At 48.9% G+C, this 233,946-nt stretch overlaps 2 protein-coding genes and 1 long non-coding RNA gene across 7 annotated transcripts in view; 1 reads left to right on the forward strand and 2 right to left on the reverse strand.

Moving 5' to 3' along the window:
- LOC114205167 (uncharacterized) overlaps nt 1–2,714 on the reverse strand; it is a 6,730-nt gene extending 4,016 nt beyond the window's left edge. For both annotated transcript variants that reach the window (XR_003608347.2, XR_003608346.2), the window contains exon 1: nt 2,399–2,714. This is a non-coding gene — a long non-coding RNA (uncharacterized LOC114205167). The remainder of the gene's footprint in view (nt 1–2,398) is intronic.
- Nucleotides 2,715–80,396: 77,682 nt separating this feature from the next.
- CRTAC1 (cartilage acidic protein 1) lies at nt 80,397–225,474 on the forward strand. 4 transcript variants are annotated; one of them, XM_028098825.2, is made up of 15 exons: nt 80,397–80,555; nt 94,950–95,149; nt 160,026–160,222; nt 172,643–172,779; nt 177,803–177,959; nt 186,633–186,767; nt 190,065–190,210; nt 192,997–193,133; nt 196,857–196,939; nt 197,711–197,811; nt 198,164–198,332; nt 207,496–207,641; nt 208,101–208,143; nt 210,442–210,585; nt 224,804–225,474. In XM_028098825.2, exons 1-15 carry the CDS (start codon nt 80,532–80,534, stop codon nt 224,938–224,940), a joined length of 1,956 nt encoding a protein of 651 aa, XP_027954626.1. In that variant the 5' UTR covers nt 80,397–80,531; the 3' UTR covers nt 224,941–225,474. The 4 variants fall into 4 exon arrangements, with proteins under 4 accessions (XP_027954626.1, XP_027954631.1, XP_027954624.1 ...); XM_028098830.2 differs by having other exon boundaries at nt 224,912–225,474; XM_028098823.2 differs by lacking the exon at nt 224,804–225,474 and adding an exon at nt 211,499–211,785.
- A 621-nt stretch (nt 225,475–226,095) lies between these two features.
- GOLGA7B (golgin A7 family member B) lies at nt 226,096–229,585 on the reverse strand. Its single transcript, XM_028098648.1, has 3 exons — nt 229,448–229,585; nt 226,361–226,513; nt 226,096–226,275 (listed from the first exon to the last, which is right to left on the reverse strand). Exons 1-3 carry the CDS (start codon nt 229,583–229,585, stop codon nt 226,096–226,098), a joined length of 471 nt encoding a protein of 156 aa, XP_027954449.1.
- Nucleotides 229,586–233,946: the final 4,361 nt, after the last annotated feature.

The following is a 233,946-nucleotide window of genomic DNA, read 5'->3' on the forward strand; positions in this document are numbered from 1 at the left end:
GTCAGATTTTTAAAGACTTTCATACAAATCTATACCTAAAGAAAGCTTAGCATCACTTCTTATTTGAGAATGCTTCCCATGAAATTTAACATATACAAAAATTTACATCGCTGTAGAAAACAGTTCTTTCAATAAGAAGACTAATTTTTCTCAAGTAATCAAAAACCTCGTAAAGACAAAACAGAATTTTTGTTTTCTACGCAGATTACAATAAAGGTAAAGAAACTTCGCTCACAATTTTTTATTACGAGCAGACCAATAATCTCAAAGTTGTGATTTTAACAAAGAGAAAATCAAATTCTGATTTTTCTTTTTTTTTTAAAGATTTTATTTATTTATTTGACAGAGAGAGAGAGAGAGAGCAGGAACATAAACAGGGGGAGTGGGAGAGGGAGAAGCAGGCTTCCCGCTGAGCAGGGAGCCCGACATGGGGCCTGATCCCAGGATCCTGGGATCATGACCCGAGCCGAAGGCAGACGCTTAACCAACTGAGCCACCCAGGCACCCCTCAAATTCTGATTTTTCACCTGTGTACTTTTAATATTAAAATTCTCCTTTTTTTCTCTTTAACTCAAATAAATCTCTTCCAATCTTAGCATGACTACACATAAATTTCCTTTATCGGTGTCCTTTTTCCATCAACCTTCTACAATTGTTCTATATCCATTCACCTTTTGCCCTAACTTTTTCCCTTATTCTGGAATGAACATTTTACTTTAGGACAAAATTACTTTCTTTTTTCCTTTACCAAAAAAAAAAAAACCTACATCCTTCATATCTTTCCTTATCCAAAACAAAACAAAACAAACAAAACATATTCTATTTTCCTTACCTACTTTTTGTATATAGTTATTGTCTTTCACCCTTATTATTTCTAGTGGTTTTAATTACATATATTAATTAGAACTCTTAATTATGAGAATCCTTAGTTCCTAGTGAAAACTAAAAAGTAAGCAGTTGTGGACTGGCCAGTTTATAAATACATTTCAGAATTTCTGCAAGTATAATTTTCCTCAGTAAATTTTTCAATGTGGCATAAAACATGTTTATTAATAGGCCCCAATATTTTTGTCTATGTAAAAAAATTAGAAAGCTAAAAGTAGCTAAACTTAAACTTATGTTTAGCTTTTAGTGTTTATCATATTTGGAAACAATTTAGATATTTAATGAATATTCACTAGTTTAACTTACTATAAACTTCCATTTTATTTACATGTGTTTAAATTACTTGCTTTTAACAATTATTCTTTAATGAGATATTAAGCAGCTAACCATCATCTTATTTTTCTTGTTGACAAATTTTGAAGACATGTCTGCTTTTATTAAGCCAACAAACTTAAACTAGCTTTTATTTATCAAACTTTATCCCAGATCATGTGAACTTAAAAAACATTTAGGTTAGTTTCTATATTTCTGAGAATATATGTGATACATAAATACTTAATTTATTTATTTATTTATTTTTTAAGATTTTTTTGTTGTTGTTTATTCATTTGACAGAGACAGAGACAGCGAGAGCAGGAACACAAGCAGGAGGAGCGGGAGAGGGAGAAGCAGGCTTCCCGCCGAGCAGGGAGCCAGATGCGGGGCTCGATCCGAGGATCCTGGGATCATGACCCGAGCTGAAGGCAGACGCTTAACGACTGAGCCACCCAGGCACCCCAGTACTTAATTTTTTTAAAGATAACTGAATAGAGCTCTTTACAGATTAATTTTGGTAATACTATCCAGAGGTAGAAAAATATCACATACCTATATTATACATACATGAACATACATAAACATACAGACAGATCTTAGAGCTGTTGTTTTAAAATTTTTAACCATGTCTCAGATAAAAAACTTAAAAGAATAGTTGTATCCAAATTGTGTTTCTGGAAGATAGACTAAGTTAAGTTTACTTCTTCCGATGACCAAAGAGTTTTCACTAAAACTTTTTTTTATTTGCATGCTGTCAAGATCCTTCTAGAGCTGTTTTTGAGTCATTTTGTCTTTTAGAAGCTTCTGCAAACCAATCAGAGAATGCATTTCATCGTCTCTGAGGTTGGAAATCTCTCTTTTAAGGATGCCCCTTAAGATAAGCTTATCTAAGTTAAAGTTTCCCCAAAGTGGCCACTACAATTCCAACAGTTCACCCATTTTCCAAAAAGGCACAAGAATTTGGCCCACAGACCAGGTGGAACCCATCTCTGCCTTTAGATTTCCTAAGGTGTCTTAACTATGAAGGGCCCTGTTTTTCAACAGCAGTTCCAAAACACAGAAAATCACATGCCCCTCCCCCCACACTTTTAAACAGAAGAGGGTGACTTACCAAGGAGGTTCAAAAAACAAAATGCACAATATAGTCAGAGAGCTCCAAACACAAAGAGAGTGGAGTTTGGATTGAAGAGAGACCTACCCTCAAATCCCAGGGGCAACAAGACAGCAGGGAGCTCAATGGGCTCTGTGGGTACAAGCACCTGTTCGCTCACGGGCCTCAGTCATCGGGGTCTTCTTTGAATTCCACTTCTCACACCACAAAATGTCAAAGTTCAGAAATAACAGAAGCAATACCAATGAATCACCAAAGTAGTCATTAGTAGAAGTCAATCGTGCACACACCAAACAGGCAGTTTGCAAACTGGGAGCCATCAAGCCAAAACATGGGGGAGTGGGGCCCAGGGGAATATCATTATAAAACAGCACATATAGTGAGGAAGCAGTGACTGTTTATTCTTCACAGGGATTGGTGATAATGTCAAGATTTTCTTACATGCTAGGGAAGTGGTCAGTGGTTACCTCCCATCAACCTTGGGAAACAGCTTCAGTTGTGCTTATAATTTTCAGAGGCCTAAGCAAGAGAGGACCCAGGTCAAGGTAGTCTTGCAAAATAAGCTAAATTGAGCTTTGTTTGTATGACTCAACTGGTTTTGCCTGCTCAGGGAATTTTCAAAGCTGATCTTCCTTTGTTTTTTATTCTTTATTTTTTTAAAGATTTTATTTATTGATTTTGGAGAGAGAGCGCACGAGTGGGAGAAGAGCAGAGGGAGAGGGACAAGCAGACTCCATGCCAAACGCAGAGTCCAGCACAGGGCTCCATCCCACTGACCCTGAGATCACATCCTGACCCGAGTGGAAACTAAGAGTCAGACGCTCAACTGACTGAGCCACCCAGGAGCCCCCGTTTGCTTTTTTTTTTTTTTTTTTTAAACACTGCTTTATCCCAGATCTTGGTCCTGGGCCTGAGCCTTAGCGACACTCAAAATGGTTTTATTTTCCCCAATAACAGTGACTAAAGCTGGGCCCCTTAAATAACATAAAGCAAGCAGCTTTAAGCATAAAGCATCTTATGGAAAAGGATGTATTTTCTACGTGTTCACTAAATAAGTTTCGTCTGTCGATATCCCTTCTTTTAGAGGAACTACCTCTCCCTCATTCCTGTGGTTGGTCAACCACTGCGTCCTTGGGTGGGCCTCATGGGCCACAGGGGTGGGCATGGGACCCAGGCTGAGCCAACCGTAGTACTACAATCTTTGGACCCACCGACTGGTTTATATACAGGGACAGGACCCAAGCAGGGTCAATGAGAATCCTTCCATGAGATCTGCATGCAGACACAAAGATAGGTTGTGAGTCATTTTGGCTCACAAGCAAGTAGCCACCCTTCCCACCAACTAGAGAGATCCTGCCTCAGAACGAAGCCTCAGAAGCAGGGTCCAGAGCTGGAGAAAAAGAGACAGCAATCTCACTTCAGGATTATAACCCCTGGATGCAGCAGTGCTTAAAGCCAGACCCACTCTAGAACATTTCATTTATGGGAGTCAATAAATTCTTTTTTTCTTTTTTTCCCTGAAGCTTGTTTGACTTGGGCTTATAGACCTTGCAGTGAAGAATCCTGACAAATACAGTCTGTTCATTTCAGCTTGTGTGTTTCCCATATGTATCTCACCTTATCACACTATTTTTAAGAGCCCACAAAATGTATTCTGCACGTCTTTGTATGCAGTGCACCAAGACACAGCATACAAATCTGGAGGGAAAGATTTGGAAAAGCCAGTGTTTGTCCTAAGGGACAGTCTAATAGAAGTGAAGCGTTGGGGGAAGGGAAGAGTTTCATTTAACTAGTATTTTAAAATTATCTGCTATGTGCCAGATGTGTTCACACGTAATTGTAGTTCATCATCTCCAACCCTAGAAATAAGGTATTGCGTGTGTGTACTTTACAGATAAAAATCACAGTTCAGAGAGGTTAAACAACTCGCCCAAACTACCCAGCTATTAAGAGGTAGAAAAAGCTTTCAAACTCAGGCCTCAGAGTCCAAGCTCAACGGCCTTGCCGGGGTCCAAGCCTGCCTCTAAAACAGGAGAAGAGATAAGCTCAAAGCCCAGACAAGGAAAATAGAGGAATTTGCTCATTGATCCATTCAGCAAATTCTTATCCAGTGTCTGCTATTCACTAGTGTCTGTGAAAATACTTGTTAAACCAGGATACACCCATGCAAAATATTACCAACATGTACAAGACCCCATGCTAGGCACTGTAGAAGGGGGGGAATAACAATGAATAAAGCAGCCTTTTCCTCAGGGGCATACGATAGAGTAGACCTAGAAATATTACACGGCCAAGTATGATTAATAGCGTAAGAGAGGTTCAAAGTGCTTTGAGAGTTCTGAGCAGGAAATGTTTACATCTGATTGAGGGAGCCGGAAACACTTCATCAAAAAAAAAAAAAAAAAAAAAAACAGTGTATTAGGTAAGTGCCAATGAATGTCCTGCTAATGATGTGTTTACCCAGGTGCCGATGGGATTTTGGAAAGAATGGGAAATAGAAATGAAAACGAAAAGAAGGAAGGGAGAGAGAGAGACAGGAGGAAGTGAGGGAAGGGGGGAAGAGAAGAGAAGAAAGGAAAAGGAGAAAAGAAAGGGGGAGAGAGACAGGGAGGGACAAGAAAGGAAGCAAACAAGCAGGCCCGTGGGCAGCCAGCAGCCGCAGGGAGGCCCTGGGGCTGGGGCCCTGGAAGCAGGCTGTGGAACAGGGCTGCTCCAACCTTGGGCTCCACAGACACTTGGTTGGGGCAAGCAGCTCTCTGGATTACTCACACGTCCATTCTATTTACCACTGCAAAACCACTGAATTAGTTACTTAATCCAGTAACACTACATCTCAGAATAGAAGGAACTTTGTAATTCCAAAATTCTAGAGGTGTTTAACTTGAATGGGAATAAGAGTCACCTGGGGAGCTTGCTCAAATGCAGACCCCCTAGACCCTCTCTCCAAAGATTCATTTTCAGTAATACTGGGTTTGAGTCCAGGGGATTTCCATTTTTAAAAGTCGCTTGCGTGACTGATGCAAGTGTTCTGAGGCCCACACTTTGAGAAACATCGCAACCTAACTGTTTTGTTTCACAGGTAAAGGAGCAAGAGAGTCCCAGGGGGGTGAAAAGACTGGTTTGAGGCCACAGAGCTAGTTAGTGAAATTCCAGGCCCAGAACTCAGGTCTATGGACTCAAAAAACCCATTGTGGGGTTTGTTTTTGTTTTTGTTTTTTAAATTTTTTAAAATTATTATTGACATATAATGTATTATTTGTTTCAGAGTTACAGGTCTGTGATTCAACAGTCTTACACAATTCACAGCGCTCACCACAATACATACCCCCTCTAATGTCCGTCATCCAGCCACCCCATCCCTCCCACCCCCTACCACTCCAGCAACTCTGTTTGTTTCCTGAGATTAAGAGTCTTTTATGGTTTCCCTCTCTGGTTTCATCTTGTTTCATTTTTTCCCTCTGTAGTCCATTGTGGTTTTTTTCCCCCACTGGACTTAATAGCTATACAACTCAGAGATCAACGCTCAGCTTCCAGGAACATCCATATGGACCATGCTTGGAGAACCATGGCTCCGAATCATCCCAGGATGCAAGAGTTGAGAGCTAGCTACTTCCAGATTCAAGTGTCATAGTTAGTGCTAAATAAATATTTGTTGACTTGATAAATCCCTAGCTGGAATACAAGAAAGAAAAAGAAAAAAAAAAGAGGCTCTAATGGATCTGCAGGTAAAAGAATAAGACTCCTCGTCAGGCACCTTCTTATAGCATCTCCTCTCCATAAGGTTGCCCTTGATTCAGGCTAATGTCGTGAGTATTTATTTAAGCACTTACTATTTTCAAGACCCTGTGCTCTGTGCTTAAGAGATACAAAAATAAAAATCTACTTTTCTATTCTGATGAGTGCCACAAGAGTAACACATTGTAGGGATTCAACAAAGAAATAGGTATCTATTCGGGGAAATCATAGTATACCTTATTGAGGTGAGTCTTAAAGGATAAGCAGTATTTCAATGGGTGAAATATGAAGGGAAGGTGGTCCAGGTGGGATCCATCTCACTGGCAGCAAGATGTGAAAGGAATAGTACATAGCCCACTCTGGCAGTCTCTGGGGCACCAATGAGAAAGTAATGGGATTATAAGATCAGAAAGAGCAGGAGAGACCCTGCGGTAGAAGACTTACGGTACTAGGATGCAAAGTTTGGTCTAAATCTGAAACATTGAAAAATCCTTGAAAATGCTTTCTTGCTTTGGTGTTTCTTTTTTTTTTTTAAAGATTTTATTTATTTATTTGAGAGAGAGAGAGCACGAGAGGGAAGAGGGTCAGAGGGAGAAGCAGACTCCCTGCTGAGCAGGGAGCCCGATGTGGGACTCAGTCCCGGGACTCCGGGATCGTGACCTGAGCCGAAGGCAGTCGCTTAACCAACTGAGCCACCCAGGCGCCCTGCTTTGGTGTTTCTGATAAAGGTGTTGGTGGTGGTCAGCAGCTGGGATAGCCAGGAGGCAGGAAGACCAACTGGGAAGACAGTCAACTTGAGAGAGAGGTAATGAAGGTGAGGATGCAGCCAGAGGTGAAAATGTGAGACCATAACCATTGATTGTGGGATGTAAAGGAGAGGAGGAGGTGGATGACTCTAAAGTTTCAAACTAGGGCAACTGCATACATCTACTCAGCAAAAAGCTGGCAATGCTGGCGCTGGAGATGGGGAGACAGAGTTTAGCGAGGGGTGTAGAGGAATCATCCACGTAGATGTGACCATGGAAGCTGCTAGAATGGGTGAGAGCAATGAGATAAAAAGTATAAAGGGAGAACAGTGAAGGGCTATGATGGTTACAAGTTTCAACTGCACGTAACAGAAAGCCCCAGGCGTTATGGTTTAAATAATACAAGGAGTTTATTGACCCATGTGACTGAAAAATCCCAGCTTCTCACCAGCCTACACAATCAGGGATCTGGATCCGTGATGCTTCAGTTCTCTCAGCTCTGCTCTACTCTGTGTTTTGACTTCATCTTCATACTGGATTGCTTCAGGGTTGTAAGACAGTGGCCAATGGCAATTAGCAATTAGATTGATATGTTTTATCATATATACCCAAGAGGAGAGAAAGAACTGGATTCCCTCAACTATGAAACTTAAGTCTTGAGCTTTGTTCTCACAGAGTCCCCATCGGTCATGTGTAAATGTCGCATGTTGATGGCTCTGGTCTGCTTTCCCCTGAACCATCACTGGGTAGGAGAGATGGGTTTATACTCCTGGCCTTAGATCAGTCATCACTTACCCTTGGAGGTGGGAATGGGATCAATTCCCCCCAATTCTCCTGGCTGCCGTGGAGTAGAGGTAGAGGTAATTTGAAGTTCCCTAAAAGGTCCAAGGATAGATTCTTCTAGAGGTACAACATTGGTAGGAGAGAAGGAGCTCTAAGGAAATTGCACGGCCATGGAACCCCAGGCAGGAGGAAACTTCCAAGAGGACACACTAGTCAACAAGGTGGTGGGGACGATGACTGACCAAAAAAATCACTTGTTTGGGTGACTAAAAATTATTGGTGGCCTTGAGATGACCACTTCAGTTGAGTGCTGGTCATCCAGAAGGCAGAGAAAGAAGTGGCGGATGAGAAGGTGATAGAAGGCTCATTCCTTCAGAAAGATGGACGGTGACAGAAGAAGAGAATAGTTTGGGAGAGAAGGCAAATTGCTTATGGCTTTTAGGAAAAGGGAGACAAGGACGTTTGCAGGCTGTGGAGAAAAAGCAGGAGAGATGGATGATGTGAAGGTTGGAAAAGCGAGTGGGGCACGGTTTTGAAGAGACAGGAGGGAACAAGGTCAACCATGCAGGCAGGGAGGTGTCTTGGGAGGATACTGGGCCCCTCTTCCTCAGAGATCAGCCTAGGAGGGGAGGCAGGGTGAAAAGAGAAATGCCAATATTGAAGGGAATTGAGGAAACTGGGGGACACACGCCTGTAACTTTCTCGGTAAAATCACTGCTGGAGGGTGAGGGGGGCTGGAGGCCCTGGGCAGGCCCAGGAGATTTGGACCAACCCTGCAGGAATTCATTAGGAGCCTACAAAATATGAATAAAAAGACCCACGAGTTGCAAATTAGTACAGTCTTTCTGGAGTTCAGTCTGGCACCTTGCAGCAAAAGCCATAAAAGTGTTTCTGGCCTTTGACCCAATAATCTCTCTTCTGGGAATATATGTCAAGAAAATAACTGAAAAGGAAATATAAACTATTTGCAGAAAGATGTTTACTGCTGCCTGTTGATAATAGGTGAGTCCTGGAAAGCACCCAAATGCTCCACAATTGGGGAATGGTTAAGTAAACTATGGAACATTACTATGATGGAATATTATATAACCATTTCAAATGATAAATAGGAGTTCTCTGTCAATACATGAGAAAGTGTATACAGAAAAATATTAGGTGAACAAGACAGAGTATGAAATAGGATGGATGAGTTGAGTTCTACCCTGGAAAATGATGCTAATACAATGCTGTGGTTCATAAAAGGTCACTGAATTATGTAAACAGTTGGTGTGAGGAGGTGAAGAGATTTTTTTTCCTCTTTATAAAATTGTTTAAATACACATTTTTTTAAAAAGGCTGTCAAGCAGCTGAAGCCAGTCAGCATATGCATTTGTAGTGATGCTGATCTGCAGGGCTCTCAGGCAATCTCCCTTTACAGAGAAAGAGAGAGTGAGAGCCATTCAGAGCCAAAGACTGGTAGGGTGGTAGCTCCGGAAGGCAGGGTCAGATGACCGAGGCAAGAGATGCCCAAGTTCTTTGCTGAACTAGCTCATCACGGTGCAGGTTTGTAGGGAGCTGAGCACAGACAGGAAGAGATGAGGGCACTCAGGCAGTTGGGAGAAGGGGAGAGCCTGAACACTCCAGGGAGGGGAAGGGTTATGCTAATAATGGAAGCAACTGGGAGCTTTGGGGTCCTCCGGGTGTGTTAAGGACAGGGGGCCACAGGATGATGAGAAGATGAGAACCGACTGTGAGGTGTGGTTGAGGGGGAGGGTGGAGAGAGGTCCTTAGAGTAAAAGAGCGAGGACAGCAATGTTAGACATCTCTGGAATGAGCCGAAAAGCATAACCCACACAATGGCCATCCACTCAGTTATGCACCCAACCAGTACTCCCTGAGCTTTAACCATGTCCCAGGCACTGTTGTCAGCACTAGGGAACCAAGAGTGGGATTTGCCCCCGCTAGACTGTGCCCCGGGTTTCCTTCCTACGGCGGGCACTACTACGTGATTGGTGTTTAGTTACTTTGGGTTAAGAGCATATTGAAATGAGATGAGTTCTGTTGGTCCTTTAAAGCGGGGTCCATCCAGTCTGCCGGAGACCTGGAAGCACGTGGTGGGGAGGTCATCAGGGCCCGCTGACCTGTCCCAGAGCAGTCGGGAGAGCTGCTCCCCGAGGAGGTGGGCATAGCAGAGATGGAGTGGTCAGGTTTAGAGGGGAGGGGAGAGGAGACACCATCCTCTCTAGAACCAGAGGAAGCGACATGAAGATGGATGTAGGAATATGTTAAGACGTATTGAAGTGGGGAGTGGCGGGTTTGGAAATCGTTCACAGACGTTCTCAGTGTTTTTCCATGAAGTCATTCATTTTACCATTTACTGGGCATGTCTAGCACACAGGTGGGGCCTGTAGAGATGAAAAGACTCACCATTATTCTCAAAACACTTACAAAGCTGTAAAATTGGAGTTGGTCTTGAGAACTGGGGCTTAGGAAGAGACGATCTACTCCTGAGTCCCCCACAGAAGGAAGAGAGCAGTCCCTTCCCTGAGTTCCATGAAACTCTGGGGCCGGAAGCAAGAACACTGTCCTAGGCAGTGTTCCCAGGGCTCAGCCGGAGGCTAGGGGAGCAGAGGGGTAGGAGACTGCAGCAGGGCTGGGGAGGGACTGCTGGACTGGGGAGAGCGAGGGTGGGCGAGTGATGGGGGCTGGTTCCGGGAAGACGACAAAGATCCTTCTCTAGTGCCTTGCCTTATCTGGGGAAGGATGGACAAAGGCATGTAGAGCAGGTGGTATGATGCCTGGCGGCAGGGAAAGCCTGAGCACACAGATACCGGGAAGGGCTGGATTGATGGGATCTGGCTCAGGAGCTAGCCACCAGCACAGTCCCTCTGCCAGTCCGCCTACGAGGCTGCTGGCACCAGAGGTGGGGTATGGAGGGTCGTTTAGTCAGTCAACAAACATCTGCCATGTGTCCTTGGACAGGTCACTCCACTTCTCCAAGCCTCAATTTCTTCATCTGTGAAATGGGTTTAATCCTCTGGAGGATTACATGAAATTGTGTATATGAAGGCCCTTCAGAAAGCTGAAAAAGCCATCAGTACATGCTAGCTAATATTTTTATTAAGAACTAGGCCTAGTTCTGTGAGGGATACAAAGAGGAGCAAGATGCAGTCCCCCCTCCCCCTTCCTGCTACAACTTCCTGTAATGAGGAGAGACAGATATAAACAAGGGATTACAACCAACTAGAATTTAGTGCGGTGATTGTTAAAACAGTAGCATGCCTGCTATGGGAGCCTGGAGGAAGAAATAATTAGTTCTGCCCGGAGAGGTCAGGGAAGGCTTCCCAGAGGAGGAGCCATTTGCCATGAAGAGGATCACCTGGCAGAGAAGAGGGAGAAAGGCATCACAGGCAGAGCAAGTGCCTTGAGCAAAAGCAGGGAGGCAAGCAAGGGCGGCATGGGCTTGGGGAATGGTGACTAGCACTGCTAGCCTGCAGCCTGGCAGGGCAAGGTGCGTGGAGAGCTGGAGGGTCCCTTGGGGCCACTACAGGAAGAGCCTTGAGCTAAGGGCCTGAGCTAAAGTGTGCAGATGGATTTCTGCCACAGTGGGCAATTTCTGAGTTTTTGTCAGCAAGGGAGTGACACGCTCAGGAGAGATGCCTCTGGTGGGACAGGGGACAGAAGGAAGAAATTGAGAGCCGGTGCAGGGGCATCAGCAGGAGCCCGAGGCTCAGCGCAGACCCTGCCCCCTGCAGCCACCCTGCAGCACTTCCCCAAAACGATTTCTTGTGTACGGAGCCAGTCGTCACCATACCCGTTGCATCCAGGTGCTGCTGCCGCCACACTTTCCCCGCCGAGGGCTAGAGGTCCCCTTGGTGAATACAGGGCCAAGACCTGTGGGCCCAGAGTCCCTCCCCTGCCATTCTGGGGGTGCTCTGTGAGCCCCACCTCAGTTGGGGGGCTGTCTGGAGGCAGGCCACCTTGGGGGTCTTTCATAGGAGGAGTAAAAGGACAGTGGCCACCTGTTACGTTGATTTTCCTTTTCAAAAGAGAGAGAGCTTTGCTGATGAAGAGCGATAAGTGTCTTCCCCTGGCGAGGAAAGGATTTTAATAACGTCTGCTGATGACTCTTGCCCTGCTCCACCGAGATACAGAGACTCATTCTTCTTTCCTTTAATAACCCGGCGTCACTGCACCAGGAGGGAGCCAGCTCTGGTCTCCCCCTTCTCCTCGCCCCAGTGACACACAGCCCTGCGCCCCCAGCTTGGGCCTCTCCCATGTCCTCAGCCTCTCTTTCTTCCCTGTTGCCAGATCCCACTCCCGCGCCCCTGCCTCTCATTTGTCTGAGAGAGTCAGGAGCCTGGGAGACACCTTATTAACAAGGAACTCACTCCAAAGAGATCCATGAGCTGGTCAGTGGGGGAGTGAGCTCCCCGTCACACTGGTAGTGATCACATAGGCTGGAGATCTTGCCAAGGAGATTCATGTTAGCAGATAAAATGCGGTTCTCAGACTTCGGTTTACTCCAGGATCACCTGTGGAGCTTATTAAAAACGCAGTTCCAAGCCCTGCCCCCAAGCTTCCGCTCTCTGGGTCTGCAGAGGGTGGAGGAATTGCAATTCCCACAAGCCCCTCGGGAGACTCGGGCAGGAGACACTTGGGTGAGCTTGGACAAGTTGCTGCCTCAGATTGTCCTGCTAACCCAAGCTAACAGCCTTTCTTCACCTGCTTTCCACAGTCCACGAAAGTCCTGACCCATTTCGGTGGTCTGGGAGCTCGAACCGCATGGTATGTGAAACTTGGTTTTGTAATCACAGTAGCTAACACTCCCTGAGCACATGGGTGCAAGGCATCTGGGTAAGCACTTTGTATGCCTCTCATCTGGTCCCCCGACTGTGCTGTGAGCATGCCCTTTACTGCCTGGGTTCCATGCACCTGGGCCCCTGCCCCTAACCCCACTCCATGTGGCTCACAGCACAACCTGTTGGAGAGAGACTATCAGGAGGAAACATTTGGGAAAAACCGCGATGGAAACGTCTTTTCCCATAAGAAGTTCAAAGGAAAATGGTCCTCAAAAGAAGGAAGCTATTTTTCCAATTGTTTCCTTTCCCCAGGTCTTCTGTGTATGGCCTGATATCCCTCCTCCAAATAACTCCCTCTCCCCCTGCACCCCACACCCTTGAACTCAATTCCCAAACCACCCAGGTTCTCAGATCTGTAACACGTAGATTCCCCTTGACGCCCTCTCCCCTTCAACCCTTACCCCGAACCCTGGTGACCCCTCACTGCGGCCTCTCTGGGCTTCACCCCTTGATTGTTTTCTGGCCTCACACCAGCCCCCATCACCACCACCACTTCATGCCTGGAAGGCTCCCTTCATCACTCTCCTCCCTAGAATTCAGTCCTCCAGCCTTCCAATCTTCTAGGGTGGCAAGCTTCCGTCACATCTTCCTAAGCTCGGCGCGGTCATCTTGCATTACCTTGCTTAACCATCTGCGTTGGCTCTGCAAGGCCGTCCACACAGAGTCCAGGTCCCCTGCCATCCCAAGCCATGTCTCCCAGCTTCAGCCGCGTGAATCCTTCCCTGCAGGTGCCACCCGTCTGCCGTGTTCTCTCCAGCCACAGGTCTTTGCTTAGGCAGTTTCCACCACCAGACAGGCCCCCAGCCCATTTTCTCTCATCCCAGCCCTTCCCTCTTTAATGGCCCAGTGCCAAGCTCCTCATCACCCTCCCCCCGCGCCCCACAGCCTTCTCTGGCTGAGCCCACCTTCCTTTACCATGAATTCCCTGACGCACAGTGTGCACGCTTAGCATCCCTTACTCTCACTTATTTATTTGTTGTCTTAGAGTTATTCTAAGGTTGTTTCAGGTCTGTGTGTTTTTCTCTCCCCAGCCAGATGCTGTTGTTTAAGAACAATAACCAGACCTTCTTGCTCCTTGTCTCCCCCACTCCCCACTCCGCCAGAACACGGGCAATGGCTTTAGTAACTTTGCATCAAATTGAAACAATTCCTAAATGACCATCCCTTTAATTACAATGAATGACTCTGAAGTCCAAAACCAGTGGAGTGTGTGCTTTGCGGATGGAAATGATCAGACGATATAATGGGGACAAAGAACATAGGACTAAAAGGTAGAACCCCTGCTTTATAGTCGCACATTTTCTACTGAGCAGCTGTGAGATCCAGGGCCAGTCGCTGCACTCCTCTGTCCTGAGGGGTCAGGCCAGATGCTGTGAGACCCCCTGAAGCTCACACGCTATGCCCTGTGCTGACCCAACCACCCTCTCTCCTAGCCAACGGGCAAGGACACATGTGTGTCTCTCTGGATGTTCTTTTACTTACATGTGAAATGCAGGCTTTGGTAACTAATTTATAGAGTTGTCGTAAGGATTAAATGCAACAATTCAGAAGGCTCTTGGCCCAGAGCCTGGCCCGTAGAGAGTGATAATAAATGGTAGCTATTATTACATCACGTGGCCAGGCTTGGGAGAGTGGGGTGTGCCCACGGGAGAAAAGACGGTGGGCCCCTAGGGTTCTGACCCAAGTCGGAAGTCCCAGTGTCCATGACGCCGTCTGAGCTCTGAAGAGGTCAGGCTGGGGCCCTGCATAGTGGCCTTGCAATGGTTGGAGCGCCAACCGCCCCATGAATGACAGCGCTGCTGGAAGTTGGGGTGATCCTGTTGTATAGTCCCATCGATTTTCCCATTACCATTTAATGCTACGTATTAAAGGCTTTGCAGATCCACTCTGTTACCTTCTTTCTTTATTATCTCCAGGGCCTGTCCAACTGCTTGGGAGGCTAAATTGCCTGGATACAGTAAAGCTCTCCTGAGGGTGAGACACCTCTTCTTGGGCAGCGCTTGGAAGCCAGGAGGCTTGGAGTCCCTCCTGGCTCTCTCCTTGGGTCACCCCCTGACAAGGACCCTGCAGGAGCAGATACTGTGCCCTCGGGGCCCCCACACCAGCCACTGCCAGCTGCAGGGAGAGAGCCCAGGGGAGCCAGGGCTTCACCCCTGCCGGGCATCTCCTCTGGTCTTACCTGGTCTCAGCCTGCTTCTGGTGAGACTGCCTTCACTTGATCCTCCCCCTCACTCCCTCCCGCCAGGTTCCTCATCTTGCTTCCTCTTGGCCCCATCTGTCTCTGCCCCATCCCAAGACCTGTCCCTGGGCCCTGCCTCCCGGACGTCTCTTTGTTTAGTGATTCCATGTAGTATTCTAGATCCTAATACATGTGCAGCCTTGCAAAAGAAGCCCTATTCTGAACTTAAGTTTGCCTCGATTTTCTAATTTGGGAAATGGGACTATGAGTCCTCTCCTGGGGACCAGGGGGAGATGGAGTCCATATGGTTCTCTGAGCAAAAGAGGCCAGGAGAACAAGCACTGCTATTATTTTTGGAGAATGACCAAAGATAATGAGGTTGATAATTCATACTACAATCATCTCTGCAAATTAATTTTCTCTCATTCACCTTGAAAAGCAAAACAGCAATTCAAAGATGTATATGCAACCCATGCTCAGCTGACAACCTCATCAGCATGTCCGCGCCCTCTGAGGGCAGGTTGGAGTTTGGGATATGATTGACCAGAATTAAGTCTGGTGAACAAACGAAGTGATCAAACAGAATATTATTCTCCTCTCTTGCAATGATATAAAGTAAGGAGATGACTTGATTGTTAAATTGGTACTAAGGGAGATTTTTAGAACTCAGTGAGGAGTTCTAAAACATTCTTCGGAATAAGCGTTGCTTCCCAAGGTGACAGTTTTGAAGGGAAATACACTTACATGATTAAGTTTTGATCTACTGGTGTATTAAACAGAAACTTGTTTGGTGGCAGGTGAAAGAAGGTCTTAAAGGGAAAAATAATTTATTGTCTCAGGGATTGAAACATCCGCGGTTAGGTTCTCTTTCCGGAATGGCTGCATCCAGGGGCTGAAATGATATATTCAGGACCTAGTCTTTCTTGATTTTCTCAGTTCTTTTCCTGTGCTTTCTGTTTACTTGCAAGCGAGCAGGCCTTCCTAACATGGTGGCCCCCTGCTGCTTAATCTCCAAATGCAATGGAAAAGAGAGCTTCACTTTCAGGGCAGTTCCCAAAAAAGCTCCAGGATGGATTCTCATTGGCCTGGCTTGTGCGATGCCTTTCCCTAAACAATCATCCTGGCCCGGGGGATGGAATTTCCTGAGTGACCAGGCCTGGGTCAAATGTGTTTTCTTGAAACCAGGTTTATTCCACATGGATCAAGAGAAGGAAGGGCAGGGGGATCCACAGAGGAAAAATGAGGTGCTGGTTCCAGAAGAGGGGAAGTGCTTGCTAGGCGGAAAAAAACAGCAGACATGCACTGTGGCTTTTTTTTTTTTAATGGGTTTCATAGTTGCTGTATTAAAGTGATGGAATCATGAAAGATTTTCTTTTAAAATATTATTTTATTCTTGTGTTACAGTTAACAAAATAAATAGAAATACAGATGTCCCTCAAAAGTAATTTCTTCTTGAGAAAAAAAAAAAAGAAACTGCTTCATTCATTTCCAGTTTCATTTAACGGTGTCCTTGTACTGAAGAGTAAGGGCATTTGTCTGGAGAGGTTTTCAGGAAGGTCTAACCAATTAGCATGGGTATGTTCTCATTTGTTCTCCCCTTTATGCAACATCTGGCTGGCATGTTGGGCAACACTCTCTGGTTATAGAATAGAATTAAGGTTTTCAAACTCTGTTTAGAAGTAAGAACCCTTTTGGCAAATATCATCTCCTCCACTTGTCAAACAGATGACGACAGAGCTGCTCTGGTTGACCCCGGGGTAGGAAACCCAAATCCCATCCGCTGAGCCCTCTCCTTCTCCGGTCCTCAACTCTTCCCCTCAGCCTATGATTCATGACTGCAGAGTCCTGAGGCTCCAGGAAATGCAATTTGAAAACCACTGGAATATAGCAAAGGAACTAGCTCTCTAGAACAAAGTCTGGAGCTTTGGCTTCAGCGCCATAGATGGAAGAGGCACAGAACAGACATTTATTGAGTACTTACTGTTCAGAGGCTGTACTTTCTTTATGTCATAAAAAGCCTATGACAATCCCATGAGAAAGGAATTATTATCCCTTTTTACAGAAGGAAAGATTGAGGCTCAGCATATCACGAGGCTGACAAAGTACGGAACTCGTCTCAAAGCCAGGTCTTTCTGATTCAAACGGCTCCATGCCTCCTCAGGTATTCATGGAGTATCTCCTCTATGCCAGGTGCCATATTAGGGGCTTGGATACAGACTATTTCACTGGATCTTTTCAAAGCCGTTTCCGTAAGGGAAAGGATCCAGATCACAAAGAGAACATATCGTATGACATTATACAAATTTCAAAAATATGTCTACCCAATCTATGACTATAGAAATCAGAAATAGTGGTTACCCTTGGTAGAGCTGGGACAGAGTGGGGTGGGGGGGTGCTACTGGCTGGGAAGGAGACTGAGGGAGTCGTGTAGGGTGCTGGAAATGCTTTGTCTCTTGACCTGGGTGATGGTTGCACAGGTGTAGACATATATAAAAATCCACCAAGCTATACACTTAAGATTTGTGTGATTTATTACATGTGAGTTATACCTCAGTTTTAAAAAGTTAAAACCCTCCTATTTTTTTTTTAATTATCATTGTACATATGAGAAAACTATGGTTCAGGAAGGTAACTCATCTAGGATCCCACTGTCAGGATTGGAACCGTCCAAGAACTGTGTGGTGTCATCTTCCTGGCACGGGCACTCAGCTAGGGCATTTCCAGCAATCTTTGGGTGGAAGCAGTCATATCCAGAGACTGGCATCAGAAAGAGCTGTGTGTTGCTCAAGGTGATGGTCAGTCACTTCAGGTATGCAGGGCCGTGTCCTTACCCCTGCCCTCTCCTGCCCCCCACTGCACCCCCATCCTCCTCACTGGGTGGTTTTGGTTCGATGGCGCCTTAGTTCCCTCTGATGTTTCTGTGTTGGTCTGATGGCTGATGGGGAGAAGGACAGAGCCCTGGGCAAGGTGTGGGCTCAGAGCCAGGAAAGGTGTAGGTTGTGAGTGGGTGAGGGAAGGATAAGCCAGGCCTTCCCAAATGCCACCAGGGACACTTTGTCTCCCGCCAGATGGCCTGGCCTCTGAAAGCCTCTGGGGTCAGTCTCCATGTCCCCAGAGAGCCCCCTTCAGGCATGACTTCTGTCTATTCAAACCCTGCCTGAGTCCTTTGCCTCTTCACTTACACTATAAAAGTGGCTTTTATTTTTAGATTCCATTGTAAGGGAGACCCTGGGATTCAGGCCAGGGACCCAGGGAGCTGGGAAACCACAGTTCCAGGGGCTGGATCAGCTGTATGACTGAGTGGATAAAATGGCAGCAGCCTTGGCACCAAGTGGGTATAAATCTAAGTCTGGTGGTGAATCTCCGGGAAGCCCTGAGCGAACCCCTGGCTCCACGGATCTGAGGTGCTGGGCTAGGATCATGGTCACAGTGAAAGGCCTGCCTCCCTCCCCTCCCCTCCCCTCCCCTCCCCCTCAGTTCTGTCCCCCATGAAGCTTCAGGAACAATCAAGCCAAACCCAAATCTGGCCACATCTTCCACTGAAAACTCTGCAATGCCTCTGCTTGCACCCAGTGGCTCGGGAGGACCATCAGAGGGTTTTAAGGAAGGAAACACGTGCTACGATAGAGTTGGCATCTGAGCCAAGTCTTGAAGGCTGGGTAGGATTTCAGGAAGTGAGCAGAGAGCCCACTGAGGGGACGTGGGAGCTTTGAGTAAGACAGTCTGCCGCTGTCAGGGCCAGGCTAGGATATTGGACTTCGCGCACAGGCACTGACAGCTGGTGACAAATCTGGCAATGGTGTTTACAAAAAAAAATAAATAAATAAATAAATTCTTTTTCTATGTAAGAAGATCCAGAGAGAAAATATGTTGGAGGCAGGAAGATCATGTATTTAATCATTCAACAAGCATTATTGAGCACCTATTATGTGCCAGGCACCGGGCTGGGTCCTGAGGAAACAGCGTCAAACAAAGAAAATATGGATCTTGTTGTCCTCCTGGGCTTTATCATCAACAGAAAGGAAAAACACTGAGCTGGAGATTGCCAGTGTGAAGCCTGACGTGAAGGAGAAGGCCCAGGGTGGTAGGAGTGCTCACTCATCAGGGCAATCTCATCCCATCTGGGGCGTTGTGACTTCCAGCTGAGACCTAGAGGGGGGAACAGGAGGGGCAGGAGCAGGGGAGAAGTGGTCCGGGCAGAGGGACACACAGAAAAGGTCTTTGAGGCTGCAAAGAACAGGATACATTTGGAAGTTTTTAAAAGGTTGAAGATGGCTTGAGCTCAGCGTGGGGAGGAATCCTGGTAGACAAGGCTGGAGAGGAGAGGGGTGGGTACGGCAAAGGCAAACTGGGGCCCAAGGGTCTGTGGGATAGCCCACCTGCCATTTTAGAGATCACACTGGTTCCAGGAGAGTGGATGGAGGAGGGCCGCAGGAAGGATACGGGGCCACCATTTAGGTCATTGCAATGCCAGAGAGAGGTGACAGAGGCTGTAGTCGGGGAGTGGAGAGGAGTGGATGCATTCCAGAGCCTGGTGGTGACAGAATCGGCAGGACCTGGGGGGGAGGGAGGAGGCAGGGAGGGCTCCAGGGTTCCCGGCCTGGAGGTGACCACACCACAGTAGTGAAAGCCTCCTTCCCTTTCAGTCCCTCCCGACCACCAAATTGTGTGTTCCAAGCTTTACCCTGCAACTGGATCCAAAGCTCCTGGAAGCTAAATAGCAGGTCTTTCTTTGCCCTGGACCACATCTATCCCCGGACCTTCCAGGTTAGAGATGCTCAGCAGCTAGCTGCTCAATGAATGAATGATAACCACCAAGGAAGTGTCTGAATTGATCCCAACCGTGGCCGGCCATGGCCAGCCCTGGCTTTCCTCCCCTCCCCGCGAGTGACAGGCAGAGCCCAGGGGGCAAGGAGCAGGAGTGGCTTGTGGGCGCGGTGCCACCCGGAATACTTAAAACATGAATTGCGAGTCAAGTGGCCCCTCTCACAGTTAATCGATGGCAGCATATCCTGATCGCTTTCATTATTATTATTTTCTTATGCATGTGTGATCAGGAGATTTATTGTTGAGGCTACAGAGGCAAAATCAATTATTCATGTTATAAATTAGAAAATGATTTATGTCTACAGGAGACGGGGCCTCAGCGAGCCGAACCCATTACAGATAAGCTTTGCTGAAAGGACCAAGATTTATCTGTAAACTTCACAAATTGCTGCTCGCCAATCCAGTCCTGTCCCCCACCCCTCCCCCAGGGCACCCATCTCTCTCCCCGAGTCATTCTGTCTTTCTCTGTCGTCCACCATCCCCTTGACTCCTATTTCCTCTCCCTGCTTCCCACTGACTTCTTGTTCTTCTTTCCTGCTTTTAACCTTTGACAAATGCCCCATCACTTGCTCGTATCTCTTTTGGGGGAAGACACGCCTGAACTTCTAAATAAACTTTCTGGTCTTTGGGTACAGCCTGCCCTGTGCGGGAGAGAGTCGAGGAACAGACTGGGGAAGAATCCGCTTCGTTCCTCTGCAAACCTGTTAAGAGGACCGAGTCCCCTCTCTTGGAGCAGACGACTCCTGCCTCTGGTAAAAGACAACCATTAGCCAGCATCTCCCCTGTCTTCCTCTTGGGTTCCTCCCAGGGAACAAGGCAATGAGAAGCAACGTGAGGCTACGGAAAGCCCATGGGCTTTGGAGTCAAATGGACAGGGAATTGAATGCAACAGTGTGACTTTGGGCAAGTCATACCCTGTGAGCCTCAGTTTCCTCATCTGCACAATAGGTTTCCAGCACTGGCCCCACGTTATGGGACTGTTGAAGGAGTAACAGGGATGGCAGCCCCAGCACTGTGCCTGGCACAAAGGGAATGACCCCGAGATGTGAGTTTATTTGGGTGGACAAGAGACTGCAAATGGAATACCCCTCTCCCTGCTTCTCACTCTTCTGTCAAACATCAGCGGCCCTGAACTCAAAGAAAAATTGACCAAAGAGGGGTCCTGCGAGTAAGGGAGAAGTATGTGTCAATGATGACCGCTTCCAGTGAAGGCGTCAAGAGCATAGGGAAACGGGCTCTGCCCCAGGAGTCAGGAAAGCAAGGTTACAGACTCGCTGTCTCATGAACCTGTGACCACGGCAGGTCTCATTGCTCTCTGGGTCTCCTTTTCCCCTCCTGTTGAATGGGGGCAGGGGGGATACCTGCCCTGCTGCCTCATAGGTTGTTTTGTTTTGTTTTGTTTTGTTTTTTAGAGAGAGAGCGAGCATGTGCCAGGGGATGGGGGGAGGGGGAGAGGGAGAGAGGATCTTAAGCGCAGAGTCCGTCGCAGGGCTCCATCTCACCACCCTGAGATCATGACCTGAGCCAACATCAAGATTCAGAAGCTTAACCGACTGAGCCACCAAGGCGCCCCTCTCATAGGTTTTTGTATCAAATGAAAGGAAGGCTCTAGAGTTGCTTGGACAATCACAGTAATCACAACCCCTTCTAGGGTTCTTATCGGAAGACATAGGAGAAAAAAGAGATTTGGGTTGGTTGGAGGACGACCGCAGCAGAAATGTGCTTAAGAAGCATCAGTCTCTTAAATGGTTGAGTAAATGCACCTAGAATGCCCCAAGGTGGCCACAGAGCCCCCTGAGGGACCTTCACACCTCACCAGGGGCTGTGGTGGTCCTGGCCCTGCCAGACTCCCAGAGCCAAGGCTAATATGATGGCACAGGGCCATCTCACGTCTGATTTGGTGCAGCGGCAGGAAGGGCCGTCCCAGAGAACTTCACCCCTCTGAGTGCCCACAATGTGCCAGGAACACCCTATGGTCTAGTGGAGGAGACAGACATGAACAAAATGACATGCACACATAAACCTATGAATTGCAAACCGCAAGACGATTCTGTGGTAAAGATGTACAGGGAGCCGTGGTATCCAGGAAGGGGGAGTCAGGCAAGTCCCCTATCAAGAAGTGGGTCTAAGCCAAGACCCAAAGGACCAAAGGACAAGTAGCGATAAGGAGGGGAAAGGGACAGGTGGGGTAGACTGCATGAACCCCATCAGGGGCGGGGGGTAGCAGGGAATTAAAGGAAGGAAAGCAGGCTAGTGTGACTGGAGTGTAGCGAGTCAGGAGGTGGGTAACTGGGGGTGGGGGGTGGGGAGGCAGGCATGGGCCAACTTTGGAGAGACTCTAAAACAGCCTCTAGCTCCCAGCGGAGAACCTGCCTGCTTTTGAGTGAATGTCTAACTGAAGCCCAGGAGCCTGATCCCAGGGGCACAGTCCTGGCCTGGGAAACTCGGCCATATCCCTCTTCCAAAGGGCTGGAACCCTGGGATCTGCTGAGTCTCCTCCTTCAAGGGATCTCATGTTGAAAGACAGAGCTTCTCCCTCTGTGTCCTGGAAGATCATGAGAGACTAGGCTTCAGGTTCCCAGAGGAAGTTCCAGAGTCCACTGCACCCTGCCCCCAGAGGCCTGGACACTTTCTCCAAATTCATGGGTGCCTGCCCCCTGTGGGTCCTGAGGCTTGAAAGTAATGTTTCTCACCTCCCATGGCTCTTTCTTTAAGTTCTGATACCCGGCCTTTAAGCTGATGGGAATCCCATGAACCTGTCCTCTCTCTGTGCCCAGTGAGACAGCCCTTACGCCTCCTGCCCTGGCCCAGGCAAGAACCACATCCCCCAGAGCCAGCCTTGAGTGCCACTTGGACACACAAGTCCTCCAATGCCTTCCCTTCTGTTGACCAAATAGCCTCAGATTCACCCCAGCTCCAGAGATATTCTCACTAGATTCAACTTTAATTCTTTCATCTGATCTCCCAGGGCTGGTGTTCAGCTGTTTCCAAGGAGTATCAGATATTTCCCCCAGAAATTCCACCGACCTTAAAGCCCACATTAGATGATCCGGCTCTCTACCTCCAAACCCCAGGGGCTCCCCATTGGCCATGTCTATAATGAGGGTCAAAGTCATTAGCATGGCAGAGAAGGCCATCGAAGTGGGGTCCCACATGATGTCCCCAGCCCTGTCTATCCCCAGCTGTAGAGGACCACTTACCATGTGTTGTCCTTCATACCCAGCACACGGCCTCTCTCACCATCAAAATCCCGCTTGTTCATCATGGCCCAGTTCAAATAATGCCTCCCAGGAGGCCCCTGCAGGGATGGAGACAGCAGAGTGAAGTAGAGAGTCCCCAGGGCTTGAACCTTGGCTTCTCTACTGAATAGCTGTGTCCCCTCTCTCAAGACCTAACCTCTTTGGGCCTCGGCTTCTCCATATCTTAGAGGTAGACCATTTCCCTCCCAGGTAATGGTAGAGTCCATGTGTTTGGGCAAGAGCTGGGGCTTGGGGTCCAAATCCAGCTAAGGAGACAGATGAAAACTTGAAACCAGGCAAAGAGATGGGGAGGAGCCTTTCAGAAGCAGTCCAGGCCTTTCGGGGGCCACAGAGCACTCTTGGAACAGGGTCTCAGTACCAACTCAGAGCTGAGAGGAGTCTAGTGAAAGCATCGTAAGGGTTACATTGCGTACACATCATAGGCACCAGCTCTGGGGTATCAAGGAAGGCAAGTGGGGGCTTTGGAGGGAGAGGAGGTGGCAGATGCAGGCTCATGGCAGGAGCTATAGCAGCTGCCCCTGGGACACCGTCCGGCTTGAATCGGGGTGGGAGCTTCAGCTCCCGCCGGAGAGGAAAGCATAGGCGGTTGATGAACTAGCTTTGGCAACGCTTGGTTACCTTGTCCTGCCAATAAAGTCACCAGGATTGAAAAATGAAACCAACTCCCTCCCTTGCCCTTGTCCTCGGGTGTTCTATGTGTCTGAGCTCTGTCCTTTTTGCTGCCAAATTACCTTTGCTCCCCTTGCTCCGAAAAGCTGCTGGCAAAATGACCCCCCATGTAGGTCATATAGCAACACTGGATGTGTTAGACACGTGGATGGTGCTGGAACTGAAGGTGGATGGATTCACAGGGGAGGGAAGATGGGTCTGAAGGGAAGGGACCATCTGTCTCTCACCCTAGGTGAGAAACCACCCATGAGGCTTTGTTTAAAGGCAACAGGGAGTCAGTTAAAAGTGTTTATTCGCACCAGTTCAGAATCAGGTAGGCCTGGAATGCATATGGGTTCTGCCACTTCATAGCTGTGTGATCTTGGAAAAGTCGACTTACCCTAAGCCTCAGTGTGCTCATCTGAAAGATGGGGGCAATAATGTCTACCTTAATGAGTTGTTGTGAGGCTTCAGTGAAGTTACATGTTGAATTTAATGCCTGATCACCGATGGTTGTTGTAAGTGGCTACCATTATCACTCACCCTCCCAGCTGAGCCCTCCTGCTTTCTCTCAGAACCAGGTAGGAAGGCCAGGAATTAAAGTAGAGAGACTGGGAGAAAGAAGCAAAGATTGACATTAGGAGGGTGATTATGGCTAAGAGGAAAATAGGTTTGCATGGGGAGAGACGTTGCCCAAGAACTTGAGCGCCCGCCCTCCAATTCCCTTTGGCGTGCCCTCAATTGGGGGTGAGCATAGGAGTGGAGCGGCCAGCACGATGTCCCCTGCCCCAGCCTATGTGGGGCGCAGACAGGGTCTTGCAGACGCTGCGTGGGGAGCCGGGTGGGTGTTAACTATAACCGAGCCTGAACTTTTCCTCTTTAAAGAGCTCTCTCAGCCTCTGGGCAGAAAAATGCCTAGCACAAATATAATACATGCTTAATAAATTTTTGTTGAAAGGAAGGGAGATGCTAGGGAGGGTACGAGGGAGGAAGGGAAGAGGAAAAGGAAGGCAGGCTCTAAGGAAGGAATCCAGTGAGAGCAGGACGGGGTCTGGGCTCACACCTGTTCCCTGTCTGCCATACCTGGCAGGTAAGAGGCTGCATCTGTTCGGCCCCATGGCCTCTGAAGCACTGCTGTGTATGTTATAGTCTGATCACTTCCCCTGCTGCTCAGGGGCTGACAGCTGGTCCATAACCCCTTTGTGCAAATCCTGGCACGCCTGTGGCCCCCTCACCTCCAGCCCCAGCCCCAGGCTCAGGCTGGGCAGCGTAGGTACGAACTAAGAACTCCCAGGCCGCTTGCTGCCTCCCTCCTCCTCTGACCCCACGGATCTTTTCCGCTGCCATCCCAGCTCCTTGCCTTGCTTCACTGACCAAGCAGCACATCAGCGCACTGCCCCTCAGGCTCCAGAGCCTCCACGCCTTTGCAGCATTGGCCTGGTTCACCCTTTAGAAAGAGCAGCATTGTCTGAAAACCTCCCACATCCCCCTGCCGGCTTGTAACTGCCTCTCCCCTCGCTTCCCTGTTACTGACTCTCCCCGCTCTGACCAAAGTAGCTTCTCCTGTCCTCTGGATGGTGGTTCCACTTCATTTTGAATTAAGTCAGTGTATCTGGTTCTGTCCTAGGTGGGCACTCAGACATGTAGGGTCATCTCAGAAAACCCCGAGCCACCTCCAAACTTGCTCACATCCTTAGTCCAGAACATTGTTCATTCCCCTTGCCACCCACCCCTCTTCTCCTCCCGCCAAAGTCTACAGGTGATGCTTCTGGGTAAGTCCCTACATTTAGCTTACCTCTTCCGATATAGATTGCACATAAGGCCCGGCTCAAAGGCCACCTCCTCCCGAAACCTTCTCAGAGCTCACCCATCAGAATCAATCACCAGCAATTTGCCCACAACACTGTTTTAAGCATAATTCACAGGCTGCCTGCATTGGGCTCGGGCGTGTGTCTGCCTCCCCACCTCACCCCTTACCTTTATAAACCCCACCCCTAATTTTATAAACAGGAACCTTATTCATCCCTGCATCCCTGGCCCTAGCTTGTTGCCTGGAAGGTACTACAATAATGTATGTTGAGTTGCTTAAATGGTGGGTACTTACAGGCTGGCTGCTTTACCAGGCCCCCAACCCCCTCAAAAGATGAAAACTTGTATTGTGAAGAAGGACATCTCTTCAGGTTCACAATCGCCCAGGGATGGAGCAACAGCAGGGCACTTTTCCTGTCCAGCCCTGCAGCCTCTGGCACACATACAAAATGGCCTGGATGTGTGTGCAGTACCCATCTGTCATCACAGCACCACGCTGAGGGACTATTTGTCACCACAATACTGATTTCTACTAGGATCCCCAGATCTTTTTCATCCACACACATATATACCCTCGGAGGTTGTCCTCTCCCCCCCACACACACCTTTTCATTTATATAGTTTGTTTTTTTTTCCTTTTGGATAAAAACATAGTTTTGATCCACTTGTCTGTATAATGACCAGGAAATAATCAGTTTGGGCAGCATTCACCTTCGTCCTTTCCCCGATTTCCATTTTCCTTGTAGATGACAACTTCAAGTTAAAAACCTCAGGCATTTTGGCCTCTTCAGATTCGCTCCCATAGTCAAAGAGTCAGTTCATTCTTGGGAATGTTTCCAGATTCATCCCTCCTTTCCCATCTTTAGTTGCCACTGTCATGATGTGGTCCTCAACACCTCCCACCCAAGGACCACTCCAATGGAACACTAGAGCAGAAAAGAACAGTAGAAATCATGGTCCAATCTCCTCATTATAGAGATGGGGAGATGTGGCTCAGAGGCAAGCTAACTGTCATGCTGAGAGGGAGTGAACGTCCCATGAGGGCAGGGTCCATGTCCATCATCTTCAGCTCTGTCTTCCCAGCAGACAGTGGCACAGAGCACTAGACCCAGTAAGTGCAAACCAGACTCAGGGCTGGGTCTTCGGACTCTCAGTCCAGGATGCTGTCCTCCCTGGCAGTGCGTGGCCACCTGGCTCATCTCCTAGCCGCCAACTGAAACTGTGCTTCAACATCCAACAAACGCTTCATTTGTCAGGCAATCCTTCTGCCTCAGAACTTAACATGGATCTGTATTCAGGGCATCTGGGTGGCTCAGTTGGTTAAGCATCTGCCTTCAGCTCAGGTCATGATCCCAGAGCCCCGTGTTGGGCTCCCTGTTCAGCGGGGAGATTGCTTCTCCTTCTCCTCCCGGCTCATTCTCTCTGTTGCTATCTGTCTCTCTCTCTCTCTCTCTCTCTCTCTCTCTCTCTCAAATAAATAAATAAATCTTTAAAAAACAAACAAGAAAAACTATGGATCCTTATTCACTGCCTTGTAATGAAACACACTTTCCCTCTTTTCTCAAATCATAGGGGCATTAATGTTTTTCTTTCAGAAGAAAAGCTCGAATAGTATGTACTGTCGAGGGTGAGAGAAAGAAGAGAATGGACTTTGAGATCCAAAATTCATGAAAATCCAGACCTGATCTCTGGGTAACAGGACCTCAGGCTGGGAGATGATGAACCACTCTGACTGGCTCGATGAAGTCGAGGAGAGGGACAAAAGGGGGAGCAGGGCCAAGTGGGGACAAGATAGAGAAGCTGGACCTGAGGGAACCTTCACTTCGTCTGAGGGAAGCAGAGCTCAGCAGCCAGGCCATGTCCCCCAGTTGGTAAGCTCTGCCTCGGGCCCACTGGCAAGTGGGCTGTGGGACTCCGGGCAGCATAGAGCTCTCGATGATGAGGGTTGGGGGCCAGATAAACAGCTCATTCAGCAGGACCAACATGGTGGGAGGTTGAGTAAGGCAGCAGAGCTAAAGACCTTGGGAACAGAGGCCTGGTATAGACCTGCTGTGCTAATAGCTTCAGTTAATGACCTTGCTGAATTACACCCTTTACCCTGTAATTTTGTAGTCCTGCCCACCTTGACTCTGAACTTGATCATGTGATTTGCTTTGGTCAATAAAACATTAGCAAACATGTTTGTGAGCAGAAACTTAAAAGGTGTCTGTGTGCTTCCATTCCCTGTATGACTGGGCTCATTGGCCATGCACACCTGCCATACCATGAGAGTATGTCTGGGCTAGCCTGATGGACACTTGACAGAGAGCTGAGTCATTACAAACATTCCAGTCATCCAAGCCATCCAAGATCAGCCAACAGCAAGCCAAACACTCCACAAATGTGGAAGAATGCAACCATCACCGGAAAACTTCCTAGCTGAATACTGACCCACAACAAGCTAAATAAATGCTTATTGCTTTGAGCTTCCAAATGCTGGGGTGGTTAGACAGCATTATTGTGGCAAATTCAATAGAAAAAGCAAGACAGGCAGCATCCAAGCACCAGACAACAGCCAGTGATCCAGACACCCTTGGATCTGAGGGAGTCGAACAATTGGAGACCCTAAATAAACAGACTAGCAGAAGCCTGGAGGCCAGAGCAACAGCAAGACTTGAGCCCTGATGTCAAGGCAGATTCCTCCTTACCTTGTATCCCTGATCCTCCCCAAGTCCTGACCTTCACCTGTCTTCCATCAAGGTTATTTGTGCATTTGGCTAATCCCCATACTAGATATTATATGTCTTGGCTTATCCCTCATTGTCTCTCCTCTTCTCTCCATCAAGGGTGCCAGAAAAACACAATGAACCAGGAACCAGAAGCCTGGCTCTTCTTATACTAACTGAGTGACTTTGGACATCTCAGTCCCCATCACTGATACTCAGTTTAATGGTCTGTCAAGTGAGGGGTGAGGCCAGGTGACATCTAGGGTGCCTCCAGCATTCCCTGTCACTGGTGATCCCAGATCTTTAGTTTCTTCCCTTCACCTTCCACTCTCCACTTGTTTTCCTTGCCTTCTTGTCTGCGTGTAGTTTGTTCCAGCTACCCAAGAAATAAAGCATCGATAACCTATGCATTTCTGGTGCCATCTATTATCAGCGTTCCCTCATCCTCTATTAGGAAGAAACATTTCCCCTTATCTTTCTCTTGTTCCTAGTGTATTTTAAAGAATGTTTTTCTATTTCCTTTTATGTCTTTTGCAGGTTGCATCTCATTTCTTTCTTTGATTTTTCTCTTCTCACACCTATAAATTCTGGCTATTTCTTTGCTCTCTTCTTGGGCAATCGGAACAAGCTTCCTGTTTTTGCCTTTTTCCAACTGGCAGATCTGTTCCCTCTGCAGCTTTTTGTCTGACCAATGAAATTTCTCCTCATCACTTACTAATCCTGTTTCAGTTGGAGTTTTTTTCTTCATAGGCCTTTAATTAATTCTGTATGCTGGAGAGCTGGTTGGTAGTCACAGCTCTGCAACTTAACTGAGTGACCTTGGGCAGGTCCCTTATCATCTCAGAGCCTCAGTATCCTAACCTATAAAATAGGGAAGTAATATCTGTCCTTACTACCTGTCAGAGTTGTTATGAGGCTCTCAGAAGAAGATGGTAAGACAGTTTTGGTAAACTGCAGAGAATGGTATAAAGAGAGGGGTCATGATTTTTGTGGACAGGCTTGATCTTCTGCCTTATAAAGGTGAGCTCTGCAGGTAAAACCAGGAACCGGAAGTGTTTTTTGTCCTGAAGAGACTACTAAGCAGGAATTGCTCGCCTTTCCTGAACTCTGCTTCCCACAGCCTCCCCACTTCCCTCTCAGAAGATAAGACCATCTAGGAAACCCCTCACTTAACTGCCTGGGATTGTGTATTTCTACTACAGGACTCCAGAATATTTAACATTTTTCTTTGTCCCATCTGATTCCTCATCATCTTTTTTCTGGTTCTTTAGGAAGGTCCTCCCTACTTCAGGTGATGCCATTTGAGCCATCATCCTCATTTCTGTGTGACCTTCTCCCCCCAACAAGTAAAACCATGAGACTCAGGTTGATCTGTCAGAGTACATGAACATGACCTAAGCAGGGTGAATCAGAATCTTATTTGTGATCAATGCATGGAAATTGGGAGAGAGAAGATACTTTTACGCTGGTGTTGCAAATCAGAAAGGGTGTGATTCCTGGCAGACATCTTGTCATCACGTCGTGATGAGAGCCTGTCTCCAGAATGAAGCAAAACAGAGAATAAGGGCTGGAGAAAGGGACAGAGTCAGGATGACATCCCTCATTCTCTCCTCTTCCCCCACCCCATCCCTCACAAAATTCAGCATCTAAAGCCAGATCTATACCTAAACTTCCTAGTCTTCTGAGCTAACTACCTATCTTTTTGATTAGGCTTGTTTGAGTTGTAGAAACTATTATCTTACTGAAAAATTTCTGCCTGATACACCTCATACATCTCAAATAGTTCTGGAGTCTCTCTGTTCCCCCTCACTGCCAGTTAGTGCTGTCACATGGCCAAGATGGCAAGGAGACCCTTAGAGGAAAAAGGCTAACTGGGGAGCTTGTCTTTCCCTCATGATCTCACATAAACTGTGTACAGACTAGAATGTTCCTTCCTCCCATGGTGGCCTTAAAGGGGGAATCATGAGAGTTTAGAAAGATTCCAGGCTTTATAGAGAAACAGACATGGGCCTTGATCCTGTTCCTATTTATAAGTCCTGTTATTTGGGACCTATACCCTGTCTGGACTCCTTACAAGACTATTTAGAAAGAAAGTATGTACACACCCTGGCTTAGAGTAGACACTCAATAAATGGTGCTTATTATAAAAAGTTTCTTAATCTTTCTGAATTCAGCTTTCTAAACTGAAATGGTCTTTCTTTTGTGTTTCTTTTCCTGTTTTCATGGAAACGTTTTTTGTCATAGTTTTTGGTCATTTCCTCTAAGGTTATCTTCAACTTTAAAATACTCAAAGACTTGGGGCGCCTGGGTGGCTTAGTCGTTAAGCGTCTGCCTTCGGCTCTGGTCATGATCCCAGGGTCCTGGGTTCAAGCCCCGCATCGGGCTCTCTGCTCAGCAGGAAGCCTGCTTCTTCCTCTCACAATCCCCCTGCTTATGTTCCCTCTCTCGCTGCATCTCTCTCTGTCAAATAAATAAATAAAATCTTTTAAAAAAATACTCAAAGACTTATTCTTCCCTACTGTACCTGGATGCTGCCTGCATGCAATAGGCCCTCAGTGAATGTTTGTGGGATGAATGAATTGGTGAACACTGAACTGAAAAGTGCCTTGGGGTGGCTGGGTGATAGACATTGGGGAGGGTACGTGCTATGGTGAGCGCTGTGAATTGTGCAAGACTGTTGAATCACAGATCTGTACTTCTGAAACAAATAATGCAATATATGTTAAGGAAAAAAAAAACAAGAAGATAGCAGGAGGGGAAGAATGAAGGGGAGTAAGTCAGAGGGGGAGACGAACCAGGAGAGACGATGGACTCTGAAAACCAAACTGAAGGTTCTAGAGGGGAGGGGGGTGGGGGGATGGGTTACCCTGGTGATGGATATTAAAGAGGGCACATTCTGCGTGGAGCACTGGGTGTTATGCACAAACAATGAATCATGGAACACTACATCAAAAACAAATGATGTAATATATGTGATTAACATAACAATAAAAAATTAAAAAAAAAAGAAAAGTGCCTTCACCTCATTATAGCTCTACTTTCAGCACCATGGAGCTGTCCACAGTACTCTCTCGAATCAGGGAGTCAAGTCAGAATTTTAAAAAAACTTAAATATGGGAGGCGGAGCAAGATGGCGGAGGAGTAGGAGACCTGGATTTTGTCTGGTCTCAGGAATTCAGCGGAATGGGGATCAAACCATTCTGAACACCTACGAACTCAACAGGAGATCAAAGAAGAGAGTAGCAACAACTCTCTGAACAGAGAAGCAACCACTTACTGGAAGGTAGGACGGGCGGAGAAGTGAATCCGAGGCGATATTCGGGAGGATAGATGGCGGGGGAGGGGGACTCCGGTGGCCACTTCTGGCAAGTGATAGAGCCGCAGAGCACAAAATCGGAACATTTAGAAGTCGGCTCCGCTGAGGGACGTCGCTCCAGTGGCTAAGCGGGGGGTGGAACCCTCATGGGACAGTGTGGTCTCAGGACCCTCGGGGTCACAGAAAGACCGGGGGCGCCTGAGTGCGGCAGAGCTCCCAGGGATCGGAGCGGGGAAGCCGGCTGCAGAGACGGAGCCGAGGCGCGGCTCTCATCTCGGGGTTGCCATAAACTGTGATCTGCGGCCCAGTCGGGCCACTGCTCCCCCAGCAGGGACCCAACAAGCAGCAGAGCTGGGGAGACTCCCCTACCTCTCCCGGGAGAAGCGGCGCGGGAGTGCACTGCAGGGATCTGCTGGGTTTGGAGACTCCACACGGGGTCGGGTGCCAGAGATAGAAACGCTCGGTCACAGGCCAGGTGAGCGCGGAGTGCGGCCAGAGACCGGGGAGACGGGAGTGATTGACTGCTTTTCTCTGGGGGCGCACTGAGGAGCGGGGCCCGAGTTCTCAGCTCCTCCGGGCAGAGATTGGGAGGCCACCATGTTCACTCTCATCCTCCAAAGCTGTACCAAGAGCTTGCAGGGAACAAAAGCTCCTGAGAGCAAACCCGAGCAGATTGCTTACCCCGGACGACAAGGGCGGGGCAATTCCGCCTCCGGCAAAGACATTTGGCAACAGGCCCCTCCCCCAGAAGATTAGCAGAACAGCCAGCAAGCCAAGACCAAGTTTACCAATCAAGGAGAACAGGAGAACTCCAGCGCGAGGGGAATACTGCACATAGAATTCATGGCTTTTTTACCATGATTCATTATTTTTCAAAGTTAATTTTTTTAACTTTTTAAAATTTTTCTTTTTCCCTTTTTCAACCAACATCTTATCAATCGCTTTTTTTAAAAAAATTTTTTTATTTTTCATTTTTAGAGTCATATTCTATCCCTTCATAGTAGTTACCCTTATTTTTGGCATATATATATATATATATATATATATATATATATAAATTGTTCTCTCTTTAAAATTTTAAGATACAGTTTCTTCTAACAGATCAAAATATACCCTAAATCACTAGTGTATGGCTTTGTTCTAGTCTCCTGCCTGATCACATTCTCTCCCTTTTCTTCTTTTTTTTTAAATCTTTCTTTTTTCAAACAACTTCTTATCTTGTCGATTCCTTTTATAAAATCTTTAATAATTTTCATCTTTACAGTCATATTCTATCCGTTCATTATATCAAGCCTTATTTTGTACCTATATAAGTCTTTCTTTCTTTAAAATTTTAGGAGTCACTTTCTTCTAACAGACCGAAATCCACCCAAAATCTAGTGTGTGGCACTGATCTATGCACTAGCCTGATCATATTTGATCATATTCTGTTTTTTTTTGTTTTGTTCTGTTTTTGTTTATTTTTATTTTTTCTTTTTCTTTTTTTTCTCTTTCTTTTTTTCTTTCTTTCCCTTTCTTTTCCCCTGGTTTCAGGTCTTTTCTGCTTTGTTTAGAGTATATTTGCTGGGGACGTTGTTAACCTGTTAGCATTTTGTTCTCTCATTCATGTATTCTCCTATGGACAAAATGACAAGACAAAAAAAATCACCTCAACAAAAAGAACAACAGATAGTACTGTCTGCCAGGGACCTACTCAATACGGACATTAGTACGATGTCAGACCTAGAGTTCAGAATCATGATTTTAAAGATACTAGCTGGGCTTGAAAAAAGCATGGAAGTTATTAGAGACACCCTTCCTGGAGAAATAAAAGAACTAAAATCTAACCAAATCGAAATCAAAAAGGCTATTAATGAGGTGCAATAAAAAAGGGGGCACTAACTGCGAGGATAAATGAGGCAGAAGAGAGAATCAGCGATATAGAAGACCAAATGATGGAAAATAAAGAAGCTGAGAAAAAGAGAGAGAAACAACTACAGGATCACGAGGGCAGAATTCGAGAGATAAGCGATATGATAAGATGAAACAACATTAGAATAATTGGGATCCCAGAAGAAGAAGAAAGAGAGACAGGGGCAGAAGGTATATTGGAGCAAATTATAGCAGAAACTTCCCTGATGTGGGGAAGGAAACAGGCATCAAACTCCAGGAGGCACAGAGAACCCCTCTCAAAATCAATAAAAATAGGTCAACACCCCGACATCTAATAGTAAAACTTACGAGTCTCAGAGACAAAGAGAAAATCCTGAAAGCAGCTCGGGAGAAGAGATATGTAACCTATAATGGTAGAAACATTAGATTGGCAACAGACCTATTCACAGAGCCTGGCAGGCCAGAAAGGACTGGCATGATAGCTTCAGAGCACTAAACGAGAAAAATATGCAGCCAAGAATACTATATCCAGCTAGGCTATCATTGAAAATAAAAGGAGAGATAAAAAGCTTCCAGGACAAACAAAAACTAAAGGAATTTGCAAACACGAAACCAGCCCTCCAAGAAATATTGGAAGGGGTCCTCTAAGCAAAGAGAGAGCCTAAAAGCAGCATAGACCAGAAAGGAACACAGACAATATACTGTAACAGTCACCTTACAGGTAATACAATGGCACTAAATTCATACCTTTCAATAGTTACCCTGAATGTAAATGGGCTAAATGCCCCAATCAAAAGACACAGGCTATCAGACTGGATTATAAAACAAGACCCATCAATATACTGTCTGCAAGAGACTCATTTTAGACCCAAAGACACCTCCACATTGAAAGTGAGGGGGTGGAAAACCATTTACCATGCTAATGGACACCAAAAGAAAGCTGGGGTGGCAATCCTTATATCAGACAAATTAGATTTTAAAACAAAGACTGTAATAGGAGATGAGGAAGAACACTCTATCCTACTTAAAGGGTCTATCCAACAAGAAGACCTAACAATTGTAAATATCTATGTCCCTAACATGGGAGCAGCCAATTATATAAGGCAATTAATAACAAAAGCAAAGAAACACATTGACAAGAATACAATAATAGTGGGGGACTTTAACAGCCCCCTGACTGAAATGGACAGATCATCTAAGCAAAATATCAACAAGGAAATAAAGACTTTAAATGAAACACTGGACCAAATGGACTTCACAGACATATTCAGAACATTTCATCCCAAAGCAATGGAATACACATTCTTCTCTAGTGCCCATGCAACATTCTCCAGAATTGATCACATCCTAGGTCACAAATCAGGTCTCCACTGGTACCAAAAGATTGGGATTATTCCCTGCATATTTTCAGACCACATGCTTTGAAACTAGAACTCAATCACAAGAGGAACGTCGGAAAGAACTCAAATACATGGAGGCTAAAGAGCATCCTACTAAAGAATGAATAGGTCAACCAGGAAATTAAAGAAGAATTAAAAAAATTCATGGAAACCAATGAAAATGAAAACACAACTGTTCAAAATCTTTGGGATACAGCAAAGGCAGTCCTGAGAGGAAAGTATATAGCAATACAAGCCTTTCTCAAGAAATAAGAAAGGTCTCAAATACACAACCTAACCCTACACCTAAAGGAGCTGGGGAAAGAACAACAAATAAAGCCTAAACCCAGCAGAAGAAGAGAAATCATAAAGATCAGAGCAGAAATCAATGAACTAGAAACGAAAAGAACAGTAGAACAGATCAATGAAACTAGGAGCTGGTTCTCTGAAAGAATTAACAAGATTGATAAACCCCTGGCCAGACTTATCAAAAAGAAAAGAGAAATGACCCAAATCAACAAAATCATGAATGAAAGAGGAGAGATCACAACCAACACCAAAGAAATATGAACAATTATAAGAACATATTATGAGCAACTACATGCCAGCAAATTAGATAACCTGGAAGAAATGGTTGCATGCCTAGAGATGTATCAACTACCAAAATTGAACCAGGAAGAAATAGAAAACCTGAACAGACCTATAAACACTAAGGAAATTGAAGCAGTCATCAAAAATCTCCCAACAAACAAAAGCCCAGGGCCAGATGGCTTCTCACGGGAATTCTACCAACCATTTTTTTTAAAGATTTTATTTATTTATTTGAGAGAGAGAATGAGAGAGAGAAAGGTCAGAGGGAGAAGCAGACTCCCTGCTGAGCAGGGAGCCCGATGTGGGACTTGATCCCGGAACTCCAGGATCATGACCTGAGCTGAAGGCAGTCGCTTAACCAACTGAGCCACCCAGGCGCCCTCTACCAAACATTTAAAGAAGAATTAATACCTATTGTCCTGAAACTGTTCCAAAAAATAGAAATGGAAGGAAAACTTCCAAACTCATTTTATGAGGCCACCATTACCTTGATCCCAAAACCAGACAAAGACCCCATCAAAAAGGAGAATTACAGACCAATATCCTTAATGAACATGGATGCAAAAATTCTCACCAAAATACTAGCCAATAGGATCCAACAGTACATTAAAAGGATTATTCACCACGACCAAGTGGGATTTATCCCTGGGCTGCAAGGATGGTTCAACATCCGCAAATCAATCAACGTGATACAAATTAACAAAAGAAAGAACAAGAATCATATGATCCTCTCAATAGATGCAGAAAAAGCATTTGACAAAGTACAGCATCCTTTCTTGATCAAAACTCTTCAGAGTATAGGGATAGAGGGTACATACCTCAATATCATAAAAGCCATCTATGAAAAACCTACAGCGAATATCATTCTCAATGCGGAAAAGCTGAGAGCTTTTCCCCTAAGGTCAGGAACGCGGCAGGGATGTCCACTATCACCACTGCTATTCAACATAGTATTAGAAGTCCTAGCCACAGCAATCAGACAACAAAAAGAAATCAAAGGCATCCAAATCGGCAAAGAGGAAGTCAAACTCTCACTCTTGGCAGATGATATGATACTGTATGTGGAAAACCCAAAAGACTCCACCCCAAAACTGCTAGAACTCATACAGGAATTCAGGAAAGTAGCAGGATAGAAAATCAATACACAGAAATCAGTGGCATTCCTATACACCAACAACAAGACAGAAGAGAGACAAATCAAGGAGTCGATCCCATTTACAATTGCACCCAAAACCATAAGATACCTAGGAATAAATTTAACCAAAGAGGCAAAGGATCTGTACTCAGAAAACTGTAAAATACTCATGAAAGAAATTGAAGAAGACACAAAGAAATAGAAAAACGTTCCATGCTCATGGATTGGAAGAACAAATATTGTGAAGATGTCAATGCTACCTAGAGCAATCTACACATTCAATGCAATCCCCATCAAAATACCATCCACTTTTTTCAAAGAAATGGGACAAATAATCCTAAAATTTGTATGGAACCAGAAGAGACCCCGAATAGCCAGAGGAATATTGAAAAAGAAAAGCAAAGCTGGCGGCATCACAATCCCGGACTTCCAGCTCTATTACAAAGCTGTCATCATCAAGACAGTATGGTACTGGCATAAAAACAGACACATAGATCAATGGAACAGAATCGAGAGCCCAGAAATGGACCCTCAACTCTATGGTCAACTTATCTTTGACAAAGCAGGAAAGAATGTCCAATGGAAAAAAGACAGTCTTTTCAACAAATGGTGTTGGGAAAATTGGACAGCCACATGCAGAAGAATGAAACTGGACCATTTCCTTACACCACACACAAAAAGAGACTCCAAATGGTTGAAAGACCTAAACGTGAGACAGGAGTCCATCAAAATCCTAAAGGAACACAGGTAGCAACCTCTTCGACCTCAGCCACAGCAACTTCTTCCTAGAAACATCGCCAAAGGCAAGGGAAGCCACGGCAAAAATGAACTATTGGGACCTCATCAAGATAAAAAGCTTTTGCACAGCAAAAGAAACAGTCCACAAAACCAAAAGACAACCGACAGAATGGGAGAAAAGATTTGCAAATGACATATCAGATAAAGGGCTAGTATCCAAAATCTATAAAGAACTTATCAAACTCAACACCCAAAGGACAAATAATCCAATCAAGAAACGGGCAGAAGACATGAACAGACATTTTTCCAAAGAAGACATCCAAATGGCCAACAGACACATGAAAAAGTGTTCAACATCGCTTGGCATCAGGGAAATCGAAATCAAAACCTCAATGAGATACCACCTCACACCAGTCAGAATGGCTAAAATTAACAAGTCAGGAAACGACAGATGTTGGCGGGGATGTGGAGAAAGGGGAACCCTCCTACATTGTTGGTGGAAATGCAAGCTGGTGCAACCACTCTGGAAAACAGTATGGAGGTTCCTCAAACAGTTGAAAATAGAGCTACCATACAATCCAGCAGCTGCACTACTGGGTATTTACCCCAAAGATACAAATGTAGGGATCCAAAGGGGTACGTGCACCCCAATGTTTATAACAGTAATGTCCACAATAGCCAAACTGTGGAAAGAGCCAAGATGTCCATCGACAGATGAATGGATAAAGAAGAAGTGGTATATATACACAATGGAATATTATGCAGCCATCAAAAGGAATGAGATCTTGCCATTTGCAATGACGTGGATGGACCTGGAGGGTGTTTGCTGAGTGAAATAAGTCAATCAGAGAAAGACATGTATCATATGACCTCACTGATATGAGGAATTCATAATCTCAGGAAACAAACTGAGGGTCGCTGGAGTAGTGGGGGTTGGGAGGGATGGGATGGCTGGGTGATGGACATTGGGGAGGGTATGTGCTATGGTGAGCGCTGTGAATTGTGCAAGACTGTTGAATCACAGATCTGTACTTCTGAAACAAAAAATGCAATATATGTTAAGGAAAAAAAAGAAGATAGCAGGAGGGGAAGAATGAAGGGGAGTAAGTTGGAGGGGGAGACGAACCATGAGACGATGGACTCTGAAAAACAAACTGAGGGTTCTAGGGGAGGGGGGTGGGGGGATGCGTTAGCCTGGTGATGGGTATTAAAGAGGGCACATTTTGCTTGGAACCCTGGGTGTTGTGCACAAACAATGAATCATGGAACACTACATCAAAAACTAATGATGTAATGTATGGTGATTAACATAAAAATTAAAAAATTTAAAAAAAACCTTAAATATGGATTGGCTAGCAGATTTCTTTAATTATTTAGAGTGTATTATTATCTGGTGTCTCCAACCTGGGAGTAGGCTCCTTGGTAAGCGGGAACTTTCCATATGTTTCATTTTTTCCTCATTCATTCATCCAACAAAACTTGATGTAATTTCCTGTGCTAGGAAGATTATCTATTGCCTTTAAAGAGCCTATAGAATCCCAAAAGTAAAATTATAAAAACAAAAACTCTCTTCTGCAAATTTCTAGACACATGATGTCTGCTCCATGGGGATAAAAACAGAATCACATAATATTAAGGGTGGAAAAAAAACCTTCAAAATCATTAAATACACCATCTCTCAGCACACCATCCCACTTTCCCAACCACAATTTATTCATACATGCAAAACATGCCCCATGACTTTTCCAAGGCCACACTTCTGATTTGTTATTTGCTTTTCCACAAATTTCATGAACCTATATTAAAGAATTAAAAGGTTTCCATCTTTGGAATTCCGGAAAGCAGCCCGAAGCTTTCATAATTTCTGCTCTGGTCAAGAGCCCTCTGGTACTCCTTGTCATGAGTCTACATTGTTCCCTTCCCCTCCATCTTCTGCATGAGCTTGTCTTGCTTTGTGTTCAAGGCCACACCACTGCTTTTCCCCCTTTTCATGTATTCCTTGCTTTCAGAGTAGTCTGGTTACAGAGCTGGCCCAGAATTTTAATTATACACATCACATCATGGTCATCAGCACTAGAAATGCCTCCAAGGGAGGATGTTTTGCAGATTACCTCTGGGAAGTCAGGATCCCCCTGCCAGAATGTTCTATTCTCTTCCCCATCACCCCTTAGATATAAAATTGTTCACCCCATTCTCCTCTTCCTTGCATAGAGCAGAAAAATCCCTCCATCTTCCTACAATTCATGTCATTAAGGGGAGGGTATTATTCAAACATGGGACATTCATTTGACCATCAAAAAGAGAAGTGGTAATCACATAGCAGGGTCAGAAAAAGTAGGAATCTAAGTAAGATTTTCAAGATCCTTTCAGACTGCTTCTTACACATTTCTCATCACCCATTAATCTCCCACTCTACCATCCCCAGGCTGGTATGCTTAGTAGAGTTCTTTTATATGGATATATTACCCCTACCTAATCTCTACCCATCTCTGGCAGAGGCTTCGAGAGGGAGAAATGTATGTGGAGGAGAGGAAGACAGAGGAGAGAAGAAGTATTTGTATGTTAGCTTTTTGCTGACTCTCTCCCCCACCAGACTGTAAGCTCCATGAAGACAAAAACTAAGTCTATTTTGTTCACATTGTTTATCCAGCACCTGGCACATAGCAAGTATTCAATGAATACTTGTTGAATGAAAAAATAACCACCAAAGAAGAGAAACCAGAGAAGCAGGCAGAGGAGAGGCACTTCCTGCACACATGTCTCTGTCCTGTGGCTAATGGAATGGGATGGATGAGAGGCCAGCCTGTCCTCAGAGGCTTGTCCAAAGGGCCTTTGTGCCCCCTCCCCTCACCCAAGGGCCAGGGTTGCTTTCCATGATTTCTGATCCAGAGCTGACATTGGTCCTTGGGGGGAAGACACAACGGGCGGCTGACTCTCTCTCCTTATCTTTGTTCAATCATCTGCAACTGTGACAGATGGCAGCCAGGAAGGGCTGCATGTGAAAAGAGGCAGAAACAGTGAAAAGACCAAGGAAGAGAGAAAGGAGCTGCCTCGGTGTTTCAGATTCAGGTCACTTCTGAGTTCTGAAGAGGGAAGATGGACAGCCTTTTTTTTTTTTTTTTTTTGGTCTTTCAACACAGACTGAGCTCTCTCTTCAGCCCACCATGTGGGGCTCTGGAGACATGGGTGTTCTGGGCCAGTCTGTAGTACTCTGTGTGCAAGGCACATAGACAATGTTCATAAGGGAGATGCCAGGATTCCAGAAGTTATCTCACCTTTTTTAGAAATGCCCACAAGTGGTGTGGGTTCAGCAGGCCTTGACTTCACAACCTAAGCCTCTATTATTGACCTTCAAACTAATTTACCAGCCTCTTGGCCCATTACACTCCCTCTATGCCTCAGGGCATCTTCTTCATGACCCCTATGATTTTTCAGGGAATTTGATTAGCAACTTCATACAGCAAATTCATACAGAGGAGGCAATGAGCAAGAATAGCCATAACTATTTTTTTATTATGTTATGTTAGTCACCATACAGTACATCATTAGTTTTTGATGTAGTGTTCCATCATTCATTGTCTGCGTATAACGCCCAGTGCTCCATGCAATACATGCCCTCCATAATACCCATCAATGGGCCAACCCATCTCCCCACCCTCCTCCCCTCCAAAACTCTCAGTTTGTTTCTCTGAGTCCATAGTCTCTCATGGTTCATCTCTCCCTCCGATTCCCCCCTCCTCCATTTTTCCCTTCCTTCTCCTAATGTCCTCCCTGCTATTCCTTATGTTCCACAAATAAGTGAAACCATATGATAATTGACTTTCTCTGCTTGACTTATTTCACTTAGCATAATCTCCTCTGGTCCCATCCATGTTGATGCAAAAGTTGGGTATTCATCCTTCCTGATGGCTGAGTAATATTCCATTGTACATATGGACCACATCTTCTTTACCCATTCATCTGTTGAAGGGCATCTCAGCTCTTCCCACAGTTTGGTTATTGTGGACATTGTTGCTATGAACACTGGGGTGCACATGGCCCTTCTTTTCACTACATCTGTGTCTTTAGGGTAAATATCCAGTAGTGCAATTGCTGAGTCATAGGGTACCTCTATTTTTAATTTTTTGAGGAACCATCACACTGTTTTCCAAAGTGGCTGTACCAACTTGCATTCCCACCAACAGTGTAAAAGAGTTCCCCTTTCTCCACAACTTCTCCAACATTTGTTGTTTCTTGCCTTGTCAACTTTTTGCCATTCTAACTGATGTAAGGTGGTAACTCAATGTGGTTTTGATTTTAATTTCCCTGATAGCCATAACTATTTTTTATAAAGAACAAAGTCAAGGGCTTGTACTACCAGATGTCAAAACATATTACAAATTTAAATAATGTGGTACCAGCTCAGGTATAGAGAAAGAAGACAATGAAACAGAACAGATTCCAGAAAGAGACCCAAATAATTAAGAGAATTTGGTATAAAAAAAGATGTTATAATTAATTAGTAGGGAAAGAATTAACAATTCATTAAATGGGGTTGGGACAATTAATCATCCATATGGAAAAAATAAACTAGATCCCTACCTTACACCACATAAAATATATCCCAGATAGGTTACAACTTTTATACACCCTCTGTTCTACTGCTTATATTTCCTTAAACATGGATTTCTTTAAATATGCACTTTCACATCTCTCTGCCTTTGTTTATATTGTTCCCTCTGTCTAGAATAGTACAAATTCTAACTCTGCTCCCCCTCTCCTCCAAACAACTTTGCTTTGAAGGCCCAGGCTAAAGGAAATTCCACATTGAATCTTTCCATGGTTTCCCTGTTGGATTGGAAGCTCCCCAAGGACAGGAGCCATATCATACCTCTATCTATCTATCCTTAGCATCTAGAAAAGTTCCTTGTAAGAATAAGGAACTCTGTAAATATATACTAATGATAATGATTATGGTGATGATGATGGATGTGGTAGTTGTGATGATGAAGAAGCTTAACCAGATGCTCTAGGAAACAGGATGGATGACTCATGGTTTGTAAACAAATGATCTTCATCAAGCCCCCAACTAGATTAAGAGTCAGGACTCCAAGTTAAGTTCCTTCTCTGATATCTATCTATTAATTCCTGATCTGGAATTTGATACTGAAAATGATACTTGTTCATTCATCTATCGATAAGACACTTGGGTTTCTTCCATATCTTGGCTATTGTAAATAATGCTGCAATAAGTATATGGAGTACATATTTTTTTGAATGTTTTTGTTTTGTTTGAGTAAATATCCAGTAGTGGAAATGTTGGATCATATTGTATTTCTATTTTTAATTTTTTGGGGAACCTCCACACTGTTTTCCACAGTGGCTGCATCAATTTACATTCCCACCAAAAGTGTACCAGGGTTCCTTTTTCTTCACATTGTTGTCAACACACTTGAAACTAATGTAACATTTTATGTCAACTATACTCAAATTTTTAAAAATGATACTTGTCAGCCAAGGCCATCCAAGATCTTTTTTTTTTAACTGAAGTGTACTTGATACACATTATATTAGTTTCAGGTATACAGAATAGCGACTCAACAATTCTCTACATTACTCAATGCTCACCATGTTAAGTATAGTCACCATCCAAGATCATTGATAGCCTATACTCGAGAGAGTTAAATGCCACTATTTGGAAATAAATAGTAAAATCATAAGAATCAAATTTTTAGAAAACTCTCACCACTCATCAATTAATTAAAAAGCACTTACTGAGCTTTTCTTCTATGCCAATCTACAGAAGATACAAAGAGCTAAATTCAAAGAAGCTAGTTACAAAAGATACACAGCAATATATGCCAAATTCTAGTTCCATAATTAAAAACATGGGTTTGAAGTCAGAAATATGTGGGTCTTCTTCCTGACTCTGCCACTTGCTATCTGTGTGGGCTTGAGTGGATTATTTTACCCATTTAAGCCTATGTTTTCTCATCTATAAAATGGACATAATATAAGTATCTATTTTATAAGGTTGTCATGGGACTCAAATGGAATGTATGTAAACACTTAACACTTAACATAACGACAGACATGTAGGAAATCCTCAATATATGCCATCAATACCTTTTTTGTTGTTGTTCTAGAACAGCAGTTTCCAATCTGTGGGCAATAGATCCTAGTAGGGCCCCAGAATTATTATAGGGGAGCCCCAGGTATGCAAGACAACTAAGAAACATCTATAGAATAGAAAAATAATATGCCTCTCATACATGTCTTGTTATTTTTCAAATGGATATAAATGTGACTATAATTAAAAAAAAAACTATCTAAGATAAGAAAGGAATGCCATTGTTCACTTTATCACTGGATTTTTTCCCCCAACTTCTGAGCTACCACTAATCCAAAGACAGTGAGGCGGTTTTGCTTCCTTTTCCTTGGGAAACCCAGAAATATGTGCATGGGTGTAGGCAAAGAACTCTAGAAGACCATTCTCTGCATAAGAGTTTGGAGAGAATTTCCCAAGGTTAGAGATTTGAACTAGAGGTTATGTATGCATTCCTCTCACTACCTTCCCTCCGTCTGTAATTGCTTGCAAATGGGAACCGAATGACCAGGATCCTTCCTGATATCAGTGCTCAGCACAGGGTGGCTTTACCACGGCTAATTCTCCAGTTTTCCTTTAACTGTCATTACAGAAAAGAAGAAAAGCCCCAAGCAGAAGCGGGTCCACCTGAGGAGGGTGCTGCTGGTGAATAGAGGCCCAAGAAAAGGTTAAAGGGCTACTTCTTAATAGAGCACAAGGGATTTGGAATTGTGAAAGGCAACATTAAGATTGATTTCCCTGCAAAGTGCCTTTTTCGTAAATGCTATCTTCGGGTGTTTAAGTGGATAATCTTTATTTTCAGGAACTTTTCTGAGGGAATTGGACTTGAATCTTTTAAATGTTGAAGTTTCATTTATTGAAACCCCTGTTGGTCTCTGGTGGCCCAATATTTTGGTCTCCTCTAACGTTATTGCCAACTTTAGATTTCCCAACTGACAAATCCAGGCACATACTGGAAGGTGTGGCTGAGAGGGTGTGTATTAAGAGCAGGAGTCAGGCCAAAGAGACTATAAGCATCTCACATGGCAAGACCCAGACACAGAGGCCAAGTGCCCAGACTTCCCAGAAGGGAGGGAGAGAGACAGGAAGAGAGAGAGAGAGAGAGAGGTGGAAGCAGGGGTCAGAGGTGGGGGAGGAGAAGGGTTTCACTTTATCAATTTCCAGAACTACAGAATCAATAAGCCACTGAAGCTCAGAGGGAAGACTCCTTCCCAAGGCCAAGGAATGAAGGTCTGGAAGAGCTGGAATTAGAATCCAGGTCTCCTGGCTCATCAGTGACACCCTCTGAATCTGCCACGTAGCCCTTTCCATAGTGACCCCATGGAGAGGGCAACCTAAGAGCCAGGAACCCCAAGAGCCGAATAGGGGAAAAGAAGACTATGCTGACTCACTTTTTGCCACACAGCTTCTAATTGGTGCCAGAGTAAGGATTTGGCAGAGTCATAGAATGGAGAAGGAAGGAGACAGAACAAAATTTCCTATGGAATGTGGCTGGGAATTCTAAACAGGACAACCATTGATTGCTGGTTGCTGTCTGTCACCCACACCTACACTGGAAACTCAGGCTTACTCCGTGTTCAGCCTACCTCAACCAGTGAGACACCTTCCCCTGCTTCTGCTCAGGAGAACTGCATCCAGAGATAGAGAATTGAGAACAGATTCAAGAAGTCTGATAATGGAAGAGAAAGTGGCCCCTGGCTCAGCAGTGTTTGGACATCAGGTGTCCTGAGCTCGTTTGAAACATAACATGGTCTCTTCTGGTTGGTGAATGGGAATGAAAAGCAGTTAGATTTACTTTGGAAGTGAGGACGCCTGGACAGGGACAGCAGTCTGGACCCATGTAAAATTATATAATCCACGATATACTGAAATGCTTTTAAAGCCCATAATTTCACTCCCCTCTGTAGCAGGCAGAATTCTAAGAGAGGCATCAACAGCTTCTATCAACAAATTAAAATGTCCCAGAAGAAAGGTGAAAATGGGAAATATTGTCTCTGGAATCCTTTCTGGGTCCAGCCTCCCAGGATGGCTCCCAATATTCCCATCCCTACCCATCCCATCTTGCCCCCTCTGAATGCAGCTGACCTCTCCATCAAAAGCCAAACCACAGGTATTGACTCCTGTCTCCAACATTCATCCAGTTACCTCCCGTTTGCCAGCTTTGACCTCTGGGTAAGCATTCTTGCTTCTACTGGCTTTCCAAGCCCCATTTGGTTCTATGTCTCTGGAATGTAACATCAGCACCCACCCCCTCCTTGTTGATCACTGGGGATCTTCCCTGGATCAACCTCCACTCTATTCCTCATATCCATTCTTGTATTTCCTGCCAAGCCCCTTACACAACGACCCAGAAAAGAGACATCTCTTCAGCCTGCTTCTGCGAGATAGATCATCTTCTTGTCCAGGACCACGTTGCTTCAAGTGCACTCTTTCAGCCCCTTTCTCTCTGGCTGCCACAGCTCAGTACTGAAGCTCTAATATGCCAGATACCGAAGACGCAAAGATAAATGAGAAAACAGCCCCTCTTTCAGGAAGCTCAGAATTTGTTGGGAGAGAAAGAGCAGTAAACAAGCAGAATATAACAGTCAAGATTCAGTTTTAGGTGACAAGTTTAGGCAAAAAAGAAAGGCAAGATGATTGGGGAGAGATGAATTTATTAGTTTGTTGTAACAAAGAACTTAAAAGCTTACCGGTAATGACTGTAATGACTTCAGGTATGATGTGATCCAGGACCTCTACAGATGTCCTGAGGAGGAACGTGTACCTCACCTCTCTCCACTCGGCCTTCCTCTGCATTTATTCTCAGACCGCCTCTGTCTGCATGATGTCCTCCACCCCTATCCAGATGCTCCAGGCTTACACCCTACTAGCTCAGCAACCCCCAAGAATAGAACTCTGTCCCAGGAGCTCCACACAAGTCAAGGGAAGGACTCCCATTGGCTTGATCCAACCACATGCCTTTTCGTGAACCCATTACAGTGGCCAAGGGGATGCAGTGCTCCAACTGGCTAAGCCTTGGTCACATGCCAGTGAAATTCCATGGACTAAGATTAGAACAGGGATCATTTCTCAAAGGAAAATCAGGATCCTGTGTCTAGAAAAAAGATGCTGGGCAAGTGAAAGCAACAAGTACCCATCACGCTGTTTTCTCACCTGTGCTCTCCCAGCCTCTCCAGGCCTTCAGCTCAGCTGGCTAAACACCTAGATGACCAAAGTTATTACTGTGCACTGGCATGTTCATATGTCACCACTCTCATCACATATGCATGCCATTGCTCTTTCGTGAAAAGCGCAATGCCATACCCTCTACCAGTGACCCAATGTCGAAAATCGCAGCCCACAAAGCAGAAGAGGGGTGGGGGTACTTTGAGAAAGAACAGCCTTTGAGGTGCCTCTCCAACACCATACCCCATCAGCAGCTCTTCCTCTGGCCCTCAAAGAGCTGACCCTGGCTAATGCCACACTCGACTCATATGTAACATTGCTTTAATTTTGCATCGTTTAAAAGCAAACACAGCCGTTTGTACAACAAAGACTCAGGGTTTTTCTCACAGGGTGTTTGTGTATTATGTGCATGCCTAAGTTTATTTCAAGCACAAACAGCCCAGCTTGAATTGTTAAAAGACTTCATCATTTGCCAATATACACATATACCCCCTCTGTCCTCCAGCTACCTCCACCTACCCTCAAGACTTTGAGAACATTCGGCCAGGATTAAAGGACTGCCACCACTCTTTCTAGACTGCCTAGAACAGGGTTAAACTCTGTACCATGTTGAAAGAAAACCTATAGGTTAGCTAACTAAGCCATTTGGCCTACATCAATTGTCCCAACTGCCACAACATTGGCAATGTCCTGCCAAGGAATGACTCAACGTTGTCAGGAATTCGGGAGCAGCTAAAAAAAAGAGAGAGAGAGAGAGAGAGCAAGAAAGGTCTATCTGCCCAATATGGATGATTCACTCAACCTGCAAAAAAAAGTGCTAACAACAATAAGTTTGAGGCCATGCTCTTCCCCAGCACTGAACTGGAGTCCCTGAGACTTTCTATAAGCAGGCAGCTGCATGAGTCCTGAGACCATCCAGGATCCATGCCTGCAACCTGGGCTCTTCCTCTGGGGATTATGTAGAAGAAACCTCTTCCTTAGACAATACCATGGAACTGAAAACGCTCAGGTTTGGAAATCAGACATATCCGAGGTTAAGTCTTGGCCCTACCACTTACTTGCTCTGCGACTGTGGGCAAGCCTTGGTCTCAATATTGTAAAATAGGGAGGAAAATACCAACCTTCTAGCTGGCTATGATGATTTAGCAAATATTTACTGAGCACCCACTCAGCTCCAGACTCTGGGGATAGAGCAGGGAACCAGATATGTGGTGCCTGTCATTATAGAGCTCTAATTATGTAAGCCATATAATAGTGTATGCCAAGTAATTCCCCCATTGGAAATGCTGGTTGTTAGTCATGATGGAGACAGAGGAATTCCAAAAATCTTACTGCTATTTGGGGGGAGGAGGTGATAGAGGGAGGGAGCAGGAAAGGTACCCATGGGAAGTGGGCTGAGCTAACGTTCTCCCTCAAAAAAGAAATGCTTGTTGATAAACCATTAGCGAATGCTGACTTTTCAATAGGAAAGTCTTCTTTAAGACTTAGTTGGAGTAATCAGAACTTTCTCAAGCTTAAAACAATCCTGACAGTGGTAGATTGTTGTCCTCACTTCACCCATGAGGGAGCTACAGCTCAGAGAGGTTATGTGCCTTGCTCAAAGTCACACAGCTCATAAGTGATGGAGCTGGGACCAATACCTGAGTCTGTTCAAAGCCAAACCCCCTGTTATTAACACCTGATCATATCACCTATCTCTCCAGCTCCTCGAATGGGATGTGAAGCTCTTACACTCTAAAAGAGGCAGCCCTTTTCCCAAGGTTCACACAGCTGCTGAGCCCAAGTTCTGAGCCCAGATACTCTGAAAAATAGTCATTCTTACATTCATGCAACAAATATCATTAAGTGTCAGGCACTGTTTTGGCTTTGGGGATACAACACTGAACAAGATGGACAAAAATCCCTGCGCTCATGAAACATATCCTAGTAGGGATGAGAGACAAAAATAATAATAATAATAATAATAATAATAAGGGAACTATATGGTAGGTTAGAGAGTGATAAGAGCTAGGGAGAAAAATGAAGCAGGGAAGGAGGCAAGGGCGTGTTGGACAGAGTTGCAATTCTAGACGGGGTAGCCAGGGAAGGCCTTGTAGAGAGGCAGAAGTGAAGGAATCCCTGTAGATATCTAGGGGAAGACTAGAGGAAGAAGAAGAGTCCATCGAAGGGTAGAATCGTCCGTGACTTAGCTTCAGGCATGCCAAAACAGACAGGACCATGGTGGCCATGAGAATGTGCCTGACAGACCTCCAAGTGCAAGGACAGGATTGACCAAGCCTCTCAGTGCCAGGTTCTAAAACCCATCACCCAGTTGACAGCAAGGCCCTGCTCCCAGTGGATGAATGAGCACAGCAGGGATGTGCTCAGGGGAGGCGCATGCCCGAGCAACATCGGACTCCTTAGACAGCCAGCCCAGGCTCAAGGATACCCCGACAGCCTAGCTGAACCTTCCTTAGACTGCAGGGCAGTCAGGCACGCCCAACCTTCCCTCCTGCACTCAAAGTCAGACTTACATTGCTTCTTCGAGCCTTTTTCTTTTTTTTAGCTCCCTCCCCATTTTCTCTCATACAGGTGTTGCCCCCAGTAAAACTGATGCTCCTTCAATCCTGTCTTGGCATCTGCCTCTTGGAAGACCCAGACTAACACAGGCTGGAGGTAAGCAAAAAAGAAGGAAGGAAAGAAAAAAAGAGCCAGAAGAGAAAAGGAAAGGAAAGAGGAGAAGAGAAAAATAAAGAAAAGAAAGGAAGGGAAGGGAAGGGAAGGGAAGGAAACAGAGGCCTGGGTTTCTAGCAGATTGTGCTCACTGAGCTAATCTTGAGTCATCATGGGTTGAAGGGTCCCTGCTCTGCAAACTCATCCATTTATAAGCTTTTGTACTTCCTTTGTTGGGTTTGTTTTGGTTAATTTACTAGTGGCGTTCTTTTAGGTAAACCACCGCCACACAAGCTCCAGCGTTGTTGCTGCTAACATAAGGGGGGCGGCGTTGCTCCACCTCCAGACACAGGCACGGCAGAAGCCTTGCTGACGGAGGCAAGGCGGGGGTCAGAGGCCAGATGTGGCCGTGGCAGCCACCAGCCTGGTGGGAGGCTGAGGAACACATTCGTGCTAGAGGCCATCGGAGGGTATGAGCGGGGAGGGAGGAGCAGGGCAGCTGGGAGCACCTAGCGCATCTCTCCGGCTCCAATTTCTGAGAGGTTGGGGGAGGGGGGGCGGTGGTTGACGCGTGGGTATTTCTGGGAGGGAGAGAAGGGCTAGGGACGTGACAACCCGTCACAGGGTTCAGCAAGGTCTGTTCCAGGCTCACTGACTCCAGTTTCCCTATCGGTTGTGAAGGCAAGGAAGTCATTTCCGGCTGTTCTGCAAACATCGGCTCCAATCGATAGCATCCGAATCGTTTCTTTGCCCCATTTGTTTTCAACAGCCCGCCCCTGGTGGTCCCCCACGCTGGCTTTCCCCAGTGGCAGCTGTGTTCTCTGTGTTCTCGGGGCTCCCTGTCGGTGTACGGCAGAGGTCCCCAGCCAAGCAGCAATCACAAGTTCAGGTCTTTAATCTCCTGCTCAGAGGGATGAGGCCCCAGTTCATCTCCCTGAGCAGATTATCGGCACTTACCAGCGACAGCCTTCCTTTGACGTGTTCTATGTTTGCTCCTGAGAAAAGCATTTCTGGGTCGGCAAGACCCTCCCTTCCCCACAGACATTCCTGAGGATCTTGTACACCTCAGCACCTGCGGGGAAGGCTAACAACCAGGTTTTGAGGAGGAAGAGACTCAGCAGGAAGAAAAGGCTCGCACTCTCCGTGCTCCGTGTGCCCCATCCCCAAAGATAAGATCTGCTCTTGGATAAAGCCCTGACATGGCTAGATGCCCCTGTTAAAGCTGATCACTAGAGTACCTGGTCCTGCTCTCACCGCGACACTTCCAAGAAGCTCTGATTATTCATTTGCCCATTTACCCATCTACCCACATTTCTTCAGCAAATCTGAGCCCCTCCCACATACCCAGCTGTGTTGTCCTAAACCATGGAGCACAGGATGCCTGTCCCCATTATTGCAGGACCGCAGAAGGGAGGGCTCTGTGGACAGCCAACTACCTCCGCTCATTTAGCCAAACTGAAATGGTCTTCAAGTCCTGGAAACCAGCATGGTTGGGCGTGTGAACTGGTTGGGGGGGCGGTTATTTGCTTTGCCACTTAACCTGTTTTCCTTTACATGTTGATTTATCACCAAGTCTGATTATACCAGGCAATGGATTTCAGTCATGTTGGGGAGTGCTCTACAATATGGAGGACTACAGACTCACAGAAACATATCAGCCAAAGAAGAAAAATGATAACAATAGAAAGAAATGTCTTAATTGAGCCGTGTGGCTGGAGGTGGGTAATGACCCCACTAGAATAGAAGTTCCACATGGGCTCCTAAGCAGGGAAGTTAACCTGCTTTGCTCACTGCTATATTCCCAGTCACTGGCACAGTGACTGGCACATAGTAGATGCTCAATAAATACATATTGAATAAATGAGTATTGAATAAATTGACAAAGAGAGAGATGGGATTTTAAAATTAAGATCAGGGTCTATAGTGTACTATTCCTTACAAACAGAAAGTAATGACAAATGTACTTCTTTTTACTGCTAAGTGAGAGGAGACACAGGAAGGAAAGTCGTCAAGATGGTGGCCAGAGGGGGACACCGAAGAATGAGTGAGACCAGCAAAGTATAACCAGGGACCGGGGAAGGCTCATGTTCCCCTCTTGCTCCTCTGACCCATTCCTTGCTCACTGCATCTGCCCTGCTACTGAAGCACTCACCAAAACCTACCCTTAAAACAACCCAGATTATGAATATTTCAAGCCCCTGGATCTCTCACATGCCAAGGCTGCCAAACCTGGAAGATCAGCATGTGCAGTGGAAAGGACAAGACCTCAGAACAACCCTGGGAGATCAACATTATCACCTCCGCTTTATGGATGGGGACACTTGAGGTTCAGAGGGTTAAGTAGGTGTCCAATGTCACACAGATAAGAAGCATCAGATCTGAGAGTTATTCCAGGTCTAACCTGAAACCTTGTTCTAGTTTTATCTCTGCCACTACCCATGCAACCCTGGCCAAGACATTTCATCTATTTGGGCCTCAGTTTCCCCATCTGTAAAATGAGGAGCTCATGGGACATCCACCCAGTACCATCCCACTTCCAGATCTATATTTCTTTCTTTCTTTCTTTCTTTCTTTCTTTCTTTCTTTCTTTCTTTCTTTCTTTCTTTCTTTCTTTCTTTCCTTCCTTCCTTCCTTCCTTCCTTCCTTCTTTCCTTCCTTCCTTCCTTCTTTCTTTCTTTCTTGTAGAGAAAGAAAGAAAGCGTGAGCAGAGGGGTGGGTTGGGGAAGGGGCAGAGGAAGAGAGAGAGTCTTAAGCAAGCTACATGCCCAGCACAGAGCCCGACGCAGGGCTGGATCTCATGACCCTGAGATCATGACTGCAACCAAAATCAAGTGTTGGACGCTTAACCAACTGAGCCACACAGGCACCCCCACAGATCTATATTTCTATCAAGGCAGGTCCCCACCAATCTTCCTTTGTGCTGCTTAGATACCCTCACATCTCTCTGTAGCTTGGACCCCCCCTCCACCCCGGTTGGGCAAACCAGGAGCCCAACAATCCCAGCCCTCACATTCCCCACTCTGAGCCAGCCTGACTCCTAGAGTTACTGCCCACTGTCAGCTTCCTCCTCTCCACACCCCCTCCTTCACTGAACCAATTCCCTCTCTCCATCCCTCAAACCTCAACCAACCAGGAACCACATCTCCCTCTAGAAGCCCACCAGCTCAGGGAGTGACATGCCTGAGGACAGGGTGGGCCCTCTTCAAATGCTGGAGCCTTCCCTCATGTTGCCATTAGATCTGTCGGCCAAACAGGCGGCTAGCTGCCCACTTGAATCTGTTGTTGCAATTGTGGGAAGTGGGCAGGAAGGGACAATCTTAGAAACATGACTTAGGCCACACTTCTTTCTCCTTCAGTCCTTTCTCCTGTACCCGACATCCCAGGACCTGGAGTTCGGTCTTCTCAGAAGTGCAAGACAGCACCTAGTCATGAAGACACTGGTGCTGAGGGGTAGGCTGGGATAGAGGGCAAATGACAACAGAGATGGTGGAACTGCAAGCAAGTGTCTGCTTGAGCTGATGATGATGGATAGCCAGGGTTGGGAGCTGGCCAGGGCACCTGGGCAAATGCATTGGCAAAACAGGTCAGTGTCTTGGCGCATCTTCTCCTCCTGGGATTTGGGTTGAGTTCTGGGCTGGAAAACAAAATGCCTCCTCCAAATTCCTCTGAGGGAAAACTGGGGGGAGGAGGGATGGAGGCTGAGCCTTAGAGAAGCAGGTGGAGAGGGCTCTAGTCACCAGCTCCAGCAGAATCACAGGCTGCGCATCGCCCCAGGCAGCTGGTACACTCCGAGCTGCTCAACCAATAATGATAATGGCAATGCCTTTTATTGGGCAATGCTCAGTGTTTACAAAGCCTTTGCACCAGGGCTCATTTGATCCACACAATAATTGTGGGGAAAAGTAGGGCATGAACAGTCCCCACTTTACAAATGAGGAAACTGAGGCCAGATACACCATTCAAACCGGGAATTCATACATTCTTCCTTGGTCCAGGGACTCCTCCTCCCAGCAAGGACCCAAACGTAGATATGTGCACAAATGAGACAGAGCCAGAAAAGGTACTTTCCCCTTAGAGAGAGAATATGGTGGTTAAGCACATGGACTGTGGAGCCAAGCTTACTGGGTTTGAAACCTGGCACCACCACTTACTAGCTGTGTGACCTTGGGCAGGTCATTTGCTTCCCTGACTCATGCCTCAATTTTCCTCTCTCTTAGAAAGGGATTATAATGGCATTTACTTGTTAGATTGTTGGGAGAATTAAATGTACTAAATATTCGCTCCAAAACTTCAGTACCACACTACATAAATACTTACGTGTTGGCTGTTATTGCCACAATGAGGCGGGGTTTTGAACTCACATCTCAGTAGGCTGGACTGTGCAGGGACACTCTTTCCTTGTATCAGAGGAGACCATTTATTCCCTTCAATATCCAAATTCGGGTCTAGGAACGTGATGCTCTATGGGATACAAGGTCACCCAAAGCAAAGGAAGGGTGAGAGCAAGAGAGGGTTCTTTCCCGATGTCTAGTGTGATGGTGGTGGTCTAAGTCTCCTCCTCAAGACTCCTTAGGTCTGGGGAGTCACCCCAAGTCTGACAGCCTTGGGGAGAAAGGAGCAGGGAGATAATAGCATCTTCTTACACGGGTGCGGACAGACAGCAACCCAACTTCATTATCCTCAGGGTGGACCAGAAAGCAGAGTGACCAGGACCAGATGCATCACCTGACAACTGCCCTCTGCCTCCTCACCAAGCCTCTGTAGTTGTCAGAGCTCTTAAATTAGCCTGTTCTATCAGCCACATAGAGTCAGAACCTGGTCTACAACTCAGATCCTCAGTCTCTGGTCCTGACTACCCACAGTGCTGATTTCAATCTGCTTATCAACTCTATTGACCACTGTCCCAAGCGTCTCTGAGCGCTTTTCACCACTGACAAAATGGGGGTCATAATTCTACATGATCTCACAGGCTTGTTTGGAATTACTCTGGGAATGGCATGAAAGGCTTTTGCTAATGGGGAGGGCTATTTAAGTGAAAAGCTAGCTCAAGCTCATGTGCAGGGCTTCTAGAAATAAGCAGGGTATGGAAGAGCAGGACCTTGAATTGCTGGGTGCTGGAGGTAAAGACCTCCAGGGAAATGGACCCATATCTGGGATTGTCCCAGATGTCCCCAGCACTGACTCTATTCTCTCACCACACTAAGGAATTCCAGATTTTATAGCAACATTGGGCAACTATAGCTTTCCTGCAGCTTCAAAACCCCAGGGCAGTGTTTCCTAGCCTTTGGGGGACTATGGACCCCTTTGAAAATATAATTAAAGCTGTAGGCATTCCCCCCAGAGGGATTTGTAGGATGTGTGTGCCCACAACATTTTGCACACAGCTTTGAAAGCATCACAGTGTCCCCTCTGAAGACTCCCCCTAGAAGCCTGACGCAGGGCACGTCTTTGGGTTTGGAAGGTATACAGAAGAGACTAAGTTACCTAAGCAACCTGTGACTAATGAGAATTTTTACATTTATTGAGGACTTCACACTTTACGAAATGTCTTCCTTTCCCTGTCCTCGCAGTCCTTCCAGCCATCACGTTCATGATGGAAATGAGGCTCAGAGAGGTCACAGAGTTAATACTGATGGCTACAGTTTACTACAACTGCCTGCCAGGCGTTTTAGATATGTCAAATCTAATTTCCCAACAGTATCATAAGGTAGATGTTAATCATTATTCCCAGTTTGTAGTTGGGGAAACGGAAGCTTAGAAATGCTGAGTAACGTGCCTGAGATCACACAGCTACAAATGGCGGAGCTGGGATTTGAACCCAGGGCTGCCTGAGTGCAAAGACCCTCCTGGACATGTAAGGGACGAAGCAAGCCTTTTTGTAATAACGGGCTGTCTGGTTAACAAAGGAAAGAATTGTATTTAAAGGGAGCATTTGGATAATGTAGATACATGGGTGTTTCTTCAATATGGAGCAGGACAAATTGTGTATTTAGATGCACTTAACTGTTGTAACAGTCTGCCCAGATCCGGGTCTTTCAACCAGGCCAAATCACTCCAGGTCCCATGCAGTTGGCCCTAACTAATAACAGTAAGCTCTAGGCTTCCTAGGCACATTTGCAGTCCAAGTCCTGGACCCTTTCAGAGCATGCCCACTTCTGCTGCTTGATTTTTCTAGTACTTGCTTGGCACCTGTCCTCTTGCCTTTCTCCCATGCCAAGCCCCATGCCTGCCCCTCAGACCTGATGACCAATTGACCTTGACTTCTCTTTGAGCCCTGACCTCTCTCTCAGATGCTGCTGGAGTTCATCCTCTGTACTTGCTCTTGCCTTCTCTGGGATCCCCCATTCCCTCCCCCACAACTAATCAAGTCTACTCAGTCAACATCCTCCAGCCAGGCATATGCCTCTCCCCTCCAGGTGGGGTCAGATGGTAGTTCTCAGAGTAAATTAATGTGCTACACTCTGGTTCAACAGTCAGCCTCTTGTAAACCCGGTTTGGTTGATATGAATCAGGCCCTGATTAGACTCAGCTCAACTTTATGCCCAGGTACCAGGTCCCCTGGTGTCCTTGCCCCCATGCCCTTACTATGTCAGTCTGAATGCCAGGGAGATGTGGAACAACCATTCAGGCATGTGTGCATCCATTCACACATTTATTGAGCACCTACAGAGTGTAAGGCCCTGGCGCTATATGCTGTGAGCACAGAAAGGGTACTATTTTTTGAGCTCCTACATTGGGCCAGACACTGGACTGGGTGATTTTCCATACATTATTTTGCAGTGATTAAGACACAGTCCCTGACTTAAGGTGTATATTTTTGAAAACATTTGTTGACAAGAGATATAAAAGTGGCTTAAGCAAAAAAAAAAAGACTAAAAGAAAAAGAAAAAAGTTCAGAGTTTCATGGGGGAGATGAAAATGCATGCAATAATTACCATACATGATAAACTGTTAAAACAATATAAACATTTGGGGGAATAGGGCAATCTTTGCTAGTTGGAGAGGCTTATGTACTAACCTTTCAACTTTAAATGGGCTTCCCTATATTTTCCACAGTGAATCCCTATATTCTCAGTCATTTATACATTTATTTTCCTTTTCCACCCCAGAGATAGGTACATATCTTGCCCATTGCGTGTCAGCGGCAATTCTACTTGCTCAGGCAGCAGATCAAGGCAATGATATGGACCCAATGCATCTTGATTTCAGCATGGCGTTTGACAAATGCTTTACCTGGTGCCCTTGAGGATGTGTTGGGGAAATGAGAATTGGGTCACAGAACAGGAAGTGGAGTCATAGCTGGATGAGCAACCACAGTCAAAGAATGTTGATTAGTTTTTCTGTGTCAACCCAAAGGAGGTCTCTAGTGGCATGCCATAGAGCTCTGTCCTTGGCGCTGACCTCATTGGCATTGTTACCTGTGACTCAGAAGACAACATACAAGGTGTTCTAATCAAGTTTGCAGCAGACACAAAGCTGGGAAGTATAGTTACCAGTTACAGATGTCAGAATGGAAATAAATGACCTCAACAGGAAGGAATACAGGGCTGAAACCAACATGATGGAATGAGAAGAGAGAAATGCAAAGTCCTGCATTTAGGTTAAAAACTAATTGCACAAGTACCGGATGGGGTAGACCTGGTTTGGCAGCAGTCCACGTGAAAATGACCTATTTGTTTGTTATTCTGTAAATTGGCCACTAGCTCCGCCTGGTCCAACTGTGTTATGTGGTTGATACATGATACATAAAGTGAACAAAATCTTGGCTATACTAAGGGAAGTAGAGTGTCTCTGGTCTAGATCATAACATGGCCTTGATTGACTCAGAACTGATCAATCCTGTCCAGAGCACAAGGCTCAGAGCTGGGCCTTGCAGAGGAAGAAGGACATTGAGAAATTGGAGCACGTCCTGAGAATGGCAGCCAGATGGTGAAGTAGCTGACTCTCATGTCCATAAGGAAGGCTTGAGGGAGGTGGAAAACTTTGGTCCAGGAGAAGAGACAAATCAAAAGGCATGTGAGTGCTGCTTCAAACCTGTGACAGGTCGTCATGTGGAAGCTGGAGCAGACTCCCTCACTGGCTACCTCTAGACCAGCCATTCACAACATTGATCTGCCAAGATCCATGGGACAAATCACATTCACATGTCCAACACATTCCCAGGGCAGACCCTCATTTTTAGACACCCACTCCCACCACCACAGTTGCAGGAAAGTAAAGAACTTACAATAACTTGTCATTGCCCCCACAGTCAAAGTCATATGTGTCGTGGTGACTCGTTGGCCTCCAGCAGGAGTCTGGTGGTCAAGAAACCATCACAGCTTCTCTTCCTGCTTCCCTATCTCCCAGGAGGAAGATTCTACTGCCCATCTCCTGATGAGCAGTAGATGGGTGCTATAGATATAGATGGCAGTAGATAGTAGATGGGTGCTGACTGGGGCCCCCTCGTAGGGTTAGAGACTGAGCAGCATGTGGAATAAATAAATCCACAGTGTGCAAATATGCTCTTGGTCTCTTGTGCTCTCATCTACTCCTTGTTGGCAAGTATGGCTTTTCCTCGAGTGGAAATATTAAAAGACATTTTGGCATGGAAGCTGGCAGAGCATCCCTTTCAGCTGGCGTTGGTTCTAGGCTGTCTTCATTGAGGTAAAAGAGTTGTCCAAAGGGTTCAATGTGGCTCACTGGCACCCTGCATTGGTGACTGGGGCCAAAGTCCCAAGAGTAATAACCTGTTCCTTTGCCTTGCCTTGTTCTCTCTGCTCTGCAATTCTGGGTACCTCTCATGGAAACATGGCTGGATTCCCGTATTTGGGTCCCTGGGCAAGGAGTATATGAATCTCCCCAGCTGTCTCCAATAGTCATGGAATAATTAAAGTCTATCAAGGTAGACAGACCTATAGACCTGTTCAAGACCTTATTCTGGTTGGTTGGTTGGTTGGTTGGTTGGTTGGTTGGTTGGTTGGTTTGTCGGCTGGGTGACCTTAGCAAGTTACCCAACCTCTCCTTTTAGTTTTCTCATTTGTGTAAATGAAGCTAGTAATGGTCCTTACCTCCAAGGATGAGTGTGAGGGTCAGATGCAATACTACACAGAAAGTTCTCAGCATATTGCTGGCCACAGAGGAAGTGCTCGGTGTTAGCATAGTTGTTGACCCATACTTCCCTCTCCTCAATTACTACCATCTCGGGCAGAGGTGAGAGAGGGCGAGGGTGTGCACCATGTTTATCATATGGCACTAACACCACATTTTTCTCTTCTGGTCAAGAAAGTGTCCAGGAACATGAGTGAGGAAAAGCGGCACTATTTTAGGAGTACCCTTGAATCCACACAATTAAATTTAAGAAGTAAATAGTTTGCAAGTTTTTCCACTTTATTTTTAGGAAAAATTACGGCAGCATATGTCACAACTGTTCACACTGTTGGGCACTGTGACACCCAGCTGAGAGCCCCTGCCTGTGGGTCTGGTTCTTATAATACTGAGTGTGTGTGCATGCGTGCATGAGAGAGAGACGAGAGAGAGAGACAGAGAGACAGAGAGAGAAAGTGGAGAGGGGGAGAAAGAGACAAGAGAGATGCAAATCCTTGGACCCTACCCATGGAGATCTGGACCCAGCAGGTCTTGGAGGGCACTGAACTCCCTGCCATATTTCCTGGAATTTTGAGAAGCACAGTTCCAGAAGATAGAAGCCAGAGTGATTTATGGAATTGAAGCACCCTGTAAAGGGAGGTTCAATAAAAAGAAGTTTTCTAACAAGTAGACGTATCCAGCTGTGGGTCAGAGAGGGCCACTGAGCTTCCTATCACTGGAGGCTCCCACACAGAGGTCTGCCAGAGAAGCTACGGGACAGTGGGCCATGCTTACCATGAGGAGGGCAGCCCCAGGAGCGCTGCCTCCCTCACCCACTGCCGGGAGCCCTAAGCAGTTGGCTGAGGTGCTGCTGAACTAGAGGTGAGTCCCCACCCCACCCTGGGGCAGACCGGGGGAGCAAAAATTTGTCTCAGACAAGCTTCCTTTCCTTTCCCTTCTCTCTCCAGTTTGGGTGGCAGGGAGGTGGGTAAAGACTCAAGGTCAAAGACTCCATTTCTGGTAAGCCACTCCTTGACCGCCCTGGAGAAGCCCTTCTCTCAAAAAATGCCTGCACCCTAATAAAAGGACTCCTCGTATTGGCAAAAACCTATGAACTTGCATTTAGGAGCTGGCGCGGACATTCCTATCCTGTCATAACCTAGCACTTTAATATTTACAAATCCTCATTGCTAGGGACGATATGGTTACAAGCAGGGGGTCGTAGGTCACGCAGTCCGCTAGAAACATTATGCGAGCCTCTTATGTCATTTAAGATTTTCTAGTAGCCACATTCAAAATAGGGAAAAGAAATAGGTAAAGTTAATTTTAATAACATTTTTTAATTTAAATCAATGTATATCCAAAAATATAACCATCTTCACATGGAATCAATATAAAAAATTATGAATGACCCGTTTTCCAATCCCCCTCTCTTTTTTTTTTTTGAAGATTTTATTTATTTATTTGACAGAGAAAGAGACAGCGAGAGCAGGAACACAAGCAGGGGGAGTGGGAGAGGGAGAAGCAGACTCCCCGCTGAGTAGGGAGCCCGATGCGGGGCTCGATCCCAGGACCCTGGGATCATGACTTGAGCCAAAGGCAGACGCCTAACGACTGAGCCACCCAGGCACCCCTCCCCCTCTCTTTTATACTGTCTTTTAAATCAGGGTTATAATTTACAATTAAAGTACACCTCAGTTCAGACTAGCCACGTATCAAGAGCTCAGTGACCCTATCTGGCAAATGGCTACGTTATTGGACAACACAGTTGTAGTCCCTAAACTGTCCCAAAGACTTCCCAGCTTTTCTACTTTATTAGCACATGACCTCAGGCAAGTTATCTAACTTTTCTTTATCTGACTTGCCTTCTTCATAAGTAGGGATAATACCAATAGTAACTTTGTGACAGTTGCTATGAGGAGTAAATTACTTAATATGTGTAAAGCATATAAGAGGATGACCAGCACAGAGCAGGTACTCAGAAATTCAGCACTCCCAGTTCTGCCCCATAGGAAGGGCAGGTGTTTTCATCTCTTTTTTATACATAAGACATGCACATTTATTAAGCCCCTCAATATGGCAGGCTCAGAACTAGAGGTCATGATCTCATTAAATTCCCCAGTAACCCAGAGATGAAAAGATCATTGCCATGTTTTAATAACGAGGCTCAGAGGAGTCATTTAAGTTGTCCGAGGCCACACAGCATGTACACGGCAGAGCAGGGATTCAAACCCAAGTCTCCTAAGGGCAAAACCCTGTTCTTTTCACTAAACAATGTGGTCCAAAGTGAAAAGAGGTGACCCACGCTCTTAGGGCAGGTAGTGACAACTCTGGGCCTTGAGCTGCCACCTGATTTCTCCAGCAATCTCTCCCTTCACCAGGCTGCCTCCCCGGGGATAGAAGTGTGGCACCATAACAGGGTGACGGAGACATTTTTGATGGAGAGATGCTCCCAGGGATTCCTTCAGATTATGTCTCTTTAGGTGGATCCCCAAGTTTGCCAACAACACGGGGCCTTGGCACCCAAGCTGAAAGGACAGAGGGGAAGGAAGAAACGGGAGTTTCTCAGAAGCATCAAAAATATTTCACAACTTCAGAACCCAATTCTTCCCCAGGTTCTGCCCAGTGTCTATGTCCTTGAGACCTCAATCCTTTGAAAGAAGGAAGTGGGTGCTCTGGCCAGAATGACACAGTCAAAGGATATGCCCAGTCACCTCTCCCTGGCTGCCCCTTGCCCCAGGATACCCCAACTTGCCAGCCTGCAGGTGAGAGGTGATCAGAGGAAAAGGACTAAAAGAAAAACAGGAGACCCAGGAACGAGGATCCAGTTACAGAGAGAAAGGGCGGACAAGAGAGATAGTAAGAGCCCTTGAGAACAGCAATGCAGCAAAAAGAGCTTTCAGTGATAATTAATAATTAACATTTCTAATGATGTCCCGGCGACAGGAAAAGGCCAGCACAGGGCTCTGGGGCACAACTCGACTCAGGGTGACTGCGACCTCCAGGAGGACCGGCAGCTTCATTAATCTTTGTGAGCTCCCCGTGCACCCCTTCCTGCAGCCAGTGGGTTGCTGGAGGCCGAGATGGCCATCGTCACGACAATCGGAGAAGGGGGAGCCTGGGGGGATTAAGGGGGATAGGCTGCCAGTATGGGAGGGTTCTAGGGAATTCCTTTTCTGGACTTGTAGATCCAGCTCCTATAAAAGCCAAGTTTCCCTTGACCAAGGCAAGCAGCAGAGGGAAAGTATGCGCAAAGACACAGAATACTCCTAGGGAAGCAGCAGTAAGCAACAACCTAAGAATCAGAAGAAAGGGGGCAAGGCAGTGGAACGGAATAAAGACGGGAGAAAGCCTTGTGGGGGGTGGGGAGCTGTCCCGAGAGGGGGCAGGCTTGACCAAAGCCGTGAACAGGAGGGACTGGTTACATAGTTACGGCTATTATGGTGGTAGTCACGCTGGATGGTCGATGGTCCCCCCAAAATGCATACACTGAAGCCCTAACCCCAGTGTGACTGTATTTGGAGATAAGGCCTTCACAGAAGTTATAAAGTGTAGTCATAAGAGTGAGACCCCAACCTGATGGGATTGGCATCCTTATAAAAGGAGGAGACACCAGAGCTCCCCCCTCCCCACATACACACAGAACGAAGGCCATGTGAGAATACAGCCAGAAGGTCGCCGTCTGCAAGCCAGAAACCAAGGCAGCCAGAACCTTGCTCTTGGACTTCCCAGCCTCCGAAACTCCAGAAATAAATTTCTGTGGCTTAAGCCCCCCGGTCTGTGGAATTTTCCTTGGGCAGCCTGAGCAGACCCGTACAGTGTTGGCTGAAGAGATCATGGTGGTGTAATAACCAACTGATGCTTTATTTTACATTTATATAATAATTCTATACTTAGGCACTTGTAAGCTGCCTCGTTCCTACGGGTTGTGGTTGCTTTAAGCCCTTATACATATACAGGGCTCTATGGATACAAAGAATTTTCACAGACACATCTGCCCTGCCAATTTGAGCCAGGTCTTTGCCTGCCAAACTCAGGTTTGGCCCATTTTACCCCAAAGGCTGGTGTGGACAAAGGCCCCATAGCCCCGAGGAAGCTGGCCCCCTCACTAGGTGCCAGGCAGGTGCCCCAGGCCTCATTCTTGGAGCTTTGGATTCTTTCCAGCCAGGTGAGGCCCCGGGCTCCAGCAGCCTTGGTGAACTCTCCAGGGGCTTCTGAGGCAGACCCATGCTCCAGGTACCAAACAGTGGTTCCATCTACAGCTACTAAAGTTTATTTTATTTGTTATCACTTCTTATTTTGATATAATGTCAAATTTACAAAAAGGTCTCAAGAACTTTGTAAAAAAACTCATATCCCCTTTACCCAGATTCACCAATTGTTCAAATTTTGTCCATTTGCTTAATAATTTCTCTCATTCTTAATCTAAAAAAATAAAACAGAAAGTGGGGCACCTGGGTGGCTTAGTTGGTTGAGTATCCGGCTCTTGATTTTAGCTCAGGTCATGATCTCAGGGTCCTGAGATGTAGCCCCGTGTCAGGCTCCACACTTAGTGGGGGGGCCTGCTTAAGGATTCCCTCTCCCTCTGTCCCGCCCACTGCTCTCTCGCTATCTCTAAAATAAATAAATAAATCTTTAAAAAAAATAAAAAATAAAACAGAAAATAAGCTTTCCTAGTGTGTACAATATATGCTGACAACAAGACATGTGTGATATGTAAGTAAATGCATCCATATATTGGGAGACATACGTATATTTTGGCAGCTCAACACCTGCTTACGGATAGAGATGTGTCATCATAAGCTTTGGTGGCAAAGATCGTGGTTATCTGGGGCTGGAGGTAAAGGGAGATTGACTGGGATGAGGGGTGTTGGAAACGTTCTATATCCTGATTATGGTGGTGGTCACACAAGTATATAAACGTGCCAAAACTCGTCCATCTAAATGTATGCTTGCAATACATACATGTGGTTGTAGGCAATTTGTACCTCAGTGAAGTTGATTTTTTTATGTGGCCCTATTTTAAAGTTTAGTGGCCTCTGTTCTGAAGGACCCCACAGAGAAAACTGATGCCCGAAGAAGTGTGGATTTTATGCCCCTACTTATCATACATTTACCTGGCACTTCTTATATGCCGGGCTCTGTTCTAAGCGCTTTACCAAACAGACTCACTGGACCCTCACAATAAGCCTGTGGTGTAAGGGCTATCATGGTCCCATTTTACAGATCGGAAAAAAAGCTTAGCCAATAGCCCAAGATGGCAGAGTAAAAAGAGTAGCAAAACAGTACTCTGCACCCAGGCAGGCTAGCACCAGGGCTCTTTGATACTGTGCTGAGCTACTTGTTAATGTGAGAGGGAAAAACCAGGTCCTGTGTAAATGTGGACTGTCTGCTCCACAGCAGAAGTGCCCCTGAGCGCCTGGGACCAGCCAGTGGGCAGGGCGAAGCTGACCGTCCCTGGGGCTTCACAACTGAGCACCCACGACACAAGACTTTGCTCCACGGTCCCCCACTCTCCACATTCCCCACGCCTGCCAGTCTCGGCTCTCGTGCTTTCCAATGGCACAGTTTTAGGAAGCATCTGCTGATGCCTTTCAGCCTAGTGCTGGAGACAGAGTTGATCATTTAAGCCGCTCTGCCTGTCCCCAAGAGATATTAACAGAAAATAAGTATGTGTGTGTGATTTCCTGAAGTTCTTCTATACTTTCCTCATGACCTGCCTGCTTCCCATGAGACAGGGTTCTGTGTGGAAAGAGCACTGGACCAGATTTCAGGAGTTCAAGCATGGGCTTTGCTACTAAATTGCTGTGTGATGTAAGGCAAGTAACTTCCCTTCTCTGGGTCTCAGTTTTCTCACCTAAAATAACAGGAGGTTAGATCGGATCAGGGATGCTTGGCTTATGGATCCCTAGGAAGTCCACAGATGGACTTCAAATGTTCAAAGAATTACCTAGAATTTGTATGCAGAAGGTTTTGTGCCTGTGGCTTAAGGAGCCCCGAGACTCTTCCATTTTCAAAGGGACACACTATCTTTCTAAAATTTCAGCATCACTTGCCTGCCAAAATCCTGTCTAGTTCTAAAAGTCTAAGATTCTATGTATTAATCTAAGTCTTTGTATTGCACACCAGCCTGAACCTTCATTTACAGAGAATGACAAAGGAGACCCAGGACATCTGTGGCAAAGAGAGGACTAGCACATGAGTCTCCTGATTGTACTCCAGTCTTTTTCATGCATTCATTCATTCATTCACCATGTACCCATTATCATAACTATGTGTTATTCATATATAACTTTGACATATGCTGTGAGTCCCTACAATGCCCCAGGGCCTAACACAGCACCTAGTACATAATAAATATTTGGTGGATGAAGCAGTGAACACGGAAGCTGACTAGGTCCTGGAAATGGGAATATGGGGGAAAAGACTGAACCCCAAATTAGGAGATTGAAGCTTTGGCCTCAGCATGGCTCCACACAAAGTCTCTTCCTTGCTGGCCCTTTTTTTCCATCTGTAAAATGAGGGACTAGACTAGCTCAGCTCCAAGGCCCCTTCTGGATTTAAGATTCCAGGATGTCAAGATGACCTCTGGCTACCTGGAGCCGAGAGAGAGCAGTGCCCGAGTTCCCCAGCCTAGGGAGGTCACTAGCTTGGTGTATTAGTTATCCGCTGTTGTACAATAAACTAGCCTCAATTTCAGCAACGTAAAGCAACAAATATTTATTATCTCACACACTTTCTAAGGGTCAGGAATCTAAATAGTTCTGGCCCAGGCTCTCTCTCATAAGGTTGCGGTTAAGATGTAAGCCGGCGTGGCCATCATCTGAAGGTCTGACTGGGGCTGGAGGCTCTGTTGCTAGGCTCATTCATGTGGTTGTTGGCTAGAGGCCTCAGTGCCCTGCCTCATGGACCTCCCCAAGAGCGGCTCACACCATAGCTGCTGACTTCCCCCAGAGCAAGGGATCTGAGAGAGGAAAAGACTCACCAAGATAGAAGCCATAATGCCTTTTTATAACCCAACTGGGAAGTGAGATACTATCAACTATTTAATTGGTTGTACGATCAATTCTTTTTTTCTTTTTAAGATTTTATTTGTTTATTTGAGAGAGAGAAATGGAGAGAGTACAAGCAGGGGGAGCAGCAGAGGGAGAGGGAGAAGCAGACTCCACATTGAGCAGGGAACCTGACGCAGGGCTCTATCCCAGGACCCTGAGATCATAACCTGAGCTGCAGGCAGACGCTTAACTGCCTGAGCCACCCAGGCACCCTGGTTGTACAGTTCAATTCTGGTGTAACATAGGAGGGAACCACACAGGGTGATCATTTGAGGGTCATCTGGGAGGCTTGGCTGCCACACCCAGGCTGGAGCCAAATCCCACAGGGCCCCCATTTAGACAAGGCCACTGCTCATAACTCCCCAGGGGTGTTCTAGTGGGGAGAGTTTGGGTAGGAGCCAGCCAGTATCCTCAATGGAATGTCCCACCTGCTCCTTTCCAAAGCACGTACAGGAATTCTACAGGGCTCCTCACAGAAACCCCACCGCTCAGCACAGCCCTGCAACGGTGAGGGCAGAGCTGTGGGAGGGGGCTCAAGAGGGACCACCTAAATAACCCAGCAAAACCTCAGTTAGCCAGAGAAAAGTCAGACATAACCCTCACTTCATCACATTTTTTCTGTACTAAACTCCCCCTCCCTGATAAATAAATCTAAATACTATGGCTAATGATGAGGAGACAAATGGCAGGCAAGTATACTGTCTTGAAAGAATTAAAAAAAAAAGGGGGGGCGTCTGGGTGGCTCAGTTGGTTCAGCAGCTGCCTTCGGCTCAGGTCATGATCCTGGAGTCCCGGGATCGAGTCCTGCATCGGGCTCCCTGCTCAGTGGGGAGTCTGCTTCTCCCTCTGACCCAAACCCCTCTCATGCTCTCTCTCTATCTCATTCTCTCTCTCTCAAATAAAATAAATAAAATCTTTAAAAAAAAAAGATTCTTTCTAAAAAAGAAAAAGAATTTAAAGAGCCCTCCAAGGGTCTATACCTATAAGCTTGCATGCTGTCTACATCTAAAATACTGTGAGGTACTGAACAATCCAAAATTATCAATGAATGATCCGTTACATTTATTTGGCTTGCTAAGGAAGCAAAGTGAAATAAAACATTTTAGGAAATTTTTTTAAAAATTAACATTTCTAACAATGCAGCCTTTCTGCTGAACTTCCATCTAATTGGGAAATTAAATTAACCAGACTATTTCACTTCCTCAGTAAATGGGATTGGATTTCTTGTGGTGGCGGCTCAGACTCCTTTCTCCATTTCCCTGACATATCTGGCACTTCCCACCCCCATCTTTCATTCCTCCCGCCACCTGGAATTCTTGGTGAGCCTGGAGTCAGAGGGAGAAGAGGTGGGTTCCAGTCTCTGTTCCAGGGCATGTCTCTCACATCTAGGGCATGTGGCCTCTCTGAGCTCCTTTTCCCTGGCTTATGAAGGAGGAGGTTAAAGTACCTGATTCCTTAGGTCTCTTTCACCACTAACATTCTAGGACTCCTTACACTGACCATTCTCCCCTCTTCACTTCCTGAAATCCAACTGCTTTCTCAAGATGCAAGTAAGATGCTTATCACCACCTTGGAGCCTCCCTTATCTCTGTAGACAGAAGTAATTTCTTGCCTCTCTGATACTGCAATTGTTGTATATATTATGTATAATATATAGGCACATTTTGTCTCTCTAATGAGACTCTAAGCTCTTTGAGGACAGGGGTCCTTCTCATTTTTATATCCCTTAGCACTGCACCTGGCACATAGTAGGTGCTCGTTCTGTGATTTGAATGAAGTCCAAAGTGTTGTGATTTTGCAGGACACAGGTGTAGTGGGTGGCCTTAGCCAGCAGGGGGAGTGCGTCTGCTCCTTAAAAGAAGAAGCCAATTCTGAACCTTTATTCTATGGAGAGCTGATGGATAGATATACCTCTGAGGATTAGAGGCGCATGGGACTGGCATGAATGCAGGGATGAGGGAGAGCTTGTTATTTCTCACTAAGAAGCCACCATTTATTTTGCAACTTGGTAAACAGAATAACATCTCAAGAACAGGAAGTAACCCTCATGATAAATTCAGAGCGCTTCCTATCTCTAAGGCCTACATGGAGTTACAACGGGGATACATTCTTGATTAAACACTGTATACCTTGGGGCATTAAATCTATGATAAATTGGGAGACAGGGACCTGCAACCTCATTTCTTTTAAGGATATTTAATTACAAAATTCCATAACAAAATTACAGTCTTATTAAAATGGTTTCTCACCGAAGAGAAGGTCTAGAAAGATGAGACAGTGCCAGTGGTAGCTTTTGGATTTTCCAAGAGCTCTCCCTGTGCCACTGCCCTCTATTCAGAGGTCAGAAAGGTAGACAAACATCTCCATTCAAAAAATAGCCCCTTGGGAAGGGTAGTCTCTCTCTCCACCTACCCCCCATGAGCCTGCCCCCACAGAGCCTGGAGTCCCAGGCAGCTAGGATCCCAGTAGAGAGAGATATCTGGTGGATGAACTAGCTTCTCTTTAAAAGGACAAACACCTGCTAGCAATGGGTGGCTTATTAGTCACTCACATCTTAGTATGAATTATACCCATCATTTTCTTCTAGCCCCCCCAAATGGTGGGGGAGGGGGGTGTTTAGTCCAAGAATGGTCAGTTTGGTTGTATATTGAAAAGAAGTCATAATTCTAGGGCACCTGGGTGGCTCAGTTGGTTAAGCGTCTGCCTTAGCTCAGGTCATGATCCCAGGGTCCTGGGATGGAGCCTGCTCAGCAGAATCTGCTTCTTCCTCTCCCTCTGCCCCTTCCACCACCCCACCCCAGCCCCACTCATGCGTGCTCTCTCACTCTCTCAAATAAATAAATAAATCTAAAAATTAAGTAATTAATTAAAGGAGTCATAATTCTGGAGCATAGGATTCTTTGGAGGAGGGAAGCCAGAGTGATGAGTCTCTGTGGGAGGGCTTTGGGCAGCCAGAGAGTGGTGTGGGGGACATAGAGCAGAGGGCATACCAAAAGGTAGGGGACTGTGCTAAGAACCATGGTGATGGCAACTGTTCCCGGATTTTTCCAAGGGCCTGCTCCATGACCATTCAAAACATCAAACCATGTGCCCCAATTTTTCATTCAGAAAATACAGCTCCTTCACTTTCCTGGTGAGTTTCCTCCTGCACCATCTAGAAGCAGAAACAGGTAATCCTGGTGGTTTGACCTTGGGGTCCTTGCTTTATCTCTCAGAAGCTGAGACCCAACCTCCTCAACAAGCAAAGTAGGGAGAGTCATCTGACTCCCCTCATAGGAAATATACCGCCAAGCCCATTCATCTGCCTAGTGTATAGTGAGCCCTCAGTTGCTGCTGGGCTGTCGTGCCCGGCACATCAGAGACCCTCAATAAACACTGGCTGGTGTAATTACAGAATCATTCTGGGTTCTGTATCCAGGGTCGGCCTGTGACACAAGGTCTGCTGCTCATTACTTATATTCACTTTAGCTTTTCACCCCTCAGCTGCCTAATTAGGAGCCAGAGAATGGTGTTGAAAAAAACCCAAGAAACCTGACAACCCCGGCCGTGCTCTCCTTTCCCCTGGTCACTGTGCGAACCAGAGCAGTGCTCCTTTGGAGGTGAGTACCACTTCTAGGAATTAAATATTCTGGAGCATCAGGTGGAGATAGTGCGTAAGTGCCAGATGCTTTGTGGTGAAGCCCCATCACTTTCCAACTATGTGACTTTAGGCATGTCACTTAACTTCCTTTTTTTGTTTCTTTTCATCTGCAAAATAGAGACCATGAGAACGTGACACCACCGCACCCGTTCAGTGCCCGACATAGAGAAGGAATTCAGTCGACATTAGCTTCCTTTCCTGCCAACACTTTCTCCTGCTTCCCCCACCCCATAAAGGCCTAGAACGTCAGACCTACCGGGAATCTGAAAGACCAGCCAGAGCGCTGTCTTATCTTTCAGATTAAGGAAGGACTGTGGGCGAGACAGAGGTGGGCCCAGGAGGAGAGGTCAGGCTGCCCCCTCCCAGTCCATGCTCACCCCTGATATGGCTCTGCCATCATATCACCATAGTGGGGCTGTCGGCTCAGACCTCAAGTCTCCTGGTTTTATTTAACATGGTTTGTGGCTCTCCTTCTTCTCTGAAATTACATCAAGGAAGCTCTAATGACCATAAGCCATGGTGGTTTTTCCTCTCCAAGGCCACTCACATCTTTGGATAGAAATTCATCTGGGTAAGCATCTGTACTCTGCTCAGACTTCCAGCAGACTCTAGGAATTGTGTATGGGTCTGGGCTTCTCCTTACAAGTGCAGGATTCTAAATTCAAATTCACAAACCAGAGCCTGTTTTCTGGAGCACGTCCAAATGTGGGTGAGTGAGAACAGGCAGTTTATAATCCTGAGATGCTAATCTACCTTTCCAGGTTCTGACTGTGGTGGAGGAAGTAATAAAGTTGGAGAACAGAATAGGTTCCAAACCTGAATGACCAATTAAGCCTCTTTTTAAATGACCAAGGGCAATATCTATAAGATACAAGCTAATTACAAGAATTAACAACAACCACTACCAAAAAACCCAGACACTTTAACTATATCAAATTCTGAGGACCAAAAACGCAAGCCATCTTATCTTTACTGCATCTAATATTTTTCTGCCTATCAAATTTTTTTAAAAAGATTTTGTTTATTTATTTGACAGAGAGAGAGACACAGCGAGAGAGGGAACACAAGCAGGGGGAGTGGGAGAGGGAGAAGCGGTCTTCCCAAAGAGCAGGGAGCCCAATGTGGGGCTCGATCCCAGGACCCTGGGATCATGACCTGAGCCGAAGGCAGACGCTTAACGACTGAGCCACCCAGGTGCCACTCTGCCTATCAAATTAAACCGAGTCCTAGCTCTGGCCTCAGTTCACTTCTGGTCGTGGATGTATAGGGGAGGGGGCCAAAGAGGAAGGAGGCAGGGATGACAGGAAACCACAGGAGAAGTGAAAAGGCCTCTGAGTTAAATGCATAATATACTGGTCGAAGGGGCCTTTTCCTCCCTGCCACCTCCAGTGATTCAGCCAGCAAATATTTGTGGAGCAACTATTTTTTGAACACTGTATTAAGCACTGGGGATGCAGTGGTGCCTGCCTCCACAGAGCTGACATTCCCAGGGGGGAATATAGACAACAAACAAGCATAAGAACAAATCAACAAGATCATCTCAGAGGATGTCGCGCCGGAGAAGGCAGTGTGGGAAATCAATGAGGAACTGGGCTTACCGGGGGGCACTTTGGCTGGATGGTCGGAAGAGCATCTTTGAGGAGGTGACCACGATGAGTCGAGACCTGTATAATCCATCAAAAGTGATGGGTAAACCAGAGAGAACATTCCATGCAGAGGGCACAGCACGTGCAAAGGCCCAGCGCGAGGATGATCTTGAAGAATGGAGAGAAGGTCAGAGTGGCTACAGCTCAGGGAGCCGGGGCTGTGGTATGAAACAAGGGAAGTAGGCAGTGTTCCGACGGTGTAAGGCAGGGGATGCAGGGTAAGGAATGGCTAGGTGAAGCAGTCCCTGAGGTCAGACAGAGCTGGATTTGAATACCAGCTTTAAGATTTACCAGCAGCAGGACCTTGAGCAGGTTATTAACCTCTGAGCCTCAGCTTCCTCATCTTTGAAATGGGAGTGATTGTTAATAGGACCAACCTCACATGGCTAATGGGAGGAAGAAATGACAGAAGGCGTTGCCTGGGCTTGCAGAGCCCCTGGCATACACTCAGCGGTCAGTAAGTTCCAACTTCTACTATTGCGGACGTTTTGTCATGGACCCTCAAAGCCACCCCTTGAGGCCCTGGGCCCCGTTCAGCTGCCACCACTCAGGATACCACCAGGAGGCAGTCTTTCAAGTTTTCTGGTTTCACCAGTGCCTGGTCCTGACTGTTTTCACCATTAGGAAAGGGCAAAAGACCCTTTGGAGGTAAAGCCTGGTTGGGCACAGTGTTCCTGGAAATGTACAGGGAATATTTTCTAATTTCAGCAACAAAATGTAATGGAAAGAATACCAGGCTAAGAGTTAGATCTGGATTCTAGTCTCTACTTTGCCTGCAGACCAACTGAGCTTGGCAGTATATTTGCTCATTCTGGGTCCCAATGTCTCCATCTACCATGGTGTCGTCGGGAGGCCCAAGTGAGGTACTCTGTGTGGAATGGCTGTCTAAAATGTACCTGAGTGTCTGTCCCAGCTTTGCCCCTTGCTTGCTGTTTACTTAACCTCAGCTTTTCATCTCTAAAATGGGCATAAGTATTGGCCTCACAGGCTTGTAGGGACAATCGGAGCAGTAAAAGTCCAGGAGCAGTGCCCAGCACATGCAGGTGCGGCTCAATGTGTGCTGTTATTGTTTGTAAAGCTCCATGTAGGTAGATCAGCTTATGAACACAGGCCACAGTGGCTTTGGTTGTGGTGCCTGCTGGGGAACGTGTGACAGACGGTGAGCTCCCGGAAGACTGTGAGTGAGCAGAGAGAGGGGAGAGTTCCACATAGAGAAGAGGAGGGAAGGTGCCCGGTAACCAAGCCAGGGAAACCTCTCCTGCCCTACAGTTGATGAAGAAGGAGGGGCATCACCTGCTGGCCACGTCTCCCCAGCCCGTTCCTATTCCCTATCTCTTTCCGCATGAGTTCGGCATCAATTCCCTGCTGCATTGTAAGCTCCTTGAAGGCAGAAAAGGACTCATTCATCTTTGTTCCCCCACTGGCCTAACACAGAGCCCACACCTAACAAGCCCTGGATAAATGCTGGCTGAGACCCATCCATCCTGCACTGTGCAGTGAATTGGTCACATCCCAGAAGCCCCTGGGCTATGCACCGAACCGGAACTCCTCCAGCCCAGCTTAGGCCTCGGATGCTCTGCCTGGGACCTGGGGGTGCTGGTGTCTCTGTGCTCATGTCCTTATCTGTAAATGTGTGCAGAGCATGCCGGAGAAAAGGCACAGACACAAGTTGCATTTGCTGGGCTCGCCGTTTGCCCTGGACCTGTCCCTCCTGCCTGGAAAGCTCTTCGGGGCGGAGGGAGGAACGTGGCAGCAAGGGCTGTGGGATTGCTATTGATAGGGAACAGGTGGGGGAGTGTACAATGGAATAGGCTCAGCATACCAAGAAAAAGCACCCACACTCCTAAACCTCCTTTGCCATATGAGAATCTTGTTGAGGGGGAGGGATCACTCCCTCTCTCTGGGCCTGTTTCCTCAACTCCACTACAGGGAAAATAAAAATACCCACTTCTTTGTCATCAAGGGCATAGTGCCTGGCCCACAGAAAGTGCTTAAACACATGTTGGCTATCCCGATGAGGCAGTGCACGAGACAATGCTTCGTAAATACTAAAGCGGCCCTGGTCAGACTTGACTGCCAAGGTAGTCTCAAGGCAGAAGAAAGCCTATCCCCCGCCCCCACCCAGGGGTCGGGGTGCGGGGGGTGGGGGTTGTGGATCTCACCCAACAGGAAGTCTGAAGGGCCTTTTGTCTAAAAGATGCACGCACAATTTTGCATTCAACTCCGTGATCTATCTAGATTTATCAAAATGAAAAGTGTATTTTCCATTTCTTACCAGCTAAATTACCTACCACACCTCCTCTTGCCCCCTGCCCCTAGCACATCTTCCAGTAAAAATGGGTCCTCTGGGAAGATAGGGTGCTTTTACCTGGGGTAATCTGTGGTCCTGGAATCCTCCCCAGACACCCCTGTTTAAGGAGTCTGGTGAAAGAACCCTCTTCAGGTTTCAGTATTTGTATTTCAGATTGTAGGGGGCCAGCCTCGGCACCCTGCTTTACTTCGGTAGAATACTTGGCCTTTGTCTGGTTGGGTCCAATCGACTCCTGAGGGTCCAGGATGAGCTCCCGCCCTCCTCACTGCCTCGCTTGGTGGCCCCCGCCAGCAGGCAGGAACTGGACCAGCGGACCCAGCCAGCAGGCAGGAACTGGACCAGCGGACCCAGCCAGCAGGCAGGAACTGGACCAGCGGACCCAGCCAGCAGGCAGGAACTGGACGGATCAGACAACAGCCAGCCTGCGGGGCTCTCCACTCAGAACTCCAGTTGTTACTGCTCTTCGTTCACGTTGCCTGAACCTCTGGCCCCCTGCCTCCCTGGGGCCTGCCCTCTCCCTCCCTGCCCCAGCCCCCCGCCCTGCCTTTGAGGTTTTGCTCGCCTCCTGAGCGTCCTCAAGCTCCCCGCTGCCTGTGCCCCAGCCTTACACGCCCTGTTGTAGCCACCTCGCTGGAGAGCGAATTGCGCTCTGGCTCTTAAAGACCTCCAGGGGAGCCGTTTGCACAACCTCTGCAGGAATCTGGTTCTAACATCTCACAACTCTCCCGGAGAAGAAAGCCTTCTTTTCATGAAATCTCAATTCCTTTCTGTTGCAATGAGCATGGAGTTGCTTTTATTTTCTGCGGGTTTGAGCTACACTTAAACAACCATAATTCCTCACAATTTTCTGATTTTTCTCCTCGCTCACTGAACATGGGGAATGTTGGCTTTGCTTCTGGTCAGCCTTCAGCAACCATGTGCATGGTCCCGGGTCAGGGCTGGGCTCTTGCCTCTGAGGTGTGAACAGCGTGATGTTGAAATGGAGTGGACCCTTCCAGCACAGGGGTGCGGCTGAGCCAAGGGTGACCCTGTGTCTCTTGGGGTCCCTGCAAGGAGAGATTCATCTGACACTGGTTGAGGGCCTCTTGTGGGTCAGACCCTAAAGATGTTTATGGGAAATATAAAGCCAGGTCCCTATGAAAGAAGCAATGACTCGCTTGACTCTGTGGACGGTAGGCAATGCCCAAGAGACTTAATTTTGCTTCTCAGCTCTGTCTCTCGTCAGCTGTGCCAGGTTGGGCAGGTGACTCATCCCTTTGAGCCATCCATCATTTGTGTCTACCACATAGGAAGTGTCAAGGAGGATTTTTTTATTCTGTAAAGTTCTGCACAAACTGAAAGGGTTACTAGAGATTGGGTGGGAAGAGTATGAAGGCAGGGGTACCTCCAGATCTGCTATGCAGGAAAAAAAGTGGGGTGCTAGAGGTCTGGGAGTAAAAAGAAAGAGATGAAAGTGAATGGCGTTTCAAAGGAAGGACAGGCAGGTGGAGGTGACAGGTTGCACATAGAGACTGGAGGAAAGAGAAGAATGAGAGCAGTCACCGTTTCTGGGACGCTCACTATGTACCAGGCGCTCTGCTAAGTGCTGTGCGTACATTCTCCCATGCGTTCCTTATAAAAGCCTTGTAATTGTTTTTATTGTCCTCATTTTACCCTCCCATCTGGCAGTTCATAACAATACCTCCAGACCCTGAAACTGAACCTGTGAGAAATCCACTCTATCTTTAATGGAATGGGGTGTCAAGACGAGGATAGAGTTTTCGGACAAATCAGGAAAGAACCGAGAGGTGCTGAGAGAGTGGTGGGGAGGGAGGTACTCAACAAACCCTGGTTAATTCAATCACAACGGAGTAATCAGAAATAACTCTGCTTGCACGCTTCAAACATGGATTCCTTTTTCCCAGATGCCGTCCGCTCTTGTCCACCTGTTCTTGTCAGCCCTCTACCTCTATCTAACCCACCTCCTCTCTGAATGGTCTGGCTCCTCCCTCCGGATCGCCCTCTCTTCCCACACAATTACCCTTTCCATCTTCTTTTGTGTCAATACTTGACCCTTTGTGGATGACAAGATCTTCATGTTCGGTTTGCACATTCAAAACAGAGTAGAAACATTCTCCTCCTCCCTTTGCTTCCTCTCCCAACATCCTCCCTTCTCTTTCTCTTCCTGATTCTTTTCCTCCTTTTATTTACTCCTTCCTGTTCACCTTCCTCTCCTGTTCACTTTTCACCTATTTCTCTCTTCCTTTGGGGTGGAACTGGCAAGGCACCCCTAGCCCAGAAGCTCCCTGGCTCTTGCTGCTAGCAAATGCCTGCTTCCACTCCCCACCTGCTAAAGCTTCTTTTATTATTCTCCTTTAAACCATGACCATGAGTTCATGTCTGTCAGAAACCTGGTTGGGTTGGCAGCTGGATATGCCAGGCCAGGAGTGGCTGGAACCTGGATCAAGACCTACTCACCAAGGCAGGGCCAGGATCTTGGGAGATCCTGGCAGTTGGTGGGAGGAGGAAGTGAGGCCAGGTTGAGGGCATTGTCAAAGGAAGTTGGCATGAGGCAGTGGGGGGAGGCTCAAGAAGGCAGTTTATATCAGGGGTAAGAGGCAGCAGGTGGTAAAGACTCAGCCACAGGGAGGGAAGTAAAGTATCTGGACCCCAGAATCCTAATCCCTGAAAACCTGGGTCATGTGGTTGGGTACTAGAATGGGAGAATGCAATAGAGACCCACCTATTGGAGCTGGGAGTATCAGACAGAGCTCTGTCAGAAGGTAAGAGCAGGAGCAAAGGCAAGCCAGGACCAAGGTCAGCCACAAGGCTAGCCTTAAGATTCAAGATGAAGCTTTCCTGCTGCTGACCTTGGGCTCCAGGGAGCCTCCTGACCATGAACGGTATTGCTGGCTGGGCATCTCAAGCAGGGGTGGAGAGCTGTGCACTCAGGGGTTCACCATGGTCTTGCTTTGTCCCGTGTCATACTCTCAGCTGGCCCCTCAGATTGAAAAGCCACCCCACTACAGGGTGGGAAAACTTCAAAGCACCCAAGCCAACTAGGTACAGAATAACATGATTGTCAGATGTCTGCCTGCAGCGTTGCTCCCAGACTCCCCCCAGCCCCAAAAGGCCCTGACCTTTCTAACCAGCTTCTCTAGGATTCCATAATGTTCTCCTTTTTCTGGTCTCCCTTCCCAGGTCTGCCCTCTCTCTACCTGGAGAAGTTTCGTATAGCAGGCACCCCCGTTCTAAGCTGTTCTGAATTAGCTCTCTCTGGCCAGTTGGAAGCCCACCATGGTTTGTGGCTTCTCTATAAGAGCTTCTGCACTTCGCCCCTACTTGCCTCCCCTCCTGGGTCCATTCTGTGCATCTGTCACTTATAAGCCACTGTTAACACAAGTGCATCTGGAACTCACCAGCCAACCAATAAATATGTGTTCCTTAGAATAAAGGGACTACAGCGCAGTACAAGTTGGCTTGAGAAGGAGCTGTTTCCTCACTCTCCCTCATACTCCTCACTTCTTGCACAGGTTTTGGTTTCTCATTCGTTACTACTGCTGCCTTCCCACACCCTCACGAAAACATTCATTTCTTTGGGGATAACCAAGCCTAATTCCACAATCCCTCATCTGCAATTTCAAGTTCTCAAATCTCTGAAAGTCAAGAGGTGCATTTTTGTTTTGTTTTGCTTGCGGGTTTGGTGCCAAAACTCATCTGGTGACAAAACCTGACCTGAACTGGTGTGAAGCTACTTTATCCTCACACCTGCTTTGTGAGAACATTCATAGTTTTACTGCAGAAATAGTCGTGAATCCCATTAAGAGCTGCTGCCCAAGACTTCACTGAGGATGTCTCAGAATGTATGGTACCTTTCTGAATTCTAAAACCCCATTTGGCCTCAAGGGCTTCAGATAAGGGCTTGAGGAACTGTAGCAACCTCTCTGTTCTTTAGCAACAGATCTGTTGGAACAGAAGCATCTCTAAGATCTGAGATTCCCTGGCCTTTTCTTTCCATCTGGAGAATGAGAAGACAGCCAGGTGGATCAGTGAAGGTGACAAGGAAAGCAAGGATAGCAAATCTTCTGATGTGGAGAAAGAAGGGCTGACTTGCATAACCCGTCTGAGGCTGAACTATAGGGGCAAGCTGGTTCCCAAGAGCCCCTGCTCCAATAAACTTTCAAGATAATTGAAACGACACACACGAGATGTCTTGAGCTTTTAGAAAATGTAACGCCACATAACCTTTCTGGTATTTTTTAAAGTGTGTTTAATTGGAATAAATTAGTCAGCAAACACTGTGTGTTCACTCCATGCCCAGTTTCATGCTGGCTTCTATGAAGTGGTCAAGTGTAAGGTACAAACTCTGGACTTAAAGGGGCTTCCATTCTGATAGGATGGCCAAGTTTTACGCACAAGAAATAATTAGAAAACTGGACAATATGCGTTATAGAGTGCTAAGAAGTTGCTGACCAGCAACAGAGCAGAAAAGGCAAAGCTCACTGGCCAGAGCAGTCTGGGAAGGTGGTTTGGGAGGTGAGACTTTGTTTGGGTGTCAGAAGATGAGAAAACATCTCAGGCAAGTCTCCCAGATAAGAATGGACAATGTTTGTGGGAAGATGATATGGAGAGAGACTTGACTAGAGTGGAGAAGGCTGGAGTCAGAGTATTGGGAGGAGACTGAACTGGCTGGATTGGGTAAGGAGTGTGTTGAAAACATGTGTGTCTTAGTCTGCTCGTGTGGTCATAACAAAACGCCACACAGGAATGGCTTAGACTTGGCTTCATTTTCTCACTTTGGAGGCTGGAAGTCCCAGATCAAAGCCCCAGCAAGTTTGGTCTCCTCAGAGGCCTTTCTCCTTGGCTTATAGATGGCTGCTTCTGTCCGTGTCCTCACATGACCTTTCTTCTGTCCACGTGCAGAGAGAGAGAGGGAAGCCTCCGGTGTTTCTTTATTTTCTTATAAGGACACCAATCCTAAGGATTAGGGTTCTACCCTATGACCTCATTTAACCTTAATTACCTCCTTAAAGGCTCTATCTCCAAATACAGTCACATTGGAAGTTAAGGCTTCAACATATGAATTGGGGTGGGAGGGGTGGCAAATTCAGTCCATAACAGTGTGCCTGTGTCCCAAGAAAGCAGTGTGTGTCTGGGCAGTTTGTAGGCAAGACGCCTACAATGAGACAGGCAGGGCAGGGCTGGACTCTTGAGTGGACACAGACATGAACTGAGTGAATGGATGTGGAGGACATTAGAGGAATTCGAAATTATAGTACCAGGTCGGCCTGGCTCACTGGCTCAACCCTCACAGGTTCAAGTGCAGAAACCAGATTGTATTCCCTAGAGAATTTCCTGGAAAGAATGTCTCTGTCATTTCCTGCATTTCTCTGTCCTTCCCCAGCACCTCTGGTCTGTTGCACCCTTACTTGGCTAGCTGCAGGAAAGTGTGACATCATTATAGAGCTGTTTTGTGCAGGCAGCCTATTCACATCTGGATGGCTGATGCTGATAATCCCTGCACTGGTTACTAAATCCGTCGGGTTTAGGTGAGGTGAGGCTCCACAGCTGGAGCTGTTGCCCACAGCTTCTCCGGCAGAGAGAGGTGAGAACAAAAACCAAGAAAGGTGTGCTCAGGTGCTTGGGATTGAGTGAACCTGGTTAATTACCAGTCACTTGCTATCTCCCTGAGTTGGAGTTTCCGGCTAAGGGATGCTCATTGATCAGACAGAACATGACAACCTGCAACTTATCTCCACAGTAAGAGGATGGCGGGGACCAAGATGCAGAAACAAGTGTGGAGATGGCTTCCCAGGTGCCAGGGCCATCACCATCTGACTCAGATGCCCTCTGAACACAGTGGGGTAGTCATGCCGCAGGGTGCAGAGCAGACTGGACTTTTTATGGAAAGAGCTGGGAATCAGGTGTGTCCTTGGGACGGAGTTTATTTGCTGCTAAGTGAAGGTTCTTCATTTGGGGTCTTAGATTAAATTTCAAGCATCCACGAACCCCCTAACTTTGCATGGCAACGTGTATGCGAATATATGATTGAGCATTTTTCTGAGAAACAAACCCATAACATTAATCAGAATGTTGAAAATTTCAGAAGGGTTCTTTTGATCCCCCAAAGGGAAATGATTATAAACTACCACCCTAGACCCCTAGAGAAACAGGTTGACATTGGGCAGAGCCCCAGTAAAGACTTGAGATCCCTAATGATCATGAGGTGATACTTGGAGATGTGCTTGCCCATATGTGTTTGTATATTTTTTAGAGGAAGGATTCCACAGTTTTCGCCAGATTCTCAAAAGGGTCCACAACCCTCAAAGGACTAAGAACCTGAGCTAGTTCCACCGCCCAAAAGCTAGAAAGATTGCCTATGCTTAGCTATTTCTTTCCAGGGGACGGTCACAGAGACCTGAAAACAGGGCCAAAGTAGGCTTGGAAGTTCTGCTCAAAATCTGGGGATAACTAGAGCCAGGGGCTAGTTGGCAGGGGGCCTCCAGAAAAAAACAAACACAACAACAAAAAACCATTGGAATCATTTTAAGAGTTAAGTGCCCAGAAGCCAGAGGGACGGTATAAAGGCATCAATAGATGGGCAAACAGTCCTAGCTCCCTCCCTCTCCGACGGCGTATCCCCAGGTCTTTCTCTTCCAGAGCCCCGTGCGTGCCCCAGCTTTCCAAAACCCAAAGACTTACTCAAGGAAGCTCACAATTCATTTAGTAAATCCTCACTGAGCGCCTACTCTGTGCCAGGCTCTATTCTACGTGCAAAACAAAGGACTTGTCTTCAGAGTGTTATCGATCTAGGCCCGTTTCCTGCCCAGTACACGGGTATTTGGGGCACTGCTGACCTAGCTCATTCTTCCCAAGTTTGGCCCGCGTGGCCCCTGGACCAGGGAGGCTGAGACCATCCCGGCCACTGCAGCGGGCTGGGGGTCGAGGAGGGGGTTAGCAGGACCCGTGAGCAGAGGGTGAGGGAGGCTGTAAAGACCAGGGCGGGTGGGCCTACTGGGGGACCCCAGATTAAGCTCAGCCGCAGCGCGGCTGGGGCGGAGGCACGGCGGGGTGGGGTGGGGGGCACAGCCGGCGGCGGGCGGGGTGGGGGTGGGGAAGAAAGGACGCGGCCTGCCACCGCCTCCTCCGCCGCGCCTGGTCTCGGAGCTGTGCTCGCCCGCTCCCCGCCCTCTGGGGCCGTTGCGAAGCGAAGCGAAGCTCTCCATACTGAGCTGTCCCCGGGAGGCGCTCGGACACGTTCCCAGGCCGGATAAAGATCGGCTCCGCGCTCGCTCCGCAGCGCGAAATCTCGCCATCAGCGCGCCTCGCGCGGCCGTTCCGGCCCGCCAGCCGACGCCAGATCGCTATCTTCGGGCGGAAAGGCAAGGCAGCGCCGCCGCTCGCGCCGCCACCCTCGGCCCTGGGCGCTGGGGTGCCCGCGGGGCCCCGGGGCTCGCCTCCCTCCCCTCCCCCTGGCCTTCCAGCTCGGCGCTTCCTCCGGAGGGACCCTCGCTTCCCGCCGGCCCGGGGCCCCCAGCGCCCGGCCAGGCGCCCTCGCCTCGCCCCTCCTCGCCAGGCCCCGCTGCCTCCTGAAGGTTAGGCGACGCAGCGGCGGGGCGCGGGGGCGCCCGCCCTCGCTGCCGCCTGCGCCGCCGCCCACCCTAGCGCCCGCCGCGCCGCGCGGGGCCGGCCGGGCTGCCGGCTGCTGCCACCGCAATCCCCGCTCCTAAATCAGCGCGGGGAAGCGTCCCCTCCCCCACCGGCTGCCCGCGCTCCCCGCGCCGCGATTGGCCGCGCGGGCGCCCCCCGCCCGCTCCCCCCCCCCCCGCTCCAGCTGCCGCGCCATTGGCTGCGGGTCTCCGCCAGCCTTTACATAAGCCCGGGCGCGCTCGAGTGGAGTTGTATAAAGCGAGCGAGCGGTGGCGGCGGGAGGCTCGAGGCCAGCCCGGGACCGGGACCGGGAGCTGGAAGGCGGCGGCGGCGGCGGCGGCGGCGGCGGCGGCAGCGAGCGCCCGCGCTCCGACGCCCCCAGGCGGTGGGGCTGAGAGAGCCCGAAGATGGCTCTGAGCGCTGACCTCGGCGTGAGTACCCGCTCCAGTGCCCCCACTCCCTCAGGCGGAGAAAGTTTCTCCCGCCCTGCACGCCCCTCCAGACCCGCCCGCAGGGGTGACGGGGTCGCCGCCGGGGAACCGGGAAGACGGACACCGCCACCGAAGGCGGCGGCGGCGGCGGCGGCGGCTGTGCTTCCAACTTGCGGAGAGGCGCAGGACCCGACCAGCGCGCCGAGCCTCCCCCGCGGGCTGGGGGCGAGGCGGGCGCGGAGCTGGAGGTGGAGGAGAGGTGGGAGCGTGGGTGTGCGGACCACAGCCCGCCCAGGTGGCGGGGAAGGTGCTGGGGGCGCGCTGGAGGTCAGCCGTTTGGGGAGGGGGCCCTCGGGCTGCGACGGCGGCGGAGCAGGTGAGGAGGGATGTGCCGGGGGTATCGGGGAGTCACCCAGCGGGGCTCAGCCTCGGGCCGGGGAAGCTAGTGGCCTCGGGTGACTATGCTGCCAGGATGGGGAAGAGCCCCGGGGATCTGGCGCTTCTTCCCCGGGGAAGCCGAGCTCCTAGGCACAGCGCTGGGTGGCAGAGAGCTCCGGGAGCTAGCCCCGCGAGCGGCGTAGCCGCCAGCTGCCTTTGCTGGACCGAGGTGTGGTCTCCTCGCTCGCAGCCTGTCTCGGGCAAACCAGCTTCAGGCATTCCGGGGGAGCCGGGGGTCCTCCTCCGCCCTTTGGGGCACGTGGAGGCTTTGATGGGGCAGCAGGCCAGGCTTGGGGGCATGCCCAACAATGCAGCGCGCCTCTTCGCAGTACAGTAGTTGGGAGCCCTGGTTAGTCGCGTTTCTGCAGAAACCAACTCAAGAATCCAAAGTCATCCCAGCCTGGATGGGAGGCTCCCAGAGTGGTCGGGGGAATGCTCCTGGAGTTGGGGGGGGGGGAACTCCCCTTCCTCCGGGAATGACTAACGAATATTGCTGGTGGTGGGGGGGGGTGTGCACCTAGTGTGGCTTCTGTGCCTCCCAGGAGGTGCTTCAGCTCTCCAAGCAGGACACATTCTTGAGTCACACTTGAGATGTCTTCTGGGATGGGTGCAGGACTTCTCAAGTGAAGCCAGGTGGAAAAGAAGGGAAAAGGGTTCCAAGAATAGGGGACAGCTCTGTAGTGCTGTCGGGATTCAGGGGAGAAATCACTGGGGAAGAGAATTGCTACTGATGGGAGATTTTTTTTTTTTTTACCCTGATGAATTGGGGCTGGACATACCCAAGACTGAATCAGAGCAAATTCAGAGTCATGCTGTACCTCACTCTCGGCCATGAGGAAGGGGAGATGGAGGATGGAAAAGTGGGAACATGGCGGTTCTTCCAATATAGCTCTTGAGGAAGCATTTTCTCTCCCTCTGACTTAAGAACATCATTCTGGCAGCAGGTCCTAAAGTCAGTTTAAGAAGCAATGAGGGGAGTTTAGGGTCTTGATGCTGGCACGGTGGACCACAATTAGAATATTCTGACTTCCAGTTGGCACTAATGGACTCTGGAGAAGGTCAAAGGCATGCTGCTCAGTTGGGGTGTATCCTTCACCTGTACCCCATTCCTGAACACGGTGGGTGTTTTGAACTCCTAGGGTAGCTGCTTCAGCCTGGAGATCTTCTATGGGGGTTATCAACCCATACCCCCAAACCCAGCTCCATCCTCTGCCTGCAGTCAACATTTTTCTGCTGCGTTTCCCAACACGTTCTCTCCACAGGGGATTTGTGCAGCGAGATACCTGCTCGTTGCTCTTTCTTCCCTTCTCGCCATCTGGGTTGCACCTGGCGTTCTGAACCCTGATGTTTATTCCTTGGCACCTTGATGTTTGCTTAAGACGTCCTATCGCTGCACAAGAGTGCCCCTGTAAATGTGTGGACCAAACGCCTGTGTCATTCTAGGGAGAGAGGACTATTGTGGAGAGAGGACCACGGACCACAAAGGCAGTGCTATGAAAGTGCTTATGACAGTCTCCTGTTGTCAATCTTTCTTGCTGCCTGCAGAGGTGATGGAGGGTTAAAGGTGGAGCAGGCTCCTTGGTGTCCAGTAGGGGGCGCCAAAGGCACCCAGCTCAAGACCACTGACTTTCCCTCTTCTTGCCCTTCACTGACCATGGTAACCAAACACTTTGGGAAAGCCCAGGCCACAGCCCCCAGCCCTCCCCTCCATGATAGGAGCCCTGCTACCACAGGCTTCCTAGACATCAGGTGGTCCTGTGATCTCAGGTGCAATGGGGCAGGTGCACACACAACATTCCAGGGAAAGAGCTGGTGCTCAGTCCCACTGGCTCTCTGAAATCATTCCTCTGTCCTTGGTTCTGGTGGGTCCTTTGAATTCGTTAGGAGCTCATGGAGTCCAAGAACATTAGGGCTAGAAAGGAGGATGCTTGAAGAGCATCTAGTCCAACCTCATCCCATCCCCAACACTCATGCATACTTAATTTACAGATGAGAAAGCTGAAGCCCAGTCAGGGCAAGTGTCTGGCCCAAGGTCACGTGGCTATCTGGCGGAAGACATTGGACTGGGTCTCAGGATTCCCAGTTCTCTACGCAGAGCTCTTTCCAATCCTGTGATCTTCTTCTTTGCTGTGGAGATGGATGTGTATATTCTCAGCACACTAGATACTCATAATTGCTGACATTGGTAAATTAATAAATTTAGTAAATTGGGGGAAATTTCCTTCAAATCAATTATTCAGAGCGAGGAGCAGGTAAAGTTCTTGTAATGTACATATACAGGTAATAGAAATTCCGAATTGTTTTTTCCCTTCCATCTACTATCTTATCTCGTTATTCCAAGCAGTCTTTTAGGCAGAAACAAAACAACTCCCGTTCTCAGTCCATGCATGGAGGAATCAAAAGTGCCCAGTCCCTCACTGTGGTCTTGGAAGCCAGGCCAGAGCTCTTCCTTTCTCTCATTAGGGCATGCTGCCGTACGCTCTCCCAGTCCTGCATCACACCACTGCCTGGGGCACCTCTAGTACTCAGATCCTGGGTGAAGTGGAGAGTTCCCAACCATTATTTGCCCATTTCCCCATCTTTGCTGCTCCCAGCTCAAGGACAGAGTGTTAGGTTGTTCTATTTTTGCAAAATCCTCATGTTAGCGCTTCTTGGGTGACCTGGAAGATACTACAATTTCCACTGCCCTTTTTCTGTTCTGTGAGTCTGTCGACATCTGAGCTGGGCCCAGGGAAGAAGGCTTGTCGAGTGGTCTGTGGGCCGCCCCTCCGTTTCTTCTCACCACCCTGTTCCTTTGCACACGGTATAGAGCTCCTCAGGGGTCCCCTCGGAGTCTCAGCAGACTCAGTGGTGACCCTCAGGAGGAGCCAGTGCTGCCAAAGCCAGAATTCTGACAGCCAGATCCTCTTCTGTCCCTAAAGCTCACCCAAGGGATGCTTGTTGCCAGGAAAGATGCTTGAGTTTCCTCTTCTCCTTCAGGCTCACAGGCAAGTTGGGTCTTAGTCTTCAGGGGGAGGAGGGAGGTAGTAAGATGATGTGGACCACCAGAGAGCAACCTTCCTTTAGGAAGTGGGGTTCTGAGAGGCTGTGCTTGAGATCTGTGCCAGCTCCTGGCTCTAGCTGAAGAAATGTGCCTGCATTCCCAAGGCTTGGTCTAGTCTGGATATGGAGAGGAATATAATACATGAAATATATCTAGAGCACCAGGTCTCTGGATTTTTGGTTGGCTGGGGAGAGGACATAGAGTTTAAGAAGTGGCATTAGACCCTGAAAAATAAGAAGTCACCCTTTTCATGAGCCCCACTAGATGGCTGACCCTTACTTACCCTACTCTCATTGGGAAGGCAGCCCGGTGTAGTAGAAGGGACACAGGCTTAGAATCTGACTCCCCCACTTACTGGCTCAGAGACCTTGGACAAACTGCTTAACCTCTGCATGCCTCAGTTTCCTCCTTTGTAAAATGGTGAAGCTGGCAACCCTGTGATAAGGGTAGAATAGTGAAGATTAAGGAAGATATTCTTAAAATGCCTCTGCCCTTGGCAAGATGTAAGGAGGTATTCAGCTGGAAAGAGATATTATTGCAGGATCACTGGGAACCACACTGAGTCTTCCTTTTCCAAGCAAGCGAAGCTGAGTGTCCAGGGTTGCACATCAGCCTCTGCTCACAGCAACATCTGGGCTGATGGACAGGGCCTTCCTGGCAGGCCTCCCTCCTTGCCTTCTTCCCTCCCTCACCTTGGGGTTTTCATTTGGGGGTTCTGCCATACTTGGGGAAAAGAAATTTTACAGATCCCAGGATAATTCTGAATGTGATGAAGGGCCCTGAGCTATTGATTCCTAAGGAAGGATCTTTGTGCTGGGAGAAGCCTTCCTCGGAGCCCAGTGATTTAAGAGTGCTGACAAATGCGTGCTCACCGAGCCTCCTGCAGGCTGCAGATACAGGCTTCCAAGCCAGCCGGGGCTCTGTGAGGGATTTCTGGGGAGCCTGACTGGTTGCTTAGGGGACATAAACCTGTGAACTCTGCTTAGGAAAAAGTATGAAATCAATTGGCTCATTATCACACCCAACACACCCTGGACCACTTAGAGCATTTAAGAAATGAGAAGCAGCAAAGGACTTGGAGGCTGCATTGGAAAAGTAGACAGAGAGGTGTGAAGGATTTGGGGACAGGAAGACATTTTGCTCCTGAACCACTCATGATCTTGACCTTATTGAAATCCTTTGGCAGTGACTAGAGGGCCTGCGTCGCCCACCCCGCCAGTCGTTTGGCACTGTCTGGAGACATCTTTGGTTGTCACCACTGGGCTAGGGAGTGCTACTAGCATCTAGTGGGTTGAGGCCAGGTTTAGGACAGCCCCCCAATGAAAAATTGTCTGGCCTAATATGTCCATAGTGCCAGGGCTGAGAAACCTGGGCTGGAGCATCGCCACACAGAACTGTAGCATGCCAGAGGTGGGAGGGATTTCAGAAGTGTCCTCATCTGGCTCCCCCATCTCACAGCTCAGGACACAAGGATCCACAGAGGTGAAAAGACTAGCAAGGGTCCTACAGCAAGTCAGCGGCCAAGCTGGTCTGGAACTCAGATGTCCTATTTGCTGAGACCGATTTACCCAAACTCTCTCAAAGAAGTTGTGAAGATAAAATGTGAGCTGTGAAAACACTTGGAAAATTATAAAGAGACTATTATTAATATTGCTATTATTAAGAATTTGGGAGTTTGGAAAGTTCTATTTCTGGCTGTGCCACTGACTCATTGTGTAATATTGGGCACATCATGCCCCCACCCCCATACCTGTGTGTGTGTGTGTGTGTGTGTGTGTGTGTGTGCGCGCGCGCGCGCGCGCTGGCGGGGGGGGGGGGTGGTCTTAGCAAATAAGTATATCATAATCATTACCTTTAGAGAAAAGTCCAAAGACTTGCCCTTCAAAAACCCTAGCCACTTAAAAAAAAAAAAAAAGATAAAAATGTTCCTTGAAAGAAATTGTGTTGACTTCATAAGAAGCGAAGTGTTTTCTTCTTGGAAAAATTCCAGTACCCTGGCCCTGTAAGTTGGTTCCAGCCCAGGAGATCTGATCAACATCCGTAGGAGAAACTGGATAACTGATAGCTCCGCAAATGACAAGTGATTGGATTTGCCCCCACTCCCTCCGGGAAGGGGAGGGGGCAGCTTCACTCTTTCCTGCTCAGCCCTCTTGGCACAGGGAAGTTCTGCAAGGAACTTCACGGAGGGATGGGAAGACGTGTCATTAATTAGTAAAACCTTGTTTACTTAACAGACATATTCTTAAAGATCTCTTCCAAGGGACGTTTTGACATATTACTTTAATTAGCCACAGAAGAATTGCAAGTGCAGAGAGTGTATAAAATGACCCTTCCCATTGTTTCTAGTTACTGTTATCTTTGTTTGCACCCAACAAGTAGAATGACAAGGTCATGGGAATCACAGCTGAGCTCAGGCTGTCCCACTGACCAGGGGAGGGACGGCGGGGACTTCCTCCCGAACGGCAGCTTCCACCTGCCTGGAGAGCAGCCCCCACGTGGAGGCTCTCCCTCGGCATCCCCGCTGTACCCTATTTTGAGGTCTGTCTTTAAGGACCCATCAGGTCGAACAAATCCTGACTCAGCTGTCTCAATAGGGAACGGGCCCGGGAGCCTGATCCCAGCCTGCAACGGAAAAACTCCGTTGGTGTTTTTCACTGAAGGCCCATCTCTGGTCTTGCCCTCCATGTGCTCAGGATTGGAGGTAGGAAGTCACTTGAGTCTCTCCTTAGGGGATCAAGGTTATACCTCGGTCTGTCCCTGTAATAGAGGAGCTAAGCAGACAGGCCCTTTCCTTCTCCTGCAGACACGTTGTCTAAGTGATGTCACATTCCCTTTCATCCTGGTCTCTAAGAACGCACTCTTCCTTGGAGATCATGACCATGATCCTCTCATCAGAGAAGCTATGTATATCCAAGGAGGCTTTGGCAAGTGGGGACACAAGAGTCCCTGAGGAGAAACACCGCTTTGTAAGCCGTGTCAGGGGAGGCGCTGTGTCTTTCGTTCTCAGCTGTAAACTCAGTGCCTAGCATGGTGCTTGGCGCATGGAAGAGCTCAGTGAGTACTTAGGGGGCGGATAAATAAGTGAATGTAGGTGGCCATTCTGGGGCAGAGGTGGCTCTTGGTATGAAAGTGGCTCTCCAAATGGCCTGGATCAGTGAGGCCAGTTTTCCTTCTTCCCAGAAGGAAACGGTGGCAGAAGTTTTCCTTCTTTCCAGAGGGCTCTAGAAACCTCAAGGTCCCGTTGCTCAAGCAGGGGTCGAGGAGCCCAGGCGGGGCCCACCCTCTGAGATGGCGGCCAGCTCTGAGCCCTAGGCAAGGCCCAGGTTCTCTTTCTCTTTCCTACCCCCCAGATCCTTTAGCTATCATTTTGTGATCCCTCCTCCACAGCACCCCTCATCCCGTACTGCAAATGTTGACTAACTTTCTCCCTGTGACCCCAGCGCTGCCGAGCAGAATCCCAGGCTTGTCGAGGGTCCACGGGCCGTGTGTCTGTGGGTGAATGAACCAAGACAACTTCTGGTAGCTCTTCTCCAAAGATGCTTTAGTTCCAGGCACTCCTGTGTGGGGCTTGGCCTCTGCAGGGTGGAGTGCTCCCACAGCTGCCTTTCTCCCCGGAGCCTCTGCCCCCCTACAGTGTCTGGAAAGGGTCTGTGCTCCCTGCTCATTTCTAACTTCTGAAGCATTTGGGGCACTTTTGTAGAGTGAGACTCTGCCCCCCTACAGTGTCTGGAAAGGGTCTGTGCTCTGTGCTCATTCTCAACATCTGAAGCATTCAGGGCTCTTGCTTTTGTGAGAGCTCGGGGTGGTGTCCTTGGCTCTTTCGATAATTGCAGAAGAACTGCTTGCCCTGGAAATTGCCCTGGAAGCCTCTCCCCACAGCTGCCTGACCCCACTCCAAGATCTGGGTTGCTTGGTTACCAGCTTTCAGACCCAATTCAGGAAAGTCCCAAGGCCACAGAAAACTGAGTTTGGCTGCATGTGACCCAACCCACAGCCAATGTCTAAAGACTATCTGACCTAACACTATCCGTGTGGAAGAAGGGAAACAAGCAGTGAGCACTGCCCGGCCTGGCCCCCAACAGGTGTCTACTAGCTCACTTAACCCTTGAAACCTTGGTGTGTCATCATCTGTAACGTGGGAAGCAGACAGCGAGCATGTCAGACACCCCGTTTCAGATGATGATGCTGAAGAGCTGAACGATGGAGGAACATGCCCAAGGTCACTACCTAGTTGATGCGGGGGTAGGGGGGGTGAGATCCAAATCCAGGTCCCTGACTCCAGTCCTACCATCCCTTGCCCTTGTTAAGCCAGACCCCTCTTTGCCCCCTCCCCACACCTCCCCTGCAGGAGCAGCCCGCATTCCTTACTGAGGCACCGGGTACTCTGGCCCTGCGCCCCTCGGCCCAAGCTCTGCCTTTGGTAGTTAGCCTCGCCTCCTCCAGGCTGCTCGGCCCTGGGTGTCCTCCCTTTGCACCTACGTGCTTAATCTCCCACTCCAAGCCGCTCAAAGTGCTCAAATACATAGTAGGCGCTTCATACCCAAGCATTCAAGAAAACAAAAAATTTCAGTTCAACCTACTTTTTGATTCCATGTTTAACTTCTCCACGCTCTCCCAAAAGATTCAGATGTTCACAGTGGTGTGACAGGAGGTTTCTCAGGTCAGCCATGTAAAATGTGAGGTCACTCCAGGAGCCGGCGGCCCTTCCGCTTCACGCGGTTCCAGCCTGCTCTGCTTTCTTCCCCAAACTCCCTGTCTCACCTCTTCCTGTGACATTCTCTAGCTAAGTAGTTTTTCTTCATATACTTCAACAAGCTGGTGAGGAATTTTAGGAGCAGAAACATTTTTCACTTTAAAGCAGATTGTAGCTTACACTCCCAGGTCTCTGAGGACCATGAGTCTAGGGCAGTAGTTCTCAACCCAGGCTGTCCATCAACATCATCTGGGGAGCTTCTAAAAATATACAGCACCCAAGCCCCACCCCAGACCAATTCAGTCCAAAACTGGGTGAAGGACCTGGGCCACGTCATATTTCTAAAAACTCCCAGGTGAGTCTATCGGCCAGCTAGGGTTTAAAACCTTTGGTCTAGAGCCTTGCTACTAGAAGTGAAGTTTGCAGACCAGTGGCAGAGACATCATGTGACATTTTGTTAGAGTGCAGAAATTGAGGCCCCATTCCAGACCTACCAAATCAGAATGTGCATTTTACCAAGATCTTCAGGTGATCTGTAAGCACGTTACAGTTCAAGAAGCCTTGCTTTAGGGAAAGAACAGGGTTTAAATAACTTTATGACAAGTTGCAAGCAATTTCTGCTGATTCACATTATCGTTTGGGCATATTCCTTTGTACATTTAACAAATATTAATTGAGCACCAACTAGTACCAGGCACTATGATGGTTTTTTTTTTTTAAGATTTTATTTATTTACTTGAGAGAGAGACAGCGAGAGAGGGAACACAAGCAGGGGGAGTGGGAGAGGGAGAAGCAGGCCTCCTGCCGAGCAGGGAGCCCGATATGGGGCTCGATCCCAGGACCCTGGCTGGGATCATGACCTGAGCCGAAGGCAGACGCCTAACGACAGAGCCACCCAGGCGCCCAACTATGATGGTTTTTAAGAACACGTTGGCACGCACCTCTGTCTTAGCCTACCCTGTTTTCTCTAGGCTGTACCATTTGGTGATAGCCATCACCTTTCTCCTAGACCTGACCCCCCTCCAGTTCCAACCCTTACCCTCTCACTTTTTTGTAAAAACTGGAATCAGAAACCTTCTTTGTCACTTCATATTAAGTATGGTAATTTAACTCGGAGCTGAAGACAGCTAGGACTTTGAGTATATACAGATAAACTGAGCCTGCAGCTCTGACAATTGCATAACCCTCGATTGATTTCAATCAGTCTTAGATCTAGAGACAGAGGAGCAGGTTCCTGAACTAATCTCATACCTTCACTGTAGTGTATACCCTGGTTTCTTGACTGGGAGCTATAGTACAGAACCTTGTTACTCAATGTGTAACTTGTAGATCAGGATCATTGGCATCACCTGGGAACTTGTTAGAAATGGGGAATGTTGAACCCTACTACAGATCTAGTGAATCAGAAATCTGCAATTGAACAAGACCGCCAGATGATTCACATACACATTAAAGTTTGAGAAGCACTGGTATAGAACATACTATAATCACATGGGGGAGCTTTTAGAACTCTGATGTGCCCCTGCTGCACCCTGTGCCAGTTAAGTGAGAATATCTTGGTGTGAGACCAGACATCTGGTCTCTAAATGTACCACATTAGCCATTTTTAAGTGTAGAGTTCAGCGACATTGAGCACATTCATACTGGTGTGCAACCATCACCACCATCCATTTCCAGACTTTGTCATCTTCCCACACTGAAACTCTGTCTCCATTAAACACTAACTCCCCATTCCTCCTCCCCCCACCAGCCCCTGACAACCACCATTCTATTTTCTGTGTCTGTGAATGTGACTATTCTGGGTACCACATCTAAGTGGAATGATAGAGTATATGTCCTTTTGTGACTGGCTTATTTCACTCAGCACAATGTCTTCATGGTTCATCCATGTCATAGCGTGTGTCACAATGGTCTTCCTTTTTAGAGATTATAATATTCCATTGTACGTATAGACCACATCTTGTTTACCATTTAGCTGTCGATGGACTCTTGGGTTGCTTCCACCTTTTGGCTCTTGTGAATAATGCTGCTATGAATGAGGGTGTACAAGTATCTTTTTGAGCCCCTTCTTTCACTTCTTTCCAGTGTAAACCCAGAAGTGGGATTTCCAGATCACTTGGTAGTTGTATTTGGGATTTTTTTCTGAAGAACTGCTGCACAGTGGTTTTCCGAAGTAGCTACGCCATTTTATATTCCTACCAGCAGTGTGCAAGGGTCTCAGTCCCCCACATCTTCATGAATGACTGCCATTTTCTGGGTTTGTTTTTTTGTTTTTGTTTTTGTTTTTTGCTGTATCCATCCTAATGGGTATGAGTGGTATCTTATTATTGTTCTGATTTGCATTTCCCTGATGATTACTGATGTTGAGCATCTTTTCACATATTTATTGGCCATTTGTATATACCTTCTTTGGAGAAATGTCTATTCAAGTCCCTTGCCCATTTTTAATTCGGTTGTTTTTTGTTGTTGAGTTGTAGGAACTCTTTATATATTCTGGATAGTAATCCCTTATCAGATATATGATTTGCAAATATTTTCTCCCATTCTGTGGGTTGCCTTTTCACTCTGTCGATAGTGTCCTTTGATGTACAAAAGTTTTAAATTTTGAGGTAATCCATTTTATCTATATTTTCTGTTGTTGTGTGCTTTTGGTGTCATGTCCAAGAAATCATTGTCAGACAACAGTATTTTTTTAAAAACTCCCCCAGTGATTCCAGTGTAAAGCTCCAGCTGAGCAGTGTTTCTCAAACTTTAGCGTGCATTTGCATCACCTGAAATCTTATTAAAATGCATATTCTTATTTATTAGGTCTGGGGTGGGGCCCAAGATCCTACTTGTTAACAAACTCCTAGCTGATGTTGAGGCTGCTGGTCTGGGAACCAGTCTGAGTAGTCAAGGTACATAGAAGCCCTTCAATGATTTCTTTCACATGAGCCCTGAGAGTAAAAGGTGGATCTTTTCCAGGCCTTTTCCTGAGTTTCTTCACCACAACTGTTTCCCTATCTGCCATGGAGATAGGCTCACAGCTTCTCCTCTAACTCACAGCTGGTTCGGAGCAACCTGGGTGGGTGCACTGAGTGCCCTTGACATAGCTGAAGAATAACATGTAAATTGCATGTTCTCCCTGCCCCCCTCTGCCCCTGCCCCACCAGGGGTGGGGGGAGCTGCTGTCCACTGGTCTGCCCATGTGGGGTGATTTCAGATTCCACATTAATGATGGCTGATTCCTCTCTGGCCTTGGCCTCTGTGGGGGAACACTGCAGAACCCTGCCGAAAAGCTGTTTTGTTCAAAATATGTTTAATGTACTCAGAAAGGAAAATCACACAGGTTGGTCTGAAGTTTATAGAAGGCACAGGAGAGAAAAACTGCTGAAGTTCTGCTTCTAAAAAAAAATCCTTTAATTCATCATAGAATTTTAGAGCAGGAAAGGACCTTTAGAGCCTATCCCAAACTCTCATTTTGGAGAAGAAAGCTGGGACCCAACAAGGCTGTGACTTGTTCAACTTCACCTAGCAAAATGGAGGTCAGCCCATAGGTGTAATACTTCTTTTTAATCTTGCTTTAGGTTATTTATCTGGAAATCGTTAACACAGAGTAGCTATCGCTTTCATATGGCTCCTTTAATTAAAAGTTCAGCTTTAGGGGCGCCTGGGTGGCCTAGTCGTTAAGCGTCTGCCTTTGGCTCAGGTCATGATCCCAGGGTCCTGGGATCGAGCCCCGCATCGGGCTCCTTGCTCTGCAGGGAAGCCTGCTTCTCCCTCTCCCACTCCCCCTGCTTGTGTTCCCTCTCTCACTCTGTCTCTCTCTGTTAAATAAATAAATAAAATCTTAAAAAAAAAAAAGTTCAGCTTTGCGGGGCACCTGGGTGGCTCAATTGGTTAAGCATCTGCCTTTGGCTCAGGACATGATCCCAGGCCCCTGGGATCGAGCCCTACATCAGGCTCCTTGCCCAGCAGGGAGTCTGCTTCTCCCTCTCCCCCTCTCCCCCCGACTCACGCTCACACTCTGTCTCTCTCTTTCAAACAAACAAACAAATAAATAATCTTTTTTTTTTTTTAAGTTCACCTTTTCACAGAAAAGGTAAAAATCAACAGGCTGGATCATGGTTCTTGCCCCTCATGGCCTTCATTAGAAAATTTTTACCAGATGTTTACTTTTATAAGTTACGAATCTCTTCTAAAGAACATTGAGGCTTCCTGTTTAAGTGTTCAATCTAAGAAAAAATAGTTATTATACAGTATTTTTCAGTAATTATGTGCTTCTAAAACCTATTCCAGAATTCTGATATTACCTAAACAGAAGGTTGTTTCACCTTCTGTATTAGCCCAACTGGACCTGCCTCCCTGGTGCCAGTGACCCAAATTGTAGGTATGGTGCCTGGGAGGGACTAACTAACTAGCTTCTAGAAGATATACCCAATGCCACTTTCCTTTTCTCTGTCCATTGCAAACCTTGTAATCTGATCACAGTATTCTTTCAGTCCACTGCCAATCAATTGGTTCTGGCTCTCAAGTTGAAACTCATTTGCTGTCCTTACAATAGAGGTCATACCTTGAAAAGACCAGTGACCTTCAGATCCACCCTACATTTCATCATGTCTACACTGGTTATTAAACACTCTTTAGGTTCTCATTTTACCACCAGCTGCTCATTAATCCAATTATAAGTTTCCTTTATCCAACCAAACTTCCTGCCAAGTTGCTTAACTCTCATAGTGATGCGTTTGCCTTCCGTGATTAGACAGCCCAGAAGATACTGCCTTGTTCAGACATCTCGGTAATTTAGGCTTGACCTCACTCTAATAGTGCAACATGCAACATGTGCCTTATGAACACGCTGCAAGAGCCTCCTTCCCAGGAAGGCTCACCGAGGTTAGTTTCTGCCCACAGTGGGAGTCCTGCCCCTGGGTCTCTCCCCAGCCTCACCAGCAAGGCATTAGGGAGGATTCTGAATCATGTCTGACTATGAAGGCAGTGCCTGGGCCCTTCATTTGGGTTTCTGGGTCCTGAATGGAGGCAAGCTTGTTTGCTGGCAGGAGCGTCTGTCTCCATATGGAGAGTCAGTCTTCACATCTTCTGTTCATTAAGACATCAGCCTCACTCAGCCTTGCTCTCGGCTGCCAGACGCACTGGCATGCCAACAGGAAAAGTTCCATCAAGAAGGGGTCTGCTGCCTTCTGAAGGCAGGAAGGCACCACTTTGCCTGCAGGACTGGACCTGCGCAGCCTTCATGAGACTTGTTCCAGCAGAGCCCTTAGAACACTCTGTGAGTTCTGACTCCAGGCCTGCAGGCAGAGTCTCCGGGTGGTGCCATCTGTAGCTCACACAGAGGTGGGGTGGGGTCCTTCCACCTCCTTGGTCATTCTCATCAGTCTCCTGGGTGCATGCCACCAGCTCCCATGGCCTCAGGCTGCTGGGCAACACCCTGAGTTATGTTAGAGATATAATAATGAATTATACAATGGATTATACATAATTAATTTATAATAAAACACACACACAGTGGTTTAATTTCTCCAAGTGAATGATGTGCCACCGCCAGATCCTGCTGGAATACATTCCCTTAATGCCTGATTTCTGATCTGGAGATGATAGCCAGCTGCTCTAGGGAGGGACCTTGGCCAGATTCCCTCCAGGCTACCTCTGGGGTATGTCCCATTGAAGGATAATCCTTCACTGCCTCTATTGTTGTTCTAGACCGGGATACCCATGGGGGTCTCACTCTACCCCAGGACTGTTTGAGAGTGGTTATCTTCTTCATTCCCCCAATCTTTCTTACAGAGTATGGGAGATGCCAATGTATTTATACTCCCCCATTCCTTCCTTCCTTCTTTCCTTCACTCAACAACTGTGTGATGAGTGCCTGCTATGTGCCAGACCCTGTCCTTGGCTTGGTGCGCATGAGTAAGCAAAACGCAACGATCCTTGCCCTGGTGGAGCTTACATTCTAGCAGAGGGAGCCAGACAATCAATAGTAAGCATAATGAATAAGTAGATTACACAGTGATAGGTGCTATAGAGAAAGAAGAAGCAGAGCAGTATAAGGGTGATCAGGTGTGATGCAGGCAGGCTGTAGGTTTAAAGATGGTGGTCAGGGCAGGTGTTATGGAAAAGTGGCAGCCTCGGAATGGCCAAGCCCTCCAGGAAGAAGGGGGAAAGGCCTACTTGGGGCTGTTTGCTTAGGAGATCTTTCAGTAACATTTGTAATTTTTGGTTGCAGATGTTCAGGATGTTACTGTTCCTGCTGCTGCTGCAGTTTCTGCCCCCCACCAAGGGGTCCCAGCGTGCTGAACCCATGTTCACTGCAGTCACCAGCTCCGTCCTGCCCCCTGACTATGACAGCAACCCCACCCAGCTCAACTATGGTGTGGCAGTCACCGATGTGGACCATGATGGAGATTTTGAGATCGTTGTGGCAGGGTAAGTGTCTCCCACCCCGAGTCTGATCCGTATATCAGTCAGCTTTTGCTGTGATAAGGCTGAGTAACAAATACCAAGAGCCAATGGTTTGCAACAATACGTATTCCCACTCCTAGGTCTCAGCTGGGCTCAGCTGGGCCTCTAGTATGCCATGTCCTTGTCTTTTGCTGTAGCAGTGAGAGATGGAGGCTGGAGAGTTTTTCAGGGAGAGAATTTGAATGCTCTGCTTCAAGACATGCTCTTCAGATTTTTAGTCTCCTTCGTTATACAAGTAACACTTCCTTAGCAGTGGGACTGTAGATTCTCTACGAAGGAAGGGCTTAAAGGTGACGATTATGAGAGAAGGGGCTGCTCAAAGCTGCCTTTGCACAGCATTTTCCGTAAGACTAGGAAGACAGTAATCATCCCTTTCACAGAAGGGAGGAAGACGGGAATTCAGGATAGCTAAACTTACTCTAAAGCATGCCTTGCTGCCCACCCAAGAAGCAACATTGTGTAGTAAGAAAAGCATATGATTTGGAGTCCAAATAGCTTGAATTCATGCCGTAGAGCTACAGCTTTCTAGTTGCATGACCTGAGTCAGTCCCTTACTCGCTGAGATTCATATGTATCATCTGTAGAAATGGGAACAGTTGTCATGCTTTCTTGTCCTGAAACCTCAGTAGGGTGTTGCATGTACTAGTGCATTGTCAGGTCTGCCAGTAACCATCGATAAGCACTGTTTCTGGAGCCCTGTGCTGAGCCTTTCCCCGGCACCGTCTTACTTCATCCTCCTGACAACTCTGTAAAGTGCATACACAAGAAAAGAGAATTAGACGGGAAGCAACTTGCCCTCATCAATTAAACGGGACATGGATGGGTCAGGATTTGAACCCCAGGGCTCCCTAACCCTAGAGCTACTGAACTACGGTTGTGCAAAGTTTTGTTATCACTTCAAAAATCAGTCAATTGATAAACACACGAGGGCCTGTCCTCCTCATTCTGGGAGGCCTGAGCTTTTATGGCAGCATGGAAAACAGTCACTGCCAGGTAGCATTGTTTGTAGCAGCTGCATGTAACAGCAGAGAGCACTGACCTTGGACTTGGAAGACCTGGTGTTAATCCTAACTATACCACCCAATGGTTGCGAACCTTGTGCGAGTTACTCAGCTATGCGGTGCTTATTTTCTCACCTATGAAATGGGCATATTGAAGTCTACCCTCACCTACCACACAGGACAGGGTGAGGATGAGCGGTGATGATGCGTAGAAGAGATACTTTATAAAGCACACTTCTTCTTCCATTTATTCATTTCTTCTACCCTGTGAAGAGTAAAAGGTACCCAATTCTAGACCTCCTAGAAGTCTGGATGAGTACCCCGTCCAATAGAACCTTCTGCAATGATGTAGATGTTCTATGTCAGTGCTGTCCGATATGGTGTCCACTAGCCACACGTGGCTGTGGAACATTTGAAATGTGGCTACTATGACTGAGGAACTGAATTTTTAATTTTATTTCATTTAAATTAAATTTAAATTTAATTTAACAGGCAGGCCCTGTCTGGGAAAGTTTGGGCTGCCAAGTGTTTTTCTATAAGATGATACTGCCCACATTGAAATTACCACAGTTCTGGGTCTTAAGGAGGAAAAACTAAAGAGCAGAGTGTGGTAGAAAAAGGAACATCCGAAGTGGTTGTAATGACCCTGCTGAGGTGACCTGAGCAGCTTGTCCACGCTTGGTGCTGTGACAGTCTGGTGTCTCTCTGAATCGGGAGCAGCCCACCTCATCAAATCCTGCCTCCCAGAGCCATGAGTCTCTGCTTATGGGACTTTGATGCATGTCTGAAATGTTCTAGCTGGCCCCGCCTCCTGTTAGATGGTACCAGCCTCCCCCAGTAGCTCCTGGGAGCTGACAGAGGACAGAGGATGGTAAGGTAACCATCCTTCCCTCCTCCCGGGCCCTCTACAACTTAGTGCAGTGAGCATCCTGGCCCTTCATCTTGGACATGGGCTTCAGGTGCAGCTCTCCATCGCACCCATTTTCGGACACACACGGTTACCACTGCATCTCCTGAGCATGCAGTTTCTTTCTTTCCAAGTGCTCGGCATTCATTTCATCTTCATTTCCCATGAAGTCCCTCCCTCTGTCTCTTCCAAGGAACTCAAGAAATCTGCTTCTGTGTCCTCGGTGGTAGGGAGGCTAGACCATCCTTTGTAGTCATCTTAGAGTAGGTAAACCTGGTCTAGCTTGCTGCTGACTGTGGGGCCTACAGCACTTTGGAGTCCTCCTCTGGAAACAAAACCCAGACCATCCTGGATCCTCATCCTGAATCAGCCAGAGATCAGGGAAAGATCCTTCTCTCTTCTCCCAGGGAAGAGTTGAGCCAGGCAGGCCCTGTCTGGGAAAGTTTGGGCTGCCGAGTGTTCTTCTGCAAGATGATACTGCCCATTCCCAGCAAAGGAGGTTTGCGTGGAGGACAGGATGGTGAAATTGGGCAGCCTCCCAGCTCCAGGTCAGGCCTTCTTTGTGGCTGGTGTGAAGCATTGTGAATTCTCAGAGCATCAGAAAGACACGTTCTAATTTAAGTACCAAAATACGTTCCAAAGGCAAATATAACTTTCTATTATCTTCAGCTTAGGATGATTTGTCACTGTCTTCTTCTTTGGGATGGATAAGCAAGGGTTGACTATATAGACATATTTAAATCAGGACCTTGGGAGGTCATTTGGTCCACCCCTTGCCTTCCAATTAGGCCACACCTATCGCTCTTAGAACCTCCATTTATTTAAAGCCTTCCAAGAGAATGTGTGCAATCTTTTTGTAATCTAGCTCAATTACTTATGTCAAGAATCTATTTGACAAATCTGAATCCCTCATATTAGAGTTTAATAAGCCATTTCTTTTAACTTTTGCTTTGCTATTGCCTTTGAAGATATAAACCAAGTGGTCACCATTCTTTCAAACAATGACAACTAGGATCACTGCTCTGCATTTTATTCTCTGTGGACTTGGCCACGTTTCTGGTTTCAACTCTTATTCTATGTCATCTACTCTATACCCATATTTAACTCCGTTTCCTTCTCTGTTTGATTATAGACTCTGTTTAAGAATCATGCTGCAAGAGTTGAAATTTCTAAAAATTGAAGGTGAATACCTTTACCTGGAGCACCTGTGGTCCAGCTCATGACAGGCCCACTCTGTATTATCTTATAGACCTTTGCTCGTCCCTGAAGGCATTTACCTTTGCGACCCCTGGGATAATGGCCAGCTCTTTGGTGTATAAGGCGCCCTGTACTTGAACTTGTCTTAGATGTGTTGACCTTGTAGTGTGTCTGACTTGAGCCCTGTTGCTTTGACTATTTACTCTTTGAAAGGTTTGTTTTGTTTTGCTTTTTTGGTATCCTCGTTCTGGGTATTGATGGCATTGATTTTGAGCATGTTGCGTGTGAGTTTGTGTCGTGTTTCAGTTTCTTGAGTTAATTGTAATGGAAGGCGTGTGCGTGCGTGCATCTGACTCTGGGAGGAGCAGAAAATGACCGCCCTTTGTTCTGCGGGGATGGGGGAGGGAATGGGCTGGCTCTGCTCCTCGGCCACAGCTGGGCGAGTGCCTCCGCATATGGAGGGCTTATCTGTTGACTGGCAGGTGCATGATTGCAGTCTGTGCATACAGTCTCCTCCCTACCGGGTGAGGGGAGGATTTGATCACCCCCAGAGACATCCGTGCACGCACAGACCATTGAGGATCTTCAGGACTGGTTCCCTGGGTAAATAAAAAGCTCAGTAGCTTCCCCTTTTCTCAGTGGAACTAAACACCCAATCTACAGTCTCACATAGTCTAGAAAGGAATTCCTGTTGGTGTCAATCTTGCACAATTCCTTTAGAGTAGCTTTTGTTTCCTGGGATATCCCCAGAGGCCTGAGATAACCCCCCCCCCACCCTTTCAGTTTCCAACAGAAGTTCTGCTCAAAGGGAAAGATTGTAGTGGTTGTAAAGTTTAAATCACAATTTAGATCAGTTTTTCTACACAGAACATTCATTTGATAAAACCTTAACGCATTCTTCACACGTGGAAGGGTTTCATTTAAAGGGATGCTACATATCGTAAAGCAGTGCTTCATTTTGTTTTAATTTTGCAACTATGTCAGAAAACTTTTTTAATTTACTAAAGTTAATTGAATTATTTAAAAGGCAAACTGTATTCAATTATCAGATTAATCATAATCATATAGGAGATATGTTTGCCATTATAAATAATAAGAACAATGATAAAGAATGAGATATTTATCTACGATTTAACCAAAGCAGGATTTATGCATTTTATTATAAGTATATATAGATACGTGCAGCATATATAGATATATATAGCATATATAGATAGATAATAGGTAGATAGATGTAGTATTCATGTGAATATATGTAGATATATATAGTCTATGTAAGTCTATATGTATATACACATACACACTTTTAACAAAATAGGAAAAATAGTTTTGAACTTTCTGTGCTAATTGTTGCTTTGTAAAACATTTTAATAGATTTGATCATCAGTTTTGACAACTTTGAAGTGTCAGATTATTTCATTCAGTTCAATTTATCCTTCTCTTTTAATTTAAAATAGATCTTACAATGTAATAACACTCATGCGTTTTATTACCAAAAAAATCATACAGTATCGATGAAAGTAAAAATCCATCTCTTTCAACCCCCCACCCAGTCCTCTCCCAAGATAACAATTGTTTTCAGTTTGTTGTTTATACTTCTAGAAATTTCTATATTACATATATGTACCACATATATGTTCCTAGGTTGCAAATATATAATTTTTGGAAGAATCAAACTGATACATATTATTCCAAAACTCACTTTTTTTCACTGCATAGTATATTTATTGTTCATAGATATATAGATAGATAGATTTAGCTCATTTTTTTAAGTTGTTTAGTGTGGGTGTACCACATTTGTTTTGTCACCCCTCAAGTGACATTTAAGCTGTCCCTAATCTGTGACCACTGCAAACAATGCTGAACTGCGCATCCTTACCGACATATGCAAATATTTTTCTGGGATAGATACCAAGCAGTAGAGATGTTGGGAATACTATGTACATTCCGGATCTTAATAAATAGCACCAAATTATTTCCAATCTCCATCTTTTTCTATTTATTCATAGCCTAGAAATAAAAGGTAAGCTTGGGGATTATTGAATTCAACAGCTATTCAAGCCCCTACTATGTGTACAGCCGCATAGACTCCGGGCCCTGAACCCGATCAATTTAGACCTAATAGTTCCAAGAAGGACAAAGCTTATTCTGCATCTACAAAAGAAGCTGCCGCTGTTAAAAACCGGATTGAAGAACTTCAATACTGTCTGATTCCAACTGCTAAAAGGACTTCTTCTAAAGCCTCGTCTGCAAAAATATATCTCTTAAATGGTTCACCCTTCACCCCGAGATTCATTGTCGCCGGTATCATGGTAGCTTGATTGTGGGATGCCAGCTCTTCTGCTGTGGTTAAGCATGGACTGCCCCTGATTTTCAATACTAATAAGACATGAGCCGGAGCAGGAACCGAGGCTTGTAAACGCCTTCTTAAAACTTTTCTAAAAAGGTTACTCAGCGGTGCGTGGTGGGTTTTCCAGAGATGTCTCATTGCTGCATCTGAACTCCCTTCTCCCCAGAAGCAGTGGGCGAACATCCCGCCCTGCGCACCAGGTCACGGACTCTCCTGACAGCCCAAGGGTCCGAAGCCCCTTGATAGTTACCCTAGCGACCCCCGTCCCCCGACAGATGGTGTGGTAGGCAGAATAATGGCCTTCCAAAGATGTTGCGTCCTAATGCCCACAGCCAGCGAATAGGCTGTCTTATCTGGCAAAAGGGACTGCGCAGATGGGGTTAGGTTAAGGATCTTGAGATAGTGAGACGATCCCAGATTATCCGAGTGGGCCCGAGGTAATCCCAAGGTCCTTAAAACTAGAAAAAGGGAAGCAGAAGAGGAGCTTACAGTGACGTGAGGTGTGAAGGACTTAAACTCACCATTCCTGGCTTTGAGGCTGGAGGGAGGGGTCACAGGTCAAGGAATATGGGTGGGCTCCAGAAGGTGGAGAAGGTAGGGAGATAGATTTACCCCTAGAGCTTCTAGAAGGAAATGCAGTCATGCCAACACCTTGATTTCAGCACAGACCAATGATGGAATTGTGACAGACTGAAGTGTAAGATAATCAGTTTGTATTGTCTTTTGCCACTAAATTCGTGGTGAGTTGTTAGAGCAGCAAGAAGGAATTAGTACGTCAGATGCTTGGTGTGATTTTTCAGAGAGGGGATGGCCATTACCTCAGAGAATTTTAATAGTATTATTTTAACAATTTCATGGCCTTAAGATAAATATACCACCCACAAGCATATTATTTCAAACAATAAAGCAAGTATACCTCCAACGAAAGTATTATTTTTAATCAGTGACAGTCCCTTGTCTTAGGAGCATGTGCAGTTTGGGGAAGAGTCTAAAAGCACACTTTGTTCCTTAGTGACCAGCCACCTTAATTCACTGTTTGATACCCCGTGTCTTAGATGGCTGGAGGCAGGGAGAGGGATTCAGGGCTTTTAAAGACCTCATTGCCCTTGGTGAGACAGCACACTGAAACTGGATGAGGTCATGAGTGACCCGTACCCCGCAGAGATGCGAGCATTCCCGGAGTCGGACAGGGTGGAGAACACTTCCAGGTGAGAATCACCAAGGCCTTGGAGGGGGCATTTGGAAGGACAGGTAGCATGCGGGTCTGTTTAACTAGGGAGCAATGTTCCTCTCCAGGCTGGAGACGGCTTTGAGCTTACTTAGATTTTATGTTTGTTTGTTTTAAAATTAATTTTTAAAAAAAAAAAAGCAGTTTAACAAAAAACTGATTTTCACATAGTGAAGAATATTTATAAAAAGCCATTCCAAAATAGTAATATAATTAAGACCCTAAAATTGCCTCTGCTGAAAAAGGCAAAGCTACTTTTAGTAGTCTGAGTTTTTCATCCATTCAGAAAGTGGATAGATGTAGGCCCTGTCTCCAGTAAACTTCCTTGAAGTCTGTCTTCGCCCCAGTTCTGTAAGTGGTGGGCTGGGCAGAAGCCCTTCCTCGTCCCAGCTCAGCTCCTGAAGTCCCAGGCACAGGGCAGGCTGCAGGTGAAGCCCGCCCTCCCCACTCTTACACCCCTACAGCAGCAGGCCTTTCCCTTCCCTCTCCTCCCCGACTCCTCGCCCCCTTCCCCCTTCCCCCCTCCCCCAAACAAATCTCACACCTCTCTCTGTCATTTCCACTCCCAGCATCACTTCTTATCGGGGCGGGGCTTGTGACCCCTGCCTCCCTCCCCTTCTCCCCAGTGCTACTGACTTGGTGAGTCATTTTCTTCCAAGAATGCTATGGTTAGGACTTAATCTCTCCTCTGAAGAAGTAGTTGGTTTGAGGAGCAGATACCTAGGAAAACATGCAAGGATGTGAAAGGCTAAAACATTCCCCACTTTGGATTTTTGCCGTACTCTCCCCTCATTTACCATCAGTTCTGAAGGAGCAGAGTGAGCAGCATGCCCCTTGTAGTTTGCTTATGTCATCGCATCTTAAACCATCTCGGTGGTTCGAATGACGTGTGGTATTTAACTGAGCCTCAGTCACATTGTTTCACATTTTAACATCACTAAAATTGGGATGTGACTTACAACGGGCAGCTTGCACTAAGTGGAAGTCATTTCTTTCCTAGAGATACTGCAGTAATGCTGAGTCTTAGATGACGCCTTAGCTTTGATGAGAGCACTGTAGGTAGTATTGTCTCATTTTGCACATAAGGAAACTGAGGCCCAGAGATGTGCTGAAAGTCTTAGAGATGGTGAAAGGTGAACTATTAATCTACATATGCCCACGAAATTAAGTGTGTTAATTGTGTCGTTCAAATCATAATCTTTATTGATATTTCTCTGTCTATTAATAACTGAGGCTCGGTTTGAAATATCCTGGTTGTGGTAGTGCATTTCTTTCTGTGACTCGACTTTGCTGTACATTGAGTCCATTTTATTAGGTGCAGTTTTAGAATTCTTTTTTTTATTATTGAGATGTAATGGACATATAACTTTAGTTTTGGGTTTACAACACAGTGATTCAATATTTGTATATATTGCAAAATGATGACCACAATAAATCTTAGGCTTTTTATGTTTTCCTGGTGAATGGAGCCATTATTATGAAGTGACCCCATCTATCCCTAATTATGCTTTTGGCCTAATGTTACTATTAATATTACATCTTTCTTTTTGTTAGTGTTTGCCAGGAATATCTTTTTTCATCCTTTTACTTTGAACTTTCCAAAATCCTTATGTTTTATATGTGTTTCTTATATGCAGCATGTATAGTTTACATTTCTTTCTTAACTGGCTGTGTCTGCTTATTGATGAGTTTAGTCCATTCCATCTAATGGGAACGTTAATATCTTTAAACTAGTTTCTCTTGTTCAATTTTCATGTTTTTAATGCTTCTTTTCCTTTCTTGCCTTTTTTTTTTTAGAGGTTTATTTATTTTTAGAGTGGGGAAGGGGAAGAGGGAGAGAGAGAGTCTTAAGCAGACTCTGCGCTAAGTGCAGAGCCTGACGCTAGGCTCCATCTCACGACCCTGAGATCATGACCTGAGCCGAAACTGAAGAGTCAGGCGCTCAACTTACTGTGCCACCCAGGAGCTCCTCCTTTCTTGCTTTTTAAAAAAATTGATTGATTGAGCAGCTTTTTTGGTGGGGGGTGAGGGAGATACTTGTTTTCTAAATCCCATTTTTTTGCCTCTACTTGATTTGGGACTTTTACCCTCTTCTTCTGTTCTTTTAGTGGTCTCTTTTGAAATTTTACGATACATTTTTAACAAACTCTAAAATTATCTTAACCCCCTTCTATAACATTACAAGGACTTTAGTCCACTTTAACTCTTGAGCAGTCCTTCCTGGTATACATATAGAATGTCAACTTTGCCCTTTGAAAACCCGGCCACTTACAATTATTACTGTTGTTATTATAATTATCTAAAGGCAGTGTTTTTAATCGGGAACACTAGCTCTCTCCAAGGGTCCTGGATTAATGTAGGATTCTAAAGTTCAGTATCCTCACTATGCTGCCAACTCAAGAGTTAGTAATACCCTTCACGGTGCTCTGAGCCCCTTATTCCCATTTGTTTAGGGTCGTCAGTGCCAGATCTAGTTTCAACTCCCTTTTCTGTGGAGTAGGGTGGTTCTTGGAGATTTTCCTTAAGTTTGTGAGCCCATTAATACATTAAAAATATATTTTATCTGGAACCTACTTTTTTTTTTATAGTGGTAGGGTCCTTTAGCATTCTATTATATGGATGGAAACAGAAGTCTGGAGTTATCAATAATTTAGGATCTCCAAAGTTTGCTTTTCTATTACTAAGAGGACTAGGGAGGGTATGCATAACTAAAGGGAATAGTATTTAAGAGGTTCTCCCCCTTACCTGTTGAAAGATGCTTGAACTCACTTCTTGCAAAATAGAAAGAGCTCTACAGCATGGAAGACTTGGGTGTGAGATGGAGAGGGATAGGGATGTGTGTGTATGGGGAGAGAAGCACATGTAGTAAAGCCACAGGCACTCGGGTAGTCAGGCCAGACCCTTGGGCTGTGCCTCTCTGGAGGAGCAGGGAGAGTCAAGATCAAAGTCATTTCCAGCTTAGATGATACCATGTAAGGTCACCAGTGTTTGGCTACACCAACCAAGGAATGTGTGACTGTGTACACCAAAAACGACCTCCTTCCCCCCTCAGCAGCCATCTTTCCATGTTGTTTATAGAGTAGAATTACAGCCATATGAAGTCATGGACATGGACCCAGTGTGTTTTGACATGCCCTAGTGCTGTAGTCACTCTGTATGTTGGCCATGAATGAGCACTGGGAAGATAAACAAGCTAATGAGGATTCTCCCTGGTTGGGAGCTATCCTGGAGAGCAACACTGCATTGCTGGGCTTGTCACACAGAATAGGGTAGCAGAATCTTCTCTTTGGACCTCCATACCACCTTCATTTCTTCTTTTGGGATGAACTTTCCCTCTCCTTTGGAGAACTGTTCCAGTCACAGGATCCTATGTAACTGCCAGTCAATAATCTGGGGTTCCCTGTGACCTAAGTCTGTCTAATCAGTGTCTTGATCTGAGATTTTCCATCCTGAATCAAAGAAGAAAAGCTCTAACTTGCTCTTGGATCATGAGTTGTAAGGATATATCACAAAACTACTATGGATATATCCATGTCCCCCACCCCATAGAGGAATCTGAGAGAATGAAAATGACACCCAGAGACAAAAAGGGGGGAGAATCCTGGGCATTAAGGCCATGATTCCTGTCCCTGAAGCCCCCAGAACTATGGGTCTCCTACACCTCTACTTCAGTTCTTTTTACCAATAAATTTTTCTCTAGAACCTTTTCTCTAGAGTGACTTTTCTTGACAAAACTAATGACATAAATCTAGACAAAGCAGTCTTTCTGCAGGCGAAAGGAAGCACCCTATCTGATTCTGTGTTGCAGACCAGAGCATAAACAGTCCCTGGCCCCAAAAGAGACCCTATGGCTATCTAGTCAAAGGGGAGATTCTTAAGAATATATAAGAGCAGTTGACAATATGCAACCAGTGTTAACATGTTTCTGAAGGAGTTTTTGCTAGGTGGATCAGATTGAGAGGGAAACTCAAACCAAAGAAATATCACAATGTTATTTAATTATATACTTATATCAAAAATTCTTTTTAAAATGTCTCCTCTCATATTAGATTGCCAGCTACTAAGGGCAAGAACTTTCTCTTTTCCACCTGTGCTCTGATAGCCTAACATGAAGTCAGTGTTCAGTGAATGAATAAAATGAAATAGGCAGGGGTCTTATGGATGGATGGAGGGTTTAATAATGAAAATAATAAACTTTAGCTATACTCAGAAGTGATTTACTCAAGGACCTTAGCTTGAGAGCAACATCAGTAAATGTAATAAATAAAATCCTACATGCCTACCTTATATGTGTATATCTGTGTGCTCAGTGCTTTGACAGGTACAAGAATACAGTCCCTTTCTTCAGGCCATCTTAGTTGTAAGAGAGATAAGGCACGTATAGAAATAACAGAGCAGAATGTCATGTGAGCTGTAGAAAAGAAACCCACTCCATGGTTGGCACACCTATCAGGTTCATCTCCCCATTGAATATTCCAGTTTTTTCATTTTCTTATTGACACTGAATTTCATCTGAGGTTGTGGGAATAAGGCTCTTTCTCCTCTGTATGGAATTCCTCGATGATGTCATAGGTTTGATCTTCTCTTGCTCATTACAGCCAAGGTCCCTGTGTTCATTTCCCTTTCATTAAACCACATTAATGGTTTGTTGACAGAGTAGTCCCAAGGAACTGACAGCATCATTGGGCCTCCAGTCCTGGTTCTTCCTGGTTCCTGTCTAACACCTCGAAGAGGCAGTGAAATTCTCCATAATGCACCACTAACCAGTTCTACAAATGCCAACCTTGGTTTTTCTGAACATACACTTTTCCATCAGTAGTCTCTTGTCCATATTCTTCGCTTCAGCTAAATAAAGCGAAGTGTGGAAGAAAGAGGCAGAGGAAACTAGTCATTTCCCCCAATTCCCTCCAAACAAGATGGGCTGTAATTTTAGTTCCTCCAATACCTTTTCAGGTTGCTTCCTTATTCTAGGAACCTATGGCTGCACCAGGCTATATGGCCAAAGCTGCACTCTCCCTCCTCCCATCAGCCTTTGCTCCACTGGGGCTGGCCTGGGAAGGCCTTGGTTAAGTCATTCAGCACCTGATCCCTGAACAGCACCAGAGCCCTGGAACAGATCTGCAGGCTGAACCCTGTCCTTCCTCCACTGCATCCCTATGTGCAAACCCTTTTGCTTCCACAAATTAGGAAGACTCTGAAAAGTATGGCAAGTCTCATTATAAAAGTTTCCTTTCCATACAACTCATTAATGTCAAAAAGCAAGAGCTAGTGAAATAACAGATATCTCCCAAGTTTCCAAGGACATATCTAAAATCTAAGTTTCAAATGTATCTAACATTTCATGGGGAAATAAATCTTTAATTAAAAAAGAGGGAGCAAAAAGTAGATGAGTTCATTCTTGGTTCAAAAAGCTGGAAAGCTAAAGAAATTTTCAAGGGACACTGGTAACTTCCTGATGCCTATCAGGTAATAATACTTCCTAGGTGTGGTGAAGAAAAATGAAATAAGGCATGTAAATTGCTTATCACAGCAGCTGGTACATACTAAATGCTCAGTTGTTAGTGTGTTGGGGTGATTATGTTTATTTAATGCCTAATGTAACGGTAGTAGTTTACCTGGACCAACCCTCATCTTAGAAACCTCTGTGTGTGTCTCTGTCTATGCCTTTTTCCATCAACAGGATAGCATAGCCTTGTGGAATATTTTTTGCTTTTTAATTAGAATTATATATCTTTGTTGTTAATTTTAACACAGTCATTTAAACATTTTTATACTGCATTGTCTGCAGACATCCGAACCTAAAATAAGTTGTCTCGTATTTTACTTAGTTTCCTTTAAATCAATGTCCCACCTAGGAAAAAGTTTATTTACCCCTATTACATTAGCCAGCTCTTATTCATTCATTCTACAGTTTTTTAAAGTAAGCTGCTATGTGCCAGGCACCTTGCTGAGCCCCAGAGTTTAGTAGTGAATGAGAGCAACTCCTGCCTTCACTGAGCTCAGAGAGAATCAATATGCCTGGTGAATTAAAGAAATTCTTACTTTGAGAAAGAATTTCAGCTTCCTCTAACCAAATCTTTTATCAGAACTCATAATTTGTAACCAGAATCATTTCTCATTCCCACTGTCCATTCTTACTAAAAGATGCTAATAAGAAATGGAATGATAAAACAAATGGAGCTAGAAAGAGAAGGACATGACTGGGGCAATCCATGAATTAATCAGCCCCTGAATAATCAAGAGATGATATATAAAATGTAAGTTCATGCCTTCTTAAATAATTAAATATATTAAAGGAGAGACAAAAAAGACCACATTTCAGAAGAAATTAGTAGCCTTAAGGCAGTGGGTGAGCAAAAAAGAGCTCTATAGTAGCATTTATAAGCCTTTTCTATATTGTAATAAGCCAAGCAGGTAACAGTAAGAGGGATGGTTATATGGATTCTCACGTATATTTGAAAGTAACGGATGCTAGCCTAGAGGTCACAGTTATTACAAGGCATCTGAGGCTCCATCTGTGCATGGGCATTTTATCAACAGACACTAAAGCGCAGCTACTAGTATATGGAGATTTTTTTAAACATTGAAAAGGTATCTTCATACTTGGAAAGAGTTGAAAACCATGGTCTTAAAATATGTATTCATGGACTGTCGAAACAATGGGGTTAAAGGAGCCAGAGGAGGGTCACTGAAAGGAGGAGAGTGAGAGACTTCAGGCAAGAGATGGAGAATGGGTGTGAGAAGAGATTAAGTGGGAAACAGAGAAAGAGAAGAGGGACAGGAAATGTGCGTGTGGCATAGAAGGGAAATTGTGGAGTCATGCAAACCTGCATTAAAACTCCAGCATTGGAGTGCCTGGGTAGCTCAGTTGGTTAAGTGTCTGCCTTCGGCTCGGGTCGTGATCCCAGGGTCCTGGGATCGAGTCCCGCATCGGGCTCCTTGCTCTCTGGGGAGCCTGTTCCTCCCTCTGCCTGCCACTGCCCCTGCTTGTGTGCTCTCTCTTTCTCTGACAAATAAATAAATAAAATCTTTAAATAAAAATACATAAAACTCCAGCACCTTCTCTTCCTCACTGTGAGACCTTAGAATAAGTTACCTAACCTCTCTGAGTTTGGGTTTCATCATCTATAAAGTGGAGACCGTAATAACTACTCATTTATTTCATCATAGCACTATGGTGGTGGTGAAACAGAATAATGACACAAAATGCTTGGTCCTGTGTCTGACCTGTGGAAAGTACTCAAATATTAGCTACCACCACGACCATCAGCATCATTTCTTACTGGGCATTGACCCATGAGATCTTTCAGAGCCTTGCCTGTCGGCAACACCTGAGGGCTACTCCATGGTCACTTCTCATCTTGAACCAAATGGATCAGTCAGAACTCTTCTGATTGCACAATGAAAACTAACCCTTGTGAGCTTCTCTTCCTCCCCTCCAAGGAAAAGAGAATCTAGTGGAAGCCTATTGGGGGGGAACTCACATAACGCAAAGAAAATCTGATCGACCGAGCTTCAAGGAAGCAGACACAGGGGCAGCAGGGGGACATCAGGACTGACAGGAGCCAGTGTCCAGACACAGCGAGGATCGCTTTCTCTGACTCTGTGCCTCTCATCCCTGCCTCGGGATCTTAGCCTGTCAGCCTAATTATTTCAGAGCGTCTTTCTCCCAGACTCTGGTACCTAAACTACCAGTAGCTCCTAGGCATGTATCTTCCTAACCTAACCACCAGAAAGAAAATTCCAACGATAAGAATTCTGAGTGGCCACGCACTCATCCCTGTGGCTCAGGAAATCATCTGGTTGGGAATGGAAGAAGGGTTGATCCTCCAGATGGAAGGGGGTCTGTTCCTAGATCCAGGAGAGAAGAGAGCTGAGCAAACAACCATGATAGCCCCAAACATTCTTTGAACACCTACTGTGTGCCCACGCCTGTCTTCAACACTGGGGACACAGACATAGCCAAGACATTTATAATTCCTGCTCTCACAGAGCTGACATTCTAATAGGACAGACGGCAATAAACAAAGAAACAGGAATTTTTGATTTCTGTCAAGAAACAAGGTGCACGCACCCATGCCTCTTGGGAAAATCTTGCACAGCCTCATGCAGGCACACCTTCATCACCCCCCAGAGGCTTGGGCACAGATCCCCTCCCCTTCCCAGGCTGCCCTAGAACCCCTCAGTTAAACCATCCACTTCAGCACCCATTTATCTTCCCTTCTAACCCTCAATTTTAGTCCTTTTGAAACCTATTGAGATCCAGTGATGCAAAAAAGACACCAACTAGAATTCCAAGAAAATTTGCATGCTCAGAATTATGAACTAAAGGTAGAAAAGTCTGGATAAATGTTCCAGATGAACTCCAGTCAAGGAAAAAGAACAAAGGAGAGAGAGACAAGTCAAATCAGTGTCCCCAAGTCCTCAGCATGTGCCATCTGTGAGAATGTGGCTTAGAAAGGAGTTAACCAGGGTCCATCCTGGGGGCCCAGGGGCTACAGGGACCCAACCTCGCCCTCACAAATATTAGATTCATGTTTGTGTTGGAAGCATTGCATGTGTATTTGTGTGTCGATGTGTTCCAGTGTGAATATTTTTTTTCAATTCTGTGAATGATTTTGTCAACCCTATTTAGTATTTTTTTTTTTAATATACTAATGATTTCAAAAACTAGAAGTAACCCAGTCCTCTCCAGTTTTGGGAGGATCTGGCCTTGGCATTTCCTGAGCATCTACTATCTACCAAACTCTGCTCTGCCCTTCACACATCCTCTCATTTGTGGAGGTGCTATGGTTTCCTATTTATAAGGGGGGAAAGTGAGACCCACAGGGCTGATCTCTTGCTAAAGGTCAGACAGCTATTAAGAAGCAGAGCTGGGAGGAGATCGTGGCCTATTTGGCTCCAACGCCCAAATTCTTTCCTTTCAGCCACTGGTTCCTGAGCCAGGCCAGTCTGGAATGAAGTTGTTTTCGCTTTGTAACAAAATTCACTAAATAAGGATGATGCAATTTTTTTTTTCATAAAGCTAAAAATATTCCATCTAAAGGACTGACATTTTTAATTCTAAGATTTCGTCCTTTTCGTTTTCTTTTGGAAAACAATTTTACGAATATCATAGGTCGTATCATGGTATCATAGGGGGTAGTTGTTGGTTTTTTTTATTGTTCTTAGTTGGCAAAATAAAATATTGACCATCCTGTGAGTGCTGCAAAGTTTGTGTTTTGAAACTTTACTGTGCCATGAAACCTCAAAGTCTGGAAAGCACTGCTCTATATAATGTTGGCCTCCCAGAAAGGCAGAGCTGCCTTTCATTGATGCCTGCTGTGTGCAGGCACTGGGCTGGAGGCTCTTTGTACGCTATCTCTGATAAAACCACCAAAAGGGGGTCTGGCCCTGGTTTTACAGATTAGGAAACTGAGGCTGAGTGGGATGAGATCCTGCTGAGGGCCTCGGGCTCCAGCACTCTGCTTTCTGCCTCGTGTGTGATAGCAGGCTGCTCGGGAGCCCCGTCTGCCTGCCCTCTGTGCAGCTCATCCTCAGCAGCCCTCCTCCCACTCCCGGGCCTCACGTGAGATCCCAGTGCGAGGACGCTGATATGACAGCCCCTTCTTCCCTTCACACTCCCTCTCTCCCAGAGCCCACCTGGGAGAGTACCCATACCCTGAAGCTTTGACAGCTTTCAGAAGCTCCATAAACAGCATTTTGGAGGGCTGAGATCAGCTTTTGGGGCTCTTTTTGGGTGCCCTGGCTTGGAAGAACTTCCTGGAGAAACGGAACAGGAAGGTAGTGAGCTGTGTGCTTCTGTCCCTCGTTGGCCAGGGACAATGAGATCAAATGAGTTCCCTGGAGCCTGGGGGCCTGCCTTGCATGTTCATGATGGTCTCAGTGCATACATATCGCTTTCCCTCTGTGTGCAGCTTGGAGGGTGGTTTTCCTCTGTTCATCCACAGTCACAGCCTCCTAGTGTGGCCTCAGATGACTGCCAGATGTGACTGTGGCTGCCATCCATGCAGACAGCAAGCGCGCCTGCTCTCTTCATTAGCTAGAGGAGAACTGAACTTGTTCCCTGGACTCATGAGTGCTCTGAGGAAGGAGGACAGGGTCTGGCTCTGCTGGAGAAGATGGATCAGACTGCAGACCTACATATTTTTTTTGGTGATAATAAAGGGGCAAACTTCATAAGCTTATGGAACTGGAGATGACTGATGAAACCAATGTAATTTACAGTGACAAAAATTTGGGGGTGCCTGGGTGGCTCAGTGGGTTAAGTGTCTGCCTTCAGCTGAGGTCACGATCCCAGGGTCCTGGGATCGGAACCCCATGTGGGGCTCCCTGCTCAGCTTGTCCCTCTCTCTCTATGCCTCCCCGCCAACCCCGTCCATCTCTCTCTTGCTACCTCTGTCTCAAATAAATAAATAAAACCTTAAAAAAAAAAAACCAAAGTGACAAAAATGTTGACAAATAGAGCAAAGCTTAATTTTATACATAATATGCAGAATTAGTAATAATAATACCAGGACTTACTGTGGTTCATGTTTGTCACTTTGGGGGGCCTAGTATTTACTCCCTTTTCCTAAAAATACACTTCCTTCCTCCTGTGAAATTGTTTCTCCTCTTTTGTGGGCAGTTTTGGAGAAATAGTAATCGAGGAATACTGCCCTCACTCTACAGAAGCCAAAAAGATCCCTGGAGGTTCTTTCATCAGATGCCAAGGGGTAGAGCCAAGTGGTGGGCATAAGCCCTAAGCGTATCCAATTGGATTGTCCCCTGACGCCGTCATTTTGGGGCAGAGCAGTGCAATGATGGAAGAAACGTTTGGAATTTACTCACTCTCATTACTGCACCTCAGCTAGGCTGTCAGCGGGTTCCAGCTCCTTCTGGAAGAGCTGTCTGTTCTGAGCCTGGCTCTCTTCGGACTTCCCTTTGAACCAGCAAGTTCCCCATAGCCTGCCAATCGATTTCCTGTTCACGTAAGTTAGGCAGAGTCATTTCTATTATTTATAACCAAAGAACCTCACTGACCATCACCCGCCCAAATTAGTGCTTCCTTTTCTCGGTGACCTGCTGGAAGGTCACGCACCTGGTCCACTAGTGCTGCCATCGCTCAGACAATACCGGACCCCCTCATTTGAAATGGCCTTGGAGGGCTGTTTCCATGCCACACAAGAACATGTGACCTTATAACTATGCCTCAGTTTGGACTCAGAACAACATTACCAGCTCAATCAGCTGGTTATTCACCGGAGTTGGCTACCCATGCCAAAAAGCCTTTTTACTGTTTCCAAAAATAAAATCCAGCCTCACAGGATGAGGATCTGCTACCATTGTGCCTATTCCAAATAATGTGGCATCAATTTGAAGAAAATTCTCCAGGGAGTCCCCAAAGTATCTAAAACAATGGCAGCAGCCTTGGGATAAATATCTGGCATAACGGGATTACTGCTCAGAAGGGAGAGGATACTTGTTTGGATGGATAGATTCTGGTATCTTGATTAAATAGCCCGTCTCATTATCTAAAAGTCACACTCCATGGTGGAGTCATGTTTCTAAGCCTAAAAATTAGACTTTGTTTTAAAGACCCTTTGGAAAATATTATGAGAGACTTTTCCGAGCCTGAGAGCGCTCCCCAACAAATCCACCCCGCAGACACAGCTAGCTAAGGGTTTTCCCCTCCACACTGGAAGCAGATGAGGTCTAAAAGGCAGCAGCTCTTGTCTGTTGTTCTTAAGCAGGATGCATGTCCTCTGCCCAAGGCTGGGCTTCAAATCTAAAACAAGAGGACACATAGCATCCATCAGCAAATCCTGCTTTAGAGCTTCTTACGTAGGCATCCTACTTCCTTCCTTTTTAAGTTCTCTTAGACTGGGCAAAGGCTTGCCCCTAAGTTTCCCAAAATAACAATGGGGGGAGCACGTATGTTTGGATGACACCGTGGGCCCCCAAATTGAAACTTCAGAGTGAGGAGAATACACCCGCCCCCACCCTCACCCCATCTTGATGTGGTCACCTGCCTGTGTCCACTCAGTCAAATGAGGAAGGGATAAATACATTATTGTCCACCCCCACGGCACTGCCAGATCCAGCTCCTGGGCCATCCCAACGACTGGAGAATCCCACTTTCAGGCAAAGGGCAAGAGAAATGTGGTCATTCTTGGTGTTTCTTTTGATAGGGGATAAAAGGAAGAGTGAAGCTTTCAGAATTGACTTCTGTCTCTTGGTGTCTTGCAGTTCCCATCTCTTTGTAATCAAAAGATCACAGCCCAACAAGGGGGCAGAGAGAAGAATCTCTACTTTTGGCAGGCTTCAAGACAGTCTTGGATTATTTAGTTGTTCTGTAACTCATTTCTGTCAAACATTCTCTTTCTATCTCTTGTCATAAAAAATTGAAATGCTGGTTTCTAAGTGGATGTCTTGGCTTTAACTATCGGTCTGATCTTGGACGAATTATTTAACCTCTCTGAACCTGTTTTCTTGAGTGTGAGCACAGTGCCTGGTATAACATAGGTGTTCAATAAGTATTTGTGGGTGAGTGAGATGAATTCTAAGGCCCTTTCAGCCCTGCCACTCTATGGCTTTCCTAGTAATAGGGCTCCCTTCCCATGGTGGATATCACCATTGCCCTTTGGCAAGCTTCACATTCATTTGGCATTTATTCTCAAAAGCATTATTCTGCCATTCTCCTGAGCATGCTCAGTACCACACCAAGCATATAAGTTTCATCTCAAGAGTCTAGAATTGAAGGTTTCCCAGCAGAATTATTATTGTTATTGGCTGCCATTGCTCAATGCTCTTGGCTTTTGCTGGTCAAAAGTTGTTTGCTCATTTACTCTGTGTACTTGAAAAAACTTTTCACAGGCAACAACTCTCCCACTTCCTCCAACCCTTAGCTGTCCGTGGCATGTCATTGTTAACAGATGGGCGAGACTGTAAACTTTGTTCAAATGTTGAGTCACTCTTTGCATTCCTATTTCTCAGTTGGCCAGCACCTGAATTTGCACATTTGAGGTGCTTTTAGGGTTAATATTGCTCTTTTGTGAAGTTGATTTACAAATTGTGTCCCCTAGAGGCTCACCCCTAATCTGAATTGTCAACTGGGGACTGCTAGAGATTGATGACGGGGGATTATGATTGTCTACATGTTGCACCTTCATCCAATTTTCTGATGTGTTTTGGTAATGATGTTGACAGTTGTGTGAAGATCTGTTCCTGAAATTAAAGCAGCGGCAGCAGCATTTTTGAGCTTGATGATTAGATTTGATTAGATCAGAGTGGGTTTTACTTCTCCCTCAGAGTCAGCAGAGATTTACTGTCCACTGACTGATTTAACTTCATGCTAGAAGATGGTTAGTGACATAACTTACCATCAGAAAAAGAAATGTCAAGGAGTATTGGAACAAAAACCCAACCTTGTTTGACTTTAGTGATGACCTTGAAGGGGCTGAAAATGTACACATTATCAAAGATTTCTGCCCATAGAGTATCATAGAGAAAATAAATATTGACACATTTTGGTGGACATTTGTACTGGGGAGCATCTTCCAACAGTAGCTATCATTTGAGTAAGGCAGAGGCTTTCATAAAATCAGATAAGGTAAAAAAGAATATTATGGTTTCTGAATTTTTCTTGCCATTGGCAAGAGGTGAAAGTAACCATTTAATGAGTCTGAGTCTACATGACTTAAAGCCACAGTGAGATGCTACAAGAAGGCTCTTGAGTGGTCCTGTGCAGGACTTTCCTATAAGGTGATATGTGTAATTTCACTCTGTATATGAATTCTTAAAGTAATCATAACCAGTAATTCACAAACAAGAAGATGCAAATGGACAATAGACAGGAAAGTAATATACAACTATTTAGAGTTTTCAAGATACAGCATAAAATCAGGGTCTAGTTGTCAGTAACAAAACTGGCAAAAATCTAAACAGATTATAATACTCAGTGTTAGCAAAAATGCAGTGAGGTGGATATTTTCAAAATCTGGAAAGAAATCTGTCAAAAGGTACTAAGAGCCTTAAAAATATACAGACTCTTTGACTCTAAAAGTCTGTTTTTATAACTCTGCCCTAGGGAAATAATCAGAAATATATGATTGGGGCACCTGGGTGCCTCCGTCAGTTAAGAGCCTGCCTTTGGCTCAGGTCATGATCTCAGGGTCCTGGGATCGAGCCCCAGTCGTGGGCTCCCTGCTCAGTGGGGAGTTAGCGTCTCCCTTTCCCTTTGCACCTCCCCCCTGCTCATGTGCACGCTCTCTCTCAAATAAATAAATAAAATCTTTTAAAAAAAATCTCTGGTCAAAAATTTATGTGAAAGGCTATTTGCTGCACCTTTTAATTTTTTTTATTTTTCTTTTTTGCTGCACCTTTTTATAATAGCAAAAAACCAGAAGCAACTTTATTATCCATTAATAACAAAATGGTTAAGTAAATTATGGAATACCAACATGATGAACTACTATGTGATCATTAAAAATTCTCTTCACAGAATATTTAAGGATGTGAGGGAATTATTTCTAATATAATAACTAAGGGAAAGAAGCATTATATATAACTTGATACAGTGTGGTCCCGACTTTGTAAAACATTTAAATATGCACAGAAAAAGACTAGGAGGAAACATACACAAGTATTAACAGCTATTCTAGGTGGTTGATTTAGAGATGATTTTAATTTTCTTCTTTATGCTTTTCTGTATTTCCCAATTTTTGTAAGATTTGCACAAAGTACATTTTTTTATAATTAGTAAAAACTTTTAATGATCATAATCACAGTATCCATAGGGTCACCCAAGAATTTTTTCAGCATTTCAGATCCTCAAAATGAGAAGGGGAGAGCAATTATGTCTTTCTCTTCACCTAATTTGGAAAATTTTAGCAGAAATTCCATGGGCTCTAGATGCCTTGTTTTTTTAGCCGCTTGATGATTTTCTGCACCTTGTCAAGAATCAGAGGGATTTTGCAGATTCTTTTGTCGGATAGTGCAGGATAAAGTTGAAAACGTGTTCCTCAATAATTGTTGTAACTGAGAAGGTCTCTGAAATGCTCTTTCCAGAGCTCAGTGACAGCTTCATTCTTATTTAGCAACTGTCCATCCAGGAATAGCAGGGAGCTGGTGGCTACTCGTGTGTGTGTGTGTGTGTGTGTGTGTGTGTGTGTGTGTGTGTGTGTGTGTGTGTGTGTGTGTGTGTGTGTAGAGGGGCACTTAAATCCAGACGTGTTATAAAATGTTAGAGGAATGCTAGATGCCTTCATGGGGTCATTTTTCCATCTCTTCTTTGTGCCAAATTACTTTGAGCCTCTGTCCTGGTTTATAGATGCCTCAATTTCTCTCCCTCTGAGTTGGTGTCAGCGTGCTGGAAATGAAAAGCCTTCTACCTCCTGGCCATGGTGTGAGGAGGTTGGACTACATGATATAAGGTGTCTTCCAATTCCAACCTGATTTGTTTGTAGGATACTTGGAGTCAGTCACTTCCTCCAACCCCTCATTTTTTTTTTCTTAAAAAAAAAGTTGTGAAATTAAAAAAAACAAAAAACAAAAAACAATTGTGATGTTTTATGGAAGCAAATCCCAGGACTTCTTCACAAACACTAACGATAGTGCATTAAAATCCACCCTTCAGTCAGCAAGAGCGGGACTGTTGGGTTGTAGAATATAGTACTGGATGTTCAAGAAGCTTAGAAGCAAATGGTAGACATGGTCTCTCATTTACAGGGGAGGCAGGCCCCAACCTAAGTGCCCCAACCTAGATACAGCTTCCAAAAACCCACCTTTTATGACGGTGGGATGGCAAGTTACGTTTGTTGAGCACCTGCTGTGTTCCTGGCATTGTGCTGAGCACTTTTTTTTTTTTAAGATTTTATTTATTTATTCATGAGAGACAGAGGGAGAGAGAGAGAGAGAGAGAGAAGCAGAGGGAGAAGCAGGCTCCCAAGGAGCAGGGACCCCGATGCGGGACTCGATCCCAGGATCCCGGGATCATGACCTGAGCCGAAGGCAGATGCTTAACCATCTGAGCCACCCAGGCGCCCCTGTGCTGAGCACTTTACATGAGTTTCTTGTGTACCCTTCAGCAATCCTCTGAGAATGATGCTTTTATTTCCCCCACCCCACCCCATTTTAAAGATGAGGAAACAGGTTTAAGAAACTTTCCTGACATCAGCTTAAGTTGTGAAGCTAGAATTCAATCCCAGAGCTCATATAGGAGCTCATATAGGACTAGTGTGTCCCCAGCTTACCTAGAAGAATCATCTGGAGTGTTTGTTAAAGAGACAGCCCCCACGTCCTTGGAGCTTCTCTGATAGGGTGGTCTGGGGAGAGATCAGGAATGTGGTAGTTTGAACAAGTGCCCCAGGTGATTCTCATCATCGGCTGAGATGATGATGTGTTTGACAATACCGCAATGGATCTCAGGCCTGGCTGCAAGGTATAATTATCTGGGAAGCTTTTTAAAAAGTCCTGTCACCTGGCTCCACCCTGAGACATTCTGATACTATCGGACTGGGGTGGGACCCACGCATCAGGATCTTAAAACACTCCAGGTGATTCTAAAGTGCAGCCAAGACGAAGAACTACCGCTCTGCTGCCTCGGCTGATTAAAATTAAATCAGCCTGACTCACTAAAAAAACACTGGTAAAAGAAGAATCACTCCGTGCTGACAGTCTCCCACTTTGAGCCCAGCCATCAGAGGAAGTCATGTAAAGGCTGAAGGAAGAAAAGCAAAATACCCTCCAGGGTGTGACAGCGGTCCTATTGTCCATTCACTCCCCAGTTCCTGATTGAACACCAAAATCAGATGCCCGGAAGGTGCTTCATCGGCCAGAGCTGGGAGGAAGAGGGGAATTCTCTTGCTTCATTACCGCAGTGGTTTTCAAGCTTTGTTGTGTATCGGAATCACAAGAAGGAGGCTGTTATTAAAACAGATCACAGGACCCTTTGCCCATAGTTTCTGATGCAGTCGGTCTAGGGTGGGGCTGACGCTGTCCGTCAGTAGACCTCTGCTTTAGCGTTTTGCCTGTCACTGAACCCACGTGCCACTTTGCCTATCACTGAACCCACGTGCCACTTTGCCTATCACTGAACCCACGTGCCACATGAGCGTAGGGATGGCCCCGCCCCACTTCCTGGCCAGTGAAAAACTGTGCTTTGGAGGAAGAATTTCTGAGAGAGCTTTCAGTTGGGTCTTAGACCCTTTGACCATGACATCTGAGGGACACACTGAGGCATCCAAATAGAGGAATCGGGAACTGGCCCCATTCCCCCGTCCCCTGGCCCACCTTCAGTCATAGGTTATTACATTCATTTCCAGCCACAAATATTGATTCATCAAATTATTCAACAAAGTGTATGGAATGCCTCCTCAGTACCAGGCAGTGTTCTAAGAGCTGGAAGAATGGTAGACAGCAGACCAGATTCTTACCTTCATGGAGCTCTTGTAGGGAACAAACACACATACATACATACACACACACACACACACACACACACACACTCAAAACAAGGTAATTTCAGAGAGTGGTAAGTGATATGAAGCAAGCAAATTGGGGTGACACTGCAGAGTGTGATTTTGGACTGGGAGGAGTGGGAGGGCCTTTCTGAAAGGAGGACATTGGAGCTGAGACCTGAAAGACAAAAGGAGTTAGTCTTTCAAGGGCCAGAGTGAAGAGTCCCTGGATCAAGAATGTCAAAACTACATTCTTATGCAAGTGAGGGCACAGAGGAAGCGACTGGCTCCAAGTGTCATAGAACCAAGGGAACAGTTCGTGCAGAAGTTCCCGAGGCAGGAATTGCTTGGTGCATGTGAAGAGCAGAAAGCCAGAGAAGGCTATGGGTAGGCAACAACCACTCACATTTACCTAGCTCTGTAAAGTCCTCGATGTCCATACTTATGGGGGCCTCATAACAGCCCTGTGATGTAAGAGAAAAGAGAGTATATATATCCCCATTTTTTTGTATAAAAAAAACAGGTGGAGAGAGGTAAAGGGTCACTCCCAAGGTGACAGGGTTAGTAAGAAGTGAAGCTTAAGACAGTGCTTGTCAAACTCCCATGTGCACACAAATCCCTGGGATCTTGTTAAAAGGCAGATCCTCACTCTCTGGGGCTTGAGATTCTGCATTTCTGATAAGCTCCCAGGTTATGTTGCCACTGCTGGTCCACAGACCACACTTTGAGTAGCAAGGCCTTCGATGGTTATTTTGTATTCTGGCTCTTTGATCAGGTGGACTGTGTCCTTGCAGTTGACCTCCTTTACCTACACGGGGGTCCAGTAGCTGGGGCTGAAGTCCACTCAGATGATGATGTAACACCCAGGAAGAGGCTATGGGGACCACCACAGGAACACCAGAAAGACCGGCTGGGGTCCTGGCAGCTGTGAAATCCTTCCTTTGTCTTAGGTGCAGCCTTGGGTCAGGACATACATACTGATGACCACGGCCTATTGGCTCCCTGCCACTCTGATTTACACTGGTGAAGTGCTCATCAATTCCGATAGGCAACTCCTTGAGTTATTTTAGGGTTTCGGATTTGATAGCAAAAACCACTCCATAAAGCCAACATTTCTCCTCTTGGTTATGCCTCCAAGGCATTGCTGCCTCTAGTTTACCAGTTGCCTTGCTAAAGATCTTGATTTTCTATCAGGGCCTTGGAGCTGACGTTCCTCCCCAGGGCTCTCCAGTCGCAAATTTGGAAGGTACCCTGGAGAGTGGCCATTAGAATGGTCCCAGGAAAAAGTTAGCATAGACAGTAAATGGCTGGCTTTCTTTTTAACGGGCGGGAATGTCACTGCACTAGCCACTGTTATGCAGAGAGGAAAAAAACTGACAACATTTGATTTGGGGGACTTTTCACCGCGTCCTGCCCCATTAGGTAAGCAGGGCCAGTCTGAAAAAGAAATTGTGGAGATCCAGTTACAACTCCTGAGCCTCGCTCCATCTTGCTGATGTGCCAGACAGTGTTCCTCCCCCCTAGTATTCCAGACATCACAATTCAGCTCCTGTCATGATGAGCAGCTTGCCAAAGGACTTAGAACCTGTCACGGAAGATGCCTGAGTGGAAGCCCCTTTATCAATTACCTTGGGCCCTCTTAGCTGTCAGGGGCCCACCTGGCCCAACTGTTCAGGACTTCCCCATACATTCCAGGCAAACCCAACACTAATGTGGCAGTAAACCACAAGCAAATCCCAACCACATAGAAATGCTTGGCAGATGCTCCCCCTTGTGCTGTGATTTCCTGAAGGTCCAGCAGACTCTTGAGTTGCTCAGAGAATTCTGTTTCTCACCTTTTGCCAAGATGATCCATGAGCCTAAATTAACAAAAATGACTGAGCTGACCTGTATTTGTCTACATTTTATTCAATTCAGCGAATACTTCTTGAGCTGTGTGAAGGAACCTTGCTAATGACTTGAGGAGAAACAGAGATGTGTAAGTCATAGTCCTTGTTGTCAAGATTGTAATCTAGTACAGTTGGGCCTATAGACACATCCACAAATATCTGTCATACAAAACAGAATGTGATAAACTCGGGACTCAAGGCAGGAACAGAGTGGTTGGGAGCTGGGTAGGAGAGGAGGTTAAATCTAACTGGAGAAGTCTGGAAAGATTTCTTGGAAGGGGCGGCAGTGGATCTGGTTTGCCCATGGGACGGACAGGATTTCAACCCCGGGATGAGCATTTGTAGTGAAATGAGTAATATCTACCATATGTGAAACTGTTGCCATGCATCAGGTCCTGTTCTCAGTGCTTCTCATGTGTTAGCTCATTTGATCATCTTATTAACCTCATGGAGTGGGCACCTATGTTATCATCCTCACATTACTGATGAGACAGGTGAAGTCCAGCCAGGTCAGGTAACCTTGTCCTGGGCCAAATTCTAGTCTGGGGTGGGGGTGGGGGTGTGGGGCTGGGATTGGAACCCAGGCAGCCTGGAGCCAGTGGCCAGGCTGGTAACTACTAAACTCCACGTACAAGACATTTGGTTTTCTTTTTTATGACCCTCATTTAAAAAATCACTAATCAACTCTGTTGAGCTTTGTTAGAAGCAGAGTAAGCACTGAGGACCTACTGAAGATGTTTGTTTACTCCCTCAGTACAGGCTTTTGAGCCACCTAATCAGCGAGGCCCTCGAGGAGAGCAAGCTGCTGTAGCCTGCCTTTCTGAGCTCTAGAAAGCCAAGGATAGGCTCTCCAGGCTGGCAGCTCCCCTGCTCCCAGAGAGTCTTTCTGGTCCTCAGAGGCCAGCCAAGCCCTTCTCTCTTCCTCTGGGGCTCTGAGCTCCGTGTCTGTGGTCCCTTTGGAGTCCTAAGGTGTAAGATGTGTTTGGGGGAGGGGAGACCATGCACAGAGGAGATGATCCCTCTTTCTTCCATGGCTTCGTGGCTTGGAGCTGTTCATGGCCCCACGAGGCAGTAGCAAGCTGGCTCCACACAGGACGGGCCCAGGCAACAGCTCTGCCAGGTGCTTCCTGCTTCCTTCTCTCTGGTACAGAGGAAAAAGTAGCATTTAGGCAGAGTCTCCGCATGTGAGCCGGGGGATCTTGGAGCGCCCAGCTCTGCACCTGTGTGAGGCTGTGCCGGCCTGGAGGAAGGGGCACGCTTCTGTTATTTGCACAAAGGGTCCCCTGGGACTCTGCAAAGGAGATGTGGCTCCCAGGCTGAAGAGAAATGCCACCTGACAACCACGCCATGTCTTTAAGGAAGAAGAGGTGGCCCAGTCCTAACCTGGGCCAACATAATACCAAGGGTTAATTCTCTTTCTCTTTTTGATGCCAAGTGATGTTGAATCTTGCAGCTACTTCTCCTCTGAAGAAAAGGAAGAGAGAGAGGTCTGCAAGCTCCCCCAACCCTGCATTTCCATCCCCCCCGCCCCCCCCCCCCCCCCACACACACACACACACGCCGACATCTCTGTGTTCTGGAGCTGAGAGGTCTGCAGTCCTTTGAACCTTCCAGCCAGGAGGCAGGTCGGGAACAAGAGCTGCCTGCCCCCCCAGCCTGCAATCTCTGAGAGAAGCATGAGGACCAGCCGAATCAGTCAGCCAGGCCCCAGGTCCTGCTCTGCCCTGGGATTGGTCTGGGAGCATTTTGTGTTAAATGCCGACATATAAATTTGTAGACGTTCCTTGTGAGCAAATTGGATTCCTTCACTGGGCCCTTAAGTGCTGCCATTTAGGCAGATTTAACAGGAGGCTCTGGCCACCGCCACCCCCGCTAGCACCCCTCCCTGTGCTGAGCCCTCCAGAGTCACCAGGGAATAGATCCCGGGCCAACCCACCGGAGAGAGCCAGGGGCTTGTGCACACTCCAGCCGCCACCGCTGCCCGCGCATCCTCCTGGCTTCCTCCCCACCGCTGCCGTGCGCTCCCTCCCTCCTCTCCCCACTCCCGCTCCCTTTCTCCCAACGCCTCCCGCCCGCCCGCCTGCCCGCCTTCCCCTCTTCCCTTCAGTCTCTCCCTCCTCCTGTCTGCGCTGTGGCAGCTGCTTCCAATGCACAGAGATGCACCAATTCATTCAGCCTAGCAGACTCTTTAAGGTCGTTACTAAATATATCAAGCAGAAGAAAGGGTCTTTTTTCCTATCTCTGAGCAGGGAGCATAAATGCTGGCTTTAGGATCCAAGCTGGTCCTCCCTGGTCCCAAATGGGAGGCAGTCCGGAGCCGGCAGGCAGCCAGGTTACAATGGGAATCTACCCTCCCACCAGGCAGGGGTGTGACCTGGCAGGGAGGGACAGAGGTGAGGCAGGGTGGGGTGCAGGGGATGCTGGGGAGACACCGGGATTAAGAGATGAAATCCATTTTATATCTTCAAGAGTTCGACAGCTCTGGAGACAATTTTCAACAAAGCTATTTCTCCCCCCTCTAGATTAATTTTTTTCCTTTATTTTTTAAGGAAATTAAGAAGTGTTGAAAGAACCTGATTTGCCAGTTCCGGGAATGGACTTCTATTTGAATGCCCTAAGCAGTGTTGTCTCCGATGTTTTTTTAAGTTGTAAGCAGATGACCTTGCTGCTTGAGCAGTAATGGGTGGTGAACCGCCAGACTTGAGTGTTGCATTAGAGGAAATGCACAACAAAGTTAGTCTGCATGTTCTGCGTCGGACAGATGCCTGGTCAGCTCTTCCTCTTGGGTCATGCTTTTATGGCGCACCCCATCTACCCAGTTCTCCTACTACACGGACACCCCCTTCCTGGGAGTCTCTGAGACTTCTTCCCCTCCTCCTAATGTGTAGGCAGAGCAGGCTGAGTTGTGATTTAAGAGAAACGCCTCCTCCCCATACAAAAATATCTCCCACACAGTATGCAGTGCCCATCGTTTAGAAGTTCTTTGAGGGGAGAGAAAAACATAAGTGGTATTTTATCTCCAAATAAAAAGTAGATGAGGTCACTGGAGAATGTGTAGGGCATTTGTTTATAACCTTTCCATTTATTTATTTATTTATTTATTTATTTATTTATTTATTGTCATGGGATCTTTTATGCTGTGGCTGCCTCCCCAGGTAAAATGTGCACAAGGTCATAGCCACAGACTTTTGCAGGTGACTTTAGGAGGTGCATGAATCCCTAGGGCCTGTCCTCAGACCTGCTGGACCTCCAAGTAAGAACTAGGGGGCCAAGGAAGGGAGGCTGGAGACACTGGCATTTCACTGACCATCAAAAGAAGATGCAGTGATGGTCAAGAAGGAAAAGTTAAGTGGAGAACATTCTAGAAAAGTGAGATGTCATGGAAGCCACAGGCCAAAAGGGGGTTCGGGATGGAGGAAGTGAGAACAGAAGGACTGAGTATTCGTTGGTGGCTCAGTCCTTATGTGTCTGCCTTTGGCTCGGGTCATGGTCCCAGGGTCCTGGGATCGAGCCCCACATAGGGCTCCCTGCTCGGTGGGAAGCGTGCTTCTCCCTCTCCCACTCCCCCTGCTTGTGTTCCCTCTCTCGCTGTGTGTGTCTCTCTCTCTCAAATAAATAAATAAAATCTTAAAAAAAAAAGAATTAGAATTTGGCAAGCTGTCGGGGGTGACCTGGGAGAGAGGCTTCAGCAGGGAGAAGGGAAGGAGTCAGATTCTCAAGGTGTGAGCATCAGGCAAGATGGTGCGGATGGTTCCGATGCCCTGTTCAAAATCTTGGACCAGAGCAGGAACAAGCAGCAACCAACTCTTTGGAACCACAGAGGAAGGGATTATTGCTTTCTGGGTGGGAAGTAAACAGGAAGACTTCACAGAGGAGAGGATTTTTGAGGTGGGTCATTGAAAAATAAATAAGAATTCACCAGGGAGAAAAGTGGGAGGCTGGAGAGGTGCATTTCAGGCAGGGAGAAGAGCACTTCCATGGAGATGGGCGTGTGGAAGAGGCAGGAATATGTGCTGATTTGCAGAGCATGTGAGGAGAAAAGAGGGAAGGGGGTATCACTGAAAACAGCAGAAGCCAGAGGGTATAGGGGCCAAGGAGTTCGTGCTTTATCCTGTCAGGCAGTGAACACTCATTGAAGAGATATTTTTAACATCCTTCTTTTTTTCCTTGTGATTCTAAAAGCAATATAAGCTCATTATAAAATTTCTTTAAAATGTGGAAAAATACAAAGAAACATAATTACTGTTAACATTTTGGCATATTACTTTTAGTTTCCTTTCCACACACTGTGTTTCATTAAATCTAAGACACCATCATATGGGACCACATCATTACTTTATGTGCCACGGAGAACATGCAATTACACTTGATACAGTGCTTCTTTTCAGAGAGAGTGAGACACATCCCATTTCAGATAGGTTCACACATGGGGAAAAATTCGGTGCCTTGGAATCGATAAGAGAAAGTTTTGTAGTTTTTCAAACGGAAGTTCTCCTTGTATTGCCAATTTTGTATGCTGCTTCTTTACTCAGAATTATACCACAGGTATTCTCCAGGTTATAAAGTATTCTCCAGGTTAGATTTGTACAGATCATCTTTAACAGCTGCCTAATATTCCATTTTGTAGATCTTCCACAATTTACACAACCATTTCTTTATCAATAGGTGTTGTGTCAATTTCTATTTTTTAATACTGTATATGGTGTCTCGGTGAAAAATGGTATACACAAGCTTTATTTCCTTTTTTTGTTATTTTTTCCAAGATAAATATATACTAAAAGGTAAACATTGATATGGCATAGTAAGACTTATGTTTGACAAATATATGTTATGCTTTCTAGCTCTCCAAATGACATAAAGAAACTATTGGTGAACTTAGCTGGCAATTCTGTGTTTAGTCCTGTAAATTTTTTTTCTAATTGTGGTAAAATTCACGTAACATAAATGTTACCATCTTAACCATTTTTTTTAAATATTTTATTTATTTGAGAGAGAGAACAAGAGAGAGAGCATAAGTGGAGTGAGGAAAGGAGAAAGAGGCAAACTCCCCACTGAGCAGAGAGCCCGATGCAAGGCTCGATCCCCAGTCTCCGGGATCATAACCTGAGCAGAAGGCAGACGCTTAACTGACTGAGCCACCCAGGCACCCCCATGTTAACCATTTTTAAGTGTCCAGTTTAGTGACATTAGGACATTCATGTTGTTGTGTGGCCATCAGCACCATCCATCTCCAGAACTTTTTTCATCTTGCAAAACTAAAACTCTATACCCATTAAACAATAACTCCCATTTCCCCTCCACCCAGCCCCTGGCACCCAGCGTTCCGCTTTCTGTCTCTATGAATTTGACTATTCTAGGTACCTCATCTCATATAGGAGGAATCATAGAGTATTCGTCCCTTTGTGACTGATTTATTTCACTTTGTGTAATGTTCTCAAGGTTCATCCATGTTGCAACATGTGTCAGAGTTTCCTTCCTTGTTAAGGCTGATATTGTTTCATTGTACCCATATGTCACCTTCTGTTTATCCATTCATCTGTAGGTGTGCGTAAGCTTCTATCTGAAGTCTGGGCTTTCTAGAATAGGTTCCCAGTCATTGCTCAAAAGATACAACAAAAGGGTTCCACTCTTGATTCATATTATGAAATTGCTTTCCCGAAACTTCATACAAATTTCTATTCCCACTATCAGTGTGTGAACATGCATGTCAGCAGTGCATATTATTCTTTGGTTTATTTTTGTTACTCTGATACTAGAAACACAACATGTCATTGTTTTAATATGCATTTCTTGGAGCATTCCTAATGAAGGTGAACTTATGTCTTCATTAGCCAGATGTGTTCACTCTTTGTAAGTTGTCTTTGTGTCCTGTGATCATTTTCCTATAAATATGTAGTGTTTTATTTATTACTTTGTACGTGCTGCTCATAGATTAATGAGTCATTCAGACAATCACCAATATTCTCATAGTGCCTCCCGTCTTGTGCCAGGCACTGTCTAGGCATTGGAGACACTGCTGGAAACCATGAGACCAAAACCCCTGCCCTCCTGGAGTTTATGTCCTAGTGAGGGAGAGAGACAAGGAACAAGATAAATGAGCAAACTGTGTCATGTGATAGATGGTGTGAGCGCTAAGGAGACAAACTGGGGAACGGAGGTAAATGCTGGGGCTGGGTGTCAGGGGTACCGCACTGAGGAGTCAGAGCTGAGGGCGGGAGCCCGAGGTCCAGGTCCACCGGCAGAGGGAGCAGCCACCACCAAGGCCCTGAGGCAGGAATACAGGGGGTGGGGCTGGCGCGGAGTGAGGAAGAGGGAGGGGGGAGAAGTCGGGTGTGCTTGCTCACGTTGGCTTCTTGCTCTGAGTGAGAGGAAGACCACGAGGACACAGACTTGGAGAGAGGCCTGACACATGTGACTCGCACTCTCAAGCAAAGCTGTTTCTGCGTTGAGGCGAGACTGTGGAAGGAAGGGGAAGCCAAGAGAACTGCTAAGTTCTTGCAGGAGTCCCAATGAAAGACTACAGGGCTTAGACCAGAGGTTAGCAGACGCGTGAGAAATAACCAGATTCTGCGCCTGTGTTGAGGTCCAGGTGGTAGGATTCGCTAATGAATCAGATGCAGGGGTGTGAGGGGAGGAGCACTTGGAGCTCTGGGCCCAAGGACCTAGACAGGAGTTGAGAAAGGAAAGGCAGCAGGGATGAAAGTAGAAGGGCATCGGAGCTCAGATTTTGACAAGTTACGTTTGAAACGTCTATTAAACATTCAAGAGCAATATTGAGTAGGCAGTTGGATATACGAGTCTGGAGTTCAGCGAAGAGGTCCGGGGTGGAGACATAAATCCGGGAGTTGTCAGTGTTCTGATGGTATTTAAAGCCCTGATACTGTGCCAGGTCACTAAAGAATGGGGAGTGGCAGGAAGAGAGAGGAGAAGCCTGCTGCCTCCGGTGTCAGGTGCAACTACTCCTTTGGCATGGTTACCAGGCATGATTGGCACACACCCCGACAGTTACCAGGCTGGGGGTAGCCAGGGTGGGGGCAAAGACGTGATCGGACCTATGTTTCAGATCTGTGGCCCTGTGGGGTCGATTGTGGTTTATCCCATCTCTCTTGAGTGTGGAGAGAATCTGAGAGCTTCCTATCAGAGGTCCGCAGCGGGCAATGGCTAATGTCTCAGATTTCCATGGTTACTTTTGACCAAAGATCAGCTAACTCTTCCATCTAGGGAGCCATCATCAACACGGCGAAGCGCATTGACAGCCCTTTGATATTGATGGGGGAAACGGCAGGTTTGGGAGAAAGAAAGAGAAGGGAGAGGCAGGGACCCAAAGGGAGGCTTGGGCTGAGTCGCAGTGCCTTCTTTAAGCACTGATGCTTAAGGGGCTAAGGGAGGCACATCCAAACACCTGGCGAGTTTATCAATCTATTTATCTTATCACTGGCCCCCAAGCCTCTGACCCCAGGAGACTCTAGAACCCTCTCCTGCCCCAACATGAACCACTCCCTATCCCCGATAGAAAACCCTCGCTGTCTCTTAGATTGGAGCTGGGATGGAATAGCAGTGCTTGGCCAAAAAGGATGCTTCGCCATAGGTGACTCCTTCCCTCTGTGGCTCAGGGACCTATCAGTATGAAGAAGGGTGACCCTATAGTTTGCCACCCAAACCATGGCACTTTTGACATGGAAGGAAGGGGGACCTACTAATAATTACCCAGAACAACAAACGTATACTGGGCAAACTCTGGTATTTAGATCACCAGTGTCATTCCAAATGTCATCAAGAAATTCCAGTTATTGGCGTCACCTACAAGGAGATTATTTAAAAAATAAATCTCCGAGCCAGACTGCGTATGTACTGGCTCAAAATCTTTGGGAATGGGACCCACCTTTTATCCCTTCATCGCTTTTCTTTCCTGGAGAGGTGATTTAAAGTCTTTTGGAGAAGGCGCTAGCAGGAAGAAAGAGCTGCTAACCAAGGAGGGACTCCTCGTTCCCATCCCCTTCCTGGGAAACGAAGCCTTCTGTGTGTTCTGGATGCTCAGTTTCTTGTCTCCTCTCTGGGCCTCTGGACTGCTCCATTTTCCCTGACTCGATGCTGGGCTGTGGTAGTAAGACATTAAGAATTGTCCCTCTGACACACACCCAGGACTCTTAAAGGGACAGCAAGATTAACTCCTTAGATGTCAGTCCTCTGGCACATGTCCCTCCTACAAGTCAGCATCGTTCCCCTTTCATAATCCATTCTGGCTCTGTCATATGTGAATTTAAAACCGTTTTGAGTTTCATTTATATTTTAAGCCTGTTTTCTCTTCTTTGGATTACAAATGCCATAAATTTCCCACCAGTTGACTAGTGCTTCCTTGATTTGTCCTAAATGCCAACCCTCTCTCCTTGCCTAGATCCTAGACTTCTGAGAGGTAGAAGATAACGAATCTTTCTAGGAAGCCATATATACTCCTTCCTTATGTGATGCTTCTGTGTCAACAGTCATAGGGCAGGAAGGGACCTCAAACATAGAGTGAACTTACTTTTCCAATTTTGTCCACCAGATCTCTTTCCTTGTAGCTGCTCAGTCTGCTTGAATACACTTAGTGATAGAGCACTCATTACCTCCAGAAGCAACCAGCCCCAAATTTGCAGAATGTCTTTTTTTAATATTGGGTTTTTTTTCTCAGCTTTATTGAGATATAATTGACATGTAATATTGTATAAGTGTACAGCACAATGACTTGACATATATATTCCACACATATCATGGAAAGATTACCACAATAAGGCTAGTTAACACATCCATCACCTCACAGAATGTTTTTTGTTATTATTGCTTAAAAATCAGCTTCCCCTAGGATAGAATGATTCATGTGGGAATAGAGTTGGAGACATCAGTGTGAGCTCCTGTTTAACTCAATTTAGATACAGATGGTTACATATAGAAATATTTATGAATATGTATACATACAGGGGTTAGATATACACGTATTTCCTTGTTCTGTCATCTGAGAGGGCCTAGAACTAATGAACACCCCAATAGCATTGGGCACACCCAGCCACCAGATCTTGGTTTCTAAAACCATTCTCCAATACAAGGAACCAGGGCTTCCTAGAGAAATGGCTGATTCTAGGACTAGGGCAGGAAATATGCAAGATGAACCTGGAGCACCTGTTAGTGGTAGAATGTAAGGAACTGGTCAAAAATCCACAGTGAAGGGTATGTCTAAGAGGCCAGGAGCTAACTGAAAGAGCTCCCAGTGACCAAAGCTGGAACAATTTAAACAATAACAAAAAAATATGAGATTATAACCCAAAGTATAAAATAATATCAGTGAATCTATACTGATATAAATAAATGATTAAACAAATACATAAATGTACCAGAAGAGACAAATCTCCCATGAAGAAAAATTCCAAATAATGTATGTAGAGACTTCATCCTCAAGGTAGGTTAAGCATAACTACACTCCATAACCTAAGTGTGGGCTCCACACAGTGACTTCCTTCCGAAGAGTGCAGTATGGAAAGGGAGGGGAGGAGTAACTTTACAGTGGAGAAATCTGGCAAATACTACCTCAGCCGGGTGATCAAGCTTAATATTGACAGGGATAAGTCATGTTGATAGTATGTACCATTGATGTGATGAACATGGCATTTACCCCTGTGGTCTTCCTTCCAAAGACCTGTAACCCCAGTCTAACCATGAGAAAAATATCAAGCAGATCCCAAATGAAGGACATTCCACAAAACACCTGACCAGTACCCCTGAAACTGTCCAAGGCATCAAAACGAAAGAAAGTGGGAAATTGTCACAACCAAGATGAGCCTCTGGCGTCCTGACCACTAAATGTGATGTGGTGGGGCGCCTGGGTGGCTCAGTTGGTTAAGCGTCTGCCTTCGGCTCAGGTCATGATCCCAGGGTCCTGGGATCGAGCCCCGCATCGGGCTCCCTGCTCGGCGGGAAGCCTGCTTCTCCCTCTCCCACTCCCCCTGCTTGTGTTCCCTCTCTCTCTCTCTGTCAATTAAATAAATAAAATCTTTAAAAACAAAAATAAATAAATAAATAAATGTGATGTGGTATCCTAGATTGGGTCTGGAAGAAAAAGGAGACTTTAGGTGAAAACTAAAATCTGAATGAAGTATGGACGTTAGTTAATAATGTCTCAATACCTGTTTATTAACTGTGGCAAATATAACATACTAATGTAGAAGATTAATGATAGAGGAAACTGGGTATGTGGAATATACCCACTGGGTATGCGGAACTCTATAAAAAATTTGCGATTTGTCTATAAATCTAAAACTCTATCCCAAACTAAAATTTTTTTAAAAAATGAAAATCAGGGCACCTGGGTGTGGCTCAGTCGGTTAAGCATCTGCCTTCAGCTCTGGTCATGATCTCAGAGTCCTGGGACCAAGTCCCGCATCTTCTCCCTCTCCCTCTGCCAATCCCCCTACTTGTGCTCTCTCTCTCTCTCTGTCAAATAAATAAAAATCTTTTTAAAAAAATGAAAATCAGCCTTTCCTGCCTACCTCCTCCCTTGCTTCTGTCCTTAGCCTAAATGCATTCTCCATGACAGCCATCACACTCACCCTTCCCCATGCCCTATCTGTCTTCTCATTTCCAAGTCCAATACCTCCCTCTCCTTCATCAGATCCTGGGTCCTGGTTTCAGTGTCTTGCACTAACTGGATCACCCTTCTCCAGACAGTTCAGTTTGCCAGCAGTCTCCCAAGTTCACGGACTTGTCCAGAACTAAACATAGCACTCCCAGCATGGCTGTTTAGCCCAGGGAAGAAGAGGGCCATGTCACCTCCTTCTGCTCATACACTGTGTCTCTATTACTATACCCCTCAGAGACTTCAAGACTAGTACTTTTGCAGGCAGCCACCTCATGTCAATATCTCAATATCTCCAACTCAACTACCCCAATTTTTTTCAAACAAATTCACTGCAATCAATATAAGGAATAACTTTCTGCCAAGTTGAAGATTACCGCCCCAAAAAAGGCAGGGTGGAGGGTTGCCTGTAGTAGTGAATGTTCCATGAAAGGGAGTATTCAGCCACTACAAAGAAATGGGAGATCTGGTGGGTGGATTTACAGTCTCCTGGACAAGTTACTGCTCTTGCCTTGGTTCCCTCATCTTAACAACAAGGGTAACAGAACCTGCCTTGTAGGGGATTGAGAATGGAACAAGTTAATGTGTGTAAAGCCGCTTAGACCAGTTTCTGGCACCCAGTACTATATAAGTGTTTGCTCTTATTTTCAGCTCCTATCTCATATTGGTTTCAAGGGTGGAGACGGTCCACATATAAGATTTGCCAGCAACCCTTGTAAATCACTCCTTACTCGCAGGTCCCTTTTGGATCCTGGCTCTGACACCTGGCTCTGACACCAGCTCTGACCTGGTTTCCTCCCCAGCTCTCTGTCATCTGCCCATTTGACCAGCAGGCCCACCAGTGTCCCTTCCAATTCATTTGTGTGCAAGTTAAATAGAAGGAGACTGAGGGTAGAGCCCCATGGTGAGTGTGATGGGGTGATAAGGCTGGGTCTCCTACCAGCCAGGCTGGTATTACAGTGAATAGAATGAAGCAGCCTCCATCCTGGGGCGCCAGATTGATTTTACCACAAATCATGACGAGCGCCTTACACATGCTAATGACTCACTTCCTTTGGTTTTAAAGACCAGCCATTTCAGGAACATCAGGGCAAATGATGGGCTCAGTAGCTATAGAGAAAGAAGTTAGAGGTGCTGGCATCTGAACTTAATTAGACTCCTGTGCTCTTTATAAGGCCTGATAAGGTTAGGCAAATACATTCAGCATTAATAACATTATCAGCACCGCGTGGTCGGCAAGCCTTGCCAAAGTCGATAATGTCAAGTTTTTGTGGTTCGAAACATGTGTCTTCTATTCACACTCAGGCCTGTTTCTTGCATGCCAACAGCTGGTGCCACATCTGGAAAGCCTGTCTCTGCTGTGGCTTCTTTTCTCCTATGAGTGTTTTATGGGACACCCCACCCCACCTCAATCCTTTTAAGAGAAAAGGGCTCACTCATTCATTCTCTGATAGCCTGTCAAGTGGCAGCTCTGTACATTTGCTCCAGGGGACCCGTTGGACCAGAGAAGCTCACGCTCCAGGGCCATGGACCTCAAACATCAGTGTGCAGATTATCCAAGGCGGTAGTGCGGAGCTTAGGAAAGAGGCATTTCTGGATCCCACGCCAAGGCCACCGTGGTAAAAATTGGGGGCAGGGGCGGTGCATGGCCTGGGGCTCTGCATTTCTGGCTCTGCTCTCCAGGTGATCCAAGGACCACACTCAGGAAACACTCATCAAAGGGCTTTTAGGCCCCCATAAGCCATCCACCATAATATACTCGGTCATGAGTATAATTAGCAAGTCATTCTGTCTTGAAGGAGGATCAGGTAAGGCTTCACAGAGACTTAGAGCCCAAGCCAAAGGCAGAGAAACCATGTAGGTGGGAAGAGTGCAGAGCAGTCACCGAGGTCTGATTTGGAAAGGAAATACATTCAGGGCATGAGCCTTGGAGACAAGCAAACCTGGATTGAACTCCAGCCCATCATTTGGTGCTTGTATGTCCTTAGGCAAGTTACAGAAACTCTCTAAGCCTCAGTTTCCTCATCTGTAAAGGGCACCCACCTCCCTCTACTTCACAGGGTTGACAGGTTAAAAAAGAATAAATATCAAAATACAGGGTTTATTTACCAAATTGCATGGCATGATGTAGGTCCTCCACAAATGATAACTGCTAATAAAAATAGTAAATAAAAAGAAATAACAATCAGATAAATATTATTCTATCTTACTGAGGAGTTTCTGGGTTATTTTGTGGAGGCCATGAATAGCCAGCCCATCAAAGTTTTAAAAGCAGAGGTCATAGTTCATTTAGTCAGCCAATAAATATTTATTGTACACCTATCACATGCCGGGCTGTGCCAGGCAACGAGGCTGATCAGGTTTGCACTTTAGAAGGTGGCTCTGGTGGCAGGGTGGGGGCTGTGCTGGAGGCAGGAGACCTTTCCAACCTGCTGAATGGTCCAAGCCTGTGGTCTCAAACTTGAGCGTGCCTCGGAACCACCTAGAGGAGTTTTTAAAAACACAGATTACTTGACCTCATCTTTAGAGTTTCTGATGTCACCCATCTGGGGTAGGGTCTGAGAAACTGGCGTTGTAAACCAGGTCCCAGGAGATGCCGATGCTGCTGGTCACGGGACCACACTTTGAGAACCGCTGGTTCTCGACTAGGGCTGGTGGGGGGCTGGTTTTAGTTAACATTTTAGGGGTGGAATGGACAGGAAATGGTGATGACAGCGCCCCAGGGACACTGTTCCTGGATTTTCTGCACACCCCTGGGGTCCTGCCAACCCACCAGCTTTGGGAGCGAGGAGCTGCTGCAGCGTGGGCCAGCTGTACCCTTGGAACCTTCAGTCCTGTCCTCGCACTGGGGTTTCCCACTGTGGTCCTTATCTCTGTGTATGTTCAGAGGAAGAGCTTTTTTTTTTTTTCTATTTTCTCTCTCTCTCTCTCTCTCTCTGTCTCTCTCTCTCTCTTTTTCTCTTCTATTCCTCCTGGGGATGTTGATGCTGCCGAGATGCACGGGTACTGTTCCGCAAGAGTGCCCGAGGTGTGTATTGAATTTCAGTCCCAGATCATTTGATGCGTGGTGACAGAGGGAGCGGATGCTGTTTGGATTCATGTGGAACTCTCCGCCTTTTCTATCTTCTGTACCAAAAACCGCAGAGCCTTGCTCAGCAGCCGGCCCCTGAGTTCCCCACCTGTAAGAATCTCGTGGCACCAGGAGCCCCTTGTCCCCATGGCATTGCTACAGCTCCCTGTGAAACTCAGTGGAAAATTGCAGCGTTTGTGCAGGTCTTCAGAGCATCCGTTTCATTTAAAGCTCTCCACAACTCGAGCTGTTACTGAATTAAACATCGAAACCAACAACAATCAATAGTCTAATAACATTATGTTCTGAAATGTGTTCTTTAATAATGACCGTGAAGCTCTTTGAGGGTGGAATGGGTCTGCGTTGGTGTGCACTGAACGGCAATCTGTATCCGTTCCTTTCCAGCTGCTAGTTTTGAAAAATGGCTCTGAGTGTTTCTTACCGATGCAGAGTGTCCTGTTTTCTGTGGATCAGAAACTTCTCTTAGGTACTGGCTGTGATCCGCCCTTCCTGGGCTTGTTCGAGAAGGCTACTGTGGCCTCTCAGCCTCTCCTCTTTTTCCTTTGACTGAAACACTGGACAGAGAGACACAGCCGTTGTGACCTGGTGAAGAAGACCAACAGGTGTGGAGACTGCATGGCCAGGAGGAGGGATTTGCTTGCTTCTTGAGCACGGTGATGTTTCAAGGCTTTCTAAAGAAAGTGAAAGACATGGAAACTGTCTTCTGGGATCTTGTGTTCTAAAAAAGACACCAGCAAAAACAGCAGACACAAAGAAGACACAATCACAAGTCCATATGGAAATTAACCAGTTACTGTTAAAATTAGATACGAGCCTGGGAGGCAGGTGTTTCTTGTAGAAGAAGGCATGAGATCAGGGCATGTGAACATTGGGCTGTTTCTGCTCATATGGAGTCAACATTCTCTTTCTTGGCCATCACCACCCTAAGGGAAGGAAGAACTAGGAGAGAGTACATTTTCGCTTTTTGATTTAGGATTGTAAGGCCCTAGAGAGGTTCATAATTTCTCCAAGATTCCATATCTACCTAATCTCTTCCCTGAACACATGCTCAGCTCAGTCCCTCCCCTCCTTTCCCTCTGACCTAAGACCCAGGCTGGTAATTAATGTTTTCTAATATCATTGAAATGATTTTCATTGGCTTTTGGAGAAAAAATTATATTGAAGAATTTTAAACATATACAGAAGTAGGCAGAAGAGTATAATGAACCTCCTATAATTTTGGTGAGTTTTTAATGACTGTTATTCCTAATCATTGGTGTCCTCAAGAGCAGTGTTGTTATATTTCTTGTCTGGGGTAACAAAGGATGAAAAAAAGGAGAGGCAGGTAGAATATAATGTTGCAAGTGATCAAAAGAAGGTAGAACTTAGAACTTCTGTTGACTTCTGTCTTCTCCATGAGGGGGCCTTCAAACTTGAACGGGTAGAACCAATAATCTACGGAGGGAACCCCAGCCTAAGGCAGGTGAGGTGGACATCCGGTCATCCGAAATGAAATCACAAGACAAGGTGCACCTCAGGCACTTGGGGAACCCATAACTATGCTCTTAAGGACATGGTGATCCTAGAAAATGGGGCAATCAGAGAGGAGAACAGGCAAATTATTTCAAACGGGAGGGGAAAAGAGTGTATCTGTCAATTAAAGAACAGTAATTTCAAACCAATGGCTTATAAGTTTTTTGGACACGGTATGTGATCACAATGAGTTAGCACTGGCTGCATAACAATAATCCATACACCAGCTGACCTTGTTTTCCTTTCAAGGAGGCATTTGGCTGGTAGATTGGCAAAATGCTGTAGACGTCGTTTATTTTTATTTTAGTAAAGCAGTCCATAGCTTCCCCACATATTACAGTAACCAATATGTTGACCCATGAGCCAGATGATCATTCTCTTAGCAGGATCATGTCTTGAGGTTAAATCAAAAGTCTGAGGGAGGCTTTAAATAGAATGCCTGGGGCCTTGTCCTGGGTCCTGCCTTGATGAACCCATTTTCATCAATGACTGAGCTGAAGGTACAGAAAGCATGCTATTCAGAATTAATAAATGACAAACTAAGACCCGAGGTGAAAGAATAATGATTCTATTTGAAGAGGGAAGGGTTTACTACGTAGGCAGTTAACTTTATCTTAGATACACTCTCGTGTGTACAGATATGTGTGTGCACCTGTATGCACGCATGTTCTTCATTTTCCAAGCGAGTACCTGGTTTGACTTGGAGGACACTGGTGTTGGTAGGATGAGCTCTTCTTCCTAGAGAGAAAGGCACAGAAATGTGCTGCTGCTGACAATGATAACTGCAATTTATTGAACATCTACTAGTTGCCAGACAGTGACAGGCTGTTCAGAGAAGAGTTAACCTAAGACCGTTCTCCATAGAGAGTCCTGCTTGCGAGGCTGGCCCTTGGCTGGCTTCTGGGAACTTGGATTTGGGGAGAGTTCCCACCCACTCTCTGCAGAACTGATAAGAATGACTCATGGCACCTGAAGTGTTTATACACACCATGGTGTATACTGAACACCTGCTTTTCTTCTGGGTGTCTGGAATTTTGGTACGTGGTAGGAGAGTGCCTACATGACCAGCCCTTGGGCACTGAGCCTCGGATGAACTTCCCTAGTGGATGGTATTTCACACATGCTGTCATAGCCTGTTGCTGGGCCATTAATCATGTTCTCTGGGACTCTACTGGGGAAGGACCCTTGGAAACTTCTTTCTCCAGACTTCGCCTGGTACGTCTTTTCCCTTTGCTTCTTTCACTTTGTACCCCTTCTCTGTGGCTGTGAGCACTATATGCTGAGTTCGAGAGCCCTCCCAGAGAATCACTGAACCTGGGGTGGTGGTCATGGGGACCCCTGATCCACAGACTTGCTACTCATCCCTCAGATAATTCTTAGAGCAATCCCGCACTTCTTGCTGGGAACTCCCAGACCTGGGGCTTGAACCAGGTCTGACTCTACAAGCTCACCTGTTCTACGGAACCACAGAGTAGCCTAGGGCTCCTTTCCACTCGCTGCTAATATAGGCCCTGAGGCTTGAGTGGGGAGTCCTGCTGTTCTTGGACTTCCAGATGTTCTTCTAGTCTCTCCTCAGCGTTAATGCAAGGTCAACCATGGAACAGCCCTCCTTAAAGCAGCAGGGGCAGTGTGGTCCCATGGAATTTATTCCTGTTGGTTTCATGCCTGTGGATTCTCTCTGCCCCTCTTTCTTGCTCTCTTTCCCTGAAGGACCAGTTGGTCATACTCTATGGCAAAGAAGGTGTGGGTGTGAGGGTTAAGCAGGGCTTAGGGGCTAACGCTGGCTGCGACCTTACCCCTTACTCCTGTTCCTATCAGATAAAAAGGACAATCTCCAAACCCATAGAATGTGCAGAGAGTGAACCCTGATGTCAGTTATGGACTTTGGGTGATAATACGTCCTCAGAGGTTCATCGATAGGTAACATACGCACTCCCGTGATGAGGGGTGTCAACAGTGGCAGAGGGTGGAGGGCCGTGCATGTGTGGGGACAGCACGTCCACGGGAACTCTCTGTGCTTGCTGCTCAGTTTTGCTGTGAATCTGAAACTCCTCCAAAAAAATTAAGTTTATTATTTTTTTTAAAGAGACATGCTGTAACTCTCCAAGTAAGTTTTAGGGAATGGATTAGGGCAGCAAGAGATAACTGCTTTTTCTTAAAAGGGTGGCTAATTTTTAATGTCCCCCACTGCTATCTCCATTAAATGCACTGGAATGTCTTTGAAAGGGAAGAAATTGTCCCCTTTCTTTTGCCAACTGGCATGTGATGTGCTCATCGTCTTCTGCCGCCTGAGAAGGCAGAGAATGCCCAGTACATGGTCTTGCAGCCTGTATCCTTCACCTAAGGCGCCCTGGAGCTGAGGGAGCCAGATGTGTATCGTGAAGTTACCCTTTTTATGAGTCTCCTGTTTCCAGTAGCCCCCACTTTTCTCCTGGGGCTGCAACAGGACCCATGCAGGGGTAAGAAGAGGCAAAGGAGGAAGAGACGTCCCCCTGTGCAGCCCTGGTGGGTGGTACAGGGATGGGAGGGAGGAGGGCCCCATAGGACCTGCCCCGGTCCCCCCAGATTCAAACCCACTTGTCCTCAGTGATGCAGGAAGCGGTGAGAAGTCATGCATGCTTTGAGGCACCTCATCACCACATCTTGTGTCCAAGCCCTTCCCCCACCATCTTCGCCCCCCACCCCCACTCCTACCCCCACTCATGTGTCTTTGACTTCCTTCAAACTTTGGACCCAACTTCCTGGGCGTGGAGAGTCCATCCCAGCTTAATGCAGTAGCTATCTATGCTATCTATAATGCAAGCGACGGTCCCCACTGCCTTCAGAAGGCTCTCCTCTTCTATTTTTTTAAAGTTTTTTTTCATTTATTTATTTTAAAAATTAGAGAGAAAGAGCATGCAGGAGCTGAGGGGGAGGGAGGATCAGAGGGGGAAGGGCAGGGAGGGGAATAAATCTCAAGCAGACTTGCACTGAGCGCAAAGCCTGAGGCAGGGCTCAATCCCATGACCCCAAGATCATGACCAGAGCTGAAACCAGGAGTCTGATGCCCAATCAACTGAGCCACCCAGGCGCCCCCCGCTTCTCTCTCCTCTTTCTAAGAAATCTGCCACTGGCCCCTGCAGAGAGCCCACCACCTGCCAGGCATACCCTTGTCCCAACATCTTTTTGGAATATTTCCTTCTCTTCCCCAGAGTGAGGCCTCTTCTCTTAAAACGAGTGCCCTGCTTCTCCAAGTGCACTTTCCAGAAAGTTCTCTCTGCCCCTGACATCTCCGTCTGAGAGCGTATCTGTTACCCTGGCACACCACTGTGCCTTGAGAAAATCGGTCCGTGTCTGTGTTAGTGTTTGTACCTTTCCGGAGCCTAGAGTTATAGGTTTCTGTGATTTAAAAGAGAATCTGGGCCAAAGCAAGTTTTTGTTTGTTTGGGTTTTGTGGATGGTGGTGGTGTTTTTGTCTGTCTTGTTTTGCTTCACCACCACTGTTTCTGAATATGACATTCATTTTCAATGATCAGGATAAGATCCTGTCCAAAATGAAGATGCACAAGAGCAGGCAGTGCAAGACCTTTCTCAAGAATGCTGGTCCTAGGGTAGGGTCATGGCTGGATGGAGAACGCAGGCTTCAGAGGCCCCCGCAGACCCTAGTCTGCATGGCGCACCACCACTCCACAACTATGTGACCTGCCGGGAGTCACTTGACCTGCTGCGCCTCATCTGTAAAAAGGGATAATTGGTTCATTTGGAGGAACATGAGAACATGCAGATAAAGTCTTTAGCCCAGTGCCTGGCAGGCAGCAAGAAGTCAATAAATGCTAAGCTCTCATTATGACACATTCTAAAATTCAGTCAGAACCTGTGCTTAAAGCAGCTGTCTTGGAATATATTGAAGAGGTCGGTGTCAGTCAGCTTGCCTCCTGGAAGTCATGTGTGTCACTCATCTGATGGCCCAAGTAATAGTAAGCCCTGAGCAGAGGCAGGCACGCTCTCCTTTGTCACTTACGTAGCGCCTTATGGGGAATTGAGCTTGGTCACCGAGGCAGCAGATCGTCTGCTCCAGGATCATCTAGAACCCCAGAGATGTCACTAAATAAACCTTTGTGGTTATCAGAGATTACCCCTCCAGGGCCCACCTTTACAAGTTTTGTCATCCCAGCCTGTTGGTGTACTCTTGTCTGAGGCGATGGTTGCACCTTATATTCATCATCTTGAATGTGACTCAGACCCTCTGGGCATAGGGTGGGTGACAGTGCCCTCACACATGAGCCAGGAAGAGTGATACCACCCCTCCCTCTGGAAACACTAGTGAGGGAAAGACAGCTGGACCCACCTGTATGGAGAAACACTCTCATTTTCAAGGGGCTCCAGATTGAATATCAGGGGAACTGATCGTTAGAGATAAGCACAAGCCAATGAAGAGAACCGTGAAAAAAAAAGAGAGAGAGAGAGAGAGAGAGCTCTTCTCTACTGAGCCCTTTGTAAGCATTATAAGTGCATTATCCCATTCAGTTCTCACGACAACACTTTGAGGTAGATACTATTACTGTTTCCACTGCACAGATGAGAAACATGATGCTCAGAGAGCTCGGGTAACTTGCCCAAGGACACAGAACAAAGACAGGATAGCGAGGGTATTTGGACCCAGGTGTGCCTGCCTCCAGCCGTGGGGCTGCTCAACCCGGGCCCTGCCCGAGCAACACAAGGCAGTGGAGGGCAGAGCTGGGGTTTGCCAAGTTTATTTTCTCAGTGTACGCTTTGGAACAAAAAAATCTGCAGCCTCCCTATAAATCAGATCGGGGTGGAATTGTTGTGGTCGAAGAGGGTTAGAGGCTTAGGGCCTTGCTCATCTTCTTCTCTTCCCCTTGGGGTCTTGAGGACCTTCGAGCCCCACAGGAGACAGACCAAAAACCTCTGCTGAGGTTGAAGGAGGAGGGACTTCAGAGCTTCTGTTCTTTCTTTGTGATGGAGAATGCAAATATTAGCCTCACACAGCTGTCCGGGAAGATCAGACGAGCTGATGCCTCTGAAGCACTTAGTATACTCCCCAGCTACTATTATTATTATCCTAACTGATACATCTTATGGGAAAATAAGCATTAATTCAGAGGAGGCTGTAGTGGGTTGGATGGTGCCCCCCAAAAGATAAGCCCATGCCCCACTTCCTGGATCCTATGATATCTTAATGGCAAAAGATGTGATCAAATTAAACACCTTGAGAAGAGCTTATCCTGGATTATCTGTGTGAGCCCTAAATGCCATCACATACCTCCTTAAAAGAGAGAGGCAGGGGGCGTTTTGAGAGAGAAGGAGGCAGTGGGACCATGGAGGCAGAGGCTGGAGTGAGGCAGCCACGGGCCAAGCAGCACCTGTAGCCACAGAAGTGGACGAGACCAGAGAGAGATTGTCTCCTAGAACCTCTGGAAGGCATGCGGCCCTGCCCATACCTGGATTTCAAACTTCTGGCCTCCAGGTCTAGGAGAGCAGACAGTTCTCTCATAAGCCACCCGGTTTGTGGTAACTTGTTACGGCAGCCCTAGGAAACTAATACAGGGGTCCATGGCCCCAGTGCACCCCAGAAGGGCCCCAGGACACACTCTGTAGAGAGATGGAGTAGGACACACACTGTATTCGTTGGACTAATACAGCAGAGGGACACGCCTTCTTCTTGAAAGTGGGCAAGCAGGCTTTGTCAGGAGCCCTCTCGACTCTTTGAAGGCCCTTCCAAGGGCAGAACCTCCTGGTCACTGTAGGTTCCTGCTCAGATTTCCCTTTCCCTCCTGAGCCTCAGCTCCAGCCATCACAATGTTGAGTCAGTTATTTGTACTACCCAGATTGTCATTTCTGACAACAGGTCTGCATTTATCTGTGGAGTCCAATGATGGCGCGGACAGGAGCATTATTTCTGCTGTCACCATCGAGCTTCATCACCATCCACATCCAGGCCTGGAGGGGGCTCTCAGTGCGAGCATGAATGCCTCTTGGATTCTGCTCTCACTACAGCAGCTCCTCCCCATTTTACTTCAGGGTTAGCCCTGGACATTGAAAGTGGCGCTGAGCTACGTTAGGTCCATGCTGCCACGTGGGGCTTGTGTGCGCCGGGGTCCAGCGCGGGCTTCCACGTTCTCCAGCTGCAAAGACACCCCTCGCAGGGTGATTCCTCAGCAGCCAGGCCATGGAGACTTCTCCACAAGCACCATCTGGCATTGATTTTTCACCTGTACCTCTGAGAGTTTGCATGAGCCCCCAAGTAGAGAAGCAGCCACCCTTTTTTGGCCACCACACCTGCTGAGGGAGTATCACGTGCTAGTTCTGCACTCACTGGTATAATTTGGGGAGAGCTGTGCCAAAAGGAATCCCTGGTCTAGTTAAAATAATATGTTAGTTCATGACTAGAATAAGGCCTTATTGTTGGGTGAAAAGAAACTAGAATTTGAAGTCAGAGGAAGCACATTCAAGGCCCAGCCCAACCCTTTCCAGCTTTCCAGGCACATGACTAACCTCTGGCCTTAGTTCTGCATTTAAAGAGGGAGAGGAGATGAATAATGACCCCTACTAGATCACTGAGAGGATTAAGGCATACATGTGGGTAAACCGGAAAGCATTTTGCAGCTGCATGGCATGTTTGGAGTCCTGAGATCAGGGCCAGGTTAGCCCAACCTACACATTTTTCCACTATAGGACCACTGCAGAGGCTGGCCTCCTTGCCATTGATTGAAGCTTTGAGTCAACAGAGACCTCCAGCCAGGCTCCTATCACATGTTGCCCCATCTCCCTGGTCATGCATTGAATTTCAAAAGATGCTGGCTGGTTTTCTCTTATCTCTAAAAAAGAGTGTTATGGTTCGAATCTCTCTCTTTCTGAAGGAACCAAATGCAGATATCAAAAGGAAAAGAAGAAAGCTCATGCCATCCCCAAGGACTGAGTGCTCACAGATGCCTAGGCTTGATCTGACCCTTTGCTGACCCATGTGTTGGGAACAACTTGGGCAGAGCTGCACAGGGCTGAGACCTGCCGGCCCTGGGAAGGGGCGGTGGGCACCAGGAGGAGAGGTTTTAGAGGAAAAAGCTAATGAAATGGATCTCTGGTTTCCTGTCCCTGCTCTGAGCAGGACACTCACGTGAATGAGTTGTGGGCTGGGCCCGGCCCAGTAGCCTGAAAGAATGAATGGCCCCTTGGACAAGGCAACAGGAGGAGAGCTAGGAATGATGAGGACAACATGTCCAGTATTCTCCACTCTCAGAGAGGATGTACATCCACGAGTGTGGGAGAGTCCACTGCATTGTGATTATATACACTCAATATATAATCCTTCCAGGTGTTTATACCGTACCTTGTTCTCTACCTGTTCAGCTGTAGCAATGTTGTTCTAAACCCCTAAATGGCAGAGATGACACCCATCCAAATCCTTTCGTATGGGACTCAGAACACTGTGTATCAGCTGGCCCTTAGTGGACCTCAACGAGCCTAGAAAGACTGAGTGGGTCTCACAGTTTGAGAAACATAAAAACCATCTGAGAGGTCGTTCATTTGAAATACTGATTCCTGGACTCCATTTCTGGACATCCTGACTCAGCAGGTTTGGGTTGGGCTCAGGAATTTGTATTTGGGTTTTTTTTTTATTTAAATTCAATTAATTAACATATAGTGTGTTATTAGTTTCAGAGGTAGAATTCAGTGATTCATCAGCTGAATATAGCACCTAATGCTCATTACATCATATGCCCTCCTTAATGGCCATTACCCAGTTACCCCATCCCCCTCCCGCCTCCCCTCCAGCAACCCTGTTTTTTTCCTATGATTAAGAGTCTCTTATGGTTTTCTCCCTCTCTGATTTCACCTTGTTTTATTTTCCCCAGTTTTCTTTCTTTTAGTAACCAGAATCATGCCGTATGTATTGTTCTTTGATGTGCTTGTTGGAGATGTTCTCAGCCTAGCATACTCCTTTTATCCATTATATATCCCACCGAATTAGTGTCACTATTTGGGTTGCTTCATTCTGCTGTTATAATTATGCCCACTTTTGTGCACAAACTTGAACACAGGGGCTGGAATTTGAGGGGAAGAGTGTCAGTTTGAGTCCTTGTCGATCTGAGGTGAAGGCATGTTGACTTGGCATTGAGCAAGTGGCTGGCAGTGCATGCTGACTCAGGAAGGAGGGTGGCTGGACTGTGGAGTTGGGACCCACAAGCCGATGGCATCATTTGTGATGGGGATGTGGCTGGTTTTGCTCCTGGTCATGAATTCCTGTAACTCGTTTTTCTGGGAAACTCTCTCCTTCTATTCTGAATTCTATTCTGAATGAAAAACTTGCTGGATAGAGTATTCTTGGCTGCAGATTTTTTCCTTTTAGCACTTTGAATATATCATGACACTCCCTTCTGGCCTGCAAAGTTTCTGCTGAAAAATCCACTGATAACCTTATGGGGTTTCCCTTGTGTATAACTGCTCTCCTTTCTCTTGCTGCTTTTTCTCTTTATCACTACTTTTGGCCATCTTATTTACTTTGTGTCTTGGTGCAGACCTTTTTGGGTTGGTTTTGTTGGGGGCTGTCTGTGCCTCCTGGTTCTGGATTTCTCTTTCCTTCCCCAGATTTGGGAAGGTTTCAGCTATTATTTCTTCAGACAAATCTTCTGCCCCCTTTTTTCGCTCTTCTTCTGGAATCCCTATCGTGCAACTGTTATGCTTGACAGTGTCGCTGAGTTCCCTGGGTCTATTCTCATTTTGCGTATTTTTTTTTCCCTCTCATCTGCTCAGCTTGATTACTTTCCATTACTCGGTCCTCCAGGTTGCTGATACGTTCTTCTCCTTCCTCTTGTTCACCATTTATTCCAGTTTGTCTATTTTTTATTTCATTTAGTGAGATCATTAACTATAATTGGCCCTTTTTTAGGTCTTCTATCTCTTAGTGGAGGGTCTCAAGGAGGTCCTGCACTCCTTTCTCAATTCTGGCGAGTATCTTTATGAGCATTACTTTAAATTAACTATCAGACATATTACTTATCTCCATTTTGTTTAGGTCTCTTGCTATGATTTTGTTCCACTCTTTCATTCGGGAAATATTCCTCTGTCTCCTCATTTTGTCTACTGCTGTGTCTGTTTCTAAGTCAGTTATGTCTCCCGCACTTGAAAGTAGTGGTTTTATGAAGAAGAGTTCCTGTAGTGCCCCATAGTACAATGTCTCCTTTTCACCAGAAAATGGTGCTTCAAGGGTGTCTCCTATGTGTGTTGCTACAGGGGTGTCCTACTGTTGTGGAGGAGCTGTGTTGGCCTTCAGTCCAGTCTATGATGGCTCTCCGCCTGTTGCGGGCAGGGTCTGGTGCCTGTGGTGTTAGTGGGCCAGTCCGGGGCTGCCTTGGGCTTGAGTTGAGTCAGACCAGGTGTTTTCCAGAGGTGCAGTAGCACCAAACTGCAGAGCACTTTGCCTGTGTTGTCCCCTGAGAAGCTTTTTTATTGGCGGGTGAGGACTGCAGTCAGACTGGTGTGTGGTTATGTTCCCCTCTCCCTAGAGCAGTACTCACTTTGGAGTGGTGTTGGCCCTGTCTGGGCTGCTTGCACACTGCCAGGCTTGTGACACCGCTTTGATGGGATCTGGCCAAGAGCATATCTTTGGGGGTGGACCCACTTTGCTGCAGTCTCTTGTCTATGTCTGGCTGTGGGAGTCTGTTCTGCCAGTCTTCAGGTCACTTTCTGGGTTACTTATGCCGATGTGGGTTCTCTAGGTGGCCACGCAAGGTGAGGCCAGGGTCCTCCTACTCCGCCATCTTCCCAGCAGCCTCTAGGAATTTGTATTTTTTAAACAGGCTCTCCAGGTGTTCCAGATCTAAATGTTCGCCAGGCTACTCTTTGAGAGACACTGATCCAGATCAGCCCTTCTCAAATTTGAATGTGCATGTGAATCACCTGAGCATCTTGTTAAAATGCAGATTCTGACTCAGAGATTTAGGGCCCAAGATTTTGCATTTTTTGCGTGCTCCCAAATGTTGCTTGTGCCACCTGTTCCCACCCACACTTCGAGTAGCAAGGATCTCTCCTTCTGCAATTACGGTGCACCAGCTCTAGAGGGGGCTTTACTCTAAGTGGATGGTTCAAGCATAAAGTGTCTACATTAAAGATTATAGTCGTGTTCCTTTCATTTTTAATTAAAATAACTGTTTTTAATTGCCACTCAGATAATTTTTATACTGTAAGCACTTTAAAGAATATCTAGGTACATCTGGTACTTTCTTGCTAATACTTAACACACAACATTTTCTATCACTAAACTTTTAATGCACATTTGCTCCAACAGCCAGATTCTGATTAGTGTTAATGCATGGCTGAGGGAATTCAAGCCAACTTGGCAACAAAACCCCTCCGAATGAATGCCTTTCATTGTTGGCAGCTTTATATTTTTTTAAAGCAAGAGTCTCTTCTAGGACTATTTCCTTCAAATCAGAATGAAGAGTTTAATTCATCAGTTAACACTCCATAGCAACTAGAAGGCTTTTGCTGCCTCCTCCAACTATTATTTCTCAAGGCACAGCCAAGCATGCCCCCATTAGCTGCAGCCTAAGAAACACCTAGAAGGAACTTGATTTTCCCGTTGGGATGATAGCAGGGTGAATAAGGAGTGGAGTCCGGCAAGCAGAGCTGTATATCCACAGGGTCTGGAGAGAGCGTGTGGAGATCCAGGCAGGCAAAGTAGGAAGGGGCCAACATAGCATGGCCCGTGTATCCTGACAGGCATGGGGCGGGGGTGGGGGTGGGGAGACTCCAATAGTGATTTAAATTAGAAATTCCAAGCAGATAGTCAAGGGGGAATGTACCCAGCTAGTCTGGGCCAGGACTCCAGCTGGACAGAGCCGTGGGCTAGAAGAACTGGACTCTTCTAAGCTGAACATAACCATCTCCATTCCCCCAGGAGCTGTGCCCAACAGGAGCCCGCCTGGTCCTTGTCTTCACACAAAGCCCTGCCCTTGGCCAGCCAAGACCTGTCTGTTCTCTTTCCCTCACCAGGGCCTGTGAGCCATGCCTAATCACCTGTGTCTCTCCTTCCTCATCCAATGCAGGCATCAGGCCAGGCTGACTTAAAGCAGCTTCCTGCATACCTCATGTCCAATGAAGTGCCCAGCCCCAGCTTCCTCCCTTTTGGAGAAAACCACAGCCACCGTGACCAGGCCTCAAAGAGTTCCTGTCACCTCCCCTTCACCAGGCATTCCTGCAGCTCGACGGGCCTATCATTCAGCTCCTGTCGAATAGGGTAGAAGAGTTAGAGCTCCCCAGGGGCTCCGGCGGTGGCCTGTGCTGCAGACAAGAGCCATATATTGTGTGTGCGCACACGCAAAACTTACCACTCTGTCATAGTTTATGCAGGTCATCTCATCTGACCTTGAGGTAGAGTGAATATTATTAGCCCTGCTTTATAGATGAGGAAACTGAATCCTAGAGAATGTAAGCAGGTTCCTTTATCAGACATTGTGTTAGGAGCCAGAAGAATAAAATATAGTCCAGAACTCGGTGGAGCTAAGTCTTCTGTGCTCAAGGCTGCACGGGTAATAATCATAATAATTCATTCTTTCAAAAAATATTTATCGAGTTCCCATTGTGTGTCAGGCACTGAGTGTATATGGGAGAAGACAGAGATGCTAACTAGTGTTTATTGAGCATGTGCTCTTGGCCCAGCACTATATTAACAACTTCACAGGTATTCTCTTAATCCTCAGCACAGCCCTACGGCAGGCATGGACAGGCTGGGTGACTTGCCCAAGGACACCCACACCACTAGACGTGGCAGAGCAGGGATATGCCCTCAGGTGGTCTGACTTCTGGGTCACACTCCTCACCACAGAGCTACACCGCCTCTCGGCTGTTCTGGTCTAACTCCAAGTCCAGTGTACTTTCTGCCGCCCTCGTATTGCGGCCACAGCGCCCGCCACTCACTCCCTAGAGAAGATGCTCCCACTGTCTTCACCCAGCCAGTCCCGAGGGCTGAGGGGCAGGCAGCCCCCATTCCAGGTCTAAGACCCTGAATGCCTGCCCCCATCCTGAGCTCGGCTCCCTGAGACAGTGCTGCCTGCACCCCACCTCTGCCTGTGCCTTGCCCCTGGTGGACTCCCTAACCCCTGTCCTGGCCTCCCTGCTGGGATGGCTCCACTCCGGGTGCAGATTGTGTCTTCCCTGCCCTCTCGGCTCACCCTGTTCCACCCCCCTCAAGCTGTCCTGACTTCACCCCTGCGGTGGCTCATCCCGCATGCCCCTTTAACCACAGAAAATGACCATGGATTAGCTCCTCAGTTGTTGCTTTGACTTCTTCGTCCTTCCTCAAGCTGTGACTGCCACACCCTCCTCTCGGCTGCGAACCTCACTCCTTCCCCTCGGAGCAGACCAGGGTCTCTCGGCACCCGCTGTCCAGTCTCTTCACCTCACCCTGTCTTCTTACGCACCCTCCCTCCTCTCTCAGGTCCAGGTGATCTGAGCTTACATTGCTCATCCCTTAGACTCTGTCCTCTCCATCCCTACACATCTTGCCCAGGTCCCATCTAAATCCAAAAGACCCCTCCTGGGTCTTTTCCTCCTACCCACAGACATACACAGGCCCCATAATGTGGTGAAACCGTCACTTCACTCTGTGTCCCCTGGCCAGGACCCTAGGCCTTCCTGAGCCCCTCTGGTCCTACAGGGCCACCCATCCACTCTCTCCTGCCCTCAACCTAGCTCCTCTCTCCTCTCTAAGGAAACAGCTTCCTTGAAGGTCATCAATGCCTTCCAAGTTACCAAATCCATTTGCTTGTTCCAGTCCTTGGCCTTTTTGACTTCTTGAGAGCATTTCGCACTGTTGGCCATGCCTCTCTCTTTAACCCTCTCTTTCTTGATTTCTGTGTCTTCTTGACTCTGTTCTGTCTTAGGAGTCACTTGCTTGCAAGGAACAAAAATCTGCTCAAAGTAGTTCAGGAGTTTTTGGAATAATTCAGGGGAATTCCCATTCTTCTGCACTATCATTTCAAGTCTCTCCCCTGGCCTGTCCTTCATACGCACAGCCACCAGACAATGTTCTTCCAAATAGTACTGTTATAATGGTACATCCTGCCCAGAATCTTCCAGCGGCTCCCCATTTCCCACCAGATAAAATCGGAAGTCTTAGTTTACGTGCTACATCTTCCACGGTCTTAGCTGCCATGTAATTTCCAGTTTGCCTTCCACTCTTTTTCCCCAATTGTCCAACACACATCGCTGTGTCATCTAGTTAGTCTATCTTCTATTCCCTAAGCATATGTTTCTGCTTCATAGCTCACACTATTTCTTTTATAAATGCCTAATTCATATATCTGCTGTGAAAATCCTGTACTTCCTTCAGGCTCTAGATCAAATGTACCTTTCTCTATAAAGGCTTTACCCCAGGAGAAGTGACCTCTCCCTCCTCCTGAACGCTTGCGATTGGGGCCTCTCCTTATTTGCCATATTAGGCTGGAGGCTCTCTGAACTGCAAATTACATCGTGGGCCATACTCTGTGCCTGACCTGGGAACAGGACCCCAGAAGGATGGAATGCAGTCATTGGAGAGTGACTGGCTTATCTTTTTCACTCTTAAAGAAGAGTGAGGCATCCATAGGCTACTTGCCTTGCTATTCTGCCTCTAAATTGGCCCACCTCCTTAACCAAAAGAGAGACAGAGACAGAGACTAACATCTTTTTATCTAAAAGCTTCCAGGTAGTTATAGCATGAAGGAAGAAAGTTTGACTAGACGCATAAAGTATTTGGGACCAAGCAGTTAAGCGATTTGCCTGAACCCACAGAAAGTGGATCAGAGAGTTGGGCCAGAGCTCACCGCTGCCCCCCCACCCCCCCACCAGGCTCCTCACTGCCCACTCTCTGTGCCCCCCCCCCTTGCTTCCCTGCAGCCAGTGGAGGAACAGGCAGGAGGCCAAGGCCTGGACCCGTTTCCAGAACATAGTGAGTCAGTCACTCCACTTTCTGCGTTTACCTCCTTCCGGGGCTTCCGGAGGGGAGTGAGGAGACCTTGAGATGTACCTAGAGGACACAGGGACTCGATGGTGCCAAGGAATCATTGCCTTCCATCAGTAGGCCCTGGCAAGTCTGTCTCCAGGATGTACAGACCCAGAGGAGTGACTGTCTATCTGGAGACACATCCCTCATCTTTCCTGGCACTTTTCTCCCTGAAAATACATAGCTCCTGAGATGCTGTTCTCGCTAACTCTGGTACTAGTTGAAGGCTGTCAACCACAGGCTCCCTGCTCCTGAAGATGGGCACGTGACTCAACCTGGGCCGGTCAGAGCCCTGCCCCGGGGCCTCTCACATTGGAACTGAGGGAAGGAAGCATCTGCCATCTGTGCCTAAGCTGAGGGGCGAGGCTGAGAGTGTTGCCACAGGTCAAGCCCGGTGGAGGAAGACGGTGTGAGACAGCGAGGCCAACAGAGGGAAGAGGGAGAGGAGAGGAGAAATGAAGTCTAGACACCCTTCTGGTCAGAACCCTCGTTCCGGTCACCCTGAGGCCTGGCCGGACCCTTTCGGTTCGGGCAGTTTGGACATCTGAGCCAATAAATTCCTCAGTTAGTTCAGGTGGAGTGTTTGCCACTTGCAACCAAAGAATCCTGATTAACACAGCTTCCCTATCTGTCACCTGAATCCCTCATTTAATCGTTTATGGGATTCCTGCCTCCCTGTCTTCTTCTTCTCTCGAGATAAACATGCAGTGAGGAATAGAGTCATGGTCTTCACTATAATCATCAACATCATCATCATCATCATCATCATCAATAGCAACAACAACAATAACAACAAAAATGACTTAGCACCTGTCTTTTCCTGACATTGTCCTAGGTATAGTGGGGGATAGAGCTGCAAATGGTAGTCTCTGCCTTCTGGGTGCTTCCACGCTCATCAAAATATAAGAAATGCCAAGAGCATATAAAACACATGCTGAGCACAGATCTTTTATAGAACAGGGTATAAATCAATCAGTCTGCCATGGAGTTTTTACAGAACACAGACACTCATCACTACAGATTATTCTGACCTTTTGGTGCCAAACATTCCTTTCTTAAAAAACCATCCACCCCTTAGAACAAAGGTTTTTGTCCTCCATCTTAGAGTTACCTTCTTCTTTGCACTTATTTATGGGGTCTTCTCCACCCTGGTTAGCTCCTAATTCAGGATCAAATTTATTTGTTTGGTTGTATGTTTGTTTTCTGGGATGCCCTTTCCAGATGTAGCCAACTTACTCCCTATAAAATCCTCAACCCCAGATTTCTCATCATGCCTAGAACCCTCCCACTACCAAAGTCTCCATTCCTTTAAACTAATATCTGGCCTCTGGATATATCCTCTTCCAGGATACAATCTGTGAATCTTCTGTTTAAATGCCTTCCCATATGTTTTCTGGTCCTATTTAACCTCGGTGGCTTTCAAACAATTAAATATGTAAAAAGGAAAAAAGAGCATTACACGTGTTTCCAAAGAAATGATCTGTATTCAAGGTTGTACATTCAAAACAGGAAACGGTTAGACTTGGCTAGAAAGGAAAGAAGAATGAGGAGGAGAGGTAGAAAAACAGAGGTATCTAGAATCCTTGTATTTCTTAGTACCCTTCCACCCTCAGCCTCTGCATAGACCATTAGCTATTCTTAGATCCAAGTATCACCCCAAGGAAGGTCTCGGGAGACCTGCCTACTGTGAACTGAAACGGCTGAACTAGAAAAATCCCACTGATTTATAATACTCTTTCCTGCTTGCCAGGGATAAGTTACTCTTCCCCCTTAGGTCTGAAATGATAGGTCATCATTCTCTGCTTCCTTTTCCAAAAATTTAGTAGTTGAAAAACAGTTTATTATTTCTCACAGTTCTGTGGATCAGGAATTTGGGCAGGGCTCAGCTGGGTCATTCTTCTGCTCCACAGGACATCAGCTGGTGTCCCTCACTTGGTTGCATTCAACTGTAGGCTGGGCTGGGCTAGACAGCCCACGAGGTCCTCATGCACATATCTGGTGCCTAGGTGATCTTCCACATGGTCTCTCCATGGGGCTAGACTGGGCTTTCTCAGAGCGTGGTTGTCTTAAGGTAGTCAAATTTCTTACATGGTGACTGGCTACCCCCAGAGACAAAGGGGAAGCTGGCAGGCCTCTTAAAGGCTAGGCCCCGAACTGGCTCAACATCACTTCCATTCCATCATATTCTGCAAATGAGGCAAGTCACAAAGCCAGCCCAGATTCAAGAGGAGGTAAAAGAGGTTCCACCTCTTGATGGGTGAAGTAACATGTGCATACAGAAAAGAAAGAAAATGATGGCAGCCATCTTTGGAGGCCATCTACCACACCCCATTTAACCCCTTTCACTCACTTAAAGGGCACACACGTTTGCTCATTTCTTAGCCTTAGATGAACCCCCATATATGGGACCCTGTTCTCATCCTAGGCAACTCTTCTCAGTCTCTTTTTTCCCCCACACATTATTTTGCCTCACGGTCTCCATCCTAAGACCTAACATCTTCCTTACATTCCACCTATACTCACCCTGAAGTACTTGTTTCAGAAAACTGTATATTCCCAAGTACGGACTCCAAATTAATTTTTACTAAAAGCTTACTCTAATTTTGTGTTTTGATAATGATCACTTAGAACATGTAATATACCCATAATATGAGGCTGACAATCTTTTATTAAAGATTTATTTATTTTAGAGAGAGAGAGCGTGCTCGAGAGAGAGTACAGGGGGTGAGGGGCAGAGGGAGAGAGAATCCCAAGCAGACTCCACACTGAGCGCAGAGCCTGTTGTGGGGCTCAATCTCACAACCCTGAAATCATGACCCTAAGATCACAACCTGAGCCAAAACCAAGAATCAGACACTTAACCAACGGCCACCCAGGTGCCCTGAGGCTGACAATCCTTTCAATCCTTGGAAATCTTTTACTGCAAAGAGCCAAATGGTAAATATTATCAACTTTGGAGCCATATAGTCTGTTGTGTAGGAAAAGCAGCCATAGATAATACATAAATGAATGGACACGTCTGTATGTCAATAAAACTTTATTTACAGAAATAGGTAGCAGGCCAGGCCATATTTGGCCCAAAGGCCATAGTTTTGCTGATCCCTGCTTTAGACTAAGGAATAAGTATGTCTTTCAGTTTATGTTGTATAATGATTGGCTGTTTGACTTTCAGAAAGTCACTTTGCTCTGAAAGTCACTTTTTTCATCTATAAAATAAGGGTATTGAACAAGAATAAAATACTCCCTTATGCCCATAGTTGTGAAAATGCCACACATCTTTAAAACTCTTCAGAGGAAATGCCTAAGATGGCCACAAGATGGATTGTTTCTCTGTAATGATATCTCAGAGTCCTGTTGATATTTCCATGACTTTGTGTCCTTCCAAGAGTCTCTCTGTTTGTCGCGGTACATGAGCATATCCCCTCTTCCACGTGTGTCTGTTTCTATCTGGGCCGTTCTCTTCATCTGTGTTTATGTGTGTGGTTTTCTGTTTGTGTTCAGGGGTTCACTGTCCCTCCGTTTCCATGGGTGTGCATTCCTTTGGGTCTCTATCTTGCTTCTTTGTGTATACTTACCTCTGTCTCTTCTTTCTGCCCTGCCTCTCTCCTCTGACTATAATGTTGAAGAGTTATCTATTTTTCATTCCTTTCCTTTTTGAGTGAAAAAAAAAAGTGTCCTATTCTTAATTTTCAAAACAGATACAGCATACTTTATATATCATTCAAATTTTTTAGATTTCCGCTTACATATGATGAGATATCATATGTAACTTACTTAGCACAATATCTAATATTCAATAGGTACCCAGTAATTATGTTCTTTTATCTGGCTTCCCTTTATGTAACTGCCTGTGACCTTTTCTTCACATGGGTCAACGATTCTCGGCAGAAAAGAAGGTAGGTCCCCTGTATCTACCTATAACACTTCGTTGTTCTCTCTGACCCTTACCCAGGGCACCGGTCCTTGGCCCCCTCTTTGTCATGACGATGTCTGTACCTACCTTTTGGGAACTAATGAAGGTGGAGGCTCAAAGTTGATTTTTGCTCAGCCACCCTGTGATGATCCTGCACCTCCCACAGGCTCCTTCTCTTCTGTTCACTCTGCAAGTATTTAGTGAGTGCTCACTATGTACTAGGTGATGGGGAGACAGACATGAACAAAGCAGACATAGTCCCTGCCCTCGTGTAGCTTATGATTTACTGGGAGAAGTGGGCAGTAACTAGGTACCCAAACAAGAGTGGGACCGTGGATGCAGTGATTGGAACACCAACCAGGGGATGATGTCTCTGAGACGCCTTTCGAGGTGGGACCTAGAGGATGAGCGGGAGCCAGCCTGGGACAGGAGGGGGGCGGAGGGAGAGTGTCCCCATCAGACAGAGCGGCACAGGGTTGGAACCATGCCTGCTGGAATGCTGGGAGCTAAGAGGAGACCGGTGTGGTTGGAGGAGGTCAGCAAGGTGGCAGCAGACCGAGCCAGGCTCCCAGGCCTGGTGCAGTAAGGGGTCATTCTGACATGAGGGGAAACCACCCAAGGGTTTTAGGGAGGAGAGTGGCTGACCTGGCTTATGTATTGAAAAGATGACTCTGGCTACAGTGTGGAGGGATTAGCGTTAAGGAGCTGGTGAGGAAGCAAAATGGAAGGAGACGCTCCACAGATGGTGACAGTAGGGGAGGAAAGAAGAGAAAGCCTTTGAAATATTTTAGGAGGTAGAAATGACAGGATTGGCCGATGAATGAGACGTGAAGACAAGGGGGAGGGAGAACCAAGGCTGGTGCCAGGTTTTGGGCTTCAGTACTCGGGTGCCCATTGCAGGTAGGAGAGGGGCTGAGCAATCCTTGCTCCATTTTGGACACATTCCATCAGAGATGAGTGTGGATGTGCAAGGGGAGACGTCAGGCAGGCAGGCAGATGTATGAGTCTGTGCTCGGACTGGGGATTTGGGTTGGGGATAGAAATTTGGGAGTTGTCGGTCACGGGAATGGATATTATCCCCCAGTGCAAGGGGTCAGAGAGAGGAGAAGGGGGCCCAGGAACAGGCCCGGAGACTCCACCATGAAGAAGGTAGAGCAAGGAGGAAGAACCTACAAAGAGGAAAAGGAGAGGGAACCAGAGAGAAGGGCCCCAGAGGGCAGGGTGCACCCTCAAAGCCAAGAAGGCAGTGTTTTAAGAGGGAATGGTGTGGTGGAGGCCCAGAGAGCTGGTCCGTGTGCCAGAAGCCGCTGGGGGCTTGGGGAGATGCGAACGGAAAGCCTGTCCCTGGATGTGGCCACCTGAAAGCCCCCTGTGACAATAATGAGGGTGGCTTTGCTGGAGTTGGGGGGAATGTGGATCGGGGTGGGCTGAGTGGATGGTGAGAGACTGAAGACAGCCTGGGAAGACAGGTCTTCGAGAAGTTTGGTTATGAAGGGGTTTAAATCAAGAAGCATACCCATAAAGGATGAGAGATCAAGGGTGGGTTATTTGGGATAAGAAATACTAGAGTGTGTTTGGAAACTCTCAAAATGATCACTGGAGAGTGAGAGATTGGGCCTCGGCTGTTGTGTTACTTTTCATAATGATGAGAACTTATACTTGTGTAACTCTTCACAGTTTACCAAGTGTTAGCACACACACTGTCTCAGTCTTACTGCCAGGCTATGAGGTATGTAGCAGCCCTGAGTCAGAGGTGAGGCACTCAGTGACGAGCTCAAGGTCACAGCCAGGAAGGGGCGGGGCCAGGCCCCTGGGCCCACCCTGCACTCCTGGGCCCCCCCACCCCAAGGGCCCTCCCTGTCCACAGCAGTTCTGTCCCAGGGGACTGGCACCAGAATTGGCCGGGGCTCACACAGCATGGACTGTGCCCTGCCGGTGTCTCTCGGGCATATTGTCCAGTTACCACCCAGCCAGTCACTCTGCTTGCGGGCCCAGCTTTGATATTAGGGAGTCACGGCTACTTTTCAAGAGCACAGGACACTGTCCCACTCCCTAAGCCTGTCTAACTGAGCCTCAGAGCCTCTTGAAATTCTGGAAGAAACCAACAATCTCTGGCAGGTATCAGAGGGAGGAAACGTGAAATTTCACATCCCTCACGTCCAGCCCCCCAGGCTTGTCAGTGTGGGGACTGCCACCCAGAGGGACTGTGGGTGGGTTAGTGACTGTGACTAACCTCTGTACCTCAGTCTCCACATCTGCGAAATCCTGGGCTGTCATGAGGCTGCAGTGAGACAGAAGGGGACTCGGCCTGTGCTGTCACTCTCTTCACTGCCCTTGATTATTTATATTTATCCATCCACTCGTTCACTCATCTGTATGTTGGACAGACATTCGTTGAGCACCTTCTCTAGGCCAAGCATTGCCCTAGGCACAGCAATTGCAGAGATGTATCCACATGCTTCCTGGGCTAAAGAAGCATCTGTTTGAATGAAGGGAAGCAATGTTGGAGCACAAGCAACCCTGCCCTCACAGGAATAAGCGAGGTGCAGAACAGTGGGCATCCAGAGAAGAGATCGCATCCAGCCGAGAGGCAGTCGGTTGGGGCCAGGCTTCATGGGAGGGCGGGGAGACCATTCCCCATGGAAGGGGGCAGCTGCGGCTGAGCCAAGCCACAGAGGCTAGAAAAGGCACAGCCTATGGGGGGTGGGGGCAGGGGTGAGGAGCCCGACAGGAGCATCTGCTCCATGGAGCAGAAGGGAGGGGAGAGGCTGGTGATCCCAGGAGAGGGCTGTAAGAGGCTCACACGTCTGTCCAGCAGACCCAGTAGAGGGCTGCCTGGTGGAGAGAGGAGTGGCAACTCCATGCATTTACCCCTGGCCTTGTTCAGAAGCCTCCCTAGGGGCTGTTAGTTTGACTTTGTGTCCCTCGGGGTGGCGGCGGGAGAGAAGGGGCCAGAGTATCGGGATTCATCCCAGGCCACCAGGCAGGTTGAGGCAGGACTCTGGCGTGTGCTCACTCTGTAGCAGACAGAGGAATTTGAGCCAGCCTAGCAAGCCCACCCCACTGCCCCCTAGGGAGTGCCCTGGAACGAGCACCTCCAAGTTCCTCAAAGAAGAGAGGATCCAGGGCCATCTGCCCCCCCCCCCCCCCAGCGCCACCACCTTGTGTGCACACCTGCCTCCCCAGACTTCGGGCAAAACCCAGCTTCCGCTACATGCACAGCCATGCCCCTGCCTCCCCAGGGCCACATGCGGCAACACAGTCTGTGACTCCCTAGTTGGCCTAACTCTCATTTTGCAGAAGAGAAACCCAGAACCTAGAGAGGGGAACTGAGCAGCCTCGGGTTACAAAACCAATCTAGGGAAAGTCAAGACCTGTGAGAAGTAAACTAAATTGAGGATGAGACCATGCCTTTAGAGTGCTGTAGCAAAGTAGGGCTATTATCTCCCCTTTGACATGAAGTTCTTGGGCATTTCTCATGGTCACTACCTTGGGGGAGGCCCCCAGAAAAAGAAATCCAAGGACTAGCAGTGTTGACATCATGGGCAGTGTGGAAAGAACACAGGATTTAGAGCCTGGAGACGGTTAGAGGCCCAGCACTGCCACGTACCAGCTGTGTAACCTTGCACAGCTCACCACCTCCCTAACCCTCAGTTTTCCTTTTCTAGAAAATGCCTTATTACCCTCTTTCTGTGGGGCTCAGGTGAGACAATGCATCTGATAGTGCAAGCCCAGCACTCTGGGACCCTAGTGTCTTGTGAGGAGCAGCGAAGATCATAGTAACCAGAAGACCCAGAGGCTGGGAGGACTAGTGCGTGGCACCCAAGGCATTTTCTGTCCCTGGGGGCTGGAGCCAGCTGCTGACGGTGCTGGAACCCAAGTGTTCTGTCTCTCCTGCCCAGACACATCCCATGGGGCATGCCATGCCCTCCCCGCCCCCGGCCCTCAGACGCTGTTCGTCTGGGCATCCAAGGCGTGACCTTCCATCACCGAGTGCTGACTCAGCTCCCAGTGAGCTCTGTTCCCCCTTTTCACACACTGTGGGTGCCAGAAGGCACCCAGCCAGTTGCTCAGCATTACCCAAATTTCACAGGCTCTACATCTCAGTGACAAAGGAGAGGGCCAAGTTGGATCAGTTTCAGGAAAGCAAGAAGTGATTTCTGTCAAAGACCTTGGAGAGGTCTTTCCGCCCACCCCATCCCCACCCCAAAGTGTTCTCAGCCAGGACAGCCAGAGGCCTGCAGCTGAACATCACTCAGGATGTACACGCTTAGGTTAAAACAAAGACAGGAGGCCAGGACTAATGGATGGACATTGGCCGGGTTCCTTAGGAGAGCCTGGCAAGCTGGTGTTCCCTAGAGGCCGGAGGAGGCCTTCAGACATTCACGGCCGCCCTGCCGGAGGGTGACCTTGGGCATGATGCTTTCTCCAGATGGAAAGGCAATGGGAAGAAACCGATGTGCAACACCGAAGCCTTTATGACTCAGACGTGGACTCTGAGGTTTCATTCATTCAGTCATTCAACAAGTATTTACTGAGCACCTAGTGTGTGCCAGGCACTGTCCTAGGCCCTGGGGAATGAAGCAGACAAAAAGTTCTGCACTCATGGAGCTGATATTCTAGTGGGATCAGACAGAGAAGAGAGAAGATAGAGAATTGTCAGCTGCTGGTAAAAGCTTTGGGGGAAGAGAGCAGGGATGAGGGACAAGGAGCACGGGGAGGGGCTGGTGCTTGCAGGTTTCAGGAATGTGGCCAGGAAGGCTGAGAAGCAACAGTGGAGCCGTGGCCTGAACTTGGTGACAGAGGGGGACAGCCTTGTGGATATCTGGGGGAAGTGCCTCCTGGGCAGAAGGAACAGCAAGTGCAAAGTCCCTGAGGCAAGAACATGCCTGGGCCTTCAGTGAGGCAAGGAGGCTATGTGGCTGCAAGAGAATGAGGCAGAAGAGATGAGGACAGATGAGCATTTTAATCTTTCATTGTGAGTTCCTTAGAAAAAGAGATCTAGCAGGTCCACCTACTGACTTTAGATGTGTTCGTAATCTCCTGTCTGAGATGCTCATTTTATACTACTGTTTAAATGCAGGGACTCTGTCAGGAGAGAGTCATTCCAAACCTCAGCAACAAAGCCTCTACTCCTCCAGGGCTCATTTGCCCAGAAAGAGCCTGGGTCCAAGTCCTAGCACCTGACACCTACCTAGTTGTGTTACCTTGGGGAAGGGCACTCAGTCTCTCTGAGCTTCAGTTTCCCCAATTGAAGCTCATCAGTGCCTCATCTGTAAAGTGGGTTAATAATACAGCCTCCCACGCCCACCTCACTTGCTTATTAGATTTAAATTAGTGAGATCATAAATAAGAAAGTGCCTTTGACATTGAGATGGGCAGGGTAGATGGCGGGGGCGTAGTCGTTTTCTTCACGAAGCCTGTGGGAAGGGGGTTGTCACGGGCTGCCCGTCCCCCTGTGCCACCCTGCTTCTCATATTGTGTCCTATGTGGTCCCAGTTGACTCTTATTTCGAGTGAGTCTGTATCTGATTCAGGGACACTCACCAAACACCCAGGGACCCCTGAGGCGAGGCTGAAGCTGTCGAGAGTTTCCCCAGAATGCCCCAAGGCTGAATTGCCTCACCGTTGACCTGTCTGGGAGGATTCTAAGCCCCACTGTTGGGCGGAGGACACCAGGTGAGCCCAGCTGCTCCTCCTCAACACCCCCTCCCCCTTCCTCCTCCAGGTACAACGGCCCCAACCTGGTTCTGAAGTATGACCGGACCCAAAAGCGACTGGTGAACATTGCAGTGGACGAGCGCAGCTCCCCCTACTATGCCCTGCGGGACCGGCAGGGGAATGCCATTGGGGTCACAGCCTGCGACATTGACGGGGATGGCCGCGAGGAAATCTACTTCCTCAACACCAATAATGCCTTCTCAGGTAAGGGGCTGGGGCCTCAGGCCTCTTCCTGCTTCCCACCCTCTGCCCCCCACCAGCTGGGGGAAGGGCCTTCCTCAGGTTATTCTGTCACGGGCTCCCCCAGGCATAGGCCCCTGCTGCCTCCAAGAGCTCGCTCTGTCCCAGCAGAGATCCCCAAGGGGGTCCCTCATCTCCCTCAGACTTTCTGCCATCTTTGTCTCCCAATCTGAGCAGTCGCCCTGCCCCCATCTTCCTAACCGCCCCCCCCCCCCCAGCCCCACTGCTCCTGCCATGGCTCAGCCACTCAGCGCTTCTCACTGGGCAGACGGCCTCCTGGAATCGCCCTCTATGCTGCTTCTAGGGAAGCTTTCAAAATGCTTTGAAATCCTTCAAGGGCCCCCCACAGCTTTTAGCTGAGCTCATTTATTCACTCCACAAATTCCTGCTGAACACCTACTCCATTCCAGACTAGAGATGCTAGATTCTGGGGAAACAACTTGGAAGCAGGCAGACCTTGAGTTCATGGAGCCTTTCCCAGCCTAGAGTGTCTCAGCCGATGTACCTGGGGGTCTTGTGTAAATGCACATTTGCACGCAGCAGGTCTGGGTGCAGCCCAAGATCCTGCATTGCTAACATGCTCTCACACTGTAATGCTACTGCTGGTCCAGGGGCCACTGAGGAATGGCTGAGGGATATTGATGCCGGAAGGCTAAACAGCAGTAAGGACAATGGTAGCAGCTAACTTAAGTGGCACCGACGGTATGCCAGGCCTGGATCTAAGCCCGTTACATTAATCAGCCCATGGGAGCCTCGCAGCAATGCACTTAGGTAGATCCTGGCATCCCACTTTATAGTTGAGGAGACTGAGGCACAGAGGTCACATGACTGGCCCACAGCCACACAACTTGTAAGTGCCAGGACTCAAACTCAGGGGTCCGACTCCAGATCCATTCTTTAATTAAGATACTCCATGGCCAGGGCACCTGGGTGGCTCAGCCGGTTAAGCGTCTGACTTCAGCTCAGGTCATGATCCCGGGGTCCTGGGACAGAGCCCTGTGTGGGGCTCCCTGCTCAGCGGGGAGTCAGCTTGTCCCTCTGCCCCCGCCCCCCGCTCATGCTTTCTCTCTCTCTCAAATAAACAAATAAAATCTCTAAAAAAAAAAAAAGATATTCCATGGTCTTACTCAGTCCTGTGTCCTCAGGGCCTAGTGGAGAGCCTGGCTTCTAGTGGGTGCTCAGTGTTGCACAAGTTGGGGGGCTGTGTTCTTGGGTTAAAGATCAAGGTGGTTCCCAGCCCCTGACTCTCACACTCTCTCAGGCCTGAGCTCAGCCCACTAGAATGAAGTCCACTCCCATAGAACCATAATATCTACAGGGAAGTCCCAGGCCACGGTGTCCTCCTGAAACGTGCAGAGCCTCATGTCCCTGAGAGACCAGGTGGGTCATGCATCGGCCTCTTCCAGATGACAACATCCTCTTGGGTTGGTCTAGACAACACCCTGTGGTTCAGACCTGTGTATTCACCATCCTGGACCCTCCCGATCTCCCAGAGGCAGGGGACTGCCTGGCTATGGGGCTCACCCTCCCTGCCTCTTCCCCAGCCCAGCACACACACACACACACACACACACACACTGGCTTTCCCTGGGCCCATGTTGCCCCTACTGGTTTTTGAGGCCCGGCCAGGATCCAACCCCTAGACTGCCCCTGAGGTTGAGCCCTGCCTGTGGCATGAATGGGAGGGAAGAGGTTGGGGCCTGTGCCAGGGGCAGGGGCAGGGGCAGGGGCAGGCGGGGCTGACTGGCTGGGAGCCAGCCTTGTGCAGCCAAGGAACAATGAGCCACAGCCCCGAGTGGTGTTTTATGGGTTTTCATCTCATCTTGCCACCAAGTGAGGCCTGAGAGATAGTAATTATCCTTACACAAATATCAGGGCATGATTACCCAGCTGGATTTACTGCCCTCTCTCCAACTAAGCCAAGATTGGATTAGGACACAATTAATTGATGGGCTGATCAACGCTTTAAGCTGATCAAGGTCAGGAGGGGAAGCAGCAGCAGGGGACAGCTGTGGAAGGGGTGAGTCCCCTGGAAGATGCAGTAGGGCAGGGAAGCAGAAATAGGGAGAACCGTGGGAGGGAGGTGCTGTTGAACATAGGTTTGGCAGGCAGGATGCCCGAAGAAGGGGACAGACTCTCCCTCCTCACCAAGCGCAGAACACCTGGGAAGAGTGGTCAGGTGCTCCTGCTTTGAGGGAGGAGCCCCTCCCATGCTCTCAGAGCATTCCATCGTGAGGCCCCAAGCAGAGGTGCTCAGCCCGAGCCGCACATTAGAATCCCCTGCGCAGCTTTTATCACTCCCAGTTCCCAAGGTGCACCCCAGTCCAGTCCAATCCAAATCTCTGGGGTGGAACCCAGTCATCAGATTGGAAAGCTTTCCAAGTGATTTCCAGGTGCAAAGTTCAAAGGCGACCCACCCCCTGCCAATCATGTTAGTTCCACGCTCAGCCTAGCCTCCCCAAAGTTCCACTCATTCATGAATGTATTCATTCACTGGACGAATATTTATTGAGCACCTACTGTGTGCCAGGCACTATTCGAGGCACTGAGGATACCCCATGAATGAAACAGACGAAAATCGTGCCCTCCTGAAGTTTACACTGTATCCCCAGTGCCGCCTTATATTTCTCTGGGCACCTGACTCTCATGGACGCGAAGCTCCTTGAAGGCAAAGTCCCTATACTGGTGCCCTTGACCCACATAGACCTTGAACGTCCTGAGAGCACAATCTAAACTTGATAAATAAATCCAGGAAGAACGGACAAGCCATGAGCCATTAGGCCTGAGCAAAGTTTTGCCAACCAAGGGGAAACAAGGAGAGGACAATGACATGGAGCCCCCCCGCCACCCCCCGCAGAAGGTCCTGGGCTTCCTGGGGTTCAGGGCACAAGTGTTCATCTGGGAGAGGCTGGAGCTCGGGCCCCCAGTGCTGGGGTGAGGGTGACAGAGAAGCCTCTGTTCCAGACGTGCACCTCCTGGTGACCTTCTGTGGGTTCGAGGGATGTCTGTGGGTTTGAGTTAATTTTTCAGTTGAGTGATTCAATTGATTCATCGACAGTGGGCAGGGTGTGGAGCTGGGACATTTGTGCCATCTCAGCACTTCGTTGGCTCCAGCTGGCATGACGCTCAGCCACTGCCACCCTGCCCACTGTGGGGAACCTGAGAGCCCCTCCAGGAGCCCGGCCAGCCCACCCCTGCCCGTGGCATGTGCCTGGGGGCCCCGTTGGCCTGTGCTGGGCATTGGAGGGACCTGTGGAAGGGTGGCCCTGTCCTCTCAACCAGCCTTTGGGATGTCAGCACTGGAGTCCCCGGAAGAGGGTTGAGACCCTGCATCCTGGTGGTGGGGGTTAGTTTGTACAACTCTGAGATCTGCACCTTACTCACTGGGTGACCTCTCTCAGCCTCAACCCCTTCACCTGTAGAACAAGAAAAACCATATCAACTTCATAAGCTCAACTCCCTCCAGTGACCCCATAGACTAAATCCAGAGTCTCCGCCATGGCCTACAACACCCCTCCTGGGTGTGAGCCCGGCTGCCTTTCTGACTCATTGCCTACACTCTTCCTCTCGCTCACCATGTTCCCACCTGAGGCCTTCGTACTTGCCATTCCCTCTACCTGAAATGCCTTTCCCACCACTGTTCTCAGGGCTCACTCCTTCCCTTCATTCAGGCTCATCCTCAGATGGGATCTTACCTGAACACCTGAAAAATCATCCCCCTATCTCTCTCTATGGCCTTAATTTGCTTTATTTCTCTTCAGAGCACGCAGCACTATCTGAAAGTAGGCTATATATTTGTTTGTAGTTCCTCTCATCCGCTCTTCTAGTCAGCCCCATAGGGATAAAAACTTTCTCTTAGTTGCCGCTGTATCTCCAAGACCACTTAATGTCACTTAATAAACATTTAATACATATATTTGAATGAACAACTGAAACACTGAATGAAGAGCACTTATAATGGTATCTAGGATTTAATAAGTGCTCTCCAAGCAGTAGCTGTTATAATTCTGCAGCGTGAAGAAAGCCAGAGCCTTTAGAAGTGTCCTGGGCAGAGGCGCCAGGCCTCCCTCCTGGCCCGTGGGAGAGAGAGAGACAGAAAAGGACCATCGTGTAAACAAGATACCACCCAGAAAAGGGTACCAGGAGGGCCTGCGTCAAGGATTAAGAATTGAAAAATAGGTAGGAGGGAGGGAACAGAGGAAGATCAACCACAATCCCCAGAAGGCCTGGGCCAACGAAACCAGCTTACGGCTTAACTGACATGGAAACCTACAAGCCATTGTGGTTCAGGCCACACATTACTTGGTGAAAACCAGGTGCGAGAGCATGTAGGACAAAGGGGGACAAGAGCCTGGTTCCAGCACCTCCCTCAACATCCAGGAACTGCAGCTCCCCCTCAGAGCCCATCCCCCCAGGGGTCCGGTGCTGGTCACCACAGCCACTGCACTGTGTGGCCCGAGCTCTCCTGCCCACGCGACCTGGGGTCAGGGCGGCATGGGTCAGCAGGAGCTGTGAGCCCCACCACTTACGTGACGTTCGACAGAATAGTCACTGATAATCTGCTACTTTCGATCTACAAGTACCGCCCTCCTTTTCTACACAAATAGTAGAATATTCCACTCACATTGCTGCTCCTTGCTTGTTTCATTTAACAACCAATTTCGGACATTATGTCACAACAGCACGCAGACCGCTTGCTCGTTCTTTGGATGGCTGTATAGGACTCCATTGTGTTGACTCACCACTCACCGAACCGGTCCGCTGTTGATGAACACTGAGATGGTTTGCCATCTTCGGCTCCTACCAGCAGTGCTACCGAATGAATAAGCTTGTCCAACACGCCATTGTCCACAATTGCAGGCGTATCTGTAAGGGGCATTCGTAGAAGGGATTTGCTGGGTCAGGAATATGTGTGTGTGTGGATTTGATAGGCGTTGCCAAATTACCCTTCACACGGACAGTCTTTATGACATTCCCATCGGCCCTGATGCAAGTGAGCATCTCCCAACATTCTCATCGATACAGTGTGCCATCATTTTTTTAAAATATTTTCCAATGTGATAGGGAAAAAAAATGGTATCTAAGTGTAGTCTTAATTTTCATTTTTCTCAAAACAAGTGAGACTGAGCATATTTTTATATATTCAAATCTCTTGTCTGCTCATTGCCTTTGCCCGGTTTTTCCATTGATTATTGGCCTTTTTCTTATTGATTTGTAACACCTCTTTATAAATTAGGGAAATTAGCCCTCTGTAATGCATGTTGCAAATAGTTGCCCCTTGTTTGTCATTTGTGTTTTGTCTTTGTTCATCGTGGGTTTTGCAATGCAGAAAATTTTTATTTTTATGAACTCGGATTTATCACTCTTTACTCTGATGGCTTCTGGGCTCTGTGTCATCCTTAAGGCCATCGGCAGGGGCTTCTATACTCTGTTGGAGAGGAGGTGTCAGTCACTGGGCCAAAAAAGAAAGGCAGTCGGGGGCACGTTGCACTTCCAGCTTCTGCCCACACAACAGACGAGCCATCTGCTCTTGAAAGCGTACCCCTGGTCCAGCAGCTCCTTCACCCAGGCCAGGTCCAGCTACACCCAGACCCTCTACATCTTGCTACTCAAAGTGTGTCCTGTGGCCCAGCAGCATTGGCAACAGCTAGAAGCTCTTCAAAATGCGGAATCTCAGGCCCCCACCCCAGACCTACCAGACCAGAATCTGCATTTTACCAGAATGTCCTTGACTTCCTGTGTCTGGGAAAGCCTGAGCTACACGGTGCTGAGTCTCCAGCTTCTCTCCTAGTCAGCTTCCAGGTCCTCCTCGGTCCCAGCTATGCTTTCCTGGGATACGATGTTCTGATCTTCAGTTCCCCCAGCCTGGCCCCATTTGGGAAGACAAGCTCATGACCTGCTCAGATTCCCTGCCCCCATCCCCATGGGGCTTCTTTCACATGTGGGCCCATGAAAAGCAAGGATGGACGAGGCTGTCAACGCAGCACCATAAACCGTAGGGGGACCTAAAGGCCATTTTCTCAGTCCTAACACAGAACAAGTTTCCTTAGGAGCCAGGGACTAGACTGCCCTCCACCAGCCCCCACTCCAGCTCTTTAATACAGGGTGGGGTGGGGGACACTTTGCAGTCAGACCACAGTTTAAAGCTCAGCTTTGCCACCAGCTATGCAACCTCAGGCAAATGACAACTCTCAGAGTCCCGGTTTCTCTCTGTAAAATGATGAACCTATGTTCCTGACACAACTCCAGAGAGGGCTAAATGAGCTAATGTGAATGAAGCACCTGGCAGGGGCTGGTCAGATTTCCCCCTTCACCCTGGGATGGAAGGGGGAAGACTTGGGTCAGAAATTATATCAAGGTCAGGGAGAGTCTGGGTCCCTTCTTTATTAAAATGTCCTTTGCCTGAACTATTTCTTTATTCCTCCCCATCACTGCTTTGCTGGCTTTCCATTGACTAAGTCTTGTAAAGCATTTTAAACTCCATGTCAGTTTATACAGTTGCTTCGTGACTCATTGAGGACCTGCAGTGATCATGCTTTGTCAATCCCATGGATGATGCTGGTGGTGGTGGTAGCAGTGGTGGTGGTGAGGATGGTCATGATGATGGCGTTGAGGAAGGTGAGAATAGTGATGGTGGTCATGATGATGGTGATGGTGGTGATGAGGAAGGTGAGGATGGTATGATGAGGTGATGGTGGTGATGGTGATGAGGATGATGAAGGTGGTCATGATATGATGGTGGTGATGATGATGATATTGTTTTTATGATTTATTAAACTTATCTTGTGCCAGATATTGTTCTAAGTACTTCACTTACATCATAGAATTTAATTCTCACAACAGCCTGATGAATAGGTAGCCATTCTCATGATCCCATTTTACAAATAAGAAAAGGACAAGTTTGTGACTTGCCCCAGATGTTGCTGGCTCCCTCCTTAACACTGCTGTTTGGCAGTAATCTCTTTGCCTTATGAAGGAGTTTGGAGGCAGAGCCCTCTTCCCTGCCACACACAATCACTCACTCTTCTCTTTGCCACCTGTAGCAGACCATAAGTCTGGTCATCTCCCCGAGGTGGCGCAGGCCATGGGGAAAGAGGCACTCGGGTCAATGATCCTTAGGAAGAGCTCTTTATGACCCAAACTCACCCTTCCAGGGGCTCCAAGTTACCCTCTGGCGGCAGAGCCTGGTGTGGAAGGGATGACAGGAGGGTGAATTGAGGGCCATTTCCCTGACTGACACCGCTGCCCTCCGTGAAGAACCTTCCCCTTTTGTCTGATGATTCTTCCATGTCTGCCCCTTCTTTTCCTACATCTGAATGCGGCTGCTCCTGGGACACGTTCTTTCCCCTCCGTGCCCACCCCAGCCTCACTGCTCTGCAACTGCTATCCTTTGTGGCCAGTGACCTCTTGGACCTGTCTTCTCAGCCACTTTGTGACCCTGTCAGATGCAAACGGTGTGAAGCCAAGCTTTTGCTCCCACACCCAGCTGGCCCGGTGTCCCTGCTTCAGTCACTGTCCCGCTCTGACCCATTACACCCACTCAACTCCCCCTGCCCTTACCGCCCCCCCCCTGCATCCCATGATCCCTCCCACCCCTACTGTCATCACGGAAGTGGCCGCCTCTTCTCCCTCGCTAGCGCACCCCTCACTCACTGCCAGGTTAGTCTTCTAGAAACAATGTCTTCCCCAGATCAGAAACCACCAAGGGCCCCTTCTGCCCTCAGTCCTGGAATTAGTGGGTCTCTCCTGCCCTGCATGTTGTTCCGCCTCAACCTCCACAAATTCTCCTCTCTGGGCAAACTCTGTAGCCTCTCCATCTGTCTATGCCCCCTGCCTGCCTGGAGCACCACCCCTCGCCTCTGTCTGCCCAAGCCTCAGAGTGCAGCACTCAGAAGCATAGGCTTTGAATCTGTCTCCACCACCCACTAGGTCTGTCACCCCAGGCAATTGACTAACCTCTCTGCCCCCTCAATTTCTCTGTCTGTAAAATGGGGCTGCACTACCTCTCAAGGTAGCTGTGGTGTTTAGGCGAGATGGTGGTTATAAAAGGGAGGCTTCGTGCAAAGCCTGGCCATGCTAAGTGCTCTATAAACAGGAGTCATTGTTGTTACTCTGACCCTTCAAGTTCAGGTTCAGGTGCCTCCTCCATCATGAAGCCCTCCCTCATCACTGTCGCCTCTTCCATCCTGACTTCTTGACATCTACAGGACGTATCATCCTGTCCTGCCCCTCAGAGCTCTGTTAGCTGTGAGGTCTTAGGCAGGTCCCCTGTCTCTTGTTCTTCGGGTCCTTCATCTGTAAGTTGAGCAGGCAAACAGTCCCCAGGTCAGGGGTTGCGGTGAGGGTTAATGAATGAATGTGTGTGAAATGCCTGGCACATGAATGAATATATGTGAAGTGCTGCAGAAATGTTAAGTAGTATTAGTTTCACAGTGGTCCCACGGCATCTCCTCTACCTGTCCCTCTCGTTGGATGGACCTTAAGTGCCCTGAATCAGCGACCCAGATTCCTTCCCGGTGTGCTTCTACTGTATCTGGTACCCGTAGGGCATGGTGGGCACATGAGCCTCACCTACTGGGCCTTCCCACCTGGCTGCCTGGCAGCAACTGGCAGTTCTACTGGCCTCTGAGGCCTTCGAGTGTCCTTTAAGGCCAAGATGTCAAAGTCAGGATGGAAATGGGAGTCCTGAGACACACCTCTCATAGGGGCCCTGGCCCCTAGAGCCCCCTGCCCCTGCCCATGAGCCCCCTTCTGTTTCTCCTGGGCCTCTGCCCTCTCAGAATCTGCCCCGGGGGGCTCAACAGAGCCTCTCTCTCCTGCAACTAACAGCCTCTCTTCTTCCTGGGCAGCTGCCCCCCGACTTGGTGTGGGACCCCAGGGCAGAGTGCAGCTACAAGGAGCCAGAAGGCGGGATTACACGCTGACACGGGCCGGGGGCCAATGCTAGGTGGTTACCGCCGGTGCCATCGACCCGCACAGGCCGCTGTTTATCTGTCTTCCTGACACACCTAATTACCCAGGTTGCGGCTGCCAGAGCGTTTGCTCTTCCTAAATCACGGGCTCCCGTCTCTCCTCACCCAGGCCTCCGGGCCTCTGCCTACAGAGGGGCTGCCATTGATTTTGCCATTCCCATTTATGATCTACAAGGCTCTGCATCACTGTTGCACATTTTACCTTAATTAGTTTATTCTTCTGGGCGTCCCTGGGCAGCTCGGAAGCCAGGAGGTAGAAGAGGGGAAGAGGCTAACAGCACATGGCACCCCGACCCGTCTGGCCACAAAGCCCGGGGCCTGGCCCAACAGCAGCACCCTAAGACAGCAACTGGCTAAGAATGGTGCTCGTTCCGCAGGGTGCTCGTAGGTGAGCTGCGAAAAGGGGTTCCGTGGCCAGCTGGATTAAAGAAGATTAAGCAGGTAATTTATTGCAGGACTTGTCCAAGTTTTAATAGACTGATGCCCACTGAGAATCTTCCGGGGGGGTGGGGGTGGAAGGTGTGGTCTTTCCCAAACTCAGATGATAACAAAATCTTTCCTCCAGGCAGCTCACAGAGACCAGGGTTCCATAAAGCACACTCTGGGAAATGTGTATCTTGGACGAGCAGGAGGAATTGGAGGTGATGTGGCAAACAGAGGGGGACAGAGTCCCCCTTGGCCCATGGGCTCCTCTTGTCTAGCTGAGGGGCAGGAACTCTGCCATGAGAAATTTCTCCCGCCGCACGCGGAGGGGCCCATCGAGGGCTGCAGAGCCCCAGCTGCTGGCCGCTGCTTTCTCACACCGGCCCACGCGGTGCTGGAAGTTAACCTCCATATTTCGGCAGGGCTAGACTAGCTGGAGGTCCCATCTGAAGGGGCTCTGGTCGGACAGAGGAGGGCAAGGCTTGCTTGCTGTTGGTGGAGGCTGGAGACCCAGAAGCCTGCAGGGCCTTCTTCAGAGGTCCCCCAAGCATCAGGAAGTGATGACAAGGCTGCCATTGCCTCGGGAATAGCCGTGAGCCTGGCAGTCCAGGCCCACAGTCCCTTCCCTGCAGTCCTCAAATCCAAAGCACTCTGAAAGCCTCCTTTGCTTTTTTTTTTTTTTTTAAGTTTGTGGGAAAATGAATTGATAGCAAAACCTGTCCTGAGCTGACGCGAGCTATTTATAGGCTTTATTTATCCCACTTAGTGTGAATATTCATATATTTTACTGCAGAAATATTAATGTGTTTAATTACAGGGTGCTGCCCCATCCCTCCTGGGGGTGTTAGATAATAAACAGTGTGTGCACTGTGTTACCTTTCTAAAATGTGAAAGAACAAAATCTAAATTTCTAAATATGTCTGGCCCCCAGGGATTGTGCTGCAGTCTGCGGACTGGGGTGGCACGGGGCCTCCATGGGCAATTCTGACCCTGGGCTGGGGCTTAAGTGCATTTTATCCTGTAATTCCCACAGCCACATGTAAGGGAGGAGGCACGGCTGGTACCCTGATACCCCGATGAGGAAACTGAGGCTGGAGAGGATAAAGAGCCAGCAAGGCCCTGAGCTAATGGAAGTCGGCCCCTGTGCTTCCATCCAGCCCAGGCTCCTCGGTTGCCCCAGTGGGCTTCCCTCGCCGGCCACCGCAGCTCTGTGCCCACCCCAGCTGCAGCTCCTCAGCCCAAGCCTCCACGCACAAACACCGGCAGGCCTCCTGCTCTGCTCATGAAGGGCTTTTCCCTCCCCCGGACAGGCCTCTGCACCTCTGGGAGGGTCAGGCCGGGCAGGAGGGCTCTGTTCCGGTGCCAGCTCCCTGGTATCTGGCGAGCATCTCAGAGGCCAACTCCAGACCCCACAGACCACACGGCACTCCCCGTGGGTCCCTGTGGTCTTAGGAGGTTTCCACAGGAGGCCACTGAGAGAGCAAAGCCTTTTTGTCCTCTCCTGGGCAGAGCCACCTGAGGGATCCTTTATAACTGCCATCTCCTAACATGCTCCCACTCCCACAATCCTTCTCAGCCACTCATTTCACACACTGACTCTGCCAGACCCCTGCAGTGCAGAGCTGAGTTCCCTAAAGGACCTACACGAGTGCCCCATCTGTAACATGGGAATGACCACTTCTGTCTACTACCCACCACCTTGAGGGGGCGCTGTGCTACGCTTTTCGTGCACATCATCTCATGTATTCCTCGCAGTAAACTGGATGTAGCTATTACTGTCGTCCCATTTGCAAATAGGAAAACTGAAGCTCAGAGATGCTAAGCAACTTGCCCAAAGTCAACAACTAGCCCCTAGAAGTAGAAACTGGGTAGAACAGAGACCAGGACTGCAGCTTGTTTACTCTAAACCCCGAGGTCTTAACCACTGCCCCATGCTGCTCCCTTCACCCTAAGTGGTGGCCTCTGCCCTGGGCCAGCCAGAGAGTCAAGTGCAGGGGTCTGTCCCCAGGGCCACTCGTCCCCCAGCTCACCTTCCCGGCTTCCTACAGCTGCTCCCCTGCTGTCCCCCCTGTGTTTCTGATGCCAATCTTTGAGAGTAGAACATGATCCCTCCTAAAATATGAATGCTCTGGGGCTCACACGAACAAGAAATAAACTAGGGGTGAGTGGAGAGCTCTGCCTAAGTGGCCTTAGAAGGGTTTGAGCCTCCGGCCACCAGAAGTTCTTTGCACTTCCCCCAAAATAAAGCTTAGGCAGGAACGTGCTCTGGGAGGTCACAGAGCCCCTGCAATTACATGTGGTACATTGCGCAGTGCCCATGTGTGCGACTCCCTGAGCTGGCGGTCCTCAACCTCCATCCGGTTCTGAAAGGGGTAGAGACCCCTGCCCTCGAGGGCCTCCCAGGGCTGCTCACCCCCTTCGCCCCACCTGGATGCCGACCCTACTGCCATCGGGTTCCCCTGGGGGTGGGCGACAGGTCCATCAGAGCTTCACTTCCAGCCCCTTCCTGGATCTGGACTTGGAGCCCCATCCACCAACCAGGACCATTTCTTCTCAGACCCAAATGAGGCCCTGCGATCCTGCAGAGAATGTAGGAGGCAGGTCCTGGAGAAAGTGACATTCTGGGTTGAGTTTGGGTGCTGAAATATTAGCAATCCCCGATCTCCTGTGTGTTGCAAGAGCATGATGCAGAATGTGAAATCCAGCTGTTGAGGGTCATCTCAGACACACAGTAGTGGTAACACTTCTTCTGTGGTTCCTGAGGCCTGGGCTGGCCATTTTCATAAGCCAATCTATTCTCTCAACTGAAGATACCTGGGCACTCCCCCCAGACAGAGGGAGCCTCACCTGCTTGAGTGAGTGCTGTGGGGAGCGCTCCCCTTGCCGCTGATGACATCTACCTCTGGCCCCGACCACCTGTGGCAGGTGCCCCAAAACATACCTGCACACTGGCCCACCATCCACCAACCTCCCTTCCTCTTCTCTCCAGGGGTGGCCACGTACACAGACAAGTTGTTCAAGTTCCGCAACAACCGGTGGGAAGACATCCTCAGTGATGAGGTCAACGTGGCCCGCGGTGTGGCCAGCCTCTTTGCCGGGCGCTCTGTGGCCTGTGTGGACAGGACGGTAAGTTCAGGGGTGCACGGGGGTTCTGGGGAGAAGAGGGGGGCACACAGCGATGTGAGAGCCCGGAGGGGAGCCAACAGGCAGACGTGCCCCGACAGAGTGGGGCTGTCCAGGGCAGAGCCCAAAGATCCTCCATCGCGGCAGCTCCCACAGTGCCTTGCACATGGTAGGTGCTAAATACTAACAAGACTTGCAAGGTGAGTTACAGTCTACTTTCCCATCCTTTCTCCCTTGAGGCTCTCCCAGCAACCAGCAAGGAAACTGTCAGGGGCTGTCATCACCGTGTCCACTGGGGAGGAGGGCACCAAGGCCCAGCTTGGGGCAGTGACTTGCCTGAGGGCCCAGAATAGATTGGCGATGTGACTAGGACATGAATCAGACTCTTCTAGCTCTAAACCTTGTGCTCGTTCACTTAGTCAACCAATATTTATTAAGTGCTTACTATGTGCCAGGCATTGAGCCATAGGGCTCTCCCTGAAAATATCTGTGGAGCAATGAAGGAATGACAAAGAGGTTCGTGAGTGGGTGAGTGGAGGGTGGCCTGAATGTCCAAGTACTTAGTTAATCAGGAGCTCTGTCACTGCTTCGGTGCCTGCTAGTTCCCCCTACCACACGCACGTGTCAACCCCAGCAGGTAGGGAGGAGAGACCAAGGGAGAGGGGCAGGAGTTGTAGCCACCTGCCCTGTGGGGTGGCCCCAGCCCAGGCTTGCATCCCAGCAGCCCCAGCCGGAGCCAGAGGCTGGCCATGGAGGTGATTTATCCCTGTCACCTGCTCACCGGCTGCCCCCTCCTTGACTTTAGAGACAGTCATCAGTCAATCAGGGACCCAGCTACCGCCTAGCTTCCATTCCAGGGGCAGGGGCAAGGGGCCCCGGCTCATTTCAGGATTGAGATGGCACCGGGGGGATTGGGGATTCAGCATGAATCTTCACAGCAGGGGCCTCCAGGCCTTGGGAGAAGGCAGGTGCCAGGTATAAATATTTATTTCTTAACAAGCTGGTGCTAGGAAAAGAAGCCAAGCTGGGCTGTGAAGCCACATTTAGCCCTGACCTGAATCTTTGCCACCTGGACTCCTGCCTGGTGGGAGGGAAGGAGGCAGCGGTGGCCCTGTGAGTGGCCCCAAAGAGTGAGAAGGGGCGGGGCGGGGGGGGGGGGCGGCCAGGCCAGGCCAGGCCAGGCCGCTGCTGGGAGCCTCCTGCTTCCTGCCTCTCTCCTGCTGAACCAAGGCTTCCCACACTTGGCCAAGGTGGGAATCATCTCTGAGCTGGTGGCAGGGGCCTGAAGGTTAATCACAAAGAGATGCACTCTTTGTCCTAACAAGGTCACCTACACGCCCACACGTTTAACCACAGGACAAAGGCACCGTGTAAAATGCAAAAAAAAAAAACCCAGCTTTGGCACGCAGCACCATAGGCAGGCATTTAGCAGCTTGCTCAACCCCAGCCTCAGGGAACTAAAAACAACCACCAAGAGAGGTGCTGCTTTCTGAGTCCAGCTGCCACCACCACCACCCCGGCAATCCCTGGGGCCTGAGAACTGTAGGGGAGGAGTAGGGCCAGGTCATGGCCACTCTGGAAACTTGGAGATAGGAATGCAACGTAGTGTAGGAAACACAAAAGCAATCTTAAACAATAATGACAGCTAACCATAATGAGCTAGCAACATGCCAAGCCCTGCGCTCAGTGGTTTATACGCATTGTCTTACTGAATCTTCACAGCAGGCTTAGGAGGTACCTGCTGTCATTATCCCCATTTTACAGATATGGAAACTAAGGCTTTCAGCAACTGAGCAACTTGACCTTGGTTACGTAGTTAAACGGCAGGCAAAGCCAGGAATTGAGCCCTGCCTTTCCGAGAACCAGATGCCTTTCTATCCCACGGCTAGCCTGCCCCTGGGTGAAGCGGTATCAGTCACAAATTTCTAACCACAGGTTCTGTTACAGTGTTCACCCTACTCCTTCCTCAGCCCCACGCTCCCACCTGGCGGCTTTTAGTCGACCTGTTCCCAAAGTGTGGTCTCCGGACCAGCAGCATTGTCGGAAATGCAGATTCTTAGGCCCGACCCCCACTCCACCCTCCAGACCCACTGAGTCTGAACCCATGGGACAGGGGAGGGGGGCAGAAGTCTGGGTTTGAGCTCGCCCTGCAGGTGACTCTGGCACAGGCCGCAGTTGGAGAGCCATCTCGCAGGTAAAGGTCTCAAACCACACCCCCCCCACCCCACGTTACCCTCCCTGTCCTCTCCCCCCGTCTCGGCCCCAAGCCAGGCATACTTGCCCGCCCTTTGTCTGCAGCTGCCTCATCCCTCACCCACCTTTCTGGATCCAGCTTAAAGCCGATCTCTTACAAGGAGCGTTCCCTGATCGATAATGATTATGCCTCTTGTTTATATAGCATTTTTATCTTTTGGAGACCTTTCACATGTGTTGTCTCATTTCATCTTCTCAACAACACTGCCAGGAAGCAGGGGGAATATGATTCTCCTTTAACACATGAGAAGATGCAGCTGAAGGGGGTGAGGAACCTGCCCAAGGACAAAGCCACGTAGGGGCAGAACCTGGCCTGGGCCCAGGCTAATATCCCTAGACCAGTGGCTCTCCAGGTGTGGTTCCTGGCTTAACAGCATCAGCTTCACCTGGGAACTTGTTCACTCCAGAGCTCCCAAATCAGAAACTCCGGGGTTGAGCCCCAGCATCTACAGTTGAACAGTGCTCTGGGTGTTTCTGATATAAGCTGAAGGGGGAGCCCACTGCCCTGGGGAGCCTCTCCCCAGGCTCATCTCCACAACCACCTCACCATCCCATAGTGACTGTAGTCAAGGCCACATGGCGAATTTCCGAGGTCCTCTGCAACCGTAAACACATCTCTACTTATCAACTTTTATCATCCCCATACAATGAAGAAAGGAACTAGGTATAATGGAATTTTATAAACATCCTAATTTCCAGCAGAGTGCCTTTCAGTTCATTTGGGCTTAATTGCCCATTTGTTGTGGGGATTGCTAACAGCTGGTAGGGTCAGGCGTGGGCACAGGGATGGTGCACTTTCCCCTTTGGCCCCATTCATTCAGTCTTCATCTGATCATTCCACACACATATGCCGAGCTCCTGCCACGGGCAAGCATTTCTCAGAGTTCTCCGCCAGTCACGACGCCGTGCTGTAAAGCCCTGCATCTCGAACTTCGGTTTTGCGTGGGGGCCAAGTGGGGGTCTTGTGAAAATGCAGAGTCTGATTCAGCAGGTCTGGCGGAGGGGACAGTGTCACTGAGAGTCTATATTTCTAACCTGCTCCCAGATGATACCAGTGCTGCTGACCGAGTAACAAAGATTCGGAAAGCATAGTCTCCCAGGTGGCAGGATGGAGCCTCAGATAACCGAAACAGAGGGGGCGGGGACATCTTTAGGGAGTATCTTTGCCTCCTTCTCCAGCTCTGGCCCCTGACCCGCCCTGCCTTGCATTTTCTGTTCCTGCAACGCTGAACGAAATGCCTGTGGTTTCCCTACATACATCATTCTCTGTATCATCTCTGCCTGGAAGGTTCTTTCCTCTACACTTCACCTGGCTGAGACTCTTCTTAGAAAACCTTTTCTGAACTCCCCCTGGTTCAATGCTCCTTCCTCGGGGAGCCCCTCTTCTGTACAGGAAATGCTGTACATATTCTCTCTTTTAAAAAATGTTCATTCTAGTAGAGTTCACATTTTTTTTATTTTATTTCCAGGATCATTAACTTACATATTCTCTTAATCACATATATATAATTGTATTATTGTTGTCATGTCTGCATCCCCTCCGGAGACCGTAAGCTCCTTCGTTGGCCTCACCCACCAGTCAGACCCAAGTAGCTCTTCGTCAGCTCCCCCCAAGAAAACGTTCCCATGGAAGGGATAAAGCCAGTGATTGATGAGGTGGGATGGGGGTTCCACTTATGGAGCTGTTGGGGAAGAAATAGAAGGCAGCCAAGCAGGCCGAGGGCTGAGAAGAGAGGGTTGCCAGGAACTCAGCTGTTTCTCTCGGGTTGTTTTGCGTTTCTAGCTTGCCTTTAAACGAGACTATAAGCAACTGGAGAACGAAGGCCTTGTCTTAAGGACATTTATAGCAGAGCACGTTGCAGGTAGTTGGAACTCAAGAACTATCTGCTATCTGATTAATTGGAGGGAAATCAAAAGGATGAGAGGAAAGCTGGAAAACTGTTCGAATGTAGAAAACAGGTGGCTCTCTGGGGAGAAAGGAAGTATCCACTGAAGAAATGACATGGTTCTAATAACAGGCAGAGAAGAACCGTTCGTCAGCAGGGGTTTCGGACTAGAGCAGACAACGACGAGGAGCTGGTGCCCAGGGCTTCTCCTGGATGCAAAGAAAAAAAAAATATTTCAGACAGTGTTACAAAGGCAGAAGCAATATACCATTTCTTTCTGGTAACGTGGGAAAACAGAGGGAATGGAAGGAGGACCCCTGCATATCTGAGCTTCCTGTGCCACCAAAATAGTGGAATGAAGGAATCCAGGGTGGGAGGTGGGGAGAGAGAGATGACTCTGGAATTTGCTTGTCATCTTGGCTGGAGTGAGCTTGAATGGGAGAGAGGAGAGAGAGAGAGAGAGAGAGACTGAGAATAATGGGAATTGGTAGATCAATCAATCAGCAAATATTTATTGAGCAGCTACCCTGGCTGGCAGCTGGAGAGAGCTCAGCTGGAGAGAGGCACATTAGAAAATTGTCTATAAAAAGGTGGTTGTGTGGGAGAGGGAGGGATGTGTTCTGGAACAGGATAGAAGGAGAAGCAGGGCTGCTTTGTTGTAGGACTCTGCGGGGGCGGGGGGCAGGGGTGGGGGGGCTTATAGTCTGTAGCCTCAGGAAAAGCGCTTCTGGAGTTGCAAGGCCCTGCACACCAGACCCAGGGAGAGGAACCTAACCCACAAAAGACCTATGGTCCTACACAAGGAGGGGGAGAGCCACTTCCTGGGAAAGAGACCACGACGAGTGCAGATGGGCCTGTTCACCCACCCTCCTTCCCTTCCTCCTCAGGGCTCTGGACGCTACTCAATCTATATCGCCAATTATGCCTACGGTAACGTGGGCCCTGATGCCCTCATTGAAATGGACCCCGAGGCCAGTGACCTCTCCCAGGGCATTCTGGCTCTCAGAGACGTGGCTGCTGAGGCTGGGGTCAGCAAATACACAGGTAGGCAGAGTGACGCGCGGCGGCGGGCTGGGGTGCTGTGAGTTGGAAGGGCGGGAGGCCTGGGGCTGGGCCCTGCAAGGCTGCATCTGATTCATCAGAGACCACAGGAGAGGGTGGGCTTGTGTCCCTGGGGAAGGGAGGATGAAGGCTTTATTCCATCCCATCACCCAGAGGCAGCTTCTCCAACACTGCCTCTCCAGGGGTTGGTGGGCTATCTGGCAGGCGTGGGCTTTGGGGGACCCCATGGGGATGTGGGACATAGGATGAGAACACTGTAACATCACCCACTCCCTGGAACCTCTTGCCCCATTCCCTGCTGTAACCCAAATGATGGGTGAACAGGTTCTGTAGGAGAAAACTGACAAATCACAAAGGCCGAGATTTAAAGCATTCTTTATTGCCAAACAGCAGCTGAAATTATTTACTTATACATAAGCGGCCAGGAATTGAGTGCTAAATCCCTAAGCTTCAGCTGGGTCCCATCTCGGATAACTGAGCTCAAAGAATTGTGTTCTTGCTCCAAAACCTCTCCAGCCCCTTTTTTTGAAGTCGTGCTCCCCCCCCACACACACACCTCTCTGGATGGGGGACCTATTGTCAGAGTCTCTGACGGAGATCTTTCTAGGGAAGGCTGTTTTTCTAATTCTAGCACGGCTGCTGACTAAACTCTGATAATCTGCCAATAGACTGCTGATGGCAGAGCAGTCCAGTTCCTGTTTGGGGTGCCAAAAATCAGGAAGCCGGAGCTGTGCACAACAACGTCTCACGTGAACTTCAGCCTCCCTCACCCTGATCCTCTCATTTGGACATAGAGATCCTCTTGCCAGTTGACCCTCCCAATATGTCCATCCCAACTTGCACTATAGACTTCCAAAAGGGCAGCCCACCCAAATCCAATTCCTGGGGCTCCGAAGGATGCTTGGTGGGGGTCATTTGGGCCATCCCCCTGCCTCCATACACCTGGGGGGTAGCACACTCTCAAAGCCCTACCTAGAAAGGGTTGTCGCAGCCTCTCCTGAGTTTATGATGCCTTTCTCTAGCCAACTTTCCACCTCGGTGAAACAGGGAGATGGATGTTGACCTGTCTGACAAAGTTTGTGGGAACAAACGGCTAGACAGTAAAACAGTTTGCACAGTTCCAGCCCCGTCGAAGTGCTCAAGAGCTCCGCACGTGAATGTGCAGCCTTTCTGGCTGAGTGTCAGTAATAAACCATGCTTTCCTGGGAAAAGGAATAAACATGCAGGAGCTTCAGCCTAGATTTGTACAGTCAATTTTTCTGAATAGTTCCCAGTTCTGTGCATTGGGCTGGCTTGGCAATTAAGTGCCTTGATCTGCAGGAGGAGAGTGGGCTGGGGAGATGAAGCACTTGAAAATGATGAGCTGGAGGGAGGCGAGGTCTGGGAGAGAGGCTTCTACACAGAATAAAAGAATTCAGGAGATTGCGGCTAGGTCCGAGCATGAAGGGGACATTGTTCACGCTGGCTGGGCTGGTGCTTGGGCTAGCAGGAAACCAGGGGGGGGCCAAGAGGAGACAGCTGAGGAGAACGGATGGGGATGGGAATAGTAGCCAACTGTGCCAGGCTGTGCTGGAAGGACCAGGAGGCTCAAGGAAGGGCCAGCAGTTTCTGTGGAGCATGCAGGCAGGCTGGGGCAGCTGGTGTGCCCAGAGGACAGGTTAGAGCAGCTCTGCAGACTTCCAAAAGCCATTTGGCTGACAAGAACCTATTTGGCCCACCAAGTTACTATTGTGTCTGCCCGCCTTCCCCAGCCCACCCTTTCCTTGCCCGCCAAGCCCCTCAACTCTACCCCGCGGCCCCCGTTATCACTTCGTTAATGACACACGGACATCTGGCTGGAAAACTAGCCCAAAGCACCCCCCTATGCCCCAGGGACGGACCCCAAATGGAAGGGCCACCACTGGAGCCCAGCCTGATTGCTGAGGGGCCTGGAGAAGGGAGGGAAGCAGGCAGTGATGAGCCGGGGCCTGAGCAGGCCCGGGGGCCGGGGTGGGGGGGCCAGCCATGGCCAAATGTGCAGTCAGGGAGCCGCAGGTCCCCAGAGCCCAGCCACACAACACCCAGCTGCTGGACAGACCTTGGAGAACCTCTTGTTTTCCAAAAGAACAAACCGAGGTCCAGAGAGAAGGGGCTTGCCCAAGGTCACACAGAAGGTTTGTCGGGAAACTAGCACCCAGAGCCCCAACCCCGGAAGCTTAACCAGCCACAGCCCGCTGACCTTTCTGATGACCTCCAGTTTGAGCATCCCAGCTTCAGCCTGCAAAACAGGAGGGGCTGGTGAAGGAGGAAGGCCCTGCACCCACCGGGACACAGCCCCAGGGATTGGCACTCAGGGCCTTGATTTTGAGCCCCAGTTTTCGTGGCTCGAGGCCTGCTTGGCCTAGGCTGTGCCGGTCAGCAGGGGGAGGCCCCAGCAAGCGGTTGGCAAGAGATGCCAGCGGTGCTGCCCGCTCTCCCGCGGGGGAGGGGAGGCCTTCTCTCCGGACTTGAGGGGGTCCCCCGGCGGCCGCCGCTCCGCTAGGTCACAGTGCCATCTAGCGGCCAGCGTGCCCACTCTCGGGGGACCGGAGGGCTGCGGGCTGACAGAGGGGCTGGTGCTGAGTTGAGGGAGGCAAGCCCAGTCCCCCATGGTTCCTGGTTCAAGGAGAATCCCAAGCCCTGACTTTCCCAGCTGCCTGCAGCCCTTCAGAGCCTGGACGGTGCAAGGAATCCCGAGAATTAGTTGTCCATGTGTCCGAGGGCCTGGCATGGAACCCAAGGAGAGGGAAGATAAGGACCCAGAGATCTACACTGGCCTCTGCAGCCCTGGGTGACCTTGGGCACCTCCTCCAGCCTCTCTGAGCACCTTGAACTCGTGGTCTGAACTACGGTCTTGCAGAGCTGCTGAGAGGACAGGATCTGGTGCCACGGTGCTGGTACAGATCCTGCCTCAGCCACCTGTCCTGTCCAGGCAGCAATTAGCAATTTATTAACCTCATGGGCCTCAGTTTTCTCGCCTGCAGTAGGAGCATGAGAGTGACAGGAGGCGTAGGACATGCCTGGCACAGGCCCGGCTCAGGGACAGGACCCTCGGAGTACAGTAGACAGAGACACCCTCCTCATCTGAGGTGCCCAGGGGGATGCCAGGGCCGTCGGCTGGGCATTTCCCGGGTGCTGGGCACAGGAGAGGCACAGAGCAGGCCCGGCCAGCCCTGCCCTGGAGGCGATCTCCGTGGGTCTCGCTGCCCACCCTCCAGCCCTGGGTATAGTCACGGGCGTCTTCACGCCCCTCTCCACTGGAATCCGTTGGTCTTCCCTCTTCACCCTGCCTCCCCACCCCCGCCAGCCTCTACCCCCTCCCCAGGAGCTCTGCATTTCAGAAAGCCTCACCTTTTGAGGGAGCATCTGTCTGGGTTGCAGGGTGGTGATTAAAGAATCCTTACAAGAAATTTGGAAAGAAAATGAAGGTGGATTTATGATACAGGGTGGGGATTTTTGCTGGTGGCTGGGAGCAGTGTAGAACAAAGCGGAGGGCAGATCTGATTTATAGGAAGTCATTATCGGAGGAGAAGGAGAAGCCTAAAGCCCAGCTGAGGCCTTCTGGCGGCTCCCCATCAGCCCACTCCAGAGAGGTGACTGTGGGCAGCAGAGTGGGGGCCACGGAGCCCCCCAGGCTGGCAGGTGGCCACTGCCTTGCAGCCGGAGCACAGTCAATGTGACAAGCAGAGCTAGAGTAACAGGCTCTCCACCAGGGCCCGGGACCCTCAGGGAGTGCAGCCACAGGCCTGCCAGGGTCCCCAATGCCCCAGGACGTGTGCGGTGTCAACGCACTGGGTGATCGACAAGAAAAGACAATTTCTTTTTCTTTCAAAACAGACACAAATACTCGAATAATAGAAATGTGATGTTGGTGCAGTTTCTTCTGCTAAAATAAGAGATTTAAAAGAAAGATCAAGCCTGTGGCTGGCCACTCCGGGCCTTACCAGGAGTCCAGCTCCCTCTCGTGCTGAGAGCACGCTGGGGGGCTAGCACAGGCACTGGGGTCACTCAGATGTGGGTTTGAACCGCGATCCGCAGCCTGCTGGCTGCAGTCGTACCTCCTTGAGCCTCGATTTCCTCACCTGGAAACCGGTGCAGTGGGATGAGATGAGGATGACACCTAGGACGGGGGACTGGAAAACAGGTGGCCCGAGGAGCCTATCCTGCTACCCCTTTCCCTGCCCTCTCTCCTCAAAGAGCTTCTTCAGACCCCTGCCTGTTCTCCCACCCATCGCCCCTCAGCGTCCTACAGGGAGGGGGCTGCAAGCATTGAGGGAGGAGTGGAATGTCCGTGTCTAATACCCTCCACCCTGTGCGCTCAGAACCCTACTGGGTACCTGGACAGCTCACAGAGGTCTCGTGGGTAGCAGCACCAGCACCAAGACAGTATTATTCTATGTTTGAATGTTCGGGAAACTTAGGATGAAAGACCCTGTTACCATCCTGTCCTGACCCTCACTCCCTGTTCTCTCACGCACACACGCACACACACGCGCACACACGCACGCACACGCGCACACACGCGCACACACACACACACTGCCCATTCCTCCACCCCTATGTTTTCCAGCATCTTTGCTATCCTTCTACAATTTCTTGGATGCTCTTGGCAGCCTGTGGGCCTTGGCATCCACAACAATTGTATTCTATTGAGGTCTCAGTAGTTTAATCCCACGGGTCCTGAATCTTGGGCCAAAGGGCCTTGCAAAGCCTCTACTGGTGTGGCCTCCAGGTGGACCCGGGAGTCTACTCCCAGCCACACTTATCCCAAGTTTCAGCCTGGAGGATGCACTAGAAGAGTGGGAAGGAGCCTTGGAGATCTCATTCCCCTCCCCAGTTTATGGGGAGGGCGACCAGGGCCTGGAGAGCACACAGTTCAAGTTCCTGGAACAGGAGCAGGTGCAGAAGCCAAGCAAGGACCTAGAGGACTTTCCTGAGCATGGCAAATACCCCTGCCCCCTCGGGCCCGGATCCGGCCCACAACAGCAAGCCCCCCCTTATTCCACGCAGCCTCGCTTTCCCATCATCACCCGACCACTTTCAGCTCCTAGATACAACCTGGCCTGTCGGCAGACCACCCCAAAACTGCCTACATGCAATCTGAGAAATGGATTGCCTGTACCCAAACTTCACTTGAGTCTGCATCGCCAGAATGCAGGGGTTCAGAGGTTTAGGGGTACAGTGCTTGAGGGTAAATGAGGCTACCCCGCAGGGCTCAGGGCCACTGGGCAGATAATCAGAGGGGGCGCCGGAATGTGGTGAGGGGACGAAGGGCATTGGGGAGGCATTTTCCCCTGCAACTCCAGCTCTCCCACCCAGCTTCACTGGGCAGAGTGAGAAGCCTTCAGGAGGGGTTGGGCAGGGCACGGCCTTTGCACCCAACAGCAGAACAAGGAGGCCTTAGAAGCCTGAAAGTGCTGGGGAAATAAGGGGATTTTATTCACCTAGCAGGTGGGAAATCGTCCCAGCTAATGATGATGTGGCACCTGACATTTTCCAAAGTACCTTCCGAAAACCAGCTCACTTAATATTTATGACAGCCTGAGAAGAAGCTATTGTTACTATCAGCCTCACGTCAGCGGTGAGAAAACAGATACCCAGAAGGGTTCGGTGATGTGCCCAAGGTCACACGCACACTTTCTGATGCCTGTCTTCCAGGGTTGCGTCTCCAGCCCCAGCTGGGGAGCTGCTTGTCCCCAAGAGGATGTGCCCACCTCACATAGAGAAGTAATTGATGTAAAGTAGAATTTAACTCGCTATTGGGACATCATCCTCCAAGGCAGAAATAAAGTTGTTCCTAACGGCCCCTTGGGTGGCCCCAGAAGGTGTGCGCTAAACCTCAGGAGGGAGAAGAGTTGGGGGAGGGGAGAATGTCCAGGTAGAAGATACTGAATCAGGAACCTCTGTCGTGGACCACACAGGATGGATGGATTTTATTGGTTTGGAAAAGATTTACATGATCCACCTGGGAGTAGAGTTTCCTCCGCAGCTCAGCAAGGGATGCAGACACCCGGCCGCCCCTGCCTCAGACCCGAGTTCAGCTCTCCATCCTGAGGCTGCTGGGGCCAGTGCCCAAGAGGCTGGCTCCCTGTCGACTCACCTGCTCCCCAACTGTGCGGCGAACTTGCCAAGAAGGAGTTGTGGGTAACATCTCTGTTATGGTCCGGTTGCCATGGCAATAAATTGTCACTAATTAGTAGTGTGGTTACCATGGCAATTTTCTAATAATTACAGGTTACAAATGGTACAAGGCTTCAACCCAACCCAATTAGTTAATTAGAAAGATTTAGAAATTTGTCCAAGAGGGAAATAACCTGCTTTGTAGAAAATGAAGAGAATGTGTCACAGCTTGAGAGCCAGAAGCAGAGAGGAAATTGGAGGACACTAGAGTGGGGAGGACGGACGGGGTTGCATGGTGGTAAGTCCCAGAGCCCCACCTGGCATTTCGGGGGGCCTGGGCAAGGCCCGGGGTTTCTCACTGAAGCCTGGCCCTGGGCTGGAATCTGGCAGGACGGGGGCAGGGCCAGCTGCCCGCTCTGGGGCTCCTCTCTGAATGTGCAGACGTGGTGCCCAGGTTACAGCCCAGCAGCCCTCCCCGCTGGCCTCCGATAGCCTCCCCGCCCCATGCTCTGGCTCTCCTAATGAAAAACGCACGCTACATCTCAGGTGATGCTCCCCAGGAGCCCTGTGGATTTGGTGACTCCATTTTCAAGAGGCTTGGGCTCTCCTGGAGAGCTAATTAGATTACCTGGGAGGAATATGGGAGGCACAGGGCCCAGAGTGTGTTCATTTGGAGCTCAACCATGAGAGCGAGGAGAGTGGCAATGCCGTTGGACCCATCCCCTCCTCCTGGCCCCCAACACCCGACCTGTTGGGCAGGCTGCTTTGCACAGGTGAGAAGTCACCATGATTTCCTCCAGGGACCTCTCTCAGAGGGCAGGAGGGGCCCGGTGACCAAGAGAACCTCCATCCCACATCAGCACAGTTTATGGAAACCTCTTCCCCATCCAGAGCCAGGGAGGCAGGCAGGCAGGTGGGGGGGGGGGGGCGGGCAACATCTCTCGGGTCTGCCTGAGCTCTCGTTTTTTTAACAAATAACAACACTAACTTGTTCTGAGTTCTCTAATGACTATTCTTATTGTACTGAATAGCCCGTTAGAGCCCCAGCTTTCAAACTTGACTGTGTACATAGCCACCCAGGGGTCCTGCTAGAATGCAGGTCCTGACTGGTTGTGGGGTGGGGGTGGGGGGCTGAGATTCTGCCTTTCTGACAAGGCGGCGCCTTTGCGGCGGGCCCACGGACCTGACTTTGAGTAACAAGGTGGTAGGATTCACAAAGCCCTTTCACGTGTCTCGCTTCATGCGATCCTCGTAAAAATCCTAAAATAGAAAAGGCAGGTCATGCTACCCTCATTTTACAGATGAGGATGCTGAGGCTCAAAGGGTACCATAAATTGCCCAAGGTCACAGAGCTTGTAAACAGCCGCACTGGGACTAGAATCCACCTCCCGGTCCTGGCCGGGCTGGCTTCTGCCCAGTATTCCCAGTGACTGGGGCTTCCAGGCTTGATTTGAAACCCAGTGGTTGGGGCTGTTTGTTCAAGATGTCTTCATATTGGACTTGTTGACACGGGTAGCTCAAATTTGATCTTGGAGACATCAAACCCTAATGTCGAGCTGGCTTGATTTCTTTCTTTTTTAAAAAGTATGCAGTTACTGGATTTTTTCCTTTCCAACTACAGAAGCAATTCTGTTGCAACAAGCCAAAACACAAAGACGTTCCCAAAAAAGGCGAACTCCCGTGTCTCCTTCCCTCCCCAAATCCCACCGCATCTGGTAGCCAGGGTTAACAATGCAGGGCGTGGCCTTTCCCCGCTTTCCCCCAAACTCAACAACAAGCTTGCACAAACACATCCAGAAATATCATGTATTTTCCCTTTTTTTTTTTTGAAATAAAACTAAGATGACACAATACCATTACTTGGTGAATTGTTTTTTCATTTAACAGTATGTCGTGGGCACCCCTGCAAGTCAATACATACGGATCTACACAGTCTTTTCAGCAGCTACAGAATGGTCCGTCCCATGGATGCAGCACAGTCCATTCAACCAGTCGTTGTTGATGGACTTATGGGCTGTTCCCAGTTGCTTTACTATATCAAGCAAAGCCAAGAAAGCAGCCTGTAGCCTTAGCCGGAACCCAGTCCTCTATGTTCTTAGGACAGGAGCACACCCAGTGTCTTGACTCCCGGTGGGCGTGGGGGTTGTCAGGAAAATCTGTGACTTGATCACGTGGGTAGATCTGGGCTGGGGGGATCGTTGTGAGTCAGCCTCCGAAGGGAAGGAACGGCTCTGTAGGGTGGCCTCTGTGTTCTGTAGGTCATGGGAGCATGGCTTGGGCACAAAGTACTCTGTCTCGCCCCTCCCTTGCCTCATCATCGGTGTGGTCTTCCTCCACACAAGTTTACAGGACTGTGAGCCCAGATCTGAGCTCAGAGAAGCATCCAGATTGTTGTCCCCAAAGCTCTTCTGAGGCATCACCATAGCGGTCCTCAAAGGCCTCCGAGGTACCCCTGCCCTCCTCGCGGGCCTGAGGCTTTGCTTCTGCCACTCACTGTGGGCCACTGTCCTGTTCTAGGGGGCCGGGGTGTCAGCGTGGGCCCCATCCTCAGCAGCAGTGCCTCAGACATCTTCTGTGACAACGAGAATGGGCCCAACTTCCTCTTCCACAACCAGGGTGATGGCACCTTCGTGGATGCTGCTGCCAGCGCCGGTGAGTGCGGCCACTGCCCCATGTCCCTCAGTGCCCCAGACCCTCATGGGCCTCTGGGCGCCCCGCCCCCTCCAGCACGGTGCCATGGGCCTCAGGGAGACTGGGACCAGTAATCATGCACACCATGCAGGGAGACATGGCTTGTCACCTTCAATTCCACAACCCCCAAGGCTCAGGCCCCAGGGTGGGTGTGCTGCTGGGGAAAGGGGGAGCCTGGAACTCCTGACCATTATACATTGTCCAGCAACTAGATTTGGCCCACGTTCCTCTGAGTCCTGCTTGAGTCCTCAGCATTAATTTCCCCTCCAAGCTGCCCCTTTCCAGTTCCCCTCCCCACATTCACCTTAATCATTGAATTCAATCCAGTAACCATTTCTTGAGCCCCTGCTAAGTGCCAGGTGGTGCTAAGAGCTGGGGACGCTGACCCTAATAAGGTTATACCACCCTACCCTATCTGACACACATACACACACAGGCATGGACATTCTAGAGTGGAAAACAGATGAATAGACAAATAGCTAAGTAGGAAAGAGACTAAAATTCACACAAAATAGTACTTCAGGCCCCCCAGTTCTGCTCCCCTTCCTCCCTTTGTGCTCATCCCTCATCTGCCTCAGGACCCTTGCACCTGCCATTCTCTCTGCCTGAAAGTGCCTTCTCCCTTTTCTCTATCTGCAGAAATTCTATTTGTCCTTCAGCACTCAGCTCTATGAAGTCTTTCTTGCCTCCCTCTGTGCTACCTAGCAGAGATCCACACTCTCTCCTCTTCATTCACCCTGCCCTTGCATGTACTTCTCAATCAGGCTTCTACGTCGCTAAAATAACCTATGTCTACAAGGACTGGGCGCTGTACTGTTCATTCTTGACACAACACTTGGCACACAGTGGTCACCCAGTAAATTTTGCTGAATGGCAGAAAGGACACCTAATGAAACTTTGTGGATGTAATCAGTCTGCCCTTCAACCACTTCTCCCCACCCACTTCCTCCCCAACCTTGCCAATGAAAGGATTGATTTTGCCCCTTTCTGGACAGCATAGGGATGAGTTCTAGCCTCCAGAAGAAGAGGTGAGCGGGGATTAGACACAGAAATCAAAGGTCCTACAAGCTCCAGCTAGTGCTGACAGCTAGCCTCAAATCCCTGAGCGTCTGCCAATCCATCGTCTGTGACTTAGAAGTACCTAATCCCCTGCTCTCCGCTAAGGAGTGCCCACTGTGAGCACCACCCCTCCACTCGTAGCGAGTCAACTCCCCCTCGTGCCTTGCCCTCTTCTCCTTCCTGGGCAAAGCTAGAGCTGGAGGCCTCCCCCCTGGCCTGTCCTCCCACCTAGCGCGCGCGCGCGTGCACACACACACACACACACTGCTATATCCTCTGGCAGCAAATTTTCTCATTGCTGAAAAACCACAAAATGAAGGGGAGGTGGTGGTGGAGAAAACTTAGAGGATTTGATAAGGTGTTAAAGCGATGGGAGCGGAGGTGAGCGAACAAGTTGGAGTGGGAGAAGGTATCTGGTGGGAGGAGAGAGGAAAGGCGCTAGGCCCGTAATTGCAAGTCAGAATGATTGCAGGGGTTTAACAAGACATGTCAAGAGGGCATTCATCACCCAAACAGATGCTGCTGTGAAATGCAGCCTGGCACCAGTTATTCCCGTGAAAGGGAACCAGCTCCTTGTCAAGGTGCCTCGTAGATAGCAGACAGATGGGCCAGCATGGAAGACCACCGACATTAGGGCTGGGGAGTTTTGTAGAGAATTAATGGGGTATTCATCCTAGAGGTTAGAGGTTTCCCCCGCTCCTTGGCAGAGCCTCTTCCTCAAGCCTAGGGCTCACTGTCTCTTCTCCCTGCACCTCGCGCCCATCGTGCAGATCTTTCGCTCCCCCAAGAGGGTACTCAGCCTCCAAGGTTCTCAGGGGGCCCCACCCCCACCTTCCCCTGGCTCCCGCCCCCAGGAGCTCTGTGGTTGCAGCTGGCAAGAGCTCCCTGGGCCCTGGACTCTGTGATCCCGCCTCCATTATATTGTCCTATCGCCCACCATCTCTGAGGGCCCGATGACCAACGGCAGTTTGTCCTCCGAAAGAGTCACCATGGGTGTTGAGAACCAGCATCCACCACCTCTCAACTCCACGCTTGGCCTGATGGAACATATCTGCCTTGGGCCGCCAGGAGGTCAGGCCATCCCTCTGGGCAAAGCCAGCCCCTGTCCTCCCCCAGGATTGGCTCAGTGGGCACTGGCAGATGCAGGGACAGCAGAAGCAGCCGACACTGGACACAGAAGCTTCTCTTCCCTGAGCTCCCAAGGCACACTATGGGTTTCTGTGTTATGATGTGACATTTCCGCTGCTGTCACCAACATCCCCGGGTGCCTTCTGTCAAATTATTTATGTCTCTTCATTCATTCAGCAAGTATTTACTGAAAACTACCAGGTCAGATGCTGCGTGAACACAGGTGAACAAGAAGATGGCCCCTGACCTCACGGAGTGTAAGGTCTAGTGGGGAAACCGGACGCTAAGCAAGTAAACCGCAAAGGAACATAATGGCCCCTGTGATCAGCACAGTGGAGGGAAAGAATGAGAGGCTGTCAGGACAAATAACAAATAGCTGGGAGGAACTGTTTTCATGGGAGTGGTCAGGGAAGGCTTCCCTGAGGAGGTGACATAGTAGCTAAGAGCAGAAGAAAACCAAGGAGCCAGGTAACCAAGAGCACAGGGAAGAGCATTCCAGGAACAGCAACAAGCTTGAGCAAAGGCCCAGATGCCAGAAAGAGCAGGGCTCCTTTGAGGAATGACAGGAACACAGGTAGCCAGAGCTTATGAGTAAGCGGGGAGGGCGAGGGGTACCAGATAAGATAGGCAGGGGCCTTGTGCTCCCCAGGCAGGAATTTGAACTTGACCCAGCAGTACTGGGGAGCCACCGAGAGATTTAAGCATAAGAGAGATGACCAACTTACTATACCCCAGTGGCAGTGTTGGGGTGGCTGGAGAGGCCTTTGGTCCTCCAGAATTTCCATGTCTCCGTCCCCTACCCCTGCTACCCCAAAACTGAGTGAAAATCGTGTGCTTGCTGGGCAGATGCAGCTGAAGGCAAGTCTGGTTCCCTTTGCAACCACCTCCTGCCCCCATGGAGAAATTGTGACCCAGCAGCAGCAGCTCACCAGCTCCCCGTCTGCTCCCGGGGAGGGCAGGGTCGGCACAAGGGTCACCCTCCCTGCCGCTCTCCAAGGAGCTCCAGCAAGGTGAGCATTCGTAGAGCCTGCAGGGAGCGCTGGCCTGAGGGTCCCTGTCTTTCCTCCCCAGGAGTGGACGACCCCCACCAGCACGGACGAGGTGTTGCCCTGGCCGACTTCAACCGCGACGGCAAAGTGGATATCGTCTATGGCAACTGGAACGGCCCCCACCGGCTCTACCTGCAGATGAGCGCCCATGGGAAGGTCCGCTTTCGGGTAAGAAGGGACCTCTTCCCCCTGCCCCCCAGCACTGCGAGTGGCCCTGGCATGTCCCAGGGATGCAGCCTCACCTGCGCCTTCCACCAGGCTGAAAAGGGGCTTGTGGCTCCGCAGGGCCTGGAGGCAGGACAGCCGCAGGGAAGGTAACATCTGGGGGAAGATGATGGACTCCAGCCTGGGCTTCTGTCCTGTCTCTAGTGCCCAAGGCAGAGAGAGCCACTGGCAGATGGGGGGCAGCAGCTTCCCATGGTGGGCAAGAGCAGGGCAGTGAAGGCTCTGGGCTTCATTCCTGGATTGGCAGTGTTTTTCCAGGTGGCTCCTGGAAAACCTGATCTTTTCAAGTTTAAGTTCTGGCTAAGGGTGCAGTGAGGAAGAGAGGGACGGGGGAAGGTGAGGCTACAGAGCTCCCAACAGCTGCCCCCAAGGAAAAATGGCAGGTGGTGGACGAGATGACCTGCAGCCCCTCTCTGTGCCCCTCCCTGAGCTGTCAGTAGACTGCAGTGCCAAGAATTCTTCAAAGGGGCTGTTGGGTGACAGGAATAGAGGTGCCACCCCCCTGATGAGCTGGAGTTTGGGGCTTTCTCAGGCAGCTCTCATAGGATGGTTGAAACTGATCTCAGCGAGTCCAGATGGTTCTGGAGGTACCTAGGTTTCGCCAAAATCCCCTGCAGGAGTGAGAATTTGCCTGATGCTTGATGATCCCAGGGGAGTCTCCGGGAACCTTCTGTCTGGGTCACCACCACAAGCTTCCTCCGTTGTAGGCAGCCACCTGAGGAGGCTCAGGCCCAGCTGCTCCCTCCCTTGAGATCCGGGCTCTCTGGGTGAGAAGGAGGCATGCCCTGAACTCAGGCAGTTGATCCTGGGATTCTGGATGATTTTCATCCTTATTCAGTTTTTTGTTATTTGTATATTTTGCGCGCGCACGCACACACACGAGTTGGGGGAGCAGCAGGGGGACAGAATCCTCAAGCAGACTCCCTACTGAGCGTGGAGCCGGACGCAGAGCTCAACGTGGGGCTCAATCCTATGACCTGTGAGATCACGACATGAGCCAAAACCAAGAGTCAGACACTCAACCAACTGAGCCACCCAGCCGCCCCCAGCTTTTTGTCCTAACTCAGGTTCTCAACCAGGGGTGAGAACCTGGACATTTTCTCCCCAGGACATTTGACAATGTCTGGGGACATTCTTGGTTGTCACAAATGGGAGAGGGGTACGACTGGCATCTAGTGGGTAGAGGCCAGGGATGCTGCTAAATGTCCTATAAAGCACACACGGCCCCTCCAGCAAAGAATGATCCAGCCCCAAACATCAGTGTGCTGTGCTTGAGGAGCACGGCCAAGCCTTCTGGTGGCCCCTCACCAGAGCTCAGAGGAGCAATGATAATGATAATAGATGCCCCATTTATCGCGTGCCTTCCATGTGCCAGGAACTGTGCTAAGCGCTTTACATACCCTATCTCAGAAGCCCAGGCATCCAGTGAGGCAACCCAAGGGAGCTATGTAGTTTTCCATTTTTATAGGATCAATAGAATAATAATGAGTTAGAGATCCTGAGGTCTCTTTTCCTCCAGCTCTTAAGGTCCTGCTCAGCCCACCCTGGCCAACTGGCCAGGCTCTTAATCAGCCTCATTACTGCACTGATGGGGACAACCTCCCTCCTGGCCTCCCCGGAACAGGCAGCTCATCAGCTCTCCCAGTTGGCTCATTCCTGCAGCTGATGGAGGGGGTCCTGCCGTGAGGGGCCAAGGAGCAGGCCAGGGGGAAGAGGGGCGCTCCCAGAAATACTAACTGTCCCTTCCCAACCCTTTCCAAGGGGGCCCTGAGAGTTAGGCTGCTAGCATCTTTAAGGGACAAAACCATCTGTGATTATAATCAAAAGATTGCTTTCCACACCTCTTCTTCTATTTCAAAGGAAGTCCCACACCTGGGACCCTTTGCCGGGTCCACCAGGGCCGTGTCAGCGCTTTGAGGTCCAAGCTGGGCTCTCCTGGGCCTAGGGACTCCCCGTGAACCCTGGACAGGTACATCTGGTACTGCAAACCCCCAAAGCAAGTGTCTCCAAAAAATCAAAAAACTCCCAAGGAAAAAAACAAAAGGTAACAGCAAAAACACAGCTAGAAGCCCCCTCTGCTGCCTTCGACGGGAGTGACAGCATGAGCAAGGCCAGGACAGATGCCAGGGGTCTAGTTCATGCTCAGTGCTTGCCAAGCATTTTACATGCAGTGCCCACAGCCTGAGCCACTATTCCTAGCCCCGTGTTACTGATGGAGAGAGTGAGACCTGAGAGGTTAATAACTTGCCCGAGATCACACAGCTAGTCAGCAGAGAAGCCTGGATTCAAATGCACAGCACTTTCCAGTGTCCCCCACTTCTGCCTCTCCTGCAGAGGAGGAAGGACATAGCATCTTGAGTCAAAAGCCCCGGCTACCAGCCCATCATTAGCTATGAGCATGCGGGATTCCCCTCCCTCCCCCAGGACGCGATCACCTCACCTGCAGAATGGGAATGCTAAAGTCTGCCCTGCCTCAAGTGCCTGGTGGGAGAGCTGTGTGTGACCCTGACCAGGGAGCAGCCAGGTGCTCCGCTGGTGTGAACTGGGACTGTCCCTCTCACCTCCTTGTCCTCCTCCAAGCATCCTGAGGTCTGTGTGGTCCTGGTGCAGCCACCACAGGTCCCTTCCAGGGGAGGTGAGAGGGGAGGTGTTAGGTCGGCTGTCTCTTCTCTTGGATTGCACCCCCCCACACACCTCTGTCTGCTGACCTGCACCGTCTCCCCTGCCAGGACATCGCCTCACCCAAGTTCTCCATGCCGTCCCCGGTCCGCACCGTCATCGCCGCCGACTTTGACAATGACCAGGAGCTGGAGATCTTCTTCAACAACTTTGCCCACCGCAGCTCCTCAGCCAACCGCCTCTTCCGGTAGGCGCTTCAGCCTGGCCAGGGGCCTCTCGCTGTTGCAGGCTGGCAGTCGGGGAGGGAGGTGTAGGACTCAGAGGGGTGTTCCCAGGGCTGAGGTGCAGGAAGGTCCCCTGATGAAGGAACAGAGAGGAGGGAAGGAGGGATTGAGCAAGAGGCTGTGGAGAGGAGGGCAGATCCTGGGCAGGAAGCCAGCCTCCTGCTGTTGTGGGGGGAATGGGCAGAGGGACATGGCCCAAAGTGTGCCCAGAAGCCAAGCTCTGCAGGAGAGAAATCCACACTACCACAAAAAGGAGTTAAAGAGTCAAATTTGTTTAGGTGCGCCTAGGGTACGCAGACAGGCAGGTTTACTGGCTGCAGGACTTCTCAGGGCCTTTAACATGACCATGAGTGTTTTTACTTTCTGAAAGGTAGATGGAGTATTCCAAATAGATTTGGCCACAGGACACCTCTTTCAAAGATTTTCCCCTTGGGACTGGTGCTCTGCAAAACATCCCTTGGGAAATGCTGGATGAGACAATTAATGTCAGACAAGGAAAAGGGAGTGGCAGAATGGAAGGAATATGCAAGCATCTGCATCTGGGGAGGAAAGGTTGGATGTTCAGGGGCAATACTTCTCTAAGAGGGGTCCGGGGACCACTGGCATCAGAATCACCTGAAGTGCTTATTTAAAGTACAGAATCCCAGGGCCCACCCAGATCTCCTGAATCAGAATCTACAGGGGTGAGGCCCAGGAATCTCTGTTTTTAACAAGTGCACTGGACATCAGGTGCTTCTTATCACACTAAAGTTTGAGAACTGCTGTTGGGGAACCTCAGGACCCATGTGGCCTGAGACAACCCTTTTCCTGGCCTAAAACATGCTCCTGGGCCTCAGGAGTCAGTGGGGAGAGGAGGCAGGTAGAGCAGGGGGCCTTGGATTCAGGAAATGGGCCCGATCACCTGCTCGGCTCCACGGGGCCCCCATCCCTTACCCCGGGGGGGGGGGAGCCCAACTATTAATAAAAGGCAAGAGCTGTGACTAAGCATGTTTTAAAATATAATTATTAACAAAGCATCAATCCTGACTGGATATAATCACCCCCCGAAGGCACTAGCTTTACTAATTAGGTGCCTTGCAAAAAGCTTATTCACAACTTCCAGATTAATTGCGGAAGATCAATTGCTCGTTAACAGAGACACTACTTTCCTTCTCTGGCTAATAAAGTGTCACTCGCCAGGGCCCCTGAGCACGAGGGAGTCTAGTGCTCTGGTCGCTGTGGCCCGAGAACCCAGGCACCTCCCCCGTCTGCCTGCCCACCTGGCTCTGTCACGCCACCCAGCCTCCCTCTGGCCACCCCAAGGGCGGGCTGGTCCGGGGCTGCCGTGGACGAGGACAGGGTCACCCCATAGTGGCCCCACGGGTTGGTGTCTTTGCCTCCACGCAGCAGCGGTGCGAGCCAAGTCCCAGTGGCAGATGGCTGGGTCCCGAGCACATGGCCCCAACTGTGAGGGGCTACCGCGGGGGCTACTGCCTCACTGGCCACTCTGCATGGTTGGCCCCAGCCTGTCTCTGTTGCTGAATGGAACTTGGCAGGCTCCTTGTCGGAGGAACTGCGGACTCAGAGCCTCCGTGTGCTTGAGCCTGCGATCTCTCAGTGAAGGGTAGGGTAACCAGGGCATTCATCCCCAAACCAGATGCTTAGTCCTGTTAATGATGGCGGGATAGCAGGCAAACAGGGACTCTCCCAGGCCAGCCGGGAGAGGGACAGTCACGCCCCTGACACAAACACGTCTCTGATCTCTTCTCCCCTCCTCACTCCTCTGCGGCTCCTCGCTCCTCCGTCCCTGGCTCTGAAGCGGATTCCTACACCTGCCTTCAGCAGGTGTCCCCGGCTAGTCCTGCCAGCAAGCTGTTTGAAAATGCAAATCTGGCCACACCCCTCTTCCACTTGAAACCTTTCAGAAGCCCCCCACTGCCTTCTCCTGGACTCATCCCACACCTCCCGCTTTGTCCCCAGCCTGGCCACTCTCCATTTCCCCGTTTACAGCTGAGCTCCCGACACCACCAGCTTTGTTCGGTTCTGGGCTGTACTGGGCCTGGAACCTCAGGCTGCCCACCCCCCTGTCCCTTGCCCCTCCCTCTTCGTCTGAGTGACCATACTCATCGTTCGGGTCTCTTAGTTGGCTTAGTTGACCAACTCAGCTTAGTTGGCTCTTCCTCCAGGAAGCCGGGTGAGCTTGCCCAGCTCCGCCCTCCCCTCAGCCCCTCTCCCCGTTGGCCTCTGCCTGAGACTCCCTGTCACCATGGACCCTGAGCCCCATCCCTCCTGATGCACAGCATAGCCGCAGGCCCCCACGCGGTGACGGCACACAGAAGTCACTGCAGAAGAATTTGTTCAGCAAATACATCGATGCAGTGGAACTGCTGGGCTTTATCCTTAGGAACCCTTAATTGCACTGTCACCTGAACCAAGGGATGTCTCTGCCCAACTGTGGCAGAGTCTGTGGAACACAAGGGGTCAAAGGGACTGTGGTTGTTGGCAGGCTGAGGCACACATACCTCTAGCAGGTATGCACACACCTGAGTGCAACCAGGTGCGCCGCCCTCCGCCTGGACCATGCACACGGGTGTGGTCAGCACCGATGCCCCAGGCTGACAGAGGGTCCTCCCGGGGCCGCGGCTCGGCGCTGCAGAACCCCTGCACTTGTGCCTGTGCTCTGCGTTCTGGCCACCACAGGCTCCAGCTCTGGGGACTGCTGCCTCTTCCTGAAGTCACTGGCCGTATCTCAGCCTGCTGGTGACTCTCTGTGACTTGGGCAGACAGGAGTCGCCTGCAGTGTCGCGGGGAGAGTGATCAGATCCCTCCCAGCCCCCTGTCTCCCCCAGCATTGCTCCTCACATCCAGGCCAGAGCACCCAAGGCTGTGAGAATCTAATGAGTAAGAAAAATCGGAGGAAAGCTCACCACCATCATCAGCATTCAGCTCAGTGTGGAGAAAGAGCAGGACATTCACAGTGGGCTTTTCTGAAGCAAAGATTACCGTGATTCAGAGCTTAAAATAAACAGAGCTCCTGCAGCCCAAAGGGACCCCTTTCTGCCTTTTCGGCTGCTGGACTTCATCCACACCTCCCACAGACATGAGCTCGGAGCTTCCAGCGAGCCGCGCACTGGGCTAGGTGCTGTGGGAAATGCGAGAATGAGTAACACGTGGTCCCGGCCTGCAAAGAGCTCCCAGTCTAACTGGGGAGATAAGACACATTCAGAGCTTTAACACAAGGCAGAAAGTGATAAAGGCCGAGCAGTAAGGCACTGCTTCCAGCCCGACGATCAGGGAGGGCTTGGAGGAGGTGGCATCTGAGTGATTTGAATCCTGGGTACACCCAGAACTCAGCAGCCCAGGGCCACTTGAAGGAAAGGGAAGGTCAGTTGAAAGTAGCTGTGTGCCTGCCCCTTCTCCATCCATCAACTGCCCTTCCCCAAGCTGTCTATAATTCATCCATTAGAAAAAGAAAAATCAATATTTACCAACGTAAATTAAAACCCAGGAAGGGAACAGGCCGGGTGCAGGCAGGCTCTGTGAGCAGAGTGGCTCCGTAGGCATCCAGGGGGTAGCCAACGCACAGTGGGGCCCAGGGCTGCTTGGAGGACAGAGACTGGAGCAAGTGGGCCTCTGGGTTCAGGGGGCCCGCGGGGGCCTCGCCAGCATGTTACTCATCTGGGAACGACCTGTCTCCTCTCCTACAGTGTCATCCGCAGGGAACATGGCGACCCCCTCATCGAGGAGCTCAATCCTGGTGATGCCTTGGAGCCTGAGGGCCGGGGCACAGGTGAGGGCACCTGGGGGCTCAGGCCCGCCCTCCTCTGTCTCAGCTCTGCCCATGCACAGGATGAGGGCAAGAGGAATGGGGTAGCCAGCTCCACAGCGCGGGACCCCTTCTTCCCTGCCACATCGGAGGCTAACACTCTAGGGCTGGGTGAGCCCCTGGGAGCCCCAGGCTGGGTGCAGAGGAGCTGATGATCCATGCAGGGCTCTGGAAACCCGTGGGCGGTAGCTTCTCTGGCACCAGAAGGGGATGGAAAGGAGAGGCTGGGGGTCCGGCAGTCTGACCCCTCCCCTCTTGGCATTCAGCCTGGTGTCAGAGAAAGGGCACTGATCAGGAGTCCCAAGCCCCAGTCCTGCTATTGCCTCACTTGTGGTCTTGGAAGAGTTGCTTCATCCTGTGGGTCTCATTCTGCACATGCACAGAAGGGATACTGACATCTGCCCTCCTCACCTCTCTGTGTTGTAGTGAGGACGGAAAGGAGACCATGAATGTGCAAACATGACATACTGACAAAAACCGCAAAGGCAAAGGGCATGTGAAATAGATAAGGAAGAAGTCCTCATGCTCTAAGCGATTGGCACTCACTCTCTCGGTACAAAAGTTCAGGGAAAGGAAGGAGAGCCCCCCTTCATGATTTCCTATCATGAGCAGGCTGTGGGAAAGCAGAGGAGAGGGGCTTCCCCGCTGGCTTCCTGGCCCAGTGCTGTGCTCTCGGGAGCCCCTCTCTCTTGAATCTCCTGGCCAATGGCCAGAGTGAAATCTGCGTTGTTGCAGGGGGCGTGGTGACAGACTTCGATGGAGACGGGATGCTGGACCTCATCTTGTCCCACGGGGAGTCCATGGCTCAGCCGCTGTCTGTCTTCCGGGGCAACCAGGTGTGCATGGACCCCCGGGACCCGTGGAGTCCGGCCCCGTGTGCTCCCCTGGGTCTAAGGTGGTCGAGGGCAGAGGTGCCAGGGATGTTTGCTTGCCGCACAGTAAGCCTCCAAGAAGGGCTGCCTCATGGGAGAAGCCCTTGCCCCTCTGCCTTCCACTGGCACGTCTGCTCCCAAAACTGTTTTTCCTGAGTCTACGGGCTTTTCCCTCCTTCTCCCAGGGCCCCTCTTTCCAAACTTCAGCCCGTCCATCTGCCTCATTCCCTCTGCCCCTTTTCTGCTCTTCCTCTTCCTCCCTCCCTGCTCCTCCTGCCCCCACCCCACACTCACCTGCCTTCCTCCCTCCCTGCAGGGCTTCAGCAACAACTGGCTGCGCGTGGTGCCTCGGACCCAGTTTGGGGCCTTTGCCAGGGGAGCTAAGGTCGTGCTCTACACCAAGAAGAGCGGGGCCCACCTGAGGATTATCGATGGGGGTTCGGGCTACCTGTGTGAGATGGAGCCCGTGGCACACTTCGGCTTAGGTGAGTCAGGGCCAGGGTCAGGGCGGGCAACGAGCCATTGTGCCTGACAGCAGGCTCCTGGAAGTGCCTCCCGAAGCATGCTCAGTGACACAGAGCTCGCAGCCCTGGCAGCTGCCAGCGCACGGTACTTCCAGACCCGGGGACAGCCGTGGCGGATACCAGCCACCCCGGCAGCCCTGCTCAGAAATGAACCTGAGCTCCCACAGGAGGCTTCCAGGCCTGGCCCCTTGCAGGGGCCCCCACCACCGTCCTCCGCTGAATCCGCTCATCTTGGGGTCGGAGTATTTATTCCTCCCCATGTCCAAGACTGGGGCCTGGTCCAAACATTGGCCTGTACCAGATTTGTCCAAACCAGCTGTTTTCTGGCCTCTTGGAGCCAGCTTGGTGATTAAAGCCTCACCAAACCACTGGTGCCTTCCCTTAGCTAGAAGCCTTAGAGAAGCGGAGCGTTCTCCGTGGTGGAGATGCGATCACCCACAAGGGGGTGAAAATTGGTTCCTGTCTCGAGGAGGGGAAGCAAGAAAATCGTACTCCCTGTTTATATGTTTAAGGCATAGATATCCAGACTGCACATAAACAGTTATCCAGTATATCTGTAGTATGCATGAGCTATCACTACACACCTATCAGAACAGCTAAAAACAATAATAATAATGATAACACCACATTCCGGTGAGGATGCAGAGAAATTCGCTCTCCCATACATTGTTGGTGGGAATGCAACACGGTACAGCAACTCTGCAAAATAGTTTGGCAGTTTCTTTAAAAAGAAAAAAACGAACACACAACTTCTGTAAGACCCAGGATTTGCACCCCGAGGTATTTATCCCAGATGAATGAAAACTTCTGTCCACATAAAAATCTATACCAGAGGGTTCACGGTAGCTTTATCAGCAGCAGCCTAGATCGGAAGCACCCGGGATGAGCCCCATAATAGATTACTGGTTCAACAAACCGTTGTCCAACCACACCACGGAATATTACTCAGCAATAAAAAGGAGTGAACTGTTGATACATGTAGCAACTTGAATAGCTCTCAAGGGCATCATGGGGAGTGGGGGAAGAAAGGCCCATCTCATAAGGTCACATACTGTTGATTCCATTTATATAATATTTTCAAAATTATGAAATTACAGAGACAGAAAATAGAGCAGTGATTGCCAGGGGTGGGTGTGACCATGAAGGGACAGCCTGAGGGAGGTCCCTGGGGTGATGGAGCAGTCCTGTATCTTGATTATGGTGGTGGTTGCACAGATCCACACATGTGATAAAATAACATAAGACTACACACACACACAAAGCACACACACAGAGCACCAGTGTCGATTTCCTGGTTTTGGTATTGTGCTATAGGGGCATCAGCTCTAACCATTGAGGGAAACTGGATGAAAGTATACTTTCTGTACCATCTTTGCAACTTCTGTGAATCTAGAATTATTTCAACATCAAATGTTTTTAAAGAAATGCACTGGGGAGGGAATTGGGGGGAAAATATCTAAAAAGCCTTCTTGAGACGAGGGGCAATCCTGGAAAATGTGTGGAGGAGCCAAGAGTGACTTTACTAAACCACAATGGTTAAGAAAGCATTTGAGTCAAATATACCTGGACTCAAAGTCGGACACCCTCCCCCATGCGTTAGCACCTCATGGGGAGATACAATATTAACACTGAAAGAGTAGGCAATATGGTCTGAAGTTAATGTACATGTATATATTAATATTATACACAATATTACATTATACATCATACCATATATCATACATCATACGGACAAAGGAAAAAAATGGAAAGAAAAAGCAGGAAGTAGGAACAGTGATTCTGAGTGGCTAGATTGACATAGTAACACTCAGTCATTCCAGGTGGCACTTTGCTCCCATTATGTCATTTCATGCTCGTGACCCCGCTGTGAGATGGGCATTACTTATCCCCATTTTACAGATGGGAAAACTGAAGATCGCAGCAGTTAAGAAACCCGCCAAGGTCACGTGATTGATCGGTAGCAGAGCTGACATTCAAATCCAGACCTGCCCGACTATGTGATTTTTATTTCCTTCCGTATGTTTTGTGTGTGTGTTCCAGCTTTTATAGGAACGCAGAATATTTATGCAGTCTGAAAAAGAAGCATAAATGTTTAGGGGACCTGGTTCTGTGAGCATGTTCTTGGGCTGTTTCGCCCTGGATGGGTTGGCTGGCTGTTGAAGCATTTGTCACTTTTATGGTAGCCATTTACTACACTGGCCAAGTACAAGATGACTTTTGAATACATAGTCCTCTCTCACAAAACAGCAGTAACCGACTGTCATTGAGCACTTAGCATATGCCAGGCACTGGGCTACGGGCTCTGCCTAAGATACCTCACGCAGTTCTTACCGCAACACAACAAATCATAACCCCATGACACAGATCAGAAAAACTGAGGCTCGGGCTAAAGAATCTGCCTCAAATCCCACCTCCAGAAAGTAGAGAGGGCTGAATTTGGACACCGACTTCTTAGTCACCACTGACCACCGTAACATGAGGGCTTGACCTCCCAACAGCTGCTCTGTGCAGAGCCAGCCAAGGTCCTCCTGCTCTGCCTCTTTCTTCCTGGATATCCATGTCCCCTCGGTTACCAAGCAACCCATGCGAGGCCATCCAATCACCAGGGTAACTGCCGTGGTATCCTAGGTGGGATGTTTATCCAGGTATCTGGCTGGACATCAATTCCCACCCCATTGTATAGATAAGGAGATCGAGTTTCCACATAGCAATGTAAGGACGGGACTGGAGCTGAGGTTCTCCTCCCTCACATCCCATGGGCTGCCTGTGCTATTTTAAGACATGTTTATGGGCCTCGTCGGGTCTCCTCTCTGGCCAGCATCTGCCCCTGCCAAGAGAACAGACCTGCTTTTTCAACTGGGCAGGCTCGGCCAGGTCGTTTGATGGGATCACAGGGACCCAAGAGCCTCCATGCCTCTCCACCACTGCCTGCCTCCCATACTCAGGCTTATAGATGCTGCACCTGGTTGGGAGCCCCTCCTGACTGCCAATCCTTGATATTTTGCAAGGCCAGGGGATTTGTTCTGGCTCTGAACTCCTGCTCAAACTGCTCCATGGGTCCCCCTGTAGGCTCCTCTCCTTTGCCAGGATCCGCTCCCAGAGTCACTGAAGGAAGGCTGCTCCTGGGGACTGGTCCCTGTGGGTCAGCCCTGGGCCCAGCAGTGAGACTCCCAGAAGCGGCTGAGCAGATAGCGGAGCCAGGAGTAGGGACACAGCCAGGAGCAGGTGGGTTCCATCCCCGCAGCTCCAAGGACCCCAATCCAGGAGGGTCTCCTTCACGGATCCAGGAGAGCACAAGCCTTCCTGATTGATGGAGGCGCCAGCGATGGGATGGGAAGAGAGGGAGCCAAGAGGGAAGGCCAGACAGAAGGAAAGATTGAGAAGGAAAGAGGAGGGGGCACACAGGCGGACAGACGGGGGCCGGGAAACCAAGAGATGCAGAGAGACATGCGAAGGAGACATGAGACCCAGAAGAGGTACTTTCTGCCCTCCAGGCTCACAGTCCAGGGAAAAAGGCAGATGGACACAGGGATTCTGGGGCAAGGTGGATCTGGACGCACCGTCAGGCTGACCTGGGGGCTGTGTGAGGACCAGCACAGGAGAAATAGTTCTGCTTTCCCAAGGGCATGGGCCTAGCATGGGGTCTAGCCAGGTGGTGGGGATTTAGAAGGCATGGAGGGCGGCGGAAAGAGCATCCCAGGGGCTAGCCTGGCTAGAACACAGACCCAAAGATGGGAGTGTTCAGTGTGCCTACACAACCGCATGGTCTGGTAGGAGCAGAGCCTAGAGAGGGAGGCCAAAGCCAAACTGGGGGTGGGGGGAGCCAAGAGCCAGGCTGGAGGAGGCAGGCAGATCGGAGGGGGGTCTGCAGCCCCACGGGGGCAAGCCAAAGCCAGGCTATGCTGTGCGGGGGCAGGGCCACAGGAGCCCTACAGGGAGACCAGTGTTTGCAGATGTTCTTAGAAGGATTTAATGGTTTTCCTGATTATAAGAATGATGCATATTGACTATAGGACAATTAGAAATTATAACATCATTTAAAAGAAAGGAGAAAGAACCCATAATCTTGCCATTATCTTTTGAATATTAAATGAAAAGTAAACGTTTCTCCCTTCACCCTCTCCCAGTACCATTTGATTCATTTAGTCAACGCTTATTTACTGAGCACATACTATGTGCCGAACACTAACGAGACACAGGTCCTGGCCGTGGGTGATCTTACATTCGAGTGGAAGTAGCAGAAACATATATAATAAACATAATAACTGGGTAAATATATAAAACGTTAGAAGATGTTAAGTGCTATGAAAAAAGGAAATGCAGAACCGGGTAAGGGGATCGGGAATGTGGAGGGCAGGGGGTGGGGAGCAGTTTTCAATACAGTGGTGGGGGTGGCCTGCTCCCACAGCCATGCTTTGTGATATGCTTTTATTACATGCAATATGCACGGGAGCATAGTTATAAATACTCCTCGGGGGATTTTTTTTAACAAAACTGATTATACTCTTCCTATTATTTCCAAACTTGCTTTTTTTCCCCTCTCAACAATATAACCTGGACATCGTTCCAAACGTGCGCATCCCTCCCTTGGTTCCCTTCAGAGCTGCACGGTATTTCACTGTGTGGCGGTACTCATCATTTATTGAGCAAGTCTCCTATTGATGGACAATTCGATGGTTTCTGGTCCTGAGCAGTTTGTTTTGTGGTGCTCGGGGTGAGAAGGGGCATGTCCAGAATACGAATGCAAGAAAGGCCTGCCTTGTTGTTCCAAATGACTGAGCCACAGATGTGGAGCCTGCAGCTGTGTGGGGAGCCATGGGTCTCCGGAGGGAAGACAGCCCCCCCTTCCAGCACTCACGACGCTCCCGCTCACCACAGCTGACCCTGCTCCCTTCCTCCCTTTGAGACTCATCCCCAGCCTCCTCCCCCCCGACCCCGACTTCGCGGCTGGCGAGGTGTGGCGAGAGAGCTGGATATGGACACGTATGCGGGTGTGCACACGTGCCCCTCAGCAGCCTGCCTCATCTCTGCACTGAGCCTGGGTCAGAGGACTAACTTCTCTGCCCCTCATGTATTCCCCCGGCTCCCAAGGGTCTGAGCTGCCTCACACCACATAGTAAAAACTCAGGGACCTCGCTGGATGGATGTTTCATTCTCTGGGGTTCCCAGAGGGCCCCCTTGGCTGTGCAGAGTGCTCTCGGCTTCACCCTGTAGAACCATCCTCCTGGGGCAGCGTCAGCTACCACCGTCCCCACCCCTGCTCCGTGGGGCCCCTGGCCTTGTTCCACCCTTCCTCTGGCCCCTGCCCTGGCCTTTCCTGGCTCCTTCTGGTGCAGAGGGCCAGCCGGGCTCATAAAGAAGCATTTCTGCTCACGGCCCTTGTGGAGGGCCCCACTGCATGCTGGTTGCTCGGAACCTGCATCCTAGCCCCCCATACCCACACCCTATATATCCCACACCCTGGCTCTCCAGTTCCCACTTTGCAGAGGGTTGAGGCCGCTCGACCAAACCCAGAACATGAAAACAAGCACCCACAATCTACTTGCCCCTGCCAGCCCCCATAGGGGGCTCCTCACTGGCCAGCCCGCCCCAAACATTGATGGTACCATGCCACCCACCCACACCCCACCTTCCTTTAAGCTCATTGTTTGCAAGTGACTCAGAGCTGCCTCCAAGCCTGCTGGTGCTCATTTCGGGAAGGAAAATTCAGTGGCCCACATAAAAATTGCTTTATTAAAGTGCAAAAATATTCCACCAACTGTATTCCCACCATCTGTTTTGCTGGTAATTCTTCTGAAACGTGCAATTCTCTGTGCCTCCTTGGCCTTTATCCTTTAAACACTGCGGGAGGTGACTCCCTGCTGCTCTTGACCTCCCAGCCTGTTAACGGGGCCTCCTCTGCTCACAGCCCCACTCCCTGTCTCACAGCCCTGGCAGACAGGCGGCTTCAACGCTGCCCTTGTGCAGTGCCTGGAAAGATTGGAGACGTCTGGCAACTTGAGGGGGAACAGCCAAGCCTGGGGACAGGAGCCTGGGCTCTAGCCCTAGCTCAGACACTGGCAAGTCACTTCACCTTGCCAATGTCTGCACCTGGAGAGTGGGGATAGAACGCCCACCTCGCGGGGTAGTCAGGAGGATTCAGATCAGCCTCACACACGAAGGCGCCAAAGCCCATCCCGGTCTCCTACCCCCCATCCCCGCCTAATACATAATCTCATGCTCTGCTTCCCCCACTTTGAACTTCTCCCTGATCTTCAAATACACATGACCTTTTTGTACCTCCGTACCGTGCTGTACCATCTGCCCGGACTGCTCCTTCCTTCCCTTCTCTGCCTCACAAACTCCTACTCCTCCTGCAACACCCAAACAAAATGACTTTTAACACCCACCTCTCTCACCGAGTGGCACCAATACTGCATGTTCCCAGTTTATTATAACATAATCACTACGTTCCTTTCCCCTGCGGGAAGCAGTTCCTACAGGCTGGGGCCTGGGTCCATCTCCTTTCTGCTAAATCCCAGATCCCTGCATGATGCTTGGCCTGTGGTGGGGCTGGGCGTGGGAGTGAAGTGAGCAGAACAAGGGCAAAACGGATATGGGCTTTGGGGTCAGATGTCCCTGGCTGGGGAACTATGGGCCATTTACATTACCTCCCCAGGTCTGAGCCCCTTTATCTCTAAAATGGAAATTAGAAAGCTAGTACCTTCCCCATGGGGCTGCCAAGAGAATCCAGTGCTAACACTGAGATCACCTGGTACCGTTTGGGGTACATGTTCTCCAGTATTATTGCCAGTAAATGAAGGTGCTTTGGAAACTAGAGGGTGCGCCCATGTCTAAGAGATGATGGAGATGGGCATGCCAAGGGGACAATCAGCCGGGGCAGGGCTCACATTGCAAGGAAGAAAGACTGTCGTCCCCAGGAGTGCTAGAACTCTAGGCCACACTCCCATCTTACAGATGAAGAAACTAAGGCCCCAGAGAGGGTGCCCGAGTCAGCAAAATAATCAGCAGCAGCAGAGGAGGGAGTCCTACTGAGATGTGTTCTCCTTGGCTTACTGATCTCATAGCCCCGGCCCCTCCCTGGGCTTGGGGGAAGAGAGGAAGCACGACTCAGAACCACAGCCTGCAAACACAGAATGTAAATTTGTGATTGTCTGTGAATATTCGGTGACTTTTCTGAGTTATTTTGGCACTTTAGTCAAGCTGGAAAATGTATTCGTGTAGCTGTTCTCTTGGCTTAGGTGAGAAACATTTGCTATTCTTTGTCTCCTTTTTTTAATAGAAAAATACTTTTTATACATGCCCGTTAATTTGGGCACTGTTCAACCTAAAAATGCCAGGTGTCTTTAACTTCAAGCGACTATTTCAAAACAGAGAAACAAACCTGCCGGTGATACCCCCCAATCCCGTGTCCACCCTCCTCCTCCAAAAGGAATTATTATAGAAGGAGGGAGTAGGGGGAAGGGAGGTTTATGAGAACTATTTGCTGGCTTCTGGGTCTGCTCCGGGAGCCTCTCCGGGGTGCCGTGCCCACGGAGGCAGGGGCTGCTCATCTGTGACACTTGCGAGTGTGGCAGCAGGTCCCCGTCCTCATTAACACACAGCCCAGCAGCAGCAAGGCAAAGGGGAAGCCAGTGCAGGGAGGACCCGGACGCTGGGCGATGTGGCTCCCAAGGTGCAGCTTCCTCTGGAAGCCCCAGAGCAGCGCGCTAGGCCTCAGGGAGGAAGGTGCCTCTGGGACACTCCGCGCCAGGCTGTCTCAGCCCCCACGCCCAGGGGGCCTCTGTACAGAGGAGTCTACACGTGCATTCCCCTTAAAGTCTGGCCGTGGCTACCAACCCTTTTCTAAAATGCAGGAATCCCTTCTATACATGAAAATGTGTCACAGACTACCCTCCGCCCCCATAGTAGCTATCCTGGTAAAATCCACTGGTGAACAAGAAGGGCCCAAAGCTGCTATAAATTCAGCAGCCCTTTTTGGTTGCCCTTGTTTTTCTAAGAGTAGCTGCATACATTAAGGGGAAAGTAACACATACATGTGGGTGACGTGTTGTTGATTCAGCCCACAGACGGTGCTTGAGGGTATGATTGGATTCGTGGGCCCCTGAGCACCAGGCCCACATCTGCTCATTCCTGGTGGGTGATAACGAGGGGGCTGCACCCTCTCTCCTACCTGGGCTGATCACTGCCCTCTTTCCCAAGTGAGAGATGAGAAGAGCCGCTCCCTACAGGTGAGGCCCAGCCCCCTCCTCCTGCCGACCCAAATTCATCACCATTAGCCTGTCCCTGATGCCTTAAGTAGGGGGCTGGGGCCAGCTCTGACACCGCCTAAACACCCGACAGATCTTCCCAAGCTGCCTTCTACCACCGAGGTAACACATTGCTTTAAGGATGTGTGCGGATGGATTCTCTGTGAATATTCTCTGAGCTTCATCATTAGCTTCTGTAAACATCTCAGCTTTGTAGAATGGTGCTTCTCCTGGGCCTTCCACCATCCCGATCTTTATCACCTCAGCTTCTATTTGGAACTCAGCTCAAGTGCCTTCTTCCCGAGAGCCTGTCCCTGATCACCTTTGACTAGAAAAGGCCCCCAGCCAACCCCCAGTTCCTCTACCCTCTTGCCCTACTTTTGTTTTCTTCACAGAGCTTCTCAATATGACATTATTTATCTGTTCCTCTTTTTGTCTGTCTATCCGCACCAGAGTGGAAGCTCCCTGAAAGCAGGCACATTCCCAATGGCAAAAGAAAGCATGGCCCCTAGCAAGCTATAATTATAAATAATACAAACATATAAATATAGTGACATGCCCAAGATTACATAGCAAGTCAGCGGCAGAACTGGAATTTGGCCCCAGGTCCCCCAGATGCCCGGCCCTCACCATGTTCTTTCCAACATAGCAGGCAAGTGGTAACAGCCAAGATTTGAACCCAGGACTGCAAAGTCAACCTGCTTACCACCAGGCTTTACCTTCTCTCCTAAAACAGCTTCATGTTGATTGGCCTATCCACTGGAATGTAAGTTCTAGAGCCCATATGGTAGCCACTAGCCAAGTGTGGCTATGGAAATGTAAATTAATTAACATTAAATAGAATTTAAAATCCAGTTCAATCTTCTGTCCCACAGGGAAGGATGAAGCCAGCAGTGTGGAGGTGACGTGGCCAGACGGCAAGATGGCAAGCCGGAGTGTGGCCAGTGAGGAGATGAACTCTGTGCTGGAGATCCCCTACCCCCGGAATGAGGACAGACTTCAGGACCCAGCCCCACTGGAGGTGAGCGAGGATGTCTGGGCCTCAGAGCCAGAAAAGCAGTCTCCCCCCGCCCCTCCCCACCACAGCCCCATGGGCTGCAGCTGGGCTCCCAGGAATTTGCAGACTTTGTCCCTAGAATGGTGGAAATCTTCGCAGCAAAGGGCAGGCTTCATAGCGACCCCTCCCTTTGTAGTTGAAGAGGGACAGGTTCTGTTAGGCGTCCCAGCTCAGGCACGCGGATGCCGCAGGAGCCGAACGAGCAGGAGTCTGAACTGAATGTGCTCTCGTCCTTCTCCCAGCCTCCTATTCTCAGTGCAAGAGAAGGAGTCCTGGCAGGGAGGGGCTGCCCCCAGGCCCGGAGCTATGAGCACCCCTCATTCTGGGGTCAGGGTGACAGCCGCTCTGTGGCTGTGATGAGGAGGGAAACTGAGGTGGGATCTTCTCCGCTCACATGTGTCTCTGCTTCTGCCCACCCTGCAGTGCGGCCAAGGATTCTCCCAGCAGGAAAATGGCCATTGCATGGGTGAGTGGCCCGCGGGCACAGGGGACGGGGCAGAGGCCAGAATCTCCCTGGGGATTATCAGCCTGAGCCCTTGGCAAAGCTCGGATTGCAGACCAGAGGAGAAGGGTGGGGAGGGAAACGCGGTTTGTCCCTGGGGCTCCAGGTGCCAAGACAACTCACCAAGGGGGAGTGAGGTTAGCGGCCAGCAGGCCGAGTCACTGCGGTTCTGGGAACTGAGAGTGCTTCCTGCCCTGAACACAGAGGGGGCACTCGGAGGAGACACACAAGCACCTACAGCGCTCACGGGGAGGCCTGCTGCGGGGGCCACTGTGGCGACATTGCACAGGCGTCTTCCATGGGGGGCGGGTGGCTTCGGCTTGGCCAGCTGGCGGGGCAGCGGGCACCGGGGCCGGCAGACAAGGACGGGCATTGCTGGAGCGTGGTCACAGAACAGAAGGGACATTGTCGCCTTGTGCAGCACTGGGGGGCAGGTAGCTACAGCACTGCGAGGACGGCAGCTCAGTGAGGGTCCGCTGACCTTTGGAAAGTCCTCCAAGGACCTGGAGTGACAGCCAGGGGGCCCAACCTCTCAAAGACCCTCAGCCCAATACCTTCCCCGTCAGTGACCCGCAGGGAGGGCTCAGGTCAAGGACCCTCCCGTCTCCAGACCCTCAGGCAGCACCCTTCCCAAGTCCGCTGTGCGCGTGCTCCCGAGTCCCAGGCCAGCGGGTTTGCTCCTGAGATTCAGGAGTGACAAGACACACACAGTCCCTGCCCCCCTGGAGCTCAGAGCCAGCGGGAGAGGCGCCCAGGTAAAGAGCGATGACCACGCCCTGTGAGCAGGGCTGGGTGGGGGAGGGCTGGGACGCGGGAGCCCAAAGGCGGAGCCCTACCCCAGCTCGGAGGGTCGGACAAGGCGCCCCCAGAGAAAACCAGGGTCAAGCTGAGACCTGGTGGGTGATGGGGAGTTTGCCAGGCAGGGAGAGGGGAGAAAGTGTTCGGGTGGAAGGCGCCACGCGGGCAAAGGGCCACAGGTGAGAGAGTGAAGGAGGACAGCTCTAAGGGTGGCCTTGGAGGAAAGGAGTCCCCTCCACCCCCCACAGCCCCGCCCCAGCCACTCTAAACAGATGGTGCATGTACACAGAAATTCCAGCATCTGGCCTGAGCACCAGCAGGACCCTGTGACGTCACCCTTCAGGCCACCTCTTCCTTCTCGTCACCCAGCAGACGTTTATGTGCTCATATGGGGTACTGGGGACTCAGGTCAAGCACCTGCCCTGCAGAAGCATTTGTTTTAGTGAGAGGAGCCACAAACATGTGACCTGGCAGCCAGATGAGATGGGCCAAGAACCCTTTAAGCAAGGTGTCTCTGGAGACTGTTCTAGACTAAGTGGTCGGGGAGAAGACCTTTGAGTTGAGACCTGAATTACGAGAAGGTCCAGCCCCCCAAAGAACTGAGGGAAGAGCAGGAGCAAAGAGCACAAGGCAGGAACAAGGCTTGGCGTGTGAAAGGACCGGGAAGGAGGCTGGCGAGCCTGGAGACGGTGGTGGAGCCAGGCGCTAAGTCGGGGAGGGTGGTGAGGTGTCCGGATCTTGCTCCTAGGGCCCTTTGCAATTAAGCAGGAGAGTGGCATGGCACGAGTCACATTTTCAGAAGATCAGCCTGGCTGCTGAATTGCAGATTAGATTGGAGGGAAGTGTGGCAGCCCCAGCGGCAGTCTGGAGGTGGCTGCAGACCTCCAGGCCGCGGGTGGTGCAGGCTGGGAATAGGCTGTGGCAGAGGAGAGGGAGCTGAGCCGACAGACGGGTACTAAGGGGGCAGAATGGCGGGATCTGTTGTGAAATTGCCTACAGAGGTAAGAGAAAAGGAGGAACTAGGGGTCACTCCTGTGTTCGAGCAGCTGAGGGGGTGCCAGTGGTGTGACTTAGGCAAGATGGGGTCCGGGGCGGCGGAAGAAGTTCGAGGGCTAGGGGAGCTAGAGTTTCATTTTGGACCTGCTGAGTGTGAGATGCAGGTTAGATTCACAAGTCTGGAGCCCCAGGGACAGGTTGGGGCTGGAGATAGGAATCTGGAATCATCCATGTATGAAGGGACCACCTACAGAAAGTGTGGTAGATAGAAGATCGAGGACCAAGCCTGACACCCCCAGCATGTAGAGGTCAAGTAGAGAACAAGCCAGCCTAAAGGACTAAAATTGAGGATGTTGAGGCCTAGAGAGGAGGACATGCCCAGGGTCACAGAGTAGGTGGGGCAACAGAGCCTGAGCAAGGACCCACTGCCCCACATGTCCCCGGTAAGTGACTCCCCTCCCCTTCTAGACACCAACGAATGCATCCAGTTCCCATTTGTGTGCCCTCGAGACAAGCCCGTGTGTGTCAACACGTACGGAAGTTACAGGTGCCGGACCAACAAGAGGTGCAGTCGCGGCTATGAGCCCAACGAGGACGGCACGGCCTGTGTGGGTGAGTGAGGCCCCGCCGCAGCCCGGTAGGACATGAGGAATTTGTCTTCCACTGGGGAGCGCTGGGGAGGCCCCCAATCAAGGTCCCCATCCCCTGACTTCTCCTGGCTGGCTGGAGGCTCCTTAGATCCCCGCGGGGACTCCAGGGAAGACCATGACAGAGGTTTGGGGAAGGCCCCCCACTACTGCCACCATCTGAAGGGTCCCTCGGGTGCTGCACCCTGGCCAGAGGTGATTGTGCTTACTTCTCCCCTTTTCACATTTCCTAAAACAAATTCTCCTACCTTAAGGTCAGCCCATCTTCTCCTACCAGGGATAGAAACTAGCTCCTACTACTCATCTTTGTCTGAATTTCTGAACTGGTATTTGTCTTCTTCCTCCCAAATGCTTCCCCGCACCCCCATCCCACCCCAACCCCCTTTCTCTTTTTCCCATTCTCTCTCTCTCTCTCTCCCCCTCCCCCATCCTTTTGCAGCTCAAGTGGCCTTTTTAGGTGGGTATCCTTCTGCTGCCTTTAGAATCTCTGAGCCTCTCTCTCGGGCCTCATATCTTTCTCTAGGCCTTGGACTTTGCCTTCAGTTATATGCACTTTAAATCCCTTCAATAAAGGAAAAAAAAAAAGAAAAAGAAAAAAAACTAACAACCTTTGTGGAAAACTAAATCTCTCCCGCTGCCTGGCTCTCTCTCCACGCCCAGTAGATTCTGTCGCGTGCACCCTTGGAATGGACCGCAGGGGTGGTCATCTTTGAAAAGGGAAGTTTGGGAGATACGGATATTTATGTAATCTTAGTTACTTGTGAAACCTTTTCTTTTCTGAGGAAAACAAAAAAGGAAAGCCTCCCCTCCTACCCCATCTACCCTCCCTCACTTCTTCAGAAGAATCATGATAGTCCTGTCTTTTCTGTATTCTCCAGTGTCACAAGCACCCTGTTTTGCCCTTAACAAAGATGGCTCCCAGGCGGTTGCCTGCTCAGTTGATTCACTCATGTATCATGTGCCTGCTGGTTTGGCCTGTGCTGTTTCTGCTCTGTGCGCCCTGACTTCCTGTGGTAGAGAAAGCCTTATTGGAGTTGGTGGTTATGATGGGAGGGGAAAGGGTGGCCCTTTGGGACTCTTGATAAAAATGTTAAAGTTTGAATTTGCTAAGTCCTCCAGCCTCTTTCTGGAGAAATTATGCCAATAAACTCTCTGCTGGATATTAGTGCCTAGCTGGTGAAAACAAAAATGTGTCTGGGGCAAGTAGATGCTGGTTGGAATGTTGAATTAGCAGCAGCCCTTCCATCATGGGGCACTTGGAAAGCAAATCACGAGACAGGGAAAGTATCTGCCCTGAACAGGAGCAATGGTTTGGGTATGTGCACCAATGTTCACGTTTGGGAGGCTGGAGTTTGGACCAGGCAAGGGATGTAGGATGAGCAAGGGGCAGATTGTGGAGGGAATATTCTGGGCCTTTTACCTGGAGGAAGTCACTTGTCTACACTGGGCCTCAGTGTCCCTAATCTAAATAGCAAGAGATTTGGTCTGGTATATCCCTAAAGCCCTTTCCTTTCTAAGATCCTTCAGTGTGTGGCTGGACAGAGACATAGCTAGTCTCAGGTTACCCTGATTTCTAGAAAGAATCTGGCAACTTGGTCTCCTCTGCAGTATGCTTAGACACCTGGAAGCTTCTGTAGCTAGAGCACCCGTTGGGAATGATGTAACACCATAGAATACTTTCACAAGCAGCCTCGGTAGTGAAGGCTTATTATAAATCACAGATCTATTCTTCAGGGGGAAAAACAGTTGCCCCAAGATATAATAAAATCACACTTAAGAATGCAGCAGGCATTTTAAAAACATATTTAACAAAAAACCTACCATCTTCTAATAGAATAATAGTCCCAATAAATCACGAAATATGAATTCATATGAATTTGTAGCTAGTACTGTTTTTACACTCAGAATGGGACCTGAAAAGTCTCAAAATAAAAACAGCTACATTTCCACAAGAAAACATATAACGACTTAAAAATTGCTCCACTTCTGGGCAGCCCGCTCCTGTGTGTTCACATAGAACTAAAGGCGAGGGTAGGCCCAGAGAGATGAAGTGATCTGCCCAAGGTCACAGAGCCAGCGGTCCCCAGGCAAGGCTCGAGCCCTTTCCTAGCACACAGTCTTGTCAGGGGGTCACTGTTCAGACTATTCCCTAGTCATTCTAGAAGCTGCTGCCTTTTTCAAAGTGAACAAGTAGATCTCAGAGAGTAAGATACGTAAAACCCAAAATCCACAGAGGCAGTGGTTCCAAATGTAATGGCAAATGACAAGGTAACAGTCTCCATTGACAGACTGCGCACAACAGCACAAGAAATAAGGAACAGGGCAGCTAGTGAGACAGCCTGCCAAGGACACCAGAAAATTCAGGATGGCAGCAAATTTCAGAGGATGGATACCTTCTAAAGTAATAACTGTAAATCCTCGCACATCGAGTTCCTTGTAACAGGGTATATTTGTGTCATTTTACCCTACTTGGTGGTGGGGCCAGATGAGTTACCAAGGGGAGTTCCAAGTTCCCCCAGCTGTCAAGAGCACAACTACAATATCCCAACTCCAGGGTAAGAAGGCTTACTCTGGATGTGGTTCATTCATTCAACAAATATTAGTTGAACACCTACTATGTGCCAGGTACTAAGCAAGGCTCTGGGCATACAATGGTAAGTAGAGATGACATGGTTACTGTCCCCACACCGTCTTCCTCCAGCCAGATGGAGAGAAGCCCAGTGCATGGGGTGAGAGTAGGACTTACAGGGGCTTTCTGAAAAATCTAGCTAAATTCTTGGGTTGCTACACCAGAAAGCAAGCTCTTTGCATTCGTTCACTCAAATATTCATTCAGCAAGCATTCATTGAGAACCTCCTGTGTGACAAGCACTGGGTCCCTTCCACGAGGAAAGTGACAGGGTCCAATGAGGTGGGTCACGTCTCCTGCCCCCAGGATGCTTGTGTTGAAAGAAATACGAGGCTAAAAGATACAGAGGCCAGGCAGGTACTGACGCAACTCAGGGTTACCTGCCCCCAAACAAGAGAGCCTCCCCTGCGGGCCAGGGATCCAGGCTCTCTGAGCCAACTGCCCCCAGGCCAGGACATTTGCTGGTCTGTGCTGAACTGGTCCCAGAGCTGCCCCCAAGCTAGCCAGGCGCAGGATCACTATCCCTCTTTCTTCCAACTCCCCTCCCTCTGATGCCCACAGGTGCCTACACACTTGCCTTCCCCTTCTGAGCACAGAAAATTCAGTCCTTTCTTTGGCCCTTAGCCCCACTCAGGCTCCTCACATCATCCTTTCCTTATACTGGACTTGAGTTTGTAACAAAAATTGCAAATGGTCCAGGGCTGACGAGTGGCACAGGCCTCCAGGGGAACGTGTGAACAGAGGAGCTGGGCCCCAACTGGGGCAGCCCCGGCTCACTCTAGCAGTAGCAGTAGTAATACCATTTTTATTCTGCCCAAGAACACTCCTCTCCCCAGGAATGTACCCCTTAACATGAGAGGAATATCCAAGTTTAGTGAGCTTGGCCTGTCTGGGCCAGATCTAAGCTCTTTAGAAAAATCAGCCTGTGTAATCCTCACAGCAGTCCCAAGCGGAAAGTGCTATAATGACCCCCGTTTTACAGAGAAGCTAAGTGGCTTGCCCGGCTCACACAGGACAGGCAGACGAAGGACTCCATCAGAGCGGTCTGGCCCCTAGCCTGAGCTCTTAACATGGCTGCTTCGGGGGGCTAGCCAGTGACACAAAAGCCGCCATGTCTCCGTGCTGCCCAGGGGCAGGGGATGGGTTGGGAAGGAGGAAATGGAGCCCTGGAAGAGCCACACCACAACTGCAAGAGGTGAGGGTGTCCAGGCCAAGTCCCCTCACCAGCTGGTGTGGCTGGCCTTAGCAAATGCAGAGCCATGAATCACCGGTGCAGCCTCTTCTGTCGCCAGCCCTGCTCTGGGGAGGTGCCATTCTGAGGGCCAAGAGTTTGATTATGTGTCACTCTGGCTGCTATGGCCCCCTCCCAGGGTCTGGGCATCACACCCTGACCGGCACCCCTGGACTGTGACCCAACAGGAGCTCCACTCCAGCCTCCCAACAGGGCTGCTGGTCATCTCTCCAGAGCCCCATGGAGACAAAAGATGAACACTTCATTTTCTCAGGGAGCCAGCGGGGTTTTTCCAGCAGATTCCAGCGTGATACCCCACCCAGACTGCCAGCCCAGGAGGCAAGCCAAGTCCCTCCCCTTCTCTCCCTCCCCGGGGTCAGCATGGGCCAGAACCCCAGCCACATCCTGTTAGGGCTGATGTGGTGTCTCCTTAGCAACAGACACATCCCAGAAGAGGAAGGAGGAGGCGAGAGAGCACGGACCGGTTAACGCGGCGGACCACGCCAACCCCTCCTTCAGCAGCCGTCCTCTTAGGGAACTGTGGTTGAAGGGTAGACCATGAGAGAAAAATGAGAAACAGGAAGAGGAAAAAACCCTCCTCGGGGGAAAGAGCTAACATGTATGGAGCGCCTATCATCTGCCAAGAACTTTACATGGATGTCCCCAGGGATCCCCGTACCCGTGCTATGGGATAAATGTTACTCACCTGTTTTCTCACCAAAGAAGCAAGGCTCAGAAAGAACAAGCTCCCCAAGGTCCCATAGCTGGTGAAGTGGCAAAAGCTGTGATCCAGACTGGCAACTGGCTCCCACACCTGGGTCCTGAAGCCTCCTGGGGAACAACCCCCAGGTAACGGACACCTGAGCAAATTATTTAACTGACAGTCACTCGGTGTACGCTGGCTGGACACGTACTGTGTGCTGGGCATTGCTCTCGTGGCCTAGCCATACGTCTGTGTACAACCTGAATGGCCTGGTGACATATGGCAGGCGCTAAACTACATAAGAATATAGTGTGTCAGAAGGCGATAAGTCTATTGCAGTGGGGGCATCAGCGTGAGGGCACATTGAGAGTGCTGCGCTAGAGGCAGAAGGGCCCTTTAAATCGAGGGGGCGGCGCTCAGGGAAAGAGGCACCGAAGCAGAAATGTCAAGTAGGTGTGCTGCCCTCCAGGCTGTTTTCTCATCTGTAAAATAGGGATAATACCTAATCACGGAGTCATTTTATTAAACAAGATGATATAAAACACTTGACATGGTGCCTGGCACATAGTAATGCCCCAAATAAATTTCAAATGTTAATAGTATTAACAAGTAGCAACGGTCAGGTTGGAGCCTGGCTCTGTTCAGTGCCGAACCTCACGTGGCTCCCAGCACGCACTGCGGTGGCCCGGTTCTCCTGGGAGTCTGCGGTGTAGGAGATGTGGAGGACCCTGGCCACCCTCGCGCAGCTGACAGCTTTGCAGGGAAGAGACCTCAAGACTGAAAATAGCCATAAGGAAGCAGAGCAAACCTTCCTGGGGCCTGGGCTGTGGTGCTGTTCAGCTTAATTCTCACGCAGCGCCATTCCAAGAGAAAAATCATAAAATTAGGTACACTGAGCGAGGAGACTGTGCCACTGACCAGGCTGCACAGAGCACAGGGTCCGCCTGCAGCTAGTAACCTGGCCTGGGGATTGGGCCCTCCACCAGCACAGAAGCCTAGAACAAAGTGCAGAGGGACCTGAGAGATCATTTAGTCCTGCCCCATCCTGTTCAGCTGTGAAAACTGGGGCCCAAAAGGAACAGTGACTTCCGGGAGATCACAGCCTAGCGGGGAATCAGACTCCGGCCTGGGGCTTCTCCTTGCTCACCCTGCCTCCTTCTCCAGGAAGCTCAAAGTATTTCATACGCACGGTTGTATCAACAGTTTCTGAAATAGGAAGGGGTGGGGGCTCAGGGGTGGGGGGGGCAGAGCTTGTCCTTTCCATGGTGCTGACCCAGAATCAGAGTCAGCGTAAATGCCCACCAAGCGAACCAAAGAACCATGCTTGGCCCATGGAAACAGCTAAGGAAGAGCTGAGTGGAAGTACTAGGTGCACAGAGGGTCCTGCTCGACTGAGAAGGGAGGCTGCAGCCAAGGTCGGGCACAGGGGATGAGGTGCGTACTCAGCCCCAGGAGGATTTACCCACCTTAAAACCGTGGCGTTCAGGGAGCACCGAGCAGGGGCTGAGTGGGGCCGGGATGCACCCTTCCACCTTCCTCCCTCCCCTCCCAGGACAGGTGGAGAGCATGAGCTGAGCCACGAGATCACGGCCAGGGCAACTCAAAGCAGCTGCCCAGCACAGGGAAGGGCCTAGCGTCGCTGCCTCTACCCTTTGAGTTAGTCAGTGGCCACGTGCAGTTGAACTGTATCATTCAGCGGCCACTTACCTGTCTGCACCTGCCTAAGCTGCTTCTCGGGTCATGTTGCCGCAGGGGCCAGCAGATTTCACATCTGTATATTCCTGTCCTTGCTGCCTGTCTCTTCCTGCCAGCCCTCCTGGTGGGCTGCATTTCCCACTCCCCTGACAGGCACGTGGGGAGAGGGGGAGGAGATGAGTAAGACCACCTGCATTACCCCTTCCCAAGAAGTCCCTGTCCAGAACCTCAGGAACCTGGCCTGCCTGCCAGAAGGGAAGTCTGGGGCCCAGAACACTTGCTATAGAGGGAACTCGTTGTCCTTCAGGCCAGCCCCACAGCAGCCATGAAGTCCTATCACCCAGAATCATTAATGCAGCTCTCCCTCCACCACAAGATTGATCTGAGGGCTGTCCTCCCTCCACCCCAGACCTGAGTGCAGAGCTCCTGGGGAAGGAGAAAAGCCCAATCACCTCCCCAACTGCCGGTGGGGACCATGGCAGAGGAACAAGCTTGGGCCACAGGGAGGAAGGTAAACCCCATACATACCTTCACTGCATTTTTTCAGGTCCCCTGGCTCAAGATTTACAGGCCTTGAAGGCAGACACAGAGGAAAGAGGAGAGGGGTCTCAGTCTCACCCCAACACTGAATGTGTGTCGTGGGCCAGAATGCCACATTCTTTCCTAGAGAGCTGATCCAAAATTCCTATGGCCCTCCATCCTTCCTTCCATCTAACCTTACTTAAAACATTCTCTTCGCCCTGAGACTCTGGGATCAAATGGACTGAGGCTTGATCCCAGACACCCCACCTACACGACCTGTTAGTCATCTTAAGCCGCTTCCTCTCTCTGAGCCTCAGTTTCCTCCTCCACAGAAAGGAAGCCTAACAACTCACAGAGCTGTGGAGCTAAAGCATTCAAGGTACACAGTGCAGGGCCTGACTGATAAAATGCAGATATTATTTTACAATCTGTCCCAGGCCCTTTAATCTCCTGCTTTCACTTCTAGCACTGCCTGATTTTACAACAATCCATAAGTAATTAACTGGGGCAATGTTAGACCTATAAGAATCCTTCCCAAAGAGACACATCCATCACTCAAATGCAGAGTTCATTTGGGGACCGGGTTACACAGTATCTTTCCTTTGAAGAGTTCCAGCCCTGTATTTAGATCTGCACTGGGGAAAACAGGGCCGATCGGTACCCATCCGTTCACCTGCCTCTCCAGGCTCTGTGAGCATCCATCTCAAGCCAGGCAGCCCTCTCACTCACCTCTGAACCATCAGTCATCTCCGGCACCCATCTTATCTGTATGCATTCACTTGTCTGTCCGTCCGTCCATCCATCCATCCATCCATCCACCCACCCACGGTACTTCACTCCCTAGGGCCCCAGGCCCAGACTTTCCAGGAAACATACTCAGCCCCAGGAGGATTTACCCACCTTAAAACCATGATGTTCAGGGAGCACCGAGCAGGGGCTGAGTGGGGCCGGGATGCACCCTTCCTCCTTCCTCCCTCCCCTCCCAGGACAGGTGGAGAGCATGAGCTGAGCCACGAGATCACGGCCAGAGCAACTCAAAGCAGCTGCCCAGCACAGGGGAGGGCCTAGTTAGTCAGTGGCCACGTGCAGTTGAACTGTATCATTCAGCGGCCACTTACCTGTCTGCACCTGCCTAAGCTGCTTCTCGGGTCACGTTGCCCCAGGGGCCAGCAGATTTCACATCTGTATATTCCTGTCCTTGCTGCCTGTCTCTTCCTGCCAGCCCTCCTGGTGGGCTGCATTTCCCACTCCCCTGACAGGCACGTGGGGAGAGGGGGAGGTGGTGGAAATGAGTAAGACGAGATCCCCACCCTCCGACAGTTTACCAAGGAAACAGGGACAGAGGGAAGAAGGCCCTTGCCATCCACAAGGTCCAGTAAGCTGTGTATAACATTTCCCCCTTCCGGGGCTTTGCTCAGACTGCTCTCAGGTGGTGGCTGGTCCCCAATCACTTTTCCATTACAGAAATCAGTAACTTGAATTACTCTAAAATATCGAGCCCCATCATGCCTCTGCAAAGCTAATTTTTCTGTGTCCGCATTTGCCCACATGCTTCTCCCTGGGTCTGGAATCTGCCTTTAGGAGGCAATCCAGGTAGAATGGAGTCTTTCACCCAACTGTGACACACTGGCAGGATGAGAGCAGGGTTTGGGCTCTGACGTATAGGTGACACTTACTAGCTGTGGGCGCTTGTCAAGCTACCTAACCACCTGGAACATCAGTTTCCTCATCTATAAAATAAGAATTCAAATATAACCACCCACCAGAGTGTTAGAGAACTAAATGGAATTATAATGTACATGAATGTTCCTGGCATATATTAGAGAATCAGAGAACTCTTGGATAAATATGTTTATTCTATGCAAGAACCTGGAACCTGGCTATAAGTCTGTATCATGAGGCCACTGTATAATGAGGTCCTGGTGTAACTTCAGCAGTAACAATATTTTACTTTGGAGAAATAGATTAGCATTTACAACGATGCATTCTCCGCGTGCTCTCATTTTGCAGATGACAGAGCTGGGACTTAGGGTGGCTAAGTGCATGACTCGGGGTCGGCAGACTGCGGCAGCCCTCTGACTCCCTTCCCACTCCACCTCCTCCGCCGTCCCCAGTTCCAAACCGCAAGTCCCGGTGCAGCTCCAGGAGGCTGCAGGCTAAGTTCTGCCAGCCGGCAGATGCTGACCCGACAAGCCCGTTAAATGGCGCCTTAGAGGAAGAGCTGGGAGCTCGGTACCATCTGCCCTGAGCACTGCCAGGAGAATGAATCCTCCCCAAGTTGCCTGAAAGGGGTCGGGTGGAAACCTCAGAAGGCATTAGCGGACACCTATTTCCTGCCGGCACATTCTAGGCCAGTTTCTCACTGACTCCTCAAAACCAGTTGTTCTCAGCCTTTTCTTGGGGGGTGGTCACATACCTCTTTGCAAATCTGCCAAAAGCCTTCCCCCGATAAAGGCACATTGTTTTGCCCCTAAGTGCAGGGGGTGGGGTCAAGGCTCAGAGCTCCTGGGGTAAACTTGGGCTGTTTTAAGATTTTCTTAGGTACCAGGGACCTTCTCTTTTGGGCGCCCCACCCCTCATCCTATCAAACACTGTCCTAGACATCCTCAGCTCACCCTGAATTACACACACACACACACACACACACACACACACGGAGTTGAGTTGAATTACGGCTGTTTGACAGTGCTACATTTTGTAGATATGCAATGAAACATTAATTTCAGTTCTGCCTTTTCTTTTCCTATCTTGGAACCAATAAACTTTTTTGGTAAATTTTATTGGAATGTACCATACATATAGAAAAATACACAAATCTTAAGTGTACAGCTCCACGAGTTCTCACAAAGCAAGCCCATCTGTGTAACCAGCACTCTGCTGGAGAGACAGATCGTGAGCACCCGATGGCTTGCTTTGTGAGAAGTCCCCCCAGGCCCCCTTCTGTTTGCTACATCCCACCCCAGGGCAGCTGCTTTCCTGACTTCTAACACCATAGATTCGTTTTGCCTGTATTAGAATTGGTTATAAGTGGAGTCATCACTTGCATTCATTTTGTGTCTTGTTGCTTTTCTGGAACGATGAACTTTTATTTGGGTCTCAGACATTTTCCAAGGCCCATGAAAAGGCTCCTAGGCTCTAAGTACTGTCGAAATCAGGGGTGCTTGACCTCGTTTTCACACTATAATCTCCAGGGAAACTTTAAAAAAAAACCCTGATGCCCAGGCTGCACCCCCAGAATAATAAAATCAGCATCTTTGGGGATAGGACCAGACATCCGCGGTTCCTCTTGCTCCCAAGGTGACATCGAGTGCAGCCAACGATGAGAGGCGCTGGTCTGAGCAATTTTGTCAAGTATTAGGACCCCTATTTTTACAGCTGGGGAAGGAAACTGAGGCTCAAGGAGTCTCCACCATGTGCTACTCTCATGAAGCCTGATCTCCAATTCAGGTCTCACTAGGAGTGCTATTTGCATTGCCTTCATCCTTGGTCAATGGTAAAACCAAAACCAGGTGCAGGTGCTTCCTGCCAGAAACCTTCCTTACTGTAAGTCCTTCCGGAACTGTGGAGAAGGGAGCTGGGGGTTCCCAGGAAAAAGGCAGCACCCCAGGGGCCGGCTGTAGGGAGAGTCACCACCAACTGGACTCCATCTTTGCCCCACACCTCCTCTGAAAGCAGGTGGAAGTGGCTGTGGCTGTGGGTTTGGGGGGTTCTAGGAATGTTTCCCAGGCTGCTTTGATTCCAGGGTGCACTGCACGATTCTGCCACTAGGTGGCACAGTGAGCTTCCGTAAACCCTGCGGTTTTCACACACCCCCAAAGGAAGCTAGAGGGCAGAGTTTGGCAACAGGAGCCAAGGGAATGGCAGCCCAGAGCTGCTGGGGATTCCTGTGCTCCCTGGGGCCTGATGGGCCCATTCCTGGCTGGCAAGGGGGATGCAGGGACATGGCTGCGGCCGGACCCGCAGGAGAGGCCACACCCCCCTGTAACTGAGCCCGCAGAGGAAAGCCCGGGAGAAGCCCCGGCTCACCTGCTTCTCCCCACTCTGCCTTTCACCAAGCTGCCCCTGTGGACCCCACGGTTCTGTGAGGAGCACAGCCCACCCCCACTCCTGTGATGCCTAGAGGTACCAGCCCTGGGCTTGGAGGTACCAGGCACAGCTCCACGTCCTTACCTGGGAATCTGTCAAATCCTTACCTAGGACCCGACCTCGAGCTCTGACAGGGTCCCTGAAGCTGGATTAATCATCTTCCACACAGCTTGGAGTCAGACTGCCTAGATTCGAAGCCAAGCTCTGCCACGTCCTAGTTGTGTAACTTTGGGCAAGTTATTTAACTTCTGTGAGCCTCAGTCTCCTCATCTGTAAAATGGGAATAATAGTCCACACTATAGGATTGTTGTGAGGATTGAATGATTATGTAGGGTCTTAGCCTAGTGCCTGGCACATAGCAAGTGATAAATGTTAGCTACTATTGTTTAATATTACAACTAATAACCTTGCATACGGGACAGACAGAATGAACCCACCCTCGTGTTAAAAACAACCTCCATTGTGACCACCCAAACACACCCTAGGTTTGAGCACAGGTAGTGGGTCCCGGGCTCCCCATGATTCAGGCAAAGGCCCAGCTGCCCCTCCAGAGCAGCAAGTACAAGCGTGGAAGCCACCCAGACTCCCATTCAGCACCACCCAGAGGGGATCTCCCCAAAGCCCCCATCCTGAAGCCAGAGCCATTGTCCCCCCAGTCTGGTGAGACCCTCTCTTTGTCCACAGCCCTGAGTGTGTGATCCTGGCCGCCCTGCAGCATAAGGCATCTTCCATCGGGATGCCATCCCCATAGTGTCAGAGTGAGCACTGGGTCAGGAGAGCTCGGTTCTAGATTTGGTACAATCCTCAACCAGCTGTGTGACCTGGGGCAAGTCATGTGACTGTTCTGGGCCTCTCCATTCTGCCTCATTTAGATGATCTTTAAATCCCCTCCCAGCTCTAGCATATGGTTTTACCAAAGCATCTGGCACACAATAGGTGCTCAATAAAGGTTACTTGGTTTTATAAAATGCAAGACACAACCTTGCTAGGTTTCAACACTCACATGCTTTTCTAGTCTTTAAAACTGAGTGACTTCTGTGATCCAGCCCCTAACAGGGCCCAACCCAGGTTAAGAGCTCAAAAAATGGGTGTTTAATCAATTCGTTACTTACTTTTGACCTGGCTTTCAGTCAAGCGGTTCCCTCCACACGAGGCTGCAAATGCCCCATAAAGGCTCCAGATTAGAGAATCCGGAATGTAGCCTCCCCACTAGACTACAAAGCTCCAAGAAGACAGGGTGGGTTCTGCCCATGTCAGGTTTACCACTCCTTCAGGGACACAGTCAGCCCTACCTCCTTAGCATGAGGCGGGTGGGCAGCTGAGCCTCGCCTCATTGGAGGCCTGGGGCACAGAACTGGCAGCCCACCACCATAGGGGAGAGAAGCAGCACAGAGCCTCAAGCTGGGCAAGTCCTTTTATTGGAAAAAGAAATAATAAAACCAAAGGCCACTGCATCACCTTTGCCCAGCCATCCCACAGGAGAGGCACTGGTCAGACATAAGGCCCAGCCACACAGTGGGCCAGGGAGGGCATGGGCCAGGCCCAGGGGTCAGGGGGCTGCCGTGGAGTTCACTGGGTCGCTGCCTTCTGTGAGGGATCCTTGGATGCAGACCCACCCAATCGGGCTCAGGGACCGGGCTGCCCTCTGCAGCTCGCTGGGTAGGCATCTCCCTCCCAAAGGCCGCTCTCTTGTCCAAAAGAAAACCAAGCCCCTCTTTGGTTCTAGAAAGCTACCAGCAGTGGCCGGTCTTTCAGATGCCCTTTTAGCACCTCCTGCCAGCTGAGGCAGGCAGCCGCTTTCTGTCCCTTATTGGGGCACCAGGACAGAGCTGCTTCCTTCCCACTGGCCACCCTGGGCCTTGGCAGGCAGGGCCTCATTGGCTGGGTGCTTCTCTTCCCTTTCAAGAAAGGAGTTTGCCTTTTCCCCTGCAGGTTGCCAGCTCCTTTGAACATCCAAAGAAGCCTTGTTTACGCAGCCTTAGAGAGCTCCAGAGCCTGGGCGGGCTGAATATGCAGCATGTGTGGCCCTGTTGCCTTGTCATGGGGGGAGGGGTGTTGGGAGAGGGACACGGGAGGCCCCAGAAGGTTGGCTCTGATCCTAGACCCCCAACTTCTCTTGTGCTAGAATGTACACAGTAGAATGAGGAGGTGGGGAGAACTTTGCAGGTGGGGGGAGAGACCAGGAAGAAGAGCCAAGCTGGCAGCCCTAGGCAAGGGGCAAGGAGCTTTAGGACATTTATTTACAAAGGGACAGGCTGGACCCATGCAGGGAAGCAGCCACAGACCATCACAAAGATGAGACAGGTCGCAGAGAGGGGCGGTCATTGGCCTGGCAACTAAGGGGAACAGACAAGTGCACTCCCACACCTACACTCACACAAGCGCACTCTCGCACATGCATTCGAGCGTGTGATCATGCACACGCCTGCACAGCCACACGTGCATTCGTGCACACAGTACTCTCAGGTATGTGCGTTCACACACTGGCCTGCACGCACACGCACTCATTCTCTCGTACACACAGGTTCTAACCCCAAGAAGTTGGCTCCAGTCCTGGAGGTTCACACCCCCCAAAGCTACATGTCTCCACGAAGCATTTCTCTAGACCCCCTTATAATAACCTCCCAGAGCCCCAGGCTGTGTGCCCCACAAGCAGCGCCCCGTGTCCTGCAAAATCTCAGGAGTTGGATGTTTCTTGGCAAGGCCAACGTGGCCTCCAGGCTTTGGATGGGGGAAGGGGAAGCCATGAGTCTAGAAGGGGTCAGGACGGGACTGAGTGGCTCCCATCTCCCCAGACCTCGAATCCGGTGGAGGTAGGTTCACAGACAGGCAAAGCCCCTGCAGTGGCCCCAGAAAGAGCAGAACACAGGGAGACAGCCACCGGCAGCAGGACCCTGGGGGGCGAGAGTCCTGGTGGATGTGGGATTTGGGCTGAGGAATCATGCGGGATGGGATTTCTCTCTGGGACCTGAGCCCCACCCCAGGGTGTTGGGAGAGGAGCAGCAGAAGAAAAGGGCTTTCCAAATCGTGTTGCCCACCCCGCCCCAGCCTTGCCCTGGAAGATCTGTCTGCGGTGACCAGACCTGCCCCCTGGGGAAAGTGCCAGGTCCGGAAGTGGGCCGTCCTGCCAGGGGTGAGGGGCAGGAGTGCGGGAGGGGGCGCGGGGAGACGGGCTCCGCAAGGACGTCGAACCAGTCACCCTCCCTCCCGCCCCGGGGAGCAGCCAGGGCCCAGAGAATGACTCAGAAGCGGGTGCTCTGGTAGCGCAGCCGCCGCAGGTCTGAGAGGCCCTCAGTCCGGCCATACACCTCCCTGCAGGGACTCTCGGCCAGTCACCGGGCCCCCGCCCCGCCGCCCCCGCCGCTGCTGCCGCTGCCCGAGCTGCTGCCGCTGCTGGAGCTGCCGCTGCTGCACCTGTCCTCGTAGATGGAGATCTCGATCTGCGGCGGCGTTAAGGACGGACCCCCTGCCAGCTGCCGAGAAGGGGCGGACGGACCGGCGGACGGAGGCCAGCAGGGGAGCGGGAGGCCGGCGGGGGCCGCTGCCCAGACGGCGAGGACGGCGAGGACGGCGAGGAAGGAGGCTTGCGGCACTAGCCACTAGACCCCGGGCCGCCGCGCTCCCGCACGCACGCACTCGGTGCACGTCCGCAGCGACCCCGAGGGCCGCGCACACCCAGGTCAGAAGCTCCCACTCTAGTGGGCCTAGCTACCAAACCCCAGGACGGGTGGTGTCACTGCCCACGGCAAGTGGGAGGACTTCGGTGTCCTGCTTTCAAATCCTGACTCGCCTACTCTCGAGCGACGTGGCCTTAGACGGGGTCGTTTAACGTGTTACCCATTAATGATTGCATATGTAAAATGGTGGTAATCCGAGAACCTCGGGGTTGTCTGGGGACTGACTGAAATCACGCATGTAAAGCGGCAAGCACAATGCCCGCTCCTTAGAAAAGGCTCAATAAAAAGAAGCCCGGCTCACAGGGCTTTGTAAACAGAAGATTCCAGTGTTTGTGTTTTCTTTACTCTTTTTCCTCTCAATTTTCTAGCAAAAATTTATTTTTTAACAATTTTACTCTCATTGCTAATGACTGCGGGCGGGATGTGTGCACACACTTCTGCAGGTGAGCAGACCTATAACCCACCCTTGGACCAGCCGCCCATCAAAACTCCATTTTTCTGATCTGTGAAAGGGGGGCGGCAGGACGCACACACAGGGGTACATGAGACTGTAGACATGTAACCGGATGGGAGATCTGCCTCTTCCCTGAGGGGCGATACAGCCTCATATCTAAGTGTGGGCCTGGGCTCCAATCACGGCTCTGATGTCTACCAGCCAGGTGACCCTGAGCCAGTGACTGACCTTCAGTGTGTTCATGGACAAGGGGAATAATAAGAGTCACCCACCTTTAGGGGTATTATGAGAATTACATCGTTTCAAAGCAATTAATATGATACTGGGCATGTGTTAAGCAGTGAATAAATGTAGCTCGATAAAAGCAAACCCTGAAATTCACAAATGGCATTGATAACTGATGGTGGGGGATGGGAGCAGATGACCCGCGATGTGGGGAATCCTAGGAAATCCCTGAGCAGAGGCCCCTAGGGTGGTCCCTATTTCTTGGTAGCCTCACCAGGGACCCTACTGGTTGGCAGCCCTGTGCCCTTACACAGAACAGCCAGGAAGGATACAACCCTCATCCCGCGCTCCACGGGGTCCGTGAGCAGGAGGCCTCGAGGGGCAAAGATCTTCTCATTCTGCTCCTGGATGTAGCGGGAGATCTTCTTGAGAACCTGCAAAGAGAGGGGCCAGTTGAGGATGAAGATGCAGCAGGGAGCCCTGGGGGAGGGGATGCAGGGCAGTCAGGAAGGGAGCCACCTTCTCATAGTGGGTCTCCATGCAGAGGAAGATGAAGTAGGCCGTGGCACAGGCCAGGCAGCCCTCAAGGTAGGAGCTGCCCCCAATCTTCTCGGCCTCCGCGTAGAAGCTGTTGAGGGTCTTCACAGTCTCCTCAAAGAGCTGCCGCTCAATCTGGAGGGAGAGAGGGACAGGGAACTATGTTGAGGTCAGCCTCCCTGGACCATGGACAGTCACAGGTGGGAAGGAGGATGGCAGTGGTAGGGCCACGCTGATGCGGGGAGATGCCCACAGGCAAGACCAGAGAAGCTGCAGGTGCCTGTGAAGCACTCGACTGGGAGTCAGGAGACCTTAGGAAAGGCTCAATAAAAAGAAGCCCGTCTTACAGGACTTTGTAAACAGAAGACCTGGGGTCCAGTCCAGATTTGACCATCAACTAGCTGTGTGGCCTTTGGCTAATGACTTAACTACTCTAGCCTCAGTTTCCACATCTATAAAATGGGAATAAGAATGGCTACTTGGCCTCCCTTGGAAGTAGGAAACTCCCACCATATTGTAGATGTGAACATTTTCTGCAAGGGATCAGGCAGGAATTCTAGTGACCATGTCACCCCTCCCATTTTGATAACTGTGAAAGCACCCAGGTCCTAATTGGTAGGGGCTCCCCATGTTTGAATGGGACTCCAACTGCATAAGACTGATTGTGTGAGACCTCAGGAGTGCCTCTCCAGGAGGGGGCACTTCCCTCAAGCTAAGAGGTCATGAAGAACACAACAGCCTTGTGTGTGTGCACAACTTCCTGCCTGTATCCATAATCATAATAGCTGACTTTCTATGCCTTCTATTTTTAAAGGCACTTTCAGATACCAATGTAACATTGTGTGTCAACTATGCTTCAATGTAGATTAAAATTAAGCAGTTGCTGGGGCACCTGGGTGGCTCAGTCAGTTAAGCATCTGACTTCAGCTCAGGTCATAATCTCAGGATCCTGGAAAGGAGCCCCTTGTCAGGCTCTGCGCTCAGCAGGGAGTCTGCTTCTCTGTCTCCCTCTGCCCCTCTCCCTCTCCCTCTGCCCCTCCCTCTCCCTCTCGCCCTCCCCATCTCCCTCCCCCTGCTCACACTCCCGAGCTCAGACAGGCACATGCACTCTCTCTCTCTCAAGTAAACAAACAAAATCTTTAAAAAATAAATTAATTGACTGCTTCATCTGAAAAAAGCTTTGCAAAGTCTAATCTTTTTTTAAAATTTAATAAAAGTAAGTAAATAAATAGCACACTTTCACGCATTTTTTCACTTTCAGCAACTCAGAGTTCTGCTCTGTGGTCCAGGCCACCATCATCTCTGGCCTCTTAACTGGTCTCTCTGCCCCCAGCCCTGCCAAGGGAGCCTGCGCATATCACAGCTCTGAAGAAGAGCTTCCAAAGCCTTCTCCTCTCTCTCCAAGTAAAATCCAAGAAGTCCTTACAATGACTGCTAGGCCTGCCTAGCCCTGGTCCTGCGTCCCCTGGGCCTGCCTCTTACTCTCCTGCCCCCTCAGTCTCTACTCCGGCCACACCGACTGCCCTGCTGCTTCCTGCAAATGCACAAGTCCTTTGCGCCTGTGTCCCTGGATGCAACACTCCCCCACCCCAGGCTCAGGTCTCACCTTACCTCATAGACCTCCCCCGCCACTCCCCTTTCCCCAGCTCTCCCAGCCCCGTGATCTCCCTGCTTATTTCTCTAGTATTGGTCACCCCAGAGCTGCTACATATTTTTTTTATTTATTTATTGAGAGAGAGAGAGAATGAGAGAAAGCACGAGAGGGAAGAGGGTCAGAGGGAGAAGCAGACTCCCTGCTGAGCAGGGAGCCTGATGCGGGACTCGATCCCGGGACTCCAGGATCATGACCTGAGCCGAAGGCAGTCGCTTAACCAACTGAGCCACCCAGGCGCCCCCAGAGCTGCTACATATTTACTTGCTATTTTATTCTTCATACCCTCTAAGAGAAAATAGACTCCCAAGACTTCACTTCTAGATCCCTCGTGCCTCATACTGAGTAGTTGCTCAGTAAATACTTGCTGAGTGAACTTGTCCAAGGTTACACAGCTTTGACCTGAGTCTGTGCTCTTCAATACATAACCGTACACTAGATTGGAAGGTCATGCTCCAAATTCAACAGGTGTCAAAGCGTCTATAGCCCCATTTTTTTTACATTCCTCAGAACACCCCCTTCCCCACTCACCACTACAGGATCAGAACTGTCCATCACATAGGGGTTAGGGACCTTCCACACCCATCTAGGACCAAAGGTCTCCCCAAGAATAGTCAGAAGCTTTGGGGTTCCCAGTCACTGTCCCTACACAGATCTGGAGTAAACGCATTAAGAGAACATTATGCTCTACCCCAAGAGTCACCATGCCCCAAAGGACAGGCATGTCCTTTGATGAGATGAGGAGACCCCATAGCTGCCTAAAAGTTGGTTAGGGATCGGATTAGCAAAAGGCAGCTCTGCCCCACCTTCTCAACCCCCTTCAGATGGGCCTGGACTGCTGAATGGAAGAGTCAAGGTCTGCCGCCGCCCTCCAGAGGGCTGACTCTACAACCCCAGGCCAGTTCTACCGAGGCTCAGGACGAGGGCCATACACGCCCCTGAGCCAGAAGCAAAAGTCAACAGCAGGAGCTGACGCTCACAAGGGGCTGGTGGTCCATGAGACACACCCAGGTAGCTAAGTCTGGACGGAGAGGCTGTGGGCAGAGCCCTTGGTTGATGACCTGGGCATCAGGATTTTTTAAAGCTCCGCAGCTAGGGCTGAGAACTGCTGCTAAAGAGTGGAGCTTGCTGGGGCCACTGCCGTCGCAGGACTAAGGAATGTGCTTTTGTCTAATAAGCTCTCCAGGTGACTCTAGGAGGGCTGCTGAGCTAGGACCTCGGAGGCCTTTCCAGCTCTAACTTTCCATGCAGGGACAGCAAGGCAATGTCAGGGACATGGTTTAACTCCTCCATGTGAAGTGACTGAACAAGTGATGTGACACACACCAGTTTTATCCTGGAAAAAAAATACATTTGATTTAAGTCCTGGATTCCATCATGGCCTGTGTTCCAAGCTGAGAAAAAAAAGCCATCCTCACCCGGCTGTCCAGCTCTGGGGGGAATTTGGTCTGGAACTGACAGATGGTCCCATCACTGTAGTCTCTCTGGATAAAGACCTTGGTGGCCAGCGAGGCACTTCGCCGCAGCTCCTGCAGATTGTGGACCTGAGGAGGCATACGGGAGACACACACTCAGGGTGACCATCCATCTAGGTTTGTCCAAGACTGAGGGGGTATCAGAATGTGGTTCAGAGAGCACTAAAACCAAGAAAGTTCCCAGCAAACCAGGACCTTAGCCACCCTACCAGTGCTCCAGGAAGGCCATGGGGAAGCAGGACTGTGGAGCTTACCAGACAAGATACCTCAAGCTATCCCAGAAAGATCTAGAAAAAGCCTGAAGCAGAGCCAAAGCTGAGCCAAAAGGGGAGGTTCTGGAACCATCAACAGAGCTAGAAACACATTTTAACAAGAAGAAAAGACTTCCTGGTGGCTGGCCCAGATCCTTCTCTCTCTCTCTCTCTCTCTCCCCCTCCCCCTACCCTCTGTCTCCCCTCCCCTCCCCCCACATCCCCCTGTCTCCATTTTCCTCCCTGTCTCTCTCACACACACAGAACCTTTCACACCTTTGTTCACTTAGCAAGTATCAAATATTCAGAACTCATCAGGCCTCATGCTTGGGGAACCCAACCCTGAACAAGACTGAGGTCTCAGACCCCAGAAGTGGGGCTGACAGCAGAGTTGAGGAGGGAAGCATGTAGGACAGAGGAGGACCTGATATGCCCACCACCTTGGAGGGAGATTCAGGTTCAGGCCAAGTTAAAGCCCAGGTCAGAGAGCACCAGGAATAGCTTTCCCATGAAAGAGGGGCCCCCAAATGCCCAAACTTCTCCAGAGAAAATTATGGATAAAGTGGGCTGAAGCCAGAAATTAAAGAAACACCTTGCCCTGGTAGGAAGGAGTGGAACAATTCTGTCCCTTGCCCACACCTGCAGACTTGACACTGACAAATACTCTAGCATTTGAGGGGAGTGGGCTCAGTTCCACAGAAGGACAGGGCCTCTTTCTTCCACTTCCAGCCTTAGCCACCCACATTTGAAAGTCGCATTCCGCTGGGTAAAATATGCCAAACATTGGAACCACGCGGAGACCAAGCCCCAAGGGCAGAGTGAACACACAGCCAGTTCATCCTGTGTAATTAAGGTGAATCCATTCAGTCATTCCTTTCATTTATTGAGTCCCTACTATTGCCAGGCTCTGGGAACGCTGGGCAAAAGAAAGTCTGTGAGCTCCAGGGAGGAAGACAAGTAAATATATAATAAATTAGCCTGTGATAAATGGTTCAGAGAAGTAACATCTTAACCCAGAAATGCTTACTCAGAAGAGAATTCCTGAGGTCTGTGTTGACTCATAAAGGAAGGCCAGGACTTGCCAGTGGTAGGGGGCAGGCAGTGGGTGGGGAGAGGACGTAAAAGCAACCCAGACAGAGGGGAGAAGCTTGTGCAAAGGAGCAAAGATGGCAGAGAACTTGGTCTACTCCAGTGACTGCAGGCAGATTTCAGCAAGACAGGAGTTGGTTTGTGGATTAGGTAAGAGCAGGGAGATGACAGTATAGAGGACAGTGAGATTACAGAGAGCTGGGGGCGGTGGGGAGGCTCTACTAGAGGGGAGGGTGTAGGGTGGAAGACACTTAAACTTGCTTAAAAGCTGGGGGAAAGAGGGGCGCCTGGGTGGCTCAGTCGGTTAAGCATCCAACTCTTGATTTTGGCTCAAGTCATGATCTCAGGGTGGTGAAATCGAGCCCGGTGTTGGGCTCCACACTCAGCAGGGAGTCTGCTTCAGATTCTCTCTCCCTCTGCCCCTCCTTACACCATACTCAAGTGTGCTCTTGCTATCTCGCTCATGCTCTCTCTAGTGAGTATGGGTACTCTAAAATAAATAAATCTTTAAAAAAAAAAGCTGGGGGAAAGAATAAGTAATGAGAGAGAGGTAGGAGCAGATAATTGGTAGATCAAGGTTCTGAAAAGGGGAGAATCAGAGACTTTCCTAAACCCAGACAACCCTTGCTCTTCTTTTTTTTTTTTTTAAGATTTTATTTATTTATTTGGCAGAGACACAGCAAGAGAGGGAACACAAGCAGGGGGAGTGGGAGAGGGAGAAGCAGACTCTCCACAGAGCAGGGAGCCCGATGTGGGACTCGATCCCAGGACCCTGGGACCATGACCTGAGCCGAAGGCAGACACTTAACGACTGAGCCACCCAGGTGCCCAACCCTTGCTCTTCATAAGAGAAGTGGTCCCCAGAGCATTGGGACTGAATTGAAGAATGTATAGGTACTCCTCTCATCTTAGTAGTCCTTGATTCCTCCAATCAAGGTCTGGACCGAGAAAGCCCCCTTGACATCCACTAGGATCCTATGATAACTTTGAAAAACAAAGAAAGCTTTGGTGAGGTAAGTACATTATTCATTAATGTGTCTGTTCTGTCTGGTTAAGATTTCATATCTTTTGTATTTTCCAAGGAAAAGGGCTGTGGCCTTCCTTCTCCCTTCTAAAACCAACTGACATGAGCCAGTGGATCTTTTTTTTTTTAAGATTTTATTTATTTATTTGACAGAGAGAGACACAGTGAGAGAGGAAACACAAGCAGGGGGAGTGGGAGAGGGAGAAGCAAGCCTCCTGCCGAGCAGGAAGCCTGATGTAGGGCTCGATCCCAGGACCCTGGGACCATGACCTGAGCCGAAGGCAGACGCTTAACAACTAAGCCACCCAGGTGCCTGAGCCAGTGGATCTTGAGGATGGATTCCTTTAGCCCCAGAAGGATCATTCAGGCAGCTCTGTGTGAGATGCATGGGAATTGGGCATGACTGGGGTAAGAGGCCAGGTGAAGGGATGCACTATCTTTGTAGTGGTCCAGGGAAACACAAAAGTAGGTCTAAACCAAGGAAAGTGCTGGTGAGAATGGAAAGAAGGGGAGAAAAAAACAAAAATAGTTCTTCAGCCATTCTGATATGGACTCAGCTTCTCCCCTCCGAAAGCCTCCTTTGTCTGTGTCTGAGTGCACACATGCACTGTGTGCTACCATGAAGGGATGTGTCTCTAGTGACCAGCAAGCTGATGACAACAGCCCTTCTTCTTCCTCCTACGCGTACAGTTAGATTAATCCCCAGCCTGCCTTGCAATTAGGTGTGGCCATATGACTGAATGGAATGTGAGGGGAATGTATAGGCTTGGCTCACAGTAACTAGCCACTCCTCTGTAATCTTTCCCCTTCCACAGAAACTAAAGAAACCATATGTTGAAGATGATGGAACCACAAGTTGGAAACAGCCTGGGTCCCTGAATCAGCCTGGAGGAGATCCATCTGCTGGTCAGAATCACTTGTCTAGGACTTTACTGAGCAGTAAATAAACTTCTACTTTAGTATTCCATTAAGATTTTAGGGTGCTACTTTCCATAGTATAGTCCTATCTCCTCTTGGCTTTGATCCATGGGTTCTCAAGTAGCCAGAGTAGGAGGGGTCAACACCCTTTCCAACCTCAAAAATCCTGAGCCTTAGAACACTGCTTCTGAGTGATGAGGGATCTGCTTTCCTCCCTTAGAGTATTTGTGGAGTCTTGAGGAGTCACTAGAAGATGGTATCAGACACACTGTATACTCCAGAGACTTCATCTCCCAGATCTATGTAAAGCACAATATCACAGATTCATCTGTAATTGGTGAAGGGTAGATTTAAGGCAGAGCAGCATCTCCTGGCTCTCTCCATCCATGGTGGCTCAGCTGTGAAGTACCAAAAGGCCCTGATGGAAAGAAGGTCCACTGACCTGGGAGCTGGAGACCTGGGTGCTAGTCCGAGCCACATGACCCTGGGACTCCATTTCTTCAATTAGAAACTGAGAAGCTGGAACAACATAATCACCTAAAGCCCCTTCCAGCCCTGACATTCAGGAGGCTTTCTCAGGGATTACGAATGCAAATGTTTATAGGGACTAAGCATGTAAGTGGGCTGGGTGAGGGCTGTGGCTAATCAGAGAACTCATGTCCTGTCTCAGGAAAGCAGCTGCACTGCCATGTGAGAATGTGAGTCCAGGATGCTGTGCTTCTGACATCTTAAGAGAAGCCACAAGTCCAGATTTCTTTAATACCAAATATCTTGATTTTTGTTTTATGTTTCCAATAAATTTTTACATTTGTAAGCACAAAGCGGACCAAATAAGGCACAACAGTGAACGAGATTCACTCTTAGAAGGGCCAGTTGAGGACCTCTCAATGAAGAATCCCATCACTGGGGCCCTTGGGCCAGAGCTAGAGCCAGGCTCCAAGCACTTTCCCGCTACTTAGCTTTCAGGAAGTGAGTGGGGGTTTTCAGGAGAGATCCATGATGCTCTGAAATCCCGTAAGAGGATCCCAGCAAATGCACACATCTTACTATGAGGCCACAGCTTCTGTGTCTCCCCTAAGCAGCTCCCCCAGGGTTTCTTAACTGACCCTGACACCTGGGCTTCATGTCTACTTCTTACCTTCCTCAACTCTGCCCTTTCT

Source organism: Eumetopias jubatus, unplaced genomic scaffold, assembly GCF_037043125.1.
Source record: "Eumetopias jubatus isolate StellerSeaLion01/CBP00866 unplaced genomic scaffold, mEumJub1_p1.0 scaffold_17, whole genome shotgun sequence".
Classification (NCBI taxonomy): Eukaryota; Metazoa; Chordata; class Mammalia; order Carnivora; family Otariidae; genus Eumetopias; species Eumetopias jubatus.

Bases quoted from the DNA above. Each gene is read 5' to 3' on its own strand.
- CRTAC1 (XM_028098823.2), top strand. From the start codon at position 80,532: ATGGCTCTGAGCGCTGACCTCGGC. The intron at 172,780-177,802 runs GTAAGTTCAGGG...CTTCCTCCTCAG, and splicing joins TGGCCTGTGTGGACAGGACG to GGCTCTGGACGCTACTCAAT. The intron at 208,144-210,441 runs GTGAGTGGCCCG...CTCCCCTTCTAG, and splicing joins GGAAAATGGCCATTGCATGG to ACACCAACGAATGCATCCAG.
- GOLGA7B (XM_028098648.1), bottom strand. From the start codon at position 229,585: ATGCCTCCTCAGGTCCACAATCTGCAGGAGCTGCGGCGAAGTGCCTCG. The intron at 226,514-229,447 runs GTGAGGATGGCT...CTCTCCCTCCAG, and splicing joins CCCCAGAGCTGGACAGCCGG to ATTGAGCGGCAGCTCTTTGA. The intron at 226,276-226,360 runs GTGGCTCCCTTC...CTCTCTTTGCAG, and splicing joins TGGAGACCCACTATGAGAAG to GTTCTCAAGAAGATCTCCCG.